Source organism: Salmo trutta, chromosome 6, assembly GCF_901001165.1.
Source record: "Salmo trutta chromosome 6, fSalTru1.1, whole genome shotgun sequence".
NCBI lineage: Eukaryota > Metazoa > Chordata > Actinopteri > Salmoniformes > Salmonidae > Salmo > Salmo trutta.
In genome coordinates this window covers 44,323,526-44,576,444 of record NC_042962.1, presented here as the reverse complement: position 1 = coordinate 44,576,444, position 252,919 = coordinate 44,323,526, and the positions used below count along the sequence as shown (strand labels likewise).

General features: G+C 42.5%; 10 protein-coding genes and 1 pseudogene across 24 annotated transcripts; 3 read left to right on the top strand and 8 right to left on the bottom strand.

The window, feature by feature from the left end:
• Window positions 1-25,827: 25,827 nt before the first annotated feature.
• LOC115195993 (ankyrin repeat domain-containing protein SOWAHC-like) lies at window positions 25,828-29,269 on the bottom strand. Its single transcript, XM_029756417.1, has one exon. The coding sequence runs from the start codon at window positions 28,884-28,886 to the stop codon at window positions 27,141-27,143; it is 1,746 nt and encodes a 581-aa protein (XP_029612277.1). The 5' UTR covers window positions 28,887-29,269; the 3' UTR covers window positions 25,828-27,140.
• Window positions 29,270-30,881: 1,612 nt separating this feature from the next.
• LOC115195992 (septin-10) lies at window positions 30,882-37,486 on the top strand. The gene is made up of 10 exons (XM_029756416.1): window positions 30,882-31,033; window positions 31,793-31,907; window positions 32,169-32,364; window positions 32,642-32,828; window positions 33,528-33,689; window positions 34,752-34,848; window positions 34,973-35,141; window positions 35,293-35,425; window positions 35,699-35,883; window positions 36,459-37,486. The coding sequence occupies exons 1-10, from the start codon at window positions 31,007-31,009 to the stop codon at window positions 36,472-36,474; spliced, it is 1,287 nt and encodes a 428-aa protein (XP_029612276.1). The 5' UTR covers window positions 30,882-31,006; the 3' UTR covers window positions 36,475-37,486.
• Window positions 37,487-37,538: 52 nt separating this feature from the next.
• On the bottom strand, window positions 37,539-43,980 carry LOC115195991 (centrosomal protein of 70 kDa). Of its 5 annotated transcripts, none has more exons than XM_029756412.1 (16): window positions 43,740-43,980; window positions 43,502-43,521; window positions 42,940-43,042; window positions 42,325-42,448; window positions 40,999-41,179; window positions 40,558-40,733; window positions 40,364-40,423; window positions 40,135-40,237; window positions 39,826-39,992; window positions 39,593-39,683; window positions 39,319-39,489; window positions 38,941-39,090; window positions 38,562-38,730; window positions 37,973-38,087; window positions 37,807-37,886; window positions 37,539-37,713 (listed from the first exon to the last, which is right to left on the bottom strand). In XM_029756412.1, exons 2-16 carry the CDS (start codon window positions 43,508-43,510, stop codon window positions 37,652-37,654), a joined length of 1,761 nt encoding a protein of 586 aa, XP_029612272.1. In that variant the 5' UTR covers window positions 43,511-43,521; window positions 43,740-43,980; the 3' UTR covers window positions 37,539-37,651. The 5 variants fall into 5 exon arrangements, with proteins under 5 accessions (XP_029612272.1, XP_029612273.1, XP_029612274.1 ...); XM_029756413.1 differs by having other exon boundaries at window positions 42,940-43,039; XM_029756414.1 differs by lacking the exon at window positions 43,502-43,521.
• Window positions 43,981-52,675: 8,695 nt separating this feature from the next.
• Window positions 52,676-115,692, bottom strand: LOC115195990 (double-stranded RNA-specific editase 1-like). The gene is made up of 13 exons (XM_029756410.1): window positions 115,487-115,692; window positions 103,335-103,422; window positions 84,277-84,326; window positions 72,913-72,939; window positions 62,922-62,996; window positions 59,922-60,895; window positions 58,725-58,839; window positions 58,254-58,422; window positions 57,940-58,094; window positions 57,678-57,846; window positions 56,596-56,777; window positions 55,084-55,262; window positions 52,676-54,882 (listed from the first exon to the last, which is right to left on the bottom strand). Exons 4-13 carry the CDS (start codon window positions 72,920-72,922, stop codon window positions 54,706-54,708), a joined length of 2,205 nt encoding a protein of 734 aa, XP_029612270.1. The 5' UTR covers window positions 72,923-72,939; window positions 84,277-84,326; window positions 103,335-103,422; window positions 115,487-115,692; the 3' UTR covers window positions 52,676-54,705.
• Window positions 115,693-123,207: 7,515 nt separating this feature from the next.
• Window positions 123,208-150,401, bottom strand: LOC115195989 (protein FAM207A-like). The gene is made up of 6 exons (XM_029756409.1): window positions 150,077-150,401; window positions 149,696-149,816; window positions 138,903-138,971; window positions 133,204-133,372; window positions 124,153-124,221; window positions 123,208-123,917 (listed from the first exon to the last, which is right to left on the bottom strand). The coding sequence occupies exons 1-6, from the start codon at window positions 150,272-150,274 to the stop codon at window positions 123,788-123,790; spliced, it is 756 nt and encodes a 251-aa protein (XP_029612269.1). The 5' UTR covers window positions 150,275-150,401; the 3' UTR covers window positions 123,208-123,787.
• A 224-nt stretch (window positions 150,402-150,625) lies between these two features.
• Window positions 150,626-175,448, bottom strand: LOC115195986 (1-phosphatidylinositol 4,5-bisphosphate phosphodiesterase delta-4). Of its 5 annotated transcripts, none has more exons than XM_029756404.1 (16): window positions 175,257-175,448; window positions 165,656-165,709; window positions 161,981-162,139; window positions 160,891-161,119; window positions 160,519-160,648; window positions 160,182-160,416; window positions 159,741-159,942; window positions 159,400-159,544; window positions 158,508-158,660; window positions 157,013-157,186; window positions 154,793-154,949; window positions 154,375-154,491; window positions 154,040-154,218; window positions 153,763-153,895; window positions 153,485-153,634; window positions 150,626-152,001 (listed from the first exon to the last, which is right to left on the bottom strand). In XM_029756404.1, exons 2-16 carry the CDS (start codon window positions 165,678-165,680, stop codon window positions 151,910-151,912), a joined length of 2,280 nt encoding a protein of 759 aa, XP_029612264.1. In that variant the 5' UTR covers window positions 165,681-165,709; window positions 175,257-175,448; the 3' UTR covers window positions 150,626-151,909. The 5 variants fall into 5 exon arrangements, with proteins under 5 accessions (XP_029612264.1, XP_029612261.1, XP_029612263.1 ...); XM_029756401.1 differs by having other exon boundaries at window positions 165,656-165,779; window positions 175,257-175,447; XM_029756403.1 differs by lacking the exon at window positions 175,257-175,448 and adding an exon at window positions 166,865-166,883 and having other exon boundaries at window positions 165,656-165,779.
• Window positions 175,449-176,571: 1,123 nt separating this feature from the next.
• On the bottom strand, window positions 176,572-180,607 carry LOC115195988 (CCR4-NOT transcription complex subunit 9). 2 transcript variants are annotated; one of them, XM_029756406.1, is made up of 8 exons: window positions 180,441-180,607; window positions 179,818-179,997; window positions 179,585-179,700; window positions 179,356-179,465; window positions 179,062-179,171; window positions 177,669-177,767; window positions 177,485-177,576; window positions 176,572-177,246 (listed from the first exon to the last, which is right to left on the bottom strand). In XM_029756406.1, exons 1-8 carry the CDS (start codon window positions 180,456-180,458, stop codon window positions 177,066-177,068), a joined length of 906 nt encoding a protein of 301 aa, XP_029612266.1. In that variant the 5' UTR covers window positions 180,459-180,607; the 3' UTR covers window positions 176,572-177,065. The 2 variants fall into 2 exon arrangements, with proteins under 2 accessions (XP_029612266.1, XP_029612267.1); XM_029756407.1 differs by having other exon boundaries at window positions 176,572-177,234; window positions 180,441-180,603.
• Window positions 180,608-182,762: 2,155 nt separating this feature from the next.
• LOC115195985 (formimidoyltransferase-cyclodeaminase) lies at window positions 182,763-188,908 on the top strand. The gene is made up of 13 exons (XM_029756400.1): window positions 182,763-182,951; window positions 183,345-183,528; window positions 183,898-184,026; window positions 184,332-184,420; window positions 184,754-184,933; window positions 185,150-185,287; window positions 185,454-185,647; window positions 185,737-185,866; window positions 186,000-186,161; window positions 186,812-186,855; window positions 187,372-187,510; window positions 187,856-187,951; window positions 188,151-188,908. The coding sequence occupies exons 1-13, from the start codon at window positions 182,898-182,900 to the stop codon at window positions 188,232-188,234; spliced, it is 1,623 nt and encodes a 540-aa protein (XP_029612260.1). The 5' UTR covers window positions 182,763-182,897; the 3' UTR covers window positions 188,235-188,908.
• Window positions 188,909-190,673: 1,765 nt separating this feature from the next.
• Window positions 190,674-213,871, bottom strand: LOC115195984 (signal transducer and activator of transcription 1-alpha/beta). 4 transcript variants are annotated; one of them, XM_029756395.1, is made up of 24 exons: window positions 213,656-213,871; window positions 211,220-211,347; window positions 210,874-211,018; window positions 210,608-210,703; window positions 210,360-210,446; window positions 210,164-210,242; window positions 209,972-210,063; window positions 208,928-209,079; window positions 208,649-208,807; window positions 205,717-205,809; window positions 205,569-205,628; window positions 205,343-205,454; window positions 205,180-205,221; window positions 204,794-204,877; window positions 198,794-198,892; window positions 198,464-198,599; window positions 198,289-198,344; window positions 198,094-198,185; window positions 192,779-192,918; window positions 192,498-192,686; window positions 191,976-192,051; window positions 191,708-191,828; window positions 191,525-191,563; window positions 191,161-191,196 (listed from the first exon to the last, which is right to left on the bottom strand). In XM_029756395.1, the coding sequence occupies exons 2-24, from the start codon at window positions 211,345-211,347 to the stop codon at window positions 191,161-191,163; spliced, it is 2,313 nt and encodes a 770-aa protein (XP_029612255.1). In that variant the 5' UTR covers window positions 213,656-213,871. The 4 variants fall into 4 exon arrangements, with proteins under 4 accessions (XP_029612256.1, XP_029612257.1, XP_029612255.1 ...); XM_029756396.1 differs by lacking the exon at window positions 213,656-213,871 and having other exon boundaries at window positions 190,674-191,196; XM_029756397.1 differs by lacking the exons at window positions 191,525-191,563; window positions 213,656-213,871 and having other exon boundaries at window positions 190,674-191,196.
• Window positions 213,872-221,421: 7,550 nt separating this feature from the next.
• LOC115195222 (signal transducer and activator of transcription 1-like) lies at window positions 221,422-225,559 on the top strand (annotated as a pseudogene).
• A 3,881-nt stretch (window positions 225,560-229,440) lies between these two features.
• LOC115195983 (glutaminase kidney isoform, mitochondrial) lies at window positions 229,441-249,019 on the bottom strand. 3 transcript variants are annotated; one of them, XM_029756392.1, is made up of 17 exons: window positions 248,556-249,019; window positions 243,908-244,004; window positions 243,347-243,465; window positions 241,517-241,646; window positions 241,312-241,391; window positions 240,822-240,985; window positions 239,723-239,781; window positions 236,575-236,607; window positions 236,272-236,330; window positions 235,727-235,793; window positions 235,550-235,600; window positions 234,126-234,302; window positions 233,641-233,772; window positions 233,409-233,501; window positions 233,135-233,196; window positions 232,763-232,903; window positions 229,441-231,671 (listed from the first exon to the last, which is right to left on the bottom strand). In XM_029756392.1, exons 1-17 carry the CDS (start codon window positions 248,876-248,878, stop codon window positions 231,515-231,517), a joined length of 1,944 nt encoding a protein of 647 aa, XP_029612252.1. In that variant the 5' UTR covers window positions 248,879-249,019; the 3' UTR covers window positions 229,441-231,514. The 3 variants fall into 3 exon arrangements, with proteins under 3 accessions (XP_029612252.1, XP_029612254.1, XP_029612253.1); XM_029756394.1 differs by lacking the exons at window positions 239,723-239,781; window positions 240,822-240,985; window positions 241,312-241,391; ... (2 more) ...; window positions 243,908-244,004; window positions 248,556-249,019 and adding exons at window positions 237,547-237,596; window positions 238,826-238,932 and having other exon boundaries at window positions 231,487-231,671; XM_029756393.1 differs by lacking the exons at window positions 239,723-239,781; window positions 240,822-240,985; window positions 241,312-241,391; ... (2 more) ...; window positions 243,908-244,004; window positions 248,556-249,019 and adding an exon at window positions 237,547-238,932 and having other exon boundaries at window positions 231,487-231,671.
• Between the last annotated feature and the right edge of the window lie 3,900 nt (window positions 249,020-252,919).

The following is a 252,919-nucleotide window of genomic DNA, read 5'->3' as shown; positions in this document are numbered from 1 at the left end:
TATAGTAATGTACGCCTTTCCTACGCCCTTCTCAGTATTTGGGATTCAGACTTACCATATTCAGCCACGTAGCACGCTCTGCAGGTGTGGCTACCTTGTGTTCTGAATAATTTTAATTCAACAGCTGAAAACCCTCCCACTTGCTGGCCAAAAGATTTTCTCATGGAGTTTTCATTGAATAGTGGTTCCAGTTCATTTATCTTAAGCCATCCCTTTAAATACAGTGTACCTTTTAGCTAGAATTTTGTCGACAGACTCACTAGAACATATCGAGAGAACGGGTTCAGAATATTAGGGCTCAATGAAAAAAAGCCATCTAAATATATGCATATTCGCCTCTGTTTCAGCACCAATTGGTAGATAAGAGTATTTTTTTATCTTGTATATTATTTAGGTTCAGGAAAGTAATTCTGAATCATAAAAAACAAGTTCGGAGAGCCTTTACACACACAATAAAGAAAACGTTGGTTTGATTCATTCTGAAAATTGCCACGTTCAGTTCGACCCAGGGTAATGTTTGAAAAATAGTGTACATAGAATTATAGTAGCAAGAATATACCCTCGTCTATTGACTGCACTAACAATGGAACTGTGTGATGACACCGCCATGTATCGGGTTCAAACTGTCACGGATTGGTCTGCGCTCCGCTTCATTTTCATTAGCCTACATGTTTTTTTTTGATACTATCAACTTTTACTAATAATCCTCATCAACAATCACACGTCAGTGACAGCGTTTACAGAGGAAGCAAATGAATGTAGGCCATACCAACCGAAGGGAACGAACAGTAAATTGGCAGTTGAATATGTTTTGTTATTAGGCCTACTGACTGTTGATACTGATAGTGGCTAATATATAATGGCGCAGGAGGGGACGGCTTCCGTTTTACAGGCTTCTGACCAAATATGCTTCAGTTTCCTGCCATATAAGTGGTTTCACATGTCTCCAGCGTTATAAGGTCAAATGGATCTAAAACAAGTGTCATTTATATTTACAATTTCCTTCTCCAAACAGATTACTAATTTACCTAGCTCGTATCAATAGCTCTTATCAAGTTGTAAATTACAGTGCATGGAGAATTATGTTATTTCTATTGTAAAAAATTAAGTAGATGCTTTTTCCCACTTGAAACTGGTAGGTTCGCTAGACCTTATTTATGGTTTCCTCACGTGTAAAGGTGGTGTAATTATTAGGGAATTAAGTCAAGGTCAGAATATAGCGTATCTGTAGACACAACTCCGCCACACCTTTATTTATTCAATCTCCACCCAAAACGAATAGCGGATGAATAGCATGCATGCTATTCTCACGCTTAAGTTCAAGGTCAGAATAAACAAAGGGAAGTACGTTCCATTTACCTGCACTTCACTCGGGTTGGAATCGGCCCCAATGTGTTTAAAGAAGAGCATGATAGAAAAGGCCTCTGCATCAATTATAGTGTAATAAGTTATACCTTTGCATGAACATTTATGCTTATATACATGTAACCGATGTTAAATGGCTAGTTAGTTAGCGGTGGTGCGCGCTAATAGCGTCTCAATCAGTGACGTCACTTGCTCTGAGACTTGAAACTAGGGTTTCCCCTTGCAACGCGGCTTTTGTGGCGCGATGGGTAACGATGCTTCGTGGTTGTCAGTTGTTGATGTGTGCAAGGGTCCCTGGTTCGAGCCCAGGTTGGGGCGAAGAGAGGGACGGAACCTACACTGTTACATACACCTTAGCCAAATGCATTTAAACTCAGTTTTTAACAATTCCTGACATTTAATCCTAGTAAATATTCTCTGACTTAGGTCAGTTAGGATCACCACTTTATTTTAAGAATGTGAAATGTCAGAATAATAGTAGAGAGAATGATTTATTTCAGCTTTTATTTCTTTCATCACATTCCCAGTGGGTCAGAAGTTTACATTCACTCAATTAGTATTTGGTAGCATTGCCTTTAAATTGCTTAACTTGGGTCAAACGTTTTGGCTGGCTTCCACAAGCTTCCCACAATAAGTTGGGTGAATTTTGGCCCATTCCTCCTGACAGAGCTGGTGTAACTGAGTCAGGTTTGTAGGCCTCCTTTCTCGCACACGCTTTGTCAGTTCTGCCCACCAATTTTCTATAGGATTGAGATCAGGGCTTTGTGATGGCCACTCCAATACCTTGACTTTGTTGTCCTTAAGCCAATTTGCTTGGGGTCATTGTCCATTTGGAAGACCCATTTGCAACCAAGCTTTAACTTCCTGACTGATGTCTTGAGATGTTGCTTCAATATATCTACGTACTTTTCCTGCCTCATGATGCCATCTATTTTGTGAAGTGCACCAGTCCCTCCTGCAGCAAAGCACCCCCACAACATGATGCTGCCACCCCCTGTGCTTCACAGTTGAGATGGTGTTCTTCGGCTTGCAAGCCTCCCCCTTTTTCCTCCAAACATAACGATGGTCATTATGGCCAAACAGTTCTATTTTTGTTTCATCAGACCAGAGGACATTTCTCCAAAAAGTGCGATCTTTGTCCCCATGTGCAGTTGCAAACCGTAGTCTGGATTTTTTATGGCGGTTTTGGAGCAGTGGCTTCTTCCTTGCTGAGCGGCCTTTCAGGTTATGTCGATTATAGGACTCGTTTTACTGTGGATATAGATACTTTTGTACCCTCCAGCATCTTCACAAGGTCCTTTGCTGTTGTTCTGGGATTGATTTGCACTTTTCGCACCAAAGTACGTTCATCTCTAGGAGACAGAACACGTCTCCTTCCTGAGCGGTATGATGGCTGCGTGGTCCCATGGTGTTTATACTTGCGTACTATTGTTTGTACAGATGAATGTGGTACCTTCAGGCGTTTGGAAATTGATCCCAATGATGAACCAGACTCGTGGAGGTTTACAATTTATTTTCTGAGGTCTTGGCTGATTTCTTTAGATTTTCCCATGATGTCAAGCAAAGAGGCACTGAGTTTAAAGGTAGGCCTTGAAATACATCCACACGTACACCTCCAATTGACTCAAATGATGTCAATTAGCCTATCAGAAGCTTCTAAAGCATGACATCATTTTCTGGAATTTTCCAAGCTGTTTAAAGGCACAGTCAACTTAGTGTATGTAAACTTTTGACCCATTGGAATTGTGATACAGTGAATTATAAGTGAAATAATCTGTCTGTAAACAATTGTTGGAAAAATTACTTGTCATGCACAAAGTAGATGTCCTAACCGACTTGCCAAAACTATAGTTTGTTAACAAGAAATGTGTGGAGTGGTTGAAAACAAGTTTTAATGACTCCAACCAAAGTGTATGTAAACGTCCAACTTAAACTGTATATGTGTGTATGTTCAAACAGAAAACTCTGTCATATTTGTACAAGCACACTCACACAAACAGCATTCTTGTCTCACTAATTACATCAACAATATTGTTTCCTATTGCAATTACTTACACACACTCTACCTTAATTTAAACAATCCAGACACAGCAATTCACATCCTTTCCCATTTATGCAATGTTCTCTTGAACCACTGGAGATTTACTTAACTATGTCAGCTCATGATTCAATTTAGCATACTTAGTCTGTGTAATATATAATCTAAGATGATCCTTTATCCATCTGAGGGCCTATTTAAAGTTAATTAGATGTGTAATGCAACAAGGAATGAATCTGCTCATGTAAATAATGGGTCTAGTCTATTCTGTGGCAGAAAGACTGTTCTTGGAAATCCCCTCCACCACACACACACCACTCTCCCTTGTGATGCCTTTCAGAGGAAATGGATTGTGTCTCGGCAGATATTTCAATACAGCATGGCCAGACGGTAAAATTGGATTTCTCGTTATACAGGGAATAGATGTACACATAATCTGTGACAGCCACAGCACTGTCTCTTCGTGAACATGCAGTACAGGCACATTGCGGGATTTATGTGGTAAGTCAGCCTCAGAACCTTCTCAAGCCTGGAGGAAAGAAGCATCAGTCCTTCTCATAGCTCTGGTTTCTGCCAAAATCAGTGTAAGAGAACATTTCACAGATAATCCAATATGTTCATTATGTTCACGACTAAGGTTAAGGGAAGGTCATGGTAGATGTACAGAAGTATGTGCCAACGAATGATGCCTCTGATGATACAGAATAATTCATGAACATGGGCAAGCCTGAACACAGAATTGGTCTCGTGGTTTGAGCAGAATGGACATACACAGAGCCTAGGTTAGACATTTACTGATACTAAACTCACCATAAAAAGAAACGTCCTCTCACTGTCAACTGCGTTTATTTTCAGCAAACTTAAACATGTGTAAATATTTGTATGAACATAAGATTCAACAACTGAGACATAAACTGAACAAGTTCCACAGACATGTGACTAACAGAAATGGAATAATGTGTCCCTGAACAAAGGGGGGTCAAAATCAAAAGTAACAGTCAGTATCTGGTGTGGCCACCAGCTGCATTAAGTACTGCATCTCCTCATAGACTGCACCAGATTTGCCAGTTCTTGCTGTGAGATGTTACCCCACTCTTCCACCAAGGCACCTGCAAGTTCCCAGATATTTCTGGGGGGAATGGCCCTAGCCCTCACCCTCCAATCCAACAGGTCCCAGACGTGCTCAATGGGATTGAGAACCGGGCTCTTCGCTGGCCATGGCAGAACACGGACATTCCTGTCTTGCAGGGATTCATGCACAGAACGAGCAGTATGGCTGGTGGCATCGTCATACTGGAGGGTCATGTCAGGATGACCCTGCAGGAAGGATACCACATGAGGGAGGAGGATGTCTTCCCTTTAATGCACAGCGTTGAGACTGCCTGCAATGACAACAAGCTCAGTCCGATGATGCTGTGACACCTCCCCAGACCATGACAGACCCTCTACCTCCAAATCGATCCCGCTCAACAGTACAGGCCTCGGTGTAATGCTCATTCCTTTGACGATAAACACGAATCCGACCATCACCCCTGGTTAGACAAGACCGCGATTCGTCAGTGAAGAGCACTTTTTGCCAGTCCTGTCTGGTCCAGCAACAGTGGGTTTGTGCCCATAGGTGACATTGTTGTCAGTGATGTCTGGTGAGGACCTGCCTTACAACAGGCCTACAAGCCCTCAGTCCAGCCTCTCTCAGCCTATTGTGGACAGTCTGAGCACTGACGGAGGGATTGTGCGTTCCTGGTGTAACTCGGGCAGTTGTTGTTGCCATCCTGTACCTGTCCCGCAGGTGTGATGTTCGGATGTACTGATCCTGTGCAGGTGTTGTTTCACTTAGTCTGCCACTGCGAGGACGATAAGCTGTCCGTCCTGTCTCCCTGCAGCGCTGTCTTAGGTATCTCACAGTACGGACATTGCAATTTATTGCCCTGGCCACATCTGCAGTCCTCATGCTTCCTTGCAGCATGCCTAAGGCACGTTCATGCAGATGAGCAGAGACTGTCGGCATCTTTCTTTTGATGTTTTTCAGAGTCAGTAGAAAGGCCTCTTAAGTGTCCTAAGTTTTTGTAACCATGGCCTTAATTGCCTATCATATGTAAGCTGTTAGTGTCTTAACGACCATTTCACAGGTGCATGTTCATTAATTGTTTATGTTTCATTGAACAAGCATGGGAAACTGTGTTTAAACCCTTTACAATGAAGATCTGTGAAGTTATTTGGATTTTTACAAATTATCTTTGAAAGACAGGGTGCTGAAAAAGGGACGTTTCTTTTTTTGCTGTTTATGATGAATGGGCAGGGGTGGACATAGTAATTTGGTAGCCCAGGCAGAGGCCAGTCTAAGCCCCCCCCCAAAAAACAACTGTAAACAAGTATTACCTTTTAATGTACCATAAGCACAGCCAGTCATTATGTTTTCATCTGATTGTCAAACAAATCATATCAAAAAGTAGATTACCTTCGCACGTTCATCCCAAATAAATCCAGCATCCGAACTGTGCACCCGCCAACTTTCTGTCAATTTGCAAGTGGCTGAAACTATCTCACTGGAGAAAGCATCTGAGCAAGCGAAACAGCACCCCAGTCTTACTATATGTAACCCATTTATTTGATGCTGTCTGGCCAAAAAGAGTGTGACATGACATACTCTTTTTGGCCAGAGAGCATCAGATACATGGGTTATACAGTTGAAGTTGGAAGTTTACATACACCTTAGCCAAATACATTTAAACTCAGTTTTTCACAATTCCTGACATTTAATCCTGGTAAGAATTCCCTGTGTTCTAGGTCAGTTAGGATCACCACTTTATTTTAAGAATGTGAAATGTCAGAATAATAGTAGAGAGAATGATTTTTTTTCTGCTTTTATTTCTTTCATCACATTTACATACACTCAATTAGTATTTGATAGCATTGCCTTTAAATTGTTTAACTTGGGTCAAACGTTTCGGGTAGTCTTCCACAAGCTTCCCACAATAAGTTTGATGAATTTTGTCCCGTTTGCGACCAAGCTTTAACTTCCTGACTGATGTCTTGAGATGTTGCTTCAATATATCTACATACTTTTCCTGCCTCATGATTTCATCTATTTTGTGAAGTGCACCAGTCCCTCCTGCAGCAAAGCACCCCCACAACATGATGCTGCCACCCCCTGTGCTTCACGGTTGGGATGGTGTTCTTCGGGTTGCAAGCATCCCCCGTTTTCCTCCAAACATAACGATGGTCATTATAGCCAAACAGTTCTGTTTTTGTTTCATCAGACCAGAGGACATTTCTCCAAAAAGTACGATCTTTGTCCCCATGTGCAGTTGCAAACCGTAGTCTGGCTTTTTCTATGGCGGTTTTGGAGCAGTGGCTTCTTCCTTGCTGAGCGGCCTTTCAGGTTATGTCGATATAGGACTCGTTTTACTGTGGATGTAGATACTTTTGTACTTGTTTCCTCCAGCATCTTCACAAGGTCCTTTGCTGTTGTTCTGGGATTGATTTGCACTTTTCGCATCAAAGTGCATTGATCTCTAGGAGACAGAACATGTCTCCTTCCTGAGCGGTATGACGGCTGCGTGGTCCCATGGTGTTTATACTTGCTTACTATTGTTTGTACAGATGAACGTGGTACCTTCAGGTGTTTGGAAAATCCTCCCAAGGATGAACCAGACATGTGGTCGTCTACAATTTTTTTCCTGAGGTCTTGGCTGATTTTCTGGAATTTTCAAAGCTGTTTAAAGGCACAGTCAACTTCGTGTATGTAAACTTCTGACCCACTGGAATTGTGATACAGTGAAATTATAAGTGAAATAATCTGTCTGTAAACAATTGTTGGAAAAATTACTTGTGTCCTAACCGACTTGCCAAAACTATAGTTTGTTAACAAGAACTTTGTGGAGTGGTTGAAAAACAAGTTTTATTGACTGAAGTTGTATGTAAACTTCCGACTTCAACTGTATCATCTAATCTCACACATGTCTTCTGCCTTGACAATGATGGCAGTATTATCAGCAGCACCTGTCTTTTTACTAAAGAAATGTGTATTGTGTCCCCCTAGAGCAGGGACAGTCAACAAGATTCTGCCGCGGGCTGGTCAGTGGGCCGGAATACAATTACAAATAATTTGCCAACTGCAAATTGGCTGCAAGAAGCCCAAACTGATATATTTAACTAGTAATTTCAAACCTTGCTTACATTTGTATACGATCACATACTGTATATTTCTTCAGTATGGGTGGGTGTACTTTCTAACAGATTTGCTGGTGTTTTTACAGTCTTATGTCCAACAATAAAATATTTTTAAAATATATACAGCACCAGTCAAAAGTTTGGATACAGCTACTTATTCAAGAGTTTTCCTTTATGTTTTATTATTTTCTACATTGTAGAATAATAGTGAAGACACAAACTATGCAATAACACGAATGGAATCATGTAGTAACCAAAGAACTGTTAAACAAATCCAAATATTTTTCATATTTTATATTCTTCAAAGTAGCCACCCTTTGCCTTGACAGCTTTGCAGAATTTTGGCATTCTCTCAACCAGCTTCACCTGGAATGTTTTTCCAACAGTTGAAGGAGTTCCCACATATGCTGAACACTTGTTGGCTGCTTTTCCTTCACTCTGCTTTCCAACTCATCCCAAACCATCTCAATTGGGTTGAGGTCTGGGGATTGTGGAGGCCAGGTCATCTGATGCAGCACTCCATCACTCATCTTCTTGGTCAAATAGCCCTTACACAGCCTGGAGGTGTGTGGGTCATTGTCCTGTTGAAAAACAAATGATAGTCCCACTAAGTGCAAACCAGATGGGATGGCGTATCGCTGCAGAATGCTGTGGTAGCCATGCTGGTTAAGTGTGCCTTGAATTCTAAATAAGTCACAGACAGTGTCACCAACAAAGCACCCCCATCACACCTCCTCCTCCATGCTTCATGGTGGGAACCATACATGCGGAGATCATCCATTCACCTACTCTGTGTCTCACAAAGACACGGCGGTTGGAACCAAAAATCTCAAAGTTGGACTCATCAGACCAAATTACAGATTTTCACCTGTCTAATGTCCATTGCTCATGTTTTTTGGCCCAAACAAGTCTCTTCTTCTTATTGGTGTCCTTTAGGAGTGGTTTCTTTGCAGCAATTTGACCATGAAGGCCTGATTCACGCAGTCTCCTCTGAACAGTTGATGTTGAGATGTGTCAGTTACTTGAACTCTGAAGCATTTATTTGGGCTGCAATTTCTGAAGCTGGTAACTCTACTGAAGTTATCCTCTGCAGCAGAGGTGACTGTGGGTCTTCCTTTCCTGTAGCGGTACTCATGAGAGCCAGTTTCATCATAGCGCTTGATGGTTTTTACGAATGCACTTGAAGAAACTTTCAAAGTGCTTGAAATTGTCTTGATTGACTGACCTTCATGTCTTAAAGTAATGATGGACTGTCGTTTCTCTTTGGTTATTTGAGCTGTTCTTGCCATACTATGGACTTGGTCTTTTACCAAATGTACCACCCCTACCTTGTCACAACACAACTGATTGGCTCAAACGCATTTAGAAGAAAATAAATTCCACAAATGAACTTTTAACAAGGCACACCTGTTAATTGAAATGCATTCCAGGTGACTACCTCATGAAGCTGGTTGAGAGAATGCCAAGAATGTGCAAAACTGTCAAGGCGAAGGGTTGCTACTTTGAAGAATCTCAAAATGTAAAATATATTTTGATTTGTTTAACACTTTTGGTTACTGTGTTATTTAATAGTTTTGATGTCTTCACTACTATTCTACAATGTAGAATATAGTAAAAATAAAGAAAAACCCTTGAATGAGTAGGTGTGTCCAAATTTTTGACTGGTACTGCATATACAGTGCATTCGGAAAGTATTCAGACCCCACATTTTGGTATGTTACAGCCATTCTAAAATGGATTAAATTGTTTTTTCCCTCATCAATCTACACACAATAACCCATAATGACGAAGCAAAAACAGGTTTTTAGAAATGTTTGCAAATTTATTACACATAAAAATCTGAAATATCCCATTTACATAAGTATTCAGACCCTTTACTCAATACTTTGTTGAAGCACCTTTGGCAGTGATTACAGCCTCGGGTCTTCTCGGGTATGATGCTACAAGCTTGGCACACCTGTATTTGCAGAGTTTCTCCCATTCTTCTCTGCAGATCCTCTTAAGCTCTGTCAGGTTGGATGGGAGTGCCGCTGCACAGCTATTTTCAGGTCTCTCTGTAACACTCTGATTGGTTTCACCTGTCTTTGTGCTTGTCTCCACCCAGTCCAGGTGTTGCCCATTTTCCCCATTACAAACCTCTGCCTGCTCTGACTCCGAGCCTGCCTGCCGTCCTGTACCTGCTTGACTCTGACCTGATCATGAACCTCTGCCTGTCCTCGACCTTCCCTTTGCCCCGTGCTATAATAAATGATTGAGAACTGTACTATCCGCCTCCTGTGTCTGCATCTGGGTCATATCCTGCATCGGGATAGTACGAACAGGCCATGCCTGACCCAGCAGACTCAGACCAGCTCCACAATGCTATCTCCCAGCATGGAGCCACCATTGGAAGGCATGAGGAGTTACTGCCAATGCCTTATGGAGGGACTCCATACCCTGGCAGAACGCCATGACCATGCGTTCGATACATTGCTGGAGCAATTCCATGGATTCCCTACAAGGCAGCAAGCCACACCAGTAATTCCCCAGACTGTCAGCAACCCCGCCACTAGCGATATTTCTTCCTAGTCTACTCGTGTCCCGAGAACCCCGCTTAGCTCCTCCGGAGCGCTACGCTGGAGATTTTGGATCCTGCCGGGCCTTTCTCTCCCAGTGCTCCCTCATCTTCGAGCTGCAGCCTTCTTCGTTCCCCTCGGACCACTCGAGGATAGCGTACCTCATAACACTGATGTCCAGGAGGGCACTCGCCTGTGCTACGGCAGTGTGGGAGCAACAGTCCGCCGTCTGCCTCAGTCTGGAGGAGTTTGTGGCGGAAGTACGGACGGTGTTCGATTCTCCGTTGTCCGGGAGAGAGGCTGCTAGTAAACTGCTCCAGCTACGTCAAAACTCCCGTAGTGTGGCAGACTACGTGGTGGATTTTCGCATGTTGGTGGCTGAGAGTGCCTGGAACCCAGAAGCATTGTTCGACATATACCTTAACGGATTATCGGAGGTGACCAAAGATGAGCTCGCAGCCCGGGAGCTGCCCATGGACCTCAACTCCCTCATAGCCTTGACCATCCAGATCGATGGGCAGCTACGAAAACGTAGGAGGGAGAGGGAAGCTGTTCCCTATCACCCTCGCTCGCCCTCGATTCCCAACTCGCCTCAGAGGAATCCTGAAAACCCCCAAAGTAATTTCAGAGAGAATCCAATGTCACCCGAGGGCTCAAGGGGATCACCGAGGGCGGTCGACTCGCCTCCTCTGGAGCCCAAGCTACTGGAAAAGGCTTGATTGTCTCCGGATGAACGTTTACACAGACTGAACACGAGGAGCTGTCTGTATTGCGGGACTACAGGACATTGTATTTCCACCTGTCCTTTAAAAAGACCAGGCTCATTAGTATCAAATAAAAGTTTATTTGTCACGTGCACCGAATACAACAGGTGTAGACCTTACAGTGAAATGCTTACTTACAGGCTCTAACCAATAGTGCAAAAAAGGTGTTAGGTGAACAATAGGTAAGTAAAGAAATAAAACAACAGTAAAAAGACAGGCTATATACAGTAGCGAGGCTATAAAAGTAGCGAGGCTACAAACAGACACCGGTTAGTCAGGCTGATTGAGGTAGTATGTACATGTAGATATGGTTAAAGTGACTATGCATATATGATGAACAGAGTAGCAGTAGCATAAAAGAGGGGTTGGCGGTTGGTGGGTGGCGGGACACAATGCAGATAGCCCGGTTAGCCAATGTGTGGGAGCACTGGTTGGTCGGCCCAATTGAGGTAGTATGTACATGAATGTATAGTTAAAGTGACTATGCATATATGATAAATAGAGAGTAGCGGCAGCGTAAAAAGAGGGTTGGGGGGGGGCACACAATGCAAATAGTCCAGGTAGCCATTTGATTGCCTGTTCAGGAGTCTTATGGCTTGGGGTAAAAACTGTTGAGAAGCCTTTTTGTCCTAGACTTGGCACTCCGGTACCGCTTGCCATGCAGTAGTAGAGAGAACAGTCTATGACTGGGGTGGCTGGAGTCTTTGACAATTTTTATGGTCTTCCTCTGACACCGCCTGGTGTAGAGGTCCTGGATGGCAGGCAGCTTAGCCCCAGTGATGTATTGGGCCGTACGCACTACCCTCTGTAGTGCCTTGCAGTCAGAGGCCGAGCAATTGCCATACCAGGCAGTGATGCAACCAGTCAGGATGCTCTCGATGTTGCAGCTGTAGAACCTTTTGAGGATCTCAGGACCCATGCCAAATATTTTTTGTTTCCTGAGGGGGAATAGGCTTTGTCGTGCCCTCTTCACGACTGTCTTGGTGTGTTTGGACCATGATAGTTTGTTGTTGATGTGGACACCGAGGAACTTGAAGCTCTCAACCTGCTCCACTACAGCCCCATCGATGAGAATGGGGCGAGCTCAGTCCTCCTTTTCCTGTAGTCCAAAATCATCTCCTTAGTCTTGGCTACATTGAGGGATAGGTTGTTATTCTGGCACCACACGGCCAGGTCTCTGACCTCCTCCTGATAGGCTGTCTCGTCGTTGTCTGTGATCAGGCCTACCATTGTTGTGTCGTCTGCAAACTTAATGATGATGTTGGAGTCGTGCCTGGCCATGCAGTCGTGGGTGAACAGGGAGTACAGGAGGGGACTGAGCACACACCCCTGTGGAGCTCCAGTGTTGAGGATCAGCGTGGCAGATGTGTCGCTACCCACCCTCACCACCTGGGGGCGGCCCGTCAGGAAGTCCAGGATCCAGTTGCAGAGGGAGGTGTTTAGTCCCAGGATCCTTAGCTTAGTGATGAGCTTTGAGGGTACTATGGTGTTGAACGCTGAGCTGTAGTCAATGAATAGCATTCTCACATAAGTGTTCCTTTTGTCCAAGTGGGAAAGGGCAGTGTGGAATGCAATAGAGATTGCTTCATCTGTGGATCTGTTTGGGCGGTATGCAAATTGGAGTGGGTCTAGGGTTTCTGGGATAATGGTGTTGATGTGAGCCATTACCAACCTTTCAAAGCACTTCATGGCTATGGACGTGAGTGCTACGGGTCTGTAGTCATTTAGGCAGGTTGCCTTTGTGTTCTTGGGCACAGGGACTATGGTGGTCTGCTTGAAACATGTTGGTATTACAGACTACTCTGGTCAGCCGTACAGGTATTTTCCAATCTCGCATTACTCGCACCCCTCTTCATGCCACCCTGTTGTAGTGTGACCAGGCCAAATCAGTCCGGGTGCTCATTGACTCTGGGGCTGATGAGAACTTTATCAATACTACCATGGTGTCGGAGCTGGGCATCTCCTCTCAACCCCTCTCCATTCCCATGGACGTCAGAGCGCTGGATGGGCGCTCTATCGGCAGAGTCACCTGCACTACGATTCCAATCGACCTACGAGTATCAGGAAATCACAGTGTGTGTATGCAGTTCCTGCTCATAGAATCTTCCCATGTCCCCGTGGTTTTGAGGAAATTCATGGCTCCAGAAGCACAATCCCCTGATCGACTGGGCTACTGGTTCTATCATGGATTGGAGCCCGTTCTGCCATGCTCATTGTTTTAGGTCGGCCCTGCCTGCCCCGGGACGTCTTCCTGCAGGCTTGAGAAAAGCCACGGATCTTTCCGTCATTCCCGCAGAATACCTGGACCTCCGGGAAGTCTTCAACAAGGCCCGCGCTACATCTCTCCCTACGCATCAACCCTACGACTGCGCCATTGACCTTCTCCCGGGCACCACATCCCTTCGGGGGCGGCTTTCCTCCCTGTCGGGTCCGGTGACCAAGGCTATGGAGGTTTACATTGAGATCTCTCTCACTGCAGGGGGTATTCGTCCATCGGCCTCTCCTGCCGGCGCAGGGTTCTTCTTTGTGGAGAAGAAGGACAAAACTCTGCGCCCATGTATCGACTACAAGGGCCTTAATTACATCTAGATGTTCCGCTAGCGGAACATCTGCTCCAATATCCAATGATGGGCGTGGCGCGAAATACAAATTCCTCTAAAATCCGAAAACTTCCATTTCTCAAACATATAACTATTTTACAGTTATTTAAAGACAAGACTCTCGTTAATCTAACCACACTGTCCGATTTCAAAAAGGCTTTACAACGAAAGCAAAACATTAGATTATGTCAGCAGAGTACCCAGCCAGAAATAATCAGACACCCATTTTTCAAGCTAGCATATAATGTCACAAAAACCCAGAAGACAGCTAAATGCAGCACTAACCTTTGATGATCTTCATCAGATGACACACCTAGCACATTATGTTATACAATACATGCATGTTTTGTTCAATCAAGTTCATATTTATATCAAAAACCAGCTTTTTACATTAGCATGTGACGTTCAGAACTAGCATACCCCCGCAAACTTCCGGGGAATTTACTAACAATTTACTAAATTACTCACGATAAACGTTCACAAAAAGCATAACAATTATTTTAAGAATTATAGATACAGAACTCCTCTATGCACTCGATATGTCCGATTTTAAAATAGCTTTTCGGATTAAGCACATTTTGCAATATTCTAAGTACATAGCCCAGCCATCACGGGCTAGCTATTTAGACACCCGGCAAGTTTAGCCTTCACCAAAATCACATTTACTATAAGAAAAATGGTCTTACCTTTCCTGTTCTTCGTCAGAATGCACTCCCAGGACTTCTACTTACATTTACATTTTACATTTAAGTCATTTAGCAGACGCTCTTATCCAGAGCGACTTACAAATTGGACTTCAATAACAAATGTTGGTTTGGTCCCAAATAATCCATAGTTATGTTCCATCAGCGACGTTTTGTTCGTGCGTTCTAGACACTATCAGAATGGTAAATAAGGGTCGTGCGCATGGCGCATTTCGTGACAAAAAAATTCTAAATATTCCATTACCGTACTTCGAAGCATGTCAACCGCTGTTTAAAATCAATTTTTATGCAATTTATCTCGTAACAAAGTGATAATATTCCGACCGGGAATCTGCGTATTGCTAAAAAGAGGGAAAAACAGACAGGCGGGGGCGGCCAGTGCATGCGCCTAAGCCTTTTGTCTGCTGATAGACCACTTAGCAAAAGCGCTCGTGTGTTTCAGCCAGGGCTTTGAATTACGTCATTCAGGTTTTTCCCGGGCTCTGAGAGCCCATTGGAGCCGTAGGAAGTGTCACGTAACAGCAGAGATCCTTTGTAATGAATAGATGACAAAGAAGGGCAAGAAATGGTCAGACAGGGTACTTCCTGTACAGAATCTTCTCACGTTTTGGCCTGCCAAATGAGTTCTGTTATACTCACAGACACCATTCAAACAGTTTTAGAAACTTTGGAGTGTTTTCTATCCAAAGCTAATAATTATATGCATATTCTAGTTTCTGGGCAGGACTAATAATCAGATTAAATCGGGTACGTTTTTTATCCAGCCGTGAAAATACTGCCCCCTAGCCATAAGAGGTTAATGACATCACGGTCAAAAACTGTTACCCTCTACCACTCATCTCCTCGGCTTTCAAACCTCGTCTGGGAGCGACCATCTTCTCTAAATTGGACCTTCGGAACGCCAACCATCTGGCTCAGATACATGAGAAAGATGAGTGGAAAACAGACTTTAACCTCTCTAGGGCAGGTGGCACCAAATCGTCCCACCTACGTAACAGCCAGTTGAATCCTGTGGCGCGATTTTCAAATACCTTAGAAATGCTATTACTTCAATTTCTCAAACATATGACTATTTTACAGCTATTTAAAAACAAGACTCTCGTTAATCTAACCACACTGTCCGATTTCAAAAAGACTTTACAACGAAAGCAAAACATTAGATTATGTCAGCAGAATACCCAGCCAGAAATAATCAGACACCCATTTTTCAAGCTAGCATATAATGTCACAAAAACCCAGAAGACAGCTAAATGCAGCACTAACCTTTGATGATCTTCATCAGATGACACACCTAGGACATTATGTTATACAATACATGCATGTTTTGTTCAATCAAGTTCATATTTATATCAAAAACCAGCTTTTTACATTAGCATGTGACGTTCAGAACTAGCATACCCCCCGCAAACTTCTGGCGAATTTACTAACAATTTACAAAATTACTCACGATAAACGTTCACAAAAAGCATAACAATTATTTTAAGAATTATAGATACAGAGCTCCTCTATGCACTGGATATGTCCGATTTTAAAATAGCTTTTCGGTGAAAGCACATTTTGCAATATTCTAAGTAGATAGCCCGGCATCACAGGGCTAGCTATTTAGACACCCAGCAAGTTTAGCCTTCACCAAACTCCGATTTACTATTAGAAAGGTTTGATTACCTTTCCTGTTCTTCGTCAGAATGCACTCCCAGGACTTCTACTTCAATAACAAATGTTGGTTTGATCCAAAATAATCCATAGTTATGTTCCAACAGCGGCGTTTTGTTCGTGCGTTCAGGACACTATCCGAATGGTAAATAAGGGTCATGCGCACGGCGCATTTCGTGACAAAAGATTTCTAAATATTTCATTACCGTACTTCGAAGCATGTCAACCGCTGTTTAAAATCAATTTTTATGCAATTTTTCTCGTAAAAAAGCGATAATATTCCGACCGGGAATCTGCAATTAGGTAAACAGCCAAAAGAAAATATATCACTGGGTCGACTCGGGCACGCGCCTAATTCCTTTGTCCTCTGATCGGCCACTTGGCAAAGGCGATAATGTGTTTCAGCCAGAGGCTGCCTCGACATCGTTCAGCTTTTTCCCGGGCTCTGAGAGCCTATTGGAGCCGTAGGAAGTGTCACGTTACAGCTAAGATCCTGACTCTTCAATAAACAGAAGCAAGAACAACAACACCTTGTCAGACAGGCCACTTCCTGCATGAAATCTTCTCAGGTTTTTGCCTGCCATATGAGTTCTGTTATACTCACAGACACCATTCAAACAGTTTTAGAAACTTTAGGGTGTTTTCTATCCAAAGCCAATAATTATATGCATATTCTAGTTACTGGGCAGGAGTAGTAACCAGATTAAATCGGGTACGTTTTTTATCCGGCCGTGTAAATACTGCCCCCTAGCCCTAACAGGTTAACACGGCTAGCGGGCACTATTAGTACTTAGTTATGCCATTCAGACTGACCAACACTCCGGCGGTGTTCCAACTAGTTTGTGTTTTATCTACTTCTACGACATCCTTGTCTTTTCCCGTTCAGCTGAAGAACACGTCCTCCACGTGTTCTCCAGCTGAAGAACACGTCCTCCACGTGTTCTCCACGTGTTCTTTAACACAAGTCCTTCAGCGTCTTTTCGTTAAAGCAGAGAAGTGTAAATTTCATCGATCCACCATCTCCTTCCTAGGATACGTCATCGCTGCAGGACATATACAGATGGATCAAGACAAGGTGGGAACGGTGGTGGATTGGACTCAACCCTCATCCAGAGTGCAGCTGCAATGTTTCCTGGGGTTTGCTAATTTCTACTGCCGCTTCATCCAGGGTTACAGCATCCTGGCTTCCTCCCTCTAAGCACTCACCTCTCCCAGGGTTCCCTTCATGTGGTTTCCAGCAGCTGACCAGGTGTTCTCGGACCTCAAATGTCGATTTACTACAGCCCCCATCTTAATCCAGCCCAGGACCAAAAGCTGCACCCCTGTTCTTTCCTCTCCCATCGTCTTACCCCTGCTGAGAGGAACTATGATGTGGGAAATCGAGAACTCCTCACCGTCAAGATGGCTTGGAGGAGTGGAGGCACTGGTTGGAGGGGGCGGAACACCCATTCTTAGTGTGGACAGACCAGAAGAATCTGAAATATCTCCACACCGCCAAGTGCCTCAACTCTAGGCAGGCTCGTTGGCCCTGTTATTCACCCGTTTCAATTTCACTCTCTCCTACCGCCAGGGGTCCAAGAACGTGAAGCCTGACGCACTCTCACAGTTGTATTGCCCCGCTGCTACTCCATCTGACCCCAAGACCATCCTCCCTACCTCCTGTCTAGCGGTTGCAGTTGACTGGGGTATAGAGAGCCTGGTCCGAAAGGAGCAGCGTTCCCAGCCGAAACCCGAAGGGGGTCCGGCTAACCGGATGTTTGTCCCGGTGCTTGAATGGGCACATTCCTCAAGACTGACTTGCCATCCAGGCTTTCGTCCGACTATGCTTTTGGTGGCCTTCCATGGTGCCGGATGTCTACTCATTCGTCGCTGCCTGCACTGTGTGTGCACAAAATAAGACTCCCCGCGGCAAGCTCCGGCTAGCCATCTTCAACCCCTCCCTGTTCCTCACCGCCCCGGTCCCATATATCCCTGGATTTTGTTATAGGGCTTACCCCGTCAGACGGAAACACTACTATCCTGACGGTGGTGGATAGGTTTTCTAAAACCACCCATTTTATTCCCCTTCCCACGTCTTCCGGATCCATGGACTTCCGGTCGACGAGGTCTCCAATCGTGGTCCCCAGTTCTCGTCCCAGTTCTGGAAGGTATTCTACACCCTCATTCGGTCGTCAGCCAGCCTGTCCTCTGGTTTCCACCCCCAATCTAATGACCAGTTGGAGCGAGCCAACCAGAACCTGGAGACGGCCCTTCGTTGCCTCGTCTGCCAACCCCACCAACTGGAGCCAGTAATTTGTGTTGGTGGAATATGCCTGTAACACCCTACCCTGCTTGGCCACTAGTCTCTCACCCTTTGAGTGTTCCTTGGGATATCAGCCCCTGCTCTTCCCTGAGCAAGAAGAAGTCAGCATACCCTCTGCCTCTGTTCATCCACCGTTGTCGCCGTACCTGGAAGAGAGCCTGGGGCGCTCTTTTGAAGACCATATCCAGGTATCGGCGACAAGCGGATCGCCACCAGACCCCTGCTCCCCGCAATCGGCTCGGGCAGAGGGTATGGCTGTCCACTCGGGACCAGCCCCTCCGGGTGGAGTCCCATAAACTGACTAGTCTCCCAGAGACTGACTAGTCTCCCAGAGACTGACTAGTCTCCCAGTCCCTGCCGCTGAAAAATATCCCTACAGCATGATGCTGCCACCACCATGCTTCACCATAGGAATGGTATTGGCCAGGTGATGAGCGGTGCCTGGTTTCCTCCAGATGTGAAGCTTGGCGTTCAGGCCAAAGAGTTCAATGTTGGTTTCATCAGACCAGAGCATCTTGTTTTTCATGGTCTGAGAGTCCTTTAGGTGCCTTCTGTCATGTGCCTTTTACTGCGGAGTGACTTCCGTCTGGCCACTTTACTATAAAGGCCTCATTGGTGGAGTGCTGCAGAGATGGTTGTCCTTCTGGAAGGTTCTCCCATCTACACAGAGGAACTCTGGAGCTCTGTCAGACTGACCATCGGATTCTTGGTCACCTCCTTGACCAAGGACCTTCTCCCTCGGTTGATCAGTTTGGCCGCGTGGCCAGCTCTAGGAAGAGTCTTGGTGGTTCCAAACTTCTTCCATTTAAGAATGATGGAGGCCACTGTGTTCTTGGGGACCTTCAATGCTGCATACATGTTTTGGTACCCTTCCCCAGATCTGTGTCTCGACAGAATCCTGTCTCGGAGCTCTACGGACAATTCCTTTGACCTCATGGCTTGGTTTTTGCTCTGACATGCACTGTCGGCTGTGGGACCTTAGACAGGTGTGTGCCTTTCCAAATCATGTCCTATCAATTGAAAATACCACAGGTAAATTTACCCGAATCATGTTGTAGAAACATCCCAAGGATGATCAATGGAAACAGGATAGACCTGAGCTCAATTTTGAGTCTCATAGCAAAGGGTCTGAATACTTTTTTCTTCTGTTTTCACTTTGGAATTATGGGGTATTGTGTGTAGATTGATGAGGGGAAAAAATAATTTAATCAATTTTAGAATAAGGCTGTAACATAACAAAATGTGGAAAAAGTCAAGAGTCCTGAATACTTTCGAAATGCACTGTGTATATATATAATATATTAATATATATATATATTTTATATATTTATTTTTTTCAGAAGACTTGGGGTGGGGGGGGACAAATAAAATAAAAAATAAAATTCGGTAGTTGGGGAACCCTGCCGTAATGTCTTAGGGCCCTGAGGCTGGGTTTCTACTAAGCTAGCCTCTTCGTGTACCAGGCTTCCCTAATATGGGTAAGCCTGGGAACGTTCATGGCAGAAAAATAACTAAATAGGGGTGTAGACCCGGTGTAAATCAGTGACGCCTCGCAACACATCAAACCAATCAAATGCCTTGCTTGTCCGGCGCTCTAATAGTGCTCACTAGATTAGTATCGTAGGTGCAACAGTGCGTGACGATTCATTTTACAGCCAATTTTTTTTCACCTTTATTTAACCAGGTAGGCCAGATGAGAACAAGTTCTCATTTACAACTGCGACCTGGCCAAGATAAAGCAAAGCTTTGCGGCAAAAACAACACAGAGTTACACATGGGATAAACAAACGTACAGTCAATAACAAAAAAAAAATGTAAATAGAAAAATCTATACACAGTGTGTGCAAATGTAGTAAGATTAGGGAGGTAAGGCAATAAATTGGCCATAGTGGCAAAATAATCACAATTTAGCATTAACACTGGAGTGATAGATGTGCAGATGATGATGTGCAAGTAGAGATACTGGGGTGCAAAAGAGCAAAAATAAATAACAATTTGGGGAATCAGGTAGTTGGGTGGGCTATTTACAGATGGGCTGTGTACAGGTGCAGTGATCGGTAGACTGCTCTGACAGCTGGTGCTTAAAGTTAGTGAGGCAGATAAGTCTCCAGCTTCAGTGATTTTTGCAATTCGTTCCAGTCATTGGCAGCAGAGAACTGGAAGGAAAGGCAGCCAAAGGAGGAGTTGGCTTTGGGGATGACCAGTGAAATATACCTGATGGAGAGCGTGCTACGGGTGGGTGTTGTTATAGTGACCAGTGAGCTGAGATAAGGTGGGGCTTTACCTAGCAAAGACTTGTAGATGACCTGGAGCCAGTGGGTTTGGTGACGAATATGAAGCGAGGGCCAGCCAACGAGAGCATACAGGTCGCAGTGGTGGGTAGTATATGGGGCTTTGGTGACAAAATGGATGGCACTATGATAGACTACATCTAATTTGCTGAGTAGAGTGTTGGAGGCTATTTTGTAAATGACATCGCCCAAGTGTAGGATCGGTAGAATAGTCCGTTTTACGAGAGTCTGTTTAGCAGCATGGGTGAAGGAGGCTTTGTTGCGAAATAGGAAGCCGATTCTAGATTTAATTTTGGATTGAAGATGCCTAATGTGAGTCTGGAAGGAGAATTTACAGTCTAACCAGACACCTAGGTATTTATAGTTGTCCACATATTCTAAGTCAGAACCGTCCAGAGTAGTGATGCTAGTTGGGCGGGCGGGTGCGGGCAGCGATCGGTTGAAAAGCATGCATTTAGTTTTACTAGCATTTAAGAGCAGTTGGAGGCCACGGAAGGAGTGTTGTATGGCATTGAAGCTCGTCTGGAGGTTTGTTAACACAGTGTCCAAAGAAGGACCATAAGTATACAGAATGGTTGTTTGCGTAGAGGTGGATCAGAGAATCACCAGCAGCAAGAGCGACATGTACAGTATGTGGAATGTGTGTATAGAGCACACGTCTGGCGAAACACAATTACATTTTTCCTTCAGGTTTTCTTCAAATTTCTGCAATGTTGCAAACTAGCATATGGACCACCTCTCTGCAAACTGTCTGACAACAATGACGAACATATAGTAGCACCAACGGGCGTGTGTGGGGGAGGGTTCTTTAAATGTAACATCCAATCATAATCTTGCTGCTGGGAGCCTGTGTACTATTCAAAGGCGTGAGAGCGACGTGATTTGAGGTATGGCAACATGAGACTACTAATAAGCTAACATATGGAATTGTTTTAAGATGGTCATACCAAGGATCATTTTGCTATTTGATTTAGAATTGTAGGACCCCTGTAGATATTAAAAAATTCATTCAAAAAAAAGTATTGGACGAAACATTGAATTTGGCCTTACTGCTATTAGCCCATAGAAACACATTTAATAACAGATTCACACATGGAAAAACATATAGTCAAACATGTAATCAAAAGGAAGTATGTGTTGAAGAGTGTCTCCTATATTTGAGAGATATAAGAACGCTCAGGAAAAAAGTACAATCATTTTTATCCTGGAATTACCTGTATACCTAAATGCCCTTTCACATCCATTCATTTTTCGGCCCAGGATTTTTGTATTATTTGTTTATTATGCCTCGAGTGGATCATGTGGAGCCTCAAGCGGAGAAATTATTTTATTTTATGCCCAGCTCAAGAGGCCCCTTGATGATGTGAGGCCTGAGGCAATTGCCTCAACTGCCAAATGGTAAGTCTGCCAGTGTGAATGGGACACATTGGTAGAAGGCAACAAATTAAATTGTATTTTTTACTTTAGATCAGAGAGACTTGAATCAGATTAAATCGAATAAGGGCATATGGTATAGCTCAGTTAGTCTCCATTGTCTAGTCAGGGTCATAGTGAACATCCCAGATGGCACCCTATTCCCAATAGTGCACTACTTTTGGCCAGAGCCCTCAAAAGTAGTGCAGTATATAGGGGATAGGGTGCCATTTGGGATGCAGCGTCATCTAGTCAGAGCAGTTGATTCATGTAGCCCACATCCCATTTCAATCCCCAGCAGTGTCAGATTAAGTGTCCTCATTAACACAGCTAGCGACTGTACGTGACAATGTGAAGGCTAAGCCACATAGGATTTATAACACCTCCCGCTGAATTTATGATACACTTTCATCTATGATATTAACCAGCGAGAGCGAGGGAGAGAGATAAGGGGAAGAGAGAGAGAGAGAGAGAGAGAGAGAGGGGGGGGAAAGAGGGGGTGGGGAGATAGAGACCGAGAGTGAGAGGGGATAGAGAGAGCAAGAGATGCAGAGAGCGAGAATGGCTTAGCCATTCAGTGCCATCTAGTGGACTTGCTAGGGCAGTTCAGTGTCTTACTCAGAAAGCACCAACACAAGGTCAGATTTATATCTCACTGTAAATGTCAACTATAACAGTTTCATTTGTAAAATAGGTAATACAAACCTCTGAGCATAGTAACCTTGGACTGTGCAAAACGAAGGCTATGAGGTCTTATGAACCACTTTATATGGTAAAGAGTGTTTCAGGGGTATAGAAAACTAGATGGAAGTCTGTATTTGGGAGGTAACCAAAACACATGGTTTGAGTCATGTAGGTGGAGTAGACTATTAAGGTAACGCCCAAACAGCGCATTTAACGCATTGGACTGGTAAATCAAATGAGATGTGCAGGCTGAGGCTTGAACCGAGATCAAATGTAAAATGACGTTCAACATATCAAGGACCTTCCACTGGATCCTGGCAGACCTTCTTATCAGTCTGACAGGATCCAGTGGAAAATGTTAGACATGGCTTAAAAGCTGAATCATAAACAGATATGTGGAGAGAGACTGTGTCGCACTGACCCTGTGAGATAAATTAGCCTTGAGCTAGGTAAACATCATTTGACAGACAGACATAGATAGTGAGAGAGAAAGAGACCCAAAAGAGCGGAATACAGAGATAGCAAGAGAGTAGCATGGGTGCAGTGCCTCTGGTGACTCATTCTGATCCACATTCCACGTCAGTCGTTTCAACTTCAAACTCCCACTGTCTGCAATTCCACAAAGCCCTGTGTTCTCTGATGACCTCCAACTCTCTCTCTACTGTCTGGGCTCTATCGCCTGGGATAGAGCCTTTTCAAATTGTAAACTTGGATTAGCTAACAGAAAGTACCATTGGAACACAGGAGTGATGGTTGCTGATAATGGGCCTCTGTACGCCTATGTAGATATTCCAGTAAAAATCTGCCGTTTCCAGCTACAATAGTCATTTACAACATTAACAATGTCTATACTGTATTTCTGATCAACAATGTTATTTTAATGGACAAATTATTTTTGCTTTCCTTTCAAAACCAAGGACATTTCTAAGTGACCCCAAACTTTTGAATGGTAGTGTGTGTGTGTATATATATATATATATATATATATATATATATATATATATGTGTGTGTGCATTCAGACCCCTTGACTTTTTCCACATTTTGTTCATTACAGACTTATTCTAAAATGGATGAAATCGTTTTCCCCTCATCAATCTACACACAATTCCACATAATGACAAAGCAAAAACAGGTTTTTAGAAATGTTTGGAAAAGTATTACAAATAAAAAAATGAAATAGTACATTTATAGAAGTATTCAGAGCCTTTACTCAGTACTCTGTTGAAGCACCTTTGTCAGCCTTGAGTCTTCTTGGGTATGACGCTACAAGCTTGCCACACCTGTATTTGGGGAGTTTCTCCAATTCTCTGCAAATCCTCTCAAGCTCGGTCTGGTTGGATGTGGAGTGGTGCTGCACAGCTATTTTCATGATAAAAATACAAACTTCACAATCTTTAGCTTTGCATACATTATTGAACATAGATTTTAAACGATTGCGAGGTGTCAGATTTTGTATGTTAACATTATTTTGTTTGATAATCGAAAAGAGGACTATAAAATAAATGTAATGTACAGACAGACAAGAGAAATACGGTTCCAGCCCTTTGAATATCATAATTAGCAGCAGGTGGTTGATTTCAAAATATTTAAAAAATTGCAGAATAAAAAAAAAAGGTAAGAGCTAATTCTGCAAGACTACAAAACTGTACAATAAAATCAAGTAGCAAAATCAGATGTAAACTATGTAGCATTACAGTAGGCTATTCAGTGATTAGAAAACATTAAATTCCCCAAAAACAGTTAATTCCATAAGTACTATGCCTTAAATCTAATCTAGACAAACAATTAGACTAGTACATGTGAGAAAATGATTTGCTAAATATGTGAAAATATACACTCGTTATTTTAGCAAAAAACAAAAGTGCAGAGTAAAAAAAATAAAAAGTGTTAGAATTCAGTGCAACATTGCACAAAAACAAATATTTTTGCCTGCACTGGCACTGTAGAAGGCTATATCAGTCTGCTAATATAGGACTATTAAAATGTCCAGTGCACTTCTGTGAAGAATTTATTTTTCTTCAAAAAATTATTTTTTTATGATTTTACAATTATATTCAGATTTTTTTTCAGGGGGTGCTGCAGCACCCTTACTTCCAACAGCTATGAGAGAACCTATTGGTAGATGGGTAAAAATAAAACAGCAGACATTGAATATCCCTTTGAGCATGGTGAAGTTATTAATTACACTTTGTATGGTGTATCAATACACCCAGTCGCTACAAAGATACAGGCGTCCTTCCTAACTCAGTTGCCGGAGAGGAAGGAAACCGCTCAGGGATTACGCCATGAGGCCAATGGTGAATTTAAAATGGTTAAAGAGTTTAATGGCTGTGATAGGAGAAAACTGAGCATGGATCAACAACATTGTAGTTCCTCCACAATACTAACCTAATTGACAGTCTGAAAAGGAAGCCTGTACAGAATAAAAATGATTCCAAAACATGCATCCTGTTTATAACAAGTCACTAAAGTAATACTGCAAAATAAATTGGCTAAGCAATTAACATTTTGTCCTGAATACAAAGTGTTATTGGATTTACCTGAAACATAACACATTACTGAGTACCACTCTCCATATTTTCAAGCATAGTGGTGGCTGCACCATGTTATGGGTATGCTTGTAATTATTAAGGACTATGGATTTTTTCAGGATAAAAAAAGTATTTAAAATTAACAGAATGGAGCTAAGCACAGGCAAAAATCATAGAGGAAAACCTGGTTCAGTCAGCTTTCCACCAGACACTGGGAGATGAATTTACCTTTCCGCAGGACCATAACCTCCTGAGTGGTGCAGCGGTCTAAGGCACTGCATCTCAGTGCTAGAGGCGTCACTACAGACCCTGGTTCATTTCCAGGCTGTATCACAACCGACCGTGATTGGATGTCCCATAGGGCAGCGCACAATTGGCCCAGCGTCGTCCGGGTTAGGGTTTGGCCTTCATTGTAAATAAGAATTTGTTCTTAGCTGACTTAGTTAAAAAAAACTCAAACACAAGGCCAAATCTACACTGGAGTTGCTTATCCAAGATGACAGTGAATGTTCGGGAGTAGCCGAGTTACAGTTTTGACTTAAATCTACTTGAAAAACAATGGCAAGACCTGAAATGGTTGTCTAGCAATGATCAACAACCAATTTGAACAGAGCTTGAATAATATAGAAAAGAATAATGGGCAAATGTTGCACAATCCAGGTGTGGAAAGCTCTTAGAGATTTATCCAGAAAGACTCACAGCTGTAATCGCAGCCAAAGCTGCTTCTATAAAGTATTGACTCAGGGGTGTGAATACTTTTGTCATTGAGATATTTATGCATTTAAATTTCAATATATTTGCAAACATTTCTAAAAACATGTTTTCACATTCTCATTATGGGGTATTGTGTGTAGAGGTTCTCCTGGGTCAGCAAGCTGGAGCTTGTTGATTATAAAACCACTGGTGCATAACAGATCAGAGGGTAGCCTACAACGTGATACCAGACAACTGCAACCTTAGACAACTCAAAATAAGGAGCTATGATCAGAAGGTCATAAAGTGAGTATAACTACATAGTATAATTCAAGGTGGACTGTGAATAGTTATGAAACCTGATCTTTCATCATAGCACTACACACAGCAGGCCTACCATACACTCAACAACAGCGTACCTTGTGACACATAGAGCTCCTCTACTGATCCCGATTACAGACTTAAAGGACCAGAGGCCTTTTCATTGGCCTCCAATCCTCCACTTGAACACAAAGAGGAAGTAAATTCCCATCTCAAGTCTTTCAGGTGGACTGAATGGCATCCACCGCAGGAAAGCTGGATCAATAACGGTTTAAAATCAAAGTGCTTAAAGCAACTTAAACATAAAGGGATAATAAATTCATAGCATCACTAACAGTCTGACAGTAATAAGATAGAATTGCTCCCAAGCATTGTGAAATCAATTACATTGTTTCTACCATGTGGTCAAATAACTTGAAGTTTAAACTTCCCACTAGGCAAAAACAGGTTGAGTCAACCTTGTTTCCATGCCATTTTAACCAAAAAAATGTAATATGAAGACGTCAAATCAACGTGGAAAACTGATTGGATATGAAAAAAAAGTAATCAATGGAAGATAATTTCATATTTTTAAAATCACCCAAATTTGAACCCAAATCCAATGACATGGTGTCATTTTATGTCAATTTCACATTGAATTCACATTAGTTAAAAACTCAACGAAATGTAAATCAAAACTATACGTCGAACTGACATCTTTGCTCAGTGGGTTGCAGGCAGCTTTACATGTACGTTAAGGGTTAAAGCAGACGAACTGTAAAACCTCCTTGGCTACTTCGGCATGATAAGAGGATTAAGACAGAAATATTTAGCCTAACCAGAGCTGGCAATCTGGCCAGTTACTCAATAGATAATGTAATACCGTATTCTGTTAGTTCAGTATATTCATATAATGCCTGGGGTAAAAACCCTTAAGTATGTGTAACACCAGACATGGCCTATGCCACAAAAAAACAAAACACTTGTACCATCAGACTATACCGCATTGTGTCTGTCATCCTGCACTGTAATAGTTCATTTGCTCTTTGTCGAGTGTACTTAGAGGCTATTCTTCAGCCAAACAGATTTGACATGGGTCTGGATTTAAATGAGCTTTTCCTGGACCCGTTAAGCTCCTCTGTCTCACAGTGTGCTGGGAACGAAGTGCTGTGAACTATCTGCGAAGATCTGAAGCGGATCTTCTGAAGTTTTGGCCTAATCTTGCTAAGGGATGATTTCCTTCGCAAGGGTTTCTGTCTGGCCTGCCCCGCTCCATCACCTGTGTCCTCCTCACTGTGATTGTGCAGTTTGAGGGGCATCAGATTAGACTGGAGAACTTTAGACAACCTCCAATGCCCCCCATCGTCTGTGTCCTCCGAGTCCGAGTCGGCGCCACCACCCGCCCCGATGATGTCACGGATATCAACGGCCACACTGTTCATAAGATACTGACACGCCCTTTTCCCATTGTAATCTCTGGCCTCTACGTCTGCGTCATAGGCTCCTACCAGTAACTTCACCACTTCAACATGGTTGTGCATTGCTGCTAGATGTAGTGGTGTGTAGCCGGCACTTGACCGGGCATTGATGTTGATGGGCACTGTGTGTTGTTTGGCAAAGTTCACGATAAGTGCCAGCAGTTCTTGTTTGCCTTGCTTGGCAGCCCAGTGCAGGCAGGTGAACCCAGTCACAAAGTCCTTCTTCATGGCAAGGTTCGGTTCACAGGAAAGGAGGCGGTGGAGACTCTCCCATTGGCCGTCGGCTGCACACATCATCCATTCGTGTTCCAATGGGTCCAGGGTGACTGAAGCTCGGTCTTCGTCTGTAGTTGAGGAAACCACAGAGGCAGAGTCACTGTCGCTCCGGGCACAGTCCCTGTACTTTGTAGACAGGTAGACGGAGTTCCTCAACACCATGCTGCGTCGCACCTGGGGGGAGCTGTTCATCATGAGCTCAATAAAGTTATTATGGCTACTTTTAGGTGTGTTGCTTTCACTCCCAGATTTGCTCAGTAGCGAATCATAATTATGGCCTTCGTCTGCCCCATCCTCTGATGAAGGGTGACTGGACAGCAGGCTGTCCTGTACATTAGTTGGGAATGGAGGTCCGGGTAAGTGGAACATAGTGCCATCCGCGGCTGTAGGTAAAGATGACGTCTCAATCACTGCAATTTGCGGTGTGTCGCGCGGTTGCAATGTCTGAATGTCCTCCTTGGTCAATTTCTGCTCTCCATTGCCACCCAGGCCTAACGCATTTCCCATAATGTCTGATAAACTATTATTCTGAACTACAGACCTTGTTGACGCAGCTCTTTCTAAAATGTTACCTTCCAATATAATTCCTGAAATGTCAGGCGGTCTCACTCCTGCGGCATTGTCAGTTCCGTAACCCGAGCCAGGTGACATTTCTTGTTGTGCCTCCTCGTTTGCAGTGGTTTCCCAAGAGCGCACACGCCCAGCAGAAGATGCTGACAGATGCAGCTGTGGTGCACAATCTTCTATCAAGTTCTTATATGATTTTGATAGGACAGGGGTGCTGCTATCTTGTTCCAAAAAGGTGCCCGTCCCGTTGCCATTGTACGCGCTGTCTTTTGCCACTCGATACTTATTTTTTAAACATACACATTTCACTCCATTCTCCAACTTTACAAATGCGACGTTGTCCACGTATCCCTTGAATTTCTCCCGAACAATTGCTTTCTGGTCATGGTCTTCGGGGAAAACAGCTTTGAAAGAGTCAATAAATTCCTGTTTTTTCACTCTCCCTCCTCGCTCGGTCAGAAATTGTACGACCGCTTCTTGGGTGCACTCGGTCGCCATTACATTAGATTAGCTGGTAAAAACAAATACATACAAGTAGCCTTCGGTAAACCACTAATATACCCCAAAAATTATCTTCCCTTTTTTATGTTTATAAATTAGCTAGAGTTGAATCAGCCAGTATAATTACGGTTTTCACCTGCCCTGGTTGGTGTTGTCCCATCACATCATCCTCACAGACCTTGTTGTGCATCTTTGATACAGAATATAAATTAATAGAACTGTCACCCCAGCCAGAGTTGAGTCGGGAAGGACCCTCTTTTGCAAGCAGACCTGTCTATCCGTTTTATTTATATGGTCACAGCGATCCACCCCAGAGATATTAGAGAAAGGAGGAGATAGGAATCATGTTTGGCAATGAATGGAGGAACGTATAACTAACCCAAGATAGACCAGAGCCTGTCGTTTCCAATGGGAGCAAATGAATCATGGTGGGCAGAACAAGCAAGGAGGTGGGCAGAGGCAATCATGAGCTAGTGAGATCCTATTGGCGCGTTCTAGCATATATTTGCATATTTTCGTCAGAGAACGCATACTTTGAAGTGCGAGTGTGCAATAACTCAATTCGCACTCCTTCTTAACAACGCTTCTTTTTTTTTTTACTTTGACAAAGGGTAAAGTCTGCAAAACGCAGTCCACTCTGTTTGTTACAGATTATAGTTTGGGAAACATAAAACTGTACGGAGATCAAACGTTTAATCGATTAGAACATTTCCAGAATGTTGGCCAAACTCATCTCACTCCATCTTCTCACACTGCCGGCCACTGGCCTTCCTCGCATCACCATATTTGGTAGTGAGTGGAAACGCCAACCGGATGCTTCACATTTATACATCCGGTTTAATATCTGTCTCATTGTTCTGTGGTATAATGCAGCGTTCAAAACACCTGGAAACTCGGGAAAATACGCTGTCAAATTGTTTTTACATTTAACTAGGCAAGTCAGTTAAGAACAAATTATTTTTTACAATGACGGCATAGGAACAGTGGGTTAACTACCTTGTTCAGGGGCAGAATGACAGATGTTTACATTGTCAGCTCGGGGATTCGATCTAGCAACCTTTCGGTTACTGGCCCAAAGGCTCTAACCACAAGGCTATCTGCCGCCTCAAATCATGAAGTTAGTGATCTTAAGGTCGGAAAGTCAAACTCTAGACAGAGTTGGAATTCCGAGTTGGATGGCTGTTCAAATCAATTTTCCCAGTCGGAGCTCGTTTTTTTCCCGAGTTCCCAGTTGTCTTGAACGCGGCATAACGCCCCAACAACAGACTGTCAAACGATCGCGTTCACTTGTAATGCGGCATCACGTGATTGCAAACTAATCTTCTCATAATCAGGGTATGAGTTGAGAAACCTGCCTATTTTCCTTGAAAGTACGTAATGTCACGATTCCAAAGCTATACGATATTTCAGATAACAAGTTAATTATGTCACATATCGGAAAATACTTATGTTGTACTTATTGTTCACTAAATTCATGCTAATGTTGTGTTTTTGAGCTAGCGCCCAGTCGACTCCCATTCACTGTTTGTCCCAGAATCCCAGGAATGCACCGCGCGGCCCATTGACGATACATGGGCAACGTACACAATGAACGTTATACGATTCCAATGGCGTTTTCCATCTCCTCAAAAGTATCTCTGTACACGCCTCTTTATATCAACCACTACATTGGGAAACTGTGATCCTTGAAACGCCATTTTGGAATCAAAATTAGCGGCCCTTCAGTCAAAGTCGCCAAAGAACCAAAATGTCTACTCAGTTTCACACTATGTGTGTCCAACGAATTTCCGGAAAATTGGTTTATACCATTCATTCTATGGGGGTCGCTATATGGTAACAAACAATCTTGCAGTTCAAAATAACTACTATGTACTCAGAATTTGCTAAATACATATCACAAAATCAGAACATGTAGTACCTCATATGTTTGTAAGATATATCGTTTCTATTGTTAAACACAAAAAACTGTCACTCGTCTATCCCCAGCCATGGAAAAAGTTTGCAAGCCTACATTCCTTTCATGGCTACGTAGATAGTCGATTTTTCAAAGTTTTTAGTTGAGGCTATTTTCTTTACAACCTGCTAGTATTTGTAGCTATTAGCTCCTGTATTCCGAGATGACTACGTCGGATATTGCTCAGGGGGTAATTGTTGTGTTTAATTTAATCTCTAAATAATGTATGTTTACATTTGTACAACTTACGGCACGTTTAGCTTGCTAGTTAGCATGGTTATGTTCCAGGTCGTCTTTATTGCTGTTGCGCTGCGTAATCCTGAAAGGTAAAATGTATCTGGGCGTTGTGAGATCTGACCGCCTGCACAGCAGGATTACAATAAGACGACCTGGAACTGATTCAGTAACTTTTTTTACTATCCAGCTAGCTATGTGGCTAACACCTTAACTCCAACCAGAGTTTCTAAAAAGCAGGGTTTTACTGCCGGAGCTTGTTTACGCCCTTTGAGCAAGAATGAATATATGAAATACATATAGAACACAATTAGCCATGATCTGTCTAGCTAGTTTGCCAACGCATGGGTTAGTTTGCCGATGTGGCAGCCAGTGAAAGTTAACTTTCTGTGCTAGCTACAAAATCTAGCCAAATGCTGCTTAAACTGATCTGCCATCCATCTCCAGCCTTTCCAGGTCTATCCACAATCTGTACCACATTCAGTGTCAGTAAAGAAAGGGACAGGTCAGGTAGGGTGTCATTCATAGAAATAGGTAAATGTTTGTGTGTACTGTAGACAAATTTACATTTAGCCTTGTATGGGTAAGTAGTGTACAGACAATGAAAACAGGAATAGAAGATTATCTACCTAGGTTAACCAGTCCAAGCTGTAGACAGTCAGATATAGTCATATACTGAGTTGGCCTAATGTTAGGCTATGTCTCCCTATAACAGGACAAAAATGCCCGGCCACTGTCCTTGTCTGGCCATGTTGGCTTTGACAGCCTACCTCACCAGCTGGTCAACAAATCAACATGTCAAGGTTTCTGCTTCAATATCCTCTGTATTGGTGAGTAACGTTGTGATGTTACATTAAAAGTTCAGCCAGCAGATCAGTATCCCTTTTTTTAGATGGGAAAAAAATGTTGGCCCATTTCCTCTAAATTCATTTCTAAAACTTATTCTGGACTTATGCCCAGAATCCTCAATGTTGTTCTTTGGAACTCTCTAAAATGTTTTTTTTTTTTTTCATTTTCCTCAAGTTTGACCCAAAATTTACAAAGCAATGTTATCACTAAGATTAGCAAACAATATTTCCCTCACTATCCAGGCGAAACTGGTATTGGCAAATCCACCCTAATGGACACACTGTTCAACACTAACTTTGAGAACTTTGAGTCGTCCCACTTCGAGCCCAAGGTGAAGCTGCGAGCGCAGACCTATGACCTGCAGGAGAGCAACGTGCGACTCAAGCTGACCATCGTCAACACAGTGGGCTTTGGGGACCAGATGAACAAGCAGGAGAGGTGAGAGAAGTGCAGTCATGATATACCTGGGTCGTATTCATTAGGCACCAAACCTAACAGCCTACTGGAACTTGTCCAATAACTTCATTAAGAAACCCTTGTTTTAGTGTTCCGTTTCAAAACGTTTTGCTATGGTAGCCTATGCCCTAATGAATATGACCCTGATGCTGAATGACGAAACAAAGCACATTATTATGTCTTTCTATCCAACACAAATCAATGTTTTACCACACAACTTCTGATGGAATATGTCCTCTCTGAATGTTTCCTTTGGCAGCTACCAGCATGTTGTGGACTACATTGACACCCAGTTTGAGTCGTATCTACAGGAGGAGTTGAAGATCAAGCGGTCCCTTCACAACTACCATGACTCCCGTATCCATGCCTGTCTCTACTTCATCGCCCCTTCAGGACACTCTCTCAAGTCCCTAGACCTGGTCACCATGAAGAAACTGGACAGCAAGGTGAGGGCCTAAAACTAAAAGAAGCTGTCACTATTGCATTTTTTCTCTCTTTTGATTTTGTTTCTGGCACAGTTATACAGCATTAGTCTATAAATATAAACTTTCATAATTGTTGTTGTGTTTAAATGTAGAATTAAGGGGGTGTTTTTAATTTTATTTAGTATTTGGGCAGTTTAGGAAGTGTCATGGCGGTTGATAAAAACTGCATGATGAGTAATTACTACTGTGTTACTGTGACAGGACTGAACAAGTCTGACAAATCAGAATGTTGACATTGGGCAATCACAGAAGTCTGTCCTGACTGTGCTTTAGTTGTATGTATTTTAATTTTTTTAACCTTTATTAACTAGGCAAGTCAATTAAGAACACATTTTTATTTACAATGACAGCCTACCCCTGGCAAACCCTAACGACTCTGGGCCAATTGTGCGCCGCCCTATGGGACTCCCAATCACGGCCGGTTTGTGATACAGGCGAACCAGGATCTGTAGGGATGCATCTAGCACTGAGATGCAGTGCCTTAGACCGCTGTGCCACTCAGGAGCCCCATAGTTGTGTTCTACAGTACTGTTCTTTCACAAAGGGGAATTTGTTTCTTCTTGTAAAATTAATTTTATGTCCTGTTTGATTCTTGAGGGAATAATGTCAATTCAGAAAGAAAATGTATTATTTATAAGACAATCTATGTATTTTTTGTAGGTCAACATCATTCCTGTTATCGCCAAAGCAGACACCATCTCCAAGAGCGAGCTCCACAAGTTTAAGATCAAGATCATGAGTGAGTTGGTCAGTAACGGTGTCCAGATCTACCAGTTCCCTACCGACGACGAGACGGTCTCCAAGATCAACACTGCCATGAATGTGAGTTGTAGAACACTCCCTTGGTTCCAGCCAACACATCCCTTGGCATCTTTCAGGATCTCTGCCCAATTCCATTCCTCACAGTGGTGAATTTGGCTGTGCTAGACAGTGCACCTCAGTGAGTATGGCTACATGCACACAGTAACACGATTATTGTGGGTAGTTTGATGAAAACATTTACATGCTTTGCAAGAAGAACGATTTGCCTAATTATCCTGTTTACATGGGACTACCTGATAGGGCTTTGATCAATACAGAAAATATGCAATAAAAATAATGTTCTACGACAGCGACGTGTTATTTTTTTTTTTTAGAGAGTTCGGACATCTAAAGTTTGTATGAGAACTACTACAAATATTCCTACTTTCATTTTTTCCCGAACTCACTTCACTCACGCTAAAGAGGGAGGCTCGCTCGGCTGGTGCTAGCACATGCGCAGATAACTTATTCATACCTCGCCTATTCCTCTCTGATTTCGAAGATACTGTTGCACAAACTACATGCTGATTTAGGCCTACAACAGCACTGGTATCAGGGTGTATTAGCTAGCTATGTTTGCTCTGACTCAGTACATTTATTAGCTAGCCAGCGGCTAACAATAAAAACATTTGCTAAGTAAAGGCAAACTATCTGCAGACAGTAATATACACAAACTAATAGTGTCATTATAGAACGCTTGTGGATGTGACAAATACAATTGTGTTTTATTTTGATTAATATTAAGAAGCAAAGTGGAAAGCAGCATCGTTATCATCAACATATTGATGAGAGACGAGTCGCATATCACATTTAACAAACCGAACATTAAGATAACGTTATAGAAGGGGGAAAAAAACGGTCCATGCATCAATACCGGTATATAGTAAATTAGAAGATACCGCCCAACCCTAGAGTATGCTTTCTTCAATTTTGACCGTACTCTGATTTAAGATATGCAGAGTAAGGTATTTACATGACTAATGCCATACTTATCCTACTGCCAAAATCTGTTTAATGTTGACTTAGTGTGCATGTAAATGTACTCAGTGTCTTCTATGCCTATGATCTATTTGCTAATGTCAGGGTATCCTGCCTTTTGCTGTTGTGGGGAGCTCAGAGGAGGTGAAGATTGGAAATAAAATGGTCAAAGCTCGGCAGTATCCCTGGGGTGTGGTACAAGGTAGGTACACCTGTTTTACCGTGTAGGCTTCAGACTTACAGCTTGCTTTCTTTGAAGTGAAGTGTCTATGGCTCTGCAGTACAAATGCCAGGGGGTAAAGGTATGTCTGTCTGTCTTGTTTCAGTGGAGAATGAGAACCACTGTGACTTTGTGAAGCTGAGGGAGATGCTGATCTGTGTGAACATGGAGGACCTGAGGGAGCAGACCCACACGCGCCACTACGAGCTCTACCGCCGCTGCAAACTGGAGGAGATGGGATTCACAGACACAAACCCAGAGAGCAAGCCAGTCAGGTACGGAGAGAGCAGTGTGTGCACGCACAGTTATCATCATTTTGGGCCTGTGATAACTAGATAAGCTGCATAGATTAAAAGGTCTGAAAAAGCATTTAACGTTATACAGCGAGAGGAGGCTGTATATTTGTATTAAACTGTGTGTCTGCAGCCTGCAGGAGACCTATGAAGCCAAGCGTCACGAGTTCCTGGGAGATTTGCAGCGGAGAGAGGAGGAGATGAGGCAGATGTTTGTCCAGAGAGTCAAGGAAAAGGAGACTGAGCTGAAGGAAGCCGAGAGAGAGGTACTGAACACACACACACAGTGTCCTACTGTGACAGCATGCTATACAGGTCAGCAAAAGACATATAGGCCTAGACGTGGCGTCCAGACTCATGATTTGTAACAAAAAAATTGTAGGGGAAATCATCACAGAAAACCCATCTTCAATGATCTTTCATATTAAATGAATGTATTTTTGGTTGAAGAGATCCATGTGAGAAGCGTCTTTGGGTTTTAGAAAAGCGCTAGAAATTCGAGGTATTAAAAACACTGACGTTTGATGTTTTCCCCTCAGTTGCAAGGTAAGTTTGAGCAGCTGAAGAGACTGCACTCTGAGGAGAAGAGCAAGCTGGATGAGAAGAGAAGGTCTCTGGAGGACGAGATCAACACCTTCAGCAAGAAGAAAGCAGCTGCCGAGCTGCTCCAAGGCCAGTCCTTCAACACTAACGCCAACCTAAAGAAGGACAAAGACCGTAAAAAGTAAGATAAAAGTTTTGATACTTACTTAATCACACAGGCCTAAATGGTTGCAAAAAGGACAAAGACCGCAAGAAGTATGATGCATGTCCTTGTAAAATATGTTTCAGGACGGCTGTTTAATTCCCTTCGATGTTTATTGCTGAAATGTTTTGGGATAGCTCAAAGCTCTATTACACATTGTTAATCACATTCATGTACAGAGACTAACAAAAATGTATGTACACCAGAATTCTATATTTTGTGTGTGGACTGCAGGCATTATACAGTCATTTTAGTTCATCAGTGTGATTGCATTTCTGATTGACAGGAGTCCAGAAATGGAAGCTAAGGATGTTAACTTGACTTGTGACGAGGCTACTAACCAAAACCACAACTGTTGCTTCAGAAACCTGTGAAGTCAGTGAGATGATAGGGAGGGAAGTAGGGTATAAAGAAAACGTCAGTTTGTGTTTTTAGATGAGGAAACTATTGATTTGACAGTTGATAGGAAAGCTTAGTTAAGGAGTATAGATGTGTTGACACATTTCGCAAATGAGTGATTTTATATTTCCTCTTTTTCGTTGGGTCTCCTTTAGCTCTGGGTTCATGTGAAGAAATAAATGGACAAAGACCCCCTCCCATCAGTCAGAAGACAAATAAATACAAAATGGAATACATTCACCGATAGTCATCATTGTTTGCCTTATTAGTTAAAAAGAGCCTTATCAATACTCTGGCTGGTATTTAAGACTGGTAACCCTTTGTATTACTTTACTTTTCACTTCTACAGCTAGAGGGCGCCAAATGATCAAGGTCTGGTTAGGGTTATCATTTGAAAATACTGTACTTTACACTAAACAGAAATACAATTTGTTTGACATTCAAGATGTATTTAATTGTCCAATCTCGGAATTAGTTTTCTTACCGGGTTGTCTTGAGTATTCACTTTAAATGGGAAATCAGATAATGTTTGTAAACCTTCACTTAATTCTGCATGTCTTTTAAAATATGCTATTCACCAGTAGTGTGTATTATATAGCTTGATATTTATTCCATGTATTATTATTGTAGACACGTGGGTTTCTGGATGGATTCCATGTTTAGAAATACCTAGCTCTGATCCAGGACATCAGTGCACGTTCCTCACATGTTACATTAGTGGGGTAACGCGCACCAACGACCAGGACCAGAGCTAAGTTATACCCACCGCATGTTACATTCCAATCACTGAGGTATTATTGATATTACATTTTAAAAACACTTATATATATGCCTTCCTGGTATTTTATTCAAACGCTAAAGAATGAAGCGGCTGCTGACATGGGAATTCATTTTTGAAGAGTGAATCCATGTTTTTTTGCTCAATGATCTTTCTAAATAGAACACTAGGTCAAGTGGTTTTGACATTGTAAAGAACCGTTATGAATCTAATGTCGTGTGTGTGGAATAATGATTGCCAAACATTTTTTCCCCCCTCAGAAGGGATAGCTTTGAAAATAACTCTTACCTGCAATATTTTTGTACACAGCTTTTTTCTTAACTCTCAAATATGAACTGAGGCTTGTTCTTTGGTGTGGAGAAACAAGGGTTTATATCACTAAAAATAAAACATATGTTTCTCATACATACATGTAACATGTCATGTTATTTCACTGTACTAATGAATTGAGTTGTTGGAAGAGGTATTAATTCATGTTTATTTACATATCAAAAGTAGAACTCCATAAAATCACTCCAGCAAATACACAAAACATAAAAGGCATTGTTACATAATTACAAAGCACCGGTGTTACTCTGCTCTTGACTTTAATGACCTCAGAACGGGCATGATGTCATCCAGACAGTCCACATCTGTAAGATCAACCAAAATAGACGTACTAATAACCACGATCAGTAAACGATTTCAAACAAATGCATTATTGGATGGTAATAACATTTCCCTACCTAGAGTCTGGAGCAGCTCCTGAACCAAAAAGTAGAATGCAGGGAAGAACACCTCATGTTCCTTTACCTTCAAAATAATACTGACAAGCACACATATTTAACCCCAGGCAATAGGCACATTTTATTACATTAACACATTACTCAAAATAAATTCTGCTGCTTGTACCTGTCAATATCATTGGTTCCCAGGAGGACGTGGAGCTCGTGGCCAACCGTGGCCTCTGGGGAATTGACCAGACTGGCTACCTGGTTTACCACCTCACTAAGGGGTGCTCTGTCATCTGAAATTAAATTGTGTTGGAAATTAATTACATCCCTCAACCAAGTATACTGAACAAAAATATAATCGCAACATGTCAAGTGTTGGTTTCATAAGCTGAAATAAAATGTTCCATACACACAATTCTTATTTCTCTCAAAAGTTGTGCACAAATTTGTTTACATCCCTGTTAGTGAGCATTTCTCCTTTGTCAAGATAATCCATCCACCTGACAGGTGTGACATATCAAGAAGCTGATTAAACAGCATGATCATTACACATGTGCATTTAAGGCATCTGTGACCACCAGATGCATATCTATATTCCCAGTCATGTGAAATCCAGAGATTAAGGTTTAATTGAATGATTTCCTTGTATGAACTGTAACTTTAAAATTGTTGCATTTTTATTTTTGTTCAGTGTATGTTCTGGAGAACATGAATTGACCAGTACAGTATGTGCTGTAGAATAGCTCATGAGTTAGACACAGTCCTACCCAGGGCCAGGATGTCCCTGAGATTCCTCATAGCGTTGGTCATCTCCCCCAGCCTGGTGTAGACCTCGTTCATACGTGGATACACCCCGCTGAGGGAGGTTATATCAAACAGCTTCTGGAAGTGGGACACCATGGACTGGAGAGTGTTCTTAGTGGGGCTCCTCAGCACCTGGTTAGAGTTAGTTTCACATAAAGAGTTCGGCTTTCACCTATACACACACAACTTTTCATACATTTTTATTAAGAAAAAGAATTGGAGAATATCACTATCCCAAACATTGTACATGAGAAATGACCTGAGGTATAATGTTTTGCCTCTAAAGTTGAGCTGTAATTTCCATGGTTACTCCATCCACTGCTGTAAGCCAGGACTACCAACCTTATCCTCCCCAGAGTTGGTCTCCTCTAGCAGAGTGTCCACCAGTAGCATAAGGTCCTCCACTCGAACACTTTCCATAAGACTAGTAGCGCCTGCTGGCTGCCATGGTAACAGTCTCAGCATCAACTTACTCAGGGCACAGTGCAGGTCCTAAGCACACAAAGAGACATAAGTAAAGACGTGGGTCTCTAGACAATGATAAACAGACGTGGTTAAAGAAGCCTATTCTAGCCATACATATCACAGAAAACTGAGATGTTGTAGATATGAAGAGTTCTTAAACTCTGGCTTTCAGTGACAGGGCAAGTTGACACTGGACTATTGGACCTGGCTGCATACATGTTAGATGCGCTTTATAGACAGTTAGTCAGCTCTCACCTTCAGTGAAGCCAGTTGGTCAGCCCACATCTCCAGAGTGGAGAGGAGTTCGTCAAACTCGACCATCTCTGAGGCCCTGTTGGACAGAGGATGGCTGGTTGATGGCCTCGGTCTATGGAGCCTCAGTGGAGCCCCGGAAGTAGTCAAAACCGCTCTGATGTCATTCAGAACCTGAAAGTCAGGTAAGACAAATAGTCCAGCAAAGTCTGAATCAAAAACATAAAGTGAATTGATACTCGCTCCCGCTTTAGACAAGGGGAGATAAACGGAGTACCTTCTCGTGTCTGGCAGCCAAGGCCTTTGCCTTCACCACCTCCTGGTTACTCAGAGTAGCCTTCTCCTCCTCTTTAAACTCCTGAGCAGACCTGGGGTGGAGGTAAAGGTGATATGACTACCAATAGGACAGGCAGCATTCTAGGTTAAGGTAAGGAAGGGGTTAACTATGGGGTTAAGCTGTGGTGCTCGTCATATCCAAGAAGAATGACAGTTGCGTAATTTTTTTCCCACCTCATGTTACTCTGGCGAATAAGTCTGTCCATGCGTCTCAGTTGTTCTTTGTATGACTTCAGCTCTTTCACTGTGGGCCTAGATTCCAAGTCTTGCTTCAACTGCTGAATTTCATTCCTAAGCTCCTCCCTCTGAGCTTTGGTGTCCTTTAACTGTTCCTGATAGGACTATTGGGGAGAAGTAAGATTCAGAACTAAGATCATGATCATGGAATGTGGGGAAGAGGAACAGTTGTTACACTGTTCAAGACAAGTCATCCATAACCATGAAAAGTTCTGGTGTTCATGTTAGAAAAGTACAGGAAGTCACCTTCAGGAGAGCTTTGTGATTGGGGGAGACCCCGGTGGTGATTCTCATGCTGCTCTGCGATTGGTCAGATGTTTGTGATCCCCCAGAATCTGCTTTGAGGGACCTGAGGGAAGAAGTAAAGGTTGGTTAGTGACATCCGTCTACTTTTCTTTAGTCTTACAGTGAGAAAGGGTGTTGTCATAAAAATGATGCAAAACATTGAAAATAACATTGTCTATACAATATTTACTTGATATCGTCGCGGAGCTGTTCCATTTGGGCCTCATAGATGTCAATTACATCCAACACGCTGATGGAAAAGAAAGGTATTTGAAATCCTATAACTTCCAGCCCTAAATCTATAATAATTTAGTTAAGCAAGGGTAAAATGTTGTATTATGAATCCTAATCTATGGTCTTAACGACAGCAGCGATTTATCTTACTGCTGGTCCACTGGTGAGCTGGGCCGAGCTGATCTCTTGTGGATCTGCTGAAACACCTGGTTCTGCCTAGCAACCCGCCTCTCTTCCTCTGTCACAGTGAAGTAGAGCTTCCTCTGTAGCTGGGAAACCACATCTTTCTCCTCAGACAGCTTCTGCTCCAGGCCCTGGCCCCATTTCTACCAGCGGCAGAGCAGACAAACAAAACAAGAAAAGACAAACAAGAAAGTTACAGTATAATCAGGGGATATCATGTGCTGTCGGAAAATAAATATTAGTGCCCAACTCTTGTGGCTAGTTCTCCAGACACAGATTAAGCCTCGACCTGGACTAAAAAGCATGGTAAATAGAGAATCTCAATTGAAAGTGCTTTTTAGTCCAGGACTAGACTTAATCTGTGTCTGCTGGTAAACCAGCCCTGGCTATTTCCAGGGCACTACCTACCTGTGCATCTCTCTTGTCCTGCTGAAGTTGGTGCACTTTGCTGTGCTGCTGCGCGGCCTTGCCAATGTAACTGTCTTCCAGGTCCTGCAGCTTGCTCTTCACCCCGTCCAGAACTCCCTCCAACTCGGTCACCCTCTGGGACTGACGGGCAGCGCGGCTAATGTGCTGCTGAGCCTCCTCTCTTGAACAAACACCGGTAACACTTTACTTAAAGCTGGCAGGTATAATGGATTATGATACAATACAGATAATTGTAAAGCAACACAAAGACAGAAATTTCACACGTCGAAGCATTGCTACTACTCCTTTAGGACACACACTTAACCAACTCCTTTGGGGCACACAATTAACCCTTACTAAATGCTAGATAGGATTTAATAATCCTATGTAATCCTACATTTACATTTGAACATTTAGCAGACGCTCTTATCCAGAGCGACTTACAAGACCAATTAGGGTTAAGTGCCTTGCACAAGGGCACAGACAGATTTTTCACCTAGTCAGCTCCAGATTCGAACCAGTGACTTTTCGGTTACTGGCCCAACGCTCTTAACCGCTAAGCTACCTGCCGCCCTCCTATTTTATTGGATAATAAAAATTGAGGGCCATATTGAACTAATTGGGATAAGTACATATCAAACAGAAGATCTTTCGCAGGAAATAATGGTTAAGAGAATATACATAATTATTCAAGTGATCAACTGGGCAATATGAAATATAAAATCCAACTTTCAATCATATATAGTCAAAAACCATCAATTATCTTTCCAGGAGAGAAGCTAAAGTGAGGTAGCCTGGAATCCAAACTGATGTTTTAGGAAAAAAATACCATATCAGATTGAATTCCAGGCTAAAGAGAGGGTCTCTGACAGACAGGCTTAACATGGTGATAGATTGATGTTCAGGCTAGGTGATCTCCCTCCGTCACGCCCCAATGGTTAACACTTGCTGGCTGAGCAGCTGGTGTAAGCCGGCCCCATGTCTACCTCTTACCCCTCTCTGTCTCACTGTATTAGGCTTACTACTCATGTCCACTACTATTGTGTGACAACAGCTGGCAGGCACATGATCACGGATCTATATTATTAGGTAGATGGATGAACAACAGACCTGCCAAAAACATATCTTTCTGACATGGAGATTATTCTAATAATCATATAAGGCGATTTTTTTTGCAAGGTTAGAAACAGGATCAAGTAACTGTGGGTTCAAAAATATTAGGCTTCAAGAAGTGAGGTTTCCTACATACTGGAAAAGCAATGTTCTGCATGTCCGTGAGTGTCTAAAATTATAAATATAACTATTTAATATGAATCTTATAACTACTTAAGTTGGTTGTTGGACTGGATGAGCTCCTGAATCAAGGTCTGTCTCCTCTCCGAGTCTGTAAGCATCGTCCGCAGCATAGTCCTGATGTCACAGGCCGACTTCTTCTCCAGAAGAACCAAGTCTATGAGCAAGATGACACACATTAAAGTAGAATGTCTTATTGTCCATTTTCCTTCCAGTTCTTTTTACTTATAGGCCTATATTGTTTGGGTACCATGACCACTGCCTCACTAAATAACATTGAGAAAACTAGCCAGAAACATTGAGACCCTGGCTGGCAGCCTACCGGAAATAGAAGAGCCAGTAAGTGGAATAGGAGCAATGCATGCGCCAAATGGTTTCCCTTTGGGAAAAGGCTCATCACACAGAGGGGTGAGTTTGAGTGCTAACTTAGACGAGACAATGCACACCTAGAGCCAATAATTATTCATTATTTGCACACACAGAAACACAAGACAGACTGTAGAATGTTCAGCGGTCTAAAACATTAACACTCCTCCTTATAGACTTGTTCAACATGATCCAAGAAGTGAGTTAAGACATTTAGCTAAGATATGACAGTTCAGAATGTTACAGCAAGAAGATGATACAAAAACCATACTAAACCATTACCTGCAAGGTTCTTATTCGCGACGGGATCAGCAAAGTGAACCGGCTTGAACCCATGGTGCTGGAGGAGTCTGTTCACAGCATCCCACTCTGTCTGCTCCTGCTGCTAGGTCCAAACACACAGCAAAACCACCACATCATCACACAGTCCATTACAATACAACACACAAAGAATGTAGTATGATGCAGATTGTTCCCAATTATTTAAAAAATTCATACAATGCTTAATATGAGCTCTGCTCTACCTGAAACTGGCTGTAGGTCCACAGAAACACGTATGTTTTGTCTCTTGAATGAAACACAGCATTTGTGTTCTCCCTATCCATTTCCTCAGTATGTTATACACTTTAGGCTATACACACCACCCTGTCTGTTCCTGATGAGATAAAGAAATTCTAAGCGTTCCTCTTGCTCCATCTTCTATTTGACAGGAGGGTGTCGGTGTGTCAGCCGGCTACTGTACCCTCCCCCCCAGTCAACGCCTAACGTTATATGGGGTTATCGAATTACTTGGTCCCCCTTTGAGACCACCATGACAACACACAAACACACATAGTTGTAATACCTGTTCCATCTCTTCTCCACCTGCAGAGGTGAAAATAGGTTAGTTTACTAGCTAGCTGAGATAGCAGTGATGTTGAACACATAGCTATCTAGGTAGCCTATCTACTGTTAGCTAGCTAGCAATCTACGTTGCTAACTAGTTAGCCAAGTATTGCATGTTTCACCAAACAAAAGATAGAATTCCTAAAACATTCTGAATACTAATTTCCTACAATAACGTTTGGACATAACATATTCACCATGTATGTGCTTGTTGTGATGATTGGCTTCTCCAAAAATGCCAGTTCCCAAATTTCAAACCAAAAGCGCGGAAGTAAAGTAGAATTTATTGTGGACCGTTTCAACCAATAAAATAAAGCAAAATGTAGGGGATAGTTGATGTTGGATTTTGATTGGTGAAGCCAGATTTTTCTCAGACACGGGCGAGTTTGGTTTCTGAGTTCCACTAACCGAACACGTCAACCTTAAAAATACGTTCCATATCGTTTTATTGCAGTCACGCTGCGCAGGTAATTTACATATCGTGGGTCAAGATGCTCATTGCAAGTTGCTTTCAATAGTAAAAATGTCAGTAATCATAATAGCTTTAATTCATAAACTATTCTTTGTCATATTCGACATCGGGTAATATGACAAAGAATAGTTTATGAATTAAAGCTATTATGATTACTGACCTTTTTACTATTGAAAGCAAGACGCAATGAGCATCTTGACACACGATATGTCAAACTTGCTCCAGTTGAATAAAGCCATCTATAAATCTCAAAATAACCTTATCATTGGTAACACCTTAATTGGGCAGGACAGGTTCGTGGTAATGGCTGTAGCGGTATTATTGGAATGGTATCAACAATATAAACACAACATGTAACAATTTCAAAGATTTTACTGAGTTGCAGTTCATATAAGAAAACCAGTCAGTATCTGGTGTGACCACTGTTTTTCTCATGCAGTATGACATCTCCTTCGCATAGAGTTGATCAGGCTGTTGATTGTGGCCTATGGGAATGTTGTCCCACTCCTCTTCAATGGCTGTGCGAATTGGTGGATATTGGCGGCAACTGGACAACGCTGACATACACGTATATCCAGAGCATCCCAAACATGCTAAATCGATGACATGTCTGGTGAGTATGCAGGCAGAACTGGGACATTTTCAGCTTTCAGGAATTGTGCACAGAATGTTGTCACCTTATCTCTGCCTTCAAATTGCCATCGATAAAATGCAATTATGTTTGTTGTCCATAGTTTATGCCTGCCCATACCATAACCCCACCAACACCATGGGGCACTCTGTTCACAATGTTGACATCAGCAAACCACTCACTCACACAATGCCGTGCACATGGTCTGTGGTTGTGAGGTAGGTTGGACGTACTGTCAAATTCTCAAAAATTACATTGGAGGAGGCTTATGGTAGAGAAATTAACATTCAATTACAGTGCATTAGAAAAGTATTCAGACCCCTTCCCTTTTCCACATTTTGTTACGTTACAGCCTTATTCTAAAATAGATTAAATACATTTCTTCCCTCATCAATCTACACACAATACCCCATAAGGACAAAGCTAAAACAGGTTTTTAGAAATGTTAGCACATTTATAAAAAATGTAAAACTGAAATACCTTATTTACATAAGTATTCAGACCCTTTGCTATGAGACTCGAAATTGAGCTCAGATGCATCCTGTTTCCATTGATTATCCTTGAGATGTTTCTACAACTTGTTTGGAGTCCACCTGTGGTAAATTCAATTCATTGGACATGATTTGGAAAGGCACACAACTGCCTATATGTACAGTGAGGGAAAAAAGTATTTGATCCCCTGCTGATTTTGTACGTTTGCCCACTGACAAAGAAATTATCAGTCTATAATTTTAATGGTAGGTTTATTTGAGCAGTGAGACAGAATAACAACAACAAAAAATCCATAAAAACGCATCTCAAAAATGTTATGAATTGATTTGCATTTTAATGAGGGAAATAAGTATTTGACCCCCTCTCAATCAGAAAGATTTCTGGCTCCCAGGTGTCTTTTATACAGGTAATGAGCTGAGATTAGGAGCACACTCTTAAAGGGAGTGCTCCTAATCTCAATTTGTTACCTGTCTAAAAGACACCTGTCCACAGAAGCAATCAATCAATCAGATTCCAAACTCTCCACCATGGCCAAGACCAACGAGCTCTCCAAGGATGTCAGGGACAAGATTGTAGACCTACACAAGGCTGGAATGTGCTACAAGACCATCACCAAGCAGCTTGGTGAGAAGGTGACAACAGTTGGTGCGATTATTCGCAAATGGAAGAAACACAAAAGAACTGTCAATCTCCCTCGGCCTGGGGCTCCATGCAAGATCTCACCTCGTGGAGTTGCAATGATCATGAGAAAGGTAAGGAATCAGCCCAGAACTACACAGGAGGATCTTGTCAATGATCTCAAGGTAGCTGGGACCATAGTCACCAAGAAAACAATTGGTAACACACTATGCCGTGTAGGACTGAAATCCTGCAGCGCCCGCAAGGTCCCCCTGCTCAAGAAAGCACATATACATGCCCGTCTGAAGTTTGCCAATGAACATCTGAATGATTCAGAGGACATCTGGGTGAAAGTGTTGTGGTCAGATGAGACCAAAATGGAGCTCTTTGGCATCAACTCAACTCGCCGTGTTTGGAGGAGGAGGAATGCTGCCTATGACCCCAAGAACACCATCCCCACCGTCAAAGATGGAGGTGGAAACATTATGCTTTGGGGGTGTTTTTCTGCTAAGGGGACAGGACAACTTCACCGCATCAAAGGGACGATGGACGGGGCCATGTACCGTCAAATCTTGGGTGAGAACCTCCTTCCCTCAGCCAGGGCATTGAAAATGGGTCGTGGATGGGTATTCCAGCATGACAATGACCCAAAACACACAGCCAAGGCAACAAAGGAGTGGCTCAAGAAGAAGCACATTAAGGTCCTGGAGTGGCCTAGCCAGTCTCCCGACCTTAATCCCATAGAAAATATGCCAAACGTCAGCCTCGAAACCTTAATGACTTGGAGAAGATCTGCAAAGAGGAGTGGGACAAAATCCCTCCTGAGATGTTTGCAAACCTGGTGGCCAACTACAAGAAACGTCTGACCTCTGTGATTGCCAACAAGGGTTTTGCCACCAAGTACTAAGTCATGTTTTGCAGAGGGGTCAAATACTTATTTCCCTCATTAAAATGCAAATCATTTTATAACATTTTTGACATGCGTTTTTCTGGATTTTTTTGTTGTTATTCTGTCTCTCACTGTTCAAATAAACATACCATTAAAATTATAGACTGATAATTTCTTTGTCAGTGGGCAAACGTACAAAATCAGCAGGGGATCAAATACTTTTTTCTCTCACTGTAGTCCCACAGTTGACAGTGCATGTCAGAGTAAAAACCAAGCAATGAGGTCAAAAGAATTGTCCGTAGAGCTCTGAAATAGGATTGTGTCAAGGCACAGATCTGGGGAAGGGTACCAAAAAATGTCTGCAGCATTGAAGGTCCCCAAGAACACAGTGACCTAAATCATTCTTAAATGGAAGAAGTTTGGAACCACCAAGACTCTTCCTAGAGCTGGCCGCCCGGCCAAACTGAGCAATCAGGGGAGAAGGGCCTTGGTCAGGGAAGTGACCAAAACCCGATGGTCCCTCTGACAGAGCTCCAGAGTTCCTCTGTGGAGATGGGGGAGCCTTCCAGAAGGACAACCATCTCTGCAGCACTCCACCAATCAAGCCTTTATGGTAGCGTGGCCAGACGGAAGCCAATCCTCAGTAAAAGGCACATAACAGCCCACTTGGAGTTTGCCAAAAGGCACCTAAAGGACTCTCAGACTATGAGAAAGAAGATTCTCTGGTCTGATGAAACGGAACAAAGTACAGAGAGATCCTTGATGAAAACCTGCTCCCAAGTGCTCAGGACCTCAGACTGTGGCAAAGGTTCACCTTCCAACAGGACAACGACCCTTAGCACACAGCCAAGACAATGCAGGAGTGGCTTCGGGACAAGTCTCTGAATGTCCTTGAGTGGCCCAGCCAGAGCCTGGACTTGAACCCAATCAAACATCTTTGGAGAGACCTGAAAATAGCTGTGCACTGACGCTCCCATCCAACCTGACAGTGTTTGAGAGGATCTTCAGAGAAGAATTGGAGAAACTCCCCAAATACAGGTGTGCCAAGCTTGTAGCGTCATACCCAAGAAGATTTGAGGCTGTAATCGCTGCAAAAGGTGCTCCAACAAAGTACTGAGTAAAGGGTCTGAATACTTTGCTGAAATTTGCTAAAATTTCTAAAAACCTGATTTAGATTTCGTCATTATGGGTTACTGTGTGTAGATTGATGAGGGGGGAAAAAACTATTTAATCAATTTTAGAATAAGGCTGTAACCTAACAAAATGTGGGAAAAGTAAAATACTTTGCAAATGTACTATGTCTGGCAACAGCTCTGGTGGACATTCCTGCATTCAGCATGCCAATTGCACACTTCCTCAAAACTTGAGACATTTGTGGCATGGTGTTGTGTGACAAAACTGCACATTTTGAAGTGGCATTTTATTGTCCCCAGCACAAGGTGCACCTGTGTAATGGTAGTGCTGTTTAATCAGCTTCTTGATATGCCACACCTGTCAGTTGAACGGATTATCTTGGCAAAGGAGAAGTGCTCACTTACAGGGATGCAAACAAAATTTGTGCACACAATTTGAGAGAAATAATCTTTTTGTGCACATGGAACATTTCTGGGATCTTTTATTTCAGCTCATGAAACATGGGACCAACACCTTACATGTTGCATTTATATTTTTGTTCAAACAAATTGTTTGATTCCATTCCATTCGCTCCTTTCCAGCCATTATTTTGAGCCGTCCTCCCCTCAGCAGCCTCCACTGACTACTAGGTATGAATTTTATCCATAAAACACAGTATGGACATTTGAAAATCACTCTGCCCTAAGATAATAATGTTAGTAAGAAAGAGACTAAAAGGATATCTGTCAACCTCTTACACACGAGCTGGTGCAAGCTGGTGGCATTTGATGTCTTTCTCCCGTCACTGGACAGCCACACTGGAGAAAGGGCAAACCTGTAATTGTCTCAAGAAGGTCAAAATGCAAATCTTAGCCGCCACACTATCACCCATACAGTATACTCGTGAATAAATAGACGGTCTGTTTTTTAATTATTCTGTCTGCTTCTTTTCAGACTTTTGGCCAGGCAAAAAAATATGAATATTGTACATTACCTGATGTCTCCCTTATTGGCCAATGTGGTGATGAAAAAAACAGTGGTCAGATACAGTAATCAACCACTTGAGACTATTGGATATAGCTGAACCATCTAAGAAATACCATATGTTATCCCTAGAGTATGTGTGAATGCTGTGAGGCTTTCAAATTCAGCTAGAGAATTTCTGTAGGCCTTATTCATTCTAGGGCATCACCTGCCTCCCTGTGGAAGGTAGACTGGAGTTCATACAGGCAATAAGGAAAGGTCATCCCTTCCCTATACCATATGGAAATACATAGTGTTGGAATAGAACCATCCGAAGAGCCTCCATGGCTACTCACTGTCCCCACATACTGTACATCAAGTCCACCAAGCAGAACATTTTAATGGAAGTTTAAGCCTTGAACTAGTGTGAATCCTGTTGACATAAGGCTGTGTTTACACAGGTAGCCCAATCCTGTTAACATAAGGCTGTGTTTACACAGGCAGCCCAATTCTGATATTGTTGGAATAGAACCGAGCTGATCTGAATGATCAAAAGACAAATTTGTGAAAACAAATCTGAATTAGATCCGAACTGGGCTGCCTGTGTAAACGCAGCCTTAGATTAATGATTCATGGTAGATGGGTGGTCCCTATAGAATGATACCTGTGAGCAAAGTGGATACTGGATATTGGATAACCACCATTACCACCAGCCATATAAATAAATGTCTTCAAATTTCGAGGAAAACGATATTGTCTCATTAAATATTTACTTTGACACTTCTAAAAGTGTAAGATATTTTGCAAAGAACTAGTTAATTAACCTCATGTTGTTATCTGAAATGTAGTTAAATGCCACGTAATGTCGCCAAACAATTGCCTCCTGATTTCAAATGCCAAAAGCTGACATTCACATCACCTCATGCCACGGTCAGCTCTGCAACGTAGAATTAGGCATCCTTCTTTGTAAAAAAAATAAAAAACGTACTTGGGGATTGTATAATCTTTTTTAAATGATGCAGGTTTTTTATTGTAGTTTATTGTTTCTACTGCAAGTCGCCTATCTTCAGTTTGTGTCAGTTAATTAATGTAAAGAGCTTTTAATGCTGTCCTTGTGTTTTAAATGAAACAGTTTGGTGGCATCTGTTTCATGTGGCCTGATGATAGAAATGTGTTTCCTTCTGCAGCCTCAGCAGAAAGCCTGGCATTGGCTTCTGTTCTGCGGTTCTTCCAAGTCTCAGGAGACTTATTCTACGAAATAAACAACTAAGCAACGTGTAATGTGCCATCTGATATCTATTCTAAGGCTATTTGCATGGCACACTGGTTCATTCTGTTTCTCTTTTGCTGACCAATGACCAACGTACTGTATATAAGTCAGCATTGTATCACCACTATTTGCAGTTGAGAATGAGATGCTCCCAAAACTAACATTAGGCCAACACAGCAGTATGGTTATAGTGCGGGTGTTATACTGCTGATGAGGATGTCTTTCTGCTGTTAGGAATGCTGCTATAGGAACTGAATGTTGTTAGGAACTCAAGTTTAGTTTTTATTGTGCAGTGCATGGGGCTGGGACTAGGAGGGGAGGATAAACACTGCTGATGTAGAGTTCTGTCTGTTTCCTTACCATCTGTTAAGGACTAGTGCTGGATGTACGTTGGGTCCACCGCTCCATTAGGTGGGTAATGGAGGTTGATCATCATCGTCAGGGCAAATGAGCTGTGATAAATGAAAAAGATGTTCAATAGGATGGACCACTACTGTATCCAAGTCAGGAGGTGCATATTTACATTTGCTGCATATTTACATTTGCTAACTGAAGAGCATTGTCTTTTACAATAATATAACTTGATGTATCGTTTTGGACTTTGGAGAATTGTCTCTACAGTACTATGAACTGAAATAGACAGGAGAGGGCTACAACACATCTCCCAGCAGTCACATCTGTCAAGGTCATGGACAGAGAACCGTTTTATTTTTCACCTTTTAGAGACTTAACTTCCTGAAACATAATTTGCAGATAAAACATGAAAGTGGGGAAAGCATGAAGAGCACTCTCCACTAATCCCACTTCCCCTTGACACATAGCCACTTCCCAGCATCATTCTTTCATTTGTCAATTTCATTCATTCATTAACTTCTTACAACTGTAATGGGCAAAAAAAAACATATTTGCCACATTTCCATCTAACAAATATGTTTGGTTGTTTTGTATTTGGTCAATTGTTTTTAGAAAGGTGTCAACAATCGGAATTGGCATGGAACCTGATTAGAGGTCTCTCTCGCTCTATTTTCTGTTTGTTTTGCTCCCTGTTGAGGCAGAGAGGACAGGTAATCCACGCGGAGATTATCTGGCTCTCATGTAGCACAGGTGCAAGAGGCTGATATGACACAAAGTAACATCCCTGCACCACCTCATGTGGAGATAGTGTAAGGGATTGTCCAGATAGCATTTAAAGTCTCCGTCCTGCGTTCCAGATTTCCATGAAATATTTACCTAAAATTAAAGGTAGACCCAATGAAATGACGTTGCCACGAGCAGAACTGGAGATATTGAGATGAGCGAGATGCAACACTTCGCTCTCACACAGTATCTGCGCTTGTGCACGGGTTCGCTTCACACTGTGTATAGCGTGGTAGCCACAGGACCAAAACAGCGGAGAAATTGAGCCTCGCGCTTCAACGCTCTTAGTTGTTGCAGAAATTGACCCATTATGCAGTTTACTTTCTGCATCTATGTCATATCACCGAGTCCACCTTCAATTAAAATATGAACGAAATAGATGATAATTAAGGATGTTAAAAAGCTGATTTTCTATGTGCCCCTGCTTGGCCTGAGTGGAAACAACAGAGTGGTTTGGGCAACAACAAAAAAAGCATACACTTGGATATAAAAAGTAGCTACCAAATCCATATGGGGCAGGGCTGCACACAGCCTAGCAGGGCTAACCCTTCCCCCCCAAATAGCTAGTATGGATGTTCAGGATTTGGAAATATGATGGAACTACTAGGTCACTTCACTATAACAGCAATAAATGCAGAGTGAATATTTCACAAGCGTGAGTCGTTTCCGTCCATTGCTTTCACTATTCCTGTATTTTTGTTTGTGGTTTCTAGGCGCTACTGTAAATTAGCTAGCTAACTGCTGCTACATATATCAGTCAATCACAGCAAACTATGTTTCCCCATTGACATCCAACTTTTAACTACAAACCACAGGATTTAAAATAGAAGGGGACGACGAGACGGTTGTTGTGTGGAGGATCTACTTTGGCTAGCTTTCTTGTTGGCTAGACAGCTAGCTAAGTTAGTCTCGATAGATAACGTTAGCATACTAGTTTACTGCTTCTAAACAGCCAGCAGGCCAACTCGTACAAACCACAACATTTCAAATAGAAGTGACAGGCGAGATAGTTGTATAGGCTTTGTCCTGTTTGCTAACACTCCTTCTCCCCACCAGAGAATTTGGGGGTAAAAAGGAAAGAGCTGCTGGACCAATCACAGACAGGCCTGTCCCGGCCAAGGAGGATGATATCATTCTCCAAGCAAATTTCAAGCATTTTTTGAGATGGGGTTTAACTGAGTGGGTTTTCTCAAATGTATTATTTGTCCACAACTACAAGTAAAGGACGAGTCAACATCATTATTTGGGTATGAGCAAACAGAATATAAGCTTTTAAATTTTGATTTTCACTGGACAGTTACTTTAATGCAAACAGAACAGCTGCCTAGCATTGTGTTAACACCATTGCTATTACACTATTTTCTATATAATCATCATAGTGCCACTTTTTACTTTTCATTCATTTCTGTCACATGTTTTAAAAGTATTGTATTGTCAATATATATATATATATATTTTTTTTTTCTTATAAAATAAGAAATTGCTTAATGCAGTGAACTTGGCAGCAAATAGTGTAGGAAATAAAGAAAGACAACTATATACAACATCTACCTATGTTACCGTTTATTATATTTCTCATTTATAGGTCTTTTCTCATTTTCTACATGTATGATTTTTGTTTATCTGGTTTGTTTTATTTGATTTTTTCCTCATGCTTTATAGCGAGAGCTCATGCATTAGGGTCCTTATTCTAGAGACTACAGTGGACTGGGCACATCAATCAAACGGTGCATGGACCACTACAGGACAGCAAAAGACCCGGTCAAAGTTCACAGTCAACGCTCACAACTTGGTCAGAGAAAGCAAACATACGTAGAGCAGACCCCTAATAACACCCAAAGGTTGGGAGGGAGTGATCAAAAGTTTTTCACAATGGTTAACCAGCCATTCACTACTGATGCAGTTTGTGTTTTTTTTTTTTTTTAAACATCTCAAGTTGTGCTTGGTCCCCTTTCAAAAACTGCAATTGCCTTGATTGTTGTGGATTCTTACAACTCTATTCAAAATAAACAAATAAGAAAACATGCCAAGTGCGGATGAGAAGTGTGACAACACAGAAGGGGGAAAATTACAAAATGGGCTTTTTCACGAGAGTTGTCTGATTCCAATGAGTATACTTAGATAAAGTACTGTACATGAACATTTCCGAGCCTGTTAAAAATACATTTTGGGTATATTTTCTTTTTTGGTAACATGTTAATTGTTAAAAACGACACAGAACAGGTCAAAATGATCTACAGTTTCATACTTTTAAATTGCTACATTAAAACAAGGATCCATTTCAATTCATTTAAAATAAATAGTCCACAGAGATGACATTGAGCAGTATAAAACACAGCAATCAAAATGAAGTGACCAGAAACTTTGTTCAAACAAACATTACAGATTAAAGAAATAAAAAGCAAATAAAAATAATCTTTGGTGAGGTAAGGCTTATGATGACAGACAAATAAAATTAGCTCAAGTTACCTCAACAGTCATGGCTAAATATGAGCTAAAATAATTTCAGTTGTTTTTTTTGTCAAGCTCCCAACAAATGCTACATGATGATAGCAAAATGTTGTCTGTGTGTTCAAATAAAAAGCAGTACATAAAGTCCACTGCATCTGTCTGGCAACCACAAGAGTGTGAGCCATTCTGCAATTGCATAGCAAATAACCGCGCGGCAAGAATATCTTTCCATAAAAATGTACGTTTCAAAGGCCATATGCACTTTAGTATAATTTATGTCATTCACTGTAAAGGGAAAAAGGAATCAAATATTTTTCAGCAGTTAATTAGGCCTACTTCAGATAGATAAAACATGTCATTATCAGAAAGCATTCTCAATCCAATTTTTGGAATCAAAAAACACACGTATCTATCACTATTCAAAAACAAACATATCGTCATCAGACAGTGCAATGCTTTACATCTCACAGCAGAAACGAAGAAGAGACTGCACATGAAAAGTGCAAGAGAGGACATCAGCCTTCAAGACAAGAGGAACGGCCACAACACTAATACTTAGGAAAAAGACAGCAAAATAGTTATTGTTATGACCACTACTGGGAGGTAAGCTTGAACGCTTTCTATATATTTGGCATAATCATACAGTGAGTGTAGACAAGGTTTGTCTGTAGATAGCCAACTGATTTCAGTTGATTTTTGCATGTATTGATTTATAAAATGTAATCAACAAAATCCGTTAAAAAAATCCCAGGTTTCCAGTTGTACAGCTGTCATATGTCACGTGTTAGGTTACTAGTGTAAGTGGAATAAACAACATTAAACTAACAAAACATCAATAACAATCATTCTGTTGACGCCAACAACAATGAAAACAAGGCTTTACAGTGAGTCATTGAGGAAAAACAACAAGACAAAATTCAACCAAATTCAATGTCTCAACGGTGAAAAGTGGAGTGATCGGGAGAGGGAACAAGGGGTTGGGTGAGCGTCATCCACACACACAACAAATAAAGTCGAAACAGCTGGTAGGAGTAGTATCTTCATCTGAGCCTCCTCTTCCTCCCGTGACAACAACCGTACACATTTTAGAACAACACAGCCATTCTATTTCTACGAAAACAATCCACTCAGGACTGGAGTGAGAACTGGTCCTGTTCGATAGGCTTCTTGACCCAGGCTCCCAGTCCTGCCTTGTGGAACTCCTTGGTCAGAGTCTGCTTGGCAGCATGGTACTCCATCGCTGCCTGTTTGGCGTCATGGTACAAGCTGGGTTTGGCACCTTTGATTCTCAGAGTCTGTGAAAGCTAAAAAGGCAGGAAGGGAGAGGTTTTAATTGGACAAGAACAAAAAACACAGAGAGAAATGATTCAACAATCAAGTGAACAAACAGAATGTTAAACCTTTTAATTGGAGTTCTTGGAACATAATACGTCTCAACTACCCAGCCACGCACAGCTACAGCTACCTGAGAGTATATAAGGTGTTGTGCGGGTTAAGTAGCCTACCTTGCAGTACAGGCGCACCCAGCGGCTGTAGAGGGCGTGCTTGCAGAGCCTCGAGGGCCGTCCCAAGTCGTCCTTGCCTGTCATGGCGTTGATAACCTCCAACCCCTGGTCTCCCACAGCCCAGTTCACACTGAAGTTAGGAGCTTTACCCGGTTGCCGTGCTTCTGCGTTGCTTATTCCTGCAGAGAAGAGAAAGTGACATAAAAAGATTCCTTTGTGAGATATACAGTACCAGTCAAAAGTTTGGACACACCTACTCATTCAAGGGTTATTCTTAATTTTTTTCCTATTTTATACATTGTAGAATAATAGTGAAGACATCAAAACTATGAAATAACACATGGAATCATGTAGTAATTTTATATTTGAGATTCTTCAAAGTAGCCACCCTGTGCCTTGATGACAGCTTTGCACACTTGGCATTCTCTCAACCAGCTTCTTGAGGTAGTCACCTGGAATGCATTTCAATTAACAGGTGTGCCTTGTTAAAAGTTATTTTGTGGAATTTGTTTCCTTCTTAATGTGTTTGAACCAATTAGTTGTGTTGTAACAAGGTAGGGGTGGTATACAGAAGATACCCCTATTTGGTAAAAGATCAAGTCAATATTATGGCAAGAACTGCTCAAATAAGCAAAGAGAAACGACAGTCCATCAATACTTTAAGACATGAAAGTCAGTCAATGTGGAAAATTTCAGTGCAGTCGCAAAAACCCTCAAGCGCTATGATGAAACTGGTTCTCATGAGGACCGCCACAGGAAAGGAAGACCCAGAGTTACAGTACCTCTGCTGCAGAGGATAAGTTCATTAGAGTTACCAGCCTCAGAAATGGCAGCGCAAATAAATGCTTCACAGAGTTTAAGTAACAGACACATCTCAACATCAACTGTTCAGAGGAGACTGCATGAATCAGGCCTTCATAGTCGAATTGCTGCAAAGAAACCACTACTAAAGGACACCAATAATAAGAAGAGACTTGCTTGGGCCAAGAAACACGAGCAATAGAAATGTTTTAGATTTTTGGTTCAAACCACCATTTCTAGGTGAACGGATGATCTCTGCATGTGTACAGTAGTTCCCACCGTGAACCATGGAGGAGGGGGTGTGATGGTGTGGGGGTGCTTTGCTGGTGACATTGTTAGTGATTTATTTCGAATTCAAGGCACACTTAACCAGCATGGCTATCACAGCATTCTGCAGCGATACACTATCCTATCTGGTTTGCACTTAGTGGGACTATCATTTGTTTTTTCAACAGGACAATGACCAACACACCTCCAGGCAGTGTAAGGGCTATATGATTCCATATGTGTTCTTTCATAGGTTTGATGTCTTCACTATTATTCTACAATGTAGAAAATAGAACAAATAAAGAAAAACCCTTGAATGAGTAGGTGTGTCCAAACCTTTGACTGGTACTGTATGTTTTTCAGGACAATCCAGGGGCTGTTGTCTGACATGAACAAAGTGGGAGCAGGATGTTGGACGAGTAGGACGACAGCCAGACCCCTTACCGCTCAGAAGTGGCCGGTTGAGGTTGAACGTCTGAGGCAGGTCCTCAATGTCAGCGATCCTCTGGTACATGGCTCTGGAGAGGTGGTCTGCGTGGTACAAGCTGCCCAGGATAATGCTGGAGAAGTAGATGGGCTCTGTGAAGTAACACATCAGAGAGCCCTGGATCCCAACAACGTTCCACCTGAGAGAAGGGCGGCAGTGAGAAGTGGTGTTCATAGGGAGGCACTGCTTTTTGAGTCACATGACCTTTTGAGTTTCACCACCACAAAGCACAGACGTTCCTGAGCGCAAGATACCGAATAAGACCCAAGTCTAAGTTCAAAAACTCTCGACATTTCGGATTTTAACCTGAACATTTTGATCAATCTGAACGCGGAGGTTGAATTTGAAAATGTCTACTTGTACCCGGTTTTTCTCCACCTGATAATGCAACCCGGGTTGAAGAAAATAATATGTAATAGCCTCTCTGTTGGACATTTCCTATTTTTCGAACATTAAGCTCCACTTTTAGTGATGAAGGGTGTTTATTGCCTGGAGTCAGATGCTATTCAGATGATTCTGATTAGTGCATTCCTCAGGCTAGCTACCCTCTCTCAAGTCCCAATCACTTGTGTATCACTCTGCCAACAGAGCAGTGCTACAGGTGTGATTATGCTGGAGCCGTGATTAGCCCTTTGATTAATCTCCACGGAAATGGCATCCCTGCTGGGAGTGCCCTAGCAACTGTAACAGCTCGTCAAACTGCAGGTGTGTAATCATGAACAATATTGTTGATTACACACTTTAGATCTCAGTAAAGTTTGTTAGATTGTTCATTCGGGGCTTGTTCTCTGGGCTTTTTCTGTTCATGTGATTTGCTCAAGCAAAAGGCTTTGCGGCCATCTCTGACTTGTGAAAAGTCGGACAAAGTTCACAATAATGGCATAAATGGTAGATTTACATTGTTGGTGTTTTTAATGAATATCACATGTACATTTTCATTTAATGAAAACGACTAGACAACTTCTGTATGGTCAGAGTTTGACTGGTTGTTGAACTGTAGACATAGCAAAAAGGAGTGGTGTCAAAGAGAGATACAGACCTGGCGATCTTGTCACTGCAGGACATGGTGAGCAGCCTCTCTCCCTGCAGTACACCGTCCCAGGTCTGGATGGTGTTACTGACTTTCACAGGGATGGTCCCCTCCCCAGACTCTATCTTGGTCCTCAGCTGACCACGAGCTTTCCTGTTAGGGTGCCTGTCTCCCTGATCTGTGGACGAAATGGAAAGGAAATAAGCCTTAAAAGAAGAAGCAGCATTTTTAAAATGAAGAAGAAGAAGAGCCACCTAGAGAGAAGTCTCACCCTCAAAGGCAGCCTCGTGGGGTGAGAAAATGCGTGCGTCTCCGCAGGGCGACGTGCTGATGTACAGGTGGAACTGCACGTTGTCCTTTAGACGGAAGCCCTGCTTGTTCTCACACCTCGTGAATATCGACTTCTGCTGCTCCTCTCTGTTGTTACTATGGCAGACGGACGGACGGACAGACGCGTGGTAAGAAAAGGGTAACCGTTTCTCTACATTGGCATTTGTTTCTTCAGGTAAAATGTCTTATATTTTTTTTTGTCTTGTTGACCAGTCAGTCTCTACTAACCCAGTCTCCGTGGTTACAGTGACTTACCTGAGGAAGTGTTCGAGCTGTGCGTACAGGTACCTAAGGAGGGAACGACGAGCAATGATCTCAGCATGGCAGTCGTTCAAAGCCAGACCGCGGTCGCTCATGTACTCGCCGTTAATACACTTGGTCCCCGTGGAAACACAAATCACTTGTGCCTCCTTGACATCGGTGCCTGGGTGGGATGTGTGGATTGTGAGACAAAAATGGTTTAAAATGGTATATAAACGACATAGTCTACTGAATACAGTATACCATTTGTTCCTCTTGTTTCATGATGCAGTGATAAAATCAACTAGGAAATGTGAATTGATACCTAATCTACAATGTAAATTACGCAAACATCTTTTGTGATTAGTCTCTAATGAAACCCCCCGTTGTGATCCATGCAGCACCAGCAGGGCTCTCTCGATTTGACAGAGAGTCAGAGATTAACAATCAGGTTGAAGTAAAAAAAGAAAGTTATTCTAACAGTACCTGTTGTCATGACAATGCCTGCTAGGACTTTCCGTCGTGCGTGAGGGGATGTGAAGTTATCCGTCAGCTCACTGAACTTGTCAACTACCAGACCGGACACAGCATCAGCTAGAACCTGAAACAACCACCGAGCAGAGCATGAGATACCGAGGTTCTGCATCATAACATCAGAAGAAAAACCAAGGCCTTAAAACCAGAGACTAAACCCAGACAGAATAGAACGTTCCTGGGGAAGTTTAAACGTTATGACGATCACCTTCTGGCTTATCATATAGCTCTGATGAAACATCTATGATCAATTGAAAATCTAACCAAAACCTCCACATGAATGTGTACATTAGAAATCACAGAGGCAATGACAATCCAGGGTACCCCTAAGAGACACTGCTTTCTCAAACTGAAGCTCAGGTAGCAGAACAGAAGACAGGCTAGTGCAGTATAATAGATTAGAGGTGCCTACTTCTTCAGGGATCAGACATGCCAACTGCAGATAAAAGGGTTTAGATAGGGATGAGTGACAGACAAGACACCAGGGAGCTTAAACGCTGCAACGCAAATCATCCATCCGCTTCATTGACTGATCTGCTCTAAAATAGGCCAACGGAGCAGGCAGCTTGTCTAATCAATAGGTATGTTTGAATAGCATTCAGGAGCTGATGTTAATTAAGATTACAGTTTAATTTACCTTGCCTCGTCAGTCGTTATCTCAGGCAGGAGGGATTAGGGGTACGGGATTAAGTGACGTGTAAATAGATTTGAGTGTACACAATGCAGCGTGGAACGTTCAAGGATGTAATGCACCACTGTCTCTCTAGGCCTCGTCTCCTTTTCAATTAAGCCCTGTCAGAGGCTTATAATGAGCTGGTTAAACCATTAAGTCAATTAAACTGAGAATAGTTCATAGGAAGTGAACACTGAATACTTCCTGCGATGCAGGATGAACCAAACTGACATATCTGACCACTGCTCTCTTATTTTATGGGGTTAAACCACCCAGATAGAGTTTACTACTACAATTGTTCTACTGCTCCACAAGATCATTTTGATGGGGAGAGGGAGTTTGTCCTGCATTATGAGTTTACTATGTGCTATTCTGTGCCATACATTCAAAGTAAAGCTTTTCAAATAACCATATGAAACAAGCATGGCATCCAACAGTCTCCTAGTGAACGTGGTGTCAGCAGTAGTAGTTCTTACCTGTGGCAGGTGCAGTTGCAGGCCCTCTCTGGGTATGGGCTGTCTGGACGGTGTCTGGTCCAGTTGCATGTTAAAGAGGGCAGAGAGAGCAGCCTGCGCCGCCCGGGCCTTGGCCAGCTTCTTATTGCGCCCTGAGCCTTGGAACGTCTGTGTGTCCACCACCACGGACATGGCAAAGTTCTTGGCGTGGCTCTCTCCACTCTCTGACACAAAGTCGTACTTTAGCCCGGGTCGTAGTTCGTTGAGGATCATGACAGGGTTCTTGGCAATAGCGGGGGAGACAAAGGCTGGGACGGAGGGGGTGGGTGGTCGGCCTAACGAGGACTGACTCAGGCCGGTAGTACCTGAGTTCGCTAGCAGGGGGTACTCTACTAGTCCCAGGGAGCTGAAGGAGCCATTGGTACCGTTAGAGCCCAGGTAGAAGGACTCCTCCGGAGGGGCCGGGGTCTCAAACCCATTAAACAACATGTCCGGGAAGTCAGCCTGGTCGGAGGTAAAGTCTGTGTTGACCGTTAGCGTCCGACCCATTGCCATGTGCGCCTCGGAGGCGTTGGGGAACTGAACGAACGACCGCAGAGCCTTCTCAGCCGAGTTGAGCTTAGCCTTCTTCTTGGTGGGGCCGGAGCCCTCGAACAGCTGCCCATTGACCTCGACAGTCATGACGAACACGGGCGCGTGGACCGGACCGGTCTGAGACAGCAGCTTGTACTGCAGTCCAGGCTTGATCTCATTTAGCTGCATCAGGGCATTTTTGGGCAGAATGGGCCCGGGCATTTTCTTACGCTTCTTGGGCCTGTACTTGTTATTGTGATGCCCGTTATTACCCTCTTCTAAGGGACGCTTCCTGCCCCCTCCACAACCTGCAGTGCCCCCATTAGGGAGGTGAGCTGCCCCCTCACTCCCCAACCCCTCCTTGGAGGAGGAGACCACGTTGTCCAGGTTGCGGTTTTCCTTAACGTCGGTGCTGCTGGAACCTGCGGTGCCCAGAATGAGTAACTTACAACGCCTTCGTTGCAGGATCTTGTAAATGTAAAATTTATAGCTTCCTTTATCTCTCTTTGTAACTGGACAAGTGATGTGTGTTCCTTTGTATGTTAGATTTTCAAAGAGTCATAAGTAGTCATTACAGAAAACAGTGTATGTTAAATACACAGTAATATTAGTATCAACATTAGCCTTCAATACAATCAAAGGGGGGCCTGAAAAAAACTTGATGAAAGGACAGATTTCTGAGGAAAATCGTCATAGTTTATATCTGTATTTTTCAGAATAAGCACTACCAAAGACATAGGCAGTGTAAATATAAAAGTAACCCCACCAAAATGTCTAAACATCTCAGTGTGAATCTATTCATCTGTGTTATTGAAGAACGGGCTCAAAACTTCTAGAAATGTCCTGTGAAGGACTGCACGACCAATGAAACTGTAAGGCTTGTATTAATCATGGTATCAATAAATTAGGTGTAGCTGTGGTTGAGGGAACACATATCGCCACGTCCTGATTATAAAGCTGATGGAACTTGGTGTAAATTTTCATTTATAACATCCTCCAGCAAAAGCTCGATAGGTTACTCCTTTCGGCGCTCAGGGATTAAATACATCCTTGTACAAAATGCAGGAGGAGAGAAGAAGGTAGCGAAAAACGGTGCTTGGAAAGAAGAGGGACAAAATAAGGATATCGCCACCTCCCAAAATGGACGTGCTAGAGACAAACAAAGTGTTTTCTGGGATTTTCATGCACCACTGCAGTCAAAAATGTATTCAAATAATAATTTTATTTTCATTTTACTTAGCTCTGGACCAAGCTGTATATCATAATTTTCTAAAACAAAGTTTACAAAGTATATATATAGCAGATTTTTTTGTATGACTAGGCTGGTGGTTGTGGTAAAGTAAATAACAAGCATGCAAGAGAAAATATAAACAGTGTAAAAAACACAATGCGGCTAACGCCCTGCGCAACAGGAGGGGAGTAGTGATGTTGGGAAAGAGATTTTTTTGAACAGAGCATTGTGATTGACCACGCCACGACAACACTGTCCGTCGCCAACCATGCTCAGTTCTGACCCAGACACACAAACACATCCACCAGAAAGCCCTTGAGAAACCTTGGCAACGTCTGCCCGTCGGCCTGCCAACAACCCTCCCTGCAGCGAGGACGTCCCTGACCAACACAGTAATCCAAGTGAGCTCCCGTCTGGGTTGGGCTTGGTGTAATAGGGAAGCGGGAGGATTAGGGTTGTCCTAACACATAACATGTCCTAACATCATAACTGTCAAGTGTGTAATGGGATCTGCATGATGTTCCTGGCGGAAAAAGCACTGCCCGCCAAAGCACTGAATTCAACATCTGCTCCATACTGTGGGCATAGATACATACAGCCCCTCTCTCTCTATGTACCTTACAACATGAAAAAGCCTCATTGGGCTTGGAAAAAAAAATGTTTTGTTGCCAAACCCTGAATTTTGACTATAGAAAGAGCACCCTTTCCTCAATAACCCTCCTAGGCTTGTTGCAGGCAGTTTAAGGCTGAACTATAACTGCTCTCAGAACTTAGAGGAGGTATTCCGTGGGGCTTTAGAAGCTTTGAGAAGAGGAGCAGGGGGTCAAGCTTAGAATCTATCTCTTAAAATGGTCTGAAAGAACGCAGGAGATATCCCCTCATCTCCCCCTGAATGGGAGATTTAAACTCTGATCCTACCCTCCTGAGCCAGGAAACCCAGTCTGATGACACGTTCTCAAGGTCAATCCTACACAAACAAAATCAGGAAGAGGAGATTTAATAGATCTATAGGACTACAATTCTCCTCCCTGGATTCCTTCCAATAATGTGGTGTTATTGGTAACAGTATCCAACTTGAAAACATATAACCGAGTAAATAGTTTTGCACAACTAGGGATATTCTACTATTAGTATGTGTAAGCACCTCACAAGCAAATCAACATGACTGCAAGTAGAGGGACCAGTGTGGTGAAATGGGGGGGGTGGGGGCAACTCACTCATGCTCTCTTCTTCATCTCCCTCCATGGTGAAGAACCTTGGCTGGTTACGGGGCTGCTTCACACCAGCTCGACCTGTAAGACAGACAGACAGAGACGCGCACACACACACACACACACACACACACACACACACACACACACACACACACACACACACACACACACACACACACACACACACACACACACACACACACACACATCAGAAAGGAATCAAGAGATATCCTGCTATACAGCGCATTCGAAAGTATTCAGACCAATTGACTTTTTGTTCCACATTTTGTTACGTTCCGGACTTATTCTAAAATTGATTGATTTTTTCCCCCCCTCTCATCAATCTACACAAAATACCCCATAATGACATGGCAAAAACAGGTTTAGATTTCCGTCTGGCCACTCTACCATAAAAGCCTGATTGGTGGAGTGCTGCAGAGATGGTTGTCCTTCTGGAAGGTTCCCCCCCATCTCCACAGAGGAACTCTGGAGCTCTGTCAGACTGACCACCGGGTTCTTGGTCACCTCCCTGTCCAAGGCCCTTCTCCCCCGATTGCTGTGTGGCCAGGCGGCCAGCTCTAGGAAGAGTCTTGGTGGTTCCAAACTTCTTCCATTTAAGAATAACGGAGCCACTGTCTTCTTGGGGACCACCAATGCTACAGAAATGTTTTGGTACCCTTATCCAGGTCTGTGCCTCGACACAATCCTATCTCGGAGCTCTACGGACAATTCCTTCGACCTCATGGCTTGGTTTTTGCTCAGACATGCATTGTCAACTGTGGGACCTTATATAGACAGGTGTATGCCTTTCCAAATCATGTCCAATCAATTGAAGAAGCAGCTCAAGGATGATCAATGGAAACAGGATGCACCTGAGGTCAATTTCAAGTCTCATAGCAAAGTGTCATTATACTTATGTAAATAAGGTATTTCTGTTTTTATTTTCACTTTGTCATTATTTGGTATTGTGTGTAGATTGATGAGTGAAAACATGTATTTAATCCATAAGGCTGCAACATAACAAAATGTGAAAAAAGTCAAGGGGTCTGAATACTTTTCAAATGCACTGTTAATAGAATTTATTCCACTGTACATTTTACTGCTTGTTTTTGGAAAAGATATCATGTCTCACAGCTAAATTAAAAAACACAAAATGTTACTAGAGGAAATTTACTCTTCCCTTATGGTTAATCTTAGAGTATATATTAAACATACATTACCAGTTAAAAGGGTTTTTCTTTATTTTTACTATTTTCTACATTGTAGAATAATAGTGAAGACATCAAAACTATGAAATAACACATATGGAATCATGTAGTAACCAAAAAAGTGTTAAACATATTTTAGATTTTAGATTCTTCAACAAAATTGCCACCCTGTGCCTTGATGACAGCTTTGCACACTCTTGGCATTCTCTCAACCAGCTTCAAGAGGAACGCTTTTCCAGCAGTCTTGAAGTTGTTCCCAGATATGCTGAGCACTTGTTGGCTGCTTTTCCTTCATTCTGTGGTCCAACTCATCCCAAACCATCTCAATTGGGTTGAGGACGGGGGATAGTGGAGGCCAGGTCATTTGATGCAGCACTCCATAACTCTCCTTGGTTAAATAGCCCTTACACAGCCTGCAGGTGTGTGTTAGGTCTTTGTCCTGTTGAAAAACAAATGATAGTCCCATTAAGCGCAAACCAGATGGGATGACGTATCGCTGCAGAATGCTGTGGTAGCCATGCTGGTTAAGTGTGCCTTGAATTCTAAATTAATCACTAACAGTGTCACCAGCAAAGCACCCCCACAACATCACACCTCCTCCTCCATGCTTCATGGTGGGAACCACACATGTGGAGATCATCCATTCACCTACTCTGCGTCTCACAAAGACACGGCGGTTGGAACCAAAAATCTCAAAGTTGGACTCATCAGACCAAATTACAGATTTTCACCGGTCTAATGTCCATTGCTCGTGTTTCTTGGGCCAAGCAAGTCTCTTTTTCTTATTGGTGTCCTTTAGTAGTGGTTTCTTTGCAGCAATTTGACTATGAAGGCCTGATTCATGCAGTCTCCTCTGAACAGTTGATGTTGAAATGTGTCTGTTACTTGAACTCTGTGAAGCATTTATTTGGGCTGCAATTTCTAAGGCTGGTAACTCTAATGAACTTATCCTCTGCAGCAGAGGTAACTCTGGGTCTTCCTTTCCTGTGACGGTCCTCATGAGAGCCAGTTTTATCATAGCGCTTGATGTTTTTTCATGTCTGCACTTGAAGAAACGTTCAAAGTTCTTGAAATCTTCCACACTGACTGACCTTCATGTCTTAAAGTAATGATGGACTGTCATTTCTATTTGCTTATTTGAGCTGTTCTTGGTCTTTTACCAAATAAGGCTATCTTCTGAATACCACCCCTACCTTGTCACAACACAACTGATTGGCTCAAACACATTAAGAAGGAGAAAGAAACTCCACAAATTAATGAGTAAGTGTGTCCAAACCTTTGACTGGTACTGTACATATTCAGCATCTGGACTTCCTGTCCATGCCGACTGACCATATAGGTCTGGTCAGTCTTTAGTGACTTTAATATCTGTCCCATTATCCCTCGGTTTCAACTACCTCAGAGTTTCCCATACTGAAATAAAATCAGTTAAATTGCGCTTGGTTCATAGAGCCGCTAGATGCAGTTGTAATAAACAGAGAAGTTCCTGTTTCTTCCTACAAATGTGTCTCTATCTTTTAAACCGTTTAAGCTAGAAAATATTATGACACCATCACTGGAAGATAAGACTCTCAGGAACACTTAGTTGTCTTCTGTTTCCCTCTACAAGCCGTACAAAAGCATGACCTGATGATCTTCTGAACTTTCCAATACCTTTCTGATGCATTTCAGTCACTTCCTTCAGATTGAAATATTGTCAAAAGTACTATCAGACTGATTTGTAATGAACTGTCATAGCCCAAATAAAAAAAGTAAACATTAGCTGTTGATTACATAACTTGGTGGGGTCGCAAACACTTTTTGATATGAAAATGGGGTCGTGGGAACAAAAAAGTTGGGGAACCCCTGAACTAGCTCTTCCGGAAAATGCTGCAAGTTCACGCACTATACAGTACAGTAGACTATGTTGTTAATTTGAGAATACACAGGAAGTCCTCCAGAAATACAACACCTCAATTATATTTCCCCAGACAGCCATGAAAAAACTTTTAATGTTAAAAATACAGTATCGACGCTACGGTGTATAAGATTGAAACCCACTGATGGAATGGACTATCGGATGTCTGAAAATAGTGTAACCAGAACAAATGTGCATGACAGTGTTAGCAACTGCAGGAAGCAACGGGCCGAGCGATATACCCTTGCCGTCGGGAGGAAACTACCGTTCATGGTGCTAATCTCAGATACTATATCAACCCACAAACAGACGGAGCGAAAAGTCAGGGAGAGAGGGAGGCGAAGAGGAGAAAGGAGAGAGAGTAAATCAATATAATAATTGTAAAACAGAGGAACAGCCTTAAGCTAATTTAACTCTACTGTTCAATTTTACACTGGGCATTTCTCCAGCCAATCAACCCTACAGTCACAGAGCATTAAGGAAGCTGTTGCATATATTCGTTTGCTGAGGAAATCATATAATTAAATAGTGATTGAATCTACAGTTTATACCTCAGTCAATACAAGTTGCATTGTATCGGGCATACTGTCGTTTTTCCAATACTCATCTCCACAATCTATCTTGACCAAAACCAAGAAATGTGGAAAAATAGTTGTCTGTTCTCTCTATTCCTCCCTGTGGGATTAAATAGGGTGTTAGATTTGTATTCTGCCCCCCCCCCCCCCATGGTCTGTGGTGTGGCGATAACAACATAGCACTTCTGTAGAGGGAAGAGTAGCCAACAGAATGAGATGCAATAACTTCATAGGAACGCTGAGGGGAAAAAACCAATTGCATTGGCGGGTTACAGAAACTCTCAGTGTTGTCCACACAGCTCTTCTTCAGAAGAGAGGGGAGAAACCCTTGAAGGACAATTGCAAATAGGCCCGAAAAGAAGCAGGGATTTCTAATGCACATTTTCAGAGTTTCAGAGAGTGGATATATCCAACTAGGACCACAGCAGCACCTACTGCTCAAACATACCATTTCAAAACACTACTGGAGTAATCTCGACACACTTCATTTATTTTGGGGGGAAATAAATGACTGAGGGTTTCAAATAGAAACAATAATATTTTGATATAAATACTTCACATAGACCGGGACAGTATAATTGGTGTCCCCTCTCTCAAAAGCAACCAAATGCAAAGTCCTCCTGCAGATGAGAGAAAATGGAGGGAATTGAACGGAGATGATCTGTGATTGCCGCAGAAGCATTTATTTGGTGCCGTTGCCTTGAAGCGGTTGCATTTGATAAGCATTCCCACAGAAAAGCAGCCTGCTAAATCTATCCAATCAGGCCAGCCACTACAGACGGAGTGATTGAGGAATACAGACTCCATATCACTTCAGTAATGACACTTTCAAGGAGAAGCGGGTGCAGACACAACTAGATATAGAACACATAAAAATGTCCAACTGAAAAGTTTTTTGCTTTTTTACAACTTTTCTCATTCAATGACCATGAGAAAAGACAATACTATTCGGGAGCAAACGGCACATTTGTTGTTGTAGTCAACCTGAAAGCAGAGTAGATAATATAAACCATTCATTTAGACAGCGCTTCTGCAACTGACACCTTATTGAGTCAAATCAAATCAAAGTTTATTTGTCACGTGCGCCAAATACAACAGGTGTAGACCTTACAGTGAAATGCTTACTTACAGGCCCTAACCAACAGTGCAATTTTTAAGTTAAAAATAGGTATTAGGTGAACAACAATAAAAGAGATAACAGAGAGTAGCAGCAGTGTAAAAAGAGGGGTTGGGGGGGGGGGGGGGACACAATGCAAATAGTCCGGGTAGCCATTTGATTACCTGTTCAGGAGTCTTATGATTTGGGGGTAAAAACTGTTGAGAAGCCTTTTGGTCCTAGACTTGGCGCTCCGGTACCGCTTGCCATGCGGTAGTAGAGAGAACAATCTATGACTGGGTTAGCTGGGGTGTTTGACAATTTTTATGGTCTTCCTCTGACACCGCCTGGTGTAGAGGTCCTGGATGGCAGGCAGCTTAGCCCCAGTGATGTACTGGGCCGTACGCACTACCCTCTGTAGTGCCTTGCGGTCGGAGGCCAAGCAGTTTCCGTACCAGGCAGTGATGTAACCAGTCAGGATGCTCTCGATGTTGCAGCTGTAGAACCTTTTGAGGATCTGAGGACCCATGCCAAATCTTTTTAGTTTCCTCAGGGGGAATAGGCTTTGTCGTGCCCTCTTCACGACTGTCTTGGTGTGTTTGAACCATTCTAGTTTGTTGGTGATATGGACACCAAGGAACTTAAAGCTCTCAACCTGCTCCACTACAGCCGCGTCGATGAGAATGGGGGCGTGCTCGGTCCTCCTTTTCCTGTAGTCCACAATCATCATATGTTGAGGGATAGGTTGTTATTCTGGCACCACCCGGCCAAGTCTCTGACCTCCTCCCTATAGGCTGTCTCGCCGTTTTCGGTGATCAGGCCTACCACTGTTGTGTCATCTGCAAACTTAATGATGGTGTTGGAGTCGTGGCTGGCCACGCAGTCGTGGGTGAGTAGGGAGTACAGGGGGGGACTGAGCACACACCCCTGAGGGGATCCAGTGTTGAGGATCAGCGTGGCAGATGTGTTGCTACCTACCCTCACTACCTGGGGGTGGCCCGTCAGGAAGTCCAGGATCCAGTTGCAGGGGGAAGTGTTTAGTCCCGGGATCCTTAGCTTAGTGATGGGCTTTGAGGATTCTATGGTGTTGAACGCTGAGCTGTAGTCAATGAAGGGAAGTGAGTCTAAGCTATTAAATGAACTCGCTCACATTTCTTCCTATACCCCTTTTGCCTACCCCTTCCTGCCTGCCTGTCAGAGAGCCATCACTTCCCTAGACCCCCCCCCCGGCGTCTTAAGCAGTAGTGCTCACTGTGAGACAGCAGTGCTCGCCTTCCAGGACGATAAGGGACGCGACGCTGCTGTTATTCACGTTAGCTAGGGATTAGGGACCTTGCTTTCCTGGCTCTGAGGGGAGGTGACTGAACGGTCACTTCCTGGAGAGTGGCCTTGTGGGTAATCGCTGGCATTTCCATGACAGGGGTCTGAGGTTAAGGGAGAGGAAGTGTCATATTTGCATCACTGAAGATTAATGAAGGTTTGGGTTAAGTTACAGTCTTATTCATTACTTTGTATAAATGTCATCTTTGTTTGGTTTGCTCTCACTTTCAAGTGGACAAATGCTGAATGCAGCACCAGGTCTATGATGGTTCATATTGCCTTGGCCCTGCATGAACAGATCAGTTTAGCTGAGTGATGAAGCATGTGTCAGCGCCAAAATGAGCTCTCACTGAACCAAGGTGTCTGTAGCTAGTGATATCTAACCTTGCTATAATGGTATCATCCATCCAGACCCCGTACAGCCACCCAGCTGCACCACGTCCTATTCCACTAACATGGTGCTGGAGGGAACTGCGTGGCTGTTGGCTCAACATGTGTCAGAGTCATAATGGCCAGGCACAGGGAGCCAGATGGGTATTAAAGAAAGGGCAGCGGCCATGGCTGCCATAGCCTCCAGAATAGGTTTCATTAGGAATATAGTAGCTCTTTGTCAGCACCATGGACAGCGCTAGTGCTGCACAGCTCTCAGCACAGCAGGCCACTGAATTGGCCAGAACCATAGCAATAAGCATATGGTGTGGTAATGTGCCCATTGCTATATTTCTCCAAGGCCACATACATAGCTGTAGACTGCTAGGGGCCATAGCTGAGCTAATATTCCATGTAAAGGAACAACAACAACCAGAATCAGCAGGATATGAATGCTTCTCTTAGCGCTAGGAGCTGGTGGACAGGGCTGAGAAGAGGGTCTTTACCTTCCTTTCTTTGACACATATGGCATTGCACAGTGCTACATACAGGGTGCTTTTGTTAACCATATGCCTCCTTTATTCTTTATGGCAGTTAGCTTTCCCAGGGGAGTTTCTAAGAGCCTGGTTTTAGACAGTCTTAGTAGGACGACACACAAGAATTAAACACTCAACAGTGAATGGTGCACATCATAGTAAGTAAATCACATAAGTGAACCAAGTCGAACAAAGAAAGCCTTGTTGTTAAGCTGCTTTGGTTGTATGAAGACCAGAGCTGGCTTTTGTGTTAACCAAACCAGCCTCTCTCTCAGCCTGAACAGTGTAATCTCGTCTCTCTGCGTGACAAGAAGTGGCCTTGTACCCCCCGCCGCCACTCAACTCCTTCCTCCCGAACATTAGCACTGACAATGTTATCAGGCCGCCGAGCCCTTAGCGCCTCGCTGGAAATGCTGGCTGCTTGCTTTGTGTGTGCTGGATTGACGGAGACCAAGGCTTAGGCTGTCATTCGCTCACCAAGATAATGGGCGACAGAAATTAGCTGGGGCGGAATGAGAAAATGTAAACAAATGTAGTTATCTGTGAGTGAGTTTGTGTACACACGTTTGAAGAAAAAGGAAGTGGGGAGACAGACTTCAAGGATTTGGAGTGGCATTCTGTTCACTGTCAAAGCTCACAGATATCAACACTGGATTGTATCCACAGCCTGTATAGCTTCTGTTAGCCATTCATGTTAAAAGGTTTCATATTAAAAACATGATTGAAGTTTTCTTGTAAGAACTTTAGCTAGCATTCAGTTGAAGTCGGAAGTTTACATACACCTTAGCCAAATACATTTAAGCTCAGTTTTTCACAATTCCTGACATTAATTCCAAGTAAAAATTCCCTACCTTGGGTCAGATAGGATCAGCACTTTATTTTAAGAATGTGAAATGTCAGAATAATAGTTGAGAGAATGATTTATTTCAGCTTTTATTTCTTTCATCACATTCCCAGAGGGTCAGAAGTTTACGTACACTCAATTAGTATTTGGTAGCATTGCCTTTAAATTGTTTAACATGGGTCAAATGTTTCGGGTAGCCTTCCACAAGCTTCCCACAATAAATTGGATGAATTTTGTCCCATTTCTCCTGACAGATTTGGTGTGCCTGAGTCAGGTTTGTAGGCCTCCTTGCTCACACACGCTTTTTCAGTTCTGCCCACAAATTTTCAGGGCTTTGTGATGGCCACTCCAATGTGTTGTCCTTAAGCCATTTTGCGACAACTTTGGAAGTATGCTTGGGGTCATTGTCCATTTGGAAGACCCATTTGCGACCAAGCTTTAACTTCCTGACTGATGTCTTGAGATGTTGCTTCAATATATCCACATAATTTTCCTCCCTCATGATGCCATCTATTTTGTGAAGTGCACCAGTCCCTCCTGCAGTAAAGCACCCCCACAACATGATGCTGTCACCCCCGTGCTTCACGGTTGGGATGGTGTTCTTAAGCTTGCAAGCCTCCCCCTTTTTCCTCCAAACATAACGATGGTCATTATGGCCAAACAGTTCTATTTCTGTTTCATCAGACCAGTGGACATTTCTCCAAAAAGTATGAACTTTGTCCCCGTGTGCAGTTGCAAACCATAGCCTGGCTTTTTTTAATGGCGGTTTTGGAGCAGTGGCTTCTTCCTTGCTGAGCGGCCTTTCAGGTTATGTCGATATTGGACTCGTTTTACTGTGGATATAGATACTTTTGTACCTGTTTCCTCCAGCATCTTGACAAGGTCCTTTGCTGTTGTTCTGGGATTGATTTGCACTTTTCGCATCAAAGTACGTTCATCTCTAGGAGACAGAACGCGTCTCCTTCCTGAGCGGTATGACGGCTGCGTGGGCCCATGGTGTTTATACTTGCGTACTATTGTTTGTACAGATGAGCGTGGTACCTTCAGGTGTTTGGAAATTGCTCCCAAGGATGAACCAGACAATGTTTTTCTGAGGTCTTGGCTGATTTATTTTGATTTTCAAATTATGTCAAGCAAAGAGGCACTGAGTTTGAAGGTAGGCCTTGAAATACATCCACAGGTACACCTCCAATTGACTCAAATGATGTCAATTAGCCTATCAGAAGCTTCTAAAGCCATGACATCATTTTCTGGAATTTCCAAGCTGTTTAAAGCACAGTGTAAACTTCTGACCCACTGGAATTGTGATACAGTGAATTATAAGTGAAATAATGTGTCTGTAAACAATTGTTGGAAAAATTACTTGTGTCATGCACAAAGTAGATGTCCTAACCGACTTGCCAAAACTATACTTTGTGAACAAGAAATTTGTGGAGTGGTTGAAAAATGAGTTTTAATGACTCCAACCTAAGTGTATGTAAACGTCCGACTTCAACTGTATGTTTACAAGGATATGTAGCATCAACACATTTGAGCTTATTGCTATTCACAGTCACTATCCCCAAGTTATCAATGTTGGGAGTCTTAGGTCTATGAATATCAACGCGCGATATTAGCAAATCAATGCGAGCACACTATTTCATCCTAAAGACCAACATGTCAAAGCCATAAAGGATTGCTACAGCCATATTTACATTGCTGATCCACCATCAAATATGTGGTTCTACAGTAACGAATCTATAGCAGCATATGCTATCTGTGTGGTGTAAACACGCGTTTAATAGGAAACGCAGGAGAGTCTGGGGCTGTATGTCCGATACATAGATCTGTCTGGAGCCTGTCATTCACGTCCTATGGAGAAACAGACAGTATCTCACACAGCCTGGACCACAGAGACCAACACCTAGTTACCTATGTCCGCCGATGTTGTTCACCTTCAAAGAATACACTCGCGTCTCAGACATACGTAGACAATTCACGCACCACCGCACACAGACGTAACATATCTTACAAATCTTGTTATGTACTCATAGTATACTGTACACACAAGCAGGCTTGCACGTGAGCGCACACACACATGCTGTGAAATGGCAGGACCATATTAAAGTGTGTTGAAGTAGCATAGAACTAGACAATATGAGCAACATACCTTCTGTCATTGCTTTGCTGATAGCACCTATGAAAATAAGAGAAAATAAGAATATTATTATTATGATGGAAATATAAAAATTATATTTCATAAAATCTGAGGTATTTTCCCCTGATAAGATAGGATAATCCATTCCATGCTTTTTGGTGATGAAAAATAACAATTTGAATTTTTGGGAGTCGAAAATGTGGAAATATGAAATGTAATGTTATGATATACTAACACGAAGTTCACCACAATATGTATTTAACCACCTGGTACCCTGCTCTCAATCAGCAGTCAACCATCATCAACCCTTGTCAAGAGCTGGTAATACACTCCATAAACCACAGGCTCAAATCCAATCAGAGAGGAAAACAATGTTAAACTCATGATGATGATGATGATGGGAGACGCTGTGAGGAAGACACCAGCCAGAGGTGTCAGAGATAACCAGACAACCCATGAGGAGACACTGATGAATGGAAAGTTGGGGAAAGTTCTGGTTCTAGAAGTGGAATAGTACCACAGCTGGAGGGGGAATTCTGAAACCAACTGTCAGAGCCACCCCTCGGTGGCCTAATGCAGATGGATCGATCCACTGGGTTTGGGCGGACTGGGGAGAAATAAGGTGTCGGTGCCGGCACAAAAAGCTTCCTTGAACATTGCCGGCAGCAGCGGCAGCATATATTTCTCTCTCACTCCCTCCATTTTCTCTCCGTGAAATATCATTTTAGACACGCTGGATAGGACCCTCGACCAGGCACCGTCAAGCCACAGGCGTGACTTATCGATGTGCCATGGTGAGGTGATGAGATGAGATGGTGGAAGGGAGACAGAGGCAAGTGAGAGCTGAAAGGAACAGACAGAGGGAGCAGACTCAGTTTTAAAAAAAATGTAACCTTTATTTAACCAGGCAAGTCAGTCAAGAACAAATTCTTATTTACAATGACGGCCTACACCGGCCAAACCCTAACTCGGACGATGCTGGGCCAATTCTGCGCTGCCCTTTTGGACTCCCAATCACGGCCGGTTGTGATACAGCCTGGAATCGAACCAGGGACTGTAGTGACTAGAGATGCAGTGCCTTTGACCGCTGCACCACTCGGGAGCTGTCTGTACCTCACTACGTTTTATTTGCCTTCCTATAACAGGTTGAGAGAGACAATCCAAACATAAGATGTATCAAACTAGAAGACCAAACCTCCAACCAAATCATCATAGTTCCTACTGTACGTGTACCTCATTGGTTATAAAATTAATCACAAATAACTACCAGATCGAGAGAGAACTGAGCAGTAGGCTAGTTCATTGCTTTTCCTTTTATTTTCTTCACCAGCAATAGTGTACAAACTGAGGGAACTAATTGAAGATGTAACAATGACATGTTAATAAAATCCCACATTTGTTGACCTTATAATGCAATCGGGTAAATCAACCTTATTGGTTGACCTTTTTCAGTTTGTCAGTTACACATGTTGTGGCTATTAAACTGAAAGTTCCAAGGGGGAAAAACATCATTTTGCAGTAGTCGATGGAAATGTGACAATTAGGGCGAAATCCCATGAAAATCTAAAATTAAGAAAGTATACCTATCTAAACCTTGAAATGGGCTGAAAATGAACTGCAATAAATCAAAAATCATTACAGTATATAGCAATCTGTCTGATATACAGTACCAGTCAACATTTTGGACACACCTACTCATTCAAGGGTTTTTCTTTATTTTTACTATTTTCTACATTGTAGAATAATAGTGAAGACATCAAAACTATGAAATAACACATATGGAATCATGTAGTAGCCCAAAAAGTGTTAAACAAATCAAAATATATGTTATATTTTAGATTCTTCAAAGTAGCCACCCTATGCCTTGATGACAACTTTGTACACTCTTGGCATTCTCTCAACCAGCTTCATGAGGTAGTCACCTGGAATACATTTTAGATTTCTTTCCCCCAACCTTCTTAGTAAGGGTGAGTCCTGTCCATTTTATTGTAAATGGTAGACCTAGCTAATATAGATCAGTGCTCCCATTGCTGCACAGCTAATAAAATCTCCCCTGTTCATCAAGGACATTAAGTGGCTGCAGTCCCTTTACCATTTTCCCCATAGGAACCAAATGGCGCAGGGGACAACAGGGATGCTGTATATATTCTACACGCTAATCAGTGTCACTTAACGGGCTAGGGTTGGGGCGTCAGCCCCCCCTGTCGGTCTTCTCCAATGGGAGAGAAGTCTCCAGATCTATGCTGATGACAGCCTGGTATTCATACGCAGTATTCAGTCGCCTCTCTCTCTTAACTCACGCACGCACGCAGGAACAAACACACAAACACACATTATGCCATCACCTCTCACCTTCACTCTAAGGGCTAGGCAGAGCAGAGGGGTCTGTCACTGTCATGCTCAAGGGTAAACAAGGGTAAACAAGGGTTAACCTTATAGGCTTATATCTCTCAGCCTCTGGTCTGCAGGTCTGATGACGACAAAGGCAGAACACACAATCATAATCACAAGGTGATATTATTTGATCTTTCTGGGAATACCAGGTCAGACTGGAAGCCAATATTCCTGTTCAATTCTTCTAGCCGCCCCGAGTCCTGAAACCTTGATGCAACCCACCGAAGCAGCCCCTCGTCCTTCCTATCCAGCTGGCTGACTGCCAGTTGGATCAAATCCATTTAACGCCATCACAGGTTGCCCTGTGGTCCCTGGCCTCAGTGCTGAAAATTGCTACTGTGTAAATGCCCTGCATGTGACGGTCCAACTGTGACACATGTAGCCAGCTACCTTCCTAGACTCAGGCAGGTGATTTTGTACTCTCTCCCACACCGTACATTGAGGAGGCACACCATTTTTTTTCAGGTGCTCAGCAGGTAGGTATACGACAGATGAGAGATGCCAGGTTCCTAGCTCTGCCACTCTCTTCCCATCCCCAGCCATTCTCTCCGCACCACTACCCCCATAGCTCACAACAGATGACTATCGCTGTCTTCCCCCGCTGCCGCTGCCATCAAGGCCGGGCTAGGTGCTCCTCTATCTCTGGGAGAGAAGGGAGGGAATGGAGAGAAGGGAAGGGTAAGATGTTGAATTTCACACCTCACGGCTCCTGGATTAACCAGGTCTGGAGGTAATGTTGACAGACAGGCCGACTACCCAGGAGAGGGGTGAGGTGGGGGATGGGGAGGGAGAGGGAGAGGTGGCCCCTGTTTGAGAGGGTCAGCTGCATGTAACATTATAGTTAGTGGTGTAGTGGAGGTTATACGCAGGTATACGGTGTATACCCATTTATTTTTCAGTGGGCATTGCATATGCTCAATTCTTAAGCCCCATGATGCGTATTATGGTAGTGTAGTGGAGGTATATGCCGTATCAATTAATAAGGCCGATAGATCAGATCAGAATGTTTAGCTTAAAATGTTGATAAACTTATTTCTTCACATTTTCAGCGCAGCAATGTGCACATGGCAGTAGGCTAAGCACAAATGTTCTAAAATACAATTTGCAGAAAACACATGTTCTAAAATGCAAGTGGTTCCATAGACAGAAATATCCATTCAAAATGTAGAAAGAGGGGAGATCTAAAGATGCAACAACTATCATGGGTTGCTAATATGACTAGGATAATGCCTTCTAGACAGTGAAAGAAAGTTTAAAGAAAACCAATAGAACAGGAGAATGCAAATGAGGAAGTCTTTATAAAATAATTGCTTCCGCATTTCTATGGTGGGATTCACGCTATAGGCTACTTTGACGCAAGGTGAGATGTCTTTATAAAATAATATGAAGTAAAACGTCCAGGTTTCAAACAATTAAGGAACAGGCAAAATAGCGACGCTAATGATAGGCCTAACCGTCTTCTGGTAGATGAAAATGCTTTCCCAAAAACCTTCTCAATTAAATGTTAACTACAAAGTAGCCTATGCCTACCTTGCAGAATGATATCATGATTATTTGCATTAATCCAGTGGCCATTTGTTTTGCAAACTCGATCTCATGTGCAACAGTGTGTCCGCTAACCAAACAGTGCAAGGTGCCTGCACACTTCAATTAAAGGGTAACTACACAAAAAATATCTAAATTTCATAGATTTTTCCCAGACCTCAAAGGTGGTTTCCTGATGTGGTTTAAGCATCGTTGTGGACTTTGAACATCCGATTATGTTGTTTTTCTGTAAAACAATTGTGAAACCTGTGTATTTCGGACTCAGTTGACAGCCTCATTTATCTGTTTCAATAGCAGACCTACTAGTAGCCTACTTGCACAGTACAGCTTGGGTTGGCCTGACTGTTAGAGACCGATACGGGATTTATCAATTTAGGTCATTTAGTGCATGTCACCGTTTCCTTCGCTGGGTGGGACAATCTATTTTCTGTGTGCAAAATTGGATTATACCCACTTCTTCAGGTACCACTGATTATAGTGGCGGTGGTACCAAAGCCAAAGCTACAACACAACCTGGGTTCATTAAATCATATGCCTAGAACAACCTAGAACGGAACGCAGCCATCCTAGGGTTCACTGGAGACCGGGAATATCTGGATACAGCAGAGCCACGTAATCAAGTATCACTATCAACCCCACCTATCAGAGAAGAGGATACTGTTATGTCTGTCTGTCTGTCTGTCTGTCTGTCTGTCTGTCTGTCTGTCTGTCTGTCTGACAGACAGACAGACAGACAGACAGACAGACAGACAGACAGACAGACAGACAGACAGACAGACAGACAGACAGACAGACAGACAGACAGACAGAGATTCATGACGTATGGCTCAGGCAGACTAGACAGACGCATCCTTTAGCATCACAGGGCGGCTAGGTACGTCTCACAGAGCAGCCGTGTGCGCCGTCCACCCGCTTACCTTGTCCGGAATTCACTTTCCTCCCCAGTAGATTAAACTCACACTTCACCTCACAGCGCACCAGTTAGCATAAAGCTACAGTGGAAATGATGGTACGTATACCTTCCCAGTGTGCAGGGTGTAAACAGTGGAAAAATCTTAAGTCATATTTTTGAACTATTTACCTTGTTTTTACAATGGGTGACAGCTAAATGTATGTATTTTATACATGGGACAGAATGAGACAAGAGTAATTGCTGCGTTGCCTTTTGAGAGTCTCAAGAAGACAGGGCATCTGCATTCAGATATTATGTGAGGGTTGTGCCGAGTCAGCTTCAGAGTTATTTAGCCACTGAAACATTAGCAGCCATTGACAATCATGTCTAAACCCAACGAAGCGAGAATATTACAAAAATGACTTCAGCATGCAGCACAGCACATTACAGATAATGCTCTGAGAGACAACAACATCTTCAGTCCCAAATATACTTACTAAACGTTCCACTAAAATAGATTTGATTTACTCATTCAGTCACGGGAGGCTGCTTTATGCCAGAATATTAAACGTGTCTAATAATTAAAAGGTCCTGCTGAACTTCCCTTTAATTAATTCATATGATTAATCTGCCAAGGTGGCAGCTCATTGTTTACCTCTTGACAGACTATTATAGCAACAAAGCAATAACCTCCGACTGGCGTCCTTCCTCCAAATGCATCAACAGATAGATTATCATGTAGCTCTGAGGAGTCAGACCAAGCACCAATAACAGTACAATGATGCACTGAATTTATTCTCAATCGTTCAACGTCTCTTTTCTCTCTGGCCTGGTCCTAGCCCTCGGTCCTAGCCCTCGTCGGAAGACTGGGTAAAACTAGATTCCTCGAGTTTCTTATAAAGTTAGACATTGTCTATAGCGCTCGCCAGCTTGTAGCCCTGAGCAAGGCAGTTAACCCACTGTCCCCCGGGCTCCGAAGACGTGGGCGTCGATTATGGCAGCCCCTCCTCACCTCTCTGATTCAGAGGGGTTAGGTTAAATGCAGAAGACACATTTCAGTTGAAGGCATTCAGTTGTACAGCTGACTAGGTCTCCCCCTTTCCCTTTCCTAAAAAACGGGAACGAGTTACCTCTGGTTCGTTCAGCCATTCCTATGGGGAAAATGAATGGAGAAAGAATGGGGTTTTGGCATAAACGCCAAAAATAAGGTCTGAGATTAACACAGCCTTAGGAGATCTAATACGTTTTGTTCTATGAGATAATATCTGTCAGTTAACATGACCTTTACGAATTATGAAGCCTTTACGTTCTTTACGTGCTTTTTAAAAATAACATAAATGCTTAAAAAAAATCACAAAAGGTAACATTAGCTGGTGAAGATTATCTCATAGAACAAAACATATAAGATATCCTCAGCCTGTGTTTACCATAGACCTTATTTTTAGCATTTATCCCCCCCCAAAAAAAAAAAAACATTCATTTCCCCATAGGCTTTGACCAACGAGGCATGGGGAAGAGACGCTATTACTATTTCTCTCTATACCTTCCAGACTCTATATAGGGTGAACAACTGAAGAAACAAGTGCACAAGAGTTCATCCACTTCAGGAATATGATTTGATTTGTGTATTTTTATCAAATCAACATAGCAGATCTTTTTTTTTACTTAACCATCACACTCATAATCTCCTTTCAGATCCCCCTTTCTGTAGTAAAGCTTTGGATCTCAAAGACTGTGTATGATGGGGACACGTTACAGTACACAAAGAGACAAAACTGCCTATCACCATGCTGTATCCACACTCCAGAGAATAAAGCCCAGGAGTGGAAGGAGGGTTTATACTTCCCGCATGGACACCTCTCTGAATTCAAACTCCCATCTGCTCGTCTTGCAATAGACTACCGGCTCCCCGTCGTTGCAGAAAGTTAATGTCTGCCTATTGCCATCACCCAAAGCAAAGGGGCGTGGAACTGAGCCTGTATCCTGTCATAGAAAATGACAGAGTACATAACGCGTACTGTACATAGTGTGTGAAGTCTGAGTGGCACTGACAGTACGGTTCAGAGTTAAATGTACGACAACTATAGTGGTGTTTAAAGGAGAAAAACTAGATCCACAGAGAAAATGACAACAGATGTGTGGCCTGAGGCAGGGCCGGTCCTGGCCGTTCTGCCACCCTAGCATGACTGCAGCCCTTACTAGAATAGTCCAAGTAAGCAAAATGATATGTGACATAAACACAGTTCTTGATCCTTCTAACACAAATACGACAATACAAAATAGATGTTTCTGTTTCTGTGGAAAATAAAGTAATACTATTCTACTACAAATACAGGTTTGCCTCAAAAACTTTTAACATGCATTTGAGGCACTCAACCACAACACTGTACATTTCTATGCCTGAAGTCTCCACCATATTGTTATCACAAACTCAATGACATATTTCCAGTATCTGAAAACTGCCTGCATCATTCTCAGAGACAACATACGCAGTAATAACGCTCACAACTCTGTAAATACCAAATACACAAGCACACAAGAGCAATCCTTGCATTATTCAATCAACCAATACGTCAATGTTACGTACAGTGAGATAAAAAAATCACAGACCTACAGATACACACACAAGCCCACACGAGCACTCCCCTCCACACACACACAATGCCTAACACTCCGAGCTATCCTGGAGAGGAGTACCTTTGCGCTCGGAGCGTTTCTTGCGCCTCCTCTTGAACCTCCTCCGGATCAAGCAGTAATAGGCCCCCACGGTCCCCATGGCCTGGGAGCTATCCAGAAACAGAGCCATGCCAAACAGGACTCTTCTGTTTCCCCTAAGCAGTCCTTTTGCCCCTTAGGCTGCCCTGTTGCCCCTAGGCTCTCTTTAGCCTGGAGAGTCTAGGAGGCACTGCACTTCCCCTCCCTCTCTCACTCTGCTAAGTACTGTACAGGCGCCAGGCGCAGACCCTCCCTCCTTCCCCTCACACTCAACTTTGGGAAGAGGAGGAAGGGCAAGGAATAAGTGGAGGAGGGGCAGTCAGGCTATGACAGAGGAGGAGGAGGGTGATGTCTGGCATGTTGATCCAGCATGGTAAACAGCTGTCAAATGAATATAGCAAAATATGCCTCTCTTTCTTGCTCTCTCTCTCTCTCTCCTGTCTGTCGTTCACACCCTCAGATGTTATGAGCTTTGCCAGCCGGTACTTTTATATGAATGCTGTAAAACGAACGAACGTCACTCCAGCGGTAGCCAATACTCGCCCTCTCCTTACGGACCCTCGTGATCTGAGTCACAGTCACACACACACACACACACACACACACACACACACACACACGCACTTTTCTGTCTCCATCCAATGACGATCACCTTCAGACGGCCAACAAAGGCCATCTAAGAAACAGAAACATATCGATTCGTACTGATTCAAAGGATCTATATTGTCCCATTGCTGTCATGGTGTCACAGTTACCCCAGTGTCAACATTCAGGTATTGCCTAATCCCTGTCCCCCATCCAGACCTCTCTAATCCTGGGGGTAATTATTGTCCTGACATGCACCAGTGGCTCCCTGGCTGGGTGTCTGTAGAAGCGCCACACCACTTAGCGTCCATGTCTACTGTCATTCAGGCATCAGCTAAATCTGGCCGGGGTTCTTATGAAACTCCTCACCCTCATAAAGAGAGGGAGATTAGATGGAAGTGTATATTAATTACACATACAGTAAGAAAATACATACAAAAAGACGATATAACTTACTAGTGGACCTCTGTCTCCCTCCAGTGAACAGTGAACAGCGATCCAGTTATTTTGGAACCAAAACCTGACATGGTATCGCAGAGTTTCTAAACCCAGAGGCACAACATCGCGAGACTTCCGGGAACGCTTGCGAAACAGACCAAACAGACCAGGCCGGAGTTTTGGTTTTGAGAAGTCAATGAGAGAAGTGAAGAATTCTACCCTTAGTTGTTACTTTTCTCGAAATCTAAAGGCACAACCTCGATTAGAGCCAACGTCTTCCATAGTTGAACATGTTACTACTCCAACCTCGTGAAAGTGACAAACTAACACCTTTTCATTTCCGACAAAAACAAATTCATATCGAAGGAGTGCCTTTTATTTGACGGCCTGCACATGTACGGTTAGACGCGATGACGTCCATCTGCTCGATGGTAATGCTGTAACAACGCCCGGATGAGAAACAGGTTCTCAGGCCTACAGTGCCACCCTGTGGGATGTCTTGGAGTGGTGGATCACCACAAATGAACCAAGCCCATTTGAACAACATCATAACAGGCCCATTTCCCGACCGCGTCCTGAAAAAGTTGCACGCCGTTTCGAACCAGAAAGGGGCTTGTTTACATCGAAGGGAATATGAACACATACAACTTCAGATGCAGCTCATGTAAGTTAATATACTTGTACCTGTATACGGGTTGAAAATGGCAGATTTGGGCATTAATAAGTGCCTGAATTGGAACACATTGGTTGTACAGTGACATACTGTCAATGACGTCAGACCTCAGGCTCTGCGATTCACAGCATTGTATGGGTTTTGACTGACAGACATTCTGAACTTGTGCACCCCATGAAGAATTTGCCCCCCCCCCCCTTCTTTTCCGCTAATTGGGCAACTTTTGCTAATGTTTTGCTGTCTGAGTGAGGGAAATGCTGTATACTAAGAGAACTCGACGTATTCTAAAAGATGAGACGTTGAGGATTATAATAAATACCGCTTTGACGTCATACAAGCAAAACCCAAACACCTGTCCAAATGTGCACATCACATTTCCAAATCATAAAACTCATGTCAAATACAGTGTCAACGTTCATGATCCGTATGTTTGATGTACAGTTACAAGATGACATGGCATCATACCCTGGGTTGTTCTGAACAGAATGAGCCTGTGTCTGTCTATTGTGAAGAACACGCACCTGAATGCACTCATGACTCCTTGCTATGCCCAACCAAAATGGCAATTTGTTTCTCCGAATTGCCTTGTGAAAGCCTATCACTGTAAGATTATATTTTATAACTTAACTAGTCATGTTGGCAATAGAACAAGCTTTCCAATGATGCCCACCTGACCCAGATTGCGATTTGTAATGGGCCGTTTTTCGATTGCGTAAACAACAAAAGTAATTGTGTGATGGGGGGGTGTCTTCCAAACAAAACAGCTACAAGTGTGCTTGCTCTAGTTCCTCAACGGCACAGCTAGGAGACCTCAAAAAAAGCACCGGGAGACTATTCTTTGAGTCATAAAAGTGCATTGAAATGACATAGGAACTGTGCACACTTTGGTGAGGTAGGTGGCCACCTCTCACTAAAACCCTTTGTCTTCTCACTCAAACCCTTGTAGTTTTTTGGGGTTTTATGTAGCACCTACCCCACATTTTCCAGGAATATTCTTATCATGTTACTGAATGTATCCAGAGTATTTTCAGATGTTGTTATCAACAAATGCGGCAAAAAGTACAGCAAATGTAAAACGCACATCAAATCAACAGTGTAATGTTTGGACTGAGTCTCGTGTGTCCCCTCAACTTTGGTCTAATACATTTCCCATAATCGCCAAACTGTTCCCTTTCTATTGCGTGCATGCTTATGCATATGATTTTCACATTTCTTCCGTAAGAAACATTTCAATGTGTCCCTATCCGTATAGGCCAATTTCACACAAGTCTAAAGGGTTAACAAACATGTAATAAGACAGTTATCCTCTACAACATTGCAGATGTCAACGGATGATCGATTACCTAGCAAGCCTGCAAGCCTGCAAGGCAAGGTAAAATATCACAAATAGAGATAGATAAAGCCAGAAGAAGAATATACTTGTTGAGCATAGCTAATCAGTCTTGTGCGTTGACACAGCAATCATTCACTCACTGCTAAGTTTCAGTGTATAGCTATTCTGCTACAGGGCTTTTTGATGCTAGCATGCGCAGCGCACGTATCACTTAACATGACATTCACTTGTAAACAAAACATATAAGTCGATATAAGTTGGCTATACAATGCCAAAGTCGGGACACAAATGCTTTTTTTATTATCCATTTTGTATTTATATTTTTAAAGCCTGCTATTTTGTTAATCCATAGAGAAAATGACAACAGATGTGTGTGGCCTGAGCAGGGCCGGTCCTGGGCGATCTGCCACCCTAGCATGACTAAAAAAACTGCAGCCCCTACTAGAATAGTCCAAGTGAGCAAAATTACGTTGAAAAGACGTCTAAAATATGTATTTTTCCAGACGTTGAAGTTAGGTTCAATTTAGGTTCTGAATGAAAGGTGAAAAGACGTCTTTTTCCGGGCGTTGAAATCAGGTTCATTTTCGGTTCTAAAAGAAGTTGAAAAGACGTCATTTATAGACTTCTATGTTTGAGCCAAATCAAGGCTGCGCCTCCATGTGTTGATGGAGGTGCATCCTGGTCAGTTTAGCTCAGAAAATGCTGACACGGGCAGCCGCCTAATCCTGCCTAACGAGCGGGCCGGCCCTGGGCCTGAAAATGAAATGAAAAGTCAATCGATTTAGAAAATGGGTCACCCACCTGATTTATACCTGCTGAGGGCTCTGGGTGTGATTGGTGGATCCAGTGATCTGAAAAAAAGATATAAAAACAGGAAGTAAACTACCTGTACAGTTCAAACTGCCAAACCTTTGCAGTCCTCTGGCTGTGGTAAGAGCGGACAATCATGTAGTAGCATCAAACACCCACTAGATGGAACTCTTGAACTACTCACATTTTAGCAAGCAAGCGCTTTCTATGACATTTTGGTATATCACATTGAAATGCAGTGGTGTGGTGTCTGGAAGCCACACAGGGCATTCATTAATCCTGCTCCTTGGTCAGCGGCAGTATGATGCCGAATCACACCATTAATGCAGAGTTGGGGCTAGATCCCAACCTCTGGCAACACAGCACGGAATAGCCCCACACGACAGTAGGATAATTCAGCGGCTGCTCGATCCTGTTGAGAATACACGGTAACAGACAGAGCGCACACGAAGGGGTGTGATGGTGATCAGAAGTGGACGCACTAGGAGGGTGAGTGTGTGGGACTCCGCTCACTGCTCGGTTTGTCAGTGTGCCACGGGGTCGGGTCTGACCTGACAGCGGAGCTGCCTCTATAACCCCAACCTGAAACTACAGGCCAGAAATGAACTAAGGACCGGACAGAATTACACTCTCCCCTTATCTAATATCAACACTGTTACAGCCTACTCTGGCAGCCCACAGAACTCAAAGTCAAACAGCTGTAGGTGCAGGGAGCCAGGGCCGGCCATATTCATCAGGAAACGAGAACAATTGAACATAGCATTGGTATCGTTACGGTAACGGGGTACCCTCGCTCGTGTTCTGTGCAGAAGTCGAACGCAGTGTGTGCTCTTGTTAAGCAGCGAATCAAGCAAAAATAAGCGTGTGTGCATCTTATTCACAACATCTGAATTGAATCCAAGGGCACAGACGCTGCCTGCTGGACATCACAGAGATGCACTTCCTTTGACACATCACAACTTCCTCTACAGACAGCTGTAGCCATTCACGGCTCCAGAATAATGCTAACGAGGTCCTCCATTCCTTTATAGATCTTACTGCATGCTCCATTCCAAAACGTCAGCTTAACTTACAGCACAATAGTTTGTGCCATGGTTCAGATGTTTAAGCAGGACGCACTCTCGTGTTCTCTTGGCCTTTTCAACATCAACCTGTATTAATTGCTTTACCTAAACAGCTCTGAATCTCTTGTTTGCCTCGATTTTCATCATAGATCATTCCAGGTGTCAAAAACAGTTAGAAAGCCATGGAAGCATTCTGGGATGCATCGCACAGATTGTAATCTGCAGATAAGTGGTGATGAAGAAAAGGCACTCTATAGCAAACTGCCTGCTCGTTCCCCTCCTTCACTATCCTATCTGCATGCAGGTCTCGTCAATACTTTGACAGCTTAATCAGTTACTGGTGTCAGTTGCATCATTTCTCTCCCCCTGCACATCACACAGGGACTAGGGACAGGGAGAGGGGAGTAATCAGCCCATTCAACATCCAACCCGCTCCGAGGCTCTGGGGGGGGCTGCGTCCCAAACGTCACCCATCCTACTCCCTACCTAGTGCACTAGTTTTGGCGTAACACAGGTTTCTTGACCCCCCCCGCAAGGTTAAAGTCCCCCTCCCAATAAAACTTACATCGACGATAGTCTTTCTGTGGTACCAGGGCATGTAGCCTATAGCCTTTCTTTAGGCATTTTACATTTTAGTCATTTAGCAGACGCTATTATCCAGAGCAACTCACAGCATTTTTGTACTTTAGCTAATGGATATATATTTATTGGTAGGCCTATTTGGTCATTATTTTCTCATGTTAAGCCAAACATTGCACGAAGCTGTACATGGTGTCGCAAAGCTGCCATGATTTAATGAAATGAAAGACAGCATACTAATCAGCAACCGATATTTATTGGTTTGTTTAAAGCCCTTAAGAACTGTTCTCCACTAAAGATGATCTGTTTGCATCTGCCAATGTCCAATGTCCTGCCTGTCCAGTATCCAGATGACATATCTGAGTAAACTCCACTCATTCCACTGGCACCGTCGTAGCCTTTACCACGGCATTTGTTCACCGGTATCCCCTTACTTTCAATCAATTATTTCTGTTTCAAGGCCTGAGGCACTTTGATCAGTCACATTCTCGTAGCCCAAGAAACAAATACTTCGCTTCCTAGTGCATATGGAAATTAAAAAGGTTTAGGAATTACTTTTTTGAGGATTTAAAAAAAGAATTGACATCGATGACAGGCACATGGGCCCCCAGAGCTTGTGGGCCCGCCACGCCTTGCAGGGGCTGCAGGGGGTGTCCGGTACGCCAGTGGCTCTGGTCAAAAGTAGTGCACTACATAGGGAATAGGGTGCCATTTGGGACACAGCCCAGAGGGCTCCAGGGCTATGGGGCAGGTTACTCAGGCAGACCCACATGTGCTGAGGGTAATTTGGTGCACCAGTGATTCCATTTGATGCTTTATGGTGCCTGATGTTTAGGGTAATTCCCCTGTGCATAGAGAGACTGTGGTCACGAGTGACAATGGTTTGAAAACTCAGTGTATTCGACAGAGTATTGGTACAGTTTACAGAGTCCATAGTGCTTCTAATTGCCAAGGAAATATGACACAAAAATAATAATTAGGGCACATTTTGTGGGAGCCACATGCAAATAGCACCTGCACTAGCTCTATTTTAAAAAAAGACTGGATATCTCCTCACAGAACCATGCAGAGAAACCAAACATTCCCAAAGTCTAATGTATGAGAGGGTCTCTTTCTGAAGGTGGCCCTCGTAAAGGGCTGATAGAGCTATCATTGTCCACAACCAGACCACAGAATGAGAGCGAATGAGAGGAGGACTACCATTTTGGCAGGTAGAAGATTGCAGTTAACAACACACTTGCATATTGTATTGTGTGACGATGAGCCGATGGATTTTTTTTCCCCCACCTTCTTCCTGAGGGAAGTTCACTTCCTCACTCGTCTGTTCCGACCCCTCGGCCTTGTACGCCTCCCTCCCGATCCAGTACACTTGTCCAAACTCTTCCAGTTGTATGCCTCTTGAACGAGCAGGGCGAGCCCGTCATCACATCAACACAACTCGTGTATGGAAATCAAAACAAATTCCTGCATAGTGAGACGGAGCGTGGGGTAAGCAACCGGTGGTGTTGACTCACTGTCAGAGTGCTTTGCATTCGTACAGTCCTGATGATGAGCAGTTTGGGGTGGCTCTTTTAAACACGTGGGATTTAGTGTATACGGCTATTTCATTACAGTTTCACTTAATGGAATTCATGTTACATTAAACGTTACATTGACGCTACACTGACGCTACATTAACGTTACATTGACGTGACATTAACGTTACACTGTGACGACTGTTAAGTATTGGTGTGTGAAACTTATACAGTAGCCTATGTAATGTTAGGTCCATTTACAAGCAGAGAGAAATATTAAAGACATTCTCTGGTACTTTAGCGACTAAGAAAGCATTTTTTTAAACCTCCCACTTTGGGCTGGATTTGTCAATGTGTAGTTCATACATGCATAATCTATGAGCAGAATTACTGTCATACCTCAATTTGCCACAAAATCAGGGGCGGAAATCCCGGGGGGGACACGACCCCCCCATCCTGGGAAAAATATGATTTGTTCCCCCCAATATATCACTGAAACATAACTATGTAATTTAAATAATATTAATAATACGCAATGAAAGCAATTGTGCTGATTATAGACACTTAATAGCGTGTTTTTAAGTTTCAAAAGATTGCGACCCCCCCACCCTTTGCCTCACAATGGTTTGATCTACTGCCAGTTCCTTTGTTGGCAAGGTAACAGGTCGTGTCTACTGTCTGAAAGGCACTCAATGAACGTAACTGACGTGAGGTTAATCCAGTCAATCGCGCACACACACTAGCTGAATATGCAGAGCTAGCGCGCAAATATTAACTATTAAGCTAGCTAGTACCTATTCCATTTATGTGGCCTCGTCAAAGATGGAATCTTTGCTATCGTCAATTTATTCCAAGAATCAGCATGCAGATGATGTAAGTTAGTGCTTCAAAGTCCCTGTGATAAGGTATGCGATAAACTGAAGTCCAAACTGAACAGAACTACACTCTCTTCTACCATTGTCTTAAATATATTTAATGGTCTCGTTGCAAAAGCTAAATTGTCGCAAGGGAACTTTTATTTATTTATTTTATTTAACCCGGGTAGCAAAGATTATAGCAAACACCACTGAAACGGAATTGGTGCTCGCTAGCTTTGCAAATTCAGCTATTGTTGGAAGCCAGCCAATATGAAACAAACTATTAAAATTACAAAAGGTTGCAGCATATGTTGTGTAAATGGTGAACTCATACAGCTGTCAACTCGTCATTTTAATCCGTTTCACATTTGCTAGCTACCTTTTAGATCGAAGCCCAAATAGAATGATAAAAGATAAGATGATAGAAGCCCATCTCCTACTGTAAATAACCTACACACTGTGTGTGTAGCCAGCCAGCCAGCCAGGTAGAAAAATGGCAGAAAAATAAAAGACGGACATCAGAGTATTTTTCAGGACACCAAAAAGCAAAGTAAGAACCCTAGTAGCCTAATATCTCAAAGACTAGTTGATAAAATGTTCATAAGAAAGAAATGAAATTCTAATGGAAATGTTTCACAATGATGTCATTAGGCAGAGCAGGCAACAGATGGCACACAGACAGCAGAGTTGGGGACAGATATGCAAGGACAGACTGGCAGAGACAGGGAGTCTCAGGTAAGTTTGTTGAGTCTTTGTTTGGCAACATTATGAAAGGTTCTCAATTTTTTTGACTTGTAAAATAGGAACATAATTGGAAAATGCCATGGATACCCCCACTCTCAACTTAAACTGGTGACTGAACTAAGATTTGTTAAAGGCAATGGTATTGCTGTTGTGATTAGTTGTGTAGTTTTGGGTACCGGTAGTTAGGAGTACGGCAAACACCTTATTTCTTTGGTTCCTCAATATACATTTACCATATTACAATGTAGGCTATGTGTTACAGCACTACTTTTGGTGTCCCCCTCAGGAATTGCTCTTGAGAAAATGTCATGTAATTGTCCCCTCCAAAATTGATATCAGATTTTCGCCCCTGCACAAAATCCCTAGTTTTGAAAGCGACCGTTTTCTTGAAGCTGTGCCATGCCATTTTCCCTACATTTCCCCCCCACCTTGGCAAACCCTCTAGCAATTTGAGTTCTATCCAATGAGGTTCAGCCCCTCGCATTTAAGTGACAGCTGGCAAGAGCTCTGCCCAGCGTTATCCAATGAGGTTGCAGGGCAGGCCCAACAACTCAGTGGACACAGCAGAGAGAGAGAGCAATGATGTGGCGCACATATCTGCACATATATGATGTAGTACGCAATTTTCGGGGACCCCTTTTGGCTCGTGATTGCTATTTTCAGAACTACTGGCTAAAAAGTATACAATAATCTCTTTATGGGGCAATCTGCAGTTAAGCGGTCACCCACCAGCTCTGATTTGGTAAACAGATGAGGGGTGGGACTGGAAAAATGTTACCCCTCTAAAATTCATAGACAGAGCTATGGATGCAAGGACTGCCCATCTGAGATCAATATGATCGTTTTAACCATGTTTTAAGGCTATACAGTGGCCCAGTGGTCTAAGGCACCGCATCTCAGTGCTAGAGGCGTCACTACAGACACCCTGGTTCGAATCCAGGCTGTATCACAACCGGCCGTGATTTGGAGTCCCATAGGGCGGCGCACAATTGGACCAGCGTTGTCTGGGTTTGACTGGTGTAGGCCGTCATTGTAAATAAGAATTTGCTCTTAACTAACTTGCCTAGTTAAATAAAAAATGTTTTACATTGTTTACAAACAAAGGAGTAAAACAAGCTTTTATTTTGGGTACTGATTGGGTAAGACAACTGAACTAAGCTTATGAAGAATTTATTAAGTTACATTCTTCAAAAATGTATTCTTCAAAAATATAGTGAATTTAAAAGTCCAAAAATGGACGCCGCAATCACAGATTGCACCTTTAACAATCTGGTTTACGATACTGAGCCGATGCACAGGCTCCATTAAATCACTGAGGTGACGGTCTCTACAGAGAATGACTCCCTTGGGACCATCAAACCTGCTCTGAGCAGTGAAACGTATGACTGAATATTATGGATTTCTTTAATGCACAAGAGTAAAATCCCTATTCATCTATTCACCGCTGGTAACATCCCTTATAAATGATGATGGCATACTGATGGAGATATATGGCTATACATATTCTGCTTAGCTATATCTGAAATACTGCATTGCTGCAACAGTAAAAAAACTAAATGTTTCTATGTTTTATTGTCACATACACTGGATAGGTGCAGTGAAATCTGTTGTTTCACAGGGTCAGCCATAGTAGTACAGCGCCCCTTGGTGCAAATTAGGGATAAGTGCCTTGTTCAAGGGCACATCGACAGATTTTTCACCTTGTCGGCTCGGGTATTCGAACCAGCAACTTTTCGGTTACTGGCCCAACGCGCTAAAGCTTCTAGAACACCATTATATTGTCATTGATAATACACTACCACTATGTCTGTTGTAATTATCATAGGACAGGCCTACATACATATCCGACTGTACACACGATACATGCATAATCAATTGTTCATACACTGTAACGGAAAACTGTCATTTATACAGTCATTTTGAGTATTATCAACAGTAACATACTCTGAAATGTTTTACTGCAGCATACTGTAAATTATGGTGCATTGTGGGAAAATGTTGTGGGCGGGGAAAGAATTGCTGTATTTCCAATTGTACTGTAATCATGCCCACAGAATACAGTACCGTATCTTTGTAGCGCCAAAAACCTTTTGACAACTAGTAGGTGCCTGGTTTGTTGTTTCTGGCTCATTATGAACATATGTTGAGGTGTGCCTTGTAAGAGGCTATATTTGTTGCACCCGTAAGTGAGAATGCTGCAAACCAATTGAACTCCTATGTGGTTATAGTGCCCCATCAATTTGTATAGGGGACAGAATGGAGTGGCAGCAAATCTTAAACCTTAAATGGTTGAGCAATTTCCCATGTCCTTTTGTTCTGTTTTGCCCTGTAGTTGCTGCCAGGATGGAAGCCTTCATTAAGACCTCTAGAAGTGCCACCAAAAATTCATTAATATGGTGTAATGTGTAAACACTTTACCTAGCAACCAACCTGCTTGCACCAATCGCTTGTAATTACAGTAAAATACTGTGAAATACAAACCCTCAATGAATTTCATTCATTCATTCTGATTAAGGTAGAATTGACTTTTTTACAGTATAATACAGTACATTTTACGGTATTGTATTGTGTCATTACACAGTACTTGCTCTGATACCGTATTTATATTACAGTAGGTGTACTGTAATATGAAATACAGAATTTTACTTGCCACCTAGCTACCTGTAAGCTACTGTGAAAATCATGGTAACCCGTTTAGTGTAGGGATACATACATAACCGATTCAAGGAAAGACAGTAAGGGCGATGCCTGCCCTGCACACTACATTTTCATTTTAGTCATTTAGCAGACGCTCTTACCCAGAGCGACTTACAGTAGTGAATGCATACATTTCATACATTTTTCTTCCGTACTGGTCCCCCGTGGGAATCGAACCCACAACCCTGGCGTTGCAAACACCATGCTCTACCAACTGAGCCACACTATATCTCTATAGTGCACAGATCAGCATGTTCCTATCAGGGTGGGGCTCACAGGGCCAGATGGCGCTTTTCCTGGTTTCTCTGCATTTAATCTGTTTTCCAAAAATAATTTCCAAGAGAGGAGATTAAGATTCAGGGGATTATATTACTGGGCCTACTGTATTGAGGATGAGCACCTGCAGTGGGGGATGGCAGAAGAAAATAATCCACACAGAAATAAATAATTTGCCCTGAAGAAATAATAGAGAGATCCAGGAGAGGATGCTCGCCCCACTGCATCAGAATGCCTTAACATCCTGGTTGCTCATATTTAAATGATTATGTGGAAAACGGTGTAGCCAATAGCCATCACTCCTAACCTGTGATACCCGGAATAATAACAGGGTTAACTGAAGCATGGTTTATTACACTTCCTAGAGCTCTTTTACACAACACCAGAGAAACCGCACAGACAGGCCTCTGAATTTATGTTGATGTCACCTTTCTGTGTTATTTCCTGTCTGAGTTCACTAACCATCAGGGAAAAAACAAGTCCCGTAGAGGCAGGGAGTACAGTACACATTCTTCTTCACCCCTCAGGTAGTGGAGATTTTTCACCTTTATCCTTTTACTGCAGTGAGCTAAATCATGGTCACACAGAGTGTTTCTTGGTAGTCTTGAACAAATACTTTGAAACAAAAGTATAAACCTCACACACATGATTATGGGCTTAAAAGCCTGTACCATGTCAGATATTGAGTTGAACTGTATTACATTTTGAGTTTGCGTTGCAATATTACACTTTATATACATCACAGAAGACTGAAATATAACAAAACCGTTTGACATAGAAACACCAGATTTTCAGTGTTACATTTTTTGGTTTTGTTTATTAATGATGAAAAATACGAATAACATTCTACCTATGAGGCCACTAGAAGGTGATTTGGTCATTTGACTGCAGGAAAAGGCTACTTGGTGAGACAAGGTACTGACTGCTATTGACCTGTCTTCTGACAAACATCATGTAGTATGGGAGGTCTGAGTTCTTGGTCTGTATTGACACTGTCTAAGGCTGCGTTTACACAGGCAGCTGTCACGTTCTGACGAGTAAAGGGGTTATTTGTTATTGTAGTTTGGTCAGGACGTGGCAGGGGGGTGTTTGTTTTATGTGGTTCGGGGTTGTTGATATAATTGTTTATGTAGAGGGGTGTTTGTTTAGAGTATTCCGGGGTTTTGGCGCTTTCCTGGGTTGGCGCCCCCCTTGGGTTGTGCCATGGCGGAGATTTTTGTGGGCTATACTCGGCCTTGTCTTCGGACGGTAAGTTGGTGGTTGTAGACATCCCTCTAGTGGTGTGGGGGCTGTGCTTTGGCAAAGTGGGTGGGGTTATATCCTGCCTGTTTGGCCCTGTCCGGGGGTATCATCGGATGGGGCCACAGTGTCTTCTGATCCCTCCTGTCTCAGCCTCCAGTATTTATGCTGCAGTAGTTTATGTGCCGGGGGGCTAGGGTCAGTCTGTTTCATCTGGAGTATTCTCTTGTCTTATCCGGTGTCCTGTGTGAATTTAAATATGCTCTCTCTAATTCTCTCTTTCTCTCTTTCTTTCTTTCTCTCGGAGGACCTGAGCCCTAGGACCATGCCTCGGGACTACCTGGCATGATGACTCCTTGCTGTCCCCAGTCCACCTGGCCATGCTGCTGCTCCAGTTTCAACTGTTCTGCCTGCGGCTACGGAACCCTGACCTGTTCACCGGACGTGCTTGTTGCACCCTCGACAACTACAATGATTATTATTATTTGACCATGCTGGTCATTTATGAACATTTTAACATCTTGACCATGTTCTGTTATAATATCCACCCGGCACAGCCAGAAGAGGACTGGCCACCCCTCATAGCCTGGTTCCTCTCTAGGTTTCTTCCTAGGTTTTTGGCCTTTCTAGGGAGTTTTTCCTAGGGAGTTTTTCCTAGCCACCGTGCCTCTTTCACATGCATTGCTTGCTGTTTGGGGTTTTAGGCTGGGTTTCTGTACAGCACTTTGAGATTTCAGCTGATATACGAAGGGCTATATAAATAAATTTGATTTGATTTGATTTGGTCTATGTTCTATGTTAGTGTATTTCTATGTTCAGTCTAGTCTAGTCTATCTATTTCTATGTTTAGTTAATTGGGATTGGGCCTTCAATTGGAGGCAGCTGTTCCTCGTTGCCTCTGATTGAAGGTCCTATGTATAGGGGTGTGTTTGTTATGGGAATTGTGGGAGGTTGTGTTTGTGCATAGCTTGCATTACTGTTTGTCGTCCTTTCGTTTTCTTGTTATGTTTGATAAGTGTTCTAAATAAAGTTATAATGAGCACTCAACCCGCTGCGCCTTGGTCCACTTCCTACGACGGCCATTACAGCAGCTCAATTCTGATATGTTTTTTTTTCACTAATTGTTCTTTTGACCAATCAGATCAGCTCTGAAAAAGATCTGATGTGAAAAGATCTAATGTGATTGGTGAAATGAGCAGATAGTGGGGGAAAAAACTGAATTGGGCTGCCTTTGTAAACACAGCCTAAGAGTGTAGCTGATCTAGGTCAGGTCTCCCCTGTCCAGATAATCTTATTTATTATTATCTAAAAAGTCACCACTCCTACACTTTATTAATACCTTCTGACTTGTGCTCCTTCTCAAAACTAAAATCCAAAAGGCAGCAAAGTGTCCCTTTGGAGTCATTTTACTCACTTCTGTCAATACAAACAACAGTGTTTCCACTTAGACAGATGGTTTCTGATGCATTAAGAGACACAATGCATCGAGCGGTCCCAGTCTCCATGTAACTCTACCGTACTCTGGGGACTCATTCACTGTAGTGGCCGTAAAGAGAAAAGCTCATAGAAATGAAAGCGAGATTTCACTCTGTCTGAGACCAAGAGCCAGGCCATGAAATCTGCCTTGCTACAGATGTAGCGTCTTAATTTGAGCCAGTTTGCTACAGCGGGAAAATAATCCTGCAGCAACAGGAAACGTGAATTATTATGTGAATGAAAATTAATTGACATTTTTGTAGGGGTTGATAGATTTTTTGTTAGGACAAATCAAATCTGAAATTTCAAAGCGGGAAATTACCAACTTTAGAAACCTTTCTTTTTTTTTTTACTCTAATACACTACAAATGTGCAATTCTCAGCAACAAAAGAGTGATCAAATTAAGGACACAAACAAATAGAGCCTTTAACTTTGAAAAACGTATGCCACTTAGCAGACACTTTCTTTATCCAAAACGACTTACAATAGAATATGATCCAAGAAAAGGATGTGCTCCCATTGCTGGGAGTGTTAAGCAATCATGCAAACACGGCCCTGGACCAAGGACCACAAAACATAAATGTAACCTTTATTTAACTAGGCAAGTCAGTTAAGAACAAATTCTTATTTACAATGACGGGCTACCGGGGAACAGTGGGTTAACTGCCTTGTTCAGGGGCAGAACGACAGATTTTTACCTTGTCAGCTCAGGGATTCGATCCAGCAACATTTCGGTTACTGGCCCAACGCTCTAACCACTACTCTACCTGCCGCCCCCAAAGACCCTATCCCTTTTTGACTTAGCTTTTCTAGCAGGCGGAATTCAATGTTCTTCTGGACAGACTTAAAAGCTGCTAAACACTCTCTCAAGGACACGCCTGTAGAAGCAGGCAGTACATTTGGCTATCAAGCAGGTCAGGAAAAGACCCCAGGGGGGTGACACCACCACACCTCCAAGTTCAAAATGTCCTACAGCTGTGCAAATAGCACTTAATAAATATCCAAACCATGCAGAGTGAGTGTAAAAATCAGGCTGAACCGATACCATGTGTGGTGTGTTATAAATCAGAAAGGGGTGGTAAATGGAGCAGCAGAATCCCTGGCGGACAGAGAGATGTCTGGACAACATACACAGCCGACACGAAGCAGCTCAGGCTGGAAGAAGAGGCTAACATCTGATAATGTACTGCTCTAGACACTATTTACTATTTATGTTGTCTGTCTGCTGCCACGGCCCACATCTGCACTTAATTTCACGCACACACGCGCGTGCACGGACACATACACGCACGCACGCACCCACACACCCACACACACACACACACACACACACACACACACTGGAGGAGGATGAACGTGATCGAAAGGGCAGCAGTGGGATGCAGTGGCTCACACCCTCGGAAAAGCTTCAGTCCCAGGCCTGTCTAGTCCACATTGCTGCAGTCATTTGCCAATGGAGGCCGCAGACAAACAGGCCTCCGACACACTGACAGGGAGAGAGGGGAGCGAGACAGAGAACGGCTCTCCCCTCAGGTGACGCAGTGAAGCAAAACCACCGTCAATCTCTGAGAGACAGGAGAGTGAGGTAGAGCGTGTTATGTTTGTGAGGATTCAATCTGTTCTGTCAAAGCAGTCCAGCCATGTCCAGTCCAGCGTGCTACTGGACAAATGAAAGCCGACAGAGAGCAGTAAATAAAACGCAGGAAAAAAAGTGTTATTTGTCACATGCACAAGTACAGTAAAATGCCTAACCTGTGAGCCCTACCCAACAGTGCAGTATTCAATATCCAAAAAGTATAACTATAAGAAAATGTAAATAAATAAAAACACGAGAAATATACTATATAGAATATACAAAAGTATGTGGACACACCTTCAAATTAGAGGATTCAGCTATTTCAGCCACACCCGTTGCTGGCAGGTGTATAAAATCGAGCACGCTGCCATGCAATCTCCATAGACAAACATTGGCAGTAGAATGGATTCAGTGACTTTCAACGTGACACCGTCATAGAATGCCACCTTTTCCAACAAGTCAGTTCATCAAATTTCTGCCCTGCTAGAGCTTCCCCGGTCAACTGTAAGTGTTTTTATTGTGAAGTGGAAACGTCTAGGAGCGACGGTTGCAACACTCACTACTCGGTTGCAACACTCACATTCCCGAGTTCCAAACTGCCTCTGGAAGCACAAGAACTGTTCGTCGGGAGCTTAATGAAATGCCTTTCCATGGCCGAGCAGCCTCACAAAAGCCTAAGATCACCATGCGCAATGCCAAGCGTCGGCTGGAGTGGTGTAAAGCTCGCCGCCATTGAACTCTGGAGCAGTGGAAACGCGTTCTCTGGAGTGATGAATCCTGCTTCACCATCTGGCAGTTGCGTTTATATTATTGTTCAGTATATATATATACAGGGTTAGTTCCAACACCATATTTACAATGTGTAGGGATAATGGATCGATAGAGGTAGATATGGTTATGGGTGTGAGTAGGCAACAGGATATAAGACAAACAGAGTAGCAACAGCTTGCATGTGAGTGGGTGTGCGTGTGTGTAGAGTCAGTATAAATGTATGTGCATATTACGTGTGAGTGAGGAGGTGATGGAGTGAGTGAGTGTGTAAGCGTGTAGGGCCCTGTGAGTGTGCATAGAGACAGTGCAATAATACAAAGAAACGGTCAATAAAGATAGTATGTGGAGCTATTTTGTTAGCTATTTATCAGTCTTATTACTTGGGGATAGACGATGTTCAAGAGCCCGTTGGTGTCAGACTTGATGCACCGGTACCGCTTGCCGTGTGGAAGCAGAGAGAATAGTCTATGGCTTTGGTGGTTGGAGTTTTTAACGATTTTCCGGGCCTTCCTTCCTTCCTGATATAGATGTCCTGGATGGCAGGGAGCTCAGCCCCAGTGATGCACTGGCTCCAGTGAAATAAGAGAGGAAGTATTTGATGTAGATATGTACACTACCGTTCAAAAGTTTGGAGTCACTTAGAGATTTCCTTAGAGATTTCCTCCTACAGAGGCCCATTATCAGCAACCATCACTCCTGTGTTCTAATGGCACGTTGTGTTAGCTAATCCAAGTTTATCATTTTAAAAGGCTAATTGATCATTAGAAAACCCTTTTGCAATTATGTTAGCACAGCTGAAAACTGTTGTCCTGATTAAAGAAGCAATAAAACTGGCCTTCTTTAGACTAGTTGAATATCTGGAGCATCAGCATTTGTGAGTTCGATTACAGGCTCAAAATGACCAGAAACAAAGAACTTTCTTCTGAAACAGAGTTCCTCTGTCCAGTGTCTGTGTTCTTTAGTGTCTTAATCTTTTCTTTTTATTGGCCAGTCTGAGATATGTCTTTTTCTTTGCAACTCTGCCTAGAAGGCCAGCATCCCGGAGTCGCCTCTTCACTGTTGACGTTGAGACTGGTGTTTTGCGAGTACTATTTAATGAAGATGCCAGTTGAGGACTTGTGAGGCGTCTGTTTCTCAAACTAGACACTCTAATGTATTTGTCCTCTTGCTCAGTTGTGCACCGGGGCCTCCCACTCCTCTTTCTATTCTGGTTAGAGAGAGTTTGTGCTGTTCTGTGAAGGGAGTAGTACACAGCGTTGTATGAGATCTTCAGTTTCTTGGCAATTTCTCGCATGGAATAGCCTTCATTTCTCAGAACAAGGACACTTCTTTGGTTACTACATGATTCCATATGTGTTATGTCATAGTTTTGATGTCTTCACTATTATTCTACAATGTAGAAAATAGTACAAATAAAGAAAAACCCTGGAATGAGTAGGTATGTCCATACTTTTGAATGGTACTATACATCTGGTGAAATATCTGTCTTATTGTTCTATCTGTGGTGTTAGTGTGTGTGTGTGCAGGAATTTGAGTGTAGGCATGATAGGTGCATATACATGTAACCAGGGCTGAAAAGTGACTGGTAGCAGGAATATATAAATACTGATGGTAATATACCATGCCTCGGGACTACCTGGCATGATGACTCCTTGCTGTCCCCAGTCCACCTGGCCATGCTGCTGCTCCAGTTTTAACTGTTCTGCCTGCGGCTACGGAACCCTGACCTGTTCACCGGACGTGCTTGTTGCACCCTCGACAACTACAATGATTATTATTATTTGACCATGCTGGTCATTTATGAACATTTTAACATCTTGACCATGTTCTGTTATAATATCCACCCGGCACAGCCAGAAGAGGACTGGCCACCCCTCATAGCCTGGTTCCTCTCTAGGTTTCTTCCTAGGTTTTTGGCCTTTCTAGGGAGTTTTTCCTAGGGAGTTTTTCCTAGCCACCGTGCCTCTTTCACATGCATTGCTTGCTGTTTGGGGTTTTAGGCTGGGTTTCTGTACAGCACTTTGAGATTTCAGCTGATATACGAAGGGCTATATAAATACATTTGATTTGATTTGATTATTAATGGTAATATATACATGTAAACAGGGCTGAAAAGTGACTGGTAGCAGGGATATATAAATACTGATGGTAAGCAGTGTAGTGGTAGTAATAAATGTAATTAATAATCATTTTAGCAGCAGCTTAAGTGTGAGGGGGAGCAGTAGTTGTTAGCCATTAACAGCGTTATGGCCAGGGGATAGAAGCTGTTTAGAGCCTTGATGCACCTGTAATGCCTGCCGGACAGGAGCGTGGAGAACAGTCCATGTATCTTGGTGGCTGTTGTCTTTGGCAATTTTTCAAGCCTATCTGAGACACCGCCTGACATGTACGTCCTGGATGACTGGGAGCTCACCCCCGCCGCACCACCCTCTGTAGGGACTTCCAGTCAAGGGCGGAGCAGTTGCCATACCAGATGGTGATATAACCAGTCAGGATGGTCTCGATGGTACAGCTGTAAAAGTATCTGAGGGAGAAGAGGCACTGCCGTGCCTTCTTCACGACCGTGCCGATGTGAGAGGTCTTGGATTTATTGATCACTGTTCTGTGTTGGTTTACCTGGAAAAGGGCTTTATTTGTGTATAACTGTAAAAAAAAAAAAAAAAGCCCTTCCTTTCAGCCAATCAGAGTGCTTGAATGGACATTTGGACTCTGGCTTCGCCCACTCTAGCTCAGAGTGTTTAGTGGTGTTCCATGAATAAGACGCAAGATTTGGCTGACAACCAAGTTTACTATTTACTCTAGGAACATTGTGCGTGCATCCAAGAAAAAAACAAAAGACATTCTGAGTATCACAAGTCGATTCCTGAAAAACTAAAGAGTGTGTGTGTGTGAATACTACAGTGGCAAGAAAAAGTATGTGAACCCTTTGGAATGATCTGGGTTTCTGCGTAAATTGGTCATAAAATTAGATCCGATCTTCATCTAAGTCACAACAACAGACAAACACAGTCTGCTTAAACTAATAACACACAAATTATAGTATTTTTCTATGTTGAATACATCATTTAAACATTTACAATATAGGTTGGAAAAAGTATGTGAACTCCTAGGCTAATGACTTCTCCAAAACTAATTGGAGTCAGGAGTCAACTAACCTGGAGTACAATCATTGAGACGAGATTGGAGATGTTGGTTAGAGGTGCCCTGCTTTATAAAAAAAACACACACACAATTTGAGTTTGCTATTCACAAGAAGCATTGCCTGATGTGAACCACGCCTCAGACAAAAGAGATCTTAGAAGACCCAAGATTAAGAATTGTTGACTTGCATAAAGCTGGAAAGGTTTACAAAAGTATCTCATAAAGCCATGATGTTCATCAATCCACTGTAAGACAAATTGTCTATAAATGGAGAATGTTCAGCACTGTTGCTAATCTCCCTAGGAGTAGCCGTCCTGCAAAGATGACTGCAAGAGCACAGCGCAGAATGCTCAATGAGGTTAAGAAGAATCCTAGAGCGTCAGCTAAAGACTTACAGAAATCTCTGGAACATGCTAGCATCTCTGTTGACGAGTCTACGATACGTAAAACACTAAACAAGAATAGTGTTCATGGGAGGACACCGCGGAAGAAGCCACTGCTGTCCCAAAACAACATTGTTGCACGTCTGAAGTTTGAAAAAGAGCATCTGGATGTTCCACAGCGCTTCTGGCAAAATATTCTGTGGACAGATGAAACTAAAGTTGAGTTGTTTGGAAGGAACACACAACACTATGTGGGGAGAAAAAAGTCACAGCACACCAACATCAAAACCTCATCCCCACTGTAAAGTATGGTGAAGGGAGCATCATGGTTTGGAGCTGCTTTGCTGCCTCAGGGCCCGGACAGCTTGCTATAATCAACGGAAAAATGAATTCCCAAGTTTATCAAGACATTTTGCAGGAGAATGTAAGGCTATCTGTCCGCCAATTGAAGCTCAACAGAAGTTGGGTGATGCAACAGGACAACGACCCAAAACACAGAAGTAAATCAACAACAGAATGGCTTCAACAGAAGAAAATGTGCCTTCTGGAGTGGCCCAGTCAGAGTCCTGACCTCAACCCGATTGAGATGCTGTGGCATGACCTCAAGAGAGCGGTTCACACCAGACATCCCAAGAACATTGCTGAACTGAAACAGTTTTGTAAAGAGGAAGGGTCCAAAATTCCTCCAGACCGTTGTGCAAGTCTGATCCGCAACCACAGAAAACATTTGGTTGAGGTTATTGCTGCCAAAGTAGGGTCAACCAGTTATTATAACCAAGGGTTCACATACTTTTCCCACACTGCTATGTGAATGTTTACACGATGTGTTCAATAAAGACGTGAAAATGTATAATTGCTTGTGTGTTATCAGTTCAAGCAGACTGTGTTTGTCTATTGTTATGACTTAGATGAAGATCAGATCAAATTTTAGGACCAATTTATGCAGAAGTCCAGGTAATTCCAAAGGGTTCCCATACTTTTTCTTGCCACTGTATGTGTGATGGTGACGAAGATAAAACTGTGAAGCATCCGTACTATTCTTGCCAGACACCAACCTGAATAGAACGATAAACTAATGATTGTAGACAGTAGAGAACTTTATTACTAATGACTGCGTAGGCCTGTATTACACAGAGAGTGATATTAGTGCCTGAGGCACTTCCTGTTCTTACACCCAATAGCCTTGAGTTATTGTGACAGTAGCCTAATTCCAATGAGAATCCACCCCTCGGAAGATGAAATACGTTTCATAGGCAGTTAAGCGCCGCACTTAAGCTGTCGTGGTGTTTCACACTCATCACAATTCTCACCAGGAAGGGAGAAAAACATACAGTGAAGCAAAACCTGGTATGGATGGTTGCTGACTTGCTCAGATTTCTAGCCTCATACAGTTAAAGAAGGCTATCAACCACTCTTATAGGATGACTGTAAGGGACAATGAAATGTGCGCTAAGCAAATTGCTACTTTTGTAAACAGCCTGTCTTAGCAACTCCGGGTTAACATTACTGCACTATAGAATTCGGTTATTCGTTTGAACTAGACGCTTTACCCGAAATGACATTCAGAGGACTGATAACTCAAAGCCGCGTCATTAGGCTAAGTCCCTTTGTTGTACTGCGACGTTTTCAGCAGGAGGACAGAGGCAGCCAGAGAATGTGACCGGTCAGGTTAGCGTGTCGGTGGAGAATAATGACTCTGCCCAGACCACCACTGAGTAACGCCACACAGCGCACACGAAAACTCCTTCCCTTCCTCCCGCCAGAGGAATAGGGGTGCGGCGCAATGACTCGACTGTGGCTCAGTTGGTAGAGCATGGTGTGTGCAACGCCAGGGTTGTGGGTTCGATTCCCACGGGGGGCCAGTACAAAAAAATACTAAAATACAAAAATAAAAAATGCATGAAATGAAAATGAAATGTATGATATGCATGTATTCACTACTGTAAGTCGCTCTGGATAAGAGCGTCTGCTAAATGACTTAAATGTAAATGTAAATCGGGGCAGGGAGGTAGAGTACAGGGGGACGGGGGTTTGACTCAGCAAGTCTAGCATTCTCCAACAGGGCAGAGCAGCGCTGCACGCTACCCTGTCATGTGTCCTTTTCCCCTCTTATCTGAGTCCCACTGGTCTGACTAAGGGGACCGGGATACGAGGCTGCTCTGGCCACTGGTGGCCCTCAAGGACCCTGTGTCTAAGTAGAGGAAACCCTGGTCACGTGGGGGGCCCTCGTGGTGCCTTCAGCCTGGTACTGAACCACAGTGACACCAGATAAACGGCTCACCTATAGGAGGGTACAGAGCCACCTGAAGCTTTACTAAGAGGTATAAACACTGAGAAACAGGGTATGTAGACTCTTCCAAATGTGCCATGTCTAAGGGGGCAAAGACAACAACGGATTTGTTTAAATAATCCATCATCAAAGTAAGCCCTGTGTGCCAGCACATTCTCATGAACCAAAAAGCAGGGATTTCTTCACTTCATCACAGGAAAGCGATCTCTTCAACAGATCCTCAACAATTCTTCAACGAGCGTTGAATGTATGCATTTGCCACAGACATTATTTAACTAGAACTAAGCAGCACCAAGCAACCACCGTTCTATCTTACTGCTACAGTATCTTACTCTCAGACTCTCACAGTCTGAACCAGAGAAAATAACTGTCTGTTATGAATTCTATTTTTATGGTCTGAAAAGCCTTCATAAAGCCACAGATGATATCTTAGTTACTCACAGTATATTGGAGAAGAGAAGCAGAGAAGTAGATCAGGGTCAAGGGTCATCAATCAGTTTACTCGCTGTTCTGCCAGTTCAGTTCATCCCTGTAAAAGAGCAATAAAGCAATGTTAAGTAAACGGCGTTAGTAGCCCGCTAAACTAGAGCCTCTGACCTATACAAATGTAGGATCTTAATTTGAGCCAGTTTGCTACAACAGGAAATGTGAATTATTATGTGAATTATAATGAATTGACATTTATTTTACGGGATGATACATTTTTCGTTAGGGCAAGTTTGCATTTCCTGCTGCAGGAAAATTCTCAGCAACAAAAGAGTGATCAAATTAAGATCCTATATCTGTATGAGAACTCAGAGAACAATGGGGTTGCTGGGTAGAACCTCTGTCGTCTGTTAATGCCCTGAAGCATGGTGGCCAGGCTCACTCAGCTCAGTTTATCAAAGAGGGTTTTAATACAGATTGGTAAAGTAGGGCATGGTAATGAGAGAATAGTGCCAGGCTAATACTCTGATAACTCTGCTGGCCACATCACATCCCCCTCAGGGGAGGGACTAGAGAGAGTGCAGGTCTATAGAGTGGGACTAAAATAACCACTTTTTGGACAGGATTGACACTCTCATGTCAATGTTCCCTCTAATTATCTCCGGCACTGAGCATATTTCAGGTCTACTGAGCTCAAACTTGAACGTTGTGAAAATTATGGGCAAATTCCAGTGTGTGCTTACTGTGAACACTGAGGCTATACCCTGCTTTAAGTTACAGTTTTGACAGTGGCCAAGTAGGCTACTGTGGCTATGTGATCCTAATGTAGGCCTACCAGAGTGGCCTACCATCAGAAAACAATGGAGAAAATGCTTCCCATAAAATGGAAATAGCCGTTCTATCATTCAGCCTACAGTAGCAGCCAATGTGTGGTGCTCAATATAGGCCTACATTCCTTGAGACTTTTGAAGAAGAAAAAACATCCAGGGCTTGACATGAACCTGTTTCTCCACTTGTCCTTCAGACAAGGAGGTGACTGAAAATGTTGTTGTGTTGTTTGATGCAAGAAACCACTTGACCATTATTACAGAGAATCAGACAAATGATGCTACCCTCTTAGCTTTATTCTAGCCTGCCTCAAAATACAACACTGCCCCTTTTAAGACAAATAAAAGCGGTTTTCTGTTCTACCTGATAAGGAATTGCACCCACCTGGTGTCCCAGGTCTAAATGAGTCCCTGATTAGAGTGAAAGAATGAAAAAAATCAGTGGAACTGGCTTCCAGGTCCAGATTAGGATTTGATGGACACATAGCAACCACAAAGACAGACACACAATCACCAAGTCCAGTGGGTCTACTACTCTCTTTGCCGATGTGATGCCCAGCACCAGTACAGCACTGGCGGGTCAGACTAGTGGCAAACAAAAGACCGATGTTCTACCTTGTTGAGCAGCAAGCCCAATCAGAGACACATCTGGCTGGTAATGTGACCGCGACGAAAACCCTGATGAAGGTGGCGGCTTCGCTGTCCAAACGTTGATTGTTGTTTATTACATCTACTGCACTGCAGCCAATGAGAGGGCGTTGCCTAACTTTTCGGGTAGTGCTACTGTGTCAGTCATTCACCCTCTGTGGTTCTATGGTGGAGGTAGGGGGTTCCTGGCTGATTCCCTCCCAGGAAAAGGAACGGCCAGCTGAGCACTCAACCTGACCCGGCTCTGCACTGCACTGCACCTGACCTGCAGTGGTGACGACACTGCACCAGTCCCACGGTACAGTCCTGGTCATAGTGACCTACATCTCTCCACCGCTCTCGATTTGAGCATGATGGATGTAGCCCTGCACTAGCACAGCGGCAGGCAAGGAAGAACTCCCTAGAAGGAAGAAACCTCGAGCGGGACCAGTCTCAGAGGTTCACTCTTAGAACAAAAGGTGCTATCTGGAACCTAAAAGGGTTCTTCGGCTGTCCCCACAGGAGAACCATTTTGAAGAACCCTTCTGGTTCCAGGTAGAACCCTTTCAGGTTCCACGTTGGACCCTTTGAACGGAGGGTTCTACGTGGAACCCAAACGGGTTCTACCTGGAATCAAAAAGGGTTCTCCCTGGAACCAAAAATGGTTCTCCTATGGGGACAGCCGAAGAACCCTTTTGGAACCCTTTTTTCAAAGAGTGTAGACAGTGGCGTCTTATCAGCCATTCATCTCCCTGTAATGGGGAGACATCAACCAACATGTCCTCTGATACCATACACTGTCTGTTTGAAACAGGAGGGCCAGACAAGCTGCCTGCCACAGACTCAAAGGCCTTATTAATACCAGCCCAACATAATATATAATTCATTGAGGCTGAATGGCTACAAGTGCAGGGGCAGCTGTGAGGGATCTGTACAGAACAGGAGGCCATCACTCTCCCCGTGTCACAGAGGATCCGGCTGGGCTAGCCTATAATACTTCATCTTCTCAGTCAGCGCTGCGGAGAGGTAGAGAGAGAGAGAGAGAGAGAGAGAGAGAGGAGTGAGAGGGAGAGAAAAAGATAGGGATGGAGACAGGAGAGAGAAAGAGAAAGAGAAAGAGAAAGAGAGAGAGAGAGAGAGAGAGAGAGAGAGAGAGAGAGAGAGACCAGACCAGACCAGACTGCTGAGACTGAATTGTAGGGAGACCATACTGAGGATCATTTGTTAACAGCTTTACACCACACGTGATATACAGTATACAGATAGCAGGAACTTGCACATGCATGTCTTGCATTGTTTATTCTTATTCACACTCCCATCACAAACAAACACAATGGCATGCACGCATATACACAAACAGTGTGAGGAACACTTGCTGAGATGCTAGGGAATCACACAGTGTTGATCTGAGCGGTGTGTGTAGGATCTGTTTAACGGGCACCGTGTCTCCTGGCCTGTTCACCGCACGCACGCACGCACGCACGCACACGCACACACACACACACACACACAGTCTTCCGGCCTGTTCACTATCTCTATTAAAGAGACCGGTTATGAATCATTAAAAGGACCACAGCACCATATTACAGACGCGGGCACAACCCCTGTGTTAGAATAATAACACAGGGGGGGACAGACAGGAAGTGAGCAGCAACCGGCTCCGTGTCAGAGGGGAGGAGGGAAGAGGTGACACAGGACACTCATTTGCTTGTCTCATTATGTGAAGGAGATCGGATCATGCATGATATCGAAACTGAACATATTAGTTCCCCCCCCCCCAGACAAAAATGACAACGATGTGAAAGGAATAACGTCTAGCCTGTGTTTACCCACTGAACGACTGTAACGACGTACTAACGTCAGGGGCGAAAATCTGATATCAACTTTGGAGGGGACAATTACATGAAATTTTCTCAAGAGCAATTCTTGAGGGGGACACCAAAAGTAGTGCTGTAACACATAGCCTACATTGTAATATGGTAAATGTATATTGAGGAACCAAAGAAATAAGGTGTTTGCCGTACTCCTAACTACCGGTACCCAAAACTACACAACTAATCACAACAGCAATACCATTGCCTTTAACAAATCTTAGTTCAGTCACCAGTTTAAGTTGTGAGTGGGGGTATCCATGGCATTTTCCAATTATGTTCCTATTTTCCAAGTAAAAAAAATTGAGAACCTTTCATAATGTTGCCAAACAAAGACTCAACAAACTTACCTGAGACTTTTTCTGCCATTTTTCTACCTGGCTGGCTGGCTACACACACACACACAGTGTGTAGGTTATTTACAGTAGGAGATGGGCTTCTATCATCTTATCTTTTATCATTCAATTTGGGCTTCGATCTAAAAGGTAGCTAGCAAATGTGAAACGGATTAAAATGACAAGAGTTGACAGCTGTATGAGTTCACCATTTACACAACATATGCTGCAACCTTTTGTAATTTTAATAGTTTGTTTCATATTGGCTAGCTTCCAACAATAGCTGAATTTGCAAAGCTAGCGAGCACCAATTCCGTTTCAGTGGTGTTACCCGGGTTAAATAAAGGTGAAATAAAATAAATAAATAAAAGTTCCCTTGCGACAATTTAGCTTTTGCAACGAGACCATTAAATATATTTAAGACAATGGTAGAAGAGAGTGTAGTTCTGTTCAGTTTGGACTTCAGTTTATCGCTAACCTAATCACAGGGACTTTGAAGCACTAACTTACATCATCTGCGTGCTGATCTTGGAATAAATTGACGATAGCAAAGATTCCATCTTTGACGAGGCCACATAAATGGAAAAGGTACTAGCTAGCCTAATAGTTAATATTTGCGCGCTAGCTCTGCATATTCAGCTAGTGTGTGTGCGCGATTGACTGGATTAACCTCACGTCAGTTACGTTCATTGAGTGCCTTTCAGACAGTGGATACGACCCCTCTGTTACCTTGCCAACTAAGGAACTGGCAGTGGATCAAACCATTGTGAAACTTAAAAACTATATTTAGCACAATTGCTTTCATTGCGTATTATTAATATTATTTAAATTACATAGTTATGTTTCAGTGATATATTGGGGGGGACAAATCATATTTTTCCCAGGATGGGGGGGTCGTGTCCCCCCCGTCCCCCCCGGGATTTCCGCCCCTGACTAACGTCATGATATTTGTTGTCTGTAGCAGGTGCTGGTTTGCTAATAACCGCGGTGGTCAAATGAGAGATACAGGGGGATCCTGTCTATTGAAACAGCAATAAAGGCATCCTGTGGTTTCTTGGCTTTGGCCAAGCATCTCCAGCAGGCAGGGATAACATTTAGGAGTCCAGTAATGAACCAGTGTCCTTTGTTCCCCGGGTTGATTAGAGTGTTGGAGAGAGATGAAGGCGGAATGGAGAGAGAGAGAGAGAGAGAGAGCGGGAGGGAAGAGTGGGACCACAGCCAGTCTTCGGAGAGAGGCCTCTAAAACCCAAACGAACTCGTCGGCAGTAACTCCAGTCCTCAACCAAGAGGAGAACAGTGGACACAATGTACTACACAGTGACTTCTACTATTCAACTTTTTTCTCACATAATGATCACTCGCCCTTGTGGATCGAAGAGTTTATGTTTCTTCAGTCATTTCCGGTAAAATATTTTCAAGGTTACTTGAAATTCAACGTCTTTTTAAAATGACCCAATGTGTAGCCTGGCAGAGAATTACTGGATCAACTCAGCCGTCAGTCATTCAGTCAGTTAGTCATTCCGTGGCTCTGCGCCTGCGTCGTTCCTCTGTGTGATTGCCTCAAATAGAGGAGAGCCCTCTCTCGCTCTCTCCCTATTAGCAAGTTAATGAAGTCAAGGGTAGCGGAATAGCAAAGCAGTTTGAATATAAACTGAATAATACAAACAGGCATATTTGCATATTGGTTTAATTTTGCCTTTCAGTAATGTAGACAGTGTGAAAAAAAACAAGCATTTCACTACACCAGCAATAACATCTGCTAAATATGTGTATGTGACCAATAACATTTAATTTTAAATGTTTTGCCCACTGAGCACCCGTAGCTAGTACCCGTAGCTAGTACTCGTAGCTAGTACCAGTAGCTAGTACCCGTAGCTAGTACCCGTAGCTAGTACCCGTAGCTAGTACCCGTAGCTAGTACCCGTAGCTAGTTCCCGTAGCTAGTACCAGTAGCTAGTTCCCGTAGCTAGTACCAGTAGCTAGTACCCGTAGCTAGTACCCGTAGCTAGTACCAGTAGCTAGTACCCGTAGCTAGTACCAGTAGTTAGTGCCCGTAGCTAGTACTCGTAGCTAGTACCCGTAGCTAGTACCCGTAGCTAGTACCCGTAGCTAGTACCAGTAGCTAGTACCCGTAGCTAGTACCAGTAGCTAGTACCTGTAGCTAGTACCAGTAGCTAGTACCCGTAGCTAGTACCAGTAGTTAGTGCCCGTAGCTAGTACCCGTAGCTAGTACCCATAGCTAGTACCAGTAGTTAGTGCCCGTAGCTAGTACCCGTAGCTAGTACCCGTAGCTAGTACCCGTAGCTAGTACCCGTAGCTAGTACCAGTAGCTAGTACCAGTAGCTAGTGCCCATAGCTAGTACCCGTAGCTAGTACCCGTAGCTAGTACCCATAGCTAGGCCTACATGTATGTGAAGAGGGACTTGAGTTAAACTAGAAAGGTGAGAGAGGACACTGGACAGAAGCTCAGGGAGGGATAAAAGTGAGAGGCTGTGTTATATTGATGACAAGGCAGAGAGTCCAAGGGCTGGGAAGGGACAAAAGCACCGCTCTTTTCTTTGCTGCAGTGGAGAGAAGCTTTCTGGTGAAGGGCAAGAGGTTGGGAGGTCTACACTGCTCCTGTCCTGAGAGGGTTATATGATCACCCTGTCTTAAGCTCTGTCTAGTCCACCGTACTGATGATACATTGTTATACAAGCCAGTTGGTCATTTTAAAAAAAAACTACTAAAATGTCACACAATGGACATCTGTCAAATAAATCTTATTTGCCATTCGTTTACCCATCAATGTTGGTGTGCCTCCCTCTCATATCCTGTTAACATGACAGCCATATACGATCATAGATATTCCACAGATAGCAATAGAACAAAGTAGCCACTATCACTTTTAATAAGTGAAGTGATGGCATTCTCTCTTTGCAGTGGCAGTGTTATCTGAGAAAAAGGAGAGGAGGATAGATAGAGAGAGAGTGCGAGCTTGGAGGATAGAGAGAGAGAGAGAGAGAGAGGATAGATTGAGGATGGAACAAATTCTTATTTACAATGACGGCCTACTGGGGGAACAGTGGGTTAACTGCCTTGTTCAGGGGCAGAACGAAAGATTTTTACCTTATCAGCTCAGGGATTTGATCCAGCAACCGTTCGGTTACTGGCCCAACACTCTAACCACTAGGCTACCTGCCGCCCCTATATAGCTAGCTAGAGAGAGAGACAGATAGAGAGAGGGGGAGGAGAGAGCGAAAGACAGAGGAGGAGAGAGAGAGGGGAGGAGAGAGAGAGGGGGGATAGATAGCTAGAGAGAGAGGAGGAGAGGGGGAGTAGAGAGAGACAGACAGAGGAGGAGAGAGAGAGGGGAGGAGAGAGAGAGGGGGGATAGATAGCTAGAGAGAGAGGAGGAGAGGGGGAGTAGAGAGAGACAGACAGAGGAGGAGAGAGAGAGGGGAGGAGAGAGAGAGGGGGGATAGATAGCTAGAGAGAGAGAGCGAGAGGAGGAGAGGTAGAGAGACAGAGAGAGAGAAGGAGGGAGAGAGAGGAGGAGAGAGAGAGGGGGGGGTAGATAGCTAGAGAGAGAGGAAGATAGATAAAAAGAGGATAAATAGAGAGAGAGAGGGGAGGATAGATGGAGAAATGAACCTGGAGAAGAGTCCCCTAAGCAAGCTGGTCCTGGGGCTCTGTTCACAAACACAAATAGACCCCACAAAGCCCCAGGACAGCAACACAATTAGACCCAACCAAATCATGATAAAACAAAAAGAAAATTACTTGACACATTGGAAAGAATTTACAAAAAAACAGAGCAAACTATAATGCTATTTGGCCCTAAACAGAGAGTGGCACTGTGGCACTGTGGCAGAATACCTGACCACTGTGACTGACCCAAAATTAAGGAAATCTTTGACTATGTACAGACTCAGTGAGCATAACCTTGCTATTGAGAAAGGCCGTCGAAGGCAGACCTGGCTCTCAAGTGAAGAGCATTTTTGTACTTTAACTATTTGCATTATAAAACTGTATACCGGTATATACATAATGACATTTGAATGTTTTTATTATTTTGGAACATTTGTAAGTGTAATGTTTACAGTTAATTTATTATCTATTTCACTTGCTTTGGTAATGTAGACATATGTTTCCCATGCCAATGAAGCCCTTAAATTGAATTGGCAAGACGCTATAATGGAGGGAGGCACATTTGATTCGTTATAGAAAGAGGCAGTGAGCCATGCAGTAGAACCGCACAGTACAGCCCTGCAGATAAGCAACTCTATTTGTACAATATTGTGGCTGTAAAACAAGGCAGACAGGCTAATATGCTAACAAGCGACACTAATCTTCATGAGGCTTAAATTGATTCCTTTACAACAGATCTGTTGTTGTCACCAACACTAACTCACACCCACTTAAACACACAAATCCCCAATTACAATCAAATGGAGAGAAAACAAGTCACCTTGATTATAGTATTATTACATATTATATTATTAACAGTGTACAACAATGAAAGAGTGAAGGTTGCCTTATATCCCTACAAAACACAATGAGAAATAATTGAAAGAAGCCTATAACACTGTTGCCTGATGCTGAGAAATATGGCCACATCGAAATTCATAGTCGTCGCCCTGGGCCTACAATTTTTTCCCCCCCAAAAAATGGATCCAAGTTTGACAGAGTATTTTCCTTCGCACAAAACCCCCAGCTCTTATCAGTAATTACAAAGGATTCACTGTTCTGTTCTCACAAATCATTTCCTGCCATTTAAATGTCACAATGAGTGTGACAGAGTGGAAAACAACACAGCTTTTCTTCTTCATCACGTTTTACTGCTCGCTGCTGTGTGTGTGTGTGTGTGTGTGTGTGTGTGTGCGTGTGTGCGTGTGCGCGCGTACATGTCCATTAATGTGTGTCTGCCATGCCAGGCCTCACCCTCAAATCAGCAAGACTGTTGAAAGGTTGCAATGAGCTGACTTGCCTAAATAAAAAGCCCCAAGTCGCCTCACTCTCGACAGCTACAAATACATCAATGACTTCCGCAAAAACGGTCCTAAGGACCACATGAAAAAACACGACCTGTTATCATTCCATGTCAATCTCCTCACGTAATGCTACAGCCATTTGACCAGTAGTTGTGTTTTTTCTCCGGCAATACAATACAGCCTTTATCCATTTGACATGAGAGCACATCATGCCAGGACATAAAGAGGAAATCTACATTACGACCCGGAGAATTACAAATGCTGTGGTGCAATATAATCAGTTAATGGGGACTAGTGATGTGGGGGGAAAATCAATACAGTTACATATCGGGATATTATTTTTGATGATTTATCTTATCGTTTTGGCAATATCTTAATATCATTTTTTTGCGCTAGTTTGCTGTACCTGCACCAAAACTCCAGTGTAGCTTGTTCTCCATCTTCGTTTTAAATAGAGAGCCCATTTGTTTTCAGAACTTTCATTTCCATCACTGATCAAAACCCATTTTCTCATGGCTGTCTCTTGTCCGTCTGTAGCAGATATATGGTGAGCAATATGTTTGGAAAATCAAATCGCAATAAAATTACAACACATCGAATCGTGAGAATCGTGAGAGTTGCAGTACATACCTTATCGGCACATACTGTAAATATGGTGATAATATCGTATCGTGAGGTCCCTGGGAATTCCCAGCACTAATGGAGACTTCATTAATTTATTGTATAAAAGCCTTGGTCTTTAAGCTGTTAAATACCTACATGTGTTCTGCATTATTGGGGCATCAACAAATAACATCATCCATGACAAATGTATTGTTTGTCTCCCTAAAAATCGCACAATTGTCCAGCAACGTGAATAATCATTTCTCCTCCATTTCTGTTCCATAAAATGGTTTTATGCAGCAGAGTAGCAGGTCCCCATATTAGGGATAGACTCATAATAATGATGAGGACTAGAAATGGCTTACTATGGAGGTTAAAGGTCAGAGAGACACATTAACTGATGGAGAGGCTTCACAACAAGTTCCTCTCAAATCCATAACCTCTAGTTCTGACTACACTCTCCCCTCCCCTAATCCCTACTTGTCCAAAGCATCCTTCTCCTCTAAAATCACTCATTTGAAGCCACTAGTCTACTTTAAAGGGGCTTATAGAATCACAGAAAAGGCCTCTCGAATGTAGGTGGAGAGGACTTTTAGCTGGCCATGTCTGTGCCTATCGACGGAGAGCTTAAGCACTTTTCAAAACATGTTTTTTAACTACAATAGGTAGTCTATATTCTCTAATATATATATATATATATATATATATATTTTTTTTTTAATCAAACGTTCAAATCTCCAAGTCTCTCAAAATTGTTAGGAATTTGTGCCGCTAGTGTAATTCAAAAGGCTGATTGTGGACCTTTTTATTGAAGAATTTGTTTGTTTTCTATGATTTGTGTTTTGCTTTTCATGCAATGATGTTAATATTGATGTGTATAGTGTATATTGATGTGTATACTGATGAATATTGATGTGTATATTGATGTGTATATTGATGTGTATAGTGTATATTCATGTGTATACTGATGTGTATAGTGATGTGTATATTGATGTGTATATTGATGTGTATAGTGTATATTGATGTGTATATTGATGTGTATAGTGTATATTGATGTGTATAGTGTATATTGATGTGTATATTGATGTGTATATTGTATATTGATGTGTATAGTGTATATGGATGTGTATATTGATGTGTATAGTGTATATTGATGTGTATATTGATGTGTATAGTGTATATTGATGTGTATAGTGTATATTGATGTGTATATTGATGTGTATGGTGTATATTGATGTGTATAGTGTATATTGATGTGTATATTGATGTGTATAGTGTATATTTATGTGTATATTGATGTGTATAGTGTATATTGATGTGTATAGTGTATATTGATGTGTATATTGATGTGTATACAGGGCTCATCTGTAAAAGAGACCTTGGTCTCAGCATTACTCCCTATCAAAATAAAAAATGAAATACAACTTCAATCAACAATAAACCAAGATGAATAAATTAAAGAATTTGATCAATTAACTTTTTTTTTAAACAACAAAGATAAATCTCATTACTGAAACGATAAAGAATAAAAGACACAATTTAATAAAAGCAAGAATAAAAGCTATTTAACTATTCTACACAACAAACAGAGACTCAACCAGGTTTATAAACGCACAAAGTTTACATAGAGCACTGACCTTGGTAACACACTGAAACACCAAATAAGTCAATTGAGGATGTTTGGAGTCCTAGGCATTAACCACTAACTGTCAAAAGGCCAATAGGTTGACTGATTGACAAAACATACATTTTTGTCCACTGGTGCTTTGTTTGGAGTGTGGCGCTGTGAAACTATTTACAGTATGTGATGTCTTCATTTCCTACTTTAAACCTGACCCAAGATAAGCCAATCATGTTTTTGATGAAAGAAAATTGGAGAAAGTGTAATAGATTAATTTCAATGTACTAAACATTGAACTTAATAGGGAATGAAATCAAAAAGCGTTTAAATAACAGACAAAAAAAAAGTGTTTGAATCAACAAAAAAAACTCCTGGACCAAAGAGAAGAGGCATTCAGCAGAGTTATTCATGCTATAGCCTACATTAGTAATAACACATTTTACCTATGTTTAGTGATTCTTTCTAAAGGACAGCAATCACTTTCAGGCTACAGGGCAGCGTGTAGCCTAGCAGTTAGAGTGCTGGGCCGGTAACAGAAAGGTCGCTGGTTTGAATTCCCATTGCTACAAGGTGAAACATCTGTCGGTGTGCCCTTGAGCAAGGCACATAACCATAATTTGCTCCAGGGGCGCCATACTACTATGGCTGACCTGTAAAACAACACATTTCACTGCACCTATCTGGTGTGTGTGACAAAATATTTTTTCCCCCAGTAACATTGCCATAGCATCCTAGTCGTGGATGTATACAGCACTGTAGCCTATTTAGGAAAATGTTAACTTGTATGCCCTTGTCCACACCTGCCCTTATGGAAAGTCAAACTACAGATGCAATTGCCATTTAGCCTAATAATTGTGACCTCTTCTGGTATCAGAGAACTGTTATGTGGTGAAGAGGTGTAGCAAGGTTCCTTTCAAATAAAATTAAACCATCCCATGATGACGGAGATTTGACTGAAAGTTTCTAATAGGCGTAATATCACAGTCAATCTATTTAGAATATAGGCCTAATGATCACCATGGTGATGCTAGGGGATGCTATCTCTGTCGTGATGGGAATAGCTTACCTTAATTAACACTGCATGCGATGTGAAATCCAAAATTCACAAGGTATTTTTTTTTGGGGGGGGGGGTTATGCAATTTATTAAAGGACATTAATATAAACAAAGCGTGTAGCCTAGGCTACTGCAATTCACCAGAATGGCTATTTGAACAGATATGTAGACGGTAAACTATAGCCTACGTAGGATAATATAATAAAACATGACTAATCTCGTATACAATACATCATATAAGACGCCGGTACTTACAGTCTCTGAGGCAACCAAAGAGGAATTGTTCTTCTCACAGCTTGATCAATCTACAGTCCCTCGTCCTCTGTCAAAACCCGCTCACTAGACACTTGACGGGTGATGTGTGTCCAGACGCGCTTACGCTGAATACCACTGAGCACAACAATGGTGATGGACCGCAACGAAACTTTGCAGGCAAAAAAAAATCTACGCAGCCAGAAATAAAAATTAAAATAAGCACCGACTTCATTGGATAAGGAAATGTTGGAGCGATGCTGTTGCTTCCTTATTGGACACAAGTCAGACGATGCATGTCCCGATTGGATAGGAGGAAAGAGGTGGATACGAATAAATTGGACAAGATTGGTGAACTTTGACAAATGAATTGCGCACGGCGATTGGACACAATCATCCTCATCGCTGACTGATTTCAAACGTGTAACTATTTAAATGATTCTGACATTAAATGTCTGTATAGATCATTGATAGACTTTATGCACTATACATACATGCTTCACAAATAATTTATCAGCAGTCATCATATATAAAGCATTCATAAGAGCATAGACAATTACCTATGTATATTCTGAGGCATGATATGGTTTATCAGAGCCAATTTGCCCAGAGCCTCATAAAAGGTTATAAAGGATTTATGAATGCTTCATTATTTGGGACCATTATTCCCTGGCTGGAAAAAAACTGGTAACAGACTGTTAACCTCTACGGGCCACGGGGGCAGTATTGAGAATTTTGAAAGAAATATGTGCCCATTTTTAACTGCCTCCTACACCAACTCAGAAGCTAGGATATGCATATTATTAACACATTCGGATAGAAAACACTCTGAATTTTCTAAAACAGTTTGAATGGTGTCTGTAAGTATAACAAAACTCATATTGCAGGCAAAAACCTGTGAAAAATAGATTAAAAAAAAAGAGAATTTTGTGACTGTACTATTTAGTGTCATTGTTTTAAAGATACCACAGTGAGAAAGGATTCAGTTCGCAACTCCTACTGCTTCCACTAGATGTCAACGATCTTTAGAAAGTTGTTTGAAGCATCTGTGATAAATACACACCGAATTAGAAAGCTTACAAGTTGACACGTCATCACTTCATTTTTTGCGCCTGCGCATGAATCTGAGAAGAGTGCCTTTGTCATTATCGTTTATTCTAGACACTTGATAGGTTGTGTGAAAATATTACTGATGTTTACTGATGTTTCACGTTAAAAATGGAACAAAAGATTAGTGCTAAACAACGTTTGACATGTTTAAACAAACGTAAATAGATTATTTACTAGGTTTTCTTTAGTTTTTCGACGTGACTTTACACTGCCCACCTCATTTTGTGGGAGCCTACTGAACGCTAACTATTTGGACATAAATTATGAACTTTGTCAAAAGAAACCACATTTGTTCTGGACCTGGGATCTCTGGCAGCGCCTTCTGATGGAGATAATCAAAGGTAAGGGGATATTTAGAATGTTATTATCGATATTAGATGATGCTAATGCTAACGGTATAGCTTAGCTTAGCTTAGCATATAGCTTATTGTTGTTAGCATAGTACCCAGTTTATACAAAATGTGATTTCCCAGTAAAGTTATTTTGAGATCTGGCCCTTCGGTAGCAATTACGAGATGATAATATATTATTCTTTGAATGACAATATTATAATTTACCAATGTTTTCGAATAGTAATTCCGTGATTTGTAATGCTGGATTCACTGGGTGCATTCGAGCCGAAAAAAATTCTGAATTTCACCGCGACTGTAAATGCTGTTTTTGGATATAAATATGAACTTGATGGAACTAAAAATGCATGTATTGTATAACATAATGTCCTATGAGTGTCATCTGATGCAGATTGTCAAAGGTAAGTGCATAATTCTAGCTAGTTTTCTGTCTGTTGATGCCCTTCTTTGAATTGGCTAAACATTACACGCAGCTATTGTCAATGTACTCTCCTCACATAACCTAACTGTATGCATTCTCCGTAATGCCTCTGAAAATCGGACAGCGTGGTTAGATTTAGGAGATATATCTTTCAAATGGAGGAAAATAGTTGATTATTTGATTTTTTGAAATGATTACTCTTGCAGTTTTGAATTCCCCGCCATGGTCACATGACAATGAATCCCAATACCGGGATAAGATCGGGATAAGATCCTCAACAGGTTAAATAGTTAATAGTCAACGTCCTGAACTTTTGTATGAAGTCCTTCAATGTCAAGAACTTCCAGGGCACAAATATTTATTCCATTGCCATGGCTGTGTTTATCTTAATTACGGTTCAACATCATTCTTAAGTGAGGCATCCTCTCAATCATGTAGGCACGTGCAAAATGGCAAAATTTCCTTCCCTCCTCATAATCTCCCAAATACTGTATCTGTCATCCACTCATGAATGGAACATTTAGTACTGTGAAGCAGTAGTCTCCTAAACAGTGACACTGAATAAAGAGTTTTTGACATTCAATTTATTTCAGTTCAATTTGAGTGAAACTCTACACTTTATAATAACTGACTATCTTTGAAGAGATCAGGCATAAATGATTGTATACTGAACAAAAATATAAAGGCAACAATTTGAAAGATTTTACTGAGTTACAGTTCATATAAGGAAATCAGTCAATTTAACAAAATTCATCTAATCTATGGATTTCACTTGACTGGGAATACAGATATGCATCTGTTGGTCGCCGATACACTACCATTGGAAAGTTTGGGATCACTTAGAAATGTCCTTGTTTTGAAAGATAACTTTTTTTTTTGTCCATTAAAATAACTTCAATTTGATCAGCAATACAGTGTAGGCATTGTTAATGCTTTAAATGACTATTGTAGCTGGAAACTGCAGATGTTTTATGGAATATCTACATAGGCGTACAGAGGCCCATTATCAGTAACCATCACTCCTGTGTTCCAATGGCACGTTGTGTTAGCTAATCCAAGTTTAGCATTTTAAAAGGCTAATTGATCATTAGATTATGTTAGCACAGCTGAAAACTGTTGTCCTGATTAAAGAAGCAATAAAACTGGCCTTCTTTAGACTAGTTGAGTATCTGGAGCATCAGCATTTGTGGGTTCGATTACAGGCTCAAAATGGCCAGAAACAAAGAACTTTCTTCTGAAACTCGTCAGTCTATTCTTGTTCTGAGAAATGAAGGCTATTCCATGCGAGAAATTGCCATGAAACTGAAGATCTCATACAACGCTGTGTACTACTCCCTTCACAGAACAGCGCAAACTGTCTCTAACCAGAATAGAAAGAGTGGGAGGCCCCGGTGCACAACTGAGCAAGAGGACAAGTACATTAGAGTGTCTAGTTTGAGAAACAGACGCCTCACAAGTCCTCAACTGGCATCTTCATTAAATAGTACCAGCAAAACACCAGTCTCAACGTCAACAATGAAGAGGCGACTCCGGGATGCTGGCCTTCTAGGCAGAGTTGTAAAGAAAAAGCCATATCTCAGACTGGCCAATAAAATTAAAATATTAAGATGGGCAATAGAATACAGACACTGGACAGAGGAAGATTGGAAAAAAGTGTTTTGGACAGACTAATCTACGTTTGAGGTGTTCGAATCACAAAGAAGAATATTCGTGAGACGCAGAAAAAATGAAAAGATGCTGGAGGAGTGCTTGATGCCATCTGTCAAGCATGGTGGAGGCAATGTGATGTTATGGGGGTGCTTTGGTGGTGGTAAAGTGGGAGATTTGTACAGGGTAAAAGGGATCTTGAAGAAGGAAGGCTATCACTCCATTTTGCAACGCCATGCCATACCCTGTGGACGGCGCTTCATTGGAGCCAATTTCCTCCTACAACAGGACAATGACCCAAAGCACAGCTCCAAACTATGCAAGAACTATTTAGGGAAGAAGCAGTCAGCTGGTATTCTGTCTATAATGGAGAGGCCAGCACAGTCACCGGATCTCAACCCTATTGAGCTGGTGTGGGAGCAGTTTGACCGTATGGTACGTGAGTGCACATCAAGCCAATTCAACTTGTGGGAGGTGCTTCAGGAAGCATGGGGTGAAATCTCTTCAGATTACCTCAACAAATTGACAACTAGAATGCTAAAGGTCTGCAAGGCTGCAAATGGAGGATTCTTTGATGAAAGCAAAGTTTGAAGGACACTATTATTTCAATTAAAAATCTTTATTTATAACTTTGTCAACATCTTTACTGTATTTCCTATTCATTTTGCAACTCATTTCATGTATGTTTTCATGGAAAACAAGGACATTCCTAAGTGACCCCAAACGTTTTAATGGTAGTGTATCTTTTAAAAAAAACGAAGGGGCATGGATCAGAAAACCAGTCAGTATCTGGTGTGACCACCATTTACCTCAAGCAAAACATCTTCTTCGCATAGTGTTGATCAGGCTGTTGATTGTGGCATGTGGAATGTTGTTCCACTCCTCTTCAATGGCTGTGCGAAGTTGGCGGGAACTGGAAAACGCTGTTGTACACATCGATCCAGACCATCCCAAACATGCTCAATGGGTGACATGGAAGAACTGGGACATTTTCAGCTTCCAGGAATTGTGTACAGATCCTTGTGATATGAGGCTGTGCATTACCATGCTGAACAATGAGGTAAAGCGCCGGATTAATGGCACAACAATGGCCCTCAGGATCTCGTCACGGTATCTCTGTGCATTGAAATTACCATCAATAAAACGCAATTGTGTTTGTTGTCCATAGGTTATGTCTGCCCATGCCATAACCCCACCACCACCATGGGGCACTCTGTTCACAATGTTAACAGCAAACCGCTCACCCACACAACGCCATACACGTGGTCTGCTGTTTGTGAAGCCGGTTGGGCATACAGTACTGACACGTTCCCTAAAATGGTGTTGGAGGCGGCTTATGGTAGAGAAATGAACATTCAATAATATGGCAACCGCTCTGGTGGACATTCTGCAGTGAGCATGCCAGTTACACAGTCCCTCAAAACTTGAGCCACTGTGGCATTGTGTTGTGTGACACAACTGCACATTAGAGTGGCCTTTTATTGTCCCCAGCACAGGGTGCACCTGTGTAATGATCATGCTGTTTTAATTAGCTCTTTGATATGCCACACCTGCCAAGAGGATGGATTTTCTTGGCAAAGGAGAAATGCTCACTAACAGGGATGTAAACACATTTTTAGAGAATTTTAGAGAAATACGCTTTTTGCACGTATGGAACATTTCTGGGATCTTTTATTTCAGGTCATGAAACATGGGACCAACACTTTACATGTTGCGTTTATATTCTGGTTCAGTGTATCATTTAGGCATATTTTAATATTCAATTTGGAGCTGAATAGGATGATACTTAGTCAAACAATAACTACAGTATGCTCATTAATCCTCGCATTGCACATCAATCAATAATTCTGAATATCTGTAAATATGCTGTCATGGTCACATTTGCAATCAACTGGCACACATAATATACCTTAAACGTGCTACTTTTCTAGCTCTGCTATGTCATTCATTATTGGCAGGTCTTCACTGCACTGAACAGTGAATGTACTTGGTGAATACTGTTACGAAAAGCAGTAGACCGATTTGCATGTTTCAATATTTACATTAAATCATTAAATAAAGGTCAGATAAATAAAGACTACAGAATAAGTGTGTGTGTGTGTGTGTGTGTGTGTGTGTGTGTGTGTCTAAGATTCACTGACTCACCTCACCTGCCTGGAGGGAGAGCGACTTAGCGACTAGTCATGTCTGCAAACAGCCCTGAAGACGTTCCACTGGAGCCAGCCAGCCAAAACACTGATGAGCAAGGAAAATGTGTTCAAACCACACACACACACACGCACAACACCGCTGGCTTCCTGTATGAATCACATAATAGCTACACTCTGGTGTATGGTGAGTCACTCCCCAATGTCCTGAAGACTGCAGCCGACAACAGAGCATTTGTGGCTAACAGTCACTTCTAGTTAGTTAACCATCAGATCCACTAAAGACATGGAGATATGGGAATACTTTAGTTTCTTTAACGCTGATGGAGTAATTCTGCATACTACTGTATTCAATAATGCACAATTTCCTCATTAATGAGTAGATTACTAGCAGATGACTGTGTAGTACATGAGCCTAATAAAACAGTCATGGATTATGTTTTTTTTTTTATATATATATAGCCAAGCCTGCCCGGGATGGTACTGCAGATGCACAATAAAACTACAGTATGAGTCATGCGTGAGAAATAGGGCAGCTGGGCTTTAGGAACGGATATAGACAAAACACACAACAGACAGACATTAAAACGTCCCAGGTCTAGAAAAACATCTACAAACCACCCAAGGATATGTGTTCCCAAAAACGAATAGACAAGACAACACATCGCTCGTGTAGAGCAACAAATTATTTACAGTTTAGTTGAAAAACATATCACACACCGTGCTCTCCCACTGACATTCGCCATCACAGTAACAACAGCCTGCTACCCAGTGTACCAGTGGAAGCACTGCTCATTTAAAGCCCCTACACTGGACGGGAGACTAGAGCTATCACTCACAAGGCTGTCAGAGTAACCCTAACCTCACACCCAGAACCTCTGTTACAAGAGGCTAGTGTAACCCTACTGACATATACAGGACAAAAATCCCATGTCTCGTTTTGAAATAGGCCGCGGGAACTGAACTGCTTTGCTTCTTGTTACAAAGTCATGCCCAGTATTTGAAATTAAAACAGGATGGATAGGTGGTGCTGAATGGTAGTGCAATTATCACAAAGACTGTAATGATTAAAACATTAGCCTGTAACCGGGGGGTAATAACGACGGATATTTGCACTATAAACTGCCATAAGCCCATGTAATGCATTAACTCTTCATTGAACGCCATAGAGGCTGACATGATTCATAACGGAGTAACCTAGACCTACTCCCTGCATCAACAAAATATAATAATAGATGCTATTTACCAAGCGCTTTTATCCAGAGACAGTCATGCGTGCATACATTTTACATACGGGTGGTCTCGGGGAATCAAACCCACTTTCCTGGCATTGCAAGCGCCATGCTCTACCAACTGAGCTACAGAGGACCACAGGATCAGTCTTCATTCTGTGTTGATATGAAGGACTCGACCAGCACTATTGTCTACAGATATTCCTCCAATCATATCATGCATTACTAATGAATGCTAATGGCCTGTGCCAGCAATAAACATACCTTCTATTAATTGGCTATTTCTTCTTCTCTCAAACGTAATGAGATTGGTGCCTGAATGGGCAATGAACCTCTAGGCCCACCCCACCATCTCGGATCTCTTTCTCCGTTCCCTCTGGCTGCATCCCAAATGGCATCCTATTCACTATAATGCACTATTCTTCTTGACCTGGGCCCAAAGTGGCGCAATGGTGAATAGAGGGCCATTTGGGACGTAACCTCTGTGGCTCTAACAGGCTGAAGTGTCCATCTACATCCATGTTTAGCATCAGTTCTAGGCTGAAGATGTTTCCTTTCTATTTCTGGACCTGCGTAGCACACCGCCGTTGCTACTTATGCTCACTGATATGACGGGTTGGTTTCCATGGATATGCTGCTGTTCTGAGCCTCAGGCCTTGGGATTACAGATCGCAGTTTGAATATAATGAATTCAGAACATGACTTCCAAAATGGAATCTTTCACGTTCCATATCCATCACAATCTGATCTAAATTCATACTCATCAATATCACAAAGACGTGACACATACATAGTGTTATACAAAATGAAAGGCAAGTTTTAAAGTACTGTATTACATTTTTAATATTGCTTAAAAGAAATGTTGAAGAGATACTGTACAAAAATTGAAAGGAGTCATTTTGATGACAGATCTATTCTCAACATTTACAACATCAGTTTCCTCATCCACAAAAGTAACTATTCATTTTCAACTTCTCCAGAACTGGGGGCATGATCTAATTTGGTGTTGTAAACAGTGCCGTTACTCAGACAACCTGTAAGTCCTCCGGTGTTTTACTGGTATAGTGCACAATGACCAAAACCACTTCAATCAAAAGATCTCATTGATTTTGGCAGGTTTGGTAGATTGGGCACAGGGAACAGTGATGAAGGCATCAGGTTTTCCCTTAAATAAAAGGCAGGGGCTTTCTTGTGTCACGGCCTTGTTCGAAAGCATCAATTTATGACTGATCTACAAATTATAATAAGTAGTTATTTAGGATGCAAGGTTATTTCTAGATCAGTCAGCTAGTCTGCAGTTGCCGACTGTAACGTAGTCGATCTCAAACACGACCCCTGTCTCTGGGGGGGGGGGGATGCTCAACTGCAGATCCAAATGGCGTCTCCAGTCGAACAGGTTAGCTAGGCCCCTGCTCCTCTTCCTGCTTCAGTCTCTTCCTCAGATGCTCACCAATAGCTGCCAGAGGGTTAGTCTTGCTGTGTGCCAGGTTCTTCACAGCTTCACTAAACCGGCTGGTCTCACTCTCCCTGAGATCAAAACAAACCACGTAGGTCGTAAGGTAATCATTTTTAAAAAGAGTAATAATAACGGTAAAAGTAAATAGCAGATGGGCGGTTTATTATCTTGGTTGCTCTGATAATCAGCAGGATAACATTTTCATTTGAGCTCCATGTCATTTTCTCATGGAGAATAATAAGTTAGACATGTGATCATCAGTGGTGGTTTGGCCATGGTCAGGTACAGGTTGATGTGAGGTCTTACAGGAGTTTGCGTTTTTGTGCTGGCTTCATCAGGCTGAAGTCTGTTGGTTCTGGCTTTTTCTTCACTGGCCTGAGAGGGAGAGACAAAATGATAAAGATGGTCAAAAAGTGATTGATTTCATATGGAATGATTATGGTTAAAAACAAGATACAGGTAAAAAAAAAAAAGAAAAAGAAAAAAGGCAGTTAGGACCACAATGTGCTATCCATGTGCAATCGTTCCAGGCAGTGCCATAGTTAGGACTTTCCTGTATGTGTTTAGTTATTTAGGATTGGGGCCAGACAGACGAGTACTTCATTTATTAATAACAGACAGAGATGGAGGCCGGCCAACTGAGCTGATCCACCAATTATCCATTCTGGCCTTTTCCAACAATTAACCATGCCAAGTTGGGATGTACAGAAAAACCTTGTTTTCTATGGCAAAATGGATGTTGAGTTTACCAAACACATCAGCAAAGACATAACAAGGGCATGACTGGACAAAACATATGCCTTCGCGAGTTGTGACAAGTTTGACAGACTAGAGTGAAAAGGGTAGACGCGGACTTGCTTGCGAATTAAAACTATTTCAATCCAAAGAAATGTGTTTTTCAGCAGAGGGGTCATGGGAACTGCAGCTAGCTTGGAGACAGTGGGGAAGCCAAAGGGTCAAAGGTGAAAACAGCCTTGTGGAGTTACAGTAAACACACAGTCTAGTCTAAAAGGTCCATCAAGGACAGCTAAGAGTTCAACTCCGGAATTAATCAAATATTATCATAAATATCAACTCTGCCCATAATAACACAGATGGAACACTACTGAAAACTTGATATCTTTGGCAACTGAAGAGAGAATGTGTTGGCTGAATAGCTAGTTAGTCAATAATGCCTGAAGGCTTTGGTTTATAGCGGGGGATGGGCAACTGGTGGCCCATGGGCCGTACCCCTTTTGTAGGCCTGCGGACCAATTTAAACAAAGAAAACTCAGTCCGGGTCTCAACTTACTGTTGAGAGTTAGAATAATAGAATACACAAGGTGCAATTTCTAAATTTGGTTGTGCATCAGCAGTCCATGTCAGGCCCCCCAAAAATTTGATTGGTAAATTAGTCTAGCGGCCAGCTATCTAAACTTGTAGTAAGCATGGTCGAATTACCGACCGGGTTGGGACCCATTCATCATCAGCGACGATATTAAAAACGGCAAACATTTGCATCCAACCTATGGCAAAATGTGTAGAATTGCATGAAATTCCCTGTAAAATTGCATAATCTTATCTCCGCCCCATGTCAAAATGTTTGAATTGCAGGAAATGAACTTAAAATGGGAAAAATGATCTTCGCCGTCACGAGGGAGGCCACACAATTTTTATGCACACAAGGCTTGTGTGAGGTAAATAATTCAAATATTGATCTATTATTTCATGCTTAAAAAAATTGGGAAATTATATTATTTTATACTAATACAATTGCACAGAGAAATAGATTTTGTTTAACAAGTAATACCCCAGGACCAGTGGAAGACAACATCCCTATAACATCCCATTGAGACCGTGTCTGTGCCTCGATCTTGGTTGGGCAAAATTAAAAATGGCGGTGTTCGCTTCAGTAATCTTACTAGTATAAAGACCTCCTCCATTCCTGCCATTATTGAAAGAGATTGTGATACTTCACATCTCAAAATTGGGTTACTTAATGTTAGATCCCTCACTTCCAAGGTAGTTATAGTCAATGAACTAATCACTGATCATAATCTTGATGTGATTGGCCTGACTGAAACATGGCTTAAGCCTGATGAATTTACTGTGTTAAATGAGGCCTCACCCCCTGGTTACACTAGTGACCAAACCCCCCGTGCATCCGGCAAAGGCGGAGGTGTTGCTAACATTTACGATAGCAAATTTCAATTTACAAAAAAAAAAACAATGACGTTTTCGTCTTTTGAGCTTCTAGTCATGAAATCTATGCAGCCTACTCAATCACTTTTTATAGCTACTGTTTACAGGCCTCCTGGGCCATATGCAGTGTTCCTTACTGAGTTCCCTGAATTCCTATCGGATCTTGTAGTCATAGCAGATAATATTCTAATTTTTGGTGACTTTAACATCCACATGGAAAAGTCCACAGACCCACTCCAAAAGGCTTTCGGAGCCATCATCGACTCAGTGGGTTTTGTCCAACATGTCTCTGGACCTACTCACTGCCACAGTCATACTCTGGACCTAGTTTTGTCCCATGGAATAAATGTTGTGGATCTTAATGTTTTTCCTCATAATCCTGGATTATCGGACCACCATTTTATTGCGTTTACAATTGCAACAAATAATCTGCTCAGACCCCAACCAAGGAAGATTAAAAGTCGTACTATAAATTCTCAGACAACCCAAAGATTCCTTGATGCCCTTCCAGACTCCCTCTGCCTACCCAAGGACGTCAGAGGACAAGAATCAGTTAACCACCTAACCGAGGAACTCAATTCAACCTTGCGCAATACCCTAGATGCAGTTGCACCCCTAAAAATTAAAAACATCTGTCATAAGAAACTAGCTCCCTGGTATACAGAAAATACACGAGCGCTGAAGCAAGCTTCCAGAAAATTGGAACGGAAATGGCGCCACACTAAACTGGAAGTCTTCCGACTAGCTTGGAAAGACAGTACCGTGCAGTATCGAAGAGCCCTCACTGCTGCACGATCATCCTATTTTTCCAACTTAATTGAGGAAAATAAGAACAATCCGAAATTTCTTTTTGACACTGTCGCAAAATTAACTAAAAAGCAGCATTCGCAAATGGAGGATGGCTTTCACTTCAGCAGTAATAAATTTATGAACTTTTTTGAGGAAAAGATCATGATCATTAGAAAGCAAATTACGGACTCCTCTTTAAATCTGGGTATTCCTCCAGGGCTTCATTGTCCAGAGTCTGCACAACTCTGCCAGGACCTTGGCTCAAGGGAGATACTAAAGTGTTTTAGTACTATATCTCTTGACACAATGATGAAAATAATCATGGCCTCCAAACCCTCAAGCTGCATACTGGACCCTATTCCAACTAAACTACTGAAAGAGCTGCTTCCTGTGCTTGGCCCTCCTATGTTGAACATAATAAACGGCTCTCTATCCACCGGATGTGTACCAAGCTCACTAAAAGTGGCAGTAATAAAGCCTCTCTTGAAAAAGCCGAATCTTGACCCAGAAATTATAAAAAACTATCGGCCTATATCGAATCTTCCATTCCTCTCAAAAAATTTTTTAGAAAAAGTTGTTGCGCAGCAACTCACTGCCTTCCTGAAGACAAACAATGTATACGAAACGCTTCAGTCTGGTTTTAGACCCCATCATAGCACTGAGACTGCACTTGTGAAGGTGGTAAATGACCTTTTAATGACGTCAGACCGAGGCTCTGCATCTGTCCTCGTGCTCCTAGATCTTAGTGCCGCTTTTGATACCATCGATCACCACATTCTTTTGGAGAGATTGGAAACCCAAATTGGTCTACATGGACAAGTTCTGGCCTGGTTTAGATCTTATCTGTCGGAAAGATATCAGTTTGTCTCTGTGAATGGTTCGTCCTCTGACAAATCAATTGTAAATTTCGGTGTTCCTCAAGGTTCCGTTCTAGGACCACTATTGTTTTCACTATATATTTTACCTCTTGGGGATGTCATTCAAAAACATAATGTTAAATTTCACTGCTATGCGGACGACACACAGCTGTACATTTCAATGAAACATGGTGAAGCCCCAAAATTGCCCTCGCTAGAAGCCTGTGTTTCAGACATAAGGAAGTGGATGGCTGCAAATTTTCTACTTTTAAACTCGGACAAAACAGAGATGCTTGTCCTAGGTCCCAAGAAACAAAGAGATCTTCTGTTGAATCTGACAATTAATCTGGATGGTTGTACAGTCGTCTCAAATAAAACTGTGAAGGACCTCGGCGTTACTCTGGACCCTGATCTCTCTTTTGAAGAACATATCAAGACTGCTTCAAGGACAGCTTTTTTCCATCTACGTAACATTGCAAAAATCAGAAACTTTCTGTCCAAAAATGACGCAGAAAAATTAATCCATGCTTTTGTTACTTCTAGGCTCGACTACTGCAATGCTCTACTTTCCGGCTACCCGGATAAAGCACTAAACAAACTTCAGTTAGTGCTAAATACGGCTGCTAGAATCCTGACTAGAACCAAAAAATTTGATCATATTACTCCAGTGCTAGCTTCCCTACACTGGCTTCCTGTTAAGGCAAGGGCTGATTTCAAGGTTTTACTGCTAACCTACAAAGCATTACATGGGCTTGCTCCTACCTATCTTTCCGATTTGGTCCTGCCGTACATACCTACACGTACGCTACGGTCACAAGACGCAGGCCTCCTAATTGTCCCTAGAATTTCTAAGCAAACGGCTGGAGGTAGGGCTTTCTCCTATAGAGCTCCATTTTTATGGAATGGTCTGCCTACCCATGTGAGAGACGCAGACTCAGTCTCAACCTTTAAGTCTTTACTGAAGACTTATCTCTTCAGTAGGTCCTATGATTAAGTATAGTCTGGCCCAGGAGTGTGAAGGTGAACGGAAAGGCTGGAGCAACGAACCGCCCTTGCTGTCTCTGCCTTGTCGGTTCCCCTCTTCCCACTGGGATTCTCTGCCTCTAACCCTTTTACAGGGGCTGAGTCACTGACTTACTGGTGTTCTTCCATGCCGTCCATGGGAGGGGTGCGTCACTTGAGTAGGTTGAGCCACTGACGTGGTCTTCCTGTCTGGGTTGGCGCCCCCCCCTTGGGTTGTGCCGTGGCGGACATCTTTGTGGGCTATACTCGGCCTTGTCTTCGGACGGTAAGTTGGTGGTTGTAGATATCCCTCTAGTGGTGTGGGGGCTGTGCTTTGGCAAAGTGGGTGGGGTTATATCCTGCCTGTTTGGCCCTGTCCGGGGGTATCATCGGATGGGGCCACAGTGTCTTCTGATCCCTCCTGTCTCAGCCTCCAGTATTTATGCTGCAGTAGTTTATGTGTCGGGGGGCTAGGGTCAGTCTGTTACATCTGGAGTATTCTCTTGTCTTATCCGGTGTCCTGTGTGAATGTAAATATGCTCTCTCTAATTCTCTCTTTCTTTCTTTCTTTCTTTCTTTCTTTCTTTCTTTCTCTCGGAGGACCTGAGCCCTAGGACTACCTGGCATGATGACTCCTTGCTGTCCCCAGTCCACCTGGCCATGCTGCTGCTCCAGTTTCAACTGTTCTGCCTGCGGCTACGGAACCCTGACCTGTTCACCGGACGTGCTTGTTGCACCCTCGACAATTACTATGATTATTATTATTTGACCATGCTGGTCATTTACGAACATTTTAACATCTTGACCATGTTCTGTTATAATATCCACCCGGCACAGCCAGAAGAGGACTGGCCACCCCTCATAGCCTGGTTCCTCTCTAGGTTTCTTCCTAGGTTTTTGGCCTTTCTCAGGAGTTTTTCCTAGGGAGTTTTTCCCAGCCACCGTGCTTCTTTCACATGCATTGCTTGCTGTTTGGGGTTTTAGGCTGGGTTTCTGTACAGCACTTTGAGATTTCAGCTGATGTACGAAGGGCTATATAAATAAATTTGATTTGAATTTGATTTGATAACATCAAAGATCCACCTCCATATTATACAGTTGGTACGGGGCTCTTTTCTGCTCATGCATTCTCATTTCAAACCTCGGCTAACCGCTGTTTAGCAAACTCTAGCCGTCTACATTTGCTGGATGGCATGAAAATAGAGCTCTTGGGCCACGCACACCCGTGGTAGGTTTGACTTCGAAATGAGAATGCATGAGCAGAAAATAACCCCAAAACTACTGTTAAATATGGTGTCGGATCTTTCATATTACGGGGCTATTTCTGGTTCCACTAGTCCTGTGGCCCTTGTTAAGGTCAACGGCATCACGCCCTTTAGCCAGTACCAGGACATTTTAGCCAAAAACCTGGTTGCCTCTGCCAGGAGGTTGAAAATTGGCTGCAAGTGGTTCTTCCAGCAAGACAATAACCCCAAGCACACATCAAAATCCACAAAGAAATGATTAATTGACCAAAAAAATCAACATTTTGCAAAGGCCATCTCAGTCTCCGGACTTGACACCCATTGAAATCTTGTAGTTTGAATTGAAGAGGTCAGTCCATAAGCGCAAACAAAAGATATCAAAGATCTGGAAGGATTCTGTATGGAGGAATGGTCTAAGATCCCTCCCAATGTGTTCTCCAACTCATAAAACGTTTTAGAAAAAGGTTCAGTGCCGTTATTCTCGCAATGTGGGGTATTGAAAGGTATTGAAAAAAGGAGTGTCAATCATTTTGACCCCTACCTTCTTGCGAAAAAAATTATTACTTGTCATTTCTTTTTATTTTACCCCCTTTTTCTCCTAATTTCAATTACGATCTTGTCTCATCGCTGCAACTCACCTACGGACTCGGGAGAGGCGAAGGTCGAGTCATGCCTCCTCCGAAACATTACCCGCCAAACCGCACTCCTTAACACAAGCCCGCTTAACCCGGGAAACTAGCTGCACCAACGTGTTGGAGGAAACACCGTTCAACTGATGACCAACATCAGCCTGCAGGCGCCCAGCCCGCCAAAAAGATTCGCTAGAGCACGATGAGTAAAGTAAAACCCCACCCCCAGCCAAACTGTCCCCAACCCGGACGAAGCTGGGCCAATTGTGCGCCGCCCCTGTGACACAGCCTGGGATCGAACCCGGGCCTGTAGTGACGACTCAAGCAATGCGATGCAGTGCCTTAGATCACTGCGCCACTCGGGAGACACCTTACTTGTTAAACAAAATCTCTTTAATTATTTATTTTATACAGTCATTTTTGCTCATCTTTATCAAGGGTGTCAATCGTTTCATTCCCCAGTGTACATACACATCTTTTTCCTAACAAACATTCTATCTACCACATACACGGCAAGAGGGTCCAAGTTGTCATGGGTAGGCCAGCATGTATAGGTAGGTGCCATCTGCACTCTTACACTGGTTGAGTTGTATAAGGAACCAGACAACCCCCATCTTCTTCTAGAGGTGTCTGTCAGTGTCAAGAAGAACAACCTTCCTCTGGGGGTGAAAGTTCAGGTACAGTTCCCCTTATTCCATTAAAAAAAAACATAACAAAGACGTTTTAGGATTTTGATAAAAGGTGGAATTGAAGGAATATTAATCTGACATTAAGTCAAACAAATCATCGGAATGGAAAAAGAACAAATGTTCCATTCCTTTAACATGATCTGCCTGATACTGTTTTTATCCACTCTGGAGAATTCCAAAATTCGAACTTCAGTCAGGGAGGATACACAGCCGGTGGTCATAAGTCTGTCTTGTTCACACATCACACACACTTACAGTCATCGCTGACATCTCTGGCCTAGGCTTATGTTAGGATCCCTGTTTCACACTTCAAATACATCCATATGTCAGCCTGAGAGACCAGTATTAGGCCTTACATGATTTCCTTGTATGAATATACAACAGGCATATCAAAAACGGGTACAAAAGCAATACTCTACATCCAGCTCCTGGTCTTCATCAAAAGACTGCCTTTCATCAACAAATAACTTTTCTCCAAGACTTGTTCTTGACCTTCTCTATAGTGCCTGCTACTTCGGACTCCTGGAAGAACGAACTTGTGAGAAGTGAGCTAACCTCACCACTGCCTAGCAACCATGTCTCCATGGACTCTGATGGAAGGCTTTGTAAGAACCAAACGGTTAATTACATGTATTGGAACAGTCTAAAGGGCCCTTTTATACGACCTATATGGTGCATTGCTTTTTTGAGTCTGATAAGCCTACCTCCTAACTGTAACTATGAGTGCTCAGCTGAGCTCGCCATCTTGGTTTTTATCTTTAAGCTGAAGAGAGAGCGAGGGATACAGATAGAAACAGACAGGAGAGAAAGAAAGAGAGACAGAGCTGCAGTAGCACATAAAAAAAAAACAAAAGCAAGGCATTGGCTCCAAGGCATTAAGTCATACAGACATTTATGACTGAGTGAAAATTAAAAACTGCCCATCACAATAAACAAGCTCCACTGAGGCTTTCCTGAGCTGAATTTGACTGCAATAAATAACCCTGGAAGCATCCAGAAACCAAAGATGAATGTTATAAAGCACAATTGAAATGTCCTCAGAACAATACCAGACTTAATTTACTTGCAGGATTGCCGTTGGAGGTGATTCCTTCCCCTCTTATTTAGTGCATTTTACGGCATAATCTCACCCATTGGTGTAGTCATTAGTTGAATTCCATTGCAAAATGTTTGGTGTGTTTACACTAGGAACCAAATGAAATGGGGAGGGGCCTACCTGCATTTGTCTAATAGAAAGGTTTTGTTGCATAATGTTTTCCGTTTCAAGTAAACGGTTTCTGTTGCAAAATGTTTTGACCAAATGTTTTGCAATGGAATCCAACTAATGAATACACCCCAATTCTCTTCCTTCTTCCTGTTTTGAACGGAAGTTAATTGCTTCCTTAATATCTGCAACCCTGCCACAGAAGCCAAATCTGTCCTCTACACCACAAAATGACTTACTAACGTCTGACTAATTCTGTGCTGAAGGCCATACTGTAGAGGTAGGGTAGTATTGTGTGCTGTGGCACTCTGATTCTGTCATAATGTAGTGTGGAAAATATATGGGAATTTACATCCAGGTCTGTCCTGTAACATGGCTCATTAACCCCAGTGACAGGGTCCTGAAGCACTGCTGCTGGGCTGGCCCCTTCTACCAGGGGCCCCTGAGACCAACCACTGGGACATTATGAGCTCATGTATTCCTGTGACAAAATTGCTAAGAAAGACCTAAAACAGAGGATTGAAATTCCCTTGGATAAACTCAACTTGACAAAGGCAGAGAAAGGGTTGGACAGTGTGAGGAGACGACAGAGTGCCAAAAACATAAACTATGACATGACGGTAAAGAAAACGATGACCCATTTCATGGATGAAACCAGGCCTGCTAGACAAACCAACAGCTGTAAGAAGAGTCAGTGGGTGTGAGGGGAAAGAGAATGGTGTGAAATCATAGCATTGTTGTTCCACAGGGATGTGTACTTACACCCTATTCTTTCTGGAGGCCTTTCTGGAGGTCTTGGTGGTGGAAGGGATGAGCTGGCAGAGTTCTGGTAGGGCGTCTGCCAACGGCCTCATGTCACCCACAACGGGCATGGCCGCCCTCTTAGCCTGGGCCACTTGTTGCTCCTTGGCCAGCTTGATGGAGCTGATCTCTAAATATCACACAAAAAAAGCATATAAATCAAATAAAACTAATTGTCACATGCGCGGAATACAACAAGTGTAGACCTTTCCGTGAAATGCTTACTTACAAGCCCTTAACCAATAGTGCAGTTCAAGAAGAGTTAACAAAATATTTACCAAATAAACAAAAGTATAAAAATACACAGCGAGTAGCAGCAGTGCACAAAACAAATGGAGGGGGGGAAGGGGTCAATGTAATAGTCCGGAGGTCATTTGATTAATTGTTCAGCAGTTTTATGGCTTGGGGGTAGACGCTGTTACGGAACCTTTTGGTCCTAGACTTGACACTCCGGTACCGCTTGCCGTACGGTAGCAGAGAAAACAGTCTATGACTTGGGTGACTGGAGACTCTTTATGGACAATTTTATGGGCTTTCCTCTGACACCGCCAATTATATACAGTTGAACTAGTTTACAGACACCTTAGCCAAATACATTTAAACTCAGTTTTTCACAACTCCTTACATTTAATCCTAGAAATGTCAGAATAAGAGAGAATTATTCATTTCAGCTTTTATTTCTTTCATCACATTCCCAGTGGGTCAGAAGTTTACATATACTCAATTAGTATTTGGTTGCATTGCCTTTAAATTGTTTAACTTCGGTCAAATGTTTCGGGTAGCCTTCCACAAGCTTCCCACAATAAGTTGGGTGAATTTTGACCCATTCCTCCTGACAGAGCTGGTGTAACGGAGTCAGGTTTGTAGGCCTCCTTGCTCGCACACACTTTTTCAGTTCTGCCCACAAATTTTCTATAGGATTGAGGTCAGGGCTTTGTGATGGCCACTCCAATACCTTGACTTTGTTGTCCTTAAGCCATTTTACCACAACTTTGGAAGTATGCTTGGGGTCATTGTCCATTTGGAAGACCCATTTGTGATCAAGCTTTAACTTCCTGACTGATGTCCTGAGATGTTGCTGTAGTGGAGCGGGTCGTGAGTTTCAAGTTCCTTGGTGTCCACATCACCAACAAACTGTCATGGTCCAAACACACCAAGACAGTCGTGAAGAGGGCACAACAAAACCTTTTCCTCCTCAGGAGACTGAAAAGATTTGGCATGGGTCCCCAGATCCTCAAAAAGTTCTACAGCTTTACCATCGAGAGCATCCTGACCTGTTGCATCACCGCCTGGTATGGCAACTGCTCGGCATCTGACCATAAGGCGCTACAGAGGGTAGTGCGTATGGCCCAGTACATCACTGGGGCCAAGGTTCCTGCCATCCAGGACCTACAGTTGAAGTCGGAAGTTTACACACAGTACAGCCGTTTATGTTAATGGGGGCCTGTTCGACCCACCTTTTCCTGTAGTCCACGATCAGCTCCTTCGTCTTGCTCACATTGACGGAGAGGTTGTTGTCCTGGCACCACAGTTCTCTGACCTCCTCCCTATAGGCTGTCTCATCGTTGTCGGTGATCAGGCCTACACTGTTGTGTCGTCTGCAAACTTAATAATGGTGTTGGAGTCGTGTTTGGCCATGCAGTTGTGAGTGAACAGGGAGTACAGGAGTGGACTAAGTGCACACCCCTGAGAGGCCCCAATGTTGAGGATCAGCATGGCCGACGTGTTGTTGCCTACCCTTACCACGTAGGGGGGGCCTGTCAGAAGTCAAGGATGCAGTTGCAGAGGGAAGTGTTTAGTGCCAGTGTTCTTAGCTTAGTGGACAATATGACCAGCCTTTCAAAGCACTTCATGGCTACCGACGTGAGTGCTACGGGGCGGTAATCATTTAGGCAGGTTACCTTCGCTTCCTTGGGCACAGGGACTATGGCGGTCTTCTGAAACATGTAGGTATTACAGACTCAGTCAGGAAGAGTTTGAAAATATCAGTGAAGACACTTGCTAGTTGGTTCGCGCATGTTTTGGGCAAAAGTCCAGGTAATCCATCTGGCCCCGCAGCTTTGTGATTGCTGACCTCTTTAAAGGTCTTGCTCACATCTGCTACCGAGAGCGTTATCACACAGTTGCTTGCCTCGATGCAAGCATAAAAGGCATTTCGCTCGCCTGGTCAGCTCGCGTCACTAGGCAGCTCGCGCCTTGGTTTCCCTTTGTAGTCCGTAATAGTTTTCAAGCCCTGCCACATCCGACGAGCGTCAGAGCCGGTGTAGTAGGATTCAATTTTAATCCCGTATTGACACTTTGCTTGTCTGATGGTTCAGGGAGGTTACTATGTTTCCATCATGGCACAAGCAGCAGAGATTTACTGTATGTCAAAGATGTACCTCCGCAACAATAAGTAGCCTTACCAAGATTACCTAAAACCCTTTGTAGAGTGGCATTGATACACTACATGAGCAAAAGTATGTGGACACCTACACGAACATCTCATTCCAAAATCATGGGCATTAATATGGAGTTGGTCCCCCTTTGCTGCTATAAACAGCCTCTACTCTTCTGGGAAGGCTTTCCACTAGGTGTTGGAACATTGCTGCGGGGACTTGCTTCCATTTATCACAAGGGCATTACTGAGGTCGCGGCACTGAGGTTGGACAATTAGGCCTGGCTCGTAGTTGGAGGTAACGTTCTCCTGGTATCCGCCAAACCTAGATTTGTCCGTCGGACTGGCAGATGGTGAAGCGTGATTCATCACTACACAGAACGCGTTTCTACTGCTCCAAAGTCCAATGGTGGCGAGCGTTACACCACTCCAGCCGACACTTGGCATTGCGCATGGTGATCTTAGGCTTGTGTGCGGCTGCTCAGATGGAAACCCACTTCATGAAGCTCCCGACGAAAAGTTATTGAGCGGTCGTTGATCCAGAGGCAGTTTGTTACTTGCTACGGCAGTCCCGTTCTGTGAGCTTGTGTGGCCCACCATGTCACGGCTGAGCCATTGTTGCTCCCAGACGTTGCCACTTCACAATAACAGAATTTACAGTTGACCGGGGCAGTTCTAGCAGGGCAGAAACTTGACGAACTGACTTGTTGGAAAGGTGGCATCCTATGACGGTGCCACGTTGAAAGTCACTGAGCTCTTCAGTAAAGCCATTCTACTGCCAATGTTTGTCTATGGAGATTGCATGGCGGTGTGCTCGATTTTATACACCTGTCAGCAACAGGTGTGGCTGAAATAGTCGAATCCACTAATTTGAAGGGGTGTCCACATACTTTTGTGTACAGTATATAGTGTATGAGGAGAATCTCTCTTTCTTGAGATTTAAAAAATATGGTTAAAAGCATGGCGGTTTGGGCCTCATGGCTTTCATCATAGAGTGGTGTTGATCCCATCCATTTCAGCCATGAGTTATGATGACTATGAGCCATATGGTTTCTTATGTGCAGACTTGCCCATGTAACTGACTGAGTATCAACTGGAGTATCAGCAGCAAAACACTAAACCCTACATCACCACAGACTTTAATAAATACTGTGATCAGAGCCAGGGAGGAATATTCAAACAAGATGTCAACGGTACAGACGTACAGTTCGTGAACAGTTGAAAATTGAGGTGCATTAAACTTTATGGCTTTAAGTATAAATTCTGACTTTAGTGGATACGATCAGATTATAGACAGGATGTGTTGAAGGTATTAAAATGTCTGCTGAAAAATTATTCACTGTTCATGTCGTTTAGGCTAATCCTTAACCTATTTCCAGATTGTGCAGAACTGTAGGATAGATACTCGTGCAATGCGGCTTTGATTGAATTGCCACCTCTGTCTCTTATTTAGGCTAAATGAAGGAACACATTGGGCATTAGATCACCTCTGGAATATACAGTCTGAATAATAACCCTTTTTCGTCAACACATATTTTGCACATCTTCATCAGTACAGATCCAGAGGACGCCACGCTGCAGATACAGACAGCCCTGCCTCTTCCTGGAATACAGTTGGTCTACGACAGAAAAGCAATTATCCGATTTTTTTTCTTTCTTCTTTCTCCTTGTTAATTTCCGAAAACTGCAGAGGTCTGAGGCTCACAGCCTGTCTCTAATTTCAGATGGAGTCAGAAGGACCATTAGCGCCTAATGATATGCATAGAGGAGACATCTTGTGTTACACAGAGAATTGATTGGATCAGCAGATTGGGTTACTAAGTGATCACAATTCTAGAAGAGTAGGTGGTGGTGTTAAAAGCGCAATAAGGGATCTGGGAATCTGTTCAATGGTTATTTCAGAGGGCTGCTGTTTTGCTGGATAACAAATGCCAGACTGTAGCTTTAAAAGGGGTTGTAATTACATAGACACAGCTAGCTCTGTCCTGGGCTGGACTGGCACAGCGCAGAAGCCTCAGCTTCTCAGTAGAGATCAGTGGGGATGGGGCTCCTCATTGCACCAACCTAATGCTGTTATGTCCTGAAGGCATCTATATCTTGCCTTTCAAACATTTTTGAACACAAAAGGCATAATCCTACATTTTATAAATTCAAACGCTTTTGGGAGAGAGCACCAATGTCAGGATTACGGAGTGTCGAAAAGTAAAAACATGAAGCCTTCATGCTGAAATTGTCAAAGACTCCAGCTATCCAATTTATAGACTGTTCTCTCTGCTACCGCTTGGCAAGCGGAACCGATGCACCAAGTCTGGAACCAACAGGACCCTGAACAGCTTCTACCCTCCAAGCTATGACTGCTAAATAGTTAGTTAAATAATTAACCAATAGCTACCCTGAATATCTGCATTGACCCTTTTTTGAACTAACTCGTTTGACTCATCACATGCGCTGCTGTTACTGTTTATTATCTATCCCGTTACCTAGTCACTTTATCCCTACCTATATGTTCACATCTACCTCGTACCCCTGCACATTGACTCTGTACTGGTACCCTGTGTATACAGCCAAGTTATTGTTACGCATTGTGTATTTATTACTTGAGTTATTATTTTATTTCAATTTCTTATGCTATTTCTATTTTATTTGCATTGTTGGGAAGGGCCCATAAGTAGGCATTTCACTGTTAGCCTACACCGGTTGTTAAACGAAGCATGTGACAAATAGAAATTGATTTGTTACGGAGTCCCCCGCCTGTGAGTCCTATCACTTAATGAAGCTCACTCCACCAATCCCCAAACAGTGCCAGAGATCAGGGACATGAACTGGCTCCCCAATCTCCTAATGACCTCTGTGACCAGGCCACTGATTGGTTGATAGGGTCTGGTGATTGCTATGGAACCGGACACAGTCCTCTCGCCTGCTCAGATCCTCCTCAGTCTCTCTCCAAGTGGACATGTGTGATGGTGTGTGGGCAGAAGTGAGTACCATTATCACTATACAGCCCATATTATTATTCATGCTCTTGTATCTGCTCAGTCATTCATTATCATGGTATGTTTATTACGTACAGTATATTCATTCATCATCTCTCTTTGTACGGAACCAAGTGAGTCACATATGTTCCCGCAAATAAAGTTCCCGATTATGTGTCACTCTCTGCGAAGGTGCCTTATTCCTGCTGACAAAGGAAAGGTGTCAGTGGGTCACACACCAGTCAAATAGGAGGGTCTCCCTCATAGAAACAGTACGAGTCAGGTCTATGTTAAGTTGTGGTAATACTCACTGTTTAGCCACCTGTCTCGCCTCTCCTTCATCTTCTCTTTCTTCGTCTGCTGCTTCTTCTCCTCGGGGACTGTGAACAGACAGACAGACAGACAAGAGAGTGAGTGGATGTGCATCCACAATGTTGCACTGGTACATCACACATTCACTAGAGAAAACACACACTGCAGCTTCTCCTCGTGGGTATGTGAAGAGGTCATCGTCAACAATAGAAAATAACATTCAAAGCAATTCAATCCATCAACATTCAAAGCAATTCAATTCATCAACGATAAGGGAAGAGTGACGACTTTTTATAATGCTTTGGAAATTGAAATGTGCCAGATCTTTTTCCACAAGATAATTGGAACTAGTAAAACGTTCCCATTGACAAATAAATAATTCACAGTTGAATAGATTTGAGTTCGGGGTGTACATTTTTTATTTTTTTTCCCCCCAACGAGAGCTTGATTTGACAGGAAAAATAAAAACCTGTAACATGTCATCTTTAAAACAAACCATGGCTAAAAACTTTAAGCTCAAGGGGAGAAAGTAATCACAGTAGTGTTGTGAGTGCCTCAGAAGAAGATATGGCTAGATCAGGACATGTGGCTTGTCTTTCCTGGTTCAAAGGCATGGAGAAAGTCCACAGTCCCGTGTGGCTCAGTTGGTAGAGCATGGTGTTTGCAACGCCAGGGTTGTGGGTTCGATTCCCACGGGGGACCAGTACGGAAAATAATTTATGAAATGTATGCATTCACTACTGTAAGACGCTAAATGATGTAAATGAGAAAGGGGAGAGATACAGACAGAGGGAGGGGGTTGAGAACAGAAAACACTACCTACTATCTATATTTCCCTCTTTAGAAAAACATCCTGTCCTGAGATGGAATGTTTTCAGCAATTGGGAAAACCACGGTGAGCCCCCCTATGCATGGGGTAGCCCCAGTGGTGTGTTTGTGATGCGTGTGTGAGCATTTGTTCCCATCTCTGCCCTTCCTGACAAAGAAAGAGTTATCACTGACACTGGGCGATAAGAGCAGAGGTTATCACACAGGCAGTTGCTTCCTGTAGCACAATGACAATAACAGATGCTGGACAGTATGCTTATTGACACCGTCTACCATATCACTGGAGTGTCTAGTGAAAAATGTATACATTTTAGAGAGAGAAAATGAGATGGAGTTGGTAAAGAAAAGCAAATCACTAATTTAAACTACAGCACAATGGTTGAATTGCTTTGAACACAAAACACAACCTTGATATCTGAAAGGGCAGGTGACAGTATTTTGTGGTGCGTTTTATTTTTTTATTTTTTAATCCCCCCCCAACCGTGATTTTACTCTCTGTTGACGAAATCGAGAGAAACAGGATCGATGCGCTGCTCCATGACTTTGGGAAAATGAAGTGTCAGTGTTGCAGCCTGGCCCTATATATAGCTAGCAGAGCCTACTGACGGAATTGGCTTTGTAATTAGCAATGCAGCAGTCCTTGACTGGCATGTCTGAGATGAGGATAAAGTGGAACTCAATGGGACCCAAACGCTACGCGCCACAGCATCTCTAGTAGGGACTTTTCTTACTCTCATCTTCCTTATGTCAACACACAGTGCCACAACTGATTTTCTCTGAATCGTAACCCGGGACAACATTTTCTGAGGATCCTACAGCACTTTGTGGTTCCCTATTCAGTGATAATATATTATACCTGTCAAACTAAACAAGGGGATCTGTTTAGTTTGATAGATGTTGTTTTAGTCTGCAAATGACAATAACCATGATGATGGATCAATAACTAGACCTATTCATCCAGGCTCTTTAAGATAAAACACATTACATCATCATCATTACCATGACATTTTAGATGTAGTATCTAGAGTTGAAGTCGGAAGTTTACATACACCTTATCCATTTAATCCTAGTAAAAATTCCTGGTCTTAGGTCAGTTAGGATCACCACTTTATTTTAAGAATGTGAAATGTCAGAATAATAGTAGAGAATGATTCATTTCAGCTTTTTTTTTATTTCATCACATTCCCAGTGGGTCAGAAGTTCACATACACTCAATTAGTATTTGGTAGCACTGCCTTTAAATTGTTTAACTTGGGTCAAACGTTTCGGGTAGCCTTCTACAAGCTTCCCACAATAAGTTGGGTGAGTTTTGGCCCATTCCTCCTGACAGAGCTGGTGTAACTGAGTCAGGTTTGTAGGCCTCCTTGCTCGCACACGTCTTTTCAGTTCTGCTAACAAATGTTCTATAGGATTGAGGTCAGGGCTTTGTGATGGCCACTCCAATACCTTGACTTTGTTGTCCTTAAGCCATTTTTCCACAACTTTGGAAGTATGCTTGGGGTCAGTGTCCACTTGGAAGACCCATTTGCGACCAAGCTTTAACTTCCTGACTGATGTCCTGAGATGTTGCTTCAATATATCCACATACATTTTCTCCTCATGATGCCATCTATTTTGTGACATGCACCAGTCCCTCCTGCAGCAAAGCACCCCCACAACATGATGCTGCCACCCCTGTGCTTCACGGGTTGGGATGGTGTTCTTCAGCTTGCAATCCTACCACTTTTTCCTCCAAACATAACAATGGTAATTATGGCCAAACAGTTCCATATTTGTTTCATCAGACCAGAGGACATTTCTCCAAAAAGTACGATCTTTGTTCCCATGTGCAGTTGCAAACCGTAGTCTGGCTTTTTTTTAACGGCGGTTTTGGAGCAGTGGCTTCTTCCTTGCTGAGCGGCCTTTCAGGTTATGTTGATATAGGACTTGTTTTACTGTGGATATAGATACTTTTGTACCCGTTTCCTCCAGCATCTTCACAAGGTCCTTTGCTGTTGTTCTGGGATTCATTTGCACTTTTCACACCAAAGTGCGTTCATCTCTTGGAGACAGAACCCGTCTCCTTCCTGAGTGGTATGATGGCTGTGTGGTCCCATGGTGTTTATACTTGCGTACTATTGTTTGTACAGATGAACGTGGTACCTTCAGGCGTTTGGAAATTGCTCCCAAGGATGAACCAAACTTGTGGAGGTCTACGATTCTTTTCCTGAGGTCTTGGCTGATTTCTTTTGATTTTCCCATGATGTCAAGCAAAGAGGCACTGAGTTTGAAGGTAGGCCTTGAAATACATCCACGGGTACACCTCCAATTGACTCAAATTATGTCAATTAGCCTATCAGATGCTTCTAAAGCCATGACATAATTTTCCAAGATGTTTAAAGGCACAGTGAACTTAGTGTATGTAAACCTCTGACCCACTGGAATTGTGATACATTGAATTATAAGTGAAATAATCTGTCTGTAAACAATTGTTGGAAAAATGACATGTCATGAACAAAGTAGATGTCCTAACCGACTTGCCAAAACTGTAGTTTGTTAACAAGAAATCTGTGGAGTGGTTGAAAAACAAGTTTAATGACTCCAACCTAAGTGTATGTAAACTTCCGACTTCAACTGTATTATTAGCGTTCAATTAGAAACTTCCAATCATTGAATGGCAACTTGAGGTTACAGCATTGTGCAGTGCAGAGACAGAGAGCCTAGAGATGTTGTTTAATGGGGCACCACTCCCTTCACCTCCCCGATCAATAGCATCTCATTTAAAGATGCAGATGAGGTTAGATGAGCAGGCAGCAGGATAGAAAACGGATGTTGGATATAGCCTACATGGAGGCCTACAGACAGGTGGTACGAGGCAGTGACATGGGGTGCATCAGCAAAGTATTCTGTTAAAGCTAAAATCGTTCAATCAACAACAACAAAAAACAAAGCGCCACCCCACCTCTGTTTTGGTAAAACACGCAGGGATGGGCCTGGAGAAATGCATCCACTCTCAAACTCATAGACAGAGCTAGGGATGCAAAGGCTGACCATTCATTATCATTTCACTTGGTTTGTTTTAACCATGTTTTGAGGCAATCCAGTGTTCGTTCATATTTACATTCTTTACAAACACTGGAGTAGTGAACGAAGCTCATGATAGTTGAACTAAGCTCATGAGGCATGCATAAGTTATATTCTTCAATGGGTATATTATGCATTATATTAAGTCCAAAAATGGATGACGCAACTAAGGATTCTAGCTTTAAGGTACTTCCAGTTGAAATGTAAGCTTTGAAAACACAGTCCTCGAGTTGCATTTCGAAAACAGACATTTGGTACAACAGACAGACATTAAAAACACATGGGAATGTGGGTGTGTGCTGGAATTGGCCTTGGGGTCCTAATCACTGTACTGGGTTGAGTGTAGCTACTACGTTACTGGCCGTGACCCCACAATCAGAGGGTGTCTCAGCGGGAGGTTGGATACACATTTATTTTTTATTTATTTTTTATTTTAAAATGTCCAATTCACACATGCGTGAAATAGGACATATATAAGAACCCACCTAATTATTATTCATCATATGTACCGTGCCTGTCCACCTCTGAATCTAGCTGTAGAATTGATTTGAATAGGTACTGTAATGTGTTAGAAATGGATAATGGCTTATCAAGAAAAGTGAGGAGGAAAGGCAGGAAAGAAGTAGTTATAATACAATACAGTAAAGCCATTTTTTGGGGAATGACTCTCTGCTAATAATAGCAGGAAGGAAAAAAACTAAAGGAGAGGAGTGGGCAGCGCTATTGGCAGGGAGAGCTGGCAGGGATGTTCGGGTTGTGTGGTGGTAGCTAATATCATTCTGCGGCAATGAAACTGTCAGTGTGGGACAGTGTGAGTCGGTCACACATGAGGGAATTCATAGTGTTTTGTTTATCATTCCCCTGCCACCTCCTGGCCTATTCACTGCTATTAAAAACATCCTACAGCTTCTCTCTTTATGCAAACAAACATATTATGGTATGGACTAGGGTTGGGGTCAATTTCATTTCAATTCCAATCAATTTTGAAAGTAAAGCCAATTCAGATTCCACATTTTTTTCATTGAAACGCACTGGGGGAAAAAAATACCTTTCACAATAGTATTTCAAATTTAATTTATGCCCAGGGGAAAATAATGTCCTCCATATCTGAGTCATGCTCCAGCTAACATGGTTAAAAGTGCTCATGGTGGGTGAGTGTGCTGCTGCATTGGTCTGCTTTCTACTCTGTCCCTTATCGATCTCCTGCTGTCCCAGCCACAAGGTTGAAAGGTTAAACAACAGTCGGCCAACAAATAGAATTCCAGTCATTTCAATGACCGCAGCACAGTTGATGAGCAATGTGGATAAAAACCATTGGGCCTGGCAAGCAGCAGTTATGTAAGGTATTGATCGGTAGAGTGACAATTGTACTCTGCTCTCATTGCTTCTTTACCCGGGAAGCAAATACTGACGGATCCCAACCAAAGCTCATCCTTAGGATAACAGCAGCAACTGGTTCACAAAGAGATCAGAGTTGTGTACTACGAATCTAGATAGAGAAGTTAGTGAACTAACTTCGGTCCACTCGAGTTCAACTCGTGATAGCCTAACTGGAGACGTGAAAGTGGGTCACCTTTCAGCCAGGTACATTTCTATGGCAACAAATCCTTCAGAATTAACCTGCTGTGGGGCAGGCTAACTCCACTTACCCTGAATGAAGTGTTGAGCCGTGAGTTGAGGACCAATGAAATTAGATTCCCTCTTGCAAAGAATGCATCATCGTCATCCCTTCAAGCCGTGGATGTCGATTAAGGCAGCCCCCCCGCACCTCTCTGATTCAGAGGGGTGGGTTAAATGCGGAAGACACATTTCAGTTGTACAACTGAAGTAAGACTGGGGCGGCTGGTAGCCTAGTGGTTAGAGCGTTGGACTAGTAACCGAAAGGTTGCAAGATCGAATCCCTGAGCTGACAAGGTAAAAATCTGTCGTTCTGCCCCTGAACAAGGCAGTGTTCCTAGGCAGTCATTGAAAATAAGAATTTGTTCTTAACTGACTTGCCTAGTTAAATTAAAAAATAAATAAAAGACTGATTCAATATTTTATTAATCTAATGTACTTAAATGTATTTTATTTTCAAATACATGACACATTTAGTAAATCAAGGATGAATTCAAAACTTCACGCATAGTAAAACTTTCGTATGACTTTATAAAAATTGCTTAAAATTGATAGGAGTGGGGGGGAAAGGGACTCGTGCATTCATAAGCACACCAAAGCACTTCTAAAAGGCCATTTCACACAAAAGCTCTTATTGCTCCTGTAAATCGCTCTGGATTTGGGTTAAGTGCCTTGCTCAAGGGCACACCGGCATTTTTTTCACCTAATCGGCTCGGGAATTCGAACCAGCAACATTTTGGTTACTGGGCCAACGCTCTTAAACGCTAGGCTAACTGCCGCCCTATATTCCACACTGCAGTATCCCTTGATCATGTGTAGTACTTCCTATATAATTTTGTAGTATACTGTGGAATACTATACTAGACACTGTAGTATCCGTCGAATCTGTAATCCTTACTATAGAATTGTGTAGTACACTATAGAATACTATAGTAACTATTACAGTATTATCCACACAAAAAAAACACTGTAGTAAATACTACAGTAAAACACTACACTTTAACTACAGTAATACTAAAACAGCATTTAATTTGCATATACCCCACCTATTCCCCAGCCCCCAATTTGTGGCACCCATGATTGAGAAACCTACATGCCAAGTATGTTGTGTTCCCTACAGGTTATAGAAGAGCAGAAGCGCTGAACTATCCATTCAGACTTCAGTCCTACCTACTTATAGGTTCTGAAAAATGTGCTTGTTTAGTATTTGTCTAGTAGGTTTCGTCAAGGAGAAAGAAGTGGCGGCTATTTCAAAGACAAAACAAAAACCCTATAGTAAATACTACAGTCGTCACTGTAGTGTTTTGGAAATTTCGGTAAATTCCCCCATCACTATTACAACTTCGGAAGACTAACCTCATATACTGTATATATGCCATTTAGCAGATGCTTTTATCCCATGACTTACAGTCATGTTCGCATATATTTTCCATATAGGCGGCCCCCAGCGGGAATGGAACCAACGATAATTGGCGGTCCAAGCACCATGCTCTACCAACTGAGACACACCGAACCACAACCTAGATCTACTGATGTTACTGACTCGCTTCTCACTGACAGGATGACCTCACCAATTCCCAGCCACCCACACTGCTGTTGCTGCTGCCATGGCGATAGACGGTCAGGACAAGACCTCGCCACCATATCACAAATCAGGGTCATTCTTAACCCCCGGGGTGTATCACGGCAACTAATAAATCCTTGCAGAAAATGTGTCCTCTCTAACCCTATGTTGGATACGGCTTCAATATCACAGAGTTTTATCTCAAGCCAAAAACGGTGGCGTAAAATTAACTATCAAACCAAGAAAAAGTATTTTCATCACTCTCTTTTCATTTCTACGTGCACCTTCAGCCCATGCTCAGATACAGCTCTTCAGGCAGCGACACACACGCCACCTTTCATCACAGGGCAGTTAGTTCCTTCCTGCCGGGTCCAATCTTTAATCTGCCACCGCAGTGTCAACAACATGGGTTGTCCTGCTGTAGCAGCAGAGGTACAGGGGCCAGATAGGCATCTCTACTCCTGCTGCATCCGCGTCCCTGACAGCCCTGGTCCTGGACTGCTGATGGGTGAAACCCAACCCGACCTGGGGCCGTTTGTGGTGGGGAGAGAGCCTTACTTACCACCTCCCTGGTCCTCCCTGTACCCCCAGAGAGGATCGGGTTCTCAGCACACAGTGAAATAGATAGCACCGATTAGATAGCAAGAAAGGCATTTCACTGTACTCGTGCACGTGACAAAAACTTGAAACTTGATTAGGCTTTATTATGAGTGGTTGGGAAAATTCCATATTTCCTTTCCTGCTTGGGTTTGCCCCCCGCTTAGCCTCTCCGCTTTCCCCTGGCATAACTGACAGGCAGCTCTCTGTTAGGTGGAGGAGAGGAGGTGTAGTGCCTTTCGGGAGCTGACAAAAAGATGAAGAGGTGGTTTCACAGGGTCCCAGCTCAGATACTGATATCCCCAATTAAAAAAATGCAGAGAGGGCTCTTTGTCAAAACAGAGGTGGTCACTGAATGATCAATTGCCGCAGTCATCACTTTTAACATCACGCCGTGGTACGGCAGCAAGGAGTTCTGCTCTTTGAAACAGAGTTTTCTGCTCAAGACTAATGTAGCACAGAACACATGGAAGTGCGACCGTTTTACTCGCACATGAGCTTAAACGTTTTGCTCTGCGACCTGGAATTTTAATTTAGGAGCGCCAGTGTGACTAGAAAGAAAAATATCCCAGACAGTTGTTGCAATGATTACTTCACTGTACCGTAGCCTTGGAGAATACACTGAGTGCAGATCCATGCTTGCACCATTACTACAAAGAAAACAGCTTGTTGCCTTAAATATTTTTAATTGGGCTCCTAAAATTGTTTAACTTAGGTGCACACGGGCTCCTTGTAAAAAAAAGGTCAGCGTAGAGCCCTGGTGAAGACTATGAACTAAGGCAATTGAATAGGCCTAATAGAAAATCAACTGCAGAGACAGATATTCAGTGAGGAGGATGGGGAATTATTTATTTTTATTTAACTAGGCAAAAGGCACACACAAACATGCACACACAAAGTGTGCATTTGCTGCCAATGAATATGCCAAGCACCAACAGTAAGTGTGCAAAATAATACTAATTAAGTCAATCGAATTAAAAGTGGCAGATAAGAGTTTTATATCTGCTGGGATACAAGCCCCCAGGGGGGCCTACAAGAGGCAACGGATGAAGCAGCATTTGCTTGCTTCTTTCTGCTCTGGCAGAGAGAACAGAGTATTTTATAATTAACAGCATAGTAGAGTGGCTAGCTGTATAGATGCCTGAACAGAAACCAGAGGGCTTTAATCCCTGTGGGCAGAGACAGACAGCGCCAAGGACGGGGTGCTCGCGAAGACGAACCAAAAGAAATGTAATATTAATGTAGTAGAGTCAGTGAAAGTGAATTTGGGATCATTCAGGTGAAATACCCCTATTAACACGACAACGTGACAGCGTTTAGCTGAAATGATAAGCTGTCGGCTAAAATAATTGCTCTCTATAATGCCGGCTCCCTTCCGTTCCCTCATTGTTAATGTGTAGAAGGAGGCAGTGCTTTAATCACAGCAGCTTTCACAGCTAGAAGAGCCTACAGCTCTCAATGTCTGTCTGCTTAGATGAGATGGTAAAAATCCAATTCATACCATTTCCGTGGACAGGATTTAAAAACCGCATTCTTATTAAACCCTTACTTATATAGCTTCAATTTTATTTTCCCACTAACATACTGTCAAATTAGATTTTGCTTTCCAGAACCTACCTACCATTTCACAAAGAGGTCAATATAATTGTCTACTGACACTGTTTTGGGAAAACAAGAGCACACTGACAAGCATTTCACCATGGCAACAGATGGAATACTGCATCTCATTGCCCTGTCCTTTTTTTATTTAATACATTTGTCAGCAGCCAGGAAAGCACTTGCTTTAATTAGTTAGCCTAATCAATAGACACAGCTAAATATACCCGTTGTTAATAGATCACACACATCCAACGTATTAAACACCCTTTTAGCTTCAATGCAAGAAAAGGCTGAAGAGTGAGAACTCATTAGCAGTGTGTGTGCGTCTGCAAGCGAGGACGAGAGAAAGAAGAGGAAAGAAACAGCAGAATGCAGAAACTGAAGCTATTTAAATACTTGCTCACTAGCTACAGGGAACAGCCAGGCACCATCTGCAGAGGTTGTGTGAGCCAGCCAGGGACCTGGCACCCCTGAACACCTCTCCCACCATGCACTACAGACAAAAGCCTAAACAAGCAAGAGACAACAAGACATTGGAACAACCTTGATGAGAAATCCAAACCGTAAAAGTGACACTCAATACATCTCTCAAACAGTCTTTCTGACTAAGAGTCAGGGCAGACTACTACACACCATCACTGTTACACTGTAATACACAAGGGACAGGACCACCTGATGCTTTCCCATGGGGCCACAGCGAGGTACCCTACCAAGAAAACTACACCCTGCAGCACCAGCCTCCTCTGTGCGTCAGCGGTGCCACGACTCATCTAGTCAGGGAGAAACACTGATGCAGGGGAGCTAGGCAACTGAACTGAACCTTGATTTCATGCATGAACTATTTATGCTGCAGAGAGGCTATAAATAGAGCCAGTCCTCTGTTGTCGAATAAGGAAGATGGGCTTCTTGCTGCAGCTCTGCCACTGCAGCTGGAGTAGCCGCTCTGACTGACTGACTTACATTTGGCTCAAACTTACTCGAAAGAGCCTAGGTTTCAAGAGGGAAGAGGTTGGCAGGTGCATGTAGCATGGAAACATCAATGGAAAAATATATACCGTTAAAAACATGTCAGATTGAATAAGTCAATGAAATAGGGTTCCAATAAGCCTCCATATAAGCAATCATTTGGATGGTTAGTTTCTTATCTATAGGTTACCATCATACTTACTTTTCTTCATTACACCTTTTATACCAATGGCAAGCAATATACTGCATAGACTGAGCTGTTGCCATCGTCACATCACAAGTCACTTTCCGTCGAGTGATTCCTTTGTATTTTCTGCCCTCTTGTGGTAGGAGAGAATGACATAACGTGCACAGAAAAATACTATGTGCCTGGTTGATTTTGCTGGTAATAAACAATGTCTCCAGGACGTTTTGGGGAGCGACAACGTCACGAAAATGAAATGCATGTACTTGAAAGTAGAATATGATTCATTATTGAGAGACACAGACAAGTACTCTCGTGCAGATTTCCACGGATTAACGAGCTAAATATTTGGTTGACAATCAAAGTGTATTTACCTTTCTGTGCAGGTGTACCAGTGTCGTTGGATGGTTCTTCAAACTTCAGAGTTTGCACGAGGGCTTCAGGGCTGATTTGTGTGCCAGCAAAGATTCCACTTGGAAAGGAACTCAGTGGGGTCTGTTGGAAGAGAACATCCACATTGACACCCAACATAAATATAATGCAAAAAAAATACACACTTCATACTAATTTCTCTATAGCCAGCTAAATGTATACATTATGATCCTAACTAGCTGACAACTAGCTAGCTAGTGAAATAGCTAACTGTTAGCTAGCTAACGTTAACTGTTCTAACAGCTTTAGCTATAACGTTAGCTGAACCATCTAAAAGAGACGGAGTTGGCAAGCGAACGTTAAATTATTTGTTGATAAAATACCTTCGCATTTTCATCCTTCTTTGTGTGCAGCTGTGCATTGTTTGTCTTGTTTACATCGAAGATGAATGAACCACTTGTAATCACAGGAATCGGTGCCTTTTCTAAATCTGTGGCTCTTGCGCCACCGAACGGCGGACTGTCAAGTTTAACCGCAGCCTGGTGAAGCTTTTCGCGGACCCGCTTTATCTTTCCAACCATACTGTCTCTTAGTTACTGAGTTAAATAAAGATACAATCTGTCTCCGAAGCCACACTCATGCTCGAGCTAACTAACAACGTGGAAAATCTTTTGACAACAACAAAATGCGCGTCCCTGTGATATGTGACCGGGGGAAACAGTTTTGTGCAAACTATAGTTCCGCCTCCTCCTCACAAAGTCCCGCAGTGACTGATGGAGTGGCCAAAAAAAATAGGCCTACAAGAAAACAAGATGGGTGAAGTAAATCAAGACCGTATATCTAAATTATTAAGATGACAAAATGTAATATGTACTTTATCTTTGTATATATAGATCCATGATCTAATCTCACCAGTCTCTGAACTCCTTAGATAAATGAAAATGATCTTTATTTGCAAATGGATATGGCAAATAACTAACTACTGTAGTGCATGCACACATAGCTAAATACATATACAAATAATACAGGTATATGAAGTCTGAACTGGACAATATTACAAAAAGAGTTAATAGATATGCTATAACACAATAGAACAGGCTATACATCAGGGCTCTCCAACCCTGTTCCCGGAGAGCTAACATCCTGTAGGTTTTCACTCCAACCCTAATCTAGCATACAAGATTCTAATAATTAGCTGTTTGATAAAGCTGGTTGTTAGTTACAACTGGGATTGGAGCGAAAATCTACAGTAGAGTAGCTCTCCAGGAACAGGGTTGGAGACCCCTGCTATACATCACAAACACACACAGTGTGTGTACAAAAATATACAACTATTAACCCAGCAGCAAATATTTCTATCTATAAAATGATCCAAAACAGATGACACGAGTTGAGGCATTTTTTGAGTTCCGCTATAATTGCTGTTTATACTAAACAGATTGTTCAGAATATTGTTCATGGAAATGATAATATGCATTAGAGAGAGAGATGAGGAATGGAGTATATTAGTTTTCATTGGCATCATAACCCATTTTAAACCAAAACTTGCCAATAGGCAAAAGAGGGAGGAAATGTGTCCTACAGTAAGCCTAGGCAACTCTAACCAAACAGCCTCATCAATGGTACGTTCTTGAGGAGCTTGGTTCATAGAAAATAATGTGGTGTGGATAAGAAGACTGACTGAAATTATGTTCAAATGTGTCATTACTCTTGACCGGTGGTGGCACATTTCTCAGCTACATACCATTGCAGCAAAACAAAAAATAATCTCAAGTACAGTTGTGTAGTTGACTAGCATTTGATGACACAGAGTTGGGAAAACAGAATCATCCCAGAGCCAGTTCTTCAGTAATACATCTGATTGGGAATACACACTATAAATATAGAATTATAGATCACAAGTGAAAACCACACCAATCATACTTTCTAAAAGTACATTAATACCTACAAAAAACATTTGGCTTAGTATATGCACAACATTACATACTATTTTGAGGAAGTAGCTACAGAAAGTATTCATTACATAGTTTGTGAAACTAGCTCTTGAACGTCAAAACTGTCTGGTAAAACTATGAACGAAAGTTTGTTCTCTTTTAGTCACGTCTTCCGCCTTCAGCATCTTTCACCATCAGTGTCTTCCACCTTCAGTGTGTTCCATCTACAAGTCTTGTAAATGCCAGAGAGGCAAGCAGCGACTGGAATCTCTAACATTCAGCTCATACAAGGTTAGTGATTCTAACATGTACAAATAAGGAGGCGGAAGGAATACTGGTTCCATCCTTAGACAGGAGGTGGATGTGACGGTATCCTGGAAATGGGAGTAAAACAGCTGTAGTAGGTCATTGATCCCATCGTATTACATGCTATTACGTACACTGCCGTTCAAAAGTTTGGGGTCACTAAGTAATGTCCTTGTTTTTGAAAGAAAAGCAAAACATTTTGTCCATTAAAATAACATCAAATTGGAAACGGCAGATTTTTTTATGGAATATCTAAATAGGCGTACAGTGGCCCATTACAGTGCCTTGCAAAAGTATTCACCCCTTGGCGTTTTTCTTATTTTCTTTCATTACAACCTCTAATTTAAATGGATTTTTATTTGGATTTCATGTAATGGACATACACAAAATAGTCCAAATTAGTGAAGTGAAATAAAATAAATAACGGAAAAGTCGTGAATGCATATGTATTCACCCCCTTTGCTATGAAGCCCCTAAATAAGATCTGTTGCAACCAATTACCTTCAGAAGTCACATAATTAGTTAAATAAAGTCCACCTGTGTGCAATCTAAGTGTCACATGATCTGTCACATGATCTCAGTATACATACACCTGTTCTGAAAGGCCCCAGAGTCTGCAACACCACTAAGACTAAAGTTCCTCTGTCCAGTGTCTGTGTTCTTTTGCCCATTTTAATATTTTCTTTTTATTGGCTAGTCTGAGATATGGCTTTTTCTTTGCAACTCTGCCTAGAAGGCCAGCATCACGGAGTCGCCTCTTCACTGTTGACGTTGAGACTGGTGTTTTGCGGGTCCTATTTAATGAAGCTGCCAGTTGAGGACTTGTGAGGCGTCTGTTTCTCAAACTAGACACTCTAATGTACTTGTCCTCTTGCTCAGTTGTGCACCGGGGCCTCCCACTCTTTCTATTCTGGTTAGAGACAGTTTGCACTGTTCTGTGAAGGGAGTAGTACACAGCGTTGTACGAGATCTTCAGTTTCATTGCAATTTCTCGCATGGAATAGCCTTCATTTCTAAGAACAAGAATAGACTGACGAGTTTCAGAAGAAAGTTCTTTGTTTCTGGTCATTTTGAGCCTGTAATCGAACCCACAAATGCTGATGCTCCAGATACTCAACTCGTCTAAAGAAGGCCAGTTTTATTGCTTCTTTAATCAGGACAACAGTTTTCAGCTGTGCTAACATAATTGCAAAAGGGTTTTCTAATGACCAATTAGCCTTTTAAAATGATAAACTTAGATTAGCTAACACAACGTGCCATTGGAACACAGGAGTGATGGTTGCTGATAATGGGCCTCTGTAATCCTATGTAGATATTCCATTACAAATCTGCTGTTTCCAGCTACAATAGTAATTTACAACATTAACAATGTCTACACTGTATTTCAGATTAATTTGATGTTATTTTAATGGACAAAGAATGTGTTTTTCTTTCAAAAACAAGGACATTTCTCAGTGACCCCAAACTTTTGAACGGTAGTGTATGACTGTCATATTAGGAGGTTATATATTGAGTTTGTACAAAATGCTTAAATACATGGATGAGCCTTACCTTGCTGAATACATGAGAAAGGCAAGGTATACTGTCCGACAAAATCATTCTTTGACGCCTTGTCGTAGTCCTCCACCACAAAGCGTACCAGGGCCAGTTCAGGCGCATGGATGGTGAACCGCAAAGTGTCATACCACACTGGATTGAACCCTGAGCAAACACAATTTATTAATATATAAAATAATATAATATAATACTGTAATATACTGCTTTTATGTATCAGCATTTCTGTAAAAAGTTACATTATAAGCATTTATGTGATTGGAATGGGTGTGTACCATTGTTGTCTATGTATCTGGTCTCCTGCTTGGCCTGGTCTAGAGGAAGTCCATGGATCTCCACTCTGACAAACGGGTCCACAACGGAGCTCTCCTTGATATTCACTTTGGGAAGCTGCTGTCCACTGATCACCTTGAAAACACACACAAATATATACACACACACAATGAGAGAGTTTGAGGTCAGATTGGTAGGTTAGCATTCCACTTGGTTTCTGTAGTTTTTCTGTTGTTGCTCAGGTTGTGTCTTAGGTAGGTCTCAGTTTGTTATTTGTACCTGAATGCAGAGACTGCGGGGTTGGTAGCCTTCCCGGTTCTGTGAAACCTCAGGATCGAACCTCCTCTCTGACATCCTCATGAAGTCAGGTTTGAGGACATAGCCACAGCTGCCATTTTGACTGAACAGTCCATCGTTGAGGTCCATCTCAACCCCTGCCGTCTGGAAATTCAACGCAACTGAGGTAGCAAGGAAAACAGAGAAATTAACCAACTGATCCGAATGAACAGAAATATGAGCTTAACTAGCTTCACAAAGTCATGTTTGGAAATTGGACATTTATATTTTGTTTAATCATTGTTTCGTGCCTTAGAACAACCTAAAATGGCCCTCACCTATTTGAGTCCCTGTGTTCCACATCTCCTGTGGGTTGAAGTTGGAGGAGTCTGTTCTGAGGCCACTGGGATAAACCCTGGTCAGCTGCCTGGCATTGTGATGCACAAACTCTTCCCCTGGGAGAGACAGGCAGTTAATCATACATGAGATGAGCTTGAGGAACCATGCAATTGAACAGTACACAGACAAAGCACTGTGTCTTCTAGTCGTTCTGCCTCTGTTTCGGCCCTTGCCACTGAATGAATAACTGACAAAATCTCACTAATCAGACAACATTTCCTTTTAGTAAATCAACAACTTTTGGCTTCTGTTTTGAGGTCCAAACAGAATGACACAAACTGTCCCGAGTGAGTGAGTTAGTGACTGGTTGACCCTGACTGATGATGTCATGAGTTACTGTAGGGATTCAAGCCCCACCTGCCTCTCTCAAGTGTTTGCGGGCTTTGGACTCTGTGAAGGAGGATATCTCGTAGAACTTGGAGTGAATGCGGGAGTGCTTGAAGCTGCTGAAGTGGACACTCTTGCAGTAAACCACGCAGTCCGACAGCTCCTTTGACAGACGCTGCTTCGATTTCTGACGAAAAGAAGGAGAGTTGAATTGAATAAACTCTATTGATCCACAGCGGGGAAATTGGAGTGTTGACCTTACTAAGCTACATTCAACTCAACTACCTATAAATTGGGCAATGGCTTGGGGAAACTGCTCTAGGAGGATTGGATATATACAGTAAAACCCTAGTTTTGACAATATGGCACCCGTAAAGTTCGAGAGGAGGAGTGGAGTGTAGCTAGCCATGGGTGAAAGCTGCAAGTGGACCGGGACAACCCCAATATGGAGCAAGTGATACTTCACTATTGAAGCCAACCACAGTAGGTCTGCCAGTGCCAATCAGGCTTCGATGACCGGAAGGTTGAGGTATGCAGGCGGGCACAAGGCCAGACTAATTAGCGATGCAACCAGGTCTCCCCAGTCCTAGTGCACACCTGGGCTGCCTCTATATGAAACCAGATCCGGAGCCGAACACAAACAGAGACTCTGAGCTACAGTCTGTCTTTAGGACAGGACAGCCATCATCAGAGTAGTTACACCAGGGCCAAGGGCATCCCAGAACTCACTGCTCCTGTAGACTACTGGCTTTACCCCTGATTACCATATTGATCAAACCATGTCAACCCTAGTATGGCATTCTAATTTATGCCGTTCATTAAACATAGAGTATCAATGTTAAATGATGTCTTAGACCCATGGACTCCCACCTAATCTGTTAATGGGCACTCCTTGTTATTGACCGATATCATGAAAGAACAAAGAATAAGGTCAGAGGTGCTTCAGTGTTTGGCTACATAGGTGATCCCTGACTTCAAACAAGTGTCTCATTTTAGAGGGCTCTCTGCCTCTACCCGCAACCTTCTACCCAACAGTCAGTCAGCCAGTCAGTCAGTCTTCTCTCTCAAGACAGTAGTACAGTCTTGAAAGAGTGTTGGTGCCGTCGGCTCTCTCTGTCTATGGCTATCTCTGGTGTTCGTATGGCACCGCTAGGAGGCTGACTTGGTCTAGTCGCTGGCTTTAGCCCTATATCTTTCATGAGCGATGTCAGAGTTGAATGCAACCCTTGGACAATATCAGTTCTTTAACAGTGTTATCACTTGGTTAAGTCAACACATCAGCAGATTCAGACTGATGATACACTTTTGCCCTGATGGATTTGAGGGACAATGGAGGAGTGAGTGAGTGACGTCTAATGCTAAGTGGATATGAGAGCGGGAGATGGAGTTGAGACGGAGTGACTGAAATATATACGACTACAACCAGGTAGTTTAGTGACAGGACTAAGGTTGCAAAGCTACCGGTAGTTTACCAAAGTTACCGGAATCCTCAGTAATTTTGGTAATTAACAGAACATCTATGCCAATCTATTGTAACTTTAGTAATTCATACTTGAATAACTTTTAAAAAATTCATATATAGTATAAATTGTTTTTTATCTGTGTCCATATTGTCCTTGAGTTTCTAGTAGATAGACCACATGGTTCAAGAGAAAATAGACTAATTCATGAAAAAAAATCTATTCAACAATGGCATTATTTTCAATGAACTCTGCAAACTATTTTTCCAGTTCGGTTGGCAAAACATTAACAACAAATATTGACATAGTAAAATACCAAAAAGTGTGCAAAAAAATATATAAAGGATATTTCACACTCATGTTAAATACCAATGGTATTCACAAAGTTGATGGTTTATATGTAGGATAATGTTTTACAGCTTTGTCATTCTATCATCTTATTGAAGTATTTCCTATATTTTACATGTGATAGGCAACACAGAGGAACAGAGATAATTACAGACACCTGTGATAATCTGAAGTACCCAAAAGGGGGAAAGATACCAAAATTCTGGTAGTTTACTGGTAAACTTCAAAACTGTCCAGTAATATACCCTCCCTTTGAAACCCTAGACAAGACACACAGACAAACGTCTCGCAGGTCAAACCCTAGACAAAGTGGTGAGCGGTCGGACAGCTCAGTAGCCCACCTTGGCTGTGACTGCAGAGGTTACCCTCATCAATGTCGCATGCACAATTCCGCACACAGGCATCCCCCACCCCCACCCACACAGACACACCAGTAGCCTACCTTGGCCGTGCGTCGGAGGCTGTTGCTGTGGAGGCTGTCCTCATCGATGTCAGCCGCCTCGTCCTCGTCGCTCACCTCTCCTGTCAGGGAGTCCTCCGGCTCCACCAGCCCGTTCAGACTCTCCTCCAGACCTCCGATCTTCTTCCCCTTGAGAAGAATCTTCCCCTTCAGCTCCTGTTAATCAGAACAATGGATCTAGATCGTTTCATCACCAGGGAATAGATATCATGCTTCTTTACCAGGGCATGTTTCAGAAAGCCTCTCGACTTCACCTCTCTCTCAACCTATCTCTCTATTGCATATTGATAATGGAACATAATAGATATTTAGAGTCAGGGAATAGATACTTGATGCGTACTTGATGATTGTGGGCACAGTATTCTACAATCACTGAGGCAGAACAAATATACATCATGCACAGACAGACCATAGTCTTTGCATTGAGATGCAGGGCATATAAAGTCTTTGCATTCATTGTCCTACATGGACCTGCCGGTCACGCCCAATACAATGTCGAAAGACTAGGCTGAGAGAACAATCAATCATATTCTATTCAGTGCTGAGGAAACAACATTGTGGCTTTTTAAAAGTTCACGGTGCCAGTGTTGCATCTTACAGCACAGATCATATGGCCCGGGCGGTACTGACAGAAAGGTAGGTAAGCAAGACAGTCTCTACTCACTCTACAGCAGGGTTTCCCAAACTCTTCCTTTAATCTGGGTTCTATGTTAAAACTGCATTATTTATATGCATTTATATGCATTATTTATTTTTGCTTTCTGCCACATATTCAGTATTTGCATATCTCAAATTAGTATTCATTATTCTTTTGATTACATGTAATGTATTGGAATACATTTAGATTTTGTACAATTCACTTTTTGGGCAGGTCAATCTGTTTTATAGCCTTATATTAATATGATAAAACAGTGATTATAAAAACGTAATCTGAAATTCTGTGTGAATTCTAATGAATGTGCTCTTCAATTATCTTTGAGGCATTCTATCAACATGATAAACTGGCTTAATAATGTACATACTGTACACTGACTCCACCCTAAAGTGTTTTGTTGAGGGCGGCAGGTAGCCTAGGTCCAAAGTTGTTCACTCGCTCCCTCGAGCTAAATTGAGGGCCGAGGGGGGCAACGTTAGTGAATTGGACTTCCACTTAAGATGGCAATCAAACTGCATCCAGTTTCAACTGGGATTCCCCCGATGGAAAGTGGATAGCGCAATAGCTGAGGGGGTCAAAATAACGTGTTTGGACTGCAGCCCATAGCAATTTGACATGGGTAAACTCAATATGGCCGCCGGTCCACCCATTGCAGAATGCTGGCTTGAATTGGAATAGTAATGTCCATTGTAGTAATTGTATTTGTGCGGGACAATTCTGTCCCATCACCACCACCATCACGCTACGTTTGCCCTTGCTATGACGTGGTGAGAGTCCGATCAGAGCAGATTACCTGGCTACTGTTCCTGGTGCCTGCCTCACCTCAGGAGAAGGAAAGCTGACGGGTATCTTTCCATCCAGGGTGCTTTTCAGTAGCTTGTCCCCAAGGATGGTGTTGAGGTGTTGGGCCATGACTCGCTGCTGTTCAACACCGCAGTGGTTCTCGGTGGACAGGATGACCGGGTACTCTGATACCTGGGAGGGGAGGAAGGGGGGAGTGAATAATTCAACACTGGACTGCAGCATTCTCAGTGTGAGGAGAAAGGCTATACCTGCTACCAGTCTCTGTACACCAGCAGCTTCTAAACTCAGGCAGATAGGACAGGGGTCGCATGAAGCAGCCCAGGCCACCATCCAGTTGCAGACAGACAGAGAGTGTGTCCCAAACGGCACCCTCTATGTAGTCCATCCACTACATTCTGGGCTGTCCTGTATGAATGGCTGCATCCCAAATGGCACCTTATTCCCTATGCAGTGCACTACTTTTGACCAGGGCCCTGAAACCCTGACACACATCATGAACCTGGCGGCACGGGGGACCATTTTGGCACAGAACAGGATAAGTCTTTGACAGGCCGGTCATGTGCTGGTTTACTGTGTGAGGGCTCTGCTTTCTGAAAGGCCCGTGGCTTTGGGATATCATGACAGAATGATCCCCCTCCTGACTCATACACATATAATGAGGTGTTGAGTGAAGAGTGTGTTGATACTGCAAGGTACTGCGAGTTCTTGGATTCCTGTGTGCAAAGTACTGCACTGGTAAATGGACCATGAAAATGCTAAACAATGATTGGATCTGAATAGTTAAAAACACCACTGTATTCTGTACTGATATGTAAACATTATGTCATGATAGTGCAGAGAATACTTGTGAAGCATACCATACAAAGAGGTTAAATCTTGTCATTACAATTTCTTCGGATTAAATAAATACCTTGAAGGCATAGTTTCTCAGTGCATTCACAACATCTTTGAAGAGGATCTTGGAGGTGAAAGTGTGTCCGTGGTAGACGATAGGCTCTCCATTGGGACCGTCCCAACAGTCTACTTCTACACACCGACAGCCTCGCTTCAAAGCCCTAACGAGGAAGAAACAAGTTAGCATTTTTGGACTTTGTCCCAGAGTACATTAATTTGAATGGACAACAATCAATCCCTCAGATTCTGTCTTACAAAAGTTGTGTCATAATTCACCTCAAGACAGAGATCAAGATCATCTCTCAAGAACGGCCTACGAAGCCTTCCCATCAGCCACCACTAGTGTAGAGTACATACCGTATGTATCCCTCAACACTGCTGTGTCCTAAAAGCTGGTCCTCCATCAGGTATGTGTTGTGTGAAGAGGAGATGAAATAGTGGTTGAGGGGCTGGGTCATGTCCTGGTACAGGCTCTGTTGTCTGGGGTGGAAGATGGAGCCCTCAGCCGATGCCAGGTACATCAGGAAACCATCGATAGACATGGCCTTCAGCATCTTGGCTATGAAACACAAAAACAAAGACAAAAAAAAAAAATTGCTATCAGTTCAAACCATATATTTCTATTTTTCATTACAACCATCACGATGTTCATTAAAATATATTTGTTCTTGGTTGAAATAACAAGAACTGCTTGACCGTGATGTTGATCGGATGATATGGTTATTGACCTGATCATTCGTAGGGTGTGATTGTTCAGCTATAGCCACAAATCATGCCAGGGTCAGAGGTCAGTACTACCTGTGTCAGAGGGTTCGTAGCGCTCGATGAGCTCCATGGCCAGCTGCTGAACCCCGTCCACCTCCTCCAGTTGTTCGTCTCTCAGGAACTCCTCCAGGTCCCGCAGAGACAGCTTCTGTCCATCGCCAGAGTAGTCCTGGAACACCCTGAGAACGTCCTCTCTCTGGGTCAGCATCTTGTAGAACAGGACAAACTCATCATCCTCCAGAGTCCCCGTCTGAGACTTGTCTGCCGTCTGTGGATAAAATGGAGAAAGGTCTTCAGGCCTCAACAGACACCAGCAATGTACAAGAATCAAAGATATACGGCCTTATTAAGATGATCTCAGGGCTTTTACCATGAAGAGTCGGTGAGCGTGATGTTCGTTCATGTCCACGTTCATCATCTTCAGCAGGACCCTGATCTCCCGGAAGTTCATTCTGCCGTCGTTGTTCTTATCAGCCTTCTTAAACCATTCACAGATCCACCTGGAAATGTCGCTTAAGGGAAACGTCATCATGCTACAGCGAAACTATAGAAGCTATAACACAAACGATACTCTGCTATACACGTGTATAGTGCACTTCTTAACTTCATTAAGCAAACTAGCTAGGACTATGTGTTGTATTTGCCCAGGTTCCTGTTAAGAACTTTGTGACAACTGTTGATATAGTATACAGGGCTTTGTAAATACATTTGATTGATTGGTTTAGCTTGTCAGAAAGGATACTGGTCAAGCTTCTCACTCTCGGCCATGTTCTCCAGGTTCTCGATCAGCTTCCTCATGCCTTTGATCCAGGACTGGGCCTCATCCACCGAGTCTGCCACCAGGTCCAGGTTGCCACGGCGACCACGGAACACCAAGGTGAAGCAGCGTCCCGGGGGAAACTCGTCTGCGATGCTTAGCAGAACCTCTGACTGGTGGCCCTCACGCACCGTCTCCACGTCACTCACAGAGACTGTTGAAAGGGAGAAGAGAAGCTGAATACTATCTACTTAGGTATCTCTTTAGGTATTCAGCTATCTTCTTTAGGCCCTTTGCTCCACTCGTGGCCAAAGGGAATAAGTCAAGTCTTTAGGTACACGGTGAACCCTATAGCCCAGTATTATCACTAACTTCAGTGATGATAAAACTAGAGCCCTGCAACGACAAAATTACTCAAAGGAGTGTGCAAAACATTAGGAACACCTGCTTTTTCTATGACATAGACTGACCAGGTGAATCCAGGTGTCACTGACCAGGTATCACTTGTTAAATCCACTTCAATCAGTGTAGATGAAGGGGGGAGACAGGTTAAAGAAGGATTTTTAAGCCTTGAGACAATTGAGACATGGATTGTGTGTGTGCCATTCAGAGGGTGAATGAACAAGACAAAAGATTTAAGAGCCTTTGAACGGGGTATGGTAGTAGGTGCCAGGCGCACTGGTTTGAGTGTGTCAAGAACTGCAACATTGCTAGGTTTTTCACGCTCAACAGTTTCCTGTGTGTATTAAGAATGGTCCACGAACCAAAGGACATCCAGCCAACTTGACACAACTGTGTGAAGCACTGGAGTCAACATAGGGCAGCATCCCTGTGGAACGATTATGACACCTTGTAGAGTCCATGCCCTGACGAATTGAGGCTGTTCTGAGGGCGAAAGGGGGTGCAACTCACGTTTTGTACAGTCAGTGTATAACCTGCTGCCGAACATAATCTTGATGTGTACAATGGTATAATAAGTGTCAAATGTGACAAAATGTGTGTCTGTCAGTAGGTGATGTTGTCTAAACGTTGCCCAAACATTGTCTAAGCATGTACTGTAAATGTCACTACTCACATGTGGAGTGGGTGTTCCCGGCCTTCTTGGACTTGTACCAGATGGTCATGCAGTCCTCCTGCAGCTTGAAGTAGCGCTGCTTCTTCCAGGTGCGAGACTTAATCTTCCTCATCACCGTGCCAACGATCATGGACTGGAGGTTGTCATCCCCCTGGATACCTGATCAGAAACATTAGGGAAAGTAGGAGTCAGGGGCCAAAGTCGAGTAGGAGTCAAGGCCCAGATAACTGTCCTGTCCTGACATACATTATGGCAACCGCTCAATGTCAGTCAACAGTAGCCTGGTCCCAGATCTGTTTGTGCTGTCTCGTCAACTCGTACAGATCTGGGATCAGTCTAAGTGAACGGGACATCCACCTCAGTCTCGCACAGACCCAGAGATTCATGCACACTACCCACTGGGCATACACTGGTTCAATCAACGTTGTTGGAATGTCATTTGTCAACATATTGTGATGTGGAATCAATGTGGAAAACGTAGAAACATTAATAAATCATTTTCATCCTATATTCAATATATATCGGGTGGTTGAAATGATGTTGAATTTCATATTTGATAGACATATTTTATTTGACCTTGTTTCAATGTTGATAGTAAAATTGTATTTTTGAATCAACGTCATTGTTTCAACATCATGCCATCAACCTAAATAACGAGGTATATCAAAATAAAATGTGAAGGCACAGTCGAACGATTCCTGCCTGAACAGTGACTCCTACTGGTATATGAGGGGGAAATGCACTTCAGTGAGAACAAGTCTACAATCCAGATGGCTACATCTAAACTCAGCAAAAAAAGAAACATCCCTTTTTCAGGACCCTGTCTTTCAAAGATAATTCGTAAAAATCCAAACAACTTCACATATCTTCATTGTAAAGGGTTTAAACACTGTTTCCCATGCTTGTTCAATGAACCATATACAATTAATGAACATGCACCTGTGGAACGGTCGTTAAGACACTAACAGCTTACAGACGGTAGGCAATTAAGGTCACAATTATGAAAACTTAGGACACTAAAGAGGCCTTTCTACTGACTCTGAAAAACACCAAAAGAAAGATGCCCAGGGTCCCTGCTCATCTGCGTGAACGTGCCTTAGGCATGCTGCAAGGAAGCATGAGGACTGCAGATGTGGCCAGGGCAATAAATTGCAATGTCTCTACTGTGAGACGCCTAAGACAGCGCTACAGGGAGACAGCTGATCGTCCTCGCAGTGGCAGACCACGTGTACCAACACCTGCACAGGATCAGTACATCCGAACATCACACCTGCGGGACAGGTACAGGACGGCAACAACAACTGCCTGAGTTACACCAGGAACGCACAATCCCTCCGTCAGTGCTCAGACTGTCCGCAATAGGCTGAGAGAGGCTGGACTGAGGGCTTGTAGGCCTGTTGTAAGGCAGGTCCTCACCAGACATCACCGGCAACAACGTCGCCTATGGGCACAAACCCCCCGTCGCTGGACCAGACAGGAGAGGCAAAAAGTGCTCTTCTCAAGACAAGTCACAGTTTTGTCTTACCAGGGGTGATGGTTGGATTCGTGTTTATCTTCAATGAGCGTTACACCGAGGCCTGTACACTGGAGCAGGATCGATTTGGAGGTGGAGGGTCTGGGGCGGTGTGTTACAGCATCATCGGACTCAGCTTGTTGTCATTGCAGGTAATCTCAACGCTGTGCGTTACAGGGAAGACATCCTCCTCCCTCATGTGGTACCCTTCCTGCAGGCTCATCCTGACATGACCCTCCAGCATGACAATGCCACCAGCCATACTGCTTGTTCTGTGCGTGAACTTGCAGGTGCCTTGGTGGAAGAGTGGGGTAACATCTCACAGCAAGAACTGGCAAATCTGGTGCAGTCCATGAGGAGGAGATGCACTGCAGTACTTAATGCAGCTGGTGGCCACACCAGATACTGACTGTTACTTTTGATTTTGACCCCCCCTTTGTTCAGGGACACATTATTCAGTTTCTGTTAGTCACATGTCTGTGAAACTTGTTCAGTTTATGTATCAGTTGTTGAATCTTGTTATGTTCATACAAATACTTAAACATGTTAAGTTTGCTGAAAATAAACGCAGTTGACAGTGAGAGGACGTTTATTTTTTTCCTGAGTTTATGTACTGTACTTAGCTTTGGAAACAAGCTGTGTTCGTTTCAGCTGAGCTGTTATGTAAACACATTTTGACACTGATCAGCTTCCATACTCATTTGCGTACACTACCTAAATAACCCTAACCCGAACATATCAATCATACATTTGTAGACAAATTGGATATTGAATTGTGAACGCAATTGATATGTTGGATTCACGTCTCCATCTCAACCAAAAATCTAAGTTGAAGAATAGCACTAAATCAAATCAAACTTTAAATGAACTTCACATAAAGTTTGATTTAGTCCTATTCTTCAACTTAGATTTTTGGTTGAGATGGCAACATTAATCCAACATATTAATAACTTGTAGATTAAATTAGAAATCAATCAACCATCCTTCATATAAAAGACAATGTCCAAAGGTAAAAGTATATTTTTTATATAATGAATTTGGCATCCTATTTATAGGGCTAATGGTAACTACTTCCAAAGATCCAATCAACCATGGATGAATGAAAGTATACCTAGGTACATGTTGAAATTATGGGCTGCATTTACACAGGCAGCCCAATTCTGATATTGTTTCCACTAATTTGTATTTTTACCAATCACATCAGCTCTTTTTCAGAGCTAATCTAATTGGTAAAAAGACCAATTAGTGAGAATAAAATATCAGAATTGGTCTGCCTGTGTAAATGCAGCCAAAGGGTCCTTTGTTGGGCAAATCAGGTGTCAATGTTGCCTACATAAACTCAGCCTCACTCCGAATTGACTTTCACATACAGCTTGTGTTAGAAAAGTTAGAGGAGTTACTTTAAAAACTATTTAACGTTATTTAGGTAGTCAACACAAATGAGTATGGAAGTCGATCAATGTCAAAATGTGTTGAGATGATAGCTCAGCTAAAACGAACACAGCTTGTTTCCAAAGCTAAACAGAGTATATAGAGGTAGGCATCTGGATGGTGGACTTGTTCTCACTGAAATGCATTACCCCTCATATACCAGTAGGAGTCCCTGTTCAGGTGGAAATTGTTGGACTTTGTCTTCACATGTTATTTCAATATACTTTTTTATTTAGGTTGAAACAATGACGTTGATTCAAACATAGCATTTTACTACAACATTGAAACAAGGTGAAATAAAATATGTCTAATCAAATCTAAAATTCATAATTAAATAATAAAGACATAATATTAATCACCCAATTGAAAAAACAATCAAAAATATTTTTTGCGTTTCTATGTGGAATTTTAAACTCAATTTCAACGTACACATAGTTCTGATGATTATGTTGAAATTAGATTGATGTAACAACCTGTTAATCAGGTTAAGTCAATGTATTTCAGTTGAAGTTTTACCCTAATTTCAATGTTTTTAAAGCTGGTTGAAATTAGATGACATTTTTCAAATCCAATGTATTTTCATGTTGATTCCACGTGACAAATTACGTTGAAACAACATTGATTCAACCAGTGTGTGCCCAGTGGGTATTGTTTTGATCAATTTATTTAGATCAATGTGCATATATTTTATATTTTTAGTATCCAACTTTAAGTCTCAAGAATAAACTTACGCAGGTCACTTCCCGTATAAGCCATTGATGGTTGTTTTACGCTTTTTCCATCTGCTGCCCAGCAAAAAAGGTTGGCAATAAAATGTATGGTAAGACATCAGAACGTGTGAAGAGAGGATAGGTGCTAGGATGAGATGGGATGAAAGCAAAGTTGTAATATTTTACAACCAAAATGATAGTTCACAGTGGTTTAAATGAATACTTAGAATCTCAAATTCAAACTACAGCAGACTTGATATAAATAAATAATACATATTTTGTATCACTCCCTGACTTTGCCAGAGCAGTTTTTGGATTTGACTCTCAACCTGTTGGGTTCAATTACATTTCTTGAATTGACTGAATTTAAATGGAACTGACCCCAATTTTATGGGTTATTCTCACAAAACTGACATTTGACACACAAATTCTCAAGAGATCACTGAGATTCTCTTGGATCTATGATCACTGATATTTTCTTAAAAATGCATTGTTGGTTAAGGGCTTGTAAGTAAGCATTTCACGTTAAGTTGTTGTATTTGGCAGATGCGACAAATCAAATTGAATTTCATTAGGATCTTTACTTATCTATTTCATCATAATTATTATCTTTTCTCTGTATTTATGCATTTTATAACAATTTCCACAACTACCAATGTAACAATAATCATTACCGCAACAGTTTTGGATGGACTCACTTTGTGTGGAATAATAGTGTTTAACACGATTTTTGAATGACTACCTCATGTCTGTACACCACACACATCTGTAAGGTCCCTCAGTCGAACAGTGAATTTCAAACAAATTCAACAACAAAGACCAGGGAGGTTTTCCATTGCCTCACAAAGAAGGGCACCTACTGGTAGATGGGTAAAAATAAAAAAAACAGACATTGAATATCCCTTTGAGCATGGTGAAGTTATTAATTACACTTTGGATGGTGTAGCAATACGCCCAGTCACTATAGGCATCCTTCTGGACTCAATTGCCGGAGAGGAAGGATTTCCCCATGATTTCACCATGAGGCCAATGGTGACTTTAAAACAGTTAGAGAATTTAATAGCTGTGATAGGAGAAAACTGAGGATGGATCAACAACATTGTAGTTACTCCACACTAATTGACAGAGGGGAAAGGAAGCTTGTACAGAATACAAATATTCCAAAACATGCATCCTGTTTGCAACAAGACAATAAAGTAATAGTGCAAAAAAATGTGGAAAAGCAATTACCTTTTTGACCTGAATACAAAATGTTATGTTTGGGGCAAATCCAATATATCACATTACTGAGAACCACTCTCCATATTTTCAAGCATAGTGGTGGCTGCATCATGTTATGGGTATGCTTGTAATCGTTAAGGACTGGGGACTTTTTCAGGAGTGAAGCACAGGCAAAATCCTAGAGGAAAAGATGAATTCACCATTCAGCAGGACAATAACCTAAAACAAACACAAGGCCAAATCTACACTGGAGTTTCTTACCAAGAAGACAGTGAATGTTCCTGAGTGGCCAAGTTAAGTTTTGACTTAAATCTGCTTGAAAATCTATGGCAAGACCTGAATGGTTGTCTAGCAATGATCAACAACCAGAGGTTATTCTAACATGTGTTGACTCAGGGGATTGAATACTTGCACTTTGACATGAGTATTTTCTGTAGATCGTTGACAAAAAATTACAATTAAATCCATTCAACTTTGTAGCAACATTTTGAAACAGTCAAGGGATGTGAATACTTGCTGATGGCACTGTAAGTACTGAAAATACATGCATGTATTTTCAAAAGTCAAAAGTAACAAGAAAAATAATGTATCCAAGGTCTTTACAGGTAATATTGGTGTATTAGGATGTGGATATTTGTGGTTCAATGTATTATAGATACATTTCTGGATTGAATGGGATCCTTTGGGCAAACGGTATAACACAATATGCCTATAAAGTATCTAAATATGTGAGATATGAACCAAAAACTGTCTTGGGATAGATTTAAGTCGTCCTAGTAAATAAATAAAGTTACCAGCACAGCACAACCATTGATTATACTGAAATGAAGGTTCTCTTTACAGAAACAGACCAAAAAATGACATGGTAATGGGACATTTTGTTTTGGTAATGAGAACCCCTTAGCTCAATCTGCAAATAATAGGTGACAGCTAACATGACCACATCAATAAAGCCCATTGAAGCATCCATGTTGGTAAGGTAATAGTGCTCAGACTTTACCCCAATTTTAGCTTTTAAGCTGTTTCGAAAAGTGGGGTAAAGGGGGTGTTTGAGAAATAGAACCTCATTCTGAAGGCATATAAGCAAATAAATTACCTTAACTTTTGCTCATCTAAGGACTACTCCTGTAGATGATGCGTCATAGGTGAATAAAACTTTATTTAAAAATTGGAGTTATACAGGAACTTGAAAAAGTGTTATGGTAATGAGACATGTCCACAGACACTGTTTTTGAGTAATAAATATTATATATACACTACCGTTCAAAAGTTTGGGGTCACTTAGAAATGTTCTTGTTTTTGAAAGAAAAGCAAATTTTTTGTCCATTAAAATAACATCAAATTGATCAGAAATACAGTGTAGACGTTGTTAATCTTGTAAATGACCATTGTAGCTGGAAACAGCAGATTTTTTATGGAATATCTACATAGGCGTACAGAGGCCCATTATCAGCAACCATCACTCCTGTGTACCAATAGCACGTTGTGTTAGCTAATCCAAGTTTATAATTTTAAAAAGCTAATTGATCACTAGAAAACCCTTTTGCAATTATGTTAGCACAGCTGAAAACTGTTGTTCTAATTAAAGAAGCAATAAAACTGGCCATCTTTAGACTAGTTGAGTATCTGGAGAATCAGCATTTGTGGGTTCGATAACAGGCTCAAAATAGCCAGAAACAAATACATTTATTCTGAAACTCGTCATTCTATTCTTGTTCTGAGATATTTAGGCTATTCTATGTGAGAAATTGCCAAGAAACTGAAGATCTTGTACAACGTTGTGTACTACTCCCTTCACAGAAAAGCGTAAACTGGCTCTAACCAGAATAGAAAGAGGAGTGGGAGGCCCCTGTGCACAACTGAGCAAGAGGATAAGTACATTAGAGTGTCTAGTTTGAGAAACAGACGCCTGACAAGTCCTCAACTGGCAGCTTCATTAAATAATACCCGCAAAACACCAGTCTCAACGTCAACAGTGAAGAGGCGACTCCGGGATGCTGGCCTTCTAGGCAGAGCTCCTCTGTCCAGTGTCTGTGTTCTTTTGCCCATCTTAATCTTTTATTTTTATTGGCCAGTCTGAGATATGGCTTTTTCTTTGCAACTCTGCCTAGAAGGCCAGCACCCCGATCTTGATCCCAAACTTTCGAACATTAGTGTAGTTTCATGTAAACTTCAACTAGTATACAATTGTTAGGATTTATGGACAAACTACAGCATCATTATTTGTGTTTTATTAAAATAAGTAAGGTTTTTGTAAAGTAGAATTTTATAAAATGACCCAAGAATTTAATCCGGACACATATCGGTAACGAGAATTTGGGGTGAAAGTGTACAAAATCCAGGCACATTTTTTAGATTGATTTAAAACAAGAAACTGCCAAAAACTAGACATCTTAGTCTTCAGAATGATAGATGATTTTTGCAGATGCAACATGGTTTTGTAACAATTTGCTACAGACATGTTTAAACTGGTTTCATGAGAATCACTCCAATGCTGCACAGCACAGCACTTTTTAAGTCCAGAATCAGCAGCCTCTTTGTCCAATCCTCATCCTCCTAACTTCCTCCATTTAGCCTGTACCAGCCGGGTGGAAAGCACCAACTCTGTTTTGCTGTGTCATGTTTTCACTGAGTAGTCAGTCTATGACTTTGTCCTCTTCTTGTTTTGAGAGGAGGAATTCTGAGGGCAACAGACACACCTGTTTTATCATCTCTGCCATTGTTTGGAATGGCATTCCATTCACTCATTTTAGCAATCCTATCTAGGTAGATTGATGAACAATGTATAAAAATAGTTTATAATCCGCTTATCAACCTTTGCAGTGGTACTCAAACCCATCTAAAATAATGTCTGGTGGGACAAGAGTTTAATCCCTGTCCCAGGAAATGATCTCACACCTGGCCACGTTCATGACTGATAACATCATCGCACCAAAAAAACTAATGGAAACACTTCTGATAGCATTCTCACTGAGAAACGTTCATTGAACAATGTGCAGTAAGTATATGGTTGGTTTGCATATTAACACACCTATCAAACCTTTGAACTTCCAGAGCCAAAAGCAATACAAAGTTAATGTAAAGCTATTCCATTTGCTTAATCTCATTTGAATGAACTGTGTTATTGTGATCAATAACACACCCGCCATCACAACACTCAAGCATCACTTATGCTATGCTGTTCTATTTGCAGTATGTTTAGCAATTGAGTTTCATTATTCATGTCCCCTGTTGCTAATACCTTTTTTAAGTCTTCCTGTCCTCTTCTCATTCTGTCACCAGTTATACACAAGTATAACATACTGTGTGTGTATATACAGTACCAGTTAAAGGTTTGGACACACCTACTCATTCAAGGGTATTTCTTAATTTGTACTATTTTCTACTTTGTAGAATAATAGAGAAGACATCAAAACTATGAAATAACACATATGGAATCATGTAGTAACCAAAAAAGTGTTAAACAAATCAAAATATATATTATATTTGAGATTCTTCAAAGTAACCACCCTTTGCACACACTTGGGATTCTCTCAACCAGCTTCATGAGGAACGCTTTTCCAACAGTCTTGAAGGAGTTCCCACATATGCTGAGCATGACCTCAAACCATCTCAATTGGGTTGAGGTCGGGTGATTGCGGAGGCCAGATCATCTCATGAAGCACTCCATCACTCTCCTTCTTTGTCAAATAGCCCTTAGACAGTGTGTTGGGTCATTGTCCTGTTAAAAAAGAAATGATAGTCCCATTGCTGCAGAATGCTCTTGTAGCCATGCTAGTTAAGTGTGGCTTGAATTCTAAATAAATCACAGACAGTGTCACCAGCAAAGCATCCCCACACTACCTCCTCCATGCTTCACAATGGGAACCACACGTGCGGAGATCATCCGTTTACCTACTCTGCATCTCACAAAGACACACAGTTGGAACCAAAAATCTCAGATTTGGACTAATTAGATCAAAGGAGAGATTTTCACCAGTCTAATGTCCATTGCTTGTGATTTCTTGGCCCAAGCAAGTCTCTTCTTCTTATTCGTCTCCTTTAGTTGTGGTTTCTTTTCAGCAACTCGATCATGAAGGCCTGATTCATGCAGTCTCCTCTGAACGGTTTATGTTGAGAGGTGTTTGTTACTTGAACTCTATGAAGCATTCATTTGCTGCAATTTCTGAGGTTGGTAACTCTAATGAACTTATCCTTTACAGCAGAGGTAACTCCGGGTCTTCCTTTCCTGTGACGGCCCTCATGAGAGCCAGTTTCATAATAGCGCTTGATGGCTTTTGCGACTGCACTTGAAGAAACTTTCAAAGTTCTTTAAATTGGTTGTAAAGTAATAATGACCTGTAATTTCTCTTTCCTTATTTGAGCTGTTCTTGCCATAATATGGACCTTGGTCTTTTACCAAATAGGGCGTTCTTCTGTATAACATCTTTTCACAACACAACAGATTGGCTCAAACACATTAAGGAAAAAAAATCCACAAATGAACTTTTAACAAGGCACACCTGTTAATTGAAATGCATTCCAGGTGACTACCTCATGAAGCTGGTTGAGAGAATGCCAAGATTGTGCAAAGCTGTCATCAAGGCAAAGGGTGTCTACTTTGAAGAATCTCAAATAAAAAATATATTTTGATTTGTTTAACACTTTTTTGGTTACTACATGATTCCATGTTTTATTTCATAGTTTTGATGTCTTCACTGTTCTACAATGTATTTAAAAATATATACACTGCTCAAAAAAATAAAGGGAACACTTAAACAACACATCCTAGATCTGAATGAAAGAAATAATCTTATTAAATACTTTTTTCTTTACATAGTTGAATGTGCTGACAACAAAATCACACAAAAATAATCAATGGAAATCCAATTTATCAACCCATGGAGGTCTGGATTTGGAGTCACACTCAAAATTAAAGTGGAAAATCACACTACAGGCTGATCCAACTTTGATGTAATGTCCTTAAAACAAGTCAAAATGAGGCTCAGTAGTGTGTGTGGCCTCCACGTGCCTGTATGACCTCCCTACAACGCCTGGGCATGCTCCTGATGAGGTGGCGGATGGTCTCCTGAGGGATCTCCTCCCAGACCTGGACTAAAGCATCCGCCAACTCCTGGACAGTCTGTGGTGCAACGTGGCGTTGGTGATGGAGCGAGACATGATGTCCCAGATGTGCTCAATTGGATTCAGGTCTGGGGAACGGGTGGGCCAGTCCATAGCATCAATGCCTTCCTCTTGCAGGAACTGCTGACACACTCCAGCCACATGAGGTCTAGCATTGTCTTGCGTTAGGAGGAACCCAGGGCCAACCGCACCAGCATATGGTCTCACAAGGTGTCTGAGGATCTCATCTCGGTACCTAATGGCAGTCAGGCTACCTCTGGCGAGCACATGGAGGGCTGTGCGGCCCCCCAAAGAAATGCCACCCCACACCATGACTGACCCACCGCCAAACCGGTCATGCTGGAGGATGTTGCAGGCAGCAGAACGTTCTCCACGGCGTCTCCAGACTCTGTCACGTCTGTCACGTGCTCAGTGTGAACCTGCTTGCATCTGTGAAGAGCACAGGGCGCCAGTGGCGAATTTGCCAATCGTGGTGTTCTCTGGCAAATGCCAAACGTCCTGCACGGTGTTGGGCTGTAAGCACAACCCCCACCTGTGGACATCGGGCCCTCATACCACCCTCATGGAGTCTGTTTCTGACCGTTTGAGCAGACACATGCACATTTGTGGCCTGCTGGAGGTCATTTTGCAGGGCTCTGGCAGTGCTCCTCCTGCTCCTCCTTGCACAAAGGCGGAGGTAGCGGTCCTGCTGCTGGGTTGTTGCCCTCCTACGGCCTCCTCCACGTCTCCTGATGTACTGGCCTGTCTCCTGGTAGCGCCTCCATGCTCTGGACACTACGCTGACAGACACAGCAAACCTTCTTGCCTCAGCTCGCATTGATGTGCCATCCTGGATGAGCTGCACTACCTGAGCCACTTGTGGGTTGTAGACTCCGTCTCATGCTACCACTAGAGTGAAAGCACCGCCAGCATTCAAAAGTGACCAAAACATCAGCCAGGAAGCATAGGAACTGAGAAGTGATCTGTGGTCTCCACCTGCAGAACCACTCCTTTATTGTGGGTGTCTTGCTTATTGTCTATAATTTCCACCTGTTGTCTATTCCATTTGCACAACAGCATGTGAAATTTACTGTCAATCAGTGTTGCTTCCTAAGTGGAAAGTTTGATTTCACAGAAGTGTGATTGACTTGGAGTTACATTGTGTTGTTTAAGTGTTCCCTTTATTTTTTTGAGCAGTATATATATATACAGTTGAAGTCGGAAGTTTACATACACTTAGGTTGGAGTCATTATAACTCGTTGTTCAACCACTCCACAAATTTCTTGTTAACAAACTATAGTTTTGGCAAGTCGGTTAGGACATCTACTTTGTGCATGACAAGTAATTTTTTCAACAATTGTTTCCAGACAGATTGTTTCACTTATAATTCACTGTATCAAATTCCAGTGGCTCAGAAGTTTACATACACTAAGTTGACTGTGCCTTTAAACAGCTTGGAAAATTCCAGAAAATGATGTCATGGCTTTAGAAGCTTCTGATAGGGTAATTGAAATAATTTGAGTCAATTGGAGGTTTACATGTGGATGTATTTCAAGGCCTACCTTCAAACTCACTGCCTCTTTGCTTGACATCATGGGAAAATCAAAAGAAATCAGCCAAGACCTCAGAAAAAAATCCTTGGGAGCAATTTCCAAACTCCTGAAGGTACCACGTTTATCTGTACAAACAATAGTACGCAAGTTTAAACACCATGGTACCACGCAGCCGCCATACCGTTCAGGAAGGAGACGTCTTTTGTCTCCTAGAGATGAGCGTACTGTGGTGAGAAAAGTGCAAATCAATCCCAGAACAACAGCAAAAGACCTTGTGAAGATGCTGGAGGAAACAGGTACAAAAGTATCTATATCCACAGTAAAACGAGTTCTATGTCGACATAACCTAAAAGGGAGCTCAGCAAGGATGAAGCCACCGCTCCGAAACTGCCATAAAAAAGCCAGACTACGGTTTGCAACTGCACATGGGGGCAAAGATCATAATTTTGGGAGAAATGTCCTCTGGTCTGATGAAACAAAAATAGAACTGTTTGGCCATAATGACCATCATTATGTTTGGAGGAAAAAGGGGGAGGCTTGCAAGCCGAAGAACACCATCCCAACCGTGAAGCACAGGGATGGCAGCATCATGTTGTGGGGGTGCTTTGCTGCAGGAGGGACTGGTGTGGATATATTGAAGCAACATCTCAAGACATCTGTCAGGAAGTTAAAGCTTGGTCGCAAATGGGTCTTCCAAATCGACAATGACCCCAAGTATACTTCCAAAGTTGTGGTAAACTGGCTTAAGGACAACAAAGTCAAGATATTGGAGTGGCCATCACAAAGCCCCGTGTGGCTCAGTTGGTAGAGCATGGTGTTTACAATGTCAGGGTCGTGGGTTCAATTCCCAAGGAGGACCAGTACAGAGAATTTTTTTTAATGAAATGTATGCATTCACTACTGTAAGTCGCTCTGGATAAGAGCATCTGCTAAATGACTAAAATGTAAATGTAAGCCCTGACCTCAATCCTATAGAAAATGTGTGGGCAGAACTGAAAAAGCATGTGCGAGCAAGGTCTACAAACCTGACTCAGTTACACCAGCTCTGTCAGGAGGAATGGGCCAAAATTCACCCAACTTATTGTGGAAGGCTATCCGAAACGTTTATAAATCATTCTCTCTCTTATTATTCTGACATTTCACATTCTTAAAATAGGGAATTTTTACTAGGATTGAATGTCAGGAATTGTGAAAAACTGAGTTTAAATGTATTTGGCTAAGGTGTATGTAAACTTCCGACTTCAACTGTATATTTAACTAAGTAAGTCAGTTAAGACAAAATCTTATTTACAAGGACGGCCTACCCTGTAGAAAATGTAGAAAATAGTAAAAATAAAATAAAACCCTTGAATGAGTAGGTGTGTCCAAACTTTTGACTGGTACTGTGTGTGTATATATATATATATATATATATATATATACACATACATTTTGTTGTCTGAACTATCCTCTCCACTGATTCCATTTCTTCTACGTCTTCTAAATCTCTGTCATACCATCTGACCACATCATTTCACTGGGTTCAGAAAAACTAAAACAAAACCATTTCTCACAAATAATTGAATTCATCCTCACCAACAACCCTGCAACACATTTAAATGATGTTACTAATTGAGGCTTATATTACAGTCCGTTTTTTCTCTACATTAAACAGTAAGTAGGCTAGCAAACATGGAGAAATTAATGTATTTACAGACATAAAATGAAGGGACAGCAGGTAGAGAGAGGATAGCTACTGACTCACCCGATGGAGGGGCATCTCAGCTGGGTCCAGGTGGGTGCTGTGCCTGTTGTGGTTCTGGAGCTTCAGACAGGGAGGGGAGCTGGCCCTGTCTGTCTGGCTGGGTCAGCTCTGACTCTGCATGCCGCTGTAGAGCGCTGAGAGAGAGGCAGGCAGGGATAGCTGAACCTTACTGAGTCAACACAGTCGCCAACAACACTCTGACACACCCTCTATCCCTCCCTCCATTCAGCCAACCTCCTCTTTGTTTTGGGTTTTTTCCATTCAAAGGTCCTCTTTAGTGTTAAATGGCCAGTCAGTTTGAAATGTAATGAGATGTACAAAGATCAAGTACCTGAGCCAACAGCCAAGATGTTATTACTTTAAGCTTCAGCTACACATTTTAGGTCTTTTGATAAATAAAAAAGGCACTATTCATTCATAAATGAGGTGAAAGTTTATGTATTTTGTATACACTGTTTAAGGACTTTTAAAACAGAACTTAACCATGTTAACGCATTGAAATTATTTGAGATTTGTTCAAGACAAAGACAACTAAACCTGCTGCAATGAGCCCAAGTGAACCCACACGAAGAAGCTTCAAGCTACCAACAGACAGGGGCCAAGTACATCATCAAAGACGCAGTACCCTCACACTTGGCACATCAGGTCAGTGTTTTTAGAACAGCCTAGAAGGTGGGTCAGAGGAGAGTTTAAAGAGCAAAGACGCATTACTCAATGTTTTTTTTTTTACCTTTATTTAACTAGGCAAGTCAGTTAAGAACAAATTCTTATTTACAAATGACAACCTACCGGGAACAGTGGGTTAACTGTTCAGGGGCAGAACGACAGATTTTTACCTTGTCAGCTCGGGGATTCGATCCAGCAACCTTTTGGTTACTGGCCCAACGCTCTAACCACTAGGCTACCTGCCACCCCAAGTTCACATGGTTTACCACTGACAGAGAACAAGGTTGTGTTGAGGCCGGAGTTACCTCTACAGTTGAGCACTGAGAATATTAACTTATCTTTCTGACCGAGTCTCCACTCAGGTTCCAGAGCATCAATAATGCACTGCAGCAGCTCAGGTTTCACATAGATAGACAGGGCCAAGGATCAAATGGGGGGGTCCCTTAATCTGTCAACACTGAAGCACACCAACACGTTTACTTGCAACCTCTAATGTACACAATACAGAAACAGCTTGATTTCAGTTCATTTCCATACACTAGCCTATTTGAGATGTGTATATCAATAACACATCCATGTAACTACAAAGCAGTTACTTTGTAATATGTTATTACAATTAATTATTACACAAGAGAAAGTATGCCACATATCGCATATGTCAAGGTATAACATTTTATTGTGCCGTCTACTTCAATTTCAGAACACTTAGTGAAGTGAAGAATCCAAATGTCCTTGAGAAAAAAATATATAACTAATAGTTTGAGACCAAGTGAAAACGCATTCATACACTTCTGAAGACAGGGCAGGCAGTTTGATCTGAATGAAAGATACTGTAAGAAAACGGCTGAGTATAGGGCTTTCATTCAACACAGTCTTTCTTCACAAAATAAGTGCCCCTTTATTAGTCCGTCCGTCATTCAAACTGGTGGCTTTTTCCTGTTTCTGGAAGCTGGGTCCTTGCTGGTGGGTGTCACTCAGTGCAGCTGCATGATAAGTAGGGTTGCAAAAATTCCAGTAACTTTGGCAAAATTCCCAGGTTTTAAATAAATCTCATTTGGAAAATTCCCAGGAAAGTCTTGGTAAATGTGGGAATCATGGGAAAGTTACCATAATTGTGCAACCCCGCTGAAAAGGTAAGGGGAGCTACTGTGTGGGCAGAGGGATGCCCCTGGGATCTGTGACTTGGCCTTCCTGTAGGTTCTTCACCAGCTGTGCCAACCAGCGTTTGGTGGTGGTGTCGTCCTTCAGGACCTGGGCAAACGTGGTGTCTTTAAGCTGGTCTGGTAGACACTGACGGAGGGCCTCTCGGGCTCTGGTGTGGGGGCAGAGGTGAGAAAAACAAAGTCATGTTAGTTATGATAGTGAGTAAGCCACTTTCAGCAGAATATATTATCTATCAAGATAAGACCATGACCACATCCACTGTTTTCAGAGTTCTCAAAATCATTTCCCCAATATGTTTTTTTTATAGTAATTCCTGGAACATTGCTTCAAAACACTGAAGGATTGAACACAGACTAAATGAGACAAGCAACAGCAGGTCGAAGAGTTGATTTCAATACCTGGAGTTGTCTGACAGGCGTAGGTAACAGCGGACAACATGTTTCAAAAGACGAGCGGAGGGCTCTTTGGAAAGCTGAAGAACCATTTTGCCCTGAAAAAGACAGTTGTATAAAAAATTATTTAGGAGGCAACCAATGTCTAGAAAAGTATAATATTTTGAATATTGGTTATCCTTGAACTTACAAGTATCATGGCCACATGGGAGAAGCGTTCATATGTTTGGCAAATGTATGCCAGCCCTGTGTCATCAAGGAGTATTTTCTGTAGTATAAAAGTTGCTACCTGTGGAACAAAAAATGAGGGTTGAAATACATGCATCTTTAGAGAGACAGAGCGAGAAACAGAGAGCGAGAGAGAGCGAGAAACAGAGAGCGAGAGAGAGCGAGAAACAGAGAGCGAGAGAGCGATACAGAGAGCGCGAGAGAGAGAGAGAGCGCGAGAGAGAGAGAGAGAGCGCGAGAGAGAGAGCGCGAGAGAGAGAGAGCGCGCGAGAGAGAGAGAGAGATACAGAGAGCGCGAGAGAGAGAGATAGAGAGCGCGAGAGAGAGAGAGATACAGAGAGCGCGAGAGAGAGAGAGATACAGAGAGCGCGAGAGAGAGAGAGATACAGAGAGCGCGAGAGAGAGAGAGATACAGAGAGCGCGAGAGAGAGAGAGATACAGAGAGCGCGAGAGAGAGAGAGATACAGAGAGCGCGAGAGAGAGAGAGATACAGAGAGAGCGAGAGAGAGAGAGATACAGAGAGAGAGATACAGAGAGCGCGAGAGAGAGAGAGATACAGAGAGCGCGAGAGAGAGAGAGATACAGAGAGCGCGAGAGAGAGAGAGATACAGAGAGCGCGAGAGAGAGAGAGATACAGAGAGCGCGAGAGAGAGAGAGATACAGAGAGCGCGAGAGAGAGAGAGATACAGAGAGCGCGAGAGAGAGAGAGATACAGAGAGCGCGAGAGAGAGAGAGATACAGAGAGCGCGAGAGAGAGAGATACAGAGAGCGCGAGAGAGAGAGATACAGAGAGCGCGAGAGAGAGAGATACAGAGAGCGCGAGAGAGAGAGATACAGAGAGCGCGAGAGAGAGAGATACAGAGAGCGCGAGAGAGAGAGATACAGAGAGCGCGAGAGAGAGAGATACATAGAGCGTGAGAGAGAGATACAGAGAGCGAGAGAGAGATACAGAGAGCGAGAGAGAGATACAGAGAGCGAGAGAGAGATACAGAGAGCGAGAGAGAGATACAGAGAGCGAGAGAGAGAGATACAGAGAGCGAGAGATACAGAGAGCGAGATACAGAGAGCGAGATACAGAGAGCGAGAGGGAGATACAGAGAGCGAGAGGGAGATACAGAGAGCGAGAGGGAGATACAGAGAGCGAGAGGGAGATACAGAGAGCGAGAGGGAGATACAGAGAGCGAGAGGGAGATACAGAGAGCGAGAGGGAGATACAGAGAGCGAGAGGGAGATACAGAGAGCGAGAGGGAGATACAGAGAGCGAGAGGGAGATACAGAGAGCGAGAGGGAGATACAGAGAGCGAGAGGGAGATACAGAGAGCGAGAGGGAGATACAGAGAGTAGGAGATATGTACCGTTTTGGAAAGCTCACTGCCAGACTCCATTATGCGAAGGCACAGGGGAATGATTTCTGTTGTCAACAGGAAGTTGATCACTTCCTGCTCATCTGTTTTGACCAAGGCACCTGCCAATCAAACAGGAACAAGTTATAGAGAAACATACATGACACATACTGTATTGTCAAAGTAATTGGATCATTTCATTACTTAGGCAATGACAACATCAGAGAGTGAGATAGAGAGAGAAGAAAAGACAGAGAGAAGGCACCATAGCAATAGAACAACAAAAATGATTAAAAGGATATTTACCAATGACTCCTAGGCTGGTGAGTCGGAGGTACTCAAATGGTCGTGTTTTGCTAACAGTGTGTAAGAAGGGGTACAGGAATAGAGGAATGTGTGCTGCCAGAAATGCCGATCTGTGAAAGACAACAGTAAATAAGTTAAACATTTCACATCATATAGAAGAAAACACACACTGTTTTTGTTAATCGCACTGTACAATTCAATCATGATGATAGAAAATCAAGTGACCCACCTTGTCTCTGGATGAGAGGCTACACACTGCAGAAGTGCTAATGCATTGCATACTCTGTTGGACTGGTGAGCGGTGAGAGTTGGGGGGTTTATTGAGGGGTAGATGTTGACAATTTCCTATTTATGAAAGAGTAAGAAGAGGGTCATCATCAAGTTTAGAGCCACACTCACAGAAAGGAAAACCATGCTACATCCTGCTAGAGACTAGCCAGTGAGTGATGTCCATAATCTTACCTGCAGGAGAGCAGCTATAGTTCCACAGGAGTGCCATAGCATTGGAGCCAAATCTGGCACGGACTCCCGTTTTTTACTGAGCTCAAGCAGGGCATTCTCGCGGGTCTCTGGGCTGGACAGCTCGTTGATCCACTGGTAGATCTTTTCCCTATCCACTTGGGCCAGAGCCGTGGTTACAGCCTGTTTTACAGGAGAGGTGGACACCGTGAGCTAAACTGACATTGTGTTGGAATTATTCCGTTTACAACAGGGATAACAATGTGTTTCTTGCCACCTTAATGAATGAGTTAGCTAGTGCTAGCTGGCTACCTAAACGGTAGCTAACAGTCAACAACAATATGTAAATTACGTTACTTTCATGGATACGGTAACTTTCCCATAAATAGTAGTTAGCTACCATAGCTAATAGCTGGCTCATTCAAATGTGAATATTCTCCAAACAGTTTGCCACATGAGGGGTTCAAAACAGCTCTGTAACACGTTTAGCGTTACAGCTAGCTAGCAACTGTACTGCTGGCCAAATTCAGGCCAGGGATTGGCCTCGTGCTAGCAATTTCAAAAGCCTTGTACTAGCTATTGTTAACCTAGCTAGCTAACGTTAGCAACAGATTTCGTGTACTTACTGCTCCTGTAGCCAGCATTCTATGCAGCGTTTGGATATTTTCGAAAAACGTCTAGTAAAATCTAAAAAGGTGTTATGTTGTGAAAACAGAGAACGAAGCTCGCGAGAGCGCAACTGCGTTCAACCTTTCAACTCAGACGTGCCTCATGTGAAACGCCGGGAAAGTGACGTCACCATTTCCCGTCTTTTTCAATTTTTGACCACTTCAATATTATGCACATTGCAGCCGACCGACTGACAGATCTACAAATAATTTAGCACCATAAATAGCTACTCATTATTATTTGTAGATAATTCAGTCACTCACCATTTACCTACAATGCGTCATGGATTTGATGCTCTCCAACATGATCCAATTCATGAAAAAACTATATATGCTATATATGTATAATTATATAGGTATTTGTGGATTAATTGACATCTACTGAAGTATTTCATGAAGGCATTCGTTGTCGTTTTTGCGTTATCGTTTTTGTGAATTTTGAGTTTGAGGTCCATTAAAAACACGAGGGCGTTGATCCACATGCTCTCAATTGAGCTATAATATCCCATTGCTACATGCCTAAATAGAAACCTTTGCTACATTGATTTTTTGAAAAATGGAACATTTATTTATCTAGGCAAGTCAGTTAAGAACAAATTCCTATTTGCAATGACAGCCTACACCGGCCAAACTCAGATGACGCTGGGGCAATTGTGCGCCCTGCCCTATGGACTCCCAATCACAGCCGGTTGTGAAACAGATTGGATTCAAACCAGGTTGTCTGTAGTGACACCTGCCACTGACACTGAGATGCAGTGTCTTAGACCAGTGCACCACTTGGGAGCCCCAAAATAATAACAATAATGTCAGAGTGGTAATCTTTGATAATATTCCATTTTATTATACGCACATTTGTGATGTGTGTACATAACATGAACACCCTTTTCTGATGAGCTACATCCTACACATTGAGCAACTAAAGATTGGGTTGAGCACAAAGTGAAACAAGGAGTTAGACTTTTTCATTTTATTTAATCGATTATCTGTTTTTATTCATAGGCATTGAAGTTAACGCCATGTACAGTACCAATGTATGTCAATAGGACCAGGTAGTAGGAGTATTCCACTGCACCAATAAGCGCTCAAAGATTTGTCTGTTAGTGTCCAGTTCTATAAATGCTTCTCAGTCAATCCAGATCCCCTCTGTGGCATTACTCATTAACCAGTCCAGCCGACTTTGTTTGTTTTGTTTTGGGGGGGATGATGTGATGCAACCATAGATGGGTGTTCATTAATTGATGTTAGTTAATCCTTCAACAGTTGGCTAGAACACAGTCCCTAGCACAGAAAAAGTTTCAGAAACACTGGGCTAGATAGCACAGCCTATAGCCTCAGTGGTTGCATCTTCAGTGTATCAAGACCAAAGTAGTTGGCTACATCCTGTATAAATACAAACTGGTCGATCTGTCAATGTGGATCTGTCAAATTGGCAGGCCGTCATTGTAAATAAGAATTTGTTCTTAACTGACTTGCCTAGTTAAATAAAGGTTCAATAAAATAAATAAAAATAAAACATAATAAGAATCGGCCTGCTTGATTGCTACTTCGCTGAGTAATGCTTTGATCACCTAGCTCAATGCTGATTGCTGAGGATGTTTGACCATTCGAGACTGTTTAATCCTTTGGGACAAATGTCACAGAGGCTATAATAGAGTCACTACTGCCATAGCTAATAATAACCAACATGAAGCTCTTTGATTCAGATTGAAGAAATCCTATTGGTGATGGTACATATTATGTGTACTATTTAGGAAACGGTGTTACTGGTACCAAAATGTTCAGAAACTCTGTGTACCATAAATACAAGACATGAATACACAATGAATGTAATATGATAATGGGTGGGTCTAGATCTGTGCACTACTTCACAATTCAATCATAACTATTGGAATTCTCATTCTCATCTCTGATCCTGAGATATCATCCAATATGACTTAGCCGAGTGTTTACTATGGCTGTGGTGAGAAAGCAGAGGTATCAGCTAGAGTGGAGAGTTCACCAGCTATCTGTCTGTCAGCCTGGATACCTCCTTTGATCATACTGGATTTATTACTTCACCATTCGCATCCGGTGCTCCAGTATTTAAGCCTAACCTATGGGGGAATCAGGGATTAGTGTCTGCGAATGTTTCATGTGAGGCTGGTACCATCTGTGCCAGGTCCTGGTAAATATTAGACTAGAGCAGCCTGGGAATCAATGCCAGCTGACCTAGATAAGAGGACAGTGGAGCAAGTTAATGATTCAACCAGCTTTACAGAGGGACAGACTGCTTAAATGTCCTGTTTGGGGATGAAGAGACAGACGGGATGGGTTGGTGTGTGCTCGTGGAGCAGAGAGAAAGGGGGAATACACTTCTGCCTTAAATTGGTCTGAGTCCTTGTCTCGGACGACCCAACTCTGTGATTATTACGCATCATGGCTAAGCTGGTGGAGTGTGTGCCCAACTTCTCCGAGGGCCGGAACAAAAAGGTGAGTGGGCATGGGAGATACAGAAAGTGGGTTACCTGTTGGCACAGCAGAAGGAAGCTGTTAGTAATAGTCTGTGGTGTGATTAACACAATACACATGATAGCTTTGTATCGGTCATGTAAGAAGGCTTTCTGTCTGAAACGTCGATCTTGATTACCAATAACATTGTTAATTGACATTTTTCTATATTTTATGAGATCAGTGTGTCCGGAGTCAAGGGGGGCTCATGGAGACTGCGAATACCTAAGCAAACAAACATGCCAATTACAAACAATTTTACAGTATAATCTCAATCCTGAATATGATCTCGAGATACCAACAAAATGTTTTCTGAATAACAGTACGTGGACCAAACAAAGTTATAAGAGTCAATGTGACGTGCTCCCATTCCAGGTGATTGATGCCATAGCAGAGGCCATCTCCAGCACGGAGGGATGCAGTCTGCTCGACGTGGACCCTGGATCCTCCACCAACCGTACAGTCTACACCTTCGTAGGCTCGCCACGGGCTGTGGTGGAGGGTGCACTGAACGCTGCACGCACTGCCTTCCCACTCATTGATATGACCAAACACTCAGGTAGGAGATAGAGAGAGCTAAAAAGAGAGACTCTCACATGACGTAGTCAAACAGTTATGTTCAAAGATACCACACGACTCCTCTCCACCTTTTATTTTCTTTTTTATTTAACTAGGCAAGTCAGTTAAGAACAAATTCTTATTTTCAATGACGGCCTAGGAACACTGCCTTGCTCAGGAGCAGAACGACATATTTTTACCTTGTCAGCTCGGGGATTCGATCTTGCAACCTTCCGGTTACAAGTCCAATGCTCTAACCACTAGGCTACCTGCCGCCCCACCTCACTTTTAAGTGCAAATAAAGGGTGGCTAAGTACTGTTGATAAGTTGTTTAGTGTATTTATTGGAACAATATGTACGTTTGTTGTAGGGGAGCATCCACGGATGGGCGCCATGGACGTGTGTCCCTTCATCCCTGTCCAGAATGTCACTATGGAGGACTGTGTCAACTGTGCCAACATTTTTGCCCAGCACTTAACAGATGTGCTGCATGTACCTGGTAGGTTTTCCTCTCTGACCTATTGACCTATAGTTAACATATTGGCCATTTACTTTGCTGTAGACAAAGCCATAGGGTCCGTTTCAGTGCAGTGCACCTTGACTCTGTGTATTCTTTCTCATACGGTAATCATCCCCAGCTTACAATTGGCTCATTCATCCCCCTCCTCTCCCATAACTATTCCCCAGGTCGTTGCTGTAAATGAGAATGTGTTCTCAGTCAACTTACAGTACCTGGTAAAATAATGGTATTGCTCTCAGGAAGCCACATAAAGGTGAATAAGACACATTGTCGTTTCTACACAGTGTATCTTTATGGAGAAGCAGCGAGGAAGGAGAACAGGAGATCTCTTCCCTCTGTCCGGGCAGGGGAGTATGAGGCCTTGTCTGAGAAAGTGAGTTTGACCTAACTTCATTGTATTCGTACCCTATGGGCAACATTTCCCTCATTGTAAAAGAGCATAGATCTGTGAAAAATAAGCTAAAAATGAAAAGCGGTACTTTACTTTACAGACGTTTTTTTGTGAGAAGAACCACTTTCTGGATCCGCCCTTGTCTCATTAGCACTGCTCTAGTTCAACTCCCAGGCTAATGGCTGGCATCGGCTGATGCAGAAGAAATAGACGAATCCAATGTAAAAAAAAACAAACAAAGTCTGTAGCTCAAACACACAATGTTTAAGAGGGGTTGGAAGCACTAAATTAAACCGATGTGTCTATTGTCCTCAGTTGAAGAGGACAGAGTGGGCTCCTGACTACGGCCCTGCCGCCTTCGTGTCCTCCTGGGGAGCTACAGTAGCAGGCGCTCGCAAATTCCTGGTTGCCTACAACATAAACCTCCTCAGCACCAAGGAACAAGCCCATCGGATTGCACTAGATATCCGGGAACAGGGCAGAAGCAAAGACCAGGTAGGGTAGAGGCTCGCTACTGTACATCTTGATCGCCCAATGTCAGAGATGAATGACACACAGCTACTTTGGCTTCGGAAGAGATTCCTCTCATTTTTGTGAGACATCATTGTTTTCCTCTTCTTTATAACTGATGCTGAACTAATAAAGGCCTATTTTTCAGTCATATGCCCTGTCTGCTTCCAAAGAGAGTAACATGATTGATTTGTATTGTAGCCGGGTCTGCTGAAGAAGGTGCAGGGAATGGGCTGGTACCTGGAAGAGGCGAACATAGCCCAGGTGTCCACCAACATCCTGGACTTTGAGCTGACGCCTGTCCACACTGTTTACGAAGAGATCTGCAGTGCTGCCAAGGTAAGGAGCTACCACAACCGCAGCTGAAAACAGTACAGCATTATTGTACAAAACCCTCTCACTGATCTGGTGGTTTGAACCAGTGACATAAGGACAACTAATAATGTCAACACGTTCAGCCAGTTTGACACCTCTCCTTACTTCCTTCATTCCTTCTTCTCCCCAGGACCTGAACCTGCCAGTGGTGGGCTCTCAGATTGTAGGCATCATGCCTCTGAGAGCTGTGCTGGACTGTGCTGACTTCTACATCCAGAGGGACAGGCTCTTCATTGTGGAGGAGGAGCACAAAGTCCGTCTGGTCATCAGTAAACTTGGGCTTGATTCACTTGGGCCTTTCGACCCCAAAGAGAGAATCATAGAGTGAGTATCAATGAGTGCACTATTATCATGGTCTAAGGGACTTTTCCCATTCTAGTCATTCAAATCTATTTCTATGGTTGTGACTCTAGGTACATGGTGGAGAGGACTGAGGAGGACAAGCGTCTGGTGTCTCTGTCTCTGCAGCAGTTTGTCCGCAGCGTTGGGGCCAGAACCGCTGCTCCAGGAGGAGGGTCAGTCTCTGCTGCCGTCGCTGCAATGGTACAACCATCTTTAATATCATGTAGATGATTATATTCCCCTTATGACCTTGCCCAGCACATAGGAATAAACCAATATAAAGTATGTACAATACAAGGAGTCAAAGGTGTGTGTGTGTGTGTGCGCGTTTCAGGGGGCTGCTCTGGGAGCCATGGTGGGTCAGATGACCTATGGGAAGAGGCAGTTTGACAGCCTGGACAGCATCATGAGGAGACTCATCCCTCCCTTCCATCAGGCCATGAATGAACTGCTGGTCATGGTGGATGCAGACTCCAAGGCATTCAGTCGCTACATGGTGAGAGGAAAACATATCATGGAAGCCTTCGGTCTGGGTTTACCGGGCTACGGAAAGCAGGAACTATACAGGGAAATGCTAGACTGAAATCCTAACTGAATATTTTTCACTATTGTTTCACTTTATTCCGTTTCAGAGCATATTCAGATTGGATTCCAAGCTAAGAAAAGCTAAACTTACGCCTTGAAAAAAAAGAAACAAAAAAGAAATGTTTTATTGTCACATACACCGGATAGGTGCAGTGAAATGTGTTGTTTTACAGGGTCAGCCATAGTAGTACGGAGCCCCTGGAACAAATTAGGTTTAGGTGGACTTGCTCAAGGGCACATCGACAGATTTTTCACCTTGTCAGCTTTCGGATACTACCCCAATGAGCTAACCGCTGGGCTACCTGCCGCTCGATGCGACCCTACCTGACGCGACCCTGCCCTGCCTTTTAGCGAAGCAGAGAGTCGTACAAAATATGATGAATATTTCTTCTTGAAGAGCGAGTGATAAAAACAATGTTTTTGTTCCTTGTAAATGCTTACTTTGAAGGTTCGACCTAAGGTAAGATCTTGATGTTTACTGTCTTGTGGCTTTGCTATGAAAATGTAGTGGAATGTAATCTTTTACTCCTGTTTTATAAGGTTTAACTTTCTCGTTTTCAGGCTGCATTGAAGATGCCAAGAAACACATCAGATGAAGTCAAAAGGTGATTGCCATGCTACCAACATATGGCAGTTCTGTCGAATCCAAGATGTCAGAGAAGCATGTCATTAAAGTAGATGTGTAATTAAGCACACACACCTCTAAACAGCACAGCACATTGGAACTGTTTCAAACCATCTTTACTTCAGATTGACATCTATGGAAACTCATTACGGTACATTCTCCTGTATCCCACCCTAACCTGTCACCTCATTTTACCTGGCAAGCAACCTGGCCTATCCCTGTAAACATGTAAAGCAGGCTTTCCCAAAGACTGGTTTACTGTAGTTCATTTACTGTCAGCTCACCTGATCTAACAGTACGTAAGTTGTAGACTTGTAGTCATGGAGTAGTCTTGTCATGCTCCAAATCTAATTTCTCTACTCTTCCTCTTTCCTATACCTATCCCCACCCCTAATCCTGCTTCTACCCTTACCCTGGTCTTACTTCTGACCTGCCTCTTCCCCTATCCCTACCTAATCCTGCCTTACCATTACCCCTACCCCTGTTCCTGCCCCAGGAGGGAAGATGCCATGCAGGAGGGTCTGAAGCAAGCCGTGGCGGTCCCACTGTCTCTGGCTGAACGAGTCAACCTGCTGTGGCCTTGTCTGAAGGAAATGGTGCTCTACGGAAACGTGGCCTGCAAGTCTGACCTCCAGGTACCATGACTGAAACCGTGAACCAATGGCCTTAGCATTGCAACTTTGCAAGCACACCCGAGTGGCTTCTGTGCAGTCGTTTATTTGCTTGAGGGCAGACACAGACATGCTTTAATAACACAACTGTGGAACATTCGGTTTCGTGCCAGCTGCTTATCTACACATACCACCTTACTGGCATACCGTGAAACAGCATCTCAAAAACGCCAGGACACCCATAAGTGTCTCTATTAAGTCTGGCTGCAAAACATTTTCTGACAGATGCCCCAGAGCTATGACATGCATTGTACTGTAGACAGCCTACAAAACATCTTCCTTATATGATTGTTATTTGTGGTGTTGCAGGTAGCAGCTAAAGCCCTGGAAACAGCAGTGTTTGGAGCCTACTACAACGTTGTGATTAACCTCAAGGATATCGCAGATGAGTCCTTCAAAGTGACTGTGAGTTACAATGTAGCCTATAGGTCTTTCTCGCTCCAAAAGGATGTAGTCTAGGTTAGAACGTAGGTAATCTATCAATACTGGAAAATGAATCAAAACCAAAAAAAATGCTCGGTTTTGGTGAGAGCCAGTGGCTTATTACATTGTTATACACTTATTTCATAGTTACACTTATACACTAATGTTTTGTGTTTTGCAGACTCAACAGAGAGCATCAGCTCTGCTTACTGAGGCCAGGGAGAGTGCTAATGCAGTCCTGGATGCTGCAGAGAGAAAAGAGTGAAGAAGTTACCACATTACTAAAGCATCACCCACTGCCTGCCTAAGCCTCAAACCAGGCTTTCAAAACCATCAATTCTCATAACACTTTACAAAATAAACTGGGTTCACATAAATACATGCTTGATCAACTACTCCTCAATGGTACTCCTTTGCTTTGTTAGGAATTCAAGAAATACTTGCGTAATGTACTGTATAGCAGCAGCCTACACCAAGCCAAGATATCAGTCAAAGTGTTCTAAATCACATTACGGTAAATAGAATAGTACCACAATGTTTCTTCTTCTCTATTCCACATGAAGCTATGATGATAGAGTAGTATTATTTGCTTCTGAATGACAAAGTGATGCAAGGTGTGAATACGGGGCATGAACCCTGTCCATACCTCAGCTCCACGGTCCAAAAATAACATGATGCAGTCACCACCTTGCTTGAAAATATGAAGAGTGGTACTCAGTGATGTGTTGGATTTGCTCCAAACATAACACTTTGTATTCAGGTCATAAAGTTAATACAATTTATTTGCCATATTTTATGCATGTTTCAGAATATTTTTTATTCTGTATGGGCTTCCTTCTTTTGACTGTCGTTTAGGTTAGTATAGTGGAGTAACTACAATGTTGTTGATCCATCCTCAGTTTTCTCATATGACAGCCATTAAACTCTGTTTTAAAATCACCATTGGCCTCATGATGAAATCCCTGAGCGGTTTCCTTCCTCTCCGGCAACTAAGTTAGGAAGGACGCCTGTATCTTTGTAGTGACTGGGTGTATTGATACGCTATCCAAAGTGTAATTAATAACTGCACCATGCTCAAAGGGATATTCAATGTCATAGTTTTTTTTAACCCATCTACCAATAGGTTGCCCTTCTTTGCCAGGTATTGGTAAACCTCCCTGGTTGTTGTGATTGAATCTGTGTTTAATATTCACTACTAGACTGAGGAACCTTACAGATAATTGTATGTGTGGGGTACAGACATGAGGTAGTCATTCAAAATTCATGTTTAACACTATTATTGCACACAGATTGAGTCTATGCAACTTATTATGCGACTTGTTACGCACAGATTTACTCCAGAGCTTATTTAGGCTTGCCATAACAAAGTGGTTGAATGCTTGTTGACTCAAGACACTTCAGCTTTTCATTTTTAATTCATTTGTAAACATTTCTAAAAACATAATTCCACTTTGACATTTTGGAGTATTGCGTGTAAGCCAGTGACACAAAATCTCAATGTAATACATTTTATATTCAGGCTGTAACACAACAACATGTGGAAAAACTAAACTATAGTTAAGTGCTTTATGTTTATACACATTATCACCAAATTATTAATTGTTTCCAGTTCAGTAAAGTGAGTGTACTATAGAATGTATATTTCTACTGTAATTGCATATCTTTCAAATTGACTCTATACAAATAAAAAGTTGACAGTGCATTTGGAAGGTATTCAGACCCCTTGACTTTTTTCACGTTAGTTTTATTCTAAAACTTATTAAATAATTTGTTTCCCCTCATCAATCTGCACACAATACCCTATAATGACAAGGTGAAAACAGTTTTTTTTAGAAATTGTTGCAAATTTAAAATAATAAAGGAAAAAAAAGTATTTACATAAGTATTCAGACCCTTTGCTATGAGACTCGAAATTGAGCTCAGGTGCATCCTGTTTCCATTGATCATCCTTCAGACATTGCTACAACTTGGAGTCCACCTGTGGTAAATTCAATTGATTTGACATGACTTGGAAAGGCACACACCTGTCTATATAAGGTCCTTGAAATTTTCTGAATTGACTTACCTTCATGTCTTAAAGTAATGGACTGTCGTTTCTCAAATCAAATCAAATTTTATTAGTCACATGCACCGAATACTACCTTACATTGAAATGCTTACTTACGAGCCCCAAAAATGCTTTCTTATGAGCCACTAAGCAACAATGCAGTTAAAAAATACAGATAAGAATAAGAAATAAAAGTAATTAAAGAGCAGCAGTAAAATAACAATAGCGAGACTACATACAGGGGGGTACCGGTACAGAGTTAATGTGCTGGGGCACCGGTTAGTTGAGGTAATATGTACATGTAGGTAGAGTTAGAGTTCTCTTTGCCTATTTGAGTTTTTCTTGCCATAACATGGACTTGGTCTTTTACCAAATAGGGCTATCTTCGGTATACCACCCCTACCTTTTCACAACACAACTGATTGGCTCAAAAGCATTAAAGAAAGTAATTCCACAAATTAACAAGGTACACCTGTTAATTGAAATGCATTCCAGGTGACTACCTCATGAAGCTGGTTGAGAGAATGCCAAATATACTTTTTTGGTTACCTCATAATTCCATGTGTGTTATTTCATAGTTTGTCTTCACTATTATTGTACAATGTAGAAAATAGTAAAAATTAAGAAAAACCCTGGAATGAGTAGGTATGTCCAAACTTTTGACTGGTACTGTATTTATTTCAATGATCAAACAAAGATATAATTTTAAAGATGGATGATATCTCCCTTTATTCATTTTTTGGGGTCATTTAGTAGACGCTCTTATCCAGAGTGACTTACAGTAGTGAGTGCATACATTTTCACACTTTTTACTAATCCCCCATGAGAATCGATCCCACAACCCTGGCGTCGCAAGTTAGCCACACGGGACTGTATATGGTTGAACATCGGCATGGAAAGACATAGGAGTCCCTATTGCCAGTGTTTTATGTTCATGCACATTACCACCAAATTATTAATTGTGTAATACATACAATAATATATAAGTGTAATGTATATTTCTAAACTGACTAGGTTAAAAAAAAAAAGTGTATTTGTTCTGGAATGTGACTACTGAAGTTCAAGGAGAGTAAAGGACGCAAATGAAATGGGCTTCAGTATGAGACTATAAAACTAAAAGATCAGGTCCCACATGTCTGTTGGCTCAGTTGCGGTCCAAGTCAGGTGTGTTCTCAAACATCTACAGAGGGATGGATAAAATGTCAACATGAGCAAAATGTCTTTATGGATGCAAAACTACCATTGGTCAGAGGGACAAAATAAATGGCACCATGATGACATTGAATTTGCAATATGCACATTCATTCCCATCAAGGGATTGAAGCATTTTTAGAGGATGCTGCGTAGTGGAAATGTAGCAGACTACCGACAATCATGCATACATGAGCCTCATGCTGAAAACACAAAACAATTGTACTGCAGGTACTTACTATAAGTTACTACAGTAGATGCCAGTGATTATTTGCAAAGACATGCTTATTCGGAGAAAACGGTACCATTCACAATACCTGAAAGTCTTCAGCTAAAAACTCTCCGAGATCAGACGCCTGAGGCAAGTAGTACAATAAAGAACAATAATGGACGAGAAATGCAAGGGACATATTCGCAAATTAATGCATTGTTCAATTCTTAGTGTTTGGCATCAGACTGCAATTGAATAGAATAAACACCAGAGGGGAAGTTTTACTCACCACAGCATCAATTTCCTTAGGACCAGTCCAACACTGGAACACTGGTGCAACGCTCCTCTTCAACTCTCCGAACACGTCTGGCGACATGGGCATCATGTTGTCTTGCAGTCTAGATGGGTGACTAAAACACATTGTGAAAATAACAGTTAAATCAGATTATAGATCATACTCAAAACAGACTATTGCGAATACAAATAAAAGTATCTTATAGCATCTTTACCTTTAACGAAATGAATATTGAGTATTACGAAGGATACTCTAGACTTACACTTCTGACACTGATATGAGTTCTGTCTTCATGTATCCTGTGCTGCTGGAACTCTCCACATCCATAGGCTCCGATGCTGAAAAATAAAAATGGTGGACCAGCGATATAAGACCACTTAGTCCCAGATCTGTCTGTGATCTATAGCCAACTCCTATGGTCGTTCAATGCTATACAGAGAAAATTGATTGATTGAGAGGTTGGTCATAAAACACAACCTCGATGGTCTACCAAACAGACATCCGGGTCTTTACAGGGGCTTTGTGTAAATCAAAAATAACACTATTGCTACCAAGGTGAATGATTGAGGAGCAAACTGAAGAGAGAAGAATTCTCAGCCACTCTTTGTGGGACAATGGAAGTAGATTTCAGTAATGCTTCTTTATTCTGGAACCACCCATACGTAAAATGTATACACGTATGACTAAGTCGCTTTGGATAAAAAAAGTGTCTGCTAAATGGCATATATTATTTATTATAATATTCACAGAGGATTGAAAAACAAAGAGGTCACTGGCTGCTTACCCTCTGAGGCCCTAGCGTAGTACTTTCCGAAGGACTTGTCTTTGGGGATGTCTGGGTAGAGGAAGCGGAGTGGGTTCTCTGGGATGTTCTCAGCTGCCATCACCTTGTAGGTGCGGATGATGTCAGGCAGAGAGACGGCAGACAGCTCCTTCTTGGTGTAGGGCTCCACTGCATGGAATACAGGCTTATCTGCGAAACACACACATTGAAATATATCAACTTTTTAATTGTAATTGGCTACAGGGCCGCTGTGTGTGTGGTGTGTGTTTACACAGACTCACCGTATTGGTCGTGTTCCACCCAAGTGAATGTGATGGCTCCGTCTCTGCTACTCTCACTGAAGCGCAGCAAGAACGTGCCTGGACACTTCCCAGTCAGCAGGGCCTTCTCCCTCTCCTTACTCACAAAGCCCAGGATGCAACTGTGTGGGTGAGAAAAAGAAAATAAACAACATTTCTTAACCGCTATGTTTATTTGGCAGGGGAAATTCACATTGTTCAACAATTCTGTAAATGTACAGTGCATTTGAAAAGTATTCAGACCTTGACTTTTTCCACATTTTGTTACGTTAAAACTTCATTCTAAAAAGGTATTCAGTTGTTTTTTTACTCATCAATCTACCCCATAATGACAAAACAGAAACAGGTTTTTAGAAATGATTACAAATAAAAAACTGAAATATCACATTAACATAAGTATTCAGACCCTTTGTTGAAGCTCCTTTGGAAGCGATTACAGCCTTGAGTCGTCTTGGGTAGGACGCTACAAGCTTGGCACACCTGTATTTGGTGAGTTTCTCCCATTCTTCTCAGCAGATCCTCTCAAGGTCTGTCAGGTTGGATGGGGAGCGTCACTGCACAGCTATTTTCAGGTCTCTCCAGAGATGTTCAATTGGGTTCAAGTCTGGTTCAGGTTCTGAGCGCTCTGGAGCAGGTTTTCATCAAGAATCTCTCTGTACTTTGTGCCGTTCATCGTTCCCTCGATCCTGACTAGTCTCCCAGTCCCTGCCGCTGAAAAACATCCTCACAGAATGATGCTGCCACCGCCATGCTTCACCGGTGCCAGGTTTCCTCCAGACGTGAAGTTTGGCATTCAGGCCAAAGAGTTCAATCTTGGTTTTATCAAATCAAATTTCATTTGTCACAAACGCCCTGAATACAACAGGTGTAGACCTTACAGATAAATGCTTACTTACAAACCCTTAACCAACAAAGCAGTTTTTTGTTAAAATACCCCCAAAAAAGTAAGAAATAAAAGTAACAAATAATTAAAGAGCAGCAGTAAAATAACAATAGTGAGGCTATATACAGGGGGTACCGGTGCAGAGTCAATGTGTTAAAATGTATGAAAATGTATGAAATGTATGCATTCACTACTGTAAGTCGCTCTGGATAAGAGCGTCTGCTAAATGACAAATGTAAATGTAAGGTAATTTAGGTAATATGTACATGTAGATAGAGTTATTAAAGTGACAATGCATAGATAATAACAGCGTAGCACCTGCGTAGAAGGGGGGGGGCAATGCAAATAGTCTGGGTAGCAATTTGATTAGACGTTCAGGAGTCTTATGTTTTTGGGGTACAAGTTGTTTAGAAGCCTCTTGGACCTAGACTTGGTGCTCCGGTTCCGCTTGCCGTGCGGTAGCAGAGAGAACAGTCTATGACTAGGGTGCCTGGTAGTCTTTGACAATTTTTAGGGCCTTCCTCTGACACCGCCTGGTATAGAGATTCCTGGATGGCAGGAAGCTTGGCCCTGGTGATGTACTGGGCTGTACGCACTGTAGCGGCCAAGCAGTTGCCATACCAGGCAATGGTGCAACCCGTCAGGATGCTCTTGATGGTGCAGCTGTAGAACCTTGAGGATCTGAGGACCCATGCCAAATCTTTTCAGTCTCCTGAGGGGGAATATGTTTTGTTGTGCCCTCTTCACGACTGTCTTGGTGTGATTGGACCATGTTAGTTTGTTGGTGAAGTGGACGCCAAGGAACTTGAAGCTCTCAACCTGCTCCACTACAGCCCCATCAATGAAAATGGGGGTGTGCTCGGTCCTCCTTTTCCTGTAGTCCACAATCATCTCCTTTGTCTTGATCATGTTGAGGGAGAGGTTGTTGTCCTTGCCCCACACGGTCAGGTATCTGACCTCCTCCCTGTAGGCTGTCTCATCGTTGTCGGTGATCAGGACTACCACTGTTGTGTCATCTGCAAACTTAATGATGGTGTTGGAGTCGTGTCTGGCCATGCAGTCATGAGTGAACAGGGAGTACATGAGGGGACTGAGCACGCACCCCTAAAGGCCCCCATGTTGAGGATCAGCGTGGCGGATGTGTTGTTACCTACCCTTACCACCTGGGGGCGGCCCGTCAGGAAGTCCAGGATCCAGTTGCAGAGGGAGGTGTTTAGTCCCAGGGTCCTTAGCTTAGTGATGAGCTTTGAGGGCACTATGGTGTTGAACGCTGAGCTGTAGTCAATGAAAAGCATTCTCACATAGGTGTTCCTTTCGTCCAGGTGTGAAAGGGCAGTGTGCAGTGCAATAGAAATTGCATCATCTGTGGATCTGTTGGGCGGTATGCAAATTGGAGTGGGTCTAGGGTTTCTGGGATAATGGTGTGGATGTTAGCCATGACCAGCCTTTCAAAGCACTTCATGGCTACAGACGTAAGTAGTACGGGGCGGAAGTCATTTAGGCAGGTTACCTTGGTGTTCTTGGGCACAGGGACTATGACGGTCCCACATCGGCTGCGGAGAGCGTGATCACACAGTTGTCCGGAACAGCTGATGCTCTCATGCATGTTTCAGTGTTGCTTGCCTCAAAGCAAGCATAAGTTATTTAGCTCGTCTGGTAGGCTCGTGACATTGGGCAGCTCTCGGCTGTGCTTCCTTTTGTAGTCTATAATAGTTTGCAAGCCCTGCCACATCCAACGAGCATCGGAGCCGGTGTAGTACGATTGGATCTTAGTTCTGTATTGACACTTCCCCTGTTTGATGGTTTGTTGGACGGCATAGCTTATAAGCTTCCAGGTTAGAGACCCGCTCCTTGAAAGCGGCAGCTCTACCCTTTAGCTCAGTACGGATGTTGCCTGTAATCCATGGCTTCTGGTTGGGGTACTTATTGATGAAGCCAGTGACTGATTTGGTGTACTCCTCAATGCCATCGGAAGAATCCCAGAACATATTTCAGTCTGTGTTAACAAAACAGTCCTGTATTTTAGCATCTGCTTCATCTGACCACTTTTTTATTGACCGAGTCACTGGTGCTTCCTGTTTGAATTTTTGCTTGTAAGTAGGAATCAGGATAGAATTATCATCACATTTGTCAAATAGAGGGCGAGGGAGAGCTTTTGTATGCATCTGTGTGTGAAGTAAAGGTGGTCTAAAGTTATTTTCCCCTCTGGTTGCACATTTAACATGGTGAAAGAAATGAGGTAAAACTGATTTAAGTTTCCCTGCATTAAAGTCCCCGGCCACTAGGAGGACTGCTTCTGGATGAGCATTTTCCTGTTTGCTTATGGTGGTATACAGCTCATTGCGTCAGTCTGTGGTGGTATGTAGACAGCTACGAAAAATACAAATAATCTCTCTAGGTAGATAGTGTGGTCTACAGCTTATCATGAGATACTCTACCTCAGGCGAGGAAAACCTTGAGACTTATTTATATACTGTGCACCAGCTGTTGTTTACAAATATACATAGACCACCACCCCTTGTCTTACCAGATGCTGCTGTTCTATCCTGCCGATAGAGTGTATAACCTGCGAGCTGTATGTTATTAATGTCATCGTTCAACCACGACACGGTGAAACAAGATATTACAGGTTATAATGTCCCATTGGTAGGATATACGTGCTTTTATTTCGTCCCATTTATTTTCCAAAGATTGTACGTTGGCTAACAGTATGGATGGCAAAGGCAGATTAGCCACTCGTTGCCTGATCCTCACAAGGCACCCCGATCTCCTTCCGCGAAATCTCTGTCTCTTTCTCCTGCAAATTACGGGAATGAGTGCCTGTTCGGGTGTCTGGTGTAAATCCTTCTCGTCTAACTCATGAATGAAAAATTATTAGTCCAATTCAAGGTAAGTAATCGCTGTTCTGATTTCCAGAAGCTCTTTTCGGTCATAAGAGACAGTGAAGCAACATTAGGTAGCATTTTTTTATAAACAATGTGAAAAAACAAACAAAATGGCACGGATGGTTAAGATTCAATAAAATGGCAGCCATCTTCTCCGGCGCCATCTTGTTTCTCATGGTCTGCGAGTTCTTTAGCTGCCTTTTGGCAAACTCCAAGCGGACTGTCATGTGCCTTTTACTGAAGAGTGGCTTCCACCTGGCCATTCTACCATAAAGGCTTGATTGGTGGAGTGCTACAGAGATAGTTGTCCTTCTGGAAGGTTCTCCCATCTCCACAGAGGAACTCTGGAGCTCTGTCAATGTGACCATCCGGTTCTTGGTCACCTTCCTGACGAAGGCCCTTCTCCCCCGATTGCTCAGTTTGGCTGGGCGGCCAGCTCTTGGAAGAGTCTTGGGGGTTCCAAACTTCTTCCATTTAAGAATGATGGAGGCCAATGTGTTCTTGGGGACCTTCAATGCTGCAGATATTTTTTGGTACTCTTCCCCCAGATCTGTGCCTCAACACAATCCTGACTAGGAGCTTTACGGACAATTCCTTCGACCTCTTGGCTTGGTTTTTGCTCTGACATGCACTGTCAACTGTGGGACCTTATATAGACAGGTGTGTGCCTTTCCAAATCATGTCCAATCAATTTAATTTACCACAGGTGGACTCCAATCAAGTTGTAGAAACATCCGAAGGATGATTAATGGAAACAGGATGCACCTAAGCTCAATTTCGAGTCTCATAGCAAAGGGTCTGAATACTTACGTAAAGAAGGTATTTCTGTTTTTAATTCATTTCCAAAAACCTGTTTTCGCCTGGTCATTATGGGGAACTGTGATTGATTGGGATTTTCTTTTATTGAATCCATTTTAGAATAAGTCTGTAACGTAACAAAATGTGAAAAAGGGGAAGGGGCCTGAATACTTTCCGAATGCACTGTACCTGATTCAGCCATGTGTGGTCCCTGGTAGTCCATTAGAGCTAGCAAGAGAAACGCTCAACTAGGTTCTCTTATATCGAGGCGGAGTGAGTTTTTATAACTGATCGCAAGATTTTCTAGCAACAACATTGTCACCATCAGTTGATTCTCGTAAAAATGTAAATTCTGAAAATGCTTACCTGTACCTATGTTTGTCCTATACAACTGCATTCCTTCAGCGGTGTGCTGAAATGCATACTTTTAATACAAACTTTTATCGAATACAAACAGACTTTTTCAATTTTTACAAGAATTGACTGATGGTGACTCAATGTTGTTGCTACCAAATACCTCAACCAGTTATCAAAACAACTCTGCCTCGATATAAGTGAACTGAATTGAGCGTTCCTCAGCTAATTAGAGCTTAACAGTGTAGTTGTTTGCTTTTGTGCTGAGAAATTGCAGCTCTAGCAGTATGAAGTCTGTTGTGGCAAGCTATAGACACCATTCTGCTAACTCTAACTCTCTAGATAATGTTCAACCGACTGATAAAGAACTAACTCACCCATCGTTCCACAGGGACAGCAGATGTCTCTTGATGAGGTCCAGGATAGCTTCGATCCACAGCCAGAAGGGAAAGCTCTTCTCACTGAGACTCTACAGTAGACAATGTGTCTTCAGATGTCTAGATGGATTACTAGGTCCTTCTATATTACAACTGTAAAGATGTTGTATTCTGTATATTGTAGTCATGACCTACCTTACAGAACTTGGTCCAGGGGATAAGGCCCTCAGGATTCCTCTGTGCTTTCTGGCCTGTTAGAAAATGTATCTAGGTTAACCTCATCATGAAGTATCGGGAGTTTGTAAATCAACCAACAACGTTATTACAAGTATGGTAACATAACAAAAGCCAATCCCCCATCATGACTCACCCAGTAGTTTGTCAGCCAGCATGCCTAGCTGCTCTTCATTGAGTCCCCTCTTGGTGACAGAGGAGAACTGCCAGCTCAGCACCTCAGACAGCTGACCCCAGGACGCTGCAGGAGGGCTCAGGAAGAACTTCAGGTTCTGGGACAGACCAGGGAAACAAGCGAGACAGAAAAGGAGAGCAGTGTGTTTGTGTTCTGTCAATTTAAAAAAAATCTGATTTAGACTGGCTAATGCGTGGGCCTTCTGAAAAGGTCTCTCTTGCAATGAGATTTGATCTCAATGCAAATAACATGTATAAATAAAGGTTAAATTGAATGAATGCACTGTACTACCTTGGGCTCGCTGGTCAGCATGTTGTACCACAGGATGGAGGCCCAGCCACTGGGCAACTGGCTGACGTTGGAGATGACCACGATGGGCAGTGAGATGGTCTAAGAAGGACCAGAGGCCAGAGAAAGTCAAAGTCAAATTAAATAAGGTCAGAGTGCTGTTGGACCTTATGAAAATGGGAGTGTAGACCTAATATAAATAGAAGCCAATTCAGATAGGGAACCTGAGTCCCCGCCTCAGCTGTGATTGCTAGTATGCGTTTGCTTCTTTTGCTGCATTGACGCTGCTGCTGTAACTAGCCGTTTCTCACTATTGCTGCGTTTTTCTGATATGTATTTTCTTTGCGAATGCTTGCTAGCTGTGGTCGAACCTCATTCAATATGCTCATGTGGCATGTCTGGCTGCTGAGGGGATGTCATTGACTGCGAGGATCAATCCACGTCGCTGCTCTGCTGTTGTCAATAACGGCTACAACTAGCTAGCTAGTAGATTTGTCTCGGGAGTATTGTATACTTTGTTTGTTTCCAATGCCAGTATCAAGCAGAGTCCGTGCGCTCGGGTAACACACCCCATCACAGAGAATTCGACTCGCCTATACAGGAGGAAGTAGCCTACACTAGCATCTATGCGTCGATATACAGCGAGTACCAATGTTTTCTTGATGACACGAGCAGGTTGGTGCTTATCACGGCGATTTGATAGTATTTGGTCTCATGCGGCCACTAATTTGTTTAGTGCAGCAATCAATCTAGATAGTGGTCTATTATGTGTCGCACGGGACACCAGACCGCTGCAAGACACTATAGTATCAGCTATACATTTACGGTGTCTTCCAGTCACATTAGCTAGTGTGACTTGCACCGGCAGTCACACTTATAATTTCGGACATATTCTGACTGTAGGTTTATCATTCTGGAACCTTCCCTTATACATTTAGCTAAAAACACTCAATTTAACGGGCAGGTCTGAAATAGTGTGCAATTCTAGCTATACTTGCCGCTTCTGTTCTGAGCTAACTAATATGCAGGCGTATTTCAGTATCTATTTGGTCTATTTCTTCTTGTTATCAGGTCATCATCTATCCTCTCTCAGTGCTTACCGGCATATACGTTAGACAGCTCAGCTCAGGTAGACTATATTGTAGAGCTAGGTTTTAGATGATCATGTCACTCTCCCTTTGCACACTCGTGCATGCACCTGCATGTTGTTTTATGCTATGTGCGTAGCCTAATCAGGATCAACCTTTCCGGTACTCTCATGGCCTACGGAAAAGCCTCTCTCTCCTCTCTCAGTAGCACAAGTTTGAGTCCAAGTTAAGGCAAAAGTGTTGTAGTTGCATTGCACTTTCCCAGAGGCGGTCCGTAATGATGGCTTTTGGGTTCTTCAGTCTGAAATACACTAAGTGCTCCTTCCCTTTAAACTTGCATGATCTCTTAAGTACTGTTTGCATTATGGACACTCACATTTTAACCGTACTCTCATAGAACCCTAGATGAAAGAGGACAAAGCAATGTTAGTTCTGCTGATGACAACTGATGTTCCATGCTAATTCTTTCATGTTATGCTACCTGGATACTGAGCACGGGCGGGACCTGGAAAACCTCTGTTCAACATTGATGCTGGCAACGAATGACAAGATACTGGAGCTAATCATGGCTCTGGTTCCTTCGTCAGCGCTCTGAGCTATGGGCTGCCCAATTCTGTCTCGTTAGATAAGTTGAATATTTCCCATGTACCAAGATGACAGCTCATCTTGCTTCATCGAGGGTACCCGGCGGCGCTTCATATGAGAAATAGACGTATGGCTGCATTAGCTCATGCTACACATAGTTAGAATTCACACATCGGCCTAGTAGACAGCCATGTAATGGTATAATGACCATCGCTGGCCTATTGAGAGCTCCTAAACTGCGATGAGTTTACCTGCCAGTACCATGCCTCATTAAGTTTGCTATGATGGCGTCAGCCGTGGTCAATAGCCTACATGTTGCCATATTTACTGGCTACTTGATATAAAGTATATCACATATACAGTGCTTTCGGAAAGTATTCAGACCCCTTGACTTTTTCCATATTGTTACGTTACAGCCTTATTCTAAAATTGATTAAATACTTTTTCCCTCTCATCAAACTACAGCCAATACCCCAAAATAACAAAAAATAACAGTTTTTTAGAATTTTCTGCAAATGTATTAAACATAACATCCCTTATTTATAGAAGTATTCAGACGCTTTCTCCATTGATCATCCTTGAGATGTTTCTACAACTTGATTGGAGTCTACCTGTGGTGAATTCAATTGATTGGACATCATTTGGAAATAGCACACACCTGTCTATATAAGGTCCCACAGTTGACAGTGCCATGTCAAAGCAAAAATCAAGTCATGAGGTCGAAGGAATTGTGTCGAGGAACAGATCTGGGGAAGGGTACCAAAACATTTCTGCAGCATTGAAGGTCCCCAAGAACACAGTGGCCTCCATCATTCTTAAATGGAACAAGTTTGGAACCACCAAGACTCTTCCTAGAGCTGGTCGCCCGGTCAAACTGAGCAATCAGGGGTGACCAAGAATCTGATGGTCACACTGACAGAGCTCTAGAGTTCCTGTGTAGAGCTAGGGGAAACTTCCAGAAGAACAACCATCTCGGCAGCACTCCACCAATCAGGCCTTTATAGTAGAGTGGCCAGATGAAAGCCACTCCTCGGTAAAAAGCACATGACAGCCCGCTTGGAGTTTTCTAAAAGGCACCTAAAGGACTTTCAGACCATGAGAAACAAGATTCTCTGGTCTGATGAAACCAAGATTGAACTCTTTGGCCTGAATACCAAGCGTCACATCTGGAAGAAACCTGGCACCATCCCTACGTTGAAGCATGGTGGTGGCAGCATCATGCTGTGGGGATGTTTTTCAGCAGCAGGGACTGGGAGACTAGTCAGGATCGAGGCAAAGATGAACAGAGCAAAGTACAGAGAGATCCTTGATGAAAACCTGCTCCAGAGCACTCAGGACCTCAGACTGGGGCAAAGGTTCCAACAGGACAACGACCCTAAGCACACAGCCAAGACAACGCAGGAGTGGCTTCGAGACAAGTCTGAATGTCTTTGAGTGGCCCAGCCAGAGCCCGATCGAACATCTCTGGAGAGACCTGAAAATAGCTGTGCAGCAACGCTCCCCATCCAACATGACAGAGCTTGCGAGGTTCTGCAGAGAAGAATGGGAAAATCTCCCCAAATACAGGTGTGCCAAGCTTGTAGCATCATACCCAAGAAGACTCGATGCTGTAATCGGTGCCAAAGATGCTTCAAAAAAGTACTGAGTAAAGGGTCTGAATATTGGATCAATTTTAGAAGGCTGTAACGTAACAAAATGTGGAGAAAGTCAAGAGGTCTGAATACTTTCTGAAGGCACTGTAGCTGCAGGTGGTTGACTGGCTCATATTACTTAAGTTTTCTTGTTAGATAAAAATATCTCCTTATGCAGACCCGTCAGATGATTACTCATTTAGTTTCAGTATGAGCACCTGGCGGTGCGTCTCCAGGGCGGTTGGGTCCGTACTGCTTACGGTTGCTAGTTAGATAGGACGAATATACTAAGATAACAGCTCACCTTGCCTCAAGCAAGGGTACCCAGTGTCATATGAGAACTATAGTGGCTTGCGAAAGTATTCCCCCCCCCGGCATTTCTCCTATTTTGTTACCTTACAACCTGGAATTAAAATAGATTTTTGGGGGATTTGTATCATTTGATTTACACAACATGCCTACCATTTTGAAGATGCAAAATATTTTTTTATTGTGAAACAAACAAGAAATAAGACAAAAAAAACTGAAAACTTGAGCGTGCATAACAATCCCCACCCCCAAGTCAATACTTTGTAGAGCCACATTTTGCAGCAATTACAGCTGCAAGTCTCTTGGGGTATGTCTCTATAAGCTTGGCACATCCAGCCACTGGGATTTTTTCCCCATTCTTCAAGGCAAAACTGCTCCAGGTCCTTCAAGTTGGATGGGTTCCGCTGGTGTATAGCAATCTTTAAGTCATACCACAGATTCTCAATTGGATTGAGGTCTGGGCTTTGACTAAGCCATTCCAAGACATTTAAATGTTTCCCTTAAACCACTCGAGTGTTGCTTTAGCAGTATGCTTAGGGTCATTGTCCTGCTGGAAGGTGAACCTCCGTCCCAGTCTCAAATCTCTGGAAGACTGAAACAGGTTTCCCTCAAGAATTTCCCTGTATTTAGCGCCATACATTATTCCTTTAATTCTGACCAGTTTCCCAGTCCCTGCCGATGAAAAATATCCCCACAGCATGATGCTGCCACCACCATGCTTCACTGTGGGGATGGTGTTCTCGGGTTAATGTGAGGTGTTGGGTTTGCACCAGACATAGCATTTTCCTTGATGGCCAAAAAGCTCAATTTTAGTCTCATCTGACCAGAGTACCTTCTTCCATATGTTTGGGGAGTCTCCCACTTTTGGCGAACAACAAACGTGTTTGCTTATTTTTTTCTTTAAGCGATGTCTTTTTTTTCTGGCCACTCTTCGGTAAAGCCCAGCTCTGTGGAGTGGTATGGCTTAAAGTGGTCCTATGGACAGATACTCCAATCTCCGCTGGGGAGCTTTGCAGCTCCTTCAGGGTTATCTTTGGTCTCTTTGTTGCCTCTCTGATTAATGCCCTCCTTGCCTGGTCTGTAAGTTTTGGTGGGCGGCCCTCTATTGACAGGTTTGTTATGGTGCCATATTCTTTCCATTTTTTAATAATGGATTTAATGGAGCTCCGTGGGATGTTCAAAGTTTCTGATATTTTTTTATAAACCAACCCTGATCTGTACTTCTCCACAACTTCGTTCCTGACCTGTTTGTAGAGCTCCTTGGTCTTCATGGTGCCGCTTGCTTGGTGGTGCCCCTTGCTTAGTGGTGTTGCAGACTCTGGGGCCTTTCAGAACAGGTGTATATATACTGAGATCATGACAGATCATGTGACACTTAAATAAAGTCCACCTGTGTGCAATCTAACTAATTATGTGACTTCTCAAGGTAATTGGTTGCACCAGATCTTATTTAGGGGCTTCATAGGAAAGGGGGTGAATACATATGCACGCACCACTTTTCAGTTTTTTATTTTGTATAATTTCTTGAAACATGTTCTTTTTTCATTTCAATTCACCAATTTGGACTATTTTGTTTATGTCCATTACATGAAATCCAAATAAAAATCTATTTAAATTACAGCTTGTAATGCAACATAATAGGAAAAACGCCAAGGTGGATGAATACTTTTGCAAGGCACTGTATAAGACATACGTTACACAGCGCATTCTACACATGGTTCATATTCACACATAGTATAGTCTTGTAATGGTAGGATGACCTAGCTGGTCTATTTGATCATGTCTCAATGGCACTTTCTGCAGTAGTGACACGTCTGGTGTATGGTTCTGCTGTTTTGGGGGATTGGTATAGCTTGTAAGTAATTTTATATATTGACGCTTTGCTTGGGCAGTGAGCTCCCCTGATGTAACAGAGCCTATATCGCCAAGACTTGAAATATTATTATTTAATAAATGGTTAAACATATTTCTATGTGGTGTTTGTTTTCTGAAATAAAGTGAAGCCAGTTCAGAAAAGGAACCCGAGTGCCCGCTTCAGCATCAGCTGAGATGGCACCAATTAGATGCTAGTAACGATCTCCTTTACCTTATTTGGCGTTCTATTTAAGATGACTGATTCTGCTAACACATCCTGCTGCCACTTGCTGCTACTGCTAGTATCCGTTTGCTTCTTTACTCCCACCATCACCCCAGCCTCTACCTGTTAGGTTCTGTTTTCCTGCTTGTAGGTCATTTTATATATTGACACTTTGCATGGGCAGTGAGCTACCCTGAAGGAGCAGAGCCTATATCGCCACGACTTGCATTATTCATTCTTAAATAAATTGTAAAAAAACAAAAACGTTTTCTACTTGGTGTTTCCTTTCTAAACTATATTTCAGACCACTTACCTCTAGCTTGAGCTCCAGACCTGACTGGTTGAGTTCAGATTCAAAGCAGATGCAGTGCAGCTCCTCTGTCACAATGAGAGGCCCCTGGAATAACATGATCAGACAGTAACACATTAGGGCTATGTCCCAATTGTCTGCACTTGTTCACTTCCCTGATTTGAAAGGAAATGACTGGTATAAGAAATATGATGGAAACTCCCTCCGAACCATACCAATTCAATGCTTTTAGATATGTGGGAAGTAGTAGAAAAGAGATATTATTGTGACGCACCCTAGGACTCAGTACCACGCTGTACTTAGTACTTCTCATATCTATCGGAGTGAATTGACTGTAACTGATTACCTTGTCATTATAGGACAGTCATTTAACCCAGGTAGTCTCTCACCTCATTTGTTCTGTTGCCGGCTACTTTCTGCTCTTTCAGTTGCTGTGTTGAGACCAGAGAATAAACTGTAAGGAGTGATGACAGTGCAGGTCCAAATGGACAATCGGGACAACTTATTCAGATGTAATGCCCTGTATGCTATTTGTAAATTGTGCCAGCTTACCAAATGGCGAAACTCTGCAGCCAAGCTTCCATTTGACTCCTCCATATTCATAACTTTTGTGTTGGTACCCAATATGTTGAACTTACGAAACCCTTTCTTTTCTGTAACGTCCCTGGAGAGAAAATGCAATGTGCATTCCTTCTTTAGTTTGTATTCACATCACAAATTCAAGAGCAGGGCACAACAATGCACAAACACATATATTCTACCACACTCATCCACTTACTTGTCAAACAAAGCTTTCACTTTGAGTTGATAATTGAATTCCTGGAGCTTCACAAGAAATCTAGAGAGAAAATACAAATCAAAACTCAACCAGGTCTGGATGGATTCATAAAAACTACAGACGGGAGGTGCTGTTGTGTTGTGCTTACCTGAGCTTGACAGTGAACTGCACCTGTGTCTTCAGCACCAGAGGTCTCTGTGGATGTGTGGGCATACAGGGCTGTCTCTCCACCACCAAGGAACTGAGAAACACCATAGACACAAGGAATTTAGAGGGGATATACTGTGTCATGACGTTGGCCTCTTTGGGTACAGGAAGGACAGTTGACCCCCTCCCCTTTGTACCATCACCCAACCTACCTTCCCCCCAACCCAGGGTTGTAAAAATTCCAAGAGGAGAATCTACTACCACATGTTTCATAGAGAGACAATATAGCCATATTACCATAAAACTGTTTATATAATAGCCTCAGCGATGAGACTGGCATCATAATGGTTGTATAAAATGTATTAATAAGGATAAAGCTATTTGTAATACATTGAGATGCTATGTACTGATGTTAATGTGATAGACTTGGTTACAGAAATACAATTCTAACTCAGTCATAGGCACGCCCCCAGGGACACATACAGGACCAGGCGTCATTTGACAAGCCTGTTCTATGGGCACTATAAAACACCCCCTGATTTACATTTCTTTAGACCAGGCCTGCACTCCATGGCCATTAGGTTTTATCATCCAAGTACTCTACTGAAAGTGAACCATACCACGTGGTTAACTTTTAGACTATCGATATCGACAGAATAAGAACAAGTCTTTGATATTAATTAGTCTGCAGCTAAGTAAATTATATCATCGAACGCGAAGACCAACGAAACATCCATTCTATGACGACATTAATGAATGTCGCTCTGAAAGATCCATTCTAACCGAGAGAGAGAGAGAGAGAGAACGCGGACAGAACTCCCCATCAGAACAAAACTCTCCAACAAGAATCCCGACGACACATGAGCGTAAATATATATTGATTGCAATTGTTCCCGAATGAGTGAGCCTTCAATTGTCAATTGTTAATATTAATGAACTCTGTGTAACTTCTCAGCTGACCGTTTATGACCCATTGTCTAACAGACCAGCCATGCTTGTTAGCCATTAGGGCACATTACTATACCAATCCTTTGTGACGATAATTACTGTTTGTATGTTTTCTGTTAATTACTTAGTGTAGTAAATAAATGATTTTAAGACAATTGATGTAGGGATGATTTTAGTAAAGACTGGGTTCGTGCAGATACAACAATTTACGACGTTTGGAATGAGACTGGACGAGAGGTAAAATACGCCATTCAAACCAGAAGATAATCGGCCTATATTATAATATAGGTCAAGTTATATTAGGAAAATTATAACTTTGTAATCTGAATATTTTTCTTGGTGCCCCGATCTCCTAGTTAATTACAATTAAACGATTAATCAGTTTAATCGCGTGATAATAATTACAGGGAGTTAATTGATAAACCTATCTTCAGTTTAATGGTACCCAAAGACACGACAACTGTATAGAGGCATTTAGATATTCTTCAAGAACAAATAGGTACAATGTACAGTATATATATACACTACCGTTCAAAAGTTTGGGGTCACTTAGAAATGTCCTTGTTTTTGAAAGAAAAGCACATTTTTTTGTCCATTAAAATAACATCAAATTGATCAGAAATACAGTGCAGACATTGTTAATGTTATAAATGTTTATTGTAGCTGGAAACGGCAGATTCTGTTATGGAATATCTACATAGGTGTACAGAAGCCCATTATCAGCAACCATCACTCCTGTGTTCCAATGGCACGTTGTCTTAGCTAATCCAAGTTTATCATTTTAAAAGGCTAATTTCTCATTCGAAAACCATTTTGCAATTATGTTAGCACAGCTGAAAACTGTTGTTCTAATTAAAGAAGCAATAAAACTGGCCTTCTTTAGACTAGTTGAGTATCTGGAGCATCAGCATTTGTGGGTTCGATTACAGGCTCAAAATGGCCAGAAACAAAGAACTTTCTTCTGAAACTCGTCAGTCTATTCTTGTTCTGAAAAATGAAGGCTATTCCATGCGAGAAATTGCCAAGAAACTGAAGATCTCGTACAACGCTGTGTACTACTCTCTTCACAGAACAGTGCAAACTGGCTCTAACCAGAATAGAAAGAGAAGTGGGAGGCCCCGGTGCACAACTGAGCAAGAGGACAAGTACATTAGAGTGTCTAGCTTGAGAAAAAGACACCTCACAAGTCCTCAACTCGCAACTTAATTAAATAGTGCCCGTAAAACACCAGTCTCAACGTCAACAGTGAAGAGGCGACTCCGGGAAGCTGGCCTTCTAGGCAGATTTGCAAAGAAATAGACATATCTCAGACTGGCCAATAAAAATAAAAGTTTAAGATGGGCAAAAGAACACAGACACTGGACAGAGGAACTCTGCCTAGAAGGCCAGAATCCGGAGTTGCCTCTTCACTGTTGACGTTGAGACTGGTGTTTTCCATAAATGTGGAAAAAGTCAAGGGGTCTGAATACTTTCAGCGGTCTAAGGCACTGCATCGCAGTGCTAGAGGCGCCACTATAGACCCGGGTTCGATCCCGGGCTGTGTCACAGAGACCGATGCGGCGGCGCACAATTGGCCCAGTGTTCTCCGGGTTAGGGGAGGGTTTGGCCTGCCGGGATGTCCTTTTCCCATCACTGTCTAGCGATTCCTTGTTGCGGCGTGGAGCATGCACGCTGACTGCCATTGCCAGTTGTACGGTGTTTCCTCCAACACATTGGTGCGGCTGGCTTCTGGGTTAAGCGAGCAGTGTGTCAAGAAGCAGTGCTCCTTGGCAAGGTCGTGTTTCAGAGGACGCATGGCTCTCGACCTTAGCCTCTCCCGAGTCCGTACGGGAGTTGCAGCGACGGGACAAGACTGTAAACTAACAATTGGATACCACAAAATTGGGGAGACAAACAAAACTAAAAAACTATAAAATAATCAAAAACACCAGCGAAAAACACAGAATGGGCCTTTAACATTGGAATACAAATGTGGTGTCACTCACTGTTCTAGGAGGTTCCGGAACAGTGACAGGGCCCGTCCCTCCAGGAAGCCTTTCTGCTGTTTGATTGGGTCGTTGTCGTATGTGTACTTCTGCTCTAGTTCCTGGAGCTCCTTCAGCTGCTGCCTCACCTGCTGCAGGCTTTCCGCCACCGCTGTGAACCTACAGGGGAAGAAGAAGATGAAGCAGAATAAGAAGAATACTTCATTTGTTGGGTTCCTAAATTCATATTTTTGCTTGATCAGACAAGAGATGACCAAAAGAATGAACTAGTCTCCTCACCAGTTCTGCAGTTGGTCCAGACATGCGTTGGGTGGTCCTCCGATACAGGAGATCTGCTGCCTCTTCTTCCACTCCGCCAGCTCCTCTGAGATCAGGTCTGACTGGACCGCCTCGGCCATGTTGAGCACCTCCGCCAACTGGCCAACCACTTCCTGTGGAGGAAATTAAGTAAAGTTCATGCAAGTCCATGCACACAAAGAACAGTTATTATCTACTCTTCAACGTGAGCAGGCTGGTTATCACTCTAAGGGCGTTTTCACATATAGTTTTGAGATATTGTTCTACTCCATTTGTTACATTGTCTTTTCCCCCTATTTGATCCGATTGGTTTCACATTTCCAAATGTCAAATAAAATGTCCATAAAAGTCATTTGTTTAAATGCTCACGTTAAATCCACCTATGATTATTATAAAGCATCACTTGTGTGTCCCGATCTTCATATTACTTTCGCTTTGGTCTTCCAACAACATGTGGGAGGAAACGGAGCACCGTAGCCGCTCAAACTGCAACGTGAATAGGCTATATTCAGCTATAACCCCGGTATAGCCCCCCGGGCTCCCCTAACCTGCATTGGATGCGCTGCTACTCACAAAATGTTTCAGAGATCTCAAGTGATGATGCTGCGTCCATTAAATAAAATGCTGTCAAACAACCAAAAATAATGCGCAACCTCTTTTCCTGTGTTTTGGCTGACTGCATTCTCACCTGCAGCGAACCGCACCAGTGTACGAATTGAATTGGACCGAGACCACCCTTTTTGAGTGAACCACTGTGCATTGTTTAGTGCCCTCCCAAGTGCGGATATAATGATCACACCAGTCCAAAGAACCAAGAACTAAGGGTGTAAACGCACCAGAGTTTGGGAAAAAAACACACCAAACCAATTTGGTGTGAAAGACCCCTTAGTCTCAACTCATATGTTCTGAATGACTAAAACACACGTCGTTTTAGTGGTGCTTGAGGCGTAAACAAAATCGGTTAATATTCACAGTACAACGTCATGATAAAACGTCCCCGTTTAACCTCATCCTGACCCCTCTTACCCCTCTCTTGAACTTCAGCTTGAAACACATCTCTGCAATCTGCAGCTTCTCGTGTTCCAGCTGTTTCTGTGTCAGCCCGTTAATTTCATGTTCTAAAGTGGGAGAAGGAAAAACATTCACTTACTGACTATACTCGAAACACAGATTCCTGTAAATAGATGATCTACTACAGATAGAGAATAAAACCCTCACCTCTGTTCTTAAGAGTATTTTCCTTAAAATCATGCTCGTCTTGAAGGTATTCCAGAGACTTAACATTCTGATCCGCTTCCTAGCAAGTGAGATAAACGTGCTGGATCAGATAGATGGTAAACCTGATATGCATGAACACGTACTGCAAATCACTGATGGAATCAACATATAGTATATGATGGAAATGATCACTCACCTGAACCTTATTTTTCATGTCTTTGACTTTGTTGTCCAGCTTTTGTTTCTCCAGAACCATGCTAGTCTGTGTGTTTTCTCTGTCGGTCTGACAAGAAAATACTGTTCATTTAACTCCACAGTTAAAGCATGTTAACGCTCCAATATACAGTTATGTATCACCTACAATATCTGACAGCATGGATTGAGAAAGACGTGTGGTGATTTTGTTAATTACAACGTATGTCAATAAAAGTCCATGTAGGGCACCTCTATGCTTTTGGCAGCAGCCAGAATCTTCTGCTCCTCCTTCAGGTTTCTGGAGATGATCATGGCCATGTGAACAGGGTCCTCCTGAAAGTGGTCCTGTGAAAGTGTGTACATTTTTTACTATAAATCGCAAAAACCATTCAGACACTGGGGTCATAACCAGAATAAAACAAAAAAAATAAAGTTATTATAGATCATTACTGTAACATACAAGCAATAACGTATGGAAGGCCACTGGCACAGACGTGACTGAGCTCATACTACACCTGGAGGTTTCTCTTGATCTTGCGGATGTTGTGTTGTAGCAGGAAGTTGTTTTCCAGGGCGAAGCGGCTGTGTTGATCATCCAGCTGGGCTAGGAGGTCATGGAAACGTACTGTTGCTAAGGAGTCCTGAACAGCCACATTTTCCCTACGGTGTTTCAATCACAGGGGAAGAGATCGGACGAAGGATATGAATAGATAACAGCAGAGAGATTAGAGCTTTATTTATCCATTATACAGCAGCTTCTCAGCAACACTAAAATAGAATGGCATAGATCCGAATATAGTAAAATAGAACCTTTATTTATCTATTAAATACAGCAGACTCTCTCCTCCCATCACTGCTTACCAGTCGATGCTCTCAATCCACTTGCTGAGGTACTGTCTGATGTCCATGGGGAAGGAGTCATCGTAGAGCTGGTCGACCTGCTCCAGGTATTTAGACTCCAGTAGCTGCAGCTGGCACCACTGGGCCATCTGATCAAGGAGGAGTAACAGTGAGTTATGAAATGAGCCAATGAAATAAATGAAGATATTCATATTGTCTTGAGACAGGAACTACTATAACATGGATCAATGCACCTGGTAGCAATAACCGTTAGATTTGAGACGTGTATTTGGTTACAATATGGCCTGTATCAGCTTGCTGTTCTAGGTAAAGGTCCTTCCGGACCCCTTTAGGTAATGGCCCGTAGCAAGCGACAGGATCTGCTTACGTTTTCGAGATCGATCTCTGTCGAGGGAGGAGCTGGTTTTTACATAGTGTGTATTTATTTATTCTGAACACAAACATTTAAATACATACTTTTATGTTCGCTAGAGTACTAAATTCAAAACATGTGTACTATTCATGGTACTCTCTCTGCTGATCACATCTGCCAGTCACGGTGTCCGTATCTAAGGTAGTAGACAGTTGGTGACATCTCGAGAGCAATCTTCGTCCGACAAACTGCTATCAGGTATCAAGTCTATTTATTTTGAACTATTTAGTTAGAGAAGCATGATACCGTCAATGCAAGCTGTAAAACAACTCCCAACCTAGAACACAGCAACCTTAGTAATGTAGCTAGCTTGCTAATAAGAAGATATGTTGCTAGCTAGCAGGAGCAGATACTGTAGGTTTATCACTAGCTAGCATGTTATTTCGGGAGTAATAATTCAAAGTAATAATTTAAGACCACAAAAATCTATTGGACAAGTAGTGTACATCTAATACAGTCATCAAGGCAGGACCCACTAATTGAATTCATACTGACAAATACAAAATTCCACATTATCCCTGTCAATAGCTGAACTAGGATGATTGCAGAGTACCCTGCCTCAGACTGTCAGAATGTTCATTTTCTAGCTCACAAAATACATTCCTTTGCTGTGATTATTTATTTGATTCATTCTGGTCTCTCACTTTATCTATTCAGCTCTCATGTGTCCTGCTCCCAGAGATCAACAAGTGCTAAATCACCAAGCATGGGCTGATTCACGGACCTGTGAGCAGAACCCTCCTACTGCAGTTTGAACTAGCCCTGCTGTCACCATTTAGACATTGGGACCACATATGCATTTGCCTGTTGTCTTTTCTTTGTGGATTTTGTCTTGGACAGTCTAGTACATTTTGGAGTTGAAGAACACCAACTACAGATACACATGGTTGTTTGAACATTTCGAAGACTAAATTCAATGTAGAATCAGTTTAACACATGACAAAACAGATAATTTTACTATTGTAACATGCAGTGGGGAGAATTATATTGTTGTCGTCAGCAGCCCAGGCTTTTGCCATAGATGGTCGAGCTCTCCTCTCTAGACCACACAAGCTTTAGATTGCATTCTGCTAAGGTACTTGTCTCTCTCTACATCGGTTAGCTACATTAGTGACCAGGGTGCGATCTTTGATACGCCTATGGGGCATGGGCACACAAATGCTCCTAGAGAGAAGGGGGAATACCGAATCATGCGTTGACGACAGTTCTAGTCTCTAGCAGAGGCTCGGGCTTCTGGCATAGATGGTAAAGCTCTCGTGTATGGACTGCACCATTGTAAGATTGTTCCCTCCACGGTACTTACTAGACTACATTGATTGGTAGGTTACACTATATTTAGATACTTCAAATTCTCCCTAAGCCACCTTCGCTACTTGTCTCCATAGTCAATAAATGGTGAAACACTATTTGTGATGATGTGCTTTGTTCAAATGTATATGCATGAAACGAACATTACCGGAAACATGTCTCACGCTAGATTTTGGCACCGTCAACTTTTAGAAGGTTAGTGGGAAAGTTAATAATTTAAACCACCTAAATATTATATTCCAATGCATCCAACATTATGCAGCTCAACCTTCAACACCATAGTGCTGAAAGTGGCTGTGTTTACATCGAAGATAGAAGCAGGCCATTGGCTGCCTTCATCACGAGGGGTATGTAAGGGAGTTGTGATTGATTCCAAGTTTAGCCGTTCGGCAAATTTGCCTGCGCAGACTGTTGAAATATAGTTTTTTTTTATGCGAAAATGTGCACGAATGGAAGGTGCCAACACATTGTATTGTCACCATAAGCATGCTTTACGGCCATATACAAAACATCAGCTCCTCCCTCGACGGGGATCGAGCAACTTCACGTTTTTCAGCTTCAGGCCACCACCTCATTTCCCCGTTCTCAACACAAAAGGTCCTTCCTCGTTTCCAAACACAGAATGCAAGTGCTTTGAAGTAGTTGATTTCTTTCTCCTTTCTAATGAGCTGATATAGAGCCTGTCATCAACACTAATAAATTATAGATCGCCTTACCTTTTAGTTTGACTATGGACAACAAATCACGAACGAAAGACTTGAAGAAATTATGGTTTCCTGTTGCAGATCCGCTGCAAAAGTACAGTCAGGTCACTTACAACATCAAACAGCGTAACCAAATATATATTTTAAAACTAATCTTCTAGTTCAATCTGTAGAGTAACAGCCTGGTGACGATACCCACATACAGAAGAATGTCTTCTCCAATAGGAGTTTCGCATATGATCAAGGTTACTCAGACTCTTTTTCGATAGCCAATCAAGACGCAGAGTTTGCTGCCAGACAAAACCTGACAGGGCTGTTCCGACAGATAAACAACCTCCCATGATATCCTTCGCAGTCTATTTGAAGTAATTTCGTGGATATTAGAAGACAATGGTAAAATTCAGTTTTCACTAACTGTAATCAAAGATAGATTACGTGTTTGTATTTGTTGACGCGTCGCAAATTTCCCCAAAACATGAGGAAACCATCTAAAGCAAATGCTTTATTATCTGCTGCCGTTTAGAAGCAGAAAGGAGAACACCCATCAGAACAGCCAAGTGTTTACCACGTGTTTTCAGGGAAAGTGAAAGTAGCTAGAGCCTGCTGAAACTTGGAAATGGGCAGGGCCCTATTTATAAGTCATAGTTTATATATATATATATATATATATATATATATATATATATATATATATATATATATATATATATATATATATATACACTGCTCAAAAAAATAAAGGGAACACTTAAACAACACAATGTAACTCCAAGTCAATCACACTTCTGTGAAATCAAACTGTCCCCTTAGGAAGCAACACTGATTGACAATAAATTTCACATGCTGTTGTGCAAATGGAATAGACAACAGGTGGAAATTATAGGCAATTAGCAAGACACCCCCAATAAAGGAGTGGTTCTGCAGGTGGTAACCACAGACCACTTCTCAGTTCCTATGCTTCCTGGCTGATGTTTTGGTCATTTTTGAATGCTGGCGGTGCTTTCACTCTAGTGGTAGCATGAGACGGAGTCTACAACCCACACAAGTGGCTCAGGTAGTGCAGCTCATCCAGGATGGCACATCAATGCGAGCTGTGGCAAGAAGGTTTGCTGTGTCTGTCAGCGTAGTGTCCAGAGCATGGAGGCGCTACCAGGAGACAGGCCAGTACATCAGGAGACGTGGAGGAGGCCGTAGGAGGGCAACAACCCAGCAGCAGGACCGCTACCTCCGCCTTTGTGCAAGGAGGAGCAGGAGAAGCACTGCCAGAGCCCTGCAAAATGACCTCCAGCAGGCCACAAATGTGCATGTGTCTGCTCAAACGGTAAGAAACAGACTCCATGAGGGTGGTATGAGGGCCCGACGTCCACAGGTGGGGGTTGTGCTTACAGCCCAACACCGTGCAGGATGTTTGGCATTTGCCAGAGAACACCAAGATTGGCAAATTCACCACTGGCGCCCTGTGCTCTTCACAGATGAAAGCAGGTTCACACTGAGCACATGTGAAAGACGTGACAGTCTGGAGACGCCATGGAGAACATTCTGCTGCCTGCAACATCCTCCAGCATGACCGGTTTGGCGGTGGGTCAGTCATGGTGTGGTGTGGCATTTCTTTGGGGGGCCGCACAGCCCTCCGTGTGCTCGCCAGAGGTAGCTTGACTGCCATTAGGTACCGAGATGAGATCCTCAGACCTCTTGTGAGACCATATGCTGGTGCGGTTAGCCCTGGGTTCCTCCTAATGCAAGACAATGCTAGACCTCATGTGGCTGGAGTGTGTCAGCAGTTCCTGCAAGAGGAAGGCATTGATGCTATGGACTGGCCCGCCCGTTCCCCAGACCTGAATCCAATTGAGCACATCTGGGACATCATGTCTCACTCCATCCACCAACGCCACGTTGCACAACAGACTGTCCAGGAGTTGGCGGACGCTTTAGTCCAGGTCTGGGAGAAGATCCCTCAGGAGACCATCCGCCACCTCATCAGGAGCATGCCCAGGTGTTGTAGGGAGGTCATACAGGCACGTGGAGGCCACACACACTACTGAGCCTCATTTTGACTTGTTTTAAGGACATTACATCAAAGTTGGATCAGCCTGTAGTGTGGTTTTCCACTTTAATTTTGAGTGTGACTCCAAATCCAGACCTCCATGGGTTGATAAATTGGATTTCCATTGATTATTTTTGTGTGATTTTTTTTTTTGTCAGCACATTCAACTATATAAAGATAAAAGTATTTAATAAGATTATTTCATTCATTCAGATCTAGGATGTGTTATTTTAGTGTTCCCTTTATTTTTTTGAGCAGTGTATATTGTTAGGGTTGAACTGGCTATTTGTATGCATAACATTTATAATATACCGGGGAAGCTATGCTACAATATTAAGTATATAAACTACGGATAAATCAACTGTTGAAGACAAGAAGAACTACAACCGGCAACAGGAAGTGCGTCACGAGGCTGGGACCAGCCTGCACGCCGACGATAGGAGGAGCAAGTTTAAACCACGCTCCTCCTCCCTCTGACAGGCCAGCATTGAGCGGGAACTATCTCTGTCAGAGTATAAAAGAGAGAACAATAGAATGTGACGCTCTCTTCTTCTGTTTGCCCTGCAAGGTGTTACAGAGAGACCGTATACGAACGACATATTTACCACACACGTGTTTGCATTAATTAAAGTACAACTAAATCAGAAGTTACTATGTGCTGACTATTTTGTTCTGATACCAGAAACGAACAGGACGCAACTTTAACAATATATATATATATATATATATATATATATATATATATATATATATATATATATATATATATAATGATTGTCTACTTTGACACTGACGAACTGAGATCAATAAAAACGATTTGGTCTGAATTCAAAGAATAGCCCAGCCTAATGAAGCGAGAACACATATTGTACAATATTTGGAGGAAATATATATAATGAACAAAAATATAAACACAACATTTTCAAAGATTTTACTGAGTTTCAGTTAATTTGTCAATTTAAATAAATAAATTAGGCCCTAAACTATGAACTTCTCATGATTGGGCTGGGGCGCAGCCATGGGTGGGCATAGGCCCACACACTTGGGAGCCAGGTCCACATACTGGGGAGCCAGGTCCAGCCAATCTGAATGAGTTTTTCCACACAAAAGGGCTTTACTAAAGACAGAAATACTCTTCAGTTTTTGAGAGAAATAAGCTTTTTGGAAAATGTATGGACAATTTTTGGGATCTTTTTTTGCAGCTCATGAAAAATGCGACCAACACTTTACACGTTGCATTCATATTTTTGTTCAGTATATATATTATAGGTTACAGTAGGCTACTAAATAAACTTTCCAGTGGCACACTGACTCACCTAATGATGAAGATACTGTAAGTAGGCCTATACAGTGCTGCTGTTGGGATTTGTGTGAGAAAAATACGTTTTTCCAGCAATTGTATTTAGAAATTTGTAAAAGGCAAACTGACAGCGGCAACAAACCATATAAATATAATCCATAGATGACAGTTCCCATTCAAGTCAGGACTGGCAGCCATTACTAGCGTACCCATGAGTTTAACAGTCAAATCGCCATGGTAAGAGGTTCCAAAACCCTTCTATAGGTTATATGGCAATGCAACAAGCTGTTCTGTATTAGGCTAGCATGCTTCTCAAATTGCAACTGTTGGAATACCGGTAACTACCAAAATAAAGGAAACACTTGAGTAAATGAGGCATAGAAACTATTTGTTTTGGTGTGGGGTGCATCTTCCTGGCATGGTTTAGGTCCACTTGTAGAATATATGCCAAGGTGCATTGAAGCTGTTCTGGTAGCTCGTGGTGGCCCAACACCCTATTAAGATCCTTTATGTTGGTGTTTCCTTTATTTTGGCAGTTACGTGTATGTGCTTTTGAGCAAACTTAATCCACAGTTATTCTTTAGAAACGAGTGATCCTCTGTGGGGAAATTATGCTCTCTGGTGTATTATGAACATTGAGAGCGGGCTCCTATGTTTTTTTTTGTTCTGTTTTGCCTTTCGTGCCCCCTACGGGCTTGGGCCCAGGGGCTTTAGAGCGTTGGGCCAGTAACCGAAAGGTTGCTAGATTGAATCCCCGAGCTGACAAGGTACAAATCTGTCGTTCTAATAATAATAACAAAATCCTCTGAATATCGATATAGCAATAAGCGCATAGACAATGTCATCCCCACAGTGACTATACTAACATAGCCTATCCAAACCAAAAACCATGGATTACAGGCAATATCCGCGCTGGGCTAAATGCTAGAGCTACCACCTACAAGGAACGGGACACATACATGGACGCATACAAGAAAGCATGTTACGACCTCCGACAAGACATCACACATGTAAAAGGACAAGGAGGGAGGTGTTATCCTATTACACTGGCTCCGACGCTCCTCGTATGTGGCAGACCTTGCAGACATAATGGATTACAAAGGGAAACCCAGCTGTGAGTTGCCCAGCAATACAGAACTCCCAAACGAGCTAAATGCCTGTTTTCGAGGAATATAAGACTGTGCCTTGTGTGAAAGCCCCTGTTTTTCCAGATGACTGTGTGATCTTTCTCTCCATGGCCGATGTGAGCAAAACGTTTAACAGGTTATCAATCAACAAGGCAGCCGGACCAGACAGAATACCAGGGTGCTTTCTCAAAGCATGTGCAGACCAGCTGGCAAGTATTTTCACTGACATTTTCAAACTCTCCTTGTCCCAGTCTGCATAGCTGCAGGAAGTAGTTTGGGGGTGGTGCTGCGATTTTTTTTATTTGTATTTGTATTTCTTTTTTAATTTTTTGCCAACCGGGGGGGCGGGTGTAATAACAAAGTATATATATATATTTTTCATTCCGATTTTTTAGGGGGTGCTGCAGCACCCCTACTTCCCGCGGCTATGCCAGTCTGTAATCCAAACATGTTTCAAGCCGACCACCATTGTCCCTGTTCACAAAAGATCTAAGCTAACCTGCCTAAATTACTATTGCCCTGTAGCACTCACATGTGTAATTCTGAAGTGCTTTGAAAGGCTGGACATGACACACATCAACACCATCATCCTAGACACCCTAGACCCACTCCAATTTGCATACTGTCCCAACAGATCCACAGATTGTGGCGGATGAATCAGAATTAGTTGGGTAACATAGATAATTAAGATGTTTTATTTGCATAATATGCTTATGTGAGATACTTGTCATTAGAATGTATCCCTTTGGATAATGAATGTTGGCAGTTGGACTTTTCCCTTAGCTAGGGCTCAGTCACTTGGGGCCCAGAGAGGGGAGAGGTCAGGCTTGTCTTTTACATGTCCCTGGTGCTATGCAGAATATCAGAAAGGGAAGAGGACAGGATGGAACATTGTCTTCAAATGTGAATGTATCTGTTAAACCATGTGAAGGGATGGCGTGATTAATGGGGAACCAATTACTTGTCTCCACAATGTCTGTGCGCAAGTCACTCCCTCCTTTGGCATTGGGAGAAGGTGTATGGCAGTGTCTGGAACCATCGTATGTCCTCTCTGATATTATCTATGCATAAGTCACTTTAATAACTATCTACATGTAAATATTAACTAAATTACCTCAACTAACCGGTGCTCCCGCACATTGACTCTGTACCCCCTATATACAGCCTTGCTATTGTTATTTTGCTGCTGCTGTTTAATTATTTGTTACTTTTATTTCTTATTTTTTTAGGTATTTTCTTAAAACTGGATTGTTGGTTAAGGGCTTGTAGGTAAGCATTTCATTGTAAGGTCTAAACCTGTTGTATTCGGCGCATGTGACAAATACAATTTTATTTGATTTAAATAGTCAATGAATGGCACCCAAACGATCTGCACTGACCCTATCTTGCATTGACCCTATGCACACTCACTTGACTATATATACACACCATATACACACTCACTTACACACAATACATTGACACTCCCACACAAAACCCATACACTTAAACATTCACTACATACGTACACACACACATACTAAAACAACACAAACACACAAACATTATTATCTATTCTGATGCCTAGTCACTTCACCCTGCCTTCATGTACATATCTACCTGAAATACGTTGTATCTCTGCACATTAATCTGGTACTGGTACTCCCTGTATATACAGTTGAAGTCAGAAGTTTACATACACTTAGGTTGGAGTCATTAAAACTCGTTTTTCAACCACTCCACAAATTTCTTGTTACCAATTACAGTTTTGGCAAGTCGGTTAGGACATCTACTTTGTGCATGACACAAGTAATTTTTCCAACAATTGTTTAGACAGATTATTTCACTTATAATTCACTGAATTACAATTCCAGTGAGTCAGAAGTTTACATACACTAAGTTGACTGTGCCTTTAAACAGCTTGGAAAATTCCAGAATATTATGTCATGGCTTTACTAGCTTCTGATAGGGTAATTGACATCATTTGAGTCAATTGGAGGTGTACATGTGGATGTATTTCTAGGCCTACCTTCAAACTCAGTGCCTCTTTGCTTAACATCATGGGAAAATCAAAAGAAAGCAGCCAATTTATTTTTAGACCTCCACAAGTCTGGTTCATCATTGGGAGCAATTTCCAAACGCCTGAAGGTACCACGTTCATCTGTACAAACAATAGTACGCAAGTGTAAACACCATGGGACCACGCAGCCGTCATACCGCTCAGGAAGGAGACGCGTTCTGTCTCCTAGAGACGAACGTACTTTGGTGCGAAAAGTGCAAATCAATCCCAGAACAACAGCAAAGGACCTTGTGAAGATGCTGGAGGATACAGGTACAAAAGTATCTATATCCACAGTAAAACGAGTCCTATATCGACATAACCTTAAAGGCTGCTCAGCAAGGAAGAAGCCACTGCTCCAAAACCGCCATAAAAAAGCCAGACTACGGTTTGCAACTGCGCATGGGGACAAAGATCGTACTTTTTGGAGAAATGTCCTCTTGTCTGATGAAACAAAAATAGAACTGTTTGGCCATAATGACCATCGTTATGTTTGGAGGAAAAAGGGGGAGGCTTGCAAGCTGAAGAACACCATCCCAACCGTGAAGCACGTGATGGCAGCATTATGTTGTGGGGGTGCTTTGCTGCAGGTGGGACTGGTGCACTTCACAAAATAGATGGCATCATGAGGAGGAAAATTATGTGGATATATTGAAGCAACATCTCAAGACATCAGTCAGGAAGTTAAAGCTTGGTCGCAAATGGGTCTTCCAAATGGACAATGACCCCAAGCATACTTCCAAAGTTGTGACAAAATGGCTTAAGGACAACAAAGTCAAGGTATTGGAGTGGCCATCACAAGGCCCTGACCTCCACCCTATAGAAAATTTGTGGGTAGAACTGAAAAAGTGTGTGAGCAAGGATGCCTACAAACCTGACTCAGTTCCACCAGCTCTGTCAGGAGGAATGGGCCAAAATTCCCCCAACTTATTGTGGGAAGCTTGTTGAAGGCTACCCAAAACGTTTGACCCAAGTTAAACAATTTAAAGGCAATGCTACCAAATACTAATTGAGTGTATGTAATCTTCTGACCCCGTGGGAATATGATCTTAGAAATAAAAGCTGAAATAAATAATTCTCTCTATTATTCTGACATTTCACATTCTTAAAATAAAGTGGTGATCCTAACTGACCTAAGACAGGGCATTTTTACTAGGATTAAATGTCAGGAATTGTGAAAAACTGAGTATTTGGCTAAGGTGTATGTAAACTTCCGACTTCAACTGTACATTTTCATAATACCTTTACTGTTATTGCTCACTGGTCTAGATGGCCCAGTGGTGCCAGCTGAAACTACTGGACCCTAAATACCAGGAGCAGGTCCACCAGCTCTACGATGACTCCTTCCCCTTGGACATCAGACAGTACCTCAGCAAGTGGATTGAGAGCGTCGACTGGTAAGCAAGCAGGGATGAAGACTGCAGAGAGGCTGCTGTAAAATGGATATACAAAGATCTATTCTATTTGACCGATATTCTACTATACTCTACTCTGTTCTATTATATCTTTATTTTATTGTATTTAATCTCTTTCAATCTTAATTCTCCTGTGAATCCATATCTAGAGATAATGTTGCTGTTCTGATATTGATATACAGTATGTCACTGATCCAATCCATAGGGATAATGTGGCTGTTGAAGTATCCCTGGCCACTGTCCGCTTCCACGATCTCCTAGCCCAGCTTGATGACCAACACAGCCGCTTCGCCCTGGAGAAAGACCTCCTGCGACAACACAACTTCCGCAAGTTAAAAGAAACCTCCAGGTGTAGTATGAGCTCAGGCCTTATTGCCAGTGGTCTTCCATACGTTATTGCTTGTATGTTACAGGAATTCTCAATTAGAAGTTATCCATTCTGCTGCTAATTTCCCCTTTTAAGGATTTTGAATGAGTTGTTGATTTGGAATTGATGACCCTAGTGTCAGTAAATGTTTTTGGGGTTTGTAGTAATAAAGTATACACTTTCACAGGACCGCTTTCAGGAGGACCCTGTTCACATGGCCATGATCATCTACAGAAACCTGAAGGAGGACCAGAGGATTCTGGCTGCTGCCAAAAGCATAGAGGTGCCCTACATTGACTTTTATTGACATACATTGTAATTAACAAAATCCCCACACGTCTTTCTCTATCCATGCTGTCAGATATTGTAGGTGATACATAACTGTATATTGGAGCATTTACATGCTTTAACTGTGGAGTTAAATGAACAGTATTTTCTTCTCAGACCGACAGAGAAAACTGTCACGCTCTAACCATAGAGAGCCCTCTGGGTTCTCTATGGTGTATAGGTCAGAGCGTGACTAGGGGGGTTTCTAGCGTTTGTATTTCTATGTTGGTGGTTTTGTATGGTTCCCAATTAGAGGCAGCTGGTAATCGTTACCTCTAATTGGGGATCATATTTAGGTAGCCCTTTTTCCCACCTGCGTTTGTGTGATATTGTTTGTGTTAGTGTTTTTTGTGCACTACGGCTTTCACGTTCGTATTATGTTTATTGTTTTTTTGGTTGTTTCACTGGATAATAAAGTATGTGGAACTCACGCTGCGCCTTGGTCTGCTCATTACGACGAACGTGACAGAATATCCCACCAACGCAGGACCAAGCAGCGTGTTATGGAGGTAAAGGAGTTTTGGACATGGGAGGAAACCCTAGGAGGATGCGAGACCCTTCCTTGGAGGGAATCGCCAAGGAAGATGGAAGGACAGTGACGACGCCAGGGTCCGGGGCCACAGAAACCCCAAGATTGTTTTGGGGGGGCACAAGGGGCGGTCGGCTGAGCAGAGAAGAGAGCCAGAGACCGCCTGGCAATCGATAGAGGAGTTTAATGAGGGATACCGGAGAGAGGTGTTGGCAAGGAGTATGCTGCAGCGCAGGCGTGCTGAAGAGCGTGTCTTCAGTCCGGTGCCACCTGTGTCGGCTCCACGCACCAGGCCTCCAGTACGCCTCCCCAGTCCGGTACGTTCTGTTCCGGCTCACCGCACTCACCCTGAAGAGCGTGTCTTCAGTCCGCTGCCACAGAAACCCCAATAATTTATTTTGGGGGGGGGCACAAGGGGCTGTCGGTCGAGCCGAGGAGAGAGCCAGAGACCGTTGGGGAGGCGATGGAACTCTTGGAGGAGAGAGAAAGGAGAGAAATGTTAGTTATCAGTCATGTCATCAGTCCGGTGCCATCTGTGCCGGCTCCACGCACCAGGTCTCCAGTGCGCTTCCCCAGTCCCGTGCCACCTGTGTCGGTTCCTCGCACTCGCCCTGAAGAGCGTGTCATCAGTCCGGTGGCACCTGTGCTGGCTCCACGCACCAGGCCTCCAGTGCGCCTCCTCAGCTCGGTACGTCCTGTGCCAGTTCCTTGCACTCGCCCTGAAGAGCGTGTCATCAGTCCGGTGCCACCTGTGCCGGCTCCACACACCAGGCCTTCAAAGCGCCTCCCCAGTCCGGTGTCACCTGTGCTGGTTCCTCACACTCGCCCTGAAGAGCATGTCATCAGTCCGGTGCCACCTGTGCCGGCTCCACGCACCAGGCCTTCAGTGCGCCTCCCCAGTCCGGTGCCACCTGTGCCGGTTCCTCGCACTCGCCCTGAAGAGCGTGTCATCAGTCCGGTGCCACCTGTCCCGGCTCCACGCACCAGGCCTCCAGTGCGTCTCACCAGCCCGGTACATCCTGTGCCGGCTCCCCGCACTCGTCCACCAGTGCGTGTGTACGATCCGGAGACTCCAGCGACGGTTCACAGTCCAGAGCTTCCAGCGATGGTTCACAGTTCGGAGCTTCCAGCGATGGTTCACAGTGCGGAGCTTCCAGTGACAGTACACAATCCGGAGCTTCCAGCGACGGTCAATGGCCCGGAGCCTCCAGCGACGGTCAACGGCCCGGAGCCTCCAGCGACGGTCAACGGCCCGGAGCTTTCAGTGATGGTCAATGGCCCGGAGCTTCCTGCGACGGTCCATGACCCGGAGCCTCTAGGGACAGTCCACGGCCCGGAGCCTCCAGCGACGGTCAACGGCCCGGAGCTTCCTGTGACAGTTCCACGGGCTGGAGCTTCCTGCGCCGGTGCCATGGCCGGAGCCTTCCTCTGCGCCGGTGCCCAGTACAGGCACGGCGTCCAGTCCCACTCCATGGCCGGAGCCTTCCTCTGCGCCGGTTCCCAGTCCAGGCACGGCGTCCAGTCCTGCTCCATGGCCGGAGCCTTCCTCTGCTCCGGTGCTCAGTCCGGGCACGGCGTTCAGCCCGGCTTCAGGGCCAGATCCGCGGTCTGAGTAGGGGCTACGTCCTGCACCGGAGCTGCCACCGACGCTATTTGCCCACCCTAACCCTCCCCATCTAGGTTCAGGTTTTTGCGGTCGGAATCCGCACCTTTTGGGGGGTATTGTCACGCCCTAACCATAGAGAGCCCTCTGGGTTCTCTATGGTGTATAGGTCAGAGCGTGACTAAGGGGGTTTCTAGCGTTTGTATTTCTATGTTGGTGGTTTGTATGGTTCCCAATTAGAGGCAGCTGGTAATCGTTACCTCTAATTGGGGATCATATTTAGGTAGCCCTTTTTCCCACCTGCGTTTGTGGGATATTGTTTGTGTTAGTGTTTTGTGCACTACGGCTTTCACGTTCGTATTTTGTTTATTGTTTTTTTGGTTGTTTTACTGGATAATAAAGTATGTGGAACTCAACTCACGCTGCGCCTTGGTCCGCTCATTACGGCGAACGTGACAAAAACACACAGACTAGCATTGGTTCTGGAGAAACAAAAACTGGACAACAAAGTCAAAGACATGAAAAACAAGGTTCAGGTGAGTGATCATTTCCATCATATACTATATGTTGATTGTTTCCTGGTGGAACAATTTCATCAGTGATTTGCAGTACATGTTCATGCATGTCAGGTTTGCCATCTAGCTGATCCAGCACGTTTATCTCACTTGCTAGTGACATGACTTGGGGCCTAAAGGAAGGAAGACTGGGTGAAAGTATGAGGAAGCTTTTTAGAGCTTTCATTTTTGTGGAACCCAGCAGGAAAGTATCCGGGAGGCAGGGAGTCAGGTGAAGAGAGAGTGGGAATTGTCAGGGTCTCAGACTTTGGTTTTCATGCATGTATAATTATGCATAGCTTATCACATTGTTAATACTGTTATGTTTTATGTTTTTTTTTGCTTTCAAAGTCTTGTGCTATTACTCTCTTAGGAACCAGAAGGGGGAAGTGGAGAAACTAAAAGCTGCTCCATCTGACAGAACAAGACAGCAGATTCAGCTGGAATGGCATTTTGTTGTGTGACGATAGATGGAAATCACATTGTGTGATCATAGTACAGAGGCCATAAGTCTCTGAATTTGTAAACCTCGCAGTAAATGCTTGTTCATTGTTTGTTCCGTTTGTTAGTTTGTTTAATTCATGTTTAATAATCTTTAAAAAAAAAAAATTATCCATGTTTTATTATCATTGTTGATCCATTTATTAGTATTTTCCAAGTTTATATAAGTTGAACATTAGGATACTCTTGTTCAAGAGCAGGGACTGTTGGATTCGACATTTTGAACATTGAGATATTAAAGACATGATAGATCAGATGCATAGTATATTAAGGAGTGAGATCTGTAGAAAGACAGAGTGGCTGTGGAATGTGCTGGGTGGACGGGAGGAGCTCAAAGGATTGATATAGGGGAGACAGATGGACATCTGTGGATTAGGTGTAGGAGGGGTTGAGGTCAGGAGGTGAGGTCAGATCCCCTGAAGGGAGTAATAAGGGTTTAGTATCCTGTTACTCTTTTCCTGTAGAACCATAAGATGTAAGGATTGGAGAGAAGGAGGAGTGTCTTAAGTGGGATATATCTGTGATGGGAGAAATGTTGGGTTGTCTGAATTACAGCTGTACAGAACCTTTGGACAGAATTAAACTTTGTTAGCTTCTCTAGTGTCCGTGAGTTATTTACTCTGAAAAATAAGAACCTAACCCTAGGAAGCGGATCAGAATATAAAGTCTCTGGAATACCTTCAAGACAAGTATGACATTAAACTCTTAAAAACAGAGGTGAGGTATTTTATTCTCAATCTGTAATAGATCATCTATTTACAGGTCTGTGTTTCAAGTATAGTCAGTAAGTGAATATTTTTCCTTCTCCCACTTTAGAACATGAACTGAACGGGCTGACACCGAAACAGCTGGAACACGAGAAGCTGCAGATTGTAGAGATGTGTTTCAAGCTGAAGTGTAAGAGGGGTCATGATTGGTCACGATGAGGTTAACAGTGACATTTGACCATGACATTGTACTGTGAATAAAAAAATGCAATGATCATTTAAATGAATTATATACAGCACCAGTCAATAGTTTGGACACGCCTACTCATTCAAGGGTTTTTCTTTAATTTGACTATTTTCTACATTGTAGTACAATAGTGTAGACATCAAAAATATGGGATCATATTAACCCCAAAAATATATTTAATATTTTCAAAATATATTTTATATTTGAGATTCTTCAAAGTAACCCTCCTTTGCCTTGATGACAGCTTTGCTCACTCTTGGCATTCTCTCAACTAACTTCATGAGGAATGCTTTTCCAACAGTCTTGAAGGAGTTCCCACATATGCTGAGCACTTGTTGGCTGGTTTTCCATCACACTGCAGTCCAACTCATCGCAAACCGTCTCAATTGGGTTGAGGTCAGGTGATTGTGGGGGCCAGGTCATCTGATGCAGCACTCCATCACTCTCCTTCTTGGTCAAATAGCCCTTACACAGCCTGGAGGTGTGTTTCAAATCAAACTGTATTTGTCACATGCGACGAATACATTCTAAGACCCATCAATGCATATGCCGAAGCACAGCATCTAGGAAACACTCCCTAGAAGTCATAAACCTAGGATTAAAACTAGGGAGGAACCATGCTCCGAGGGCTGTGCTGAGTGGACATTTAAGAGTACATGTGCCCCTTATTGTTGTTCAAGATGTTCCAACCTTCGTAGATGACCATCAGTGTCATATAATAACCAGGGTGGCTATAGAGGGTGTAAAGTTCAACACTAACGAGTCAATGTCATATCTTTTTCATAGCCTGAGAGAGAGAGCCTGATATTTCATTCAATGTAAATTACATTTCCTAAATCTTCAGTACCGAAATGCATACATATTACACATTATTATTGAACAATCCTACATATACATGTTTTATAAGTAATTATTTTCTTAGAGAAAAAGGCATTGGGAATTATCTATTGTAAACCACCACCACCATCCATCTCTAAATCCCCATCGTCAAGATGAGACCGGTTCAGACACTGTCTCTTCCCCCCTTGATCTCCAGTGCCTTCCAGGTTTCATATGTTTTTTTTTCTCCATGATATATCAACCGTCTTGCCTTTAGGCCCATGTTCTGTCTTGAATACAGAAGCGCCCATCGACGCAAATGTTCACGATGTTGGAAAAGAGTTTCCACATGTTTGATCATTTCAAGGACTTTAAAGTAATCTCCCCACCTAAAGCTAAAGACAGGCACAAAATAGTTGACCTCTGTGCAGGCTTTTGAAAATACATACGAACTACCTGATTTGGTGGCATTTACACTATTGAATTCGGCACAACCTAAAATTGTCACTTTGGAGTCCGTACTATATGCCATTGAAGAGATTCTTATGGCTTTCAAATTATCTCGCCCGCAGACTTCCTCTTCCAATGCGTACCCAGGCAGGGATGTTCCACGGAGGGCCTGTTCGATCTGACATAGAGCAAGTCTTATCTTAAGCCATTCTCTCATCCGCAACGCAGGAGAAAAACTCAGTTTTTGGTTGAAAATGGGTGTTGAGGCAGCCGTTTGTGAAAATCTTCAGCGTTGAATCGTCCGGTTGGAAAATGTAACCCATATGTCCGTCACTGATATCCACCCCACCATTAAAACAATCAGGGGCCTCACAAAGAATGGCTTCGATGGTTTTGCCATTGTGGACACAATACCACGATAATTGGCCATGTTTTATTTCTTTCTTCTTTAAAGTCTTCTGTGGTTTATCTCTCAAGGTTTCTTGTCGCTCGTAGTGTTCACAGCTCTTTACTTATACTGATCAATACCCCCCCCCCCGAAATTACTGTTTCATTGTAACGGTCGTCGTAGTAAATGGACCAAGGCGCAGCGGGTCGAGTGCTCATCTTACCTTTATTTGCGAACACTTAATAAGCAAAACAAGAAACGAACTAACAGTCTTGCAGGCTAAATACAGCAGTGCAAAGAACAACCTCCCACAATACCCAAAACAAACATACTCCTAATTATAGGACCTTCAATCAGAGGCAACGATAAACAGCTGCCTCCAATTGAAGGCCCCAATCCCAATACCTAAACATAGAAATAAACACCCTAGAATCGACATAGAAATATACAATATAGAACTAAACCAAAACCCCGGAATACATAAATCAAACGCCCCTCTACATAAACACACACTCAAAACCATATAAAACAAATACCCCCTGCCACGTCCTGTCCTAACTATAATAACAAATAACCCCTTTACTGGTCAGGACGTGACATTCATATACAAGAACCCTAAACAGCAGAGACATAAGCTCACTACAACATTGCCCTACTCTTTCGAATGTTAAAACACATTCCACAGTTCAACAAGGTCACTACACATCAATCACCAGGACAGGTTTAGTGCAAACACATGCTTTACCCTAAACAGAAGCACTATCAGGTTACATAAGCACTCACTCGATAGTGTGAGAACATCAAGACCGGATATACATAAATGGGCATAACCACGTGACACATAAAATAGGTCATCAATTACTTTGAACACAAACCGTCTAACATATTCTCTTTGAGGTTCACAAACTCATTCCGAGCTTGATGAAAACTCTCTGTAAAGGGTGTTCCCTTTCAGTCATTATGTACTGCTACACAAACAAGTCATATAAGCATGATTTACATGATTCATTATTAACGCTGGTTCCTGCATGTGACTGACGAGGCTTCTACCCTCAAAGCTGGGACCTTGAAACCCAGATCAATGTTCTGGGTGTACTGCCAATCGGTGTGAGGAGGTCACAGCCACATGCAATGAGCAAGATAGAGTGAGAGGAGACGCTGTGTACAATCTCTTCAGACAATACAATTCTCTCACACACAAGTTTTAAATATATGAAATGATAAACTGCCGCTGTAAATAAAATTACAGGAGGAATAATCATGTAGTACTCACTGTGCTGGAAACAATCCATACTTTGGTGTTAATTTGGTGATCATTTGTAACATTCATGCCATTCATGCCTATATTCAAGAATATAGAGTGGGAGTAAAGGGAGATATCCATATTTAAAGATATATCTTTATTTATTGTTTGATCATTGAAATAAATATTTCTCCATTGCCTGCAACACACAGCTGAAGCAGATATACTTGAATGAAAACAAACAAACGGATGACATCAGTATACACCTGTGGTACATTCAAAATAATTAGCTAATGTTGAAGATGACCTGCACCTACACAGGTGAACAACAAACACTCATACGCACGAGGCTTCTTGTGCAACAGGGACTGGGAAGACCAAGTCAAGTCAAATCCAATGAAAGCAACGCTGAACACTTGAGATGAGTTATTCAATAAAAATATATCCATTCATCAAATCACAAGTTGCCTTAGTACTTTTAGCACAATAGTGTAGGGCTTGAGATTTTTATGGCAATGTCCTCTGTCATTACCAGATTTGTAGTCGCTGTCCCTCCCATAGTCAATGACACAAACAAATACAGACTAGTTCTCACCAAACTAACCTGACTTTTCAAGTAAACCCTTGTGCTATTTTACACTTTTACACTCTAAACAGTTAAACAATCAATATGCGTATCTCTGCATAAAAAGTGCTCCATTAGTTGTGTGTAGGATTGTCTTAGTGTTCTGCTTTCATATAGGCCCATAAGGATAACTATTTTATCTCTACCCAAAAGAGGCATTTGGGTGAGTATGGCGAGATTTAAAGTCCACCTTTGTGGAGTTGTTCTGAACTAAAAACATTCGTTAAAGTGTAATGTACTGTCTATAACTGATGATAAAATCAATGTAAAAAAATATATCTGACAAATAATAAACTTGTGTGACAAATCATAATAGTAACACCATTGACACTGCTGTATCCATGAAGTGATAAATCAATGTTTCGAAGGGTTTTATGTTTTGCCCTAAAATTTGACTTAGCATAGGTGGGAAACCTGTCTGTAAAGAGCACATGGCTGCTGGTTGAATTGTATTGTATTGCTCCTGAGGTGGCTCGCGTGTGATATCCTCTCTTTTTTTAAGTCACCGACTAGACTTTATTATCAGGTGGAGCAAACGTACAGAAAAGCTTTGGCTGACACCTAAATAAATAACCCCCTTTCTACTCTAAATTAAAAGAAGATTATCGAACAATCAATTAAAAAAATATTTTTGGTTATTTTGGAGAAAAATATGCAAAAATGTCTAGCTATCGAATAGCAAACCAACAAAACCAAACTCATTCCAAATAATGCCATACTTTCAATTCATATGAAGCTCCTGGGCCTAAATAAAAAGACTGGAGGTCTTAAATCATAGATAACCTGTTCCCAGATCTGTCTGGCCTGAATAGCCAACTGTATAGCCAGTGTCATATACAGCACAAACAGATTTGCAACCAGTGTACCTAGATCTGTGAACATGTGGAACAGTTTATGTCATGCATTCTGCCTCATCAATAGAGACAAACTTAAGCCTAATGCACAGAGTGTGGACTTTACCCATTTCCTTCAAAAGCTGTGCCAGTGAGAGTCACTCGATTTCACTACAGATAAAATAGTATTTACACTGAATCCATCTACCTCTGATATTATATTAATTTCAGGGATATACACACACATTACATAAATGTACACGTTATCTTATGCATACGTACAGGTTTTACACACTGTTGTACATAAAGACAAATGTTTTGTGCACTTAAATGTGGAAAATACATTCCACATAGTGCCGTCACACACTGAGGGAGAGTTGCGCAGTGAGCAGTATGACATAATAAAGCGAAGCGAAAGAAAACAGCAACCCAAAAAACTAAAAACATCTGGGAAAAAGTCAAAGGTCAATATATATATATTTTTTTTAAACACATTGTCGTCTTTCAAATGACAGAAATACAATACTTTTATACAAAATCAACAAGACAGTATTATCAACAGTATACGTGACCTACCACTGACGTGACAAATGGACCACACACTTACAGTAAGTCTTCCAGATAGTTAATGGGGCCATAGAAATAGAATGACTGGAAAGAAACAAGCCTCTCAGATCGCGTGTATATATAATTTCAATGGGAACGTCCGTTCTAGTTATTTTATTTCTATGGATAGATAAGAGTATTAGTTGGCTCATAGTAGGCCGTCAATGTTCTTCTCCGCTATCTCCTTCTCTGTGTCCTCAGTGGCGCCCCCCGGTGGACTGTACTTGTTGTTGTAGTCCTGGAGCATGGTCACAACGTCGTGGTGTCCAAAGTGAACTGCCTCTTCCATCGGTGTGTTACCCCACCTTGATGGAACAGACAAGAGACATTGGAAACACTGCTCTTAAATGGACACGTTTTACATTAGCTGGGTTTCCATCCAATTGGCGACAGATTTTCACACAAATATTCTCAAATCTGCATAAATAATGTGTTTCCATGAAATGTACTTGTTGCAGATAAAAGGCTGTGCGTGGTGACAAAGTGGACATAAAAATGTCTTTTGCTGTTAAATTCCCATGTATCGAATAAACAAATACAAGTTCAACCGGTTTCCAACGCATTTTCAACTCTACTGATGGTTTTGTTAGTAAATATGTTGCGTTATATAGCCAATGTGCCCACTCTTTTTGCAGATACAGTGTGGGTATAGCCTACATGATGAGACTACTATGGACATAAAAAAAAAGCAAGATCATTTTTTTGTCAAATGGCAGCCAAGCACCGATCATCATGTCACCAGAATAAGACCCTGGATATTTATTGGAAAGGAGTATCAAATCAAATGTTATTTGTCACATGCGCTGAATACTGCAGGTGTAGACTTTACAGTGAAACGCTTACTTACAAGCCCTTAACCAACAATGCAATTTTAAGAAAAATACAAACAAATGTTTTATAATAAAGTACCAATAATTAAAGTGCAGCAGTAAAATAACAATAGCGAGGCTATATACAGGGGGTACCAGTACAGAGTCAATGCGCGGGGGCACCGGTTAGTCGAGGTAATTGAGGTAATATATACATGTAGGTCAAGCTTTTCACCATTCCCTTTTACCACCCTGTGAAGTTCATTATAACTTATTTCACCTGTAGCCTAATAAACTGCATGCTTTCCCAAGTCGTAACAGGAGGACCACACAACATATCCTTGTGTGACTCCAAGTTTCCCATCTTCTATTTGGTTTGTTGACATTTGGAAAGCTTACTGACAAATTTGCTGTTTTCATTCGGCCTGTCGTGACATTTCTTATCCAACATGTACTCTCATAAAAAAGTGGGATGGAAAACTGGTTACACTGGTTGAAAATATGTCTTCTTGTCCATTGGAGACGTTGGATCTTAGCTACATTGACAGACACTGGGTGGTCTTTGGGGCCACTGAATCTAAGCTCACCTATCTTTGGGAACAGGGTTGACCCTGCATGCCTCCAACAGGAACTTGACCACCTCCACATGTCCTTCTGCTGCAGCCACATGGAGGGCTGTCCTGGAGTCATAGTCCCTCTGCTCCATGTCCATGGAAGACAGAGCAAACCTGGACACATTCCACAGAAGGACAGTGATGAGTATAGTACAGCAGCCAAAATAGCACACACCACCTCTATTCCCCATGTAGACACACAGGGAAACCTTACTAGGTCTCTGTCTAACACCGGGACAGATTTGGAATTTACTCTCCAAAGATGTCAAAACATGACCTATTTCCTTTCATAGCTTATTTTCAAGGCCTTATTGGCCAACATGGAGATAATGCAGTGCTGTGTACCTCCTCAGTGCAGACACATCGCCAGTGTACGCAGCAAAGAGAAGATTGATGACCGACTTCACCTGAAAGACAACAGAGAGGCAGTCAGTTTGCACGTCAACCACTTTCCTTTAGCACTATCAGTATCTTCCAGTGGATGGCACTGTTGCTTTAAAAAAAAACACTCAGTCCAACGACAGCCTTTTCAAGGGAATACATCGACTACATGTACATGGAGGCACCTTGGTGAACGTAGGGAAGTAGAAAAAGAGAGGAGAAGGAGCGAGAGGCTCACCCTCTGGTCTCCGCCCTCCCTGCGAGGATCCAGCTTCTTGACAAAGTGCTTCAGGTTGTCGTAGTTGTGGAAGTTGCAAAGGGACACCAGATCCTGGAACAGAGCAATCCCTGTCAGGCTTTCTGCTGCTTTTCTAATCAATCAATCAATCAATCAATCAATCAATCAATCAATCAATCAATTAGATCACTGACAGAGCGACAACAGAGTGAAAACTGTCAGTTTCTCGTACCGTGCAGAACTGGATTCCTCGTACACTGTTACCCAGCTTGTCCAGTGGCGGGGACCAGCACATGATACCCATGACGTTGGGCACCACCAGCAAGATGCCCCCTGCCACGCCTGACTTAGCTGGAAGTCCAACCTGCCAGACAGCATAGAGGAAGAGGTTAACAGGGAGTGCAGACAACAGTGTCAAAACATTACAGCAATAAATGAACAGCAGTGGATGGACAAAACATCATGGAGTTGGAAGACTTAATGCAGTGTAATGTGTAATGCTTAAACAGTGGCAGATTGGAGACACAGTGGGAACAACGACAAAGAGCAGTAGGCCAAAGAGACAGTAGGAAACAATGCTAAACTAGGGGGGGGTCTAGGAAAATAAGGGGACTAGAAATGAGAATTGTAACTCAAATCTGGTGCAAAGTCTGTTGTACATGGTCCCTGTCAAATCAACAAATACAAGTATTGAAGGAAGGAACTTGGGAGACTCACGTGGAACGCAAACTGTCCCGAGAAGTCGTACATGCCGCACGAGTGCATGAGGCTCAGGGTGTTCCGTACCGCCTCCGGGCCCAGCACGCGCTCGCCTGTGATTGGACAGAAGCCGCCGTTGGCCAGGGTGGCCGCCATGACGCTAGCACTTTCACAGGTCACCTCGATGGAGCACAGCTAGAGTAGAATAGAAAACTGTTAATATACCATTGGGAATAACAGCTGACAGAGAGAGAAAAACACAAACAGGATGTTTCTCCACTAAGCCCATTGAAATGATACAGCTTCAAACTTGAACCATGTTCAGAAAAAAAATGCTCACTCGATTCCCACACCAATTCACCATATATACATACACTGTCATCACAACCAGTGTGTCTATGTATACAGATGACTCAACACTATACTCGTCAGCTACTAAAGCGAGTGTAATCACTGCAACACTTAACAAAGAGCTGCAGTTAGTTTCAGAATGGGCTGCAAGGAATAAGTTAGACCTAAATATTTCAAAAACTATAAGCTTTGTATTTGGGACAAATCATTCACTAAACCCTAAATCTTGTAACGAATAATGTGGAAACTGAGAAAGTTGAGGTGACTAAACTGCTTGGAGTTACCCTGGATTGTAAACTTTCATGGTCAAAACATGTTGATACGACATTAGCTAAGATGGGGAGAAGTCTGTCCATAATAAAGCCCTCCTCTGCCGTCTTAATAACATTATCAACAAGGCAGGTCCGACAGGCACCTGGACTACTTTTTAGTCGTGTGGTCAAGTGCCACAAATAGGGATTTAAGAAAATTACAATTGGCTCAGAACAGGGCAGCACGGCTGGCCTTTAAATGTACACAGAAAGCTAACATCAATAATATGCATGTAAACCTCTCATGGCTCAAAGTGGAGGAGAGATTGACTTCATCACTACTTGTTTTTGTAAGAAGTGTTGACAAGCTGAATGCACCGAGGTGTCTGTTTAAACTACTAGCGTACAGCTCTGACACCCATGCATACCCCACAAGACATGCCACCAGAGGTCTCTTCACAGTCCCCAAGTCCAGAACAGACTATGGGAGGCACACAGTAATACATAGAGCCATGACTACATGGAACTCTATTCCACATCAGGTAACTGATGCAAGCAGTAGAATCAGATTTAAAAAACGGATAAAAAGACACCTTATGGAACAGCAGGGTCTGTGAAGAGACACACACACAGGTACAGACCCGCATACGCACAAACACTGGCACACACATACATTATAATAATGTTGCATGGTGGTATTAGACATTTTGTATTGTACATATGTAGTGGTATAATAATGTTATATGATTACTGTTTTATCTTTTGCTTTATGTGTGATGTAAGTGCCTTAACGTGTTTGGACCCCAGGAAGAGTAGCTGCTGCCAAATACAAATACTCACCTGGAAGTAGAGGTCTAAAATGGAGGTCATGTCTGTCCCCTCTGGAAAGCACTAGAAAGAAACAACAGTGATTTGATTTGACAGTCAGACAATGCCTAGTAAAAATGTCTTCAGTGATCTAGGAAAGGTACATTTGATTGATGTAAAATGTGTGCGCTTGTTTCAGCTGTCGCCAACCTTCTTCTCCTTCAGGTAGTAGCCAATAGCAAAGTTCCGATCTCCAGACTCCCTCTCTGACTGGAATCTGGGTGCAGAGAGAGTTGTGTTGTTAGTTAACGGGAACATTCGGAGTTCTGTTTCAACTAAGTTAAATTCCAATTTGGTTCCAATTCTACGTGTTGTTGACATAGCCGCGGGAAGTCGTTTGGGGGTGGGGGCGGCGGTGCAACAACAACAAACAAAAAACCGCTGGCTATATCGGTCTGCTAACACAGGACTAGAAAAGGCCCAGTACACTACTTTTGTGAATTGTATGAATTCAGCACCCCTACTTCCCATATGGTTTTTGATGCAGTCCAGATCAAGATGTATCTCTATGGTCGTTGTTTTTGTGGTGTTATTCTAAAGCAGAATAAAGTACTGACCGAAACTGATAATCCTTCTAAAAATGCTCGTGATGAAAACAACCCTGATGAATAACTAAGGCATGGCACCTGGCCAATGGTGGTGAGCCAAGGTGCTGAACCAAACCACAACCCCAGGTCTTCGTCTTGACAACTCACGTGGCATTGCTGAAACCCACATACTCGTTTCCTGCCAGCTTGTTCATGAAGTTCATGACCTGCAATACAAAGTCCAACAGGTCACAAAGTGTACCCATCATAGCAAAGTGTACCCATCATAACAAAGTGTACCCATCATAACAAAGTGTACCCATCATAACAAAGTGTACCCATCATAACAAAGTGTACCCATCATAACAAAGTGTACCCATCATAACAAAGTGTACCCATCATAACAAAGACGATCATCTCAGTCAGCGCAGCGTCGGGCTAAACATAAAATAACTGGGTAACGTTACTTACATAATCAAATTTCTCAGCGTTGCTTGCCCCTTGCTAAAAGAGAAACAGACGATCACATAAGTATGAATGACTACATACTGTATATCAAATTACATTTACAGTATATTGCCTAGCTAGTGGGAATACCTTATGACAAATTTAAATTATTCCTAGATCAAATAACCAATATGATTGCAAAATCTAGCAATAATTATTATAAAAAAACAGTATGTAGCGTAAAGAAAATAAGTTTAGTCCTAATGGGCAAGTAGCTAGATGGAGATGAAGGAGATGAAATGAATCACTAATTTAAGAATCAAGGGTTTTCAAATGAGAAAATAATCTACCAAAAGACAATCAGCAAAAACAATGTGTAGGCCATTCTACCAGACTGTTATGGGGATGAAACGCACCACAGGTAAATGCAATTCCTTATATCTGCAATTCTGCATAGACAGGTATACGTGAAGTTAATCTGTAGTAGTGCAAGTAGCCTATGTACTGAAGGGGTGTCTGAGTGTCTGTTGAAAGTTAGTGATGTGATGTTTGCTAGTGTGTGGCTGATCCTGTGTGTTGTAGAAGGTTATGGATCTATATGTGCAGATTAATTAGTGATGTCCTCCCTTAATATTGTGGAACACACTGACTTCTGGGATATGTAGTGTAAGCTGAGGAGATGAGAGGAGGTACTACAGAAAGGAAACTTTATATTTAACTCTAATAATACAAATAGTGCAAATAAACCAGTTAAATACATTCAAACAATAAAACACAAATAATCGATCATCTAAAAACAAAATGGCATGTTTGTACTATCATGATTTTGAAAAGCATGTTTTTTTTGTTGCCTTTCTGTTTATTATCCAGGTTATAAGCAGTTTGTAAACCGTTTGTAAAATGCAGGTGACAAATAACAACTACTACAACTGTAGCTTATTATAACAAATCCAATATGTTGTTCAATAGGGAAAATAATTTAAGTAAAAAAATTACCAACGTCATTGACCTGTGGCAGTGGTCATAATTTCCCACAGATCTTAATGCTGTAAAATATGCAACAACAAATAAACCACAAACGAGGCTTCAAAAATACATTACAACGTTCCCATAGTTTAGTCCCCGATTTACCATACGGGAACCACATTTTGAGAGACAGATCTGGTCTATATTACTGAATACATTAGATTAGAATTAGAATGTGCGGGCATCCAATCAGTGGATTGATTATTGAGCTCACCATTAGCAACCTATACAGTGATTGGTTTAAGGTTATAATGAAGATTTAAGTAGAAAGATACCACATCATTACCCTGTCAAGTCAAATGACTGCCATCCAAATAACCAAATTACTAATAGGCTACAGATGTAGGATCTTACTTTTATCACTCACAGCAGGAAAAATGCAAACTTGGAGTGTATTAAAGGTTTAAAAAGGTGTCTAAGGTTCGTAATCTCCACTTTAAAATGTCAAGACTTGATTTGCCAGAACAAAAAATGTATCAACCCCTACAAAAAATGGCCATTAATTAAAATTCACATAATAATTCACATTTCCTGTCGCTGCAGGATTATTTTCCTGCTGTAGCAGACTGGCTCAAATGAAGATCCTACATCTGTATATCACTAGGTGTAATATTTTGTGTACTGTACTATGTACCATATTGAGTACATAGTGTACAGTCTGATACAAGTATCAATCAAATAAATTGTTAACACTAATTACTACAGAGTTGTTATTCCTTATAGGTGTTACTCCTATAAACTCTTAGACAGGACAATCATACGGCAGCTTTCCATCAGAGTTCAACCCCAAATCAAACCAGACAGAAAAACTCAAGGCTTCATGCAGTAACTTGGCTTGGCTGCGGTTGAGATTGAGGAGTAGCCAGGCCTCATCTATCTGGGTCCCTGTGCCATGTTAAGTGGAAATATGGAACAGAGTGCTAGTCTTGTTTTGAAGGTGGTAAACTAGTGCCCACAACTGTCTTCATCTAAGACAGACAGTTGTGCTGTTGAATTAGCCCCTGGAGCTATAGATATGGGCTTTGGCTACATACAGTAAGATAAAAAGTATCTGCAGTAGGTTGCAGCCACTAATTATTGGAGATGAAACCTCGTTTCTGCAGAGAAAGAAGAAAGAAAATCTAAAAGTAGTATTTCTCTCAATACAATGAAGGTGAAAGAGAAGTCAATTAACAGAGTTTGTATCCGAAGCTTAGTTCACGGTATGTGACTGTTGAAAGTTTAGTATGAAACAAACGTAGTTCCTCACGTCGATATGATAAATGGGCTGGTGCTGGGTTATGCAGTAACAACACTACAGAAGACTTATGCACGCGACGTACATGTATGTGTCACCTCTTGATTTTAGTCTTCAGCGAGGCACCTACAATGCGTTGGAGGTGAATGCGTTTTACCCTACAATATCTCATAATAAAACACACAGAGAATTGATTACAGTTTCAGCAGCAGAGGGTGCATTGCTCCCGTACAGTAAGCTATTTCTAACATCACTTCCTGACTAATAGCCAATAGCAAAGATGTTCTACTCCTCTCAGCCAATAGCCAGCCAGGTTAGCTTTGCCTCTGCCTGGTCAAAGACATGAGATTTAAGCGGGCGATGGACGCACAGAACACACCCACATATTGATCTTTCATTCATATACCAAAGCGGTTTTACCCATGATTAAATGTATGGCTTTATCTATATGGCTGGGCTGGTTAGACCAATCTGAGGCACGTTGTCTGACACGCTAGTGCTGTCTCACACAAAGTCAGCCTTGTGTGTACTGTACGGGCTATGTGCATAACTGAGAGGCAGGCAGCTCACTGATGCTTTCACCAAACAAATCCCCTTTCAGCAGGATGATCTACAGTCTTAACTTCTCCATATACAGTACAGTGCAAGCTGGTAATCTGGCTAAAACAATGAAGTGTTATTTACCCTCTCCCTGTTATTTCATGTATTTAAAATGTAATTCAATGCTACTTTGTCACTCCAGAGGTAACAAGGCACGTACAGAATTGACTGAATGTTTTATGTAGCCTAGTATTGGTACAACTACCCACTGTACTGAACAAAGGCACGGTTCGACATTTCTTTTTTGAACAAATGTTTCCCCCTCCAAAAAAAACATACGTTATGATCTGAATTTGAAATGTTATTTACCTTTAGGAGGGACGTGCACACAATGGCGCCGGCGTTAACCATAGGGTTATGTGGTTTATCTGTGGAAATCAGTGTATATTACATTACAACACGTTTACAAATGCAGTGGGCAGAGTATACGTTCGTACACAGCAAGGTTACATTTTCTTCACAATCACCACACACTGCTCAACACATTCAATGTTAGAGGCAAATATGCCCAAAGATCATGTAACGTTGATTTAACTTTGAATTTGAAGTGAGGAAATGAGCAGAATAACAAATCAGATGGATAATGAATGAATGCTGATGGCACCACAGCTGGCTTTTGTAGTCTAAAAGACCATACTAGTGATATTGAGGTACATAGCCATGAACTCGCAGCTCAGTACTAGCTGTACTGTAGGTCTCTTGTGTTATGCCACTTCCCCTTCCCTTCCCCTAAACCCTTTTAATCTTCTTATGCAATCACACACAAAAAAAAAAACAGGAAGAAACGACATTTCTACCACTGCTAGCAGTTTGCATAAACGGATTAGATAACATGACCAATGGGAGAGAGTGCGTCAAAGCCAAAACCGACCTGGGATTTACTGAAACCCTGTACTAAACCTGAGTCACAATCTACAGAGCTCAGATAGCATCATTTGCCAACCAACACAACAATCAGAGCAATGAGTTCTATGCAGCTGCACGAACACCTCTCATTAAGATTACATAACAGTACCATGGCAACAGACTGCACCACAGGCTGGATACCTTGCTTTGAATCACATGACAACCCACCCAGAGGGACTACATTCTCTCAATCAACCCGGACAACTGCATTGTCCAATGTATGTATACAAGATATAAATGATTCTATGAATGGACAAAATCTTTTCACAGGGTATGCTAGGTTTGAAGTAAAATAGGACCACCTGAGCAGCACTACATTGTAACTAACACCTCTGTTGTCAGTTCTGCGTCTGAAATGAACAGCCAAACAGCGAGCAGGGGGGCTCCAGACAAACTGGTGCTGCCTGCGACCATAGAATTACAGAATCTCATTCTGGAGCTCTGTAGGTTTTACGACACCAGCCATTCTAGTATTATATTTCTTTATACGTGTGACCCTCACCTTCCTCGTTGAGGAATAGTTTGTTGAAGCGCAGACCGCTGGGCTCTTTGCCGATGAAACGGTGCACATACTCTGTCCCGTGGTCGTTCACGGCGATGGCATACTTCAGAGGCTTTACACACGACTGCAGGCAGAACGGGACTTTGGTGTCACCCGCTGTGTGTCTAAAGAAGGGATAGGAGAAGGGGATGGAGAGAGAGAGAGAGAGAGAGAGGAAGGGATGGAGAGAGGGGATGAGTGGGGGGGAGGACCAGGAGATAAAGGCAATAAGCAAAGGAAAATGTAAACAATACGAATGAATGTCTCATTATGTAGGGTAACTAATTAGCTACTTTACAGTGTATGCCATTGTCACAATGCAGCTGTAAGCAGTTTGACAGGAACACTATACTGTACGTCCAAATGGAAAGTGTTCCATCTTAACTGTAGAAACACAAATGTAGGCTACTACATGTTCACTGCATGTTAAACATGATTATAGCTGTTGTACCTTTGTCCATCCACAGTGCATATGGACACGGCCCAGAGGTCCGGGCTGAACCTCGCCAGCTGGGGAATGTAGTCAGCCACCTACGCAACAAAACAGAAGGCAACATATCAACACTTACCATTCCCCATGGGCATTTAATCAGGAAATGATCATCACCACCATCACCATGCAGTCTCACTGACCCCGGGGCCTCTCCCTCACCCACCTGTCCCCCTCCCAGGTTTTTGGCATTCTCATAGAGCGCGTCGATTTCGGAGGCGAAGGACACAAAGTCGGGGATAACAAACTTCTTCCTGAAGGCCTGGGTGAGCAGCACGATGTTGCTCTGGACACACCTAGGCGAGAAAAGGAGACAGTGGAGTATATGTTAGGTACCAGAGTCTCCTTATGACTAGTGTAACACATGGAGGAGTCCTGTGTGCTTCAGTTGGAAGAGGATGGCACTAGCAATGCCAGGGTCACGGGTTCAATACCCGCTGGGGCCACCAATAAGAAACTCTATGCATGCAAGTCGCTTTGGATCAAAGCGTCTGCTAAATGGAATATATTATTACATTTGTTTTTGTACATATGATACAGGGAATAGATAACTGTGAGGAATTAGCTCATAGATTTGTATAAGATGTTATATGACATCAGATATCTATTTCCCCTGTCCTATCCCTGCTACTGTATAAAATCAGATATCTATTTACCCTGTCCTATCCCTGCTACTGTATAAAATCAGATATCTATTTACCCTGTCCTATCTCTGCTACTGTATGAAATCAGATATCTATTTACCCTGTCCTATCTCTGCTACTGTATGAAATCAGATATCTATTTACCCTGTCCTATCCCTGCTACTGTATAAAATCAGATATCAATTTACCCTGTCCTATCTCTGCTACTGTATGAAATCAGATATCTATTTACCCTGTCCTATCTCTGCTACTGTATGAAATCAGATATCTATTTACCCTGTCCTATCTCTGCTACTGTATGAAATCAGATATCTATTTACCCTGTCCTATCTCTGCTACTGTATAAAATCAGATATCTATTTACCCTGTCCTATCCCTGCTACTGTATAAAATCAGATATCTATTTACCCTGTCCTATCCCTGCTACTGTATAAAATCAGATATCTATTTACCCTGTCCTATCCCTGCTACTGTATAAAATCAGATATCTATTTACCCTGTCCTATCCCTGCTACTGTATAAAATCAGATATCTATTTACCCTGTCCTATCTCTGCTACTGTATGAAATCAGATATCTATTTACCCTGTCCTATCTCTGCTACTGTATAAAATCAGATATCTATTTACCCTGTCCTATCTCTGCTACTGTATGCGCCCACTGCTGTGTTTACTGTATAGGCTTCTCTTGCCTATAAATAGTTGCCTCTCAGATGGCTTCCAGTCAAAGCTACTGCAGCTCCTCCTAGCATGTTTGTGTAGCTCCTAGTGTGTTGTCTTATGATCTGTATCCTGCAGGGTGGCTTGCCTACAGAGTGGTTTCTCAAGCGGTCACTGGGCTATGTGTGCTATGTCACATGGTATGTCCTAGGGTTGTAAACAGGAACAATCTTTTTAAAGCAAATATCAGCTGATCTGGAAAGGACAGTTCTTGTGATCGTAGAGATGAGTCTCTTGACAAATTGCCATTCATTATTTTTGTAACAAGGATATTTTAAAATGAATGGGATTGATATGACCTTGACAATCTGAAAGGACTAGGCTATGACATGCTTCCTTATAAAGCCTGAACTATTATGAATAATTCATGACTTGAAATGCATTGAGCAAATACTTCTAAGGAACCTGAATAAGTTATGGCCTACATGAACTGTGTTCAAATAAAGGAGGCACACAAATGACTAAATGATGACCGGTGCTTGACATATCAAAAGACCACTAAAGCCTTCTATTCTAGGTCTAGAGTGGTCTGGAACTAACTTGTTATAGAACCCAGCTCTAGAACTTCTTGAAGAAGTCTAGATAAACATGACTTCTAGCGTCTGTTCCTCATCCCAGTTCTAGACTGTCTTACTTCTTGAAGAGGTGTCGGTCCAGGTTTCCGTCTGACGTGGTCTTCATGATGACTTTCAGGTTCTCCATACATTCCTTCAGCCGGGGGTCTCCGGTCCGGAGCCCTGTGGCTTTCAGCGCCTGCAAGAAAGCATGGCTCGTGTCAGGGGGCTGACGATTATCATGTTAATTACATGTTTACAACACATTTATTATGTCTGTCATGCTTATAAACAAGGTTAGAACTTGACAGTTTAATGGCATATTACGCTGTATTTCTTGAAGGATCCAATGTAAATGTCAAGACTAATAAGGCCTAATAAGGGAGATCAACATTTCACCATAGAAATAGAATGAATTCTAATCTAACAAGAATGTAATTCTATTAATGTCACCGCAAGCAAGGGGCCATACATGAGTGAGCTATTGCTTCCTGGTACAGCCAGAGTAGTAACAAGCCTTATATTCAGATATACAGTATAAGGCTGTGGCAGTAACCATGACACAGCAGGCACCATTGCCATACTACCATCCAACTGGCCCAACCATGTGGCTGCCTGCTTGGCTCTGGCCTGACACTCACTGTGGTGAATTTGTGAGCCGGGATTTTTTCAGCGCCCCCGGCGATGGTGTAGAAGAGCAGATCCTCCAGACTGGGCAGGATGCCTGCCTGCCTTCTCCTGACACACACACACACACACAGACACACACACACACACACACACACACACACACACACACACACACACACACACACACACACACACACACACACACACACACACACACACACACACACACACACACACACACACAGAGTGAGGAACGGTCAGGGTTCTCTAAAGGCAATGGGGAACAGCAGCAGGGGGCCGGGATTAACTAGCTATAATACTGTAGAGGAGAGGTGGTGAGTATTTTCACGTTACAGCCCCAGCTTTAAGGAAAGGGTTTGAACACTGCTTCCAAAACACCAGTCTGACAGTTCAAGGAGAGTTTAGAGAATTTATGATAGACAATATCTTGTTTGCATGGATCTTCAATCATAAATAAGGTAGACTTTGTTGGTTTTATGTCAATTTAAATACATGCATATCAATTACAAATTATAGTGTCAAGTTTGAGCTAATGCTCGGGGGCTTGAAGTGAGTCATTAGCCTATTTACTGACTGGTATTATGCATAGCAGCTCCAAATCCGTTCCACTCACTCTGGGAGAGGAGAGTTAGTACAGTATGTTGGAGGTAGATTGATAGGTGGAATACTGTAGTTAGGCCTAAACGAGGTGTATGTATTTCATCATGATCCACCATACACCAAATAGGATCTCTGAGGGAGGTGGGTGGGAGCTCAGGCTCAGTCAGTCCCGCAATGCATCATGGGACAGACAGGCAATAGAGCTATAGTAACCCAGCTCCGTAGCCTGCCCTAGCGATTAAGAAGACGTCACAACGTCTAAAAAGTGATAAAAGGACTTTGGTAGAGGTAGAGGGTCAAATCGCCTCATCAGCTACCCAGGAATGACTCAGACTCCGGACACTGCACTGTATCTTTCAGTTTGTTGTTGTTTAAAAGGATCTCTTCCAGTTTGGGGGTTGTTTAAGCCGTATTTGTTTGTTTGAGTCCTACTCTTAAATGACTATGATCCTTTATCATTTCCATGACAAATGGTTTGATAAGGCCTATTTGATTGTGGTCCTTGGTCCATTTCTTGAGTCATTTCTGGATGCCTGCCGGAGAGGAACGCTGGAACAAACAGGTCAGTGGGACGGCTGGGGAAGTCAAGCACGGTCGCTTGTAGAGGCTGAGGACACTTCGAGGTAGAGAATTGAAGAGAGAGCACTCAGCAGCCGCAAGGCTTAGCCTGGAAACACCACAGTACATCTACACGAGAATGAATGTATAAATTGAGACATATACTTACACACCAAGGCAAAGCAAGCGGATCAAACAAAAAAGGAGAGAAAATACGCAGAGTAAAGTGAGTGGCATTAGAACAAACTCAGTGACGTAGTGCATCATCATCATCATCATCATCATCATCATCATCAAGCAGATAGACCTACTGACAAGACACACAGATTCATGGACTAACACGTTCAATATTTAGGACGCATCCAACACTGCAGAACAACAGTGAAAACCATGGCATGGCAGAATTTGAAAAGAAGAATCATTATACCCTTCCAGCAAAGCACAGTGTAAAACAAAACATTAAACTGAGGACGTGTGTTGTGTTCCAAACAGCCCATATGGACATCACCCTCTCTTCATGTCTCCAAGCCCTTGACCTCACCCCAGGATAGTAGGAAGTCCAAACAGACAGGCTATTAGGAGGTGTGAAACATCTGGATTGGTGCTGATGATGCTCCGTTAATTAATTCTCACCCAGCCTTAGCTGGCCTCCCTCCCTCCCTCCCTTCCACTGCCTCGACCTGTATCTCCATGCAGCTTTGTGAGGTCAACTGTGTGCAGTATGTAGAGAGTGTGCCTCATCAGAAGCCCTGCACGGAGCCCGCCATATAGCCTAGCCCTCGGCCTCCAACAGCACGCTGCCTGCCCCACTTCTGGGGCTCTCCTGCAAAGAGAGCATGGTATCCCTGGCCATAGTTTCTGGAGACCAGAGGCTATGACTTGGTGTCACTGATCCTCGTTAATACTTGGGAAAGCTGCCAAGCCTTATACACTGGAGTTCAATTGAGTTCAATATGCAAAAACAAGGCAACGTGACTACTACAACTGTGACCAAATTAAATGAACAATATTTGCAAAATATAATTATTTAATTCATGTGTGGGATAGCCTGTAATTCTTGAGATGACAGTAATAACATGGTCATAGGCCTAAATGCTTGCAACTTCAAGGCAGAACTCTGGCGAATATGTTTGCGCCTGACACAAACATTAACCAACTTGATGGAGTCATCTTGGCTACCATTTTTATTCGACCCAATTTATCAGCCTGGTTTCACTACCTCCAAGATGTCACTGGTAAATTGGTCCGAAGTGCATTAATCATAATCTGTTGACAGGAGGGAACCACAAAACTCAATCTGAGTCAGGGCAGAGTCAGAAGGACTCAATCTCTATTCACCCACAATATGCTGCAGCTGCACAATGCACAATGCACAGCACGCTAACACAATGCAACCCAGGGCAAAACCAGAAAAGGAAAAACCTTTAAATTGACCAGACTGTGTGTTGATAATTCTGCTCTAGGCACAAAGCTATAGGCCTACCTTGGCTACCTTCCAGCAGAGGACCCATTTGGACTGACTAGGCCTAATGTTTGTGTTTCTGTGACTGAACCTAAGCTGACGGGGGATGTCGTTGTCGTCAATAATGTACTAAAGCTGGTTTGACACCAGCGAAAGCAAATTGACTATGGATAAAACAAGAAGGGTGCCTGCTAAGCTGTGGGCAATGAGGCATATCATTACCAGCATTTGTTTTCTGTGAAAAAGCAAATTGACTGGATGTGACAGAGAGAGCGTGCCTATTCCTGCCAGCATTAATAGCCTAGGCCGACTCTACACCTATCTGCAGTAAAATGCATGAGTAAACTCAGGAGTTCCTGACCCATTATCATGTGACTATTTTGTTTTTCTCATAAGAGGGACTCTCTGGGGCTACAGTATTACAGTTCGCTGCACCAGCTCTCCCAGGGTCAAAGAGTTATTGGTGACACTGATATGATGCTCAATTTAAATCCACCGACTTGGGCAATAGTAGCAATTCCCACGTGTGACAGCTGCACAAGGGGATGGGAAGGCTTTGGCAGCAGGGAATTGTTAGGCGAGTCATGTTTTTGCAGTGAGAAATTATGCAATAAACTGACATTACCCCAATCAGACTAGTTGGTATGGCCTAATGATTTCACATCTAAATTGGGTGTAAGATCCCTCCATTCCTAAGATCCCACCAAGCATATTAAAGCTAGGCCTAAATGCTAGGCAACTGATCCACTGTCAAAGAGACGGTCATCAGGATAATACACTGTAGCCTATGTGAAGCCACATCCATTATGATTACAAAATGGTAGCCCCCTAGATGACATCCAGCCCCATTCCCAAATCCCCAATGACTGTCACACTAGATCCAAAACACCATTCTACCCATTCTGATGCAGCAAGCACCATTCTGCCCAGTCTGCCGTGGCAGGATCTGAGACTGTCTCCATGGTAATAGACTTCCAGGATTCTGAAGTCTGCAAGATTGGCTGAGAGGAGATTTGATCAAATCATTTGCTCATAATGGTCATTCAATAGCCTACCCTTAACACAGGTCTTTTTAAATAGCAAAGTGGTCCCTGCCACCATGGACAGCACTAATATTGGACAGTTGCCTTTGGCAGAGGAGGGCAGTAAATAAATAGCCTACCTTATCAGCTGGCCTAACACGACGAGAACAAATACTCACTATCTGATAATATACTCATGATACGCCAACTCAAATGGAGATTTCCAATGTAGCGATGTGTCCAGAACATACAAGTTGTTGAAACACCCAACAATTGTTATTATCAAGCCATTGTTACCATGCTACATAGCCTGCAAGAAACTATAGAATGAGAGGCTGTTCAGTATTCAAGTACAATGACACTCATAACAGAGGGAACAGACGGAGAGAGCTTCCTCTAGAGTTGCAGCAAACAATAAAAACACAGCTTGATGACCGACCTCCAGGTGTCATTGATGGAAAAACGAAAACCCCTTTCTGATATAGGCTAAGGCCTGAAGGCGCGTACCTGGCTTTACAATTATTCATGGCAGATATGAACTGTTCTAAAGTCATGCTATTATAGGCTATTACTGTTATAATAATATTATAACGGTGCTGTTTCATAGACAATATCATTTCATAACATCCCAAAGGAATGCACAACCTTCTAAATGAATTGAATGCATAACCTGCGTGATGAATTTGATGAGGTGTGAGGCCTGCATGCATTCTCCTAGCTGTATCAACACCAAAAGCAACGACGCTGTATGAAGCCAGCACAGGTGTGCAGGACTGATGTAATATGGGTCTCTTTGACTCTTCAGTTCTGAAACTGTCAGGGCACACAGGTCAGGTTAACAACATCTCTAGACAAATAAGGACTGCATAATTTATTGCAGCTCATTAGAAACCAATCTAGCTTGCTAGACTCAGTCCAGAACGTAAAGAACCTCCCAACCGGTAAGTATAATTCCATAGTTTTAATCAGCTGTACCGGCTAGCTAACGGTACTCACTTTTCGGCAGCTGCCTCCTTGGTGGCGGTTTCATTGCTGGTGGCGGTGTCATTTTTGGTGTCCGTTGGCGGTGACGCCGAACCGTCATCGCTCTTGGTGGAGAGCTTCCGAGTTCCGTGGACGTTGGTAGTGTATGGCGTAGCTCTCCATCCAACCGCATGCTGGAGACACTTTACTTTGGGCACAGATCTGACATCTGTCCAGGCGCTGCTAAAGCAATACGCGACTGATGGTGATGTGTTCCTGGCTATACCTGTCAAAGGGCGCTTCAGGTTGGATTGAAACAACTTCTTGAGCACTACCGAAGACCGAAAATGTAGCATTTCAATCCTATCAAGCTAAATAGTGGAACGGTTTATAACTCAGCTAGCTAGAGATTGAATAAATATGAAGCAATAATATCCCAAATGCGTTGGGTCTTAGTCGTGAAGTATGGTCCAGTCAGGGAGTCACGATTCTTAAATGTTTTCTAGTGGACAAAAACATCTCATTCACGCCCAAATCTACTCCTATTGGCTCCTGTTAGCACGTAAATCATCCTCAGATTGGCTGGTCTTGTTGGCTGTCATTCATGCTAATTCGTGCGTCATGGCTTCAAATGTACCGCGTGAATGTGACCGAAGATTATGAATACATTGACAAGATACATGTCTCTCCACCGCCCTGGCAATGGGAGTCGTTGTCCACAAATTGGCATGGCTGGCTGTCTAGCTCCCGCCTATCCTTTCTTTGGAAAAACGCCACCTGCTGGAGGGAGACAGATTTTCCGGCGAGTTGGGCTCTCTCTTCCTCTTCCTCTCTGATGTGACAGAAATCTAATGCTGAGCAATTAGTGGTTTTTGATGTCTCTTTGGTTTTGGTTCGATAAAAAAAATCACGGTTTTAGATTATTTATTTTACATTAAAAACATTATGAAATAATGACATTACAATGATTAGAGATTTTTAATTGATTTCCAAAGGCAAAATATTGAACATTCAATTGTCAAAACATTGAAAATGTTCCATTGTCTCTGTCAGGTCCACATATAAAAATAAGAAATAGGAAATGACTATGAAGATTCTCTGAAGCAGGAAGTTCAAGGGAACATGCAAAGTTTCAAAACACTTAAACTAACCATCATCTAGTCATAACCTACAGTTGAAGTCGGAAGTTTAAATACACTTAGATTGGAGTCATTAAAACTCATTTTTCAACCACTCCACATATTTCTTGTTAACCAACTATAGTTTTGGCAAGTTGGTTAGGACATCTACTTTGTGTATGACACAAAGTAGATGTATTGGAGTGGCCATCACAAAGCTCTGACCTCAATCCTATATAAAATTTGTGGTCAGAACTGAAAAAGCGTGTGCGAGCAAGGCCTACAAACCTGACTCAGTTACACCAGCTGTCAGGAGGAATGGGCCAACTCAATTTATAACATTTTTGACATGCGTTTTTCTGGATTTTTTTTGTTGTTATTCTGTCTCTCACTGTTCAAATAAACCTACCATTAAAATTATAGACTGATCCTTTCTTTATCAGTGGGCAAACGTACAAAATCAGCAGGGGATCAAATACTTTCCCCCCCACTGTATGGAATCATGTTATAAGCAAAAAAGTGTTAAACAAATCTAAATATATTTGATATTTTTGACTGTTCAAAGTAACCATCCTTTGCAATTCTCTCAACCAGCTTCACTAGGTAGTCACCTGGAATGATTTTTCAACAGTCTTGAAAGAGTTCCCACATATGCTGAGAACTTGTTGGCTGCTTTTCATTCACTCTGGGGTCCAACTCACCCTAAACCATCTCAATTGGGTTGAGATTGGGTGATTGTGGAGGCCAGGTCATCTGATGCAGGACTCCATCACTTTCCTTCTTGGTCAAATAGCCCTTACACAGCCTAGAGGTGTGTTTTGGGTCATTGTCCTGTTGAAAGACAAATGATCCCACTAAGCGCAAACCACATGGGATGGCGCATCACTGCAGAACGCTGTGGTAGCCATGCTGGTTAAGTGTGCCTTGAATTCTAAATAAATCACCGACAAAGCAACCCCATACCATCACACCTCTTCCTCCATGTTTCACATTGGGAACCACAAATGAAGAGATCATCCGTTCACCTACTCTGCGTCTCACAAAATCTCAAATTTGGACTCATCAGACCAAAGGACAGATTTCCACCAGTCTAATGCCCATTGCTTGTGTTTCTTGGCCCAAGCAAGTCTCTTCTTATTGGTGTCCTTTAGCAGTGGTTTCTTTGCAGCAATTTGACAATGTAAGCCTGATTCACGCAGTCTCCTCTCAACAGTTGATGTTAAGATGTGTCTGTTACTTGAACTCTGTGAAGCATTTATTTGGGCTGCAATCTGAGGTGCAGTTAATTGCCGATACCCGAGGCTGGTAACTCTAATGAACTTATCCTCTGCAGCAGAGTTAACTCTGGGTCTTCCTTTCCTGTGGCGGTCCTCATGAGAGCCAGTTTAATCATAGAGCTTGATGGTTTCTGCAACTGCACGTGAAGAAACTTTCAAAGTTCTTGAAATGTTCCAGATTGACTGACCTTCATGTCTTAAAGCAGTGGTTCCCAAACATTTTATTATCCCGTACCCCTTCAAACATTAAACCTCCAGCTGCGTACCCTCTCTAGCACCAGGGTCAGCACACTCTCAAATGTTGTTTTTACCAATCACTGTAAGCCTGGGAAAACACTATACATTTATTAAACTTAAGAATGAGTGAGTTTGTCACAACCTGGCTCGTGGGATGTGACAAAGAGCTCTTATAGGACCACGGCACAAATAATAATGTTGCTCTTTATTTAGCCATGTTACATATAAAACCTTATTTGTTCATCAAAAATGGTGAATAACTCACCACAGGTTAATGAGAAGGGTGTGCTTGAAAGGATGCACATAACCCTGCAATGTTGGGTTGTATTGGAGAGTCCCAGTCTTAAATCATTTCCCACACACAGTCTGTGCCTGTATTTAGTTTTCATGTAGTGAGGGCCGAGAACCCACTCACATAGGTATGTGGTTGCAAAGGGCATCAGTGTCTTAACAGCTCAACTTGCCAAGGCAGGATACTCTGAGCGCAGCCCTACCCAGAAATCTGTCAGTGGCTTCTGATTAAATTTTCACAGATCCGCTTGTTGCAATTTCAATGAGGCTCTCTTGTTCAGAAATCGGTAAGTGGACTGGAGGCAGGGCATGAAAGGGATAATGAATCCAGTTGTTTGTATCGTCCGTTTCGGGAAAGTACCTGCGTAATTGCGAACCCAGCTCACTCAGGTGCTTCGCTATATCACATTTGACATTGTCCGTAAGCTTGAGTTCATTTGCACACAAAAAATCATAATGATGGAAAGACCTGTGTGTTGTCTTTGTTAATGCAGACTGAAAAGAGCACCAACTTCTTAATCATAGCCTCAATTTTGTCCAGCACATGGAATATAGTTGCAGAGAGACCCTGTAATCCTAGATTCAGATCAATCAAGTGAGAAAAAACATCACCCAGATAGGCCAGTCGTGTTAGAAACTCGTCATCATGCAAGTGGTCAGACAAGTGAAAATTATGGTCAGTAAAAAAAAGTTTAAGCTCGTCTCTCAATTAAAAAAAACGTGTCAATACTTTGCCTCTTGTGTAACGAGTGTCGTGTGTGGAGGACCAAGACGCAACAGGGAAGTGTATACTCATCCTCTCTTTTTAATATATAAGAAGGAGAAACAAAATAAACACGTATACAATTAACAGAAACAACACTAACAGTTCTGTCAGGTGACAAGCACAAAACAGAATACAACTACCCGCAATACAAACACACCCCTAATTATAGGACCTTCAATCAGAGGCAACGATAGACAGCTGCCTTCAACTGAAGGACCCAACACCAATTAGCTGAACATAGAAATACAAACGACTAGACTGAACATAGAAATAAACTAACAGAACAATAACCAAAACCCTGGACTAATAAATCAAATAACCCTCTACCTGGACACATACACAAAACCACCCTGAACCACATAAAACAAATACCCCCTGCCACGTCCTGACCAAACTAAACACTAACAAATAACACCTTTACAGGTCAGAACGTGACATCTTGATAACCAGTGCACTTCTGTATGCTGTAAAAGCGTGACATGGTTGCTGCCCATATCATTGCATAATGCAGAAAATGCACAAGAGTTCAGGGTCCTTGCTTTAACAAAGTTAACCATTTTCACTGTGGTGTCCAAAACGTCTTTCAAGCTGTCAGGCATTCCCTTGGCAGCAGGAGCCTCTCGGTGGATGCTGCAGTGTACCCAAGTGGCATCGGGAGCAACTGCTTGCACGCGCATTACCACTCCACTATGTCTCCCTGTCATGGCT

Coding starts and splice junctions, on each gene's coding strand:
- LOC115195989 (XM_029756409.1), bottom strand. CDS start 150,274: ATGGTTGGAAAGATAAAGCGGGTCCGCGAAAAGCTTCACCAGGCTGCG. Junction 133,373..138,902: donor GCGAGACAGGTGGCTAAACA/GTGAGTATTACC, acceptor TGTGATATTTAG/AGATCAGCTCCATCAAGCTG. Junction 123,918..124,152: donor GCACAAAAACGCAAACTCCT/GTAAGACCTCAC, acceptor TTTTGATCTCAG/GGAGAGTGAGACCAGCCGGT.
- LOC115195984 (XM_029756395.1), bottom strand. CDS start 211,347: ATGGCCCAGTGGTGCCAGCTGCAGCTACTGGAGTCTAAATACCTGGAG. Junction 198,893..204,793: donor GTCTGGAGCTCAAGCTAGAG/GTAAGTGGTCTG, acceptor GGTCCTTCTTAG/ACCATCTCACTGCCCATCGT. Junction 198,600..198,793: donor TGCTGACCAGCGAGCCCAAG/GTAGTACAGTGC, acceptor GGTCTGTCCCAG/AACCTGAAGTTCTTCCTGAG.
- LOC115195991 (XM_029756411.1), bottom strand. CDS start 43,262: ATGGATAGGGAGAACACAAATGCTGTGTTTCATTCAAGAGACAAAACA. Junction 39,091..39,318: donor ACCAACTGGCTTCACTGAAG/GTGAGAGCTGAC, acceptor TTGTGTGCTTAG/GACCTGCACTGTGCCCTGAG. Junction 37,887..37,972: donor GGAACCAATGATATTGACAG/GTACAAGCAGCA, acceptor TGTGCTTGTCAG/TATTATTTTGAAGGTAAAGG.
- LOC115195990 (XM_029756410.1), bottom strand. Junction 57,847..57,939: donor CCACGAGGCTGCCTTTGAGG/GTGAGACTTCTC, acceptor TTTCGTCCACAG/ATCAGGGAGACAGGCACCCT. Junction 56,778..57,677: donor TGCAGTGACAAGATCGCCAG/GTCTGTATCTCT, acceptor CCCTTCTCTCAG/GTGGAACGTTGTTGGGATCC.
- LOC115195985 (XM_029756400.1), top strand. CDS start 182,898: ATGGCTAAGCTGGTGGAGTGTGTGCCCAACTTCTCCGAGGGCCGGAAC. Junction 184,421..184,753: donor ATGAGGCCTTGTCTGAGAAA/GTGAGTTTGACC, acceptor TATTGTCCTCAG/TTGAAGAGGACAGAGTGGGC. Junction 185,867..185,999: donor CTGCTGCCGTCGCTGCAATG/GTACAACCATCT, acceptor TGCGCGTTTCAG/GGGGCTGCTCTGGGAGCCAT.
- LOC115195983 (XM_029756392.1), bottom strand. CDS start 248,878: ATGCTACATTTTCGGTCTTCGGTAGTGCTCAAGAAGTTGTTTCAATCC. Junction 243,466..243,907: donor CGGCTCACAAATTCACCACA/GTGAGTGTCAGG, acceptor GCTTTCTTGCAG/GCGCTGAAAGCCACAGGGCT. Junction 235,794..236,271: donor GTGGGTTTCAGCAATGCCAC/GTGAGTTGTCAA, acceptor CTCTGCACCCAG/ATTCCAGTCAGAGAGGGAGT.
- LOC115195993 (XM_029756417.1), bottom strand. CDS start 28,886: ATGGCGACCGAGTGCACCCAAGAAGCGGTCGTACAATTTCTGACCGAG.
- LOC115195988 (XM_029756406.1), bottom strand. Junction 179,701..179,817: donor CTATAGCTGCTCTCCTGCAG/GTAAGATTATGG, acceptor TTTCATAAATAG/GAAATTGTCAACATCTACCC. Junction 179,172..179,355: donor CACCAGCCTAGGAGTCATTG/GTAAATATCCTT, acceptor TTTGATTGGCAG/GTGCCTTGGTCAAAACAGAT.
- LOC115195986 (XM_029756404.1), bottom strand. CDS start 165,680: ATGGCTTATACGGGAAGTGACCTGC. Junction 159,943..160,181: donor CTACGAACCCTCTGACACAG/GTAGTACTGACC, acceptor TGTGTTTCATAG/CCAAGATGCTGAAGGCCATG. Junction 153,896..154,039: donor CCCGCAGTCTCTGCATTCAG/GTACAAATAACA, acceptor TGTGTTTTCAAG/GTGATCAGTGGACAGCAGCT.
- LOC115195992 (XM_029756416.1), top strand. CDS start 31,007: ATGACTACGTCGGATATTGCTCAGGGG. Junction 32,829..33,527: donor TGAAGAAACTGGACAGCAAG/GTGAGGGCCTAA, acceptor TATTTTTTGTAG/GTCAACATCATTCCTGTTAT. Junction 34,849..34,972: donor TCCCTGGGGTGTGGTACAAG/GTAGGTACACCT, acceptor GTCTTGTTTCAG/TGGAGAATGAGAACCACTGT.